The sequence below is a fragment of the Colossoma macropomum genome, unplaced genomic scaffold, assembly GCF_904425465.1.
Source record: "Colossoma macropomum unplaced genomic scaffold, Colossoma_macropomum, whole genome shotgun sequence".
Classification (NCBI taxonomy): domain Eukaryota; kingdom Metazoa; phylum Chordata; class Actinopteri; order Characiformes; family Serrasalmidae; genus Colossoma; species Colossoma macropomum.
The window spans coordinates 18,459,343-18,726,298 of NW_023494810.1; the positions used below are offsets into that span (position 1 = coordinate 18,459,343).

At 38.9% G+C, this 266,956-nt stretch overlaps 3 protein-coding genes and 6 long non-coding RNA genes across 10 annotated transcripts; 5 read left to right on the plus strand and 4 right to left on the minus strand.

Annotated features, from left to right (window-relative positions):
* The first annotated feature begins 6,719 nt into the window (after window positions 1-6,719).
* On the plus strand, window positions 6,720-7,460 carry LOC118799295. Its single transcript, XR_005006106.1, has 3 exons — window positions 6,720-6,791; window positions 7,218-7,262; window positions 7,421-7,460. It is a non-coding gene; the product is annotated as an uncharacterized LOC118799295 (long non-coding RNA).
* A 1,446-nt stretch (window positions 7,461-8,906) lies between these two features.
* LOC118799977 lies at window positions 8,907-11,506 on the plus strand. Its single transcript, XR_005006147.1, has 3 exons — window positions 8,907-10,850; window positions 11,019-11,257; window positions 11,425-11,506. It is a non-coding gene; the product is annotated as an uncharacterized LOC118799977 (long non-coding RNA).
* On the minus strand, window positions 9,410-13,067 carry LOC118799976. The gene is made up of 4 exons (XR_005006146.1): window positions 12,764-13,067; window positions 12,410-12,639; window positions 12,114-12,298; window positions 9,410-12,012 (listed from the first exon to the last, which is right to left on the minus strand). It is a non-coding gene; the product is annotated as an uncharacterized LOC118799976 (long non-coding RNA).
* Window positions 13,068-13,862: 795 nt separating this feature from the next.
* On the plus strand, window positions 13,863-17,107 carry LOC118800010. Its single transcript, XR_005006150.1, has 3 exons — window positions 13,863-14,108; window positions 14,220-14,404; window positions 14,506-17,107. It is a non-coding gene; the product is annotated as an uncharacterized LOC118800010 (long non-coding RNA).
* On the minus strand, window positions 15,260-17,610 carry LOC118800011. The gene is made up of 2 exons (XR_005006151.1): window positions 15,667-17,610; window positions 15,260-15,498 (listed from the first exon to the last, which is right to left on the minus strand). It is a non-coding gene; the product is annotated as an uncharacterized LOC118800011 (long non-coding RNA).
* A 20,880-nt stretch (window positions 17,611-38,490) lies between these two features.
* Window positions 38,491-42,457, minus strand: LOC118800057. The gene is made up of 3 exons (XR_005006157.1): window positions 42,416-42,457; window positions 41,259-41,335; window positions 38,491-38,596 (listed from the first exon to the last, which is right to left on the minus strand). It is a non-coding gene; the product is annotated as an uncharacterized LOC118800057 (long non-coding RNA).
* Window positions 42,458-64,598: 22,141 nt separating this feature from the next.
* On the plus strand, window positions 64,599-212,076 carry col2a1b (collagen, type II, alpha 1b). Of its 2 annotated transcripts, none has more exons than XM_036559043.1 (54): window positions 64,599-65,016; window positions 67,921-68,130; window positions 69,822-69,838; window positions 70,202-70,234; window positions 74,171-74,203; window positions 74,312-74,365; window positions 92,586-92,687; window positions 94,501-94,578; window positions 97,603-97,647; window positions 98,401-98,454; window positions 99,752-99,805; window positions 101,756-101,809; window positions 102,010-102,063; window positions 104,299-104,352; window positions 104,619-104,663; window positions 109,741-109,794; window positions 110,327-110,371; window positions 110,510-110,563; window positions 116,036-116,134; window positions 116,223-116,267; window positions 118,650-118,748; window positions 119,686-119,739; window positions 143,401-143,508; window positions 144,125-144,178; window positions 156,427-156,525; window positions 156,626-156,679; window positions 158,943-159,041; window positions 159,222-159,275; window positions 159,638-159,691; window positions 160,759-160,812; window positions 166,165-166,218; window positions 167,162-167,206; window positions 167,891-167,989; window positions 168,339-168,446; window positions 176,448-176,501; window positions 176,891-176,944; window positions 177,733-177,786; window positions 181,943-181,996; window positions 184,101-184,208; window positions 185,075-185,128; window positions 185,225-185,278; window positions 185,658-185,819; window positions 186,293-186,400; window positions 188,222-188,329; window positions 188,737-188,790; window positions 188,959-189,066; window positions 190,599-190,652; window positions 190,947-191,054; window positions 193,468-193,521; window positions 193,623-193,730; window positions 199,200-199,488; window positions 200,146-200,333; window positions 200,475-200,717; window positions 211,200-212,076. In XM_036559043.1, exons 1-54 carry the CDS (start codon window positions 64,923-64,925, stop codon window positions 211,344-211,346), a joined length of 4,476 nt encoding a protein of 1,491 aa, XP_036414936.1. In that variant the 5' UTR covers window positions 64,599-64,922; the 3' UTR covers window positions 211,347-212,076. The 2 variants fall into 2 exon arrangements, with proteins under 2 accessions (XP_036414936.1, XP_036414937.1); XM_036559044.1 differs by having other exon boundaries at window positions 67,921-68,127.
* A 5,786-nt stretch (window positions 212,077-217,862) lies between these two features.
* Window positions 217,863-219,252, minus strand: LOC118799707 (leucine-rich repeat-containing protein 3-like). Its single transcript, XM_036559697.1, has one exon. It carries the CDS (start codon window positions 219,195-219,197, stop codon window positions 218,343-218,345), a length of 855 nt encoding a protein of 284 aa, XP_036415590.1. The 5' UTR covers window positions 219,198-219,252; the 3' UTR covers window positions 217,863-218,342.
* Window positions 219,253-240,839: 21,587 nt separating this feature from the next.
* On the plus strand, window positions 240,840-244,720 carry LOC118800012. Its single transcript, XM_036560160.1, has 2 exons — window positions 240,840-240,853; window positions 242,814-244,720. The coding sequence occupies exons 1-2, from the start codon at window positions 240,840-240,842 to the stop codon at window positions 243,754-243,756; spliced, it is 957 nt and encodes a 318-aa protein (XP_036416053.1). The 3' UTR covers window positions 243,757-244,720.
* The last annotated feature ends 22,236 nt before the right edge of the window (window positions 244,721-266,956 follow it).

Genomic DNA, 266,956 nt, shown 5'->3' on the forward strand with positions numbered 1-266,956 from the left:
AGGGTTAATTACTATAAAAAGGTATTTAAAAGCACTGAATTAGATTTTTAATCTACAAAATAGTTGCATAAGAGGTTTCCCTTGTACTTCCACCATGTTGAAGGCATGGTATGAACTCACAAGTAAATTTTCACTGATTCCATAAGCTTTTCTAATGCAACAGAAACATTTAAAGGGGAATTCCACATTTTTTTAAACTTGGCATAATTCTGTCATTGCAATGTAACCAAATCATTTAGTGGTTTCATATAAAATGGCTCATTGTAGAGAAAGCTACAGACTGGGAACCATGTGCCTATTATTATTATTATTATTTATTTATTTATGTTACGTTTTAAAATTCCCTTAAAAATATAAAAAAAAATGAGGTAAAATTTAAAAATACATATTATGCATCCTACATCTTGGGATGTTATTATAGCCAAGACATCTTAAGATCTGTGTCTATAGACATGTCTTAAAGACATGTCTTAATTTCTTAAGACATGCCTCAAGATGTCCTAAGACGTCTTCATAATGTGTCTTTAGACATCTTAAGACATCCCAAGACATGGTAATGGCTGGGTATGTATTACAGTAACTTTACATTACATTAAGCACTTTTACATAGCACTTGATGATGGTGATTTTATTGTTGTTTTCAGGGTCCTATGTTCCCTGGACCCTATGTTCCCAGAGCCACATGTGCCTGGGGCTCTTTATATGATACACCATAATTAAGTTTAATACATTAAGAAAACCAGCAAAAGGGTTTTGTGGTTAAAGCTTTTACCAAAGTCAAACAAGGAGGGGATTTTTCAATAGGAGGGCACTTGCCCCCAGTTAGCTAGCTAAGCAAACTTTATAATGCACACATACACACACACATACACGCATGTTGCCAGTCTATCACAGGGCAGACTTTATAATGCAAAACTTATATAGCATATATAGCATACATAAACTTTGAGAGTAATTGCTTTGTCTGGTTTAAGCGTGGTTCACTGCCCTGTATTTGTTGAAGAGTAAAGTAACAAATTGTATGAGCAGTCATGTATAACAGATAAAGTAGCTCCCTACATAAAGTTTACACTTTATTTATACTTTTTAAACCTTTAAAACAACATTTTTACAGTGCAGTTTGAATGTACTAAATTGAAAAGTTTACTTCATCTTCAAATTTTTTATCTTGAAATATCATCTCATATATTCACAAATTCAGTGTTTCACAGAAATGCAACACAAGACTTCAAATAATTATTGGAAGCTGTTAGGAAGAGTCCTAAAAGAATGAATGCTACAGAAAAGAATACTCAAAAAAAAAAAAAGAAGAAGGAGGAGGAGAAGGAAAACAATAAGAAAATGCCGCTCATCCCTGCCACAAGTGTGGCTTTCCATCAGTGGGCCAGTGCAGTCCTCGTGCTATCTGGGTGTTTGTGGTGTGGGCTTTGTTTTGGCAAATTTGCTGCAGAAGACAGAACTTCTTTAAAAGTGCCATACTCAAGCCAGCATCTTCCAAAGCAAACTTTCTCTCCTTTACTTCAACAGAAGTCCTCTCTTATTTTACCAGCACCTTCCTTTGAACTGTCAGTATCATTACAAAATTAGCTACAGTCATATGCAAAGTTTGAGCATTCTCTGCCAAATTACATGTTTTGTTGATTTTCTAAATAAAAATAAGTTAACACATCCTCTACAGGAAACAAACATAAATTCTAATTTTAGTGCACAATTTCTATTTGTTGGCTGGGCTTAACATATTGGAAAGAAATAAGCCATAAAATAGAAAATGTGGCCAAACTTTTGCACAGGCCACATAAAATAAACAGTGAATAAACAGGAATTGTGCATTAAACTTTTCAGAAGTGTGTTTTTGGCAGAGGACAGAGTTAACCCAAATGTTTGCATACAACTGTATATAGCACATTTTAGTGTTAAAAACTGTTTCTTTGATTTTTCAGTTGTAGTGTTGTGTAGTGTTGACCCTGAAGTTGTTTTTACATCCAGCTTTAGCCCAGAAAACACAACAAACCAGCAATGGCTCCCACTCCTAGGTCCAGGAGTACCCCTGCCCTGCATATTTTAGTGCTGTCCATGCTCCAAACACACTTGATCCAACTTGTCAGCTAATTAACAAGCTCTTCCTGAGTTGAGGTGGGTGTGTTAGAGCAGAGAAAACATGGAAATGTGCAGATCAGGGGGTACTGTGCTATAATAGGATATAATGAAGGATATAAGAACAGCATAAATGACATTAGCCTCTTTGTAATGGATTGTGATAAAACAGTGCAAAATCCGGCTGAGCTGTTTTTATCCTGGACCTGTTTGTTTATGTTGATGTCAGTCTCAACAGTAACATAACAGTAAGACGCTTTACAATATGATGCTCTAGTAAATTACCAATTTTAGAGCTGATTCAGATGGACAGCTGAGAGTTGATTTATAACACTGATATTCAAGACCATATATTGTAAGCTCAGATGAGATAACAAATTATTACCTTAAATTCCTAGTCTTAGTACGTCCTGTCTTATAAATCAATAACTACCTGGAAATAGTGCAAACTGGATGAGTTATGCATTGTAGGAGCGAGGAACAAAAGTCTGGACCTGCCGTGGCTCTTGGACAGTAAGTGGTTAAAATGTATATATGCCTGGGTTAACTATGTAATGGTAATATCAATAAGAAGTATAAAAAGAAGCATAAGTATTTATCCATTTTACCCAATACACACTATTACATATATTACTATTACAATTACAAACATCACAGCAGCTAGATGTTTGGAGAAGTTAGGTTTTATTCTCTGTTTCTATGTTCATAATCAGAGCCAGCTGCTCTTATATCCTCCTGATGTCTTTGTGTTGTTTGTGAATAAATGAATCTGAATGAGGCTGAACGACACACACACACACACATACACACACTGTGCTCCATTGTTAGGGACCATCTGCTCTGTGTCCTTCAGCATACATAAAGAAAAAAAACATTCTTTTAAATAAATTTATATTTTTATTCAAAATGAATCTTAACCCTAGGACTTTAAATGGTGAACTTGCAGTAACAGCAAAATTCAGTCCAGAGCAGGAGGCAGAGCTGGGTGTGTTTACATTTGAAAGATGTCCGGTTGTGGTGAGATATTGTCCAGTTTATATCATGTCCATTATATTTTAACATTTATATAGATCTATAAAGACGTAATAGACGTAAACCCTCAGTAAATGTACACTAAAATGCACTCACATAACCTGTTCGATGGAGATTTATATTACCTTGCCAATCCAAAACAGTTGTGTCTACGGCAAAATTTCACTCAGTCGCTGCAGCTTCAGCTTCAGGTTCAAAACGAGGAAGCTCAGTCTAATGAACGGTTCTGCACATTATATGTGTTTCATTCTATATTCTTTCTCTGTACATGCTCGTAAACGCTCCATCCACAAACAGCTGCTCGCCAAACGATAGTCCAAAAAAAATCCTCACCCGTAATCCGACAAGCCCCGCCCTTCTGAGCTGGTATCGGTTAATAGTTCAAAGACAAAAGCACACCCCCAACCTTCAGTCGGACCGTTGAGAAGTCGTTCATATCACCATAGCAACCGTGGACGCAGTGACATTTGAGAAGAAGAAGAGATGTTACTTATTCCCACCTGCACTCCGACATAACCCAGAAGCTGCCGTTGAAATCCCCGCCCTCTTGCGCTACGATTGGCTAACTACGGCACTGCGTTAGCAAATTCATACGAAGCGAGACTTACCAGAATAAATGACGGCTGGGTTAACACCCACCGCTTCCAAGCTATTGTATCAATAGCAGCGAGGGAGGGGGACAGACAAGGCGTGAGCCTTCTAAAGCTGATCGAGGATCAGTTTTTTTATTAAACGTGGAGAGATTTTTCAGTGTTAGCAGCATCGCTAATCTCAGGCCCGCAGAAAGCGCGGAGCCGATTATTCACAACAAACAGAAAAAAAAACGTTACCAGCGTTACGAAAACTCTCACGCATTTGGAATGTTATGGTTTTGTTTTGTAATGATGATCCCTGCTAAAGGCACTTAGAAGGTGCATTTACAAATTCCAGTAGCCAGAATAAAAGATAGCCTACATGACGTACCCCGAGAGTCTATTATTGACGTCCTAAAGACATCTTCACAAAGTTAAAAATCAGTTTTAAGGTAGGATCATAGACGGTTTGATTTTGCCATCTGTAACATTATTTACAAAGCTTTCTGACAACCATGCTCCCATTAAGTGTTGTGTGCATGTCACAGTGGAGAAAGGAGCAGATTCTTTGCAAGTTTTGCAAGACGATAACATTTTAAATGTTTTTAAATGTAAACGTTTGAATGTATTGCAAGCTAAAGTGCAAGTTTTATTTTTCCTGATAACTTAAACGTAATATATATATGGTACTTGCCGTTGTCTCTTTAAGAAAAGCACAATGCAAATCTTCTCTGCCTTTACATCCACATGCAAATCAAGCTCATTAACATTAGAACATGTAATAATTCAATTTGTACTTGTGAAAATGCAATTCTTACTAGTTAAAATAAATGTTTGATATCAAAAAATATAATTTTTACTAGTGAAAATTCAATTATTACTAGTAAAAATCAATTCTTGATATCAAGAATTAAAATTTGACTAGTGGAAATTACATTTTCACATTTGTAAATTGAATTCCTGATATCAAGAAAAAAGGATTAAAAGCTAAAACGGCTTCCCATAATTTCTTGATATCAAAAATAAATTTTTTACTAGTTGAAATTATATTTTTGATATCAAGAATACATTTTTTACAAGTGGACATAAAATTTTCACTTGTAAAAAATTATTTTAACTAGTAAGAAAACATTTAAAATGTTATTGTCTTGCAAAACTTTCAAAGAATCTGCTCCTTTCTCCACTGTGACATGCACACAACACTTAATGGGAGCATGGTTGCCAGAAAGCTTTGTAAGTAATGTTACAGATGGGAAAATCAAAAGCTTTTCATAAACCAAGACTCAAAAATATAAGCTGCCGTAAATGTATAGAAATATGTTAGCATTTAAAAGCGCACATCAAAGTAAATAATTCTGTTTACTCTCATCCATTGTCATTTTATTTAAATTTCTAAGCAGGCTGCAGGCTTGGCAACCTTGGGTCAGTGGAGACACTCCCACTAGCAGTGACAATGGGCCACTATTGGATAGATTTAAACAGACACATTACTGGCTCATTTGAATAAATTTGAACTAATAAAAATGTAATTCTTGATATCAGGAATTGATTTTTTACTGTATACTATATATATATATATTATATATATATATATATATATATATATATATTTTACTATATCTAAGCGGAGGAATTTACTCCCATGTTTGTGTTGTGGTTACTTCAGACATGTTTAATACAGTAGATGTGTGTCATGTTCCTCAATATTGTTTTCTTACTACAACAGGTGAAAGACGTGGACGTGGGAGAAAGCCTGGGCTTAAATGGTAGATGAAGTTTTTCTTGTTACAAGATCCTAACCAACCCACCATACCCAATCTACTGGATTCAGAGCAGCTTGACAAATCAGGCTTAGGGATGATATTATGTTCTTTTTTTGTTTGATTGGTTTTAGTTTACAGCGATTTATTGGTATAGAGGTACTTTGAAATTCCATTATGATTTACTTCGTTCATTCAGTCTGCTTTCCATTACTGGCGGGTTTACTGCTTTGCATATTTTTTATATAGTTTTTACCTGCTAGAACACATCCAGTTCATGAATGGTGTAATAATTTGATGAAAAAGTTGAATGAAGTGTTAAAGCAGGAAAATGCAGAGTGTGTAATGCAGGGGATCCCAAAATAATTGAATGACTGGCACCTTAAGTCCAAGAAACTGAGAGCGCAGTACAGATTTGTGTTCTTTCTCTCTATCATGTTCTATTCATTTAATTACAAAATTAGAAACAGGATGAAAGTCTATGTAGAACATAATCCTAAAACCTGAGTGTTAATTCTGCATCCTGTTGATATAATTACTGAAAAGTAGAGGCTGTAATTACATGAATTCAGCCTATTGTCTTACTCATATTAGTGTTGTTTGTCCTTTCAAAACTGCTGTTTGCAGGAAGAGGAAACGATGACTTGGGTGATGAGATGAAGACAATTGATTTGTCATGGTCCCTGACTGAGCTGAACACATTCATTTGCCAAAGTTTTGTGAGCGTAAGCCTTAATGTGACTGGTTTTTGTCTTGCCAGAGCTACAAAGAGAAAGAAACTGCTGGTTGTCCAAGCAAACTCTGTCAAAGAAGCGTCAAATTGGCAGAAGCAGAATTTACATACTACAATTCACACTTATCTCTGTATAGACAGGTGGGTCATGATTGACTGCATTACTTTTTTTAATTAAAGTTAACTTTTCTTAAGGAAGTCTCACTATTATTCTGTAACTTTGTATTTACATCTGTGCCCATGTTCTATTTTGTTTTGCTTTGCTTCAGGCTTATTTACTTCCTTCTAAATATATCATAATAGCTTGTTATTGCTGAAGTTCAATGCTGGATAAAGTGTCATGAAAATCAGTATACATGAAACCTGCTAGTTGAAGTTGTTTGCATTATTTGTGGTCATTAACTTATCATTAACTAAATGTATAAGATCTGATCTCTGTGAATATTTAGGAAAAATAAACTGAACAGTAATTTGATTATAAGAATATTGAAAATGTTTATGCAGGCTACAGCATCCCTGAGTCAAAGGGGTGAAGGAAGATCCAGTGCTAGTTCAGCAGCTGAGACAAGAAACAGTCCAGTACTTCCACAGTTGTGCCAGGTAGAAGCTAATACAGGTTGTTGAGGTTCACAACATTTCACAGTTTGCTGATTTTCCTGCTCTAACACACGTTTCAGCTCATGTGCTCTTGGTAATTGGCAAATAAGATAAGGGTAGTTCTCAGTCAACTGAGAAAAGTAGTATTATGCTATCCAGTTGCTTAATTATGTTGAAATTTGATTTTCATAATTCTGTTTTGGGGTAAATAACTAAACATAAACAATGAACAGAGGACTGCAATAATTCTTACTGGTCTCTCCCAGTGTGCATTCTGAAATGGCCACAAGTGCATCAGCGTCAGTAGAAAGTAATGTTGTAGACCTGACAGGCCAGGTGGTATGCCATGATCTAACATCATTTTATGAACGTAATTTAGGAATTATTGAAATACTGTAATTGATAAATTTAGCAATGCTGTTTTTGTAGGATGAAAATAATGGCCACATATATGTAAATGCTGGCACTCCTGAGGTGAGAATTATATAATATTCATTTTGTAGATCTGGGAACATTGCTTGAAATGTTTCATTTTGGTAGATTACCTGTGTAAACTACATATTTTCTTTTTACCAACATCTTAAATAATTTATAACGATGTCTTAAAATTAACACGTAATCCTCTGGATCAGGTGTTCTACAGAACTGATCAGCCAATTCAAGATGTAACAACTAGCCAGAACAGGTATGTCTAATTTTAAGATTGCAATGTTATTTTTCTTTACTACAGACCTATTGTTAGTTACTGTTAGACATGTTGGTTGATATTAAGTACCATTAAGCCTACATAGGTTTTTTTTTTTTCATGTGTGTGTGCATGTGCATGTGTTTTGTTTGTTTGTTTGTGTTTTTGTTTGTTTTTTTGTTGTTGACCAGGCCTCTTTTTCTGAAAGTACACTGGAAGACACACTAGTGCATAGTCCCCTGGCAAGTTCTCCTGTGAGTACCAGACATGAGAGTATTGAGACATTTAGATGCACTTATATTTACACACAGGTATAATGACTTTGTTAGTAAAGCAGGTCTGCCTTGGGTTTATAATGCACACCCCTAAATTGTTATTTCAAATTTTTTTCAAGCAGATATGGGGGAGCTTGTCAGCAGCAGGAGGAGTGCCTCATAGCCAGTTCACAACAATCAGGTTCTCGAACATTTATTAATCTGCTACCATTTTATGTTTTTTCGTTTGAGCCAGAGAAGACCTATCATTGTTCTTCATGAACTATCACTAAAGTTAGTGGACTTTGTTTATATTACATTGAATTTCATGGTTTTGGTGGTTGTGTGAAACATTTCACCAGACACCAGTAACTTCATTTCACTTATCCTTCTTTAGAGAGCTCACCATTTTTAAAAAAAGTATAAACCATGATGGTCATTTACAGAGCAGTGTGAGAAGATTTATGTCTCAAGCTGATGCTGTGGCCTATGTCTGACTGAACCACAGTTGAAATGTTTCTGCAAAACTATAAATCGAGCATGATGTGTTTTTGGCATACCATATTTATTTATGGATGTAGATTTATGTATAGCAACATATTTTTTTATGCTTTGTTTCTTTTATGTACATATAGTGACATATTACCTGACAGTGAACCAGATGAGGACACCCAGATGTTGTCCTCTCCAAAACGCCACTATAGTCCCTGTGATGTGAGTCAAACATTTAGCTGTATACTCAATGTATGATTGTATGCTAGCATCAGAGCAGAAAAACTGAAAGTAACATTGTAATCAACCTATATGTTTACTATTGTTATGGCTATTTTTTATTTTTTATATTTTTTTCTTGTTTCAAGAAGGAAGCGAATTCTACACAGCGCCATCACAGCTCTAAACAAGGGCTATTTTGACTGGCACAAACGTCCACAGATTGAATTTGTGGGTGAGATGGCTCATGATTACGGAATTAATTTTATTTAGATTACAAGAGAATTCTTCAGGTTTGTGTTACATTTTCTATTTATGATAATACTGCCGTATGTTTTTTTTATTTTGTACTTTAGTCAAACTGGAATGTTATAATATTTAAACATATACAGTGCAATGCAAAAGTCAGCGACCGCCTATCATTTATTTCATTTGCAGTCAAAGTGGCATTATGTGCAAGCAGTTCATTTTTGTGGAGATATTTCTGAGGAGATTGGAGTTCAAAATTTAATTTAAAGGTGCAGAATAAATAGGCTTATCTGGGACTCACCTAACAATACCAAAACCATCCCCATCAATAAATAAGACTGAAGCTTCTTATTAGAGAGAGGAGAGTGGATAAAATTAAGCTCCACTCTTGCTTTAGATCTGAAAAAAATCCACAGGTTTTTCTGTCCTTTCTTCCACTGTGAGAAGTTAACTTAGTACTATGGGTCTGAAAGGATGTGTAGCTGTCAAGAAGCCTCACTGAGAAAAGGAGGCACATCAAACAAAGATGCTGCTGATGTTCTCAGAATATTGGCCCCCAGAGTCCAGACCAGATTTTGTTGACTGTGAAAAGCAGAAAATGCTAAACCAGCTTCTAAGACTGTACTTTGAAGGTGTGGAAAAATATAACTGCTTATTAATTTTGAAAAACTGAAAGTAAGGAAGCTGTATGAAGGCAAAGTGTGGACACACTAAATCCTGATTTTCATATTTAGTGGTTAGGACTTTTTTTCCTGAAGCTGAAAAATGAATAGATTTTATTTCATGGCCATTTTGACTGGAAAATGAATCAATTAAAGAGTGATCTGACTTTTGTATAGAAACTAGTCTTTCTTTGGAAATTGCTCATAAATGCATCACAAATCCCAGCTTTGTGGAGCATCATGAGCATAGGACTTTACTAAATACTGTGGGCAATGTATCAAAGACTCTCTGGACTAATAAAATAAACTTTTTTCTATGGCTCTTTACCTTTGTTATAAATCTCACCATTGTTGGGTGGATGCTGATATCCAGACAAAGTTGTAACTGTGTGTAATTCTTTCAGCTTTTGTAATTAATTCTACGGTTCTATGGGGTGAATAAAATCAGCTAATTGTTATGACCCAACCCTGATCGGTGCTTCATTGTCCAACATATATACACACATACATCATCTAAACCGCTCATCCTTCTGGGTCGCGGTGGGTGCTGGGTGGGTGCTGGGTGCTGGAGCCTATCCCAGCTGTCATTGGGCGGAAGGCAGGATACACTCTGGACAGGTCGCGAGTCCATCGCAGGGCTCATTGTCCAACAGTTTTATCTGAAAGCTTCTTGGTTTTGAAAGTGGTGTTTGTTCAGGTATGCTCTAATAAACTGTGGCGCCAACGTTAACGACGGTTAGATAGAGAGAATATGCCTTGCCATTTTTCTTACTGTTTGACACAAGATGACCCAGTTGCATGTTTCCTTTTGAGTTAATTTTATACAGTATTAACAGTTTTCCTCTCGTCTCTGTGGTAGGCTTTTAATGAAGGATGTGCAGTCCACTTTGGGCATTTTCGAGGGACAGCCAGGCAACCTTTTTTTTTCTTATGATCAGGCATTCCTAGATAAGGGAAAGTATTATACTGGAGGGAGGCTGATTGCCTGGTCTCTGTTGCATGGGGGACCAGGCATTAAGGCATTACATCCCAGCCTTTATCAGTTAATGTGTGGTCAGGCTCCAGATCTTGAAGGATTTGATATTTCCATCTTGCCAGACAAGTGTGTGCAGGACAAGCTTCAGCAGGTATTCTGACACTTTGCCAATTTTTGCTTTGTTGTTTTAAAGTTAGAGCTCATTTTAAATTTTACAGAAATGAACTTTGAGGGGAAAAAAGAACCGTGTGTTACTTTGTTTCTTGTCTTGTACTTTAATATTTTGTTGAACAACCTAAAACACTGTATATTTAATGTAGCCTTAATTTCTGTTTTGGTTTCTATGCCTTGTCTTCTGCTGTATTCTTAGATTAAAGAATGCAAAACTTAGGAGGCATGGAAAAGTCTTCAGGACAGTTTGGATGACTGGATTGCAGACTGTGGTGTGCCAGGGGTATATGAAGCCAAAGTCCATGACATTCCTCTGATACTTTCCCAAGTTGTGAAGCATTTCATCTTTCACAGGTATTATTCCCAGTGCTGTCAGGACTTATATAGCAATATTATTGCTTATTGCTAATAACAGCTTATTCTGATTGACTAGTTGGTGCGATCCTTCTAGCTAATTATCACTGTAGACTATTTCTTTTATTCATTTAGTGCAAATATTTAATTTGTTATTTTTTATTTCAGAACTGCAAACATGGTTGAGCAGTTTAAACAAGGAATCAACTCTTGTGGCAAACTTCGGGAAACTGTGGAGAGGTACTGGAACGCATTTCAGTGCCTGTTTACACACACAGAGGGACCACTGACAAGAGCTGCCTTTCGGTGTCTTTTCGATGTCATTTGGAGTGACGAAGGGACAAACAACAAGGAAGCTGAAGAGGACACTATGTTTGCATGGGAATGTCTTCTCAACAGTGTGCAAGGTAAAATCCATCCTGCTGTCATTGTGAAGTTGATAATGCCATTGTGTACTTTTTACTGTCTGGATCTTATTATGGAACAGTATTTAAATACAGAGCACAAAATGTTCACAATATCAAAGCTGTGCCACAGTAAATTCCTGGTTTTTGTGTGTGTCTGTTTTTAACAGAAAAAAGAAACTCCTTTCACCTTTGAGGACCTACTGGTGTTTGTTATGGGAGCAGATGCAGTACCACCTCTTGGATTTCCACAGCGACTTCAAATACAGTTTTATGATCAGGTGATAAGGAGCAATCGTTTTCCTCAACTTGCTCTGTGACACTCTTCCTTCCTCGTGGCATCCAGAATGAAAATGAGCTCTCTAATTTCTGGCAGGTACACTGTTTGGAGTGAGTATTTCTGGATTTCAGTGTCTGGTTCCAGAAGGCCTTCATCCTCGTAAGAGTAAAATAAGTTGTAATAGTAATGGATGACATGTGTGAACACATCCCTCTAGAGGCGTTCAATTCGTTGATTGTGGACTGATAGCCCAGTAATGTGGCTACCTCGTCCTTTCCCATTCAGCAGGTTCATTAACGCTGCTACCAGTTTATTTTCACCCCCTTGATCCGATCTGACCCTTGAGGGAATTCCATACCGACAGGTTGCCCCAACAAAGTGAGCCAGAACTGTCTGGGCAGTGTTGTCTGTACTGGCGGTCAGGTAGGTGATAACCCGTGAATATCCGTCTATACCGCCGTGCGTCACTATACCCCAGCTGTGAAAACAGACATGAGTGTTTTAAGAGTCGGGTTTATCATTACATCATCACAAAAATGGCAAATTCATTGCACAGAATTAAATTACACGTAATTTTACCGTAAGAGGCGCATGTGTCCGTCGATGTGCCATAGACTGTTCGGAAACGGTACATGATATGTGCTTCTTGCAATAACGTTGCTCCACCTTCGCGCAGCTGCTGTGGGATCGATTCTGTTCAGTGTGCCGCGCGCTCGACGTCGAGGAACACGTATACCCGCAGAAGAAAGATAGCCCCTCGTCATCTACCAGGACAGTTCTCAAAATTAGACATACATTAACTAGGCAACGTTTTTTCATAGAAGGTTAACAGATTTTCTAATGGATGGCCTAACTGCAATAATTCAGCCTCTTACCTCACAACCCGGATGTTGTTGATGTAGTGTTCTTACGTGCTGTTCGAGATCACGGTCACTGACGGGAGTAAATCTTTGTCTAATGGAAATGCCCAGAGATCATAGTCTTCTATAAATGAAGGATGACGAGCAACCAAGAAGCCGTGCCATCGCCTTCGCCTTAAATCCTTGGTTCAATAACAGTTCCAGTTGTTCTCTTGATACATCTATTCTGGGTCTTCCACGGGAGCCTGAAATATCCAATGCGAACAACACACTGAACACAGGCAATGTTCAAAGCGTAGTTACAGAACTAATCAAAGAAGTATTTTGAATTAATGCAGTAGGCCTGCATAGTAGTTGTTTAATGCAAACCTGTGCTACTACGCTGGGCAGAGTATGAAGTAGTTGGCACATCAGCAGTTATGGAAGACTGTAATGCAGTTAGACTCTCAAACAACTCTGTGAACGTTTCAAGGTTCAAATGGTGCTCGGTACGACGCAGATTAGCAATGAGAGAATCAATAATACCAACATCGCGCAGGCCTCCATTGCTGCCTTGCCTCATAATCTTCCCAAGAACCAAGTCCGCCATTGCCAGAGTTTAACAGTAGTCTACGCTGAAGCAGTATGGCCTCGTCATGTGTACACGTCACAGAGGAGACAGGAGCACTTTCATTTAAAGTGTTGTGAAACATTCACGGTTTTAAAGCTTTTTTAATGTATTTTTTTAAATATGCTGCAAGACCTGTTGAGTACAAGCTTTACTATTTTTTCCCGAAAACTAAATTTTACAATATACATGGAACTTGGTGTTGGTGTTGTCTCTTTAAGAAAAGCACAAACGAGATTATCTCCGCCTTCATATTTACATGCAAATCTATGGCAAGACGTTTTAGCTTTTAATCCTTTTTTTCTTGATATCAGGAATTCAGTTTGAACATGTGAAAACTGAATTTTTACTAGTAAAAATTGAATTCCTGATATCAAAAATTCAATTTTTACTAGTAGGAATTCAATTTTCACATGTTCAAATTGAATTCCTGATATTAAAAATTTAATTTTTACTAGTAAGAATTATATTTCTTGATATCAAAAATAAAATTTGTACTAGTTAAAATTATATTTTTGATATCAAAAATAAAACTTGTACAAGTGAAAATTTAATTTTAACATGTAGAAATTTTATTTTGACTAGTAAGAAATGTATTTTTACTAGTACAAATTGAATTATTACATGTTCTAATGTTAATTATCTTGATTTGCATGTGGATGTGAAGGCGGAGATAGTCTGGTTTGTGCTTTTCTTAAAGAGACAACACCAAGTTCCATGTTTATTGTAAAATTTAGTTTTCGGGAAAAAATAGTAAAGCTTGTACTCAACAGGTCTTGCAGCATATTTAAAAAAATATATTAAAAAAGTTTTAAAACCGTGAATGTTTCACAACACTTTAAATGAAAGTGCTCCTGTCTCCTCTGTGGCGTACGTGTACACATGACAAGACCCAGAATAGATGTATCAAGAGAACAACTGGAACTGTTATTGAACCAAGGATTTAAGGCGAAGGCGATGGCACGGCTTCTTGGTTGCTCGTCATCCTTCATTTATAGAAGACTATGATCTCTGGGCATTTCCATTAGACAAAGATTTACTCCCATCAGTGACCGTGATCTCGAACAGCACGTAAGAACACTACATCAACAACATCCGGGTTGTGAGGTAAGAGGCTGAATTATTGCAGTTAGGCCATCCATTAGAAAATCTGTTAACCTTCTATGAAAAAACGTTGCCTAGTTAATGTATGTCTAATTTTGAGAACTGTCCTGGTAGATGACGAGGGGCTATCTTTCTTCTGCGGGTATACGTGTTCCTCGACGTCGAGCGCGCGGCACACTGAACAGAATCGATCCCACAGCAGCTGCGCGAAGGTGGAGCAACGTTATTGCAAGAAGCACATATCATGTACCGTTTCCGAACAGTCTATGGCACATCGACGGACACATGCGCCTCTTACGGTAAAATTACGTGTAATTTAATTCTGTGCAATGAATTTGCCATTTTTGTGATGATGTAATGATAAACCCGACTCTTAAAACACTCATGTCTGTTTTCACAGCTGGGGTATAGTGACGCACGGCGGTATAGACGGATATTCACGGGTTATCACCTACCTGACCGCCAGTACAGACAACACTGCCCAGACAGTTCTGGCTCACTTTGTTGGGGCAACCTGTCGGTATGGAATTCCCTCAAGGGTCAGATCGGATCAAGGGGGTGAAAATAAACTGGTAGCAGCGTTAATGAACCTGCTGAATGGGAAAGGACGAGGTAGCCACATTACTGGGCTATCAGTCCACAATCAACGAATTGAACGCCTCTAGAGGGATGTGTTCACACATGTCATCCATTACTATTACAACTTATTTTACTCTTACGAGGATGAAGGCCTTCTGGAACCAGACACTGAAATCCAGAAATACTCACTCCAAACAGTGTACCTGCCAGAAATTAGAGAGCTCATTTTCATTCTGGATGCCACGAGGAAGGAAGAGTGTCACAGAGCAAGTTGAGGAAAACGATTGCTCCTTATCACCTGATCATAAAACTGTATTTGAAGTCGCTGTGGAAATCCAAGAGGTGGTACTGCATCTGCTCCCATAACAAACACCAGTAGGTCCTCAAAGGTGAAAGGAGTTTTTTTTTCTGTTAAAAACAGACACACACAAAAACCAGGAATTTACTGTGGCACAGCTTTGATATTGTGAACATTTTGTGCTCTGTATTTAAATACTGTTCCATAATAAGATCCAGACAGTAAAAAGTACACAATGGCATTATCAACTTCACAATGACAGCAGGATGGATTTTACCTTGCACACTGTTGAGAAGACATTCCCATGCAAACATAGTGTCCTCTTCAGCTTCCTTGTTGTTTGTCCCTTCGTCACTCCAAATGACATCGAAAAGACACCGAAAGGCAGCTCTTGTCAGTGGTCCCTCTGTGTGTGTAAACAGGCACTGAAATGCGTTCCAGTACCTCTCCACAGTTTCCCGAAGTTTGCCACAAGAGTTGATTCCTTGTTTAAACTGCTCAACCATGTTTGCAGTTCTGAAATAAAAAATAACAAATTAAATATTTGCACTAAATGAATAAAAGAAATAGTCTACAGTGATAATTAGCTAGAAGGATCGCACCAACTAGTCAATCAGAATAAGCTGTTATTAGCAATAAGCAATAATATTGCTATATAAGTCCTGACAGCACTGGGAATAATACCTGTGAAAGATGAAATGCTTCACAACTTGGGAAAGTATCAGAGGAATGTCATGGACTTTGGCTTCATATACCCCTGGCACACCACAGTCTGCAATCCAGTCATCCAAACTGTCCTGAAGACTTTTCCATGCCTCCTAAGTTTTGCATTCTTTAATCTAAGAATACAGCAGAAGACAAGGCATAGAAACCAAAACAGAAATTAAGGCTACATTAAATATACAGTGTTTTAGGTTGTTCAACAAAATATTAAAGTACAAGACAAGAAACAAAGTAACACACGGTTCTTTTTTCCCCTCAAAGTTCATTTCTGTAAAATTTAAAATGAGCTCTAACTTTAAAACAACAAAGCAAAAATTGGCAAAGTGTCAGAATACCTGCTGAAGCTTGTCCTGCACACACTTGTCTGGCAAGATGGAAATATCAAATCCTTCAAGATCTGGAGCCTGACCACACATTAACTGATAAAGGCTGGGATGTAATGCCTTAATGCCTGGTCCCCCATGCAACAGAGACCAGGCAATCAGCCTCCCTCCAGTATAATACTTTCCCTTATCTAGGAATGCCTGATCATAAGAAAAAAAAAGGTTGCCTGGCTGTCCCTCGAAAATGCCCAAAGTGGACTGCACATCCTTCATTAAAAGCCTACCACAGAGACGAGAGGAAAACTGTTAATACTGTATAAAATTAACTCAAAAGGAAACATGCAACTGGGTCATCTTGTGTCAAACAGTAAGAAAAATGGCAAGGCATATTCTCTCTATCTAACCGTCGTTAACGTTGGCGCCACAGTTTATTAGAGCATACCTGAACAAACACCACTTTCAAAACCAAGAAGCTTTCAGATAAAACTGTTGGACAATGAGCCCTGCGATGGACTCGCGACCTGTCCAGAGTGTATCCTGCCTTCCGCCCAATGACAGCTGGGATAGGCTCCAGCACCCAGCACCCACCCAGCACCCACCGCGACCCAGAAGGATGAGCGGTTTAGATGATGTATGTGTGTATATATGTTGGACAATGAAGCACCGATCAGGGTTGGGTCATAACAATTAGCTGATTTTATTCACCCCATAGAACCGTAGAATTAATTACAAAAGCTGAAAGAATTACACACAGTTACAACTTTGTCTGGATATCAGCATCCACCCAACAATGGTGAGATTTATAACAAAGGTAAAGAGCCATAGAAAAAAGTTTATTTTATTAGTCCAGAGAGTCTTTGATACATTGCCCACAGTATTTAGTAAAGTCCTATGCTCATGATGCTCCACAAAGCTGGGATTTGTGATGCATTTATGAGCAATTTCCAAAGAAAGACTAGTTTCTATACAAAAGTCAGATCACTCTTTAATTGATTCATTTTCCAGTCAAAATGGCCATGAAATAAAATCTATTCATTTTTCAGCTTCAGGAAAAAAAGTCCTAACCACTAAATATGAAAATCAGGATTTAGTGTGTCCACACTTTGCCTTCATACAGCTTCCTTACTTTCAGTTTTTCAAAATTAATAAGCAGTTATATTTTTCCACACCTTCAAAGTACAGTCTTAGAAGCTGGTTTAGCATTTTCTGCTTTTCACAGTCAACAAAATCTGGTCTGGACTCTGGGGGCCAATATTCTGAGAACATCAGCAGCATCTTTGTTTGATGTGCCTCCTTTTCTCAGTGAGGCTTCTTGACAGCTACACATCCTTTCAGACCCATAGTACTAAGTTAACTTCTCACAGTGGAAGAAAGGACAGAAAAACCTGTGGATTTTTTTCAGATCTAAAGCAAGAGTGGAGCTTAATTTTATCCACTCTCCTCTCTCTAATAAGAAGCTTCAGTCTTATTTATTGATGGGGATGGTTTTGGTATTGTTAGGTGAGTCCCAGATAAGCCTATTTATTCTGCACCTTTAAATTAAATTTTGAACTCCAATCTCCTCAGAAATATCTCCACAAAAATGAACTGCTTGCACATAATGCCACTTTGACTGCAAATGAAATAAATGATAGGCGGTCGCTGACTTTTGCATTGCACTGTATATGTTTAAATATTATAACATTCCAGTTTGACTAAAGTACAAAATAAAAAAAACATACGGCAGTATTATCATAAATAGAAAATGTAACACAAACCTGAAGAATTCTCTTGTAGGCCTGCCATAATCATCAGCCATCTCACCCACAAATTCAATCTGTGGACGTTTGTGCCAGTCAAAATAGCCCTTGTTTAGAGCTGTGATGGCACTGTGTAGAATTCACCTTCTTCTTGCCACAACCGTCAATGTAGAATGCTCACTGATGTTCTCCCTCTTAAAGTCTCTAATGATATCAGCAAGGTTTTCCATTTCCTTTAAACAAAAAAATATATATAAAAAATAAAAAATAGCCATAACAATAGTAAACATATAGGTTGATTACAATGTTACTTTCAGTTTTTCTGCTCTGATCCTAGCATACAATCATACATTGAGTATACATTTTTGACTCACATCACAGGGACTATAGTGGCATTTTGGAGAGGACAACATCTGGGTGTCCTCATCTGGTTCACTGTCAGGTAATATGTCACTGTATGTACATAAAAGAAACAAAGCATAAAAAATATGTTGCTATACATGAATCTACATCCATTAACAAACAAGGTGTGCCAAAAATACATCATGCTTCATTTACAGTTTTGCAGAAACATTTCAACTGTGGTTCAGTCAGACATAGGCCACAGCATCAGCTTGAGAGATAAATCTTCTCACACTGCTCTGTAAATAACCACCATGGTTTATACTTTCAAGAAACGGTGAGCTCTCTAAAGAGGTAAGTGAAATGAAGTTACTGGTGTCTGGTGAAATGTTTCACACAACCACCAAAACCATGAAATTCAATGTAATATAAACAAAGTCCACTAACTTTAGTGACAGTTCATCAGAAAGATGATAGGTTTTCTCTGGCTCATACGAAAATACGTAAAATGGTAGCAGATTAATAAATGTTTGAGAACCTGATTGTTGTGAACTGGCTATGAGACACTCCTCCTGCTGCTGCTGGCAAGCTCCCCCCAAAGTTTTTAATGACATCTTTTTTTGAGTCATAAGAAATTGGAACCCTGCAAATGTGTTCCCTCTCCTTCTATTTATATTGTAGCATTGGTGTAGAAGAAGAACAAAAGAATACTAACACTCTTACCTGGGGCTGGAAATGGGACGGAAAGCAAAGTTTTGTGTTCTTCATAAGACCTCAAAACTGATCACAATATGTGACAATTAAAATGTTGCTTTTCACTCTCCACCAAAGACCTGCTATTGAGAGTCGAGTCCTGTAAGCTTGCCCTGTGGATGTGGGGCCCTTTAAGTTGGTGCAGCGGACCGACTTATACTCCTCCGCTCCATGCGTATTAACCAGACACTTCTGAAAACCCCTGTGTCTGTGAAAACACTTTGTCGCTGCATTTACAAATGCAAGTTAAAACTCTAAAACACAAAGAAGAAACTGTACATAAACAGGATCCAGAAATGCTGTCACCTTCTCTGGGCCCAGGCTCATTTAACATGGACTGAGGAGAAGTGGAAAAGTGTCCTGTGGTCTGATGAACCAACATTTGAAATTCTTTTTGGAAATCCTGGACACTGTTTCTTCAGGACTAAAAAGGGGTGTATTAGTGCACGTGGTATTCGTGACATGCACATCTGTGAAGGTACCATTAATGCCAAATGACATACATATGTTTTCACAACATATGCTGCCCTCCAGAAGACATCTTTTTCAGGGAAAAAGCAAGACAGCGCCAAACCACATTCTGCATGTATTACAATAGCATGGCTCCATATTAAAAGAGTCTGTGTGCTAAACTGGCCTGCCTGCCGTCCAGACCTGTCACCACTGATAACATTTGCTGCACTATGAAATGAAAAATACGACAAAGGAGACCTCAAACGTTTGAGCAGCTGAAATCCTATATCAAACAAGAATGGGAAAACATTTCACTTTCAAAACTACAGCAATTGGTCTCCTCAGTTCCCAAATGCTTACAGAGTGTTGTTAAAAGAAGAGGTGATGCAGCACAGTGGTAACTTTTTTCAAACGTGTTGTTGGCATCAAATTCAAAATGGGCATATATTGTTCAAAAAACAATGACATTATTCAGTTTCAACATTTGATATGTTGTCTTTGTACTATTTTCAATTAAATATAGGGTTTAAATGATTGGCACATCATTGCTTTTGTTTTTATTTACATTTTGCACAGGATCCCAACTTTTTTGGAAATGAGGTTGTAACATAAAACCAGTAGTAATTAACACACAAGTCACGTTAATTTCCAGTTAATCTATACTATTAAAATAAATTGTAATGCCATAGAATTACATTCTGATATAGATACATATAATTGAGCATGTATTTAATAAAATAATACAGAAGCGCAAATTCAACTTATTTTCTGCTTGTTTTTCTTATGAATTTAGTGTTAACCAGCTGTTAAACAGATGCATTTAGCATTATTCATCCAACAGAAAAAGGAAAGAAAAACTCACAAGGCATCTGCCATTTTTTGACCATGGACTACATCCAACAAAAATAAGCACAAAAAGTGAGGTATGAAACATGGCTATTGGGGTACTCACCGGTGTATAAATCATTTACAGCTAAGCAGAAAAATATATTGGCATCAATAGATTCTCACAAAATGCATAGCAAAAAAACAAAAAAACAATACTACCACTGGAGGGAGCTAAACTCACCAAGCTTTATTGATCTATAGCTCTCTATCTATCTGCTTATCTACAGCTGTATCTACCTATCTACAGCTCTATTTAGCTACAGCTCTCTATCTGTAGTTCTATTTCTATCCATCTATCTATCTATCTATCTATCTATCTATCTATCTATCTATCTATCTATATCTCTGTCTATCTAAATCTGTTTATCTATTCCTCTACAACTCTATCTACAGCTCTCTATCTGTCTGGCTATCTATCTATGGCTCTATCTATCTGTCTACATATTTGCTTACCTATTTATTCCTCTACAACTCTATCTGCAGCTCTCTGTTCATCTGTCTATTCCACTACAACTCTACAGCTCTCTATCTACCCATCAATCTATCTACAGCTCTATATACCTATTTATAGCTTTCTATCTATCTATCTATCTTTCTATCTATCTATCTATCTATCTATCTATCTACAGCTCTCTATCTATCTATAGTGACTCAGTGACTTTAAACGTTGCACTTTCGTAGGATGCCACCTCTGCCACAAGTTAGTTTGTGAAATGCACAAGCCACACGGGGTAAATAGATATGCATTTCCTTAAGGAAATACCAATGCTTGCCAAGCAAAAAAAAAAAGTGAAATAAGAGAAAAAGTTCAAGATTAATAAGACATTTGCAATAGACAGACAGATAGACAGATAGATAATGAATTACCTATACTTATATAAACTGGTTGTAACACCAACATTAACTTTATTATCTAACAATCTGTTTAACTGTTTAAATTACTTTCTTACAATATTTTTCTTAATTGTCTGATGTTGTAGTGAGCTTTTCGCATAACTTTGGTAAGCATCGGTGGAGTAGCATCTAAATCTAAATATTGCACATCTGTCATCAATAAAACATTATTTACTGGTATCCAGCATTTAGCTTAGAAATGGACACACCACAGAATAATCATCAAAAAAAGCAATCACTAAATAATAGACATATGACTATAAATGTTACACAAATATCTAAATGCTGTACAATCAACTACAACATTTATTTGCTGATAACCAACGTTTAACTTCTGAACATTTTTTATTTCACAAAGACTGCTACTATAGGATAAAGCACAGAACAAATAAAATCTTAAATTACTCCACACAACTGAAGCCTCATGTAATACTTTCTTCCCTGCCATTTCTATTTCTTCTCAACATTCATTATGGTCTTTACAGATTTTCTGTAAAAAAACAGCATTTCACCCTTTGTTGGTTTCAGACATAAACAATGACATATGACTACATTGCCGCCAGGAATAAACACTTCCCTCTGATGGCAAACTTATGGCTGGTATGCACAGGAATTTGTGAGCAAGTTTGTTCAGCATCAGAAAGCTAACAAGTGTATCTTCTGTCAGGGCAGGGGATCTTTTTCTCCATTGGTGGTAGGAGTCATTATGTAGCATGAAAACTGTTTGTCGCTGCATCCTCAAATGCAAGCTAAAACTCAAAAACGCAAAGAAGAAACCGCCTATAAACAGGATCCAGAAACGACACCGCCTCTCTGGGCCTGAGGTCATTTAAAATGGACTGAGGGGAAGTGGAAAAGTGTCCTGTGGTCCGACAAATCAACATTTGATTCCTCCGGGCTAAAGACCACTCAGCTTGTTATCAGTGCACAGTTCAAAAGCCAGTATTCATGATGGTATAGGGATGCATCAGTGCACATGGCATGGGTGGCATGCACATCTGTGAAGGCACCATTAATGCTGAATGATATATACATGCTGCCCTCCAGATCTTTCTCAGAGAAGGCCCTGCTTATTTCAGCAAGACAATGCCAAACTACATTCTGCATTACAACAGCATTGCTCTGTATTAAAGCTGGCCTGCCTGCAGTTCAGACCTGTCACCCCTGCAAACATTTGGCGCATTATGAACTGAAAACCTATTTTAAATAAGAATGGAAAAACATTTCACTTTCAAAACTACACCAATTGGTCTCTTCAGTTCCCAAATGCTTACAGAAAGTTCTTAAAAGAAGAGGTGATGTAACATAGTGATAAACATGCCCCCATCCCAACTTTTTTGGAACATGTTGTTGGCATCAAATTCAAAATGGGCATGTATTTTTCAAAAAACAATAAAATTTCTTAGTTTCAATATTTGATACGTTGTCTTTGTAGTATTTGTAGTATCCTTTAAAAATATGGTTTACATGATTTGCATATCAACTGCACCATGACTTGACTTATTTTGTTTTGCAGATATTTAATGTTCATTTTCTGTTTTATCCTCTGTTTAAAGGTGCAGTCAGGAGAAACTCTACCAAAGCAACAGTTAAAGACATTAAGAAATTTTTAATAAGGTGGCTACAACTTGCATCTGACATACAAATGACTTCTGTATTTCATATATATATATATATATATATATATATATATATATATATATATATATATATATAAAACAAATAAATAATATGGCTATATATGAAGAGTTCATTTGCATAGCGCATTCTAAATCTTAAATATATTTTGTCACAAAAGACATTTTTATCCATTTTCAAAGCATGCACATTCACATTTTACAGCAGTGGTCAAATGCCAGTGCTGTTCTTGAGCAGAAATCGATAAATCCATTCAGCGAATAAGCACTCAGTATTTGGGTCAGGTGATATAACATTGTTGCAAACTGTTTTGCTCTGAAACTCTAAAACATGAAATAACCATTGGAGTTATCTGCGGTGGCCACAAATCAAAATTAAAAAAAAAAGAAAAATCAATAAGGTGTAATTTTGTAAGTTATTTTTACTTAATCAGAAAATCCCAACTGCTGTTTGATTGATATTGCCTGGAACGCACAATAAAAAAAAAGCATGATGTATGAGATGTATGAAAATTTATTAAAAAGAAGATTTTTGCAAATGAACTCTTCATATACATATGTAATCTATATGTGTAATAATATGTCCCATATGTGTTTTTATGAGTACTTATACACTACATTGCCAAAAGTATTTGCTCGTCTGCCTTCACACACATATGAACTTGAGTGACATCCCATTCTTAATCCACCCTTTGCAGCTATAACAGCTTCAACTCTTCTGGGAAGGCTTTCCACAAGGTTTAGGAGTGTGTTCATAGGAATTTTTTACCATTCTTCCAGAAGCGCATTTGTGAGGTCAGACACTGATGTTGGACAAGAAGGCCTGACTTGCAGTCTCCGCTCTAATTCATCCCAAAGGTATTCTGTCAGGTTGAGGTCAGGACTCTGTGCAGGCCAGTCAAGTTCTTCCACACCAAACTCGCTCATCCATGTCTTTATGGACCCTGCTTTGTGCACTGGTGCGCAGTCATGTTGGAACAGGAAAGGGCTATCCCCAAACTGTTCCCACAAAGTTGGGAGCATGAAATTGTCCAAAATCTCTTGGTACACTGAAGCATTAGAAGTTCCTTCCACTGGAACTAAGGGGCCGAGCCCTACTCCTGAAAAACAACCCCACACCATAATCCCCCCTCCACCAAACTTTACAATTGGCACAATGCAGTCAGACAAGTACTGTTCTCCTGGCAACCGCCAAACCCAGACTCGGCCATCAGATTGCCAGACGGACAAGCGTGATTTGTCACTTCAGAGAGCACATCTCCACTGCTCTAGAGTCCAGTGGCGGCGTGCTTTACACGACTGCATTCGATGCTTTGCATTGCGCTTGGTGATGTAAGGCTTGGATGCAGCTGCTCGGCCATAGAAACCCATTCCATGAAGCTCTCTATGCACCGTTCTTGAGCTAATCTGAAGGCCACATGAAGTTTGGAGGTCTGTAGCGATTGACTCTGCAAGAAAGTTGGCGACCTCTCAATATAGTGTATGTAATGATAATATGCTATGTGTATTATATATGTGTAAAAACATACGTAATAATAATAATCATCGTGTTGATTGCTTAAACGATTTGCCCTGGTTTTTTGTCTACAAATTTTCTATAGTCTATAAAGTCTATAAATTTTACTTTTGTAAATGTATGAAAGCAAGTACATGCCCACATTTCGAGTTGTTGATTTGTTAGATGCACCTACCTTGTATTTACACTCACTGACCATTTTATCTGAAACACCTATCATATAAACCGATCAGGCATAACATTATGACCTTGTTTCTATGCTCATTGTCCATTTTATCAGCTCCACTTACTATATAGGTGCACTTTGTAGTTCTACAATTACAGACTGTAGTCCATCTGTTTCTCTGCATACTTTGTTAGTCCCCTTTTACCCTGTTCTTCAGTGGTCAGGACCCCACTGACCCTCACAGAGCAGGTACTATTTGGGTGGTGGATCATTCTCAGCACTGCAGTAACACTGATGTGGTGGTGGTGTGTTAGTGTGTGTTGTGCTGGTATGAGTGGATCAGACACAGCAGTGCTGCTGTAGTTTTTAAACACTGTGTCCACTCTCTGTCCACTCAATTAGACACTCCTACCTTGTCAGTCCACCTTGTAAATGTAAGGTCAGAGACGATAGCTCATCTGCTGCTGCACAGTTTGTGTTGGTCATCCTCTAGTCCTTCATCAGTACCATAGGATGCTGCCCACAGGATGCTGTTGGCTATATATTTTGGGTTGGTGGACTATTCTTAGTCCAGCAGTGACACTGAGGTGATTAAAAACTCCAGCAGCACTGCTTTGTCTGATCCACTCAGACCAGCACAACACACACTAACACACCACCACCACGTCAGTGTTACTGCAGTGCTGACAATGATCCACCACCCAAATAGTACCTGCTCTGTGAGGGTCCATGGGGGTCCTGACCACTGAAGAACAGGGTAAAAGGGGGCTAACAAAGCATGCAGAGAAACATATGGACTACAGTCTGTAATTGTAGAACTACAAAATGCACCTATATAGTAAGTGGAGCTGATAAAATGGACAATGAGCGTAGAAACAAGGAGGTGGTCATAATGTTATGCCTGATCGGTGTATGTGCACTATATACATGTTGTCCGCCACTGGTAAAGAGATTAACCAGATGGGCTACAGTTAGTAATGGTAGCTAAAAAATGCACTTTTATAGTAGATTTACTTTAATAAAATAAGCCTCGAGTTTATGTACAAAGTAGGTGTTTAATGAACTGGCAACCCAACAGGTTTGCTTGTTTGTTTGTTTATTTATTTACTGAATACATGGATCACCACAAAATCACGTAAGGGAATGTTGCAAATGTTTATGAAAAGGTCACAAAAATGTGTCAGTTTTTTAATTCTATTTTTATTTTGTATTTGAATAAATATAGTTTCTAAACTATTAAGAAGGTAGACATAAAAGTAAGTAATAATTGAATAACTGAGTGAATTAGAGCCATAAATGGGCTAATTCTGATTGTTCTGAAAATGTCCTAGTTGCCGGATCCAGTCCAAAAGACTTGGGCCAGCTCTGGACCCTCACTTATTTTGAAACAGGCCTGATTCCAGCTGGGCCAGAGATTACTTATCCGGCTAGGCAGAACTGGGTCGGATGTGGGCCAGAAGAATTTGCTGGCTGGATTGATAGAAAGACAGAAAGTCAAAGAGGATTAGATAGAAACATACATAGGAGGGGTGGTTGCCATGCTTAACTAGATTGTTGCTAAGGTTTTGCTAGGTGGTTGCTAAGGTGTATGGGATTTTGGCTAAGGTGTTGCTAGGTGGTTGATGAGGTATTGCTAGGTGGTTACCAAGGTCTGCTGGGTGGTTGCTAAGGTGTTGCTAGGCAGTTGCTAAGTTGATGCTAGGCGGATGCAGTGGTGTACCAGTTGGTTGCTAATGTGCGACTAGGTGGTTGCTAAGGTGTACAGGGTGGTCACCAAAGTGTTGCTAGGTGGTTGCCAAGGTCTACCAGGTGGTTGCTAAGGCATTGCTAGGCGGTTGCTATGGTACAGGGGTTGGTTGCTAAAGTGTTGCTAGGAAGTTTCCTTGGTATACAGGGTGTTTCCTGAGTGGTTCCTATGGGGTTAGCAAGTGGCTGTTAGGTGTTGTTGGAGTAAGTTTAACAATAACTGAAGAACAATATTTTGACTGCTTACACAATCACACTAAATATAGTTTACAAATGATAGATAGATAGATAGATAGATAGATAGATAGATAGATAGATAGATAGATAGATGTGGGTTGTTATGGTGTTGCTAGGTGGTTGCTGTGGTGTTGCTAGGCAGTTGCTATGATTTCCCAGGTGGTCACTAAGGTGTTGCAAGTCTGTTGGGCAGTGTCCAAAAACATTTGGCTACAGAGTGTTTTATGGCTGTGGTGTGTGGCATATGGTCATGAAATAAGAGTGTTTACTGACTGTGGTGTATATCTTGATATAAGAGTAGTGTTCAAAAACATTTGGCTACAGTGTTTATAGACTGTGTTATTTGGTGTATGGTCATGATTTCAGAGCAGTTTCCAAAAACATTTGACTGCAGAGTGTGTACTGACTGTGGTGTATGATCATAATATGAGAGTAGTAGAGTAGTGTTTAAAAAATTGGCTACAGTGTTTACAGACTGTGGTGTATGGTCATGATACAAGAGCAGTATCCAAAAGCTTTTGGCTACAGAGTCTTTACTGATTGTGGTCAGTAACAATAGTTGGATTGCTTAGACAATCACTATATACGTATGTGTATATGCACATATATATATATATATATATATATATATATATATATATATATATATATATATGCATATACACACACACACGTTAGGTGTGGGAATCTCTAGGCACCTCACGATTCGATTACAATTCAGAGGGCTGCGATGCAATTATAAAACGATTGTCGATGCATCTTGATACATCTTTTTTTCTATACAGGATTTCTATTTTCTCACTGTGTCAGGACTTGGTACTTTTAAAGCAAAGTATTTGTAATGATCTATAATGAATTTACTTCCAATATCTTTTATTAATAAATCAAATGGAAGTGATGCGGTAAGTGAACTGGAAGGCTCTCATTAACTGCTCTTGTTTGGAGCACATGAGATGCTGCTGCCACTCATCTGCGATAAAATGCGCAGTTACGGTGACATAAGATCCAGTGGCAATAGATGTCCACGCAGCATGTTACAGCCGTCCTACCCGTTTAATTCAGTGATTTTATAACTTCGGTTTTGGTCTCGTTCGTTGTAGAGATGAGAAGTGGGGTCTGCTGAGTCAGTAAAATATCTTTGAGACAGGTCGTGTGCAGTATAGCGCGAAAGCCCTGTTTCGCAACGACTGAGAACTGGCAGACTGCAGGTCACCTAGTAACGATGCGTTATTCGCATTTATAAGTAGCACAGTTGATTCCTGGTAAGTTAAATCTGCAACGAGAGACTGTCAAACACAAAACTTGTGAAGATGATGTCAGCTTCTCTTTCGAATTGTCCCGTTCCACCTTAAATGGTGCCGCATTTACATTCTGCGCCTCAGGCAGAATTTAAGGTGGAACAGGAAAATTCGAACAAGAAGCTGGAGAATGAGAAGCGACTTCAGCCTCGGAAAACAGTCGAACGTAGAAAGACATTTTATGAGAAACTGATCTACTTCTGAAGAAAAGTTTTCTGGCGGAGATGGGAGGAAAGCGGCTATAGCTAAAGCTTAAAGCAGAACAGAGTAAGTCCGCGCCTTCATTTATATTTTTTAACCCAACTTATACTAGGACATTCACACATACTAAGACATACTGGACATTAAATGTTGTGGCTGCCAAGGTGGTCTGATTTTTGTTGAAAGGACAAAATGGCTCTTCTTAACATTTGGGTTGTGACTCCTGATCTAACCTGGCTTTTAATGCAGAGGGTGCTGGTCGGACTCATCCGTGTGTGTTTCTGTCATGCGCTGCCACAGACTTCCAAGTTCCGCCAACATTACGTTATAAATAAAATATTTAGAAAATCGATTTTTGACATTTGTGAATCGATTCAGAATCGTTCACGTCTGCATCGCGATGTATCTAAGATTTTTTCCCACACCCCTAATACATATATATATATATATATATATATATATATATATATATATATAGAGAGAGAGAGAGAGAGAGAGAGAGAGAGAGAGAGAGAGAGGGAGAGAGAGAGAGAGAGAGGGAGTAAAGATAGAGTAAAGACAGGTAGATAAACATATCTATCTACACTGGGTTATCACAACAACCCAATGGCTTCATTACTGAAATTGGGTCACATACATGGGTTATTTTGTAATTTGCTGGGTAGTTTCAGATAACCCAGCATCCATGGGTTGGCAGCACGGACCTGAAAGTGAACATGCACGTAACGTCTCGATGTCGGTTTCTGTTTGAACTTCCCTCGTTTGAAGGGCCTGCAGCAGATGAACGAGCTGAGGAAAGTAAGTGACTTTAACTATTTATCGGTTTTTGGCACTGTAGTATGTTATGTTTGGTGAAATATATTGATATGCGAGAAATATAAGTTCTTTTTAACTTATTTTGGCTCACGAATTAAGGTAGAAAAGCGTAAACTGTGCAAAATATAAAACCCAAATGGTGAATTAGTTAAATTAGTTTTAACTAATAAGAGCTAGTTAGCAAGCTGGCTGTAGTGTTAAACTGGTCAGCTAGCTAATATAACGCATTAGTTAGACGAAAATCAAATATATCCCACTTGCCCCAAATGTAGTTCAGCAGCGAAAAATTAGATTTTTCATTTTTTTTTTACTGATGTTATGAGACAATTTAGCAGTTTCCTAACAAGTATTAGAACACCCATTAGCATTGCGCTAACTGCATGCTATGGTCACTTATTCAAACGAGTCTTTGGCTAAGTCATATTACCGTCATATTAGTCTCATAGCTCTAGAGCAAAAATGAAAAAATAGCATTCACACACCACACATCATCGCCAATCTTTAGTATGTGAAGGTTCTCGTTTAAATGGTGAATAACAAAAATTGATGTGGAAATATGAAGTTATTTGCATATTTCCAACATACAAATGTTCAGATTTTCAGTGCCAGTGTGGTACAAGCATTAGGGCAGGAGATTCAAACAAGGTTCCTTCTTGGCCCATGTGAAGGTTAGTGTTTTACATTAGCTGATGAGTTGAATCAGGTGTCTTTGATGAGGAACGCTAACCGCAGGGCTGTGACCCAAAAGGAACTTGCATTAGAGTGAATGCTTTGTTAACACTGATCATACACAAATGCTGAGAACTTAAAATAAAAAATTAAAATGAAGAAATGTTTTATGAAAGAAGCTCCACCATTTTTTCTAAATTTTTCTAAAAAAATTAAAATAAATGGATTCAAATACATTTTAAGCCAAAACTTTATCACAAAACTATCATAAAATGATGTGTCAGACATCAGCATTTCGCACCAAACCACTCTGAATAACTTTTTTACATCTCAAGCGTTTAATTATGTAAAATTTATTTTGAAAAATCACTGCTCCTCTTTAAGTGAACAGGGTGTCTGTTGGTCCCTAAAAAGATTTCATTTACTTTTTACATTCAAAGGCCTTGACATCACTTTACACGTGCAGAAACACAAACAAGTGTGAGTTATTTTGAAGATTATTATATCTAATATTGTCACTGCAAATTTGGTCTTTAATTACATTTAAAGTGGTTAAAAAAGTGGATTAAAAAGGCCTTGTATGACAGTCAAACGATAACGTGATCATCCTGAGCAACACTACCCATGATTCAGTGTTCTAAAGGTGTTTAAAGGTCTGGAATACCATCAAAATGAAAATTACAGAAGGTTGTATTGGAGCATATGCCTATGTAGCGGGTTACTTTAAGTCAGAATTACTACGTTTAAGCAACACACTAGCACTATCTAGGTTCAGAAGAAAGGGGACAGTAAGCAGAGTAGGCAATATGCTTACAAATGCAAATGAATTGGATTTATTTCCTTGAACAAACTAAAGCATATATAGCTTTAGTTTGTTCAAGGAAAATGGCCAGTCAAAATGAAATAAAATAATGAGAGCTTTTGAATAAAATCAGTTCTGAAAACAAAAATGGGCCTGCAACTACCCAGGTAGTGAATGTATGTTCGTGCTTATTTGTATCCTGTTAGGATGAACTGTTCACGGTCAAAAGTTCCACAGTTCTTGCTGCTCAGCTCTAGTTTGCTGTATACATGGAGAAGTATTTCAGGATCCTGTGGGACTGACTCGCCATCAGAGTTGAACTGTACAGAAAAACCAATCTGCAGTACATACAACAGTAGTGCAGTGCATGAGTATTGCTATTCGATTATCTATGTGTTCTCCACGTTCTAAAATTACATTCAAATCACAGGAATGTATGATGTACTTACAACAGTAGTGCAGTGCATGAGTATTGCTATTCGATTATCTATGTGTTCTACACGTTCTAAAATTACATTCAAATCACAGGAAAATAGCTTTTCCCACAAATAACCATATATGTACAGATAACCAGGTACAGATTCACATACAGTCCACAAACAAAATTTGCATAGCCTAGCTTCTTGCTAACTTGCACACAAAATCCAAAATATAAAAGACAGACCACGTGTTGGACCATCAAAAACAACAGAAGGCAGCTTAATAAAGCTATATTTAAAGATATTGAATAATATTTCTTTGTTTTGCAGTGAATTATTTTCTTTTTTCACAGATTCTCTGGCAATGCGTTCAGCTCGTCTCAGTGCTGGAAAAAACGGGCAAAAACTCAGAGAGCGCCCTCTACAGGATACTGAGTGGAACAACAGTACATTGAAAAATAAAAGTCCTGCTGAAACAAAATAAATGCACTGTTGTTGTAAGCATTAAATGAAATAAAATTAACAATGATAAGTGTTTTTTATTTTTACACACACATCTATATATCTAATTAACAAATTGAATTTAAATTTTAAACTTCCTAGTAACCAAAAGTTTAAATGGGTTACACCCTCCCCCTTTAAATAAAGTCCCTTCATGTGTCTCAAGATTAACAATTATTAGATAGTTAGGACTGCATGACTTTCTAACTCATTAAATGAGGTCATTGCTTTGTTGAATCCTTCTAGCAATGTGTGAGCAAAGGAAATGAGGGGGTTCCCTAACTGAGGGTAGGTAAAAGCTAGTGCTCTGTGCACTCGCTCAGATTTCCTTGCAGGACCATCCTGAACAATCGGATGGGTCTTTTGTTTCAGCAGTTGGTCTCTCCACAGTTAATGTTTCTGAAGTTCTCAGGTTATCCCTTGGCTCTGCGTTTTTGCTTGACTCCTGAGAAACGGCTGGAAAGTGTTCACTTATTGAACGTTTACCTATAGTGTCAGAGCCATCAGTACACAGCTGATGTTCTTCTGCACTAACCTCTCCTTGTGTGTCTTGTTTTTCAGACTCAGGGCTCTCTACTGGCACTATACAAGCAGGGAAGCTCTCACCAATGTCTAGGTTTTGTTTTTCAGGTATGGTAGGACTTGGTAGGCTGGTACCTATGGTAGGCTTCAGGAACAGGTAAGGTATCATTTGGTGTAGGATTTTCTCTTTCAGGTGGGTAGGAAGGATTTGTTGCGAGGACAGGTAAGTCAGCATCTTTTGCAGGATTGCTTTCAGGCTGAGATGGTAGGTGGTTACGTGGATTGTCTTGTTTACCCACTTGATCCGGTGTAACACTGTTCATCCTCTGTGGAATATCATACATTTCTGTGAATCGTCGCTTGAGAAATGGATTTCTTTGACAGTAATGTAAGTCATAGTCAGATTCAGAAGTTTCCTCAGCTTCTGACTGAACCAGATTCTGTCTAGTCTTGGGTCGACTAACTGGCTTAGGTTTGATGGGCTCATCGTCTATTTCTTCAGTCAAAACCCCACAAGGAAGCAGAAGATCCCTGTGTAAAGTATCCCTGTGACCATTTTAGACTTTGGGTTGGACTACATAGACAGGAACATCATTCAACTGTCTCAGTTCTCTATACACAGGGGATTCCAATCGGTTCGCCAGTTTATGCTTATTGTGTACTCGCAGATTGCGAACCCAAACTCGATCTTCTTCCTCTAACGTGGATTCTCTGACAAGTTTATCAAATCGTCTCTTGTTTCTCTCTGCCACTTTCTGTGCATTCTTTATGGCCAGGATTGGGATAGCTACTGAAAAATTAGTAGTTAGCTACTTTGTAGCTACTTTCCCAAAATTTGTAGCTAGCTTCAATTTAGCTACTTTTTCAGAAAAAGTAGTGGCAACTTTTTAGCTACTTTTTTCGAAAAGTAGTGCACTACTTTTTAGCTACTTTCAAAGCGCGATTGTCAGAATAATTGGGTCATGCTACAGAAACGTCCACTTTTCTATCTCTCAGTAGGTGTCATTGGTGTTACCAATCCTCATTGGTGTTACACATAAGAAAGGTAACACCAGAGACAGTAACACCAGTGACATTTTAATGAAAAATGTATTTTACAAAATGGCTGCTACAGAGCATCAAACCACATGTCATCAATCATGGAATATCCACTAAAATATGTAATTTAATCCATTTGTGTTCTATTTTTTCTACCTAACTACCTAAAAATAAGGTAGATCATACCACTGACTTCAACTGAAAGCTTCATATGAAATCATGAGCTAAATGAGAAAATTTCTGATAACTGAAAAGACACAGTGGACTTACCATGTGCTTTTCTTCATAGATCCTCAGAAAATAGGTAAAAGAAGTCAAGTGATGTCATCAGTGTGATTTTTATTTCAAAATAAGAGATTTTTTGTTACGCAGTAACACCAGTGACATGACTCCTGGGGACAGCAGCTTTCATTATAAATTTTATAATATTTATTTGGTATTTGTTTTCTTTATGTCATTTAATTTATATATTCCATAGATATGTATAGATTATTGTAGTTAAAATTGCAGAAAAATGTTTTGTTTTCTTCAAAATATAGCGCTCAACCTTTACACACGATTGTGGGGACAAGCACTTCTGTGGTACTTGGAATTCTAGATGACTGATTTAAAAACCAAAATTACTAAATTGATGCTCAAAAAGGTGTAATTGATAAAATTAGTTACTGTTTTATTTTAAAATATAAATAAATTGTAACCCTAACATGTTTTTTAAATGTAATATATCTGTAAACACTAGGGACACAAAAATGGACGTTTCTGTAGAATGGCCCATTTGTGAATCTCCACCTGAAGCACCAAACAAGCCCAACACATTAGCCTCAAAATCCTCATCAGTGGCCCTGGTTCTGTTTGGGGTGAGAATCAGGCCTGAATAATCTCTCCACTGCTGCAGAGCTGTTGTGGCTCCACAGCAAACTAGATTTTTAGGTAAAATAACAATCCTCCTTTGCTGTAAAATCATTATAACACACAGTTCTAACACAGTTTTCACAATAGATGGTCTTAAATGCTGGAGTTAACGCATAACTGCTAATTCACCAACCTTTAACACTGAAGACTGACGCGCAGACTGCTGGTCACACAGCAATGCAGATAACTAAAAGGTAAAGAGAAAAATTTAAGATGAACATCGCTAATTTGGAGATGAATGGACTTATTTGCATTTATAAGCACTCAGCTGGTTTCCTGATACGTTTAATCTGCAACAACTGGCGAAGCTGTAGTCTCTTCTCATTCTCCTGCTTTGCGTTCCAATTGTCCTGTTCCACCTTAAATGGCACGGCAGTACAACCTGGCGCCTCAAGCACCATTTAAGGTGGAACGGGGCAATTCAAACAAGAAGCTGGAGAATGAGAGCCGACTTCAGCCTCGTAAAAAGTCGAACATTGAGAGACATTTTACAAGAAACTCCCGGAAAAGCTTCCTGAGATGCGACAAAAGCGGCTGTAGCTGAGCTAAAGGTTAAAGCAGAGCAAAGTAAGTCTGCGTTTTCATTTATTCAACTTTTAGCCTATACTCAGACATCAGCACACACTGAGAAGTACTTACAGCCAAGATGGTCAAACGGACATAAAATGTTGCGGCTCCCAAGGTGGTTTCATTTATTTGAAAGGACAAAATGTTAAAACCTTTTTAACATTTTGGTTGCCACACTCTGAGCTAAGCCTGCTAGTAAGGGGTGATCATGCCTGTTTGCTCGAGCTGTCCACAGCTTAGACAGGATTGCACAGTCACCACCAGTCCAGTTAACGACCGCATTCTATGGTTCATTTTGCATGGATTGCCTGAAGCCTGTAGCAAAATTGTAGCGAAAATTTTCGCTATAGCTACACAATTTGTAGGCACACAGCTATTAGCTACATTTCATAAAACTGTAGCAGCTACAGCAATTAGCTACAAAAATTTGTAGCTAACTACAAAAAGTAGCATGCTACTTAGCTACTCCCCCAAGACCCTGTTTATGGCAAGGTGGTAACTTTCTATCAAGTGAGATTTCAGATTTCTCACATACTGTGAATGAGACGAAGACTCAACTCTTTGAACTGGTAGACCTAATGCAATGTCAATAGGCAATCTGCCAAACATTAATTCATAAGGCGAGTAACAAGTCATTTCATTTTTAGTACAGTTGTAAGCATGAGTGAGTGGTTTAACAAAGTCACGCCACCAGCTCTTGTCCTTGTCTTTGAGTATGCCTAACATGCTTAGAAGTGTCCTGTTATATCTCTCAACAAGGTTTCCCCTTGGATGATAAGCGCTGGTCCTCACCTTACGAGTGCCTATGACTGCACAAAGTTCTTTGATTACATGCGATTCAAAATCTCTGCCTTGATCGCTGTGTAGCTTTTCTGGAAATCCATAACATACAAAAATTGTTCCCACAGACATTTTGCAACTGTACTGGCCTTCTGGTCTTTAGTAGGTATGGCCATGGCATACTTTGTAAAATAGTCTGTGATTACAAGAATGTCTTTGGTGTTATGGCTGTCAGGTTCCAAGGACAAAAGGTCCATACAGACCAGCTCCATAGGCCTGGTTGTTTTAATGTTGACAAGGGGCGCAGCCTTCTCTGGCTGACACTTACAGTTAGGCCCAGAAATATTTGGACAGTGACACAAGTTTTGGCATTTTAGCTGTTTACCAAAACATATTCAAGATACAGTTGTATAATCAACATGGGCTTATAGTGCAGAATCTCAGCTTTAATTTGAGGGTATTCACGCCCTAATTGGAGGAAGGATTTAGGAATTACAGCTCTTTAATATGTAGCTGCCTCTTTATCAAGGGACCAAAGGTAATTGGACAATTATCTCAAAAGCTATATCATGGGCTGCATGGGCTATTCCCTCGTTAATCCATCATCAACTAAGCAGGTAAAAGTTCTGGAGTTGATTCCAGGTGTGGTATTTGCATTTGAAAGCTGTTGCTGTGAACCCACAACATGCAGTCAAAGGAGCTCTCAATGGAAGTGAAACAGACCATCATTAGGCTGAAAAAAAGAAGAAATCCATCAGAGAGATAGCAGAAATGTTAGGAGTGGCCAAATTAACAGTTTGTACATTCTGGGAAAAAAAGAACGCACTGGTGAGCTCGGGAACTCAAAAAGGCCTGGACGTCCATGGAAGACAACAGTGGTGGATGATCGCAGAATCCTTTCCATGGTGAAGAAAAACCCCTTCACAACATCCACCCAGGTAAAGAACACTCTCCAGGAAGTAGGTGTATCAGTATCTAAGTCTACCATAAAGAGAAGACTTCATGAGAGCAAATACAGAGGGTTCACCACAAGGTGCAAACCATTAATCAGCCTCAAAAATAGAAAGGCCAGATTAGACTTAGCCAAACAATATCTAAAGAAGCCAGCCCAGTTCTGGAACAGCATTCTTTGGACAGATGAAACTAAGATCAACCTGTACCAGAATGATGGGAAGAATAAAGTATGGAGAAGGCTTGGAACGGCTCATGATCCAAAGCACACCACATCCTCTGTAAAACATGGTGGAGGCAGTGTGATGGCATGGGCATGCATAGCTTCCAATGGCACTGGGTCACTAGTGTTTATTGATGATGTGACAGAAGATAGAAGCACCCAGATGAATTCTGAAGTGTACAGGGATATACTTTCTGCTCAGATTCAACCAAATGCAGCAAGGTTGATTGGACGTCGCTTCACAGTGCAGATGGACAATGACCCAAAACATACTGTGAAAGCAACCCAGGAGTTTTTTAAGGCAAAGAAGTGGAATATTCTGCAATGGCCAAGTCAATCACCAGATCTCAACCCGATCGAGCATGCATTTCACTTGCTTAAGACAAAACTTAAGACAGAAAGACCTACAAACAAGCAACAACTGAAGACAGCTGCAGTAAAGGCCTGGCAAAGCATCACAAAGGAGGAAATCCAGCGTTTGGTGATGTCCATGGGTTCCAGACTTCAGGCAGTCATTGCCTGCAAAGGATTCTCAACAAAGTATTAAAAATGAATTTTTATCATTTTATTTATGGTAAAATTCATTTGTCCAATTACTTTTGAGCCCCTGAAATGAGGAGGCTTTGTAGAAAAATTGCAATTGCAAAAGTTGCACTTCCTAAACGTTTCATAGGATATTTTTGTTCACACTCTTGAATTAAACCTGAAAGTCTACACTTTTTGGCCAGTAAAACCTGGATCGGACCAAGTCAAGAGTGCGTTTAATTCCCAAATGCCCCATGTCATCATGAAGACTTTTGAGAAATGAAAGCTTTAGCGCAAGTTCTGCCAGGAAGACTCCAATGCTACGTCACTCATTACTCTGACCAATCACAAGCTTCCACCTGTCTTTAAAATGACTCGACTTACACACCTGCTTTGCTGCTTTCAGATGCTGACGTTTCGTCGTTCCTTTTCGAGTCAATTCCCTTTGGTGTTGCTACTCGCAAGTATACTGGCAAGAAGCGGCTTGTTTTTGATTTGTCTTCTTCTCATTCAGATCTGGTTGCTAATGTTAACGAATGCATTCCTCTCGAGCCGTTCTCCCTGTATTATGCCTCTGTTGATGATGCTATCCGGTTTATTAAGGTTGCGGGTCGTGGCGCTCTGCTGGCTAAAGCAGATATTACGGACGCCTTTAAAATATTGCCTATTCACCCATCGGATTGGCCTCTCTTTGACGTTAAGTGGGAGTCTAGGTTTCATTTTACCGTCCGGCTTACTTTCGGTGCAGGAGTAGCCTCGTATTTTTCATTGTCTTTCCGAGGCGTTGGGTCCTGTTGAACGTCTGTGACTAGCCTTTCGTCCTCCATCTCTTGGATGATTTTTTGCTTGTGGACTTTCCGTCTTCTCGTCGTTCTGTGCTAGATCCCAGCTAACAAAATTACGTTCTCAGAACGTTCCCCTAACGTTCCATTTTGGTTGTGGGAACGTTGCTTTGGAATGTTCCCTCAACGTTATTTTGTCCAGTTTTCTTAATGTTCTCAGAACGTTCTGTATAAGTTATGAAAACGTTCCTAGAACGTCACCTCAACCATATGTCACGTTCTGACAACGTTCAAAATTATGTTCGCTAAACGTTCCTCTAACATTCCATTTTGGTTGTATAAACATTTTATTGGAACGTTCCCTCAATGTTATTCAGTGCAGTTTTCTTAATGTTCTTAGAACGTTTTCTTAAGTTATGTGAATGTTCCCAGAACGTCACCTCAACCTCATTTGCAACAACAGTTTAACATTCTAGGAACGTTGTCTTGGAACGTTCTGACAACATTCAAAGTTATGTTAAAACATTCAGGTTACAAGAATGTTCCCTAAACATCAACCCAACCTCATTGGCATCAATTAAATGTTCTAGGATTGCGGTCTTGCAATGTTCTGAGAATGTTAAAACATTCCTATAACATTTAATTATGATGATATTTTTGCTAAATTAAAAAAAAAAAAGCCATTTTAGTGTTTCCATAACATGTTTCTTAAACCACTGCCCCAGATTATCACCTCAGCTTTATATACACTGACCACTGAACATTCCTGGAATGTTATCTTTAAACGTTCTTCAAAGGTTTATAGTTCCAGTTTTCTTAATTTTCTTAGGACATTCGGTGCAAGTTAGTAAAAACACATCCTAAAACATCTTCCCGATATTTTTGTGCAGGCAGCAGTACACAGCGTCAAAAGTTCAGATTTTTTTAATGTTACTTTAACATTCCATTAACATTTTCTCAGTCTGTAGTTAGTTAGTCCCTCCCATCCACATTCCCATTCTTGCTGATAGTCTAATCCAAACAATCCCAATTACTATGATAATACTGACATAAACTAAGGCAAAATCAATGCAAGCATAATCGATTTAATACATGTTTATTATTATTACTTATATTTTAAATCAATTTACGTGAATGAACAAAAAATGAAAACAGTCAAGAAGTCCATTAAGGTGTCTCTGTATTCTCCATCTGCAAAGTAAACAAACAAGTTTATTAGTTATTTTTTCACCTTTATCAGTTCATGTAAAGCATTGTTAAACTCTATCCAAGCCATTCTGGGCAGCTAAACACAAAGCTTCCTTTAGGTTACGTTGCAGTCTTTGATTTAGTCAAGTCAAGTCTAGAGGCTTTTATTGTCATTCCGTCTACGTACAAAAATTATGCTAGAAACAATACAATAAATACGATAAATTAAACAGACATTAGACACAGTAAACAGACAGGACAGTGCAGCACTGACACAGCACACATTCTGGACATGAGGTAGGAACTGTGAATTATGCAGTCAGATAACAAACATAACCACAGCAGTTTTTGAGGTAGTAAAACAGTGTAAACACAGTATAGCAGCAATGTTCCAGATAGTTCAAGTAGAGCATCAAAAGAGGTGTGTGTGTGTGAGTGAGTGTGTTAAGGGGTAAATCCTGTGGGGTTTAATCAAATGTGCAAGAGGTGCCTGTAGCTCTTATTTTTTTCATTGTTGAATTCCTTGCATGTGATAGGATGGTATTGCACAGATGTTTAAATAATGTTGAGAAGTACTGAGGGCTTCTTAGTTTCAAGGTGTTTAATTGGCATGTATAGTGGCCTTAAAGTTGAGTGTAAAATACAAGGATTGTGGAACAGTAAAAAATTCCAAGCCTGGTCATGCTCTCTACACTTGCATTTCATGAAGTATATGGCATTATTTAATATGCCATAAAAATTAAACAGCCAACTTAAACACAACTCCAACAAAGGAAGAAAATTACACTGTTATCAGAAACCTCATATATTACAAATGACATATATATATACATATATTACCATGTTAAAAATTGTATAAACGGAAGGAATCAAACTTTTAGCAAAAGACTACCCTGCATTGTTGAAGAACACCTCCAGAAAATGCAATTTATGTAATTTCACAGTCTGAATTTGGTATTGCAGTGAAGTTCCCTGTTAAAAGCTTGATTTGAATATTTTATGAAAACCTAAATATAATATGTAATAAAACTTTATTTATTCTTACATTTGGGAAAATGTAATTCGAAACTAAAACAGTAAAATTACACAAAAGTTATTCCATGTGTATCTGGGGAGGTGTTTTTCAAAACTGCAGTGGAGTTCCTTGATAACATCTTGATTTCAATGTTTTACAAAATTTTAAAAGCTTTATTTTTAATGAAACTGGATTTTTCTGAATCTTAAGCAAAGATTATTCAAAATTACCTAAATTCTTCGTAAAACCAAGGGGTTTAATGTAACTGCAGTCTGTAGTAGGGCTTCATCAATACCAATTACTTGTACTCTTATTCATACAAATTTACAGATACCAACGTCTGGTACCAGCTGATACCATGTGACATAGTCATAAAATATGCTGCCATACTAATGAACAAATGACTCAGGCTGGCAGTGCAGAGGGTCTGCTTACACAGTGAAGTGTTATAGGCTATGTTCACAAAGCAGATTAAAATGGCCCAAATCCGTTCTTTTCTGTCTTACATGACACAGATGTGCTATCTGTGTGGCAGTGTAAACGGGGAAAAAAAAAAACGTATTGAATCTGACATTGAAATCCGATATGTATCGCGGTAATGGGACTCTGTCTGAACAACCAGATCAGAATTCATGTGATGCAAACATCTATCCAATTCAACTCTGAATGAGTATTCTGTGACAGTCATAGTATGAGCTGTAAAAATGTGAGTATTGTTTATCTTTCAGAGTTATTTAAAAGTAGAAACCAGACAGAAAAATTCCACTTTCATTTTCTTGTCAAAATAGTAACCTCTCTGGCCGCAGACTTAAACCAGTTATAAAAAGAAAAAAAGCAGGCATGATGAACTGGAGAAAGTGGTTAAGCAAGTGGCTGTTCCCATTGACTCTGGATGAGTGTGTCACGTGAAGTGAGGCATTATTCTTTTGGGCATGCGCATCAGTTTAGGAGCGTGAATTGTTCAGAGGAATGTCAGCAATAGATCGCATTAAAAAGATAATGTGAACGACCTAAAAAAAATTGTTAAAAATCAAATTTGGTGAGAAAATCGGATTTGGGCCACTTTTACCTGCTGTGTGAAGATGGCCTTGAACACGTGTGTGTCACGCTAGCAAAAGTGGATCAGACACAGCAGAGCTGCTGGAGCTTTTAAACACCTCAGTGTCACTGCTGGACTGAGAATAGTCCACCAACCAAAAATATCCAGCAAACAGCGTCCTGTGGGCAGCGTCCTGTGACCACTGATGAAGGACTAGAGGATGACCAACACAAACTGTGCAGCAGCGGATGAGCTACAAGGTGGACTGACAAGGTAGGAGTGTCTAATAGAGTGGACAGTGTTTAAAATCTCCAGCAGCACTGCTGTGTCTGATCCACTCAGACCAGCACAACACAGTAACACGCCACCAAGACGTCAGTGTTACTGCAGTACTGAGAATGATCCACCAGGCAAATAATATCTGCTCTGTGGTGGTCCTGACCATTGATGAACAAGGTAAAGGTGGGATAAATTACACAAAGACACAGACAGACTACAGTCTGTAATTGTAGAACATACGTAGACCAGGACCAGAGTGTTTTAAAGATTTAGGCACACCCTAGAGTGTAACATCTTTCTAGAAAAAAGGAAACAGCAAAGGTGTGACTTACCCTTGATCCCCAGTGTGTAGCATATTTTAAGTTGTGCCCAGTACATTCTTCAAACACCTTGGACACCACCGGCAAGCCTAAAAAACAAACATCATATTATACAAAGATATGCTTTTTTATAGAACCTTCTTTTTATGCTTTTTTACTCCCAATATATTTGCTGACAATTCCTGTCATAATCCAGCCATCATTCATGTTACCATACTACAGTGAGGTGAACCATTATTCAGACACCTTTGTTTTTGTTACTTAATATACTTATAGTGCATATATTCACTTCGAATTGATACACAATGCCTTTTGACACTGTATTGACTGTATTGAAAAAAAATAGAACTCTGAGTGGTTTCAGGGGTAGACAGACCTCAGAAAGTTGACATGGATGAAGCTGGTTTCCTAGTCTCATTTTCCAATTCTACCTTAAATGGTGCAGCAGGTCATTCTGGTGCCTGAATGGAACTGCTGCACCATTTACATGGAACGTCAAAGTTTGAACAAGAACGGCTTCCTAAAGATGAATTCCAGAACATGGAGGCCTTTATTTACAACTGTCCATTTACTCGAGCTGAAGTACACGCAAAGTAACTAAAAGGCGAAGAGCCAGAAAAAACTGATGGGCATCTCTCTCTTTCTCTCTCTGTGTGTGTATCTCTCTTTCTCTCTCTCTCTCTCTGTATCTCTCTCTTTCTCCCACTCACAGAAGAAATGACAATTGGGGCGCGCGCCCGCACACATGACCGTGAACCCCTAAACCCCCTGTTTAACTGTAAATCAGCCCGCTCTAATTCTCGTTCGGTTCTTTTTACAAAACAGCGATTACAGCCTTTTTTCTGCTCTCATATAAGCTTACTGAAACAGAAAACGGCGTGAATCAGCGCGTACTTGTACAATATTATACAACAGTTAGCGTTAGTTCGCCTTCGGCTCGTGCCGGCGACCAAATCACAGCCGTGATGTTATTCCGCAATAACCCCTCCGCTCTCCTCTACTGCTTAAATAAAGCTTAGCTAAATGTGTTTGTGATGCTCGACCACAGTGACCCTCACATTATCCTGCTTGTTGAGAACTTATAAATGTTAATTGATATGTTCAAGATAAACACCTGTGTCTGCAAGATTTACATTTTTATTTGGTTTATTTGGCTGAAATTGGCTTACCGTTACTTTTCACCAGCTTCTTCTTCGAATTTTCCAGTTCCACCTTTAAATAAAAAACATGTCCATCTTTAATGGTGCAAGTTAGAACGCCTCAGGCGCAAAGAACTGCTGCACCATTTAAGGTGGACCGAGAAAATCATATGCTAGCATATCTTAACATGCATACTGCTACATTTATTTTTTTCCCCCTCATTTATAGACATTTATCTCCGCAATTAATGTACCTTGGCGATTTTATCATTTTATTAGCTATCTTACTAGTTATGAGTTATTTTTGTATTACTAAACATATTAAGCCCATCACTAATATGAAGTTAGCAAGATAGTAAGCGTTAACCTAGTTAGCTAACAAACCCTAGCTAACTTAATGTTGGCAGCTAAGTAGCTACATTAGCTAAATGGCTAGCGGTTAAATTGAGATAAATTAAAAGGTAGCTAACGTTAGCTAACATACTAAATCCGTGGGACACCTTTATAGAATGCATTACAAGCCTTTATATACACCTTAACACAAGCAACATTGACAAGAAAAGTATTTTACTCTCCACTTCTTACCTTGTAGATAAGTAGGCTGCAGGCGCCCCTCTGGAGTAAACCGGAGAAGACTGGCTGCAACTGGTGTAAACCGGTTCAGTCCGCTTCTTTAACCGCTGAATCTCCGTCACCATGGCAGCAGTAACGTTACTCGAAACAGGCTGAGGAAAACTCGCTGTTTCTGGTACCAGGAGTTTCAGCTTTTAATGTAGTTTTTATTAAATGCAGTCAGACAAAAAGGAAAAGTAATAGCTTATCTTAAATCCGTTATTGAATTAAATATTATGAATATTTAAAGAAAGTCCAGTAGAACACAATGGATTCAGTTTTCAACTGTGCACATTATCATCTCAAAAAATGGATGTAAAACAGTTGACTAATGTTTCCTAACATGTGTCTCAAGAACATTATACATACATTCCTTTAAACTATTTATTTAAAAAAAAAAACGTTAAAAGAACGTTCCTTTAACGTTACACTGAGAACGTTTCAAACTAACATTGTGAGAACTTTGATCAAGGACACATAACGTTTACAGAACGTTCTATTGACGTTATTGTGAGAACGTTTGCTCCTAACATTAGGAGAACCTTTACATAACGTTAGTCAAAGTTGTGGGAACGTTCCCTGTTAGCTGGGATGTCCTCAACGGCTTTTTTGTGAATTGGGCGTTCCTCTCTCTGCTGAAAAGACCGTTGGTCCTTCCACCAGTCTCGAATTTCTCGGCATCATTTTGGATTCATCGTTCATAATTATCAGACTCGCAATCTTAAAGCCGCTTCAATTTGCGAATGTTAGCAGGTATCCAATTCCATGCTAGATGTAATGACCCCGACTATCCTAGTTTATTCTCCAACCCAGCTATCCGCTTGCTTCTTAAAGGTTTAAATAAATCTGCACCGCAAGTTTCAGATAAATGTTTACCCAAAACTCCTGAAATACTGCAGATGCTTATCTCTGCTCTACGCGAAGGTCTTTTTTACACCTTTCATTAACACTTTACTTGAGGCTGTTTTTCTCATGGCTTTTTATGGTTTCATGCGTCCAGGGGAATTCACTTCTAACAGTCATTCGATCCCACATGAGGTCTCATATACTGATGTCTGATATACGCTCTGAAGCTGATGTTTCTATTAAAATCTGTAGACTAAACACCTCCTTCTGTCCCTATTCCTCTATGACCCGTTATCTGAAACTACGCCCACCTACTCTCAACTCACCTCTGTTTACATTACCAAACGGCCTTCCTATGACTGCACAACGGTTCAGGGAACACCTTGCCTTCGTCATTACAAAATGTGGACTGTCCTCTTCTCACTACACAGGCCATTCCTTTAGATAGGAGCAGCTACAACCTCAGCTAAACTTGGTCTACCCATCAATTCAATCAAGCTGCTTGGGAGATGGTCCTCATCTGCCTATGATACATAAGGCTAGATGCACAACTCAACATGGATGCTCAGTTGGCTTTCTCAAAATCTATCAAGGTATATTATATTTCTTGCAACTACTGGTGGCAGCTACTGACCATTGCAATTGAATGAACACTGCATGATTTAAGTAAAAAAAAAAATCATAACAAACACTTGCATATATGGACCAGTCACCTGAGCAAACGCCACCTGGGCTCATAACCTGAGCAAAATGCTATGCTTATTTTGGCTCATAACCTGTGCAAAACGCAGCAATTAATGTGAGGGCACGTCGCCCCAATGAAAGCTATGCATGTACGGGCCCATCGCCCAAGCAAAAACGCTATGCATGTGAGGGGCGTTGTCCTAACGAACGCTATGCATGTGAGGGCGCGTCGCCCTAAAGAACGCTATGCATGTGAGGGCGCGTCGCCCTAACGAACGCTATGCATGTGAGGGCGCGTCGCCCTAAATACTGCTATGCATGTGACAGCGTGTCGCCCTAAAGAACGCTATGCATGTGAGGGCGCGTCGCCCTAATGAACGCTATGCATGTGAGGGCGCGTCGCCCTAACGAACGCTATGCATGTGAGGGCGCGTCGCCCTAAAGAACGCAATGCATGTGAGGGCGCGTCGCCCTAAAGAACTCTATGCATGTGAGGGCGCGTCGCCCTAACGGATGCTATGCATTTGAGGGTGCGTCGCCTAGCGAACATAGTGCATGTGTGGGCCCATCGCCCAGCAAACATAGTGCATGTGTGGGCCCGTCGGCCAGCGAACATAGTGCATGTGTGGGCCCGTCGCCCAGCGAAGATAGTGCGTGTATAGCAGTCCTTGTATCTGATGTTTACATAGTAAATACCGCAGTACTCCTTACTTAATGTAAGCATGAAATTGTTGCTCTCTGCAAACGATTTACAGTGTCGAGGCCTCGGCCTCTAAAACTTGAGTTTTCTTTTAACCTGAGGAAACTTTAAGCTTAAAGCCGCTTAGGTACGCCAGGTGACCTATGCGTTAGAACAACTAAGTTCTGTCACTTATTACACCACCACAATGGTATTTAGAATGATGAGCCCATTCACTTATCACTCCATTTTAGCATATGCAATAATTAAAAGTACTTAGTACACTTAATCAGTAATTTAATTGCACTTGTTACTAATACCCACGATCTGTACTTTTATTGGAGATACACTGATGCATCTTGCTAATATCTCTTATGTTCCTTTTCAGATTAGTCAATCCAGGTAAAGCCTTTCCTGGTGGGTATCCATTATCTCTTACAAATCTTTTGGGGTATGCTCCACCCCCTGCCGTCCCTGTACGGCAGGATCTGCGAAGCTCTACACGTCAAAGTACCTGGGTCGATGACGGGGCCCGCGCCAAGGACTTTAACTTACAAAATTTTGTTATCTATGAAATTGTTAAATACTGTTAGATTAAACTATTTTCCTTCCTTCACGTTCGTCTCTGGAGTCTTTCTGGTAGAAATGAAAGCTTTAGCACAAGTTCTGCCAGGAAGACTCCAATGCTACGTCACTCATTACTCTGACCGATCACAAGCTTCCACCTGTCTTTAAAATGACTCGACTTACACACCTGCTTTGCTGCTTTCAGATGCTGACGTTTTGTCGTTCCCCTCCTTCCTCCCCGCCGCCACCAGTTGGTCCCCGCTCGGTTGCCCAGGGGGTATGCTCCGCCCCCTGCCGTCCCTGTACGGCAGGATCTGCGAAGCTCTACACGTCAAAGTAAGAACTGCTGGTCTTAATGTTTCAGTCAGTACAAGCTGACAAACAGGCTTAAAGTCACATTGGCGGTTTCTATACAGAACGACATTCTTTAATTTAAGGCGGTGCCATTCTTTTACCATCAACTTGAGCAAAGGACATTCAATGCTGGAATAATGTGAAGGTTTTTCTCCGGCCTCAAGCATGGGAATGATCCTTCCTACAACAGGATCGGACTTCTGATGCATTGTGATCTCATCCTGACTAAAGGTAGGTACAGTTACGCTTCCACTGGCACATTCAAGGTCATCAGGCACAGCTTGGGGATGAAGTGCAAGGTATTCAAATAATATGACAAGTGATGTATCATTGGTACTACTGAGGAGATGTTTGTTGCAGATAGCTGTAACTGCATTGGTAGGAAGTACTGTGTGTGCAACAAATGGTACTAAATGACGTGATGTAAACTGCTGCATTCTTTCACTTTCTTCCTGTGAAACAGTGTCATCAATCAGCGGAATATGGGGCCGTCTTGAAAGACCGTCTGTGTCCTGATTGTGTTTGCCAGCTCTATATTTAATGTCAGAGTCGAATGTAGATAAGGCGGCTATCTAACAATAGCTTGCAGCATCCAGCCTCACAGAAGCAAGTATGTAGGTAAGCAGATTATTATCTGTTATGACAGTGAAGTTGTTACCATATAGGTAATCGTAGAATTTCTCAACTATTGCCAATTTTAGAGCCAAGAATTCCAAATTATGAGCTGGATATCATGCCTCACTGCATGACAGTCTTCTACTAGCATATGCAATTACATGTGTGTGACCCTCTTGCTCTTGATATAAAGCTGCTCCCAGTCCTGTAGTACTAGCATCAGTATGAAGTACATAAGGCAGCTTAGGGTCTGCAAATGCTAGGATGGGTGCTGATGTCAGTTTTTTAATGATTGACTCAAAAGCATTCTGACAGGCTGGTGTCCAATGAGCCCCTAAGGGTTCCTTGGGGTTGAAATACACTTTGGTGCCAACTTTGTTGTTCTTTGTGCCTTTCCGCAGTGGTGGGTAACCGCCTGTAAGATCATTTAGTGGCTTAACAATCTTGGAGAAATCTTGAAGGAATCTGCGATAATAGCCAGAAAAGCCCAAGAAGGATTTTAGCTCCTTAAGATTTTTAGGCACTGGCCAGGTGGTTAAGGCACTAACCTTATCAAGGTCGGTGTGTACTCGATCTTTTCCCACCACATGCCCCAGGTAGCCTACTGAGGTCTGGAAAACCTGCACTTTTCAGGGGACAGTTTAAGACCATTTTCCCTAAGATGACTAAGTACACACATGAGTCGGACTTCGTGTTTCTCTAGAGTTCTAGAAAACACAATTAAATCATCAAGGAATACCAAAACTTCTTTGAGGTTAATGTCTCACATACACTTTTCCATTAACCTCTGAAAGGTGCTTGGAGCATTAGTAATCCCTTGAGGTATATGGTTGAACTCCCAAAATCCGACAGGGCATGTAAAGGCAGTCTTAGGTTTGTCTGATCCTTCCATCTGGTAGTAACCTGATTTTAGATCCATCACCGAGAACCACTGGGAACCACAGAGGGCAAAAAAGGCTTCTTCTAACTAAGGTAACGCATAAGCATTTTTGATGGTAAGATTGTTTAGTTTGCGATAGTCAACGCACAACCTAACATCACCATTTTTCTTCCTGACAACAACGATTGGGGATGAATAAGAAGACTCAGACTCACAGAATATTCAAGCTTCCAAGAGAGCTTTGAGATGCTTGCAAACAGCCTCATAGTCATTGGGATGAATGGGCCTCCCTCTTTGTCAAAAGAGTGTTTCATCTTTGAGTTTGATATGGTGCTTAATTTTAGTGGCATGCCCATAATCTAGATCATGGCAAGCAAAAACATCAGAAAACTGGCTAATCTTCTCAGTAATTCTGAGTTTCCATTCTTCTTGTGAATCTTCTGAGAATGGTGTCTGACATCTCTTCATGGATGCTCACCACCTAGAAGCTCAATCCTAGCAAGACTGAGCTGCTATTCATCCCTGCAACTACAGGTCCCCATCATGATCTTGCCATCTCATTTGAGAACTCTCTGATTGTCCCGTCTGTAGAGGCAAGAAGTCTTGGTGTGGTTCTGGATGGCCAGTTATCGTTCTCGACTCACGCTGCGAACCTAACTCTGTCATGCAGATTTCTCCTGTTCAACATCTGGAGGATCCGACCCTTTCTCTCTCGAGAGGCCACCCAGGTGCTAGTGCAGTCTCTTGCCATCTCAAGGCTTGACTACTGCAACTCGCTCTCGGCTGGTCTTCCAATGCAGGCCATCAGGCCTCTGCAACTCATCCAGAATGCAGCAGCACGACTCATCTTCAATCTCCCAAAGTTCAGCCACGTCACCCCACTGCTGCGCTGAATTAAGCACTGAATTAAGTATTGATTGTAATGTATTGTAAATCACTTATGTATTGCATTGTATTGCACTGCTCTGTGTTTAAATATGTTCCTTTTTCACTAGATGTCAATGACTGTCTGATTCTAGCAGTATCTGAGCTTAGGACTGGCTTTCTCTCTAACCTATTGGTAACTAGCGAAGATACTTTCTCTGGATAGACAAAGCACTTTTTGTAAGTCGCTCTGGATAAGAGCGTCTGCTAAATAATGTAAATGTAAATGTAAATGAATCCCCAAATTCAAGATGTAAATCTGGCTCTTTAGACTGGCTTTACTGCTGTGAGGATACATGGTAACATTCAACTTTAGCCACATGCTCTTGGCAAGAGGGAGGCCCAGAAAGGATGTCATGGACCACATTCAATTGGCCAATCACACAGTTCCTAGGAAGGATTATGTCACGATCAGTTTCATTCCTCAGCCACACTATTAGTTTGTATGGTGACTGACTTGGTAAGGTGATAAGACAGCTATCCACGAACACTCCACCAGGTAAAGACGATGTTGTTGGTTGCTCCAGCAGTGCCCACTTCTCACTATGGAGAGCATTTGCACATACACAGCCCTCAATAGGAACTTTTCACCAAGCTGGTATGACTTTTGGTTCTTTGCCTCTCATGGTCAGGATTCCAATGTGACCGCTATTTTGCTGCTTTTTACGAATTGCAAGTGTTTTCAGAAGTTGATTGTAGCCATGAGCATTTGAGGTTTTCAGCGACTTACTCTGCCCACAGTGCTGATCATACAACACATCAAGAGTGTTTGTGGCTACTAAAACTGGAAAACTGCTACTGGAGTGATTGTCAGGGACAATTAAAGCTAGTGTAATTACTTCAGGTTCTGATTTGACAAGGTCTTTCGGAAAGCTGATCTGAACTTCAACATATCCCAAGTAAGGAACAGACTGCCCATTAGCATCCTCAACTTCAAGCACATTATTCATGGAATGAAGAGGTAGATTGGAAAGATTGTCCTTGTAAAATGACCAGGCTATTGTGCTCACTTGAGAACCTGTATCAAGTAGGCAACTACAATCAACACCAGAAAGAGTGACTTTGGTAGTGCATTTGTGACCAATGAGACTTCTAGGTAGCCTATTTCTTTGTGTAGTTTTAACAGAGGCTAATGTAGCTTGAGTAAAAAAGTGGTCTGAGTGAGGATTGGGACTTTCACGTTGGTCAGTTTCTATTTGTCCCATAACAGAAACTACTGCCTGTTTAAATGAGCAGTAAAGGGAGAACCATGCTTTAAGTCCCAGTTTTTTTGCCTTTCTCTCAGCTCTTTCCTTTTCGTATCAACCAGCACTGGGTTAGGTTCTCTGCTGCAGGCTGATGAAATATGGCCATCCTCACCACAACTGAAACAGTAACTAGGCGTAGGTCTTTTGCTGTTGTTTTTTCCAGCTTTGGCATGTTCATGTTTGCTTTTATTTTCAGAACACAGCTTGCTTTTTTTGACTTTTGATTTCTTAACAGAAGAATTAGATGTTTCATCTTGGAAAGCCTTCAAAGATGCAAGCTGAGCTTTAGGCTGGGTAATTTCCTTTCTCATTTTCTTGGTATCCAATGGCTGTGAATCAGGAAAATCTACACTTGAATCGCAGACATGGTGAGAATTGGACTGAACTTTGTTTTTTGGGGACCCAAGGTGTTGCTTCATTCGATTAGATTTAGTAGCCTGTTTGTCTTCTTCAGTTCTCAACAAGAGCAATAGATCAGAAAAAGAAGGTGGGTCATCCTTCTAATGCTCCAATTGTAGGGCTGTGGCGAGAGAGTTGTTCCACAGGACTTACAGATGGGCTCTGGATAGCTCTGAGAAATTCATGCATGCACTCCAATCAGTTCCTGTATCTAACAAAATCACTAACTTTATTAACACCCATTTTGAAAATAATAAGAGCAATGTAAACCTTGCTGTGAATCAAATCAACAGCATTTTTCAAACAGCATCTTCTGTAGCTCAAATTCAAAGAAAAAAAGGAAAACAAGTAAAAAAAATTGGACAAAGAAAAATGGTTTGATTTCGAATGCCAATCAATTTCAAATCTAAAACACAGACAACCTGACAATCAAAATCTGAGACAAAAATACTGTGAAACTCTTAAACATTATCAACGTACAATCCAAATCAAAAAACAAAATCACACGAACAAAACTCTGAGAGAAATAGAAGATTATGTTAAACAAAATCAGTTCTGGGAGATGTGGAATAATTTGAGCACAACAAAACCACAAGACATACCTATACAAAACAGCGACATTTGGAAAAAACATTTTGAAAATCTTTACAAAGAAATCTCTCAAAAAGATGTAAGTTCCAATCGCAATCTGGTCATGCAAAAATTACAGTCGCTTGAATACACAATCAAAGACAACCAAAACCCACTCGATTATCCAAGAAGAATTGGCTCAAAAACTCAAATCATTAAAACCTAAAAAGGCCCTGACAGCATCAGAAATGAAAGTGTTTAATAGCATTTTAAATAACAGAATTCTGACTTTCCTTAACGAACACAATGTCCTGAACTACCGACCACATTTACATCCTACACACCCTAATTAATCAACACGTACACCAAACAAAAAATGGAAAAATTTTTGCCTGTTTTGTAGATTTTAAGAAGGCATTTGATTCTATTTGGCATGAAGGGCTTTATTATAAAATACTACAGAGCGGTATAGGGGGTAAAGCTTATGACATAATCAAATCGATGTATTCGGGAAACAAATGTGCAGTAAGAATTGGAGACAAACATACAGAATTCTTCACTCAGAAAAGAGGAGTGAGGCAGGGCTGCAGCCTGAATCAACACTGTTCAACACCTACATTAATGAGTTAGCGGTGCAGCTGGAACAGTCTGTAGCTCCTGAACTCGCTCTACAGGATGAGGAGGTGAAGTTCCTGCTCTACACAGATGACCTGGTGCTGCTGTCTCCGAGTGCAGTACTGCTCCAGCAGGTCCAGGTGCTGCTGTAGCCCCTCTGCACTTGGAGACAGCAGCACCAGGACCTGCTGGAGCAGTACTGCCAGAACTGGGCCCTGGCAGTAAACCTGACGAAGACAAAAGTCATTCTAGAAAAGGCCCAGGTGTCAGGAACATAGGTACCAGTTTACTCTGGGCAGCACCGCCCTGGAGCACACGATGCAGTACACTTACCTCGGCCTCATCATTACTGCATCTGGGAGTTTCAGTCCGGCAGTGAATGCACTAAAGGAAAAAGCTTGCAGAGCGCTGTATGCAATCAGGAGGAGATTCTACAAAACTGACATTCCCATCTCAATCTGGTATAAAGTGTTTGATAGTGTAATCAAGCCCATTGCGCTGTATGGGAGTGAGGTGTGGGGTCCACTCAGTGAGCACGGCTACACTAGATGGGACAAGCATCCAACAGAAGCCCTGCATGCAGAATTCTGCAGAACGATCCTGAAAGTCCAAAGAAAAACACCAACCAATGCATGCAGGGCAGAATTAGGCCGATTTCCTCTGTTAATAAACATTCAAAAAAGATCTCTAAATTTCTGGATGCACCTGAAGATGAGTCCCAGAGAAACGCTGCAGTTTAAGGCGCTACAGACCCAAGAACTGAACCCTGAGAAAAGTTCCTTCAGTCAGCTGGTTCTGAGGCTTATTAACCCACTAACAGCTCCTAACACACAGCAGCCTCGCTCCAGCACTGCTTTACAGCCCAAACTTCAATCACATCCTCAGAAACAGTAAGAATGACTATCTGGAACATTGGGGAAAAGAAATTAACACGCTATCAAATTAAAATGCTATCAGGCCCTAAAAACAGAATATGAATTGGAAGAGTATCTCCTGACTGTCAGAGATACAAAACAGAGACAGATCCTGACCAAGTACAGACTCAGTGACCACAGCCTGGCCATAGAACGGGGCAGGTATAAAAAGTCCTGGCTGCCCAGAGAGGAGAGGCGGTGTGGTCATTGTCTGACAGGTGAGGTCGAAACAGAGATGCACTTTCTTCTTCACTGTGAAAAATACAAACAAACAAGGGAAATTTACACAAACAAATTCAACGAATTAATCCCAAATTTTGAAAAATGTACAGAATTGGAGAAATTACGAATATTCCTTGTAGAGGGACCCACAGCCCCCCTGGCTGCTAAATACGTAACAACATGCCACCGCCTAAGAGACAGCAGGTAACAACCTCCCCATACCCCCACCCTCCTGACCCCCATCCCACATACCCCGATTCCACTTACCCCCACCCTCCATACCCCCACTCCACTGACCCCCAACATTGCAAATGTCATTAGTTTACTAATTTGTATGGTTATAATTATAAACAGTGACAATAATAATAATACTCTAATATTGTGATTATAATTAATAATTAATATGGTTATTATTTATGTTGGTTCTTTTATCTTATTCTGTTTTCATTACTGTTTTTGTTGTTCACTTCTACTGTTGTGATGCTTTAGCAATACTGTACTTCACAGTCATGCTAATAAAGCTATTCTGAACTGAACTGAACTGTTCCAACGACCCCTACAAACTTGTTTCAACAACTGCCGATCAAAGTCAGCGGCCTAAATGCATTTTTGCCTAACAACAAGATTGAGAGTGGCCTGCAGTCGGCTCAAGTAAGCTGAAGGCTTTTCACCTGCATTTTGGTGAGTGTTAAGGAACTTAGCAAACAACTCGTCCCCATCCTCAACTGTGTCATATGCAGAATCAAGCAAGTGAAGATAAGCCTTGACATCAGACTGAGGCCCTAAATGCATAACAATAGTTGCTGCTGGGGACACTAAGTTTTCCAGATCTTTTCGAACTACCTGCCTTTTAGGTACTGCAGGGTCAGAAAGCAAAAACTCAGAGTGGTTGCGCCAGGTTTCATAGTCCACTTCATGACTAGGAATGGGAACTCACCATACCAGAAAAGAAACAGCTTAGGGCTGCTGTAAGAAGCTGAAATGTCACCGCTCCTAACAATATGTTCTACGACTACCTTTTGCATCTCAGGTGTAGTGAGTTGGTCTAAAGGAAGCTGATAAGTAAGCCTTTTTTCTGCAGAGGGACCTCAGGTGGAGTTGGAAATTGGGCAGCATCCATAATTGTTGTTGATTGTTGAGAAGATGGGGTGAAAATGCATGCTCTTGGTTAGGTGGCACTGGTGATTCATCAGGAACCAAGGAAGGGCTCTGTCCTGTGACAAGACCTGAGCTGACTACTGGGTTAGCTGGACATGAAAGTGGAGATTCAGTATCAATGGAACGCTGAATTCAGGCAAGCTCTTCACTGAGCTTTTCCTGTAAATTTCGACTACTTAACTTAGAAACATCCCTCAGTGAGTACAAGTAAGATTGAGTGAGACTGAAACCTACATGCATGGAGTAAACATCTGAAAGGAGCCTTATGTAGTGTACTGTATCAGGATTATCTGGGGAAGGCCTATGGCATGGCAATTGGCTCTCAAGCTTTTGTATTGCAGAACCTGACTCAAACTCAACGATAACTGTGTTCTGAAATTCAGAGGAGATGCAACCATGTTTCTCTTGGAACCTTAATATTTTTAGCCAGCACTACATCCATGTTGAAAAGAAAGAATATATATAGATTTATATATATATATATATATATATATATATATATATATATATATATATATATATGTGTGTGTATATATATATATATATATATATATATACACTCAGAGTATAGAACAAAAAAGAACAATACAAGTAATATGCACACTGTATATGCTACATGTGTTTTAAGGGTATTGTCAACCTGTACCTGATAAATTAAAGAATGCAACACTTCCCCCTCCTGGCTGGCTTGCCAAGCAATTTCTGTAGCGGGTTACTTTAAGTCAGAATTACTACATTTCAGCAACACACTGGCACTATCTAGGTTCGCAAGAGAGGGGACAATATGCTTATGAATGAATTTATCACAGTGCACAAATAGATTTAGTTTGTTCAAAGAAAATGGCCATTTAAAATGAAATAAAATAAAATAAATAGAATAAAATCAGTTCTGAAAACAAAAATTACAAACTACCTGCAACTACCCAGGTAGTGAATGTTTGTTTGTGCTTATCTGTATCCTGTTAGGATGAACAGTTCACGGTCAAAAGTTCCAAAATTCTTGCTGCTCAGCTCTAGTTCGCTGTATACATGGAGAAGTATTCCAGGATCCAGTGGGACTGACTGGCCATCAAAGTTGAACCGTACAGAAAAACCAATCTCCAGTACATGCAACAGTAGTGCAGTGCATGAATATTGCTATCCGACTATCTATGTGTTCTCGACGTTCTAAAATTACATTCAAATCACAGGAACATAGCTTTACACACAAATAACCATATATTTACAGTTATACAACAGTTAGTTCCGGCCACGCAAGCTGATTGGTTGAGAAGCGTTCTAACCGTGCTGATATTTCGCCATAACATCACAGGTTTTTTTCACAAACACTGTATACTCATTCCGCTAAGACGCCGTTGCTAAGCAACGAGTTTGACAGCTGTAGGAGACAAGCCATTTGAATGTTTTTACTTCTTACTTTGCACACAAACAAAAAATGGATACTTTTAAGATCACATCTGACCTACAGCCGATTTGGTCAGACTCTGGAAATGAGACTACACTAAATTCCCAAGCTGTCATTACCACTGAGCAAGTTTTCAGTCGGCAGCTGTGACAGCAGAACACATAAACAACCTGGAATTAGCCAGAAATTAACCGAATACCATTCGCCAAACGTGTAGTCTCATCTTCAGAGTCTGACCAAATCGGTCTGAGCCATAAAACTGCCGCAATAAAAAACAAAATAGCTTGTTCAGCGGTAATGACAGTTTCGGAATTTAGTGTAAGGAGCTGTTGAATGAACTGCCGGCTGTGCAGCGAGTGAGCGGAGATCGTTACTGTGACGTAGCAACAAGCTGCTTGTTAAGGAACTATAATTTGGCAAAAGGAATTGCTAACATTAAAACATATTAAATGACACGTTCACGGCCCAATTTATTAATTTCTTACTTTATTTATTTAACTGTTGTATAAAAGCAATAGAACACTCGAGGTCGTGTGTTATCGCGTATAACATCACGGCTGTGATGATCTACGGCACGAGCCGTGCGACCAAATCACAGCTGTAATGTCGTCTCTCTCTCCCTCTCATGTTCTATTGCTTAAATAACCAGGTACAGCACATTGAAAAATAAAAGTCCTGCTGAAACAAAATAAATGCTCTGTTGTTGTAAGCATTAAATTAAATAATCAGAATCAGAATCAAGCTTTATTGGCCAGGCATGCTTACGCATACAAGGAATTTGGTGTTGTTTACAGGAGCACACAGTGCACAGTATCAGACAGACATTTACATGTAGTGAATAAAATAAAATAAAATAAACATAAAATAGAATAGAATAGAATATAATACAATAAAATAGAATAAAATACAAAACAAACAAAAAAAATAAACATGCATTCCCACCATCACTCACTCATACATAAACACACACAGTCATACCTGTAACCTTTACATTGTGCAAAGTATGGGTCTAAAGTTAAAGTGCTGAGTGCAGCAGCAGTTAAAGGGGTGTATAGTGGCAAAGAAAGGGACCAGTGAGGTAACAGTCAGATAAGTGGGGTAATATGGCAGGTAAGTAAGTTGCTAGAATAAACACTGGTCTGATGATGGTAGTTTCAGAGGATGGAGTTGAGTTTGATACTATATACCAGTATTTTAGAAGTGCAGATTAGAAGCTGGAATATTTTAATGTGTAATATTTTAACTGTTCAAGAGAGTGATGGCTTGTGGGAAGAAGCTCCTTTGTAGCCTGGATGTCCTGATCCTCATCTGGCTGAAGCGCCAGCCTGAGGGAAGGAGCTGGAACAGGTGGTGTCTGGGGTGGGATGAGTCAGTGGAGATTTTCTCTGCACGCTTCCTGGCTCTGGAGGCATGCAGTTCCAGCAACGTGGGCATCTTAACCCCAGTTGTCCTCTCTGCAGACCTGATAAAGCGTTGCAGTCTGTGGAGGGCATGCTTGGTGGCTGAGCTGCCCCACACTGTGATGGACGTGGTGATGACAGACTTTATGATGGCTGTGTAGACCCGCACCATCAGCTCCTGGGGCAGGTTGAACTTCCTCAGCTGGCGCAGGAAGTACATCCTCTGCTGGGCTCTCTTGGTGATGGAGCTGATGTTGCTGTCCCACTTCAGGTCCCTGGTAATTGTTGTGCCCAGAAACTTGCAGGACTCTACTGCCACAGTTCTGTCTAGGATGGTGAGTGCTGGCAGGGTTGGAGGGCTCCTCCTGAAGTCACTGTTTTCGCTGTATTCAGCACCAGGTTTTTGTAGCTGCTCCAAAGGACCACCTGATCAACCACCCATCTGTAAGCAAACTCATCACCATCTTGGATGAGACCAATGACTGTAGTGTCGTCTGCATACTTCAAGATTTTGACTGAGGGGTCCGTGAAGGTACAGTCGTTCGTGTACAGTGAGAAGAGCAATGGTGAGAGTACACAACACTGTGGAGCGCCCGTACTGATAATCTGGATGTTTGAGGTGAACTTTCCCAACCTCACCTACTGCTCTCTGCCAGTGAGAAAGTTGGTGATCCACTGGCAGGTGGCGGTTGCCACGCTGAGTTGGAGTAGTTTGTTGTGTAGCTGTCCTGGGATGATCGTATTAAAGGCTGAGCTGAAGTCCAAGAACAGAATTCTTGCATAAGTTCCTGGGTGTTCAAGCTGTTGGAGAATGAGATGGATTCCCATGTTCACTGCATCATCCACTGACCTGTTTGCCCAGTATGCAAACTGCAGGGGGTCTAGCAGAGGATCTGTGATGTTCTTCAGATGGGACAGCACCAGTCTCTCAAAGGATTTCATGACTACAGGGGTCAAAGCAACGGGTCTGTGGTCATTTAATCCTGTGATGGTTGCTTTCTTGGGAACTGGTATTATGGTGGAGTGTTTGAACCAGGAAGGTAAGACACACAGCTCTAGTGATTTATTAAAGAGCGCTGTAAAGACTGGCGCAAGCTGGTCAGCGCAGGCCCTCAGACAGGAGGGTGATACACCATCTGGTCCTGGTGCTTTCCTCACTTTTTGTCTCCTGAAGAGTCGATGCACGTCCTTCTAGCAGATCAAACCTGCAGTAAAAGGTGTTAAGCTCATCAGCCAGCTGACGATCACTCATTGTCTGGGAGGGGTGTTCTTTTGTAGCTGGTGATGTTCTGCAGGCATTTCCAGATGGTTGATGGCTCATTTGTGGACATCATACTGCTCAGCTTGTTTGAGTAGCTCTTTTTTGCAGCTCTGATTTCTTTGTTGAGTGTGTTCCTTGCCTGATTGTACAGACCCCGATCTCCGCTCCTATACGTTGCTTCTTTAGACCAGCGCAACTGTTTCAGTCTGGCCTTAAACCAGGGCTTGTCATTGTCATATTTAATGCTAGCCCTGGTAGGAACACAGGTGTCTTCACAAAAACTGATGTAGGATGTCACAGTATCCGTATATTCATCCAGGCTGCCTGTAGCGTCCTCAAACACACTCCAATCTGTTAATTCCATGCAGTCCTGAAGCCTTTCTTTAGCCTTGGTGGTTCACTTCTTCACAGAGCTGACTACAGGTTTGGCACACTTGAGCTTCTGCCTATAGGTTGGAAGGAGGTGGATTAGCGAGTGATCTGAGAAGCCCAGAGCAGCACGGGGAACAGAGCGATAGGCCCCCTTTAACACAGTGTAGCAGTGATCTAAAATATTACTCTCCCTGGTGGGGCAGGTAACATGCTGTCTGTATTTAGGCAGTTCGCTGGTGAGTTGCGCTCTGTTGAAGTCCCCTAAAATGATAAAAACAGAGTCTATGTGTTTGAGCTCCGCGTTGGTGATCTGGTCTGCGAGAGCGCGCAGCGCCTCATGCACGCACGCCTGGGGTGGAATATAGATTCCTACGAGTACGATAGATGAAAACTCCCTCGGACAATAAAACGGTTTGCAGTTCATAAAAAGTGTTTCCAAGTTAGGGCTGCATGTTTTCGTTAACACTGTGACATCTGTACACCAGCCTTGGTTGATGTAAAAGCAGATTCCGCCGCCTTCTTGCCCGAGAGCTCCGTGGAGGGGTCCGCTCTGTAGATGTTAAAGCCGTGGAGCTGGAGCGGGCTGTCTGGGTTCGACTCAGTGAAGCACAGCACAACACAGAGAGAAAAGTCCTTGTTTGTTCTGTTTAGTAGGGAAAGCTCGTCCAATTTATTCTCTAAGGAGCGAAGATTCGCCATGTGAATACTGGGGAGCGGTGTGCAAAGTCTGCGCTGTCAGAGTTTAACCAGCGCTCTAGCGCGCTTCCCGCGTCTGTGTGTCCGCCTGCGTCTGCGCCTGCTGTAGAGAGCAGCCGCTCCGCTCACCAAAACGTCCCAAAACAGTCAGAAAGTGAAAAGTCAGGAAAAATGCCTTGTGGCATGGACTGCCTGATGTTCAGCAGATATTCTGCGCTGTATGTGAGTGAGACTGGTTCACATACAACAGTACAAACAACCAAAAACAAACAAAACACGACGGAGCTCCCAACCAGTGTCGCCGTCTGCGGCGCTATCTTGGATCACAAAAGCCAAAAATGAACAATGATGAGTGTATTTTCTTTTTACACACACATCTATATATCTAATTATCAAATTGAATTCAAATTTTAAACGTCATAGTAACCAAAAATTTAAATGGGTTACACCTATATTAATTAATTATATTTAATAAACTAAAATATATAAACAATTATTTATAAATTACAAAACTTTGTGACTGATTGAGATATTAGAATTTTATAAGCAAGTTCACACTAGAATCCACAATGGAGGGACTGTGAAAATAATTCTCTACAGATGGATCAGCTATTAAAACCAATATCATGCTGATTATTACATTTTCTCATTTGTTGACAAATAGTATATCAGCCTCTAACAGGGTGAAAGGGAGCTAACAAAGTATGCAGAGAAGCAGACGGACTACAGTCTGTAAGTGTAGAACTACAAAGTGCTCCTATATGGTATGTGGAGCTGATAAAATGGGCAATGAGTGTAGATAAAGGGAGGTGTACTTAATGAAGTGGCTGGTCTGTATGTATGTGTGTGTGTGTGTGTGTGTTTCTCCCTGCTATGCACTGTAATGCTGGCTTTACCGCACAGATTCCCCTAACTATACTTCACATGAATGTTCATTCAGGATACTCAGGTATTTTCTTAGTTTTTTCTCTCAGTTTCTCACTCAGAACTTCTGGTCTCCCTGCTCATAAACTGTTACACTTTTTACACCAAGGATTGCTGTCTCTCCCAGGAGAAGGGTCTCTGGCTCCATTTTCAGAAATGCAGTTACAGACGTGACACAAAGGCTCATTGGTTCATCCTCAGAATTCAGTAAGAAGAAAGTCATATTTATGCAGCATTTTGAGGATCCTCTGTGTTCTTTTGAAATGAGATGGCCCTCATTACTTATGCAGCAGTGAAATAGGACCTTCAAAGGTCTCCTCATTCTGTTTGCACATTAGGCCATTCCTGAAGCATTTGGTTCTAGATTGTTGAGTTGATCAATATTGGTTAATCTTTTTCTTTCCATTAAATGTATTCATTAGTTCTCCTACAGCTCATGTTTGTTATTCATTCATGTATCATACATCATGAATATGTATAATACATATTCAAGTATCATAACACATTTTTTTTCTGCTGCTATGTTAGTTAATGTAAGTTGTTATATCAGTTAATCTTAGTTACTGTATTAGATAATTTTAATTATTATGTTAGTTCATTTGTCCATTCATTCTGTAAATGTACTTTATCTGAAGTTAACTACTGGAGAAACAATTGTTTCTTTCTCACGTTCAAAGCGCAACACATTATTTAATACAGATAATTACTATATTCATTCAAGATTTGTTCGCACATAGTTACTAAGGAGCCATATTGTAAAGTGTACTTTTTTTGTAATGAAAGGCTTGTTATTTGAAACTGTATCAACACAATTCTGCTGCAAGCAACAAGGAGAAAGCCATCACAGTAATTACAGCTGATGACTCAGGGGAGCTTTTCATGCTTCAGGGCCAGAGCGAGTTTAACTTTCCTGCTGCTTTTTTTCCTTTTTCCAAAGGGGTGATTTGGACTGGAATGTCAGTGAAGTATTTGCCATTTGTTGTAGATAGTTCACTTATTGTAGATAGTTTACTATTAAACAAGCAAACAAACAAAAACACAACCATGAGAGTGAAAGAGAAAGAAAAAAGAAAAGAAAAAAGAAAGCATTTTGACTACAGTTTCCAAAGTACTGACATGCACAATGCACTATAATACCCATAATGCAGTGCCCTTAAAACCCAACACTGTGCATGACTGTAGTAAAACTGAAAGGCAAAATCAAACATGTAAGGTTGGTAACAAAAGAATTTATTTGTTTACTGCATTGAGATCATGAGTCAGTTAAGCACAAGCCCAAGTCAAATCATGAGTCAGTTAAGCTTGCATCCAAGTCTTGTTGCGAGTCAGGTCAACATGCTGCTTAAATCCCCATCTCTGCCATCATTCATGTGCAATCTTTCCTTGTTTAATATACAACCCAGAAATGAGATTGGTTTTTATGCAATTCACTCTTTTAGCCTTCATGCATAAATTCTTCTCTAATAGTGGTTGAAGGACTTGCTTGACATGTTGCTTGTGTTCTTCTCAGCGCTGTATGTCAGTTTGTCATCAATGCACACAATTACACAGCATTTTAATATCTCAAGTACTTCATTTGTGAAGGTCTGGAACATGGAAGGTGAGTTGACCAGGTCATACAGGATAACCATGTACTCATGGAAGAAATGTTGTATATTGGACAAGCTTGCACTATTTTATTTGTGTGGTAGTGCAAATAGATATCTGTGTATGATGTTCACAAGTGCAAAGTGATTCATGCAGGTATGTGGGAAAAGAATTGTAACCCTTCCAACAGTAAAGGCAAATGTATTGAATACTGTGGCCACAAAATCAACAAAATTGACTTGCAAAAATGCAAGGAAAAAATTTTGCAGTTCTGAAAGCACCAAAGCAACAGAACCAGACACAATTACATTCCTTCTTGGGCCTAACTGTTCCTTTCGAATCTCTCATCTTGTCTGTTCCCTTTGAATCGTTTGCTGCAAAGAGGAAGCAAATAGCGCCGGTCCATAGAGTGTGAGCGTGCTTTCCATAGGCCAAACTGCTGTTGACATCTGATAATGTGCTCATGCACTTTGACCCCAACTTACCTCTTAATTTTGCCTGTGATGTGTCTCATTATGGAATTGGTATTATCCCACAAATATGTTCACAGGGAAAGCATACAACAGCATGGAAATGCAGATGGACTTCCTCTGAATTCTCCATCTCCAGAAGACTCAGCTGAGGCAGCTGACATGTTCCAAAGGGCTGAGGTGAGGCTATCTCCTGTTACAAGCGATGAGATCAGGCTGTAAACTTGCAGGGATGGCCAATCAATGGTGACACATCACTGTTAGCATTTTCCTCTCAATGTGATCAGCTTTCTGTGAGCCAAAGCTGTGTACTGTGGTAAACAAGAGTTGTAGTACCTCCAAAGTTACACTCTAAGGTGCTTTATGTACTGCATGAAGGGCACTTAGCAGTGGTGAAAACGAAGAGTCTCGCCCATACTTATGTGTGGATGCCTGGTATTGATGGGCGACTAGAATACTTTGCCAGATCATGCATGGGTTGCCAGCTGTCAGTAAAAGCTTTTGGCACCTGAAGAGTAATCCAGTCACTGGAATCGCCTCTTAGATAAAAAGAAACCAATGCGTCTCCCGACGCACAGCCAGAGTTCACCAGCTGTACTGTATTGTATGGGCATTGTGAGGCGTATTGTAAGATACTTATATTCACTAACTCTTTCAATATTACTCTTTTTACTCTAATTACTCTTTTAGATCCCTTCAGAGATGTAATATTAAAAGTGTTAAAATCAATGTTAGATACTCTGGAAAACAGCATCAATATATTTTTCTCTACATTTAAGACAAGTTTATGATTGTAAAAGACTCATTGTAAAGCATTAAAAGAATGCTGCTGTTTTTTCCACTCGAACACCAATACAGTTAGCCGAGCAGTACAGAATGGTGTCATCAGCATATAAATGTCCTTTTCACGTTCAATAATTGAGGCAGCGATGTCATTAATGTAGATATTATATAATACTGGTCCACGGATCAATCCTTGAGGGACCCCCTTTGTTACTGGTAGTATTTCTGATGTACTTTGTCCCAGGGCTACACATTGCTGTCTATCAGATAGATAATTTCTAATCAAGTTGGTAGCACTGTGGTCAAAATCAATATTTTGTCTTTGATTCTTCAGACAGCACTGCTTTAAAAACCAATATGTTTTTGTGAGGGACATTACCTTATGAGCTCAGCATACTTTGACAAACCATTGTCAGTAAACACTGTTTGTGACTGCATCCTCAAATGCAAGTTAAGGCTGTACTATGCACAGTGGAAACCATGTCTTTATTGTTCATGGAAATAATGAACACTGTGTTCTCTGGGCCAAAGAGGAAATGGACCATCCAGATTGCATAAAGTTCAAAAGCCAGCATCTGTAATAATATGAGGGGTGGGCATTAGTGGGTAACTTGCACATCTGTGAAAGCACCATTAACACCGAACACATTTTGTAGCAACCTATGCTGCCTTTTTCAAAGACACCCATGCTTATTTCAACATGATGACACCAAGTCACATTGCATATGCTACAACTGCAATTGCTGTGCAGTCAGAGAGTGTGGATGCTAATCTGGTCTTTCCAGAGTGCATACCTCTCTCCCATTGAAAACATTTTATTAAGCTTAAAATATGACAACAAACACCTTGTATGGTTGCACAGCTGTAGACTTGTAATAGACAAATAGCAAAAAAATCACTGTTCAAAACTGGATTAATTGGTGTCTTCAGTCTCCAATTAATAAGTGTTGTTAAAATTAAAGGTGATGTAACACAGTTGTAAACATGCTCCTATCCCAACTTTTTTGGATCGTGTTGCAGGACTCAAATTTGAAACTGAAGTTTTTGTACTGTTTTCAATCAATTCAGGTCAAACAGAACTTACTAATCAATTCTTTATGCTTTTATTAACATTATACATACACAATGTTTTTTTTAAAAACAGGTACTTGGGATACGGCATGGTGTGTTTTTAACGGTGTGAAAATTAAAACTCACTCAGGGATCAGATAATAAGTTACTCAGCCTATGGAAAAGATGGCCAGATCAGTATGGCACAGAAAGTGTCAGCCCAAACTAAGTCTAAATTTCATTTGCTGTTACCCCGTCATTCAGTCCGGTGGTTGGCATGTAACTAAAATAAAAAAAAAAAGACAGAGGGCACTGCAAGATGACCACCCCTGTAACTATTACCCTTTTAAACATCAACCATTTAACCATCACAATTATTAATGCATAAAAGGACCAAACACCAAAATAGAATAACAGAACTTCACCACTTACTCAAAAACACACACACATCCTCTAAACTGCTTATCCTTCTGGGTCGCAATGGGGTGCTGAAGCCTATCCCAGCTGTCATTGGGCGGAAGGCAGGATACACCCTGGACAGGTTGCCAGTCCATCGCAGGGCTACTCAAAAACAAAACAAACAAACAAACAAACAAACAAACAAAAAACTCGCAGTGCACATTTTAGTGTCATCTCCCCCTGTAACAATGTCAAGTTTCCCAAAATGTGAGGTGGGATTAGGTGTATAATTATTTGGTTTGTGACATGGTGGAAAATATTGTTGCATGGTTTACATTTCATATTTCACATTTAGTTAAGGAGTGCTGCTCCTTACTTACCCACCAAATATTTTGTTCTACTTCTGTAAGTTTGCTTCTGCCTATGATTTATGAAAAATGTAAACATACATGCAGAGGAAAAGGGTTATATGTAGATATACATGCAAATCAGTCATAAAAGGCAAGAACTAAATTCAACTAAATCCCCGGAAAAGTACTGGGGCAGTCAAACATCTCACGTCGCGCTTTGTAGGTGGAGTGCAGGAGAACGGTAGTTGAAGACAGGATGGGAGGGCGATAGGATTCATATTTCAGAGATACAGGGGGTAAGGGGTCGGCCTGTTACTTGAGAATATACGAAGATCCATAGAATGTTCAGTTGTGGGTTCATAAAATTACGGTGGCGGTGTCTGGCCTGTAGTGGTCCGTGCCGAGGTGCTGCAAAGGGCTAGGAAGCTACGGCTAGATTTCCTAACAGTTCTACAAGATCCCGCTGGAAAACTTACAAGAAACAGAGGACTGCGTCTGCTCCATTTGTGCTGCCTTCTGATCTCTTAAAAGCCCCCCATGTCGGATATTTAGACATGTTAGGCTTTCTGAGATCGAGGATCGTACTGTTATGTGTGGCAACATATATTGTGCACTTAGCGGTTGTCAGATGTCAAGAAGAGGATGACCGTAAGTTTGCTGCTTACTCTTGCTCTCTTTTATATTCGTTGTCACAGTATATTAGCTGAAAATACATGACTGAACCAAGTGTTTTAATTTCTGTATTGGTGCAAAGGCCCTTTTCTCTTGATTTTAACCGCTAATCCACGATTCTTTACAAAACCGTTTCTGTTTTATTTTTTAGGCCCAGGCCGTTCAAACGACAATTTACGTACCGGACGTTTAAAGTATACGTTAATAGTTGTATGCTAACTGAATTAAAGTTTCATTAAAGTTTTATATTTTAAGATCATTGGGTAAAAATAGTCAAAAACAACTTCTTGTACATTTGCGATTTGCTAGGAAGGAGACGCAGGGTGTTCTTTGCTTTTTTAAGTAGAAGCGTTCTGATCAGAGCAGAGCGTCTTTTTTGTTTAGGTACAGATGTATTCTTATCGACTGTAAGGCTTTGAGGTTGGTCTATAAGACAATTTTTACTTTGGAAGGCATAATTTAGTGGGGGTGGGGAAAGGGGGTGTTCAGGGGATAGAAATTCCATGCCACATAGGTGGCTCATGAATCTCATCTGCACTTTAGCTGGACACCTGTGGGTGCACTATAAATTCCAAGAATGTCTTCTTTCCTCCTCCTCCTACTCTTCTTTTTCTTCCTCTTCTTCTTCTGCTCTCTCTCTCTCTCTCTGTCTTTCTCTGCTTCTCTTTATGTGTATTTTTTAGTTTGTTTTATTTAGTGCTGATAGAAGTGCATATTATAGAGCTGAAGAAAAGAGAAAACGATTAGGCACAAAGACATTTGATGAAAAGCATTAACATTCTTGCAGTGAAAGACTACTGGGGCAAATCTAGGCTTGTTATAGCAGATGGAGGATGCCCACAGAAATTGTCACAATAAGAAAAAATATACTGAAGCCATAAATACACTTTATGGAAAGCTTGTGTTAGTTTCGAAATAAAAATTATGCCGATTTTTAATCTGATAATTTTAGGATAGAATATAAAGAATTCTCTTAAAAGTCCTTTACATTATTGTTCAAGTTTCAAAGAAAGTCCAAAGAGAAAGTCCAGAGAGAAAGTCACTAGAAAAAATGTTCTAAAAAGGGAAAATTATTATTTTGTTCAGAAAGACATTCTTTCTTGATGTTTGTATCTTGATTTCAGAATTAATCATTTTAGTGTGACTTTTGAAATGGAACCCCAAAATGTGTGTGTGTGTGTGTGTGTTGGCTGGGGTTCGGTGTGGGGGCTAAAGGGGGATGGGGAGAGGGAGCTCAGATTACCATTGCAGAAAGGCCAATGGATATAATGCAAGTCATTCTTTCCTAAGAGCTACTGGGGGAAATATTTCAGGCGTGCTAAGAAATCCCAAAAAGGCAGGAGTTAACCTGCCAAGTATCAGTTATGGCTAGCAGGCTCAAAAGGCAGTGTAACCATTTGCATCAAGAAATGGGTATCGTAAGCAGACAGGAATTGTACATTTTAATCATAATAACATTTTAGAAGAGACTGAGCAGAGAAAGATAGACTTCTCAGCTACCTGCCACAATGCAGAAAGAAACCTTGAAATCTCAAACACCTGTGTTCAGTTAGGAGTTTTTCAACTTCAGTTTCCTCCTCAACCAAAAAGCATTAAAAACCAGACTGTTGGGAATGTCTTGCCACTGGTCAGCACTTTCTTAAAACAAAGAATATATGAAAATATGAAGTGTTGTGGTGTATTTTCACATATTAGTGCAGTGACTTTAGCAGGTACATTGAATGATGTATACCTTATTAAATTTTCTGCTTTATTGGAAAGTCTAAAGCTAGGTGAATGAAAGCTATTCTCCCTTCATTACTATATATAAACTGGCATATTAAACACTAGTGGCTTCCAATGCCATATATTTAGACTTGGCAAAAACATGTGAATTACCCAGTCGTTAGCCTCCAGAAAGACTTCATTCATGGCAGCTGGGGTCCACAAGGTACCTAGAATTTACCAGACAAACTCTTGTATGTGATCAATTAATATGTACTGAAACTGAAGTCTCTCCTAAAAGCAAGTATAATCATGTTGGTTTTTCCCTAGTAAAACTGCCAGTTGACACTACCTAACTGAATTTTCACAATTTATTCCCCTGCTGCACTGTTCTACCAAATACCTAATTGAAAAGCATGGTTGCTAGCTAAATACTAAATTTGTAGCAATTACAAAGAGGGGCCAGGAAATAAGGGAGATTTTAGGGTTAGGGTGTAATCCACCAATTTGCATTTTCAGTTATATCACAGAAGAGATTACTATTCCAGAAAGAAAGTCTTACCACGTATAATGTGGACTTTTTGATTTAACACACAAAGAACATATAATGTAGAAGAGTTCCTTTGATTAATAGAATAAAACTACACATGTTGATCTTTGAACTAAGCTTATGAGTTTAAAAACTAATAATTTTTTTGATGGTAAAAAAAATTATACAACAAAATAAAGATAAGGAGTGAACAAAAGCATTACTGTTAATTAAAGTAAGTATGCAGGACTGTTGGATTACGCTTGCAGTATTGTTGTGATCGAGATTCTTCTCTATCAAATTAGATTTTAAATGGACCCGTTTGTAAATTTTTGGCTGCCATCTTGTGGTGTAAATTTGAAATGTATTTTTCTTCAGATTCAGTAAAATCTAACTAATGGGTTGTTATTTACTATTTTCTTCTATCTGGATATTTGGATTTCCATTCTGTTCCAAAAGTTAACAAAGAATATACTGCTGCAACACTTTTTAAATTTACCTTATTAAAAAAATTAATTCAAATAAATAAATAAAAAACACTTTTATCTATACCTGTAATAAAGCTTTGTTTTCACCTGTTTGTGACATATTTCTTTCTTTTTGCACTATTCTTTTCTTTTTCCATATGTCATGAATGCCACAAACAGAGGATCCAGGTAGCTGTACGCAAGATGGTCAGCGCTATAGTGATAAGGATGTGTGGAAACCTGAGCCATGTCGCATTTGTGTGTGTGACACTGGCACAGTCCTCTGCGATGAGATAATCTGCGAGGAGCTCAGAGACTGCCCCAAACCAGAGATTCCATTTGGAGAGTGTTGCCCCATCTGTGCTGCTGACCAACCTGCTCCTAGTGGTTGTAATTTATTTATTTCACACTTACATAAATAAATTACATTGTCATTCATGTTGTTGATATTGGGTTAGAAAGCTCCAGTAATATGAACATAATGCTTCCTCTTACTTTCTTTTTATGTAGAAATTTACTGGTGCTTTTTTCCTCACAGTTCAACAAATGAAAACAAGACAAAAAATAACAAAGGCACTTCTCCATTTTGTAAAATGCTGCCTTGATATTTTTTCCATAACACTGCTTCACTTTGGCTTCTTTTGTTTTGATACCATTCCAGTTCCTGTATCATGGCCACATGTGGAAACCATTATGGAAAAGCACACTTCAAAAGGCATAGCCTAGCATTTTACCCGCAGTCTCAGAGCACAGTTCTACAACTTCATCTAATGGACAGCCATGACATTCCACAGTTTTTTACAGCAGTTCTGGCATCATTAGGATATGGAATTCAACTTCTTACTTTCTTGCTTTATAAGAAGACCACATTACCATTAGATTTGATTTATGACATGAGAATATTTTTTGTTTCTTAAAAAGTTTGAGAGAAAATAAGTTCAGTGATGTTTGTATCACTATAATCAAGCACATGGCATTGTTCTCACTGCAATCAAATCAGATTCATATATCAGAATAATAAACTTGGCAATATTTAAGAGGAATTTTCAAAAACAGCCAACCAGTCTAGGGCTAGTTCAAAATTGAGCTACAATGATGATATCACACTATCATATGCCTCATGAGTTTTTTTTTGGAAAGAAAAGAAACAGCATAAATCACAGTACTGTTATCTCCTAGCTACTTCAGAAAACTGTGTGGTTTAAATAAAGCAGGGTCCACGCAGCCTTCTTGAGAGACAGGCAGTGGATTGATGGAAAGTGGAGGAAGCAGTGCTTGGAATGTCTGCCCCCAGCATAATACCCAAGGTTTCAGAGGTGCAAATCTCAGTACTGCACAAAGAGCTAGCTGCAAACATTGTTAATCATTTACAACCAACAGGACAGCTCCTGAAATGCTCCAGGGCTGCTTTGGAGTGATTGATCCATTTCTCTCCAATCTTCTTGGTTGTTGTCAGTGTGCATGGGTCCAAAGTGTCAGTGGTTCAAGCAAACCTTTACAGTTTACTCCGAACAAACTATCTAAATTTACGTTCATTTTTTACCCCTCTTCAGACTGAACTGGGTAGGTGTATTCTTCATGCCTAACATCAGTGAGAGGTGAAAATGTAAGCTAAAAAGATATTAAACAAAAAATAAAAGAAAATATCACAGTTAAGGTTATCTTAACTACATGGCATTCTTTCAAAATTGCTTGCTCTCACCTTAGTGTTTTTTGTAAATTAATGGTTTATGTTGTGCATGATTATGCTCTATGAAAAGGAAATAACAAGCCATTTTAGGTCATAATAATAGTTACAAAAGTAAGCATACTAGTCTAGATCTCTAGCTAGTCTTACATCAGTATAATTCAGTTGTTAAAAAACATGCAAGCCATTCAGTTTTACGCTTGATTATGAAATTATTACAAAATTAATATTTAAAGTGTAAAAAAAAATAATCCAACCTTTTTGGATTGATTGGGGTGTTTATTCAAATATTGAAATAGATGTCCTGATAGGAAAATGCTGCAACATAGATGTTTTGGGCTCTGTCTAACAATTTTTTTTTCATCTTCTTTTTTCTTCTGCATGAAAACCACAGGGGCACCAGGTGCTAAGGTGAGCCCATGCTGATTTATTGTGTCTGTGCTAAGGTTTAGAGCGTTGTGGTGCTGCAGGCTATGATTAACGCTTAAGCTCATTTTACCTTACGACCTTTCATCATGGTGGGAGAGCTGTATGATATGTTGTGTCTAAGATAATAGTCATGCAACTGTATGATGATAAACAATGATATTGTGATTTTACAACGGGTACATTTTGGTAGGTAAAGTGTTAATGGGCAAAACTAAGTTTAAAGCGTTTAGATAAATGGATGAAAAGAAGACTAGCTTGTAACCTATAGCACCAATAGAAATGTAATGCAAATTCTGTCTTCTTTTTTGAAATCATGACTTCTGGTCCCTGTGTCTTTTTCAACAGGGACAGAAGGGTGAGCCAGGAGACATCACAGATGTGAGTTTTGTAGAGTTCCTATTGTGGTTGATGTGCATTTCAAGCCTTGTTAATTGTAATTCATCTTCTGTTAACTGCAAAATTCTGAGAAAGTTCTGCCTCGCTTAGTTATTGTTGCTACATCCATCAAACTTCAGTGAAAGGTACTGATAGCATCCATAACATTTGTGCTAAGAGAATAAGAAGTTAAGTAACATAAAATATCATTTAGAACACAATTTAGAACACAGATGTGTGCATTTGAAACATTTTTCATTCAAAAATAAACTGGCTTAACAAGATGTTTAGTGCAGGCATACATATTTACATATAAACCAAACTAGAGAAATTGTTTAGTCACTCAACATTAAAGCAGTAGATTTTCATATCTAATATAATGGAGATTTTAAGCTACTCCATCAGATGAGCTGACGTCAAAGCTTAAACTGTAGCAGAGAATTTACCGTATATATGATCTTTGACTGGAGCTAGACAGAACAATGCTAGATGGTGAGGAAAAACACTTTGCCTTACATTTAAGGTCTTTTAGCACAGTTTAATACTGTACAAAGAATTATTAGACATCATATTAAATTGATTTCAAGCAAAAACAGTATAAAAACTATCTTACTTTAGTGCTAGCATTAGTCTGTCTGTTTATAGTTTTGACATTGACCTAAACTTTTTATAGCAACAGCAGCACTCTTGAGATGATTATGATAGCTTGTGTCAGGCATTTTTTTTCTCAGAAACAACTTTCAACCATTTATTAATCCAGTAATTCTGTATAATTGACTGCCACTATCATTCTCACTGCAGGTTGGTTCTAAAGAGTTCTGTTGATATTTTTCCTCTGCTTGATGGAGGAAGGAATGTTTAGAAATTATTTCCTGAGAAGCATGTCAGTCATAATTTTGCAAACAGTCAATTGTGTTGTATAATCTTAATAACAATGAGTAATCATTTTATGTTACACATTAGCATCATATAATTTACATAATTTCTTGATAAGACTGTTCGCTATGTACTGCACAATAGTATGTCTGTATGCATTTAAGAAATTTCGTGATGGAATAGTTAGCTAAAGTGTATTTAACTGGTCTCATGTTTTGTACCTCAAGAATCAAACTTAATAAATCTCAATAATGGACAAACAAACATATTTCTGAGCAAATATGCCAAATTTGTAAGCAACTCAACACCTAAACAGATAACACAACATTTCAAGAAAGAAATCTGTTAACATCATTGCCTTTATGGTGGCTGGGATGTTATAATACCAACCTGCGCAAAAGCTCCTGACATTCTCACACCTGCTGCACGATGCTTTTGGAAGGCCCTGATGTGTTCAGGATCCACAATGTGCTGGGCTGAGACCCAGCATCACTCTTCCGGACCATACCCCACCCAGTATACCTAGCACTGGGTACCACCCAGCACCATACAAGAGTCTGTAATGCTGCAACCAGGGGAACCCAAAGATCAGCTGCAACTTGGGGGCTTGGGTGAGCAGAAGTGAAATCTGCTCTATGTGTTGACTTAGTTGTAAGATGAGGGGTCAGGTCTGCTGGTTGACCGGCCCTGACCAAAGAGGGTGACCGTTGATGGCTGAAATGAGTATAGGGAACTCAAGATTCACTAGTGGCAGATTTTAGGTCTTGGCCAAGGTGGCATCGATAAAATTGCCTGCTGCCCAGGAGTCAATAAAGACCTGGAGCTGTTTCTCATGCTGTTACCCCCAGAAGAGGGTAGCAGTTAAAAAAAGCCTGGTCTGGGTCCATCATACGTCTGTCTTCCTGCAATGGGCCTTGGCTTTTCCCTTAAGTTCGGGGCCTTCAGGTTGGAAGTGGCTGGCTGACCAGCAAGAAACGGCACTTGCCTTCCCATATGTCACGTTCTTGCCAGGAACGACTGGTATGCCCCAATGACATGGGCTGCTTGGCTTGCTCAGAAGGAATGGGAAATGATAGAGGACCCACAGGAGTTGAGGATAGGACACTGTGTCTGAGATGCATGGTCTTGCATTCCATACAGTGCTCCTCTAGTCAGTTATCCAGCTTAAGGGCCTATTAACTGAGCATCTCAAGGTAAGAGGCAGCTTCTTGAGTGGCCAGCTCATCTTTAACTTCGTCACTCAGGCCTCGCCGAAAGAGCAGCCGTTGTTGCCCCCACATTTCATCTTTTTTCTGCATAGTCTGCCACTTAACACTTGCCCTGCCATATATGAAGGAGGCGAAGACCACCCACCCTTCCACAGACTGGATGATTGAATATACAGCCATAAACTGGAGGAGCATGTGGCAGGCTCGTTCTCCCAGACAGAGGTGGCCCAGGTCAGGGTTCAGCCTGTGAGTAGTGAGATATTGTGAGTTTTAATAATAAAACACAATTTTTCCAACTTGGCTTCTTTTCTTAATACTATGCTGAGAGCTTAGGGAGTCCAAAGACACTGAACTCGAGAGAGCAGTATAAGTTGTTACTGGCTAGGCCAAGAGACACATGCACATGGCAGCATTAATCCAAGACTGAGTGGAGAGCTGACTGTGAGCTGTCCTGAATTAGAGTGCATCACAGCTGAAAACAGTCAGCCCTAGTCAGTCAGTTGCAGCTCTCTTCCTCCCACTGGTGGCCAGGGATGACCTAGCAGGAGACTGGGACAATCAACCAAATCAATTAACCAAATTTAGTTTATTATTGGGATCAATTAAACTAGACGCAGCTAAGCTTGATTACTGCTGGTCTTGTTGAATCTGAATATTTACTTGAACATAAATAAACCCTTTCTTGCAATGTGACATACACTAGGAGGTCTAAACAAGCAGCACACTATGCCACAATTAAAAGAAATTGTGGAAAACCTGATGAATTACGTTATTGGAATATATTATTCTGGTAAGGAATACAAAGCCATTTAAAGGCTTGGTGAATCAACAGTGAGAAACAACAGCGAGAGCCATTGTCTCCAAATGGAAAAAACATGGAACAGTGGTGAATTTTCCCAGAAGTGTCCAGCCTACCCAAATTTCTCCAAGAGCACAGCAATGACAAAAGAACTGTGATGTACATTTAAGGAACTGCAGGCCTCAAATAAGGTCAGCATTCATGATTCATTAGTCAAACATGGTGGTGGTAATGTGATTGTGTGGGGTTGCTTTGCTGCTTGAGGGTCTGGACCAGTTATCTGGTCATCAGCCTGTGATCTGAAGCTCAAGCATAATTTGGTTCTGTAGCAAGGCAATGAACTGAAGCACAAGACCAAGTCTACCTCTAAATGGCTCAAAAGAAAGAAGATTAAGGTTTTGGAGGGACCTAGACAAAGTCCTGACTTGAACCCAACTGAGATGCTATGGCAGGACTGTAAACGGGCAGTTAATGCCAAATCCAGTGTGAGGCAATTAAAGCAATTCTACAAAGAGGAATGGGCCAAAATTCCTCCACAGCAATGTGAAAGACTGGTCTCCAGTTATAGGAATATAACTCCAGTTATTTATCTTTGGTTGCAGTTGTTGCTGCTAAAGTGGTTATTAAGTTAAGTTAACCAGTTATTAAGTTTATGGAGATGTTTACTTTTTCACATGAGTGATATGGTGTTGCAAAAAGTTTTTCCTTTTTGCAGCAAAGGAGCTAGGAGCACTCTTTGTAACAAAGATGCCCAACACATTTTACCTTAGCTTTCAGAATTCTACAGATCTCCACTGTCCTGTCCATTGTTTTGCATGAGTTGTTATTATTAACAATCTCTAATATTTCTACACTGCAAAATCCTGATTACTTATAAAGTCCAGAAATAATAACATTGTCCAACGGCATTTGTACTGTGATACCCTTGGACAGCCAGACTAAGTTCACCGTTTGTTTCTGTGTTAGTTAGCTTTCATTATCATTGCAGAGGTGGGATATTTGACCTTCAATGTCTGACAGTGATATCCCATGACTTCTGTCTATATTTCTTCATAGGTCATCGGACCTAGAGGATCACCTGGTCCAATGGTAGGTATTAACTGAGAGATTCTGTATTATTACTGCTGTTTACAATACCTGCAGAATTTTTACTTAACAATTACTGGTACCCATTATTGTTCTCCCTTCCTCAAACAGGGACCCCCTGGAGAACAAGGACCACGTGGACAGCGAGGAGAGAAAGGAGAGAAGGTGAGTCTTAGACTCAAGGAGCGTAGACGGAGTGATTGATTTTTGGCCTGGCAAAGATAAAAATAAAAGGGTGGTTAAAGACATTCTTTTGTGTACATATTAGGGATAAAAAATAGAATAATAAAAATAAACAATTTATTCAGTGCAATTATTGTCAGAAATAAATTTAAACACAAAACTGAGTTGATGTTTTTTATTCATGAGGAAATATGTAGGTTATATATTTAAATCAAGTAAATAAAATGCATAAACTTTTTTTCAGCACTGCATCACATGTAAGTTAATATTTTAATACATAAAAGTTAATAATTTAGACTGCTCTGGCTACAGTTTACTCATGAGTCTAATAATAATGTCATTATTTGATATAATGTTATGGCTTTATTACAAACGTTTCCACATTTGCCTCAGATAGAATCACAGAACACATACATGTACTTAGTAAAAGTAATTGGTTAACACGACAAATGGTAGTATCTGACTAATTTAGTTTGACTGTTAACACATCTTGTCTTAGCCTCACAGAGAAATACTACTGAAGGGACATGCAGTGGAAATAAGGGTACTGGGCAAATGATAAAGGTGGTCATAATTCTGTGTAGATAAACAACATAACATTCTTGACCAGTTAAGCACATTTTTATAGTTTTTGCCACTGAACAACTGAAAGTCATTTTGTTCTGTGAAGAACATTGTCAATTTTGTTTCTTATCAATTTTACTGATGAACAGCACCTATGATATGCATTCAAAGTTTCAGTCATGTGATCCGCATAGAGCGCAACATATCCTCACACACACAATCTAAGCTGCTTATCCTTCTGAATCTAGCACTCCCCTCTCCAGCAGTGGGGTGAGTGCTGGAGAGGAGGGTGCTGGAGCCTATCCCAGTGGTCTTTGGCAGAAGGAAGGAAACACCCTGGATACATCGACGGTCCATCGCAGGGCAGACATACAGACACATACAATCACACACATTTAGCATGTTCAATTAGCCTGACTGCATGTGAGGAAACAGCGCTACCCATTGTTCCTCTGTGCCACCCCAGCATAACATATATGTAACGAAATCAAAATACTATATTAATGTAGAAATGTATTTAGGTGCTTTTAACTATGTTGTCCTAGTGTAGAAAACTAATGTCTGCTTTCTCATTAAGCAAAATGTACAAGACAAATTTTAAGGTTTTGACTAGCATTCACTCATCTGTTTGCTCAGAAAAGTATCCTGTCCCAGCAAGATACACTAATTATTGAGTGCAGTACAATCAGGTGCTTACAACTGATTGCTAACTTCCCTCTTAGTAGATTTTTACTGTAACTGTTTACACAGTGTAGATAGAAGTTTTCTCTGTTAACTGCTTCATTGATGGTGGCTGACTGTCTCACTTTGTTTAACCAGAAGTCTTTGCCCCTGGCTATACCCTGGTCTCTACCTTCTCAAAAGAGAAGGATTAAAGCAGTTCACATCTTTCCAATGAGTTTACAGTGGGCACCATACAAATTAGCACATTAGTCTTAATTGCACCATAGTAACTTAAATGTTAAGCATTTCTACCACGGTAAACTCCTTTAAGTGAAAGTGGCGTTAAGAAAATAGGTAAGGGGCTATAAGAAAATAATATGTATTTGAATCAATTGTGCTTAACTTCTTCAACACATATGTTGGTCAGCTACAAAATTAAATGGAGAGGTATATAAGAGTCTGTTTACAGCTTGCATTAACATGTGTTCATCATACTTTGGCTGGATTCTATTTACACTTTTCACTAAAATGAGTCCCCATTGTGCCCAGATGAGATCCCATTTTACTTACCCTGCTTAAAAAGCACTTCAACACAAGTGCCGCTTCCATTTATCTTTTGTTTGCTTTTTTGCCCAATTCAAAATGAATCAACAAGCTTGGCTTGGACACTTCTAGTGGCTCATAGTACAAGAAGGCACTGGGTTGGGGTGCCTTAACTCCTGCCTTACGTATCCTCCATGTAGCACTTAATATGTAATAATTTCCCAATTTTGTAATAATCCCAGAAATGTAAAAAAATTCTACACTTAATTTAGTAAAAAATGTAATTAAACTCAATAATGTAATAAAATTCCTAATAAAGCAATACTACGTCTTAACCGTTATTTCTATATAATTTTTTACCAATAATGTAATATCTTATATTATTGGGAATTTGTTTCATTTTTAAGTTAATTGTTTGTAATACTATATTACATTATTGCAAATATGGGTGACACTTTGAGGGGTCCTTTTAGATGAAAGAAATGCTCAGCAGACTCTCAGTAGCATATCAACAATATATCAATGATGTAGCAGCAGTGCATACATCTAAATACATTCAATAGATTATCAAAGTGTTACCATAATATTTTTAATTTAGTCATTTGTAATACCTTATTACATTATTGGGAATGTATTATATTTGTAAGTTGACTTTTTGACTGATAATGTAACACCATGTTTGTTTTCAATCCACATTTTACAGTTTATGCATTAAACTTGAGAATATTGTCACTGCACCTTCAGCAAGTACCAAAGTTAGAGTATTCTGTATCTTCCTAAATATTCTGCACTTTAATACAGCTTAACCTTACTAACCCTGCATGCACACTGCCAGCAACAAAAAAACTGAGGCAGTCAGAAGTCACTGTATTTCAATGAGAGGCAGAAATGCTATTATTAATGCTTTGTAAGACAGATGTAGATCGGTCATGATCAAGTATTAACAAAGTGAGTTTATTTATTTAGCATGTTAAGCATTTCTGGTCAGCTGAAGTATTGAAATGAAAAGTTCAAATTCCAAACCCCATTGCTGGAAGAGTTGGGACATGTGGTAAAATGTCAGAAAAACAAGAATCTGTGATTTGTTAATTCTCTTGAACCTTTAACATTTCACAAAACTGACAAAAGTACAAATAAATGACTGTTAATGTTTTGGCCGACCAACTTTTTTACATTATTATGTAAATATATTTAAGTATAAATACATTTTGAACTTGATGCCTGCAACACACACAAAAAAGTTGGGAGATACTTTGAAAAATTTTAAAAATTTTAAAAATTTATAGAATATTCAAGTTACACAGTTTTGAAACATTCCACAATAAGCAGGTAAATTGGTAACACATGAGGGAATCATTTTTGGTTTTGAAAGGGTGATCCACCAAAGGCTCGGTCATTGCAAGCAAAGTTAGACCATGGCTCGCCACTTTTGATAAACTTTGTAAGAGAAGTGTTAAAAAGTTCAAAAAGAATATTTCTTAATGCAAAATTGCAAAGAGTCTTTCGTTAACTACTGAACATAATATTGTGAAAAGATTCAGGGAATCTGGAGTAGGGCAAGGCCAGAAACCACTGTTCAATGTGTGTGACATTTAAGCCCTCAGACGGCATCGCATGAGAAACCATCATGGTGCCGTGTTAAATATAGCCACATGGGCTAGGGAGTACTTCAGAAACTGTTATCACTTAACACAATGACACAGTGACAGTCTGCCACTGCATCAAGAAATGCAACTTGAAACACTATTTCACTAGGAGATATATATCAATTTCATGCTGAAACACCGCCGAGTTCTTTAGGCCAAAGCTCATCTCAGAGGGTTCAAAGACAGTGTCAAAAATTTGTCAAAGACAATGTTTGCTGAGGTCAGATGAGTACACTTTTCAACATGTTTTTAGGAGTTCTCAGTGCAAAAAACGAGAGGGACCGCCCAGACTTTTATCAATGAAAAGTGCAAAAGACCATGGTATGAGGGTGCATCAGTGCCCACGGCATGAGTGACCTGCATATGCGTGAAGGGACCATTGATGCGGAGGCATAGATTGGGATTTTAGAAAGTCATATGCTGCCTACAAGACACCTCCAGGCCTCATTCTGCACATGCTATGACAGCATGGCTTCGTAGACACAAAGTGCATTTGCTTGAATGGCCTGCCTGCAGTTCAGATCTGTCTCCTACTGAAAATGTATGGTGCATCATTAAGAAGAGAATCAGACAACAATGACCATGGACTATTGAGCAGCTGAAGTCTTGTATCAAGCAAGAATGGGCAAAAATTTCACTTGTGAAACTGCAACAACTAGCATCCACAGTTCCCAAATGATTAAAAAGCGTACTTGAAAAGTGATGTAACATGGTGTACCCTCTGTCCCAATTTTTTAAAGTTGATATTTACAAACTATAAGTTGGTCAGTGAATACGTGGAAATATTTTCTTTGGAGAATTAAAAAATTTTAGATTTTTGTTTTAATTGCATTTTACAAAAAACCCAACTTTTCCAGAAATGAGGTTTGTAAATAAAATCTGTTCCAAGAATGTTCACTCATTCTCATATGGCTATTTTTTCACCTACCAGTGCAGAATTTAAATGCATAGCCTTGCAAATGTTGTTTTAATAATTAATAGTGAAATCACTATCATTGGCCATGCTTGAAAATGTAAAGCATAGGCTCTTTTTAAAATTTAAGATATGAAGTGTATGCAACTGGTGTACTGTTATCAGAAAAAATGATTTAAACTTAGCTTAATAGAGTATTGCAATGTATCCGACCAAAACATTTCTCTCAGTAATCAGTGAGGGCACTGGTGATAGACTTCTAATACTGTTATGATACAGAACACTTCAATATTGATTGTGTGTACATCAAAATGATGGCACAGACAAGACATGGTACAGTTGACTAATACTTTAATAGCAGCATATGAACACTAATTTATTAGGCTTTCTTTCTCAGCTTCAGCTTTAGACTGGAAATAAATTTAGTGTTAGATCATCAGAAAGAAACACTACAGTATCCATTTGAATAAAAAAAACATGAATATAATAATAACTCAATAATGTGATATGGTGTCATAAGTGATCAACCTGAAAATGTAATAAATTCGCAATAATGTAATAAGGTATTTATTGGTAAAATAGTATTACATTAATGGTCAAGATCATGTATTGCATTATCAGGCAGGTTATTACATTATTAGGTTATCATACATTTTTTTACCAAGTGCACAATTTTCTTAAATTTCTTGGTGTGATTACGTTATTGCAATGTTAGTACAATATTAAGCGTTACACTCCATCTTTCCTTGTTATCCTTTTACCTGCTAGTCAACAATCAGCATTTTTATACTTGTGTGAAATGTTGTCAAGATCTGTCTTTGGCCACCTCCAAATGCGGTTTGAATGATACAATCATAATCCGATCACAGTGCATCCTGGGGATGTTTACACCTGGCTTTCCATGCGTTCAAGTGAAATCTGACCCTAATTTGATGCAAAGGATAAACTGGAATTACGGGTCACTTCCAGATCCTAAATAGAAATATTTTGACATGCAATATATATTTTTTTGATTGAGAATAGGGCAGTGATCACAACAGTCATTTTAAAAGCCTCCCTAGTATATTTTTAATGTCTATTTGTAATTATTATTATAAAGTAGTGCTGTCTGACCTGTCTGATGTCGTTCAACGGATGTCAGTCAGTATTGCATGAAGCCAGATTTCTGCAAGGGCAAATTTACATACAGTGCCCTTCACAAATATTCACACCCCTTAATATCAAAATATTAACAAAAATGTAAACTGTGTACAGTGATTGAAAAACCTAAATCTTATCAGGAAACAAATATTTTTTCTCAACTCTGTGTGTGCCACAATTGTGCAGCCTCCCTTTGCAAAGAAAACAGCTCTGAGTCTTCTCCTATAATGTTTAATGAGACTGGAAAACACATGGGAAAGCATTTGAGACAATTTCTTTATACCAAACCTCTCCAGATCCATCAGATTCTAAGGTCCACTCTGTGGACTCTTCTCTTCAGCTCATCCCACAGGTTTTCTATGGGGTTTAGGTCAGGGGACTGGGGTGGCCATGGCAAAACCTTAATGCTGTGGTCAGTGAATTATTTTTGTGTTGATTTTGAAGTGTGCTTTGGATCATTGTCCTGCTGGAAGATCCAAACTATGGCTCGGTTTAAGGTTCTTTTCTGAGGCAGTCGGGTTTTGTTTTTTTTTCTGCTTGTACTTTATGGTCTGTGATAGCGTCTACAAATAAATTGTCAAGGGCCTTTGGAAAAAACAGCCCAACATCATCACAGATCCATCACCACATTTCACAGTGGAAGTGCTTTTCTGCTTGTCTATCTGTGCGTCCATGCCAAAATCACCTCTGATGTTTGTTGCCAAAAACCTCTATTTTGGTCTCATCTGACCATAGAACACGGCCCCACTGAAGATTTTACTAACATCTGGCAAACTGTAGGTACTTTAGCTTGTTGGTTCTTGACAGCAGAGATCTCTTTCTCCCCAAACAACCTGTGGTTATACAGGTTGTGGTTGATTGTGATTTGGGAGACGTTCTGACCTCAGGACCTAACTACAATTCCCGATCTGTGATCCTTGAAGATTCTTTGGCCACTCAAATCATCCTCCTGTCATTGACCTGTGCGTGGGGTCAATATAGGCATATGTCCTCTTCCTGGAAGATTCTTAACATCTCCAGTTGGTTTAAACTTCTTAATTATTGATCTGGTAGTGGTAATGGGCATTTTTAACTGTTTAACTATTTTCTTTTAGCCATTTCCTGATTTGTGCAGCTCAATAACCTTTTGTCACACATTATTGCTGTATGGTCTGGTCTTTCTGATAATGATGGATGACTGAGGGTGGTCTCTGTTTCATCTCATATATATTCTGACTGACCATTTTAGTGTTATTAATCACTCAGGTGAACTTAAAAACATAAAATATGAAGGGTAATATACATCAGTTAGATTTCACTCTTAAGCACTTCTAGCGGTGCCAACAACTGTGGCACACATTAAAAAAATATTTATTTCATGAGCAGATTTAGTTGTTCTTTTAATCATTAACCTTAAATAAAGGTTAGATTTTCCCTAATATTTAGATTAAAAGATCAAAAGGGTAAGTAATTAAGAATATTTTACAGCTCATTGTGCTCATGATTACCAGGGGTGCCACTATTTGTGGAGGGCACTGTGATATAAAACTAAAAGTAAACAGAAAGATGAAACGGAGATGTGTTTTACTGATTCATGAGGAAATATGGATACACATTTAAATCAAATAAATTCATCGCATCGTCTTTTTTCAGTTCATTATCTTATCTTAATTTTAAGACATAGAAGTTATTCATTTAGGCTGGCCATGCTACAGTTTACTCAAGAGTCTAATGATAAAGATAGCCACACAGCAAAATCAGTGGCCTAACTTAGACCAAATATTTGGATTTTGCAAAAAAAAAGACCTACGTCACATAGTTAATAAACTAATAGCTGAATAAATGTATTACATAATTAATTTTCCTTTCATTTGTTCCTTTCCCATACCTCTATTCTTCCATATATATTCTTTATATTATTCCTCTATTCTCTATTGATCTGACTCCAGTTGCACTGTTTGATTTTATTTAATTCATCATTTAGGTATTTACTTGCCCTTTTATTTTCAGCTAAAACCTATATTTAATCAGGTGATCTCTCTCTCTCTCTCTCACTCTCTCTTTTCTTCTCAGTCCTCACTGATTACTGAGATAGCTTACATTAATTTTTAATGCTGATGATAGTATATTATGAGTGTGTAACAGAATACAACAGCTATGAACTACCATCAGTTTCTCATCTAATCGTTATTAAAAGCCAACTATGGAGCGTGTAGTCTAAACTGAGTAGCTACTGGAACTAGACCAAAGCATAACTAGCAACACTATGAGTTGTCCAAATAAAAATGCTTTTTTTGTTGTTTGCATTTGACAAGCATAAAATGTTAATTACCCTCTTAAACCCCAACATATGTTGTGCTTTAACCTGTAGTATGTATTTTGCATACCTATACGTCTCAAGAAGTCACTCTGGGTAGAATACAGTTAGTGTCTTGTACAGAGAGATCCATGGCCAAACCACAGCTGTTTTGAGGTCAGCTGAGAACCAGTCACTGCTTATTGGGTAGTTTCTTTGCTCTTTTCCACATTGAATCTCATAAAACCGTTCCTAAAGTGCTCAGGACTGGTGTTCTCATGCTGCTTATGGACAAGCCAGATGCTGGGAAAAAATATTAAGACTTGAAGCAATGGTGGATAACAATGGCTGCTAAGCTGTGGTTGGAGTGCTGAGAAAATAAGGCAGAGATTGGCAGAGAGTATAATGATTTTGATTGGCCATAATACAGTGACAGAATACAAATCAAGTTTCATTATATTAAAAAATGTGACTTAATAAATATACCCCATTTGATTGTTTGTGATCAATCTTTGTGCGTGGCTACACCCCTGAGCAGGCTAATGCATAATCAGAATGGCAATATTTCCAAAATTAAATCTCATAAATGGAGATATGTGTAAAAAAAAATACGCTTAAGAAACTACCAAAGATCAGACCATGGAGTCCTCATGGTTATGGCCATGAGCAAAGTATAAGGACATGCTATGAGTGAAAAATCTTTATCTGGGTAACGAGCCGATCTGCTTCACAGATATTTTTTTTTTTCTGGATTTGCTTTAGATGGAGTCTAGCATGCAACAAACACATGTACTCAGGTTTTAAAAGTAATTAGTTAACATGTCAAGTGGTTATAGTTGACTAATAACACATCATATAATACTGCTGACACAGTGGCACATACAGTGGAAATGAGTATACTGGATGAATAATGTGGTCACAAGTCATAATTCTATTTAGAATAATAGAACTTTATTATTGACTTGTTGCAACGGAGTCGCAAGTCGCGATATCTCAGAAACTACGGGAAGAGTTCTGGCAGAAAAAAAAGGAATGGTAAGAAGGAAAAAAGAAGAAGAAGAAGAAGAAGAAGAACTAGCAAAGTGCATTTTCTGTTGAGTGATTGCACAGCTTAAGCAGTTCCCAGCTGGTTGCTAGGATGTTGCCGAATAGTTAGTGGTTGTTAGGGTGCTGCTGAATGGTTACTCTGGTATTTTAGATGGTTGCAAAGGTGTTGATAAGTGGTTGCTCTGGTTTCCCAGGTGGTTGCTAGGGTGTTGCTAGGTGGTTGCTAGATGGTTGCTATGGTAACCCACATGAGTAATAGGGTGTTAATGGTATTAACATGACATAATTTGGGTGCACAAATTTATGCACTTCATTCATTGCTATGGGCAAAAATTCATCATTTAACAGTAATTGTACAAAAGACATATGTCTGATGTATACAAGATGTATACAAGCACATGATTCCCGAACAGACAAACATTCTAGAGTTGGAAAGGTGTCAGTATCTCAAAAGCTGCTGTTTGGTACTGCATAAGGGTTGGTTGCTTAGGTGTTGCTACAAGATTGTCATGCTGTATGGGGTGTTTACTGCGTGCTCGTTAGGGGATTGTTAAGTGGTTGCTAGATATTGTTGAAAATAATAGGAGACCATGGGAGGGACAAGGGATGAAAAAATCAACACAATGAGGCGTGCAGGTCAGTATTATTGTGGATTGAAACTTGGCAACTTGCCCTGAGCAATTTTGGTGGCTGTCAGGAAAAGGTACTAATAGTGCTTTGGTTTGGGCGAAAAGTAATGGAACTCTAAGGGAGGAACGAAGGATATAAAAATGTCACATAAAGAAGGTCAGTGTGGCTGAGGATTAGAGCTTGGGTGCCTGTCCTGAGTGAGTACACGTAATTTGGTGGATGTTGGTCAAAAGAAAGATTAAGACTTAGGTTGGGGCAGAAATAAATGGGCATTTCCTAAAGAAAATGCATGGGAGAAGCAAAGGATGAAAAAACGACACATAGGGGTGTGCGGGTCAGGATGGTTGTGCTTTAGAGCTTGGGGACCTGCTGTGAGTGAGTACATATAGTTTGATGGCTGTCTGGCAATGGAAATAATAGGGCTTGTATAGGGGCAAAAATAAATGGGAATCTAGGGAAGAATCAAGGGATGACAAAATGTCACATTGAGGATTATGGGTCAGTATGGCTGGGGAATAGAGCTTAGGGACCTTCCCTGAGTGAATACGTGCAGGTTGGTGGCTGTCAGGAGAGGAAATAATAGAGCTTGTGTAAGGGTGAAAATGAACAGGACAATATGGGTGAAAAGAGGGATTAAAAAAATGACAAACAGACATATGGGTCAGAATTTGTGCTCTGGAGCCTGCCGTGAGATAGTGTATGCAAAATGGTGTCTTTTGGTTGTGCAGAAGTACAGCAGACTATCGTGCAATTTTTCACTCAGTTCATTCCCATGCAAAAAATGTTTTATTTAATAAGGAGTAAATCAGATCAAAAACCTGTACACAAACACCATTCCCAATCAAACCGAGCATTTTGGAGTTGTAACAGTGTTGATATTGTCAAAACTGCAGGGTGATTTAGCAGACAAAAATCCAATAGAAAAAGAAGAAGAAGAAGAAGGATAAATTGGATAACAATAATCTTGCACAAACACTAACTAGAACAGTGCATTTTGCCAAAGAAAATGCAGAGTGCCAGTGCACATAGAGGAGTGCAGGTCAATGTGGTTGTGTATTAGAGATTGAGGACCTGCCCTAATTGAGTACACGCAATTTGGTGACTGTCAAGCAAAGGAAAAAATAGGGCTTGTGGAGGGACTGCAGTGAATGGGAGTCTATGGGAGGAATGAGGGTTGAAAAAACACATAGAGGAGTGCAGGCTATTATGGCTGTGGATTAGAGCTTGAGGACCTGCCCTGAGTGAGTCCTGGCAGTTTGGTGACTATTGTACAAAGAAATAATAGGGTGTAGATGGGGGCAGAAATGAATGTGGGTAATGGGAGGTAAAAGGGATGAAAAAATGGCACACAGAGGAGCGTGGGTCAGTAAGGCTGTGGCTGTGGAATGAGGGATGAAAAAGCAACACAAAGAGAAGAGCATGTCAGTATGACTGTGCGTTAGAGCTTGGGGACCTCCCATGAGTAAGTACATGTACTTTGGTGGCTGTTGGGAAAAGGAAAGATCAGTGCTTTGTAATGAGTGGAGAAACATAAGTGGAGATGTTTCCAGAGAGGTTTACTGCAGGCTACCAGTACACAATTAATATCCTGGGCAAAAGCACACATTCAGTGATTGTGATGCACATGCATTTGTGAGATACAGAAACATAGAAGTGCAACTGTTCCTCGAGTGACTGAGAATGTCCATGCAGAACGTGTTCAGACTGTAATCTTCAAAGATGCAGAAAAAGTGGTTAGATAAGTCATCCTTCAACTTATTCTCAAAAAGTTGGTAAGTGCATGTGTGGCATACACCAGCAGAATAGTACAGGCCTTAATGTTCTGTGGTTCTGTTCTGTTGTGGGGGCCACTTAGGGGGTTTTGTGTTGTTTGGGTCTTGTTCCCTTAAAATAGACCTGGTAATTGACTGTTGAGTTGAGTCAGGTGTGCTTGAGCAGGAAAATCACTGAATCTGGTCTTCCAAGACCCCACCTCTGCCTTAGAGAGAAGGATCACTGCAAAACAAAACAAAGTTTTTCTGACTGATTACTTTTAACCATTGATGAAACCTTTCCATCCTGATGGGAGTGGTCCACGATGACAATTCACAGGGCACAAGGGATCACTGCAATTAGACCACTGACTTTCATGTCATGCCAATGACATGTCTTTATAATTCTTTTCAAGGTGGGTTGTAACGAGTTACATTTACTTAAGTACATGTTGATGGATTTTTACTCTCCTGAATATTTTTCAATCATATTACCTCTACTAAGGTGAGTAAAGGAATAATTTTACTCTGTTACATTTTAGCCATTCATATTTTGTTACTAATTCATTTTTTGTGTTTAATTTCAAAATGTTTTGATGGTAGCAATATTTGTAGTGCTTTGTGATTAGTTACATCACTTGACTTTGGAGTTTTGTATTTTAGAAAATCCCAAAAAGAGAAGAACAGAACTGCACAGTCTTCAGTTCCTATGCTGATAAATGCTGGATGTACTAAGAAGTTCCGCTTCAGTACTCAGTACTTAAGTAGATTTTTGACCTGCTTCTTTCGTATTTCTGCTTAAGTTGTTTTGGAGAAGGTAACTTTACTTAATTATTTTATGCAAGTATCAATACTTTTATTTGATAAATATTGATTTAGGCTCCTCTACTCACCTCTGAACCTGATCATGAACAGTGTCAGTGTTTGTTTTGATGCTTCTTCAGTGGGTGCAGCCTCAGATGGCAGTATTTAATATTTCATTAACATCTCTGAAAGATATCAGGTTGTTTTCGTACATAGTTCATTTTCTGAAGACCCACCACAGTTTGATTTTGTGATGTTTTATCTTTTTCCTCTCGTTCGGATGATAGACTGTAAGAGCTAAAGAGGACTAAATTACACACGTGGGTGTTTGTTTATTGATCAGAACTTTGCAGGGATGGTAGCACTCTGTTACTCTCACATTTACCATCAGGAAAACAGAGAAACAGAAAATAGAGACTTATCATCTTTGTGAATACCAATTGCTTGTCTTTCGCTATTTACAGCAGCTCACAGTGCAGGAATGAGTGCTTTCATCCCTGCAAAACTTCTGATCAATAAACAAACACTCAAGTGTGTGAACGTTTGTAAAGAGTGATATGTTATAGTAGCAGGTTGTACAGAGAGAATGTGCAGTGGGAAAAAACACACTCTGGTGTTGATTTCCCTCGTGAATTAGTGCGGTTCAGTTGTTTTGTGGTGCCTGAACACGGGTGGAGTTTCACATGTCAAAACCGAACTAAAGAAAAAGTTCGACAGGTTTGCATAAACCAAGGCAGGTCTGAAGCAGCTCCGAGCTGAAATGGAGATTCTGATTGGCTCTGCTGCTCAGTTTTACTCTGACTGTTCGTGCTGGACTGCGCTTCATGCAGTTTAGAGAATACAGCTTATGAGTTGCTTCAATAACTTGTATAGCATATATAAGTACATGCCCATGTCTTCTTTACAATCTACCTCTATCTGAAACCAAATGTTATGTTAATGTTATGTTAATTGTTGGCAGTGTGTCTCACAATCACCCCAACTATAGGGTTAATATAAACAGATAAAAACATTATTAATCCAGAAAGAAACAGCAACAGAATAGTTAAAATCATATATATTAGGCAAAGCTATAGTGTTTACATAATGTACAAGATGCTTACAAGAGACATAAATAACACTAGGCTATGGGATGATGTGTGCTTGACTAATAGTAAATACAACTTTTATCACTCAAAAGTGGCCTTTTTAAACATATGCAAGTTAATATTAGGCACATGTAAGCTGTATATTGTTTCATAAATGTTATCTAATTTATAGCTATTATTTTGTAAATTAATTATTAAAAAATATTCAGCTCAACGATAAATATTAATCTATCACTAAGGTTTGCTAGACTTGAGAAATAGACTTTGATTACCCAGGTGAGTAGTTTACTTAAATTAAAGTTATGATATTGTGTCTCTATCGTTGCTGGTTATGGTGATCAAGGCAATGTCCCACTAAATTTGTACACTTCACATGTGAAATATATGTGGTTTTTTTGTAATAGTTGCTAATATTGCTAATGTTCACATGGGCTGATTAAAACAATTTAAACCTGGTGGAATTTTTCTCCTCTAAAAAGAAGTGTAAAAAGTGCTAGTTTCTTGAGTCTATCCATTTAGTTTAATGTGCTGTCGAACTTTCCACCCATAACTCCACTCATAAAGATCCACAACACTCCTTCTCTGCTTTGCAAAAATTGTCACAAGCAGATTTCTCACGGTTCAGACATGGACCTAACTCAGGCTTTGTCTTGTTGCTGTTTGGTACCAGTCTGGTACCTGTTTGAGGTTAAGTACCAGCTACTGCACATAGACAAAGAAAACATTTATTGGTACAGCTAATTAGACTTCAGTCACCATGTTGTTTAATCTACTGTGAAAATGGGCCTTTGTTAGCCCATTATCTGTGGTGTAGTGTGTAGGTAATACTGTTACTCTCCGTGCAATAGACAGGGGTTCAGTTCCCCGCTTGGGCAAGCATTAAGCCCTATATTTGCCTCCCTCTGTAACATGATTAAACTGTAAGTCTCTGTCAATAAGAGTGTCTGCCAAACACATACAGTGGTGTGAAAAAGTGTTTCTGATTTCTTATTCTTTTGCATGTATGTCACACTTAAATATTTCAGATCACCAAACAAATTTAAATATTAGACAAAGATAACACAAGTAAACACAAAATGCAGTTTATAAATGAAGGTCTTTATTATTAAGGGAAAAGGAAATCCAAACCTACAGGGCCCTGTGTGAAAAAGTGATTCCCACTCAGCCTTTGTCTTGTTGCTACTAGTCTAGAAAAGGTTATAAAGCCATTTCTAAAGCTTTGGGACTCCAGCAAACCACAGTGAGAGCCATTATCCACAAATGGCGAAAACATGGAACAGTGGTGAACCTTCCTAGGAGGGGCCGGCCGACCAAAACTACCCCAAGAGCACAGCGACGACTCATCCGAGAGGTCACAAAAGACCCCACAACAACATCCAAAGAACTGCAGGCCTCACTTGCCTCAGTTAAGGTCAGTGTTCATGACTCCACCATAAGAAAGAGACTGGGCAAAAATGGCCGGCATGGCAGAGTTCCAAGACGAAAACCACTGCTGAGCAAAAAGAACATAAAGGCTCGTCTCAGTTTTGCCAGAAAACATCTTGATGATCCCCAAGACTTTTGGGAGAATACTCTGTGGACTGACAAGACAAAAGTTTAACTTTTTGGAAGGTGTATGTCCCATTACATCTGGCGTAGAAGTAACACAGCATTTCAGAAAAGGAACATCATATGGTCTGGGGCTGTTTTTCTGCTTCAGGACCTTGAAGACTTGCTGTTGTAAATGGAACCATGAATTCTGCTGTCTACCAAAAAATCCTGAAGGAGAATGTCCGGCCATCTGTTTGTGACCTCAAGCTGAAGCTCACTTGGGTTCTGCAGCAGGACAATGATCCAAAACACACCAGCAAGTCCACCTATGAATGGCTTAAGAAAAACAAAATTAAGACTTGGCCTAGTCAAAGTCCTGACCTGAATTCGATTGAAATGCTGTGGCATGACCTTAAAAAGGCAGTTCATGCTCGGAAACCCTCCAATGTGGCTGAATTATAACAATTCTGCAAAGATGAGTGAGCCAAAATTCCTTCACAGCGCTGTAAAAGACTCATTGCCAGTTATCGCAAACGCTTGATTGCAGTTGTTGCTGCTAAGGGTGGCCCAACCAGTTGTTAGGTTTAAGGGTAATCACTTTTTCACACAGGGCCCTGTAGGTTTGGATTTCTTTTTCCCTTAATAATAAAGACCTTCATTTATAAACTGCATTTTGTGTTTGCTTGTGTTATCTTTGTCTAATATTTAAATTTGTTTGGTGATCGGCAACATTTAAGTTTGACAAACATGCAAGAATAAGAAATCAGGAAGGGGGCAAACACTTTTTCACACCACTGTACATGTAATGTGCAAACTATCTTGTATATTACTATAATAATACTGGCTATCTATTGAGCCACAAACTCCCTAGCAATCAGAAGCCCTTGGCAGAGCTGGAAAGTCCCCATTCAAGGCCGAAGTCAGTACAAGCAAGGCTTGAGTTACTGCAGGCAAGTGTTGAGCCCTGATTCCTAAAGAAATCAGAAAGCATTCTTCAGCAGATTTACTGCCATTTTAACAATGATCACCAAAAATTACGTAACCGTAATACAGCCTATTTAATGGTTACAAGTTAGGAGGACATGATAGTAAATTAAATTGACATAAATTATTATTTTTCTTTATTGATTACCCTTTGAAAATGACTAAATCCGTGGTAGATAACCATGACATGGTATACACAAACAGTAGTGCTACACGTAAAATAAATAGTAATCAATTTTCAAAGTACTATTAAACTTAACAGAAAAAAGTCTACCTAGAGATGATAATTTTGATGATTTTTTGGCAGCATTTTGCAAGTTTTCTGTTCCTGCACTCAAACTCTCATTCATTTCTCTGTTGCTTGGTTTATAATGATAAATGATGAAGGTTAGCTTGCTTGCTTTACCCAGTACTGTACATCCTGGTATGCAATACCATATAAACAATGGATCAGTGATTTTTCATGAACTAAAAACAGCCACTAGTACGAATTGAATTTATACAACAAAAAATAAAATCAAAATAACCTCACTGAATGAAGACTATAGAAAGAGGAGCAAAATGATGGTGAATCTGCAGAAGCTGTGCAAAGATTAAAAAAACTCTACGTGTTTAATTACAGTGAGAAAAATTGTCATTTAGTCTGTTAGGTTACTCCAGTAAGACTGGGAATTAAATGCTGAGTGAAGATGCTATTTGCATTCAAGTACAGTTTGTTTGTGCATCATCAAAAGAGATGAAACCTACACCAGCAGGATTTAGCATATTGTTACTGTCACATGTTTCAGAACAGGAAGTGAAATATTTTATTACCTAGGGGTAAGCTCACTGTTATTTAATATGTGATTTTTAATGTAATCTGTTCATTCCAACAAGGGATACAGGCCAAAGATAGCAAAGGCAGTAGGAACAATAGGGCGTCCCTCAGCCTCTAAATTCTGAGATGTCTTTTGGCTAAGTATTTTTTTTAAGCAGTCAAATACTAAAATCCCAAATTGTAGCTGGTTTTGTACACCGATCAGGCATAACATTATGACCTTGTTTCTATGCTCATTGTCCATTTTATCAGCTCCACTTACTATGTAGATGCACTTTGTAGTTCTACAATTACAGACTGTAGTCCATCTGTTTCTCTGTGTACTTTGTTAGCCCCCTTTTACCCTGTTCTTCAGTGGTCAGGACCCCCTCACAGAGCAGGTACTATTTGGGTGGTGGATCATTCTCAGCACTGCAGTAACACTGACGTGGTGGTGGTGTGTTAAGTTTGAGTTAAGTTGAGTTTTTAAACACCTCAGTGTCACTGCTGGACTGAGAATAGTCCACCAACCAAAAATATCTAGCCAACAGCGTCCTGTGAGCAGCGTCCTGTGACCACTGATGAGGGTGACCAACACAAACTGTGCAGCTGCAGATGAGCTATCGTCTCTGATTTTACATCTACAAGGTGGACTGACAAGGTAGGAGTGTTTAATAGAGTGGACAGTGAGTGGACACAGTGTTTAAAACCTCCAGCAGCACTGCTGTGTCTGATCCACTCAGACCAGTGCAACACACACTAACACACCACCACCACATCAGTGTTACTGCAGTGCTGAGAATGATCCACCACCCAAATAGCACCTGCTCTGTGAGGGTCCATGGGGGTCTTGACCACTGAAGAACAGGGTAAAAGTGCACCTATATAATAAGTGGAGCTGGTAAAATGGGCAATGAGCGTAGAAACAAGGAGGTGGTCATAATGTTATGCCTCGTTGGTGTATATTTTCACATTACAGCTCTCACATCTCCAGTGACAAGATGGTTTTATGGAATGGGGAAATGGTTGATAATGAACATCCCAAGTAGTGAGATTAGTTCAAAAATTACAACATTGACTACAATTACTATGATAAGAATTTCATTTTTTAACACTGCTGTGTTTTCATCACTGAACTTCACTTTTGTCTTGAGCTTACTGACAGTTCCCATTTCACTGCACTGTTTTGAACTCTGTGCCTGTCATGTGTGTTCAGCCTTAATAAATTGAACATTAATTTCTGACACACATGCGCACATATTGCAGTCGCATCAAGGCCTTTACACAAAAAGCTTAAAAATTTGACAAATTAAAGCAAATGCGATCTGAATTATGTGAGGTAGAACAGCTCTTATATAGGTAGGACTAAAACATGAAGCACAGCGTAAACTGGCAAGCAAATCAAACTACTTTATTATGAAATGTTAGGTAATAAGTTGTCATTTGTATACTTTCTTAAAGTTCATTTTACTTGACTGTAATAATGGTGATAAGTAGACAGTGCTGGTATATAAAATATACTACCTTCTTTAAAACATAGATGGGTGGATATAATTTGCCTCCTTTTGTAGAAAATAAACAGAAAACTGTTTCACTAATTTATTTTTTGAACTGAGTTTTAACTGCAACAGCATCATTCCTTGTGTTAAACATGTAACAGGTAGTGGTGAACAAAATAATAAATTGGTGTGGGTTTTGTGACCAAACTGACCAAAATGTGATTATTAAAAACACAGATATGTCTAATAGATACATGTTCAATTCTAGCATATTTATAATTTCCTTGAAAATAGTACTATTTGTCTAACAAACATGTCCTCTCTTCTAGGGAAGCCCTGGACCCCGTGGCAGAGATGGTGAGCCCGGTACACCTGGAAATCCAGGACCACCAGGACCCCCAGGACCTAATGGTCCACCTGGCCTTGGTGGGGTAAGTACATGGTTAGGGAATTTGTAGATACATAACATTATCTAGAGTCAGCTGACAAAGCTCAAATCAGGTTTATTTTCTTTATGTAAAAATAGTTGTGCACTTAAACAGGCTATTCTTATGACTATGAGTATGTGAACAGGGAAACATTTGGTTTTTTGGAGATTTTAAGGACAGATTAGTGTTAGTAGGGAAACCTGTTTAATACCTGCAATACATGCTAACTCTGAACATAACTATGGGAAAATACACTAATAAGCCCACATGCCATCTAAGCCCACTTACAAGTTTAATGTGAAATATGTGAAAAATCTAATCCAGCAAACACACATCTTCTGTGTCTGTTACTATGAGTTTCGAATGCCAATAAAACTTTTTTAGTCTGGGTGAATGTGGAGGGGCTGGCTTGAACCATAAAAACATTACCATGATAACTTTGCTTTATAAGATGGTCCTGGAAATGACTTCTTTGAAACAAACAATGTGTTTTTTTTCCTACAGCTTTGAAAAAAAAATAAAAACAAAAACACATAAATAACAAAATAAATGCTGTTAATAGACTGAATCTAAGTTGTTTATAAATTAAAGTCTGATATTTTATAGCATACTAAAAGATATATAGAGTTACAATTAAAGTTACTTTGAGTTCCTCTATAAAGTTTATAAAGTCTCTCTATAAAGATGCTACAATTACTCAATTTGACAACCAGGCAAGGGAACAGCCCTAGCTTACATGCACATAGTACTGAAATTTGTTATTAATAATAGTTTCTAAATATTTATTATCAATCCTTCTTAAAGAGTGTTTCTATTGTTTATAAGCTTATCAGATATTAAAATTAATCAATTTTCTTAAATAAAACAGTAAGGGCTGTAGGATTATTAGGTACATGAGGGCTTAAAAGGTACCAGAGGCCATTTAGGCCCACTCTAGACTTTTTATCTTTTCTGTGTATTATTTCATTATTTTTTAAAGTCAGACAAAATTTGTTTGATTATGCTAAAAGAGAGATTAATCTTTTACTTATATGTTACGTACATAACATCTGGTAATTTAAATGAAAATGCTTAGATTTAAGTAGGTTTATTGGGGCCTTAAGTTAAGATGTGAAAATATATGATATAAACAGATTTTGAGGTAATTCACAGAAACAGCAAAAAAAAAAATCTATTTGTGGGTTGTGGAGAATTCCATTGAAGTAATGTGGGGTAAAATAGGGTCAATAAGAGATTAAGACAGATTAAGTTCTCCACAGAGAGAAAGTAATGCATGAGGAGAGAATTTGGAGGAAGGAAATGAGCCAACATTAAGAGAGCACAAGGGATCCTTTGTGCATGTCAAACAAAGTTTCACATGTGCCTTTGCTTTCCCTTTGTCACCCAAACAGAATCTTTGGACCACAGAAGCAACAGGGTATTTTGCAGATTTGATATTTAGAAATGGAATCTGCAGTATGCATGTAATATTTCTAGTTTGTAAAATGTAAAAACAAAACATGATACCACTCGATATCTGTTTTGTTATTGTTTGGACAGCACAGCAAGGTTTGTAATGGGATAATAAGCCAAAAAAGCTAGAATTCATAGTGACTGAAAATAAAATATGACATTTATCGCATATTATAAGATACATAGAGTTACAATTTACAGTATGCTATGCTGTGAAAGTTACTTTCAGTGTCTCTATAAAGTGTATATTAAAAAAAAAGTATATTATAAATTTTCCAATTAAAAAGTGCTGCAACACTCATGTAAGTATAGTATTTAAGCATGAAATACCACAGATGTGAATAACTTGAACCTGTCATTTCAGAACTTTGCTGCACACATGGCTGGTGGATTTGATGATAAAGCAGGCGGTGCACAAATGGGTGTGATGCAAGGACCTATGGTGAGAACTGAAAAATTTTGTCTTTAAAGCTTTGTTGTTAGAAATTACTGTATGTTAGCATAATACTAGTTTCTGATAGCAGCTGTATGGGATTTTCTGTTAGTGCCAAGCTAATAGTGATGTACATGTGTTTTCCCATGTGTTTTCCTCTATAAAGATGCTACAATTACTCAATTTGACAACCAGGCAAGGAAACAGCCCTAGCTTACATGCACATAGTACTGAATTACTGGGATTAATACTAGTGGGTTTAATACTACTTCATGGCATTTGAAGTTTGTAAGACATAAATGTAGCATATTCTTTATTGTAGTTTTACAGTAAATACTTCACGCAAATCAAAATATTACTAGTTTAGAATGTTAGTTATCTGCTGCTGTTCTTAGAATTACATTATTTTGTAGTTTTGGACAGTTTACTGCATATCCACACAATTTTAACTACAAGAATATATGCAGTAGTGCATTCTCTGCTGTTCTACATTACAGGGAATGCTTGTTGTGAAAATATATGCTCTTTTGAATGCTTGATCTGAAGTGCAAGCACATTTGTGCATCTGATAGGTCTATATGCTTGTGAGAATGTGTACTATGTATCAGTGTTTCTCAACTCTCCTAACACACCTGATCCAAATAATCAGCTAATTAACTCCTTAAAAACCCAGGTTTATTACATACGAGGGCTTGTTATTCAGTAACTGCAGGGACATCAGGGCAAACAGGCCCATCAGTGGGCCCTGGCCATTTAAAGGATTACCAGCCCGTTACTGAGTTAAAGTGTTAAAGCCAGAAAACGTGTGAAATTTGCAAGCCAGTGGACCTCCAGGACCAGGGCTGAGAAATACTGATGTGTCATCCAATTGTGCCCCAAGCCATAGTGTGTATGGGGAGCTGTGGAAGAGAGAAAAAAGAACAGAGAATACTGACTACAAGACTGCTCCTAACACTAACCTATGGACTGAGAATCATCTTACACCATATTTGTGGCAGATAACAGCAGATAGTATGGTAACACCAGAGGAAAGCTACTAAAATAAACATGTTTCACTGCAGTAATATATGACTCTTCAGAGGCTATAAATCGTTTCTTGTTAAATTATGGCTAAAGCTTACTTTGTTACATATTTATTAAACTATTATTGTTATTAGCCTGTTAGACTGGGTTATATCAAATTATCAGATTGTCTATTTTGTATTTAAGAACTTCAATGTCAAAATCACTAAAACCTATTCATATTCTGTGCTTGGGAGGCTGCATTATGACCTATCTATTTAAGTCCATAAATAAATAAATAAACACAAAAGTGCTGCCTTATGCTCATATACAATGTTCTGAAGCTAGGCAACATATTAGGACTGACATAGGACTCAGACTTTATTAAAAGAAAACACTAATTATGAGAAAAATTTGATTTACTTCAGAGCATAGTAAAGCTGCGGATGCCACATTTTCTCACATTAAAATTGATCCTTAAAATAAAATCCTTAATGGCCATCATGATAGATGCAATCTATTGGCAATTCCTAATGCAATTGTCAGCTTAAGCATCATGTTTTCGTTTAGTAACTTGGAATCTCTAAGACAAATAAGACTTTGCTGCCTGTATCTAGGTACACATTCTAACAACAGACCCTAAAAAACAGTAACTTAATCATTATTTACTGATTAATAACAAAACTTACATATGAAAAATGTTATACATGTGTTAATAAATGGTAGCATTTGAATTATTAACCATATTTACTAAAATACAAATAATCAATAATTATTTTGAGCTATGGAGACCTAGTCATTAATTATATGCTGTTAATAATAATTTAGTTATCTGATACTCATAATGCATAAATGTTATAACTTGAAATATTAAGCATTTCCATTGTTGTATTGAACAATTCATAATAATTATGAATGATGAAATTATGAATGCACAAATAACAATTATTATTAACAAAGTATTAGGTAATGATTAAGTTGCTATTTATAGGGGCCTGTTATTATATTGCAAATTCAGTAAATGTTCAGTCATTCAGTCACATAAATCTACTTTACGGATTCAAAGCCTGGAATATTTTGAAGAAGTCTTCAACAAACTGCCCTCTGAGCCAATAAATGCACACATACAGTCTAGGTGGGCACAGAAGGTTTTCAGTCAAAGTGAACTTTGTTATTCCTTCTCAGCCCATTTAGAGGTTAGGTCCACAGTGTGTTTTCATTCAGTAACAGAAACACATATATATTTTCTTTTGCAAGTCAACCCCTTATAAATACAGAGGCCCTTTGAGAGTCTCTGACTCGTACCAGTGTAAGTAGATTTTCATTACTGTTTTGGGAGCCTAACCAGGTTGAGCTACTCATCACTAAGATGTTTTCTTTGGCTGTAGCTTATATTTTTTTTATAAAAACATGCGCACAAATCTCTTAATGTACTAGTCCAAATAGACATAGTGTATATAAAGGCCAAGAAATATTAATATGAACTCAACCATCATCATTCTACACAATTATAACAGCCAAAATCAAAGTTCTCTTGAATGCAGTAGAAAGGACTGTTACAGCTATGCTTCATGGTGGTACAGAAATGTTAGTGATTCTTTTCTAATGATTTGCAGTGGACATGCTGAGGTTTGCCTTATCACATCCACATAATACAAAACCTTGTTGAATACTTGCTTCACAAGGTTAGATTATGTAACTGTTAGGATAGGAAGACTATTCCTGCATCTTTTAAGAGAGGCAAAAATACAGAGTACAAGCACAAAGCAAAGTCTTTGCATGCTCTTCTTATGACAGAAAAGTAAGATGCTTTTTGTGCTTCCCTATTCTGTCTTCAGTAAATATACTGGTGATTTATATTTTTGAGGAAGATGTGAGAAATGTGAAATGTTCCCAAAATTTTGTAATGTTAGCAGTGTTTTAACTGTTTTTAACACATAGACTTTTATGTACTATTAAAATCAAGACAACATATTTGTTTACAGCTTTCACTGCTACTTGATAACCACTTTTGTTTCAAATTTTTCTTAGGGCCCTATGGGTCCAAGAGGACCACCTGGCCCCACAGGAGCACCTGTAAGTACATGTCAGGCTTACCTTTACAAGCAACTTAAACTGCAAAATCAATGTGTATTACAGTATTGGTCTCAGATTATTGTAGACGTGTTGCTGTTGGGTATTATTTCAAAAAGACATTTATACATTACTATTAACTGTAATGAATGTTTTTGTTGAGCATAAATGTATATATGCACATCGCACACACAGACACATACATGTATACATTTTCAGTTTACTATGGCCACAGACTCCAGGGGTTTTTCCACTGTGTTCATTCACCCTGACATACACACTCACACACCCTCCACCTTGTCCCCACCACCTCCAACACACACACACACTACCTCTCCTACACCCACAGAGCACCCATCTTACGCCTTGCTGGGCTATTACTATAAGTGGCAGGTATTAGCCATTTGACTTGTCTGAACATGATGCACAGACAGAATACTTTCAAGGAGCCTCTAAGACCAGTAAAAGTGTATTGTGCAGTTCTACACAGTTTGGCAATTCCTTTACAGTTACTAGTTATGGACTCTATGGTTTTGTGACTCACCATAAAAATGCTTCAAAAACATCTGGCCATATCGTCAAACCATGTTTAAGAAATTCAAGCCATTTTTGTCTCATTTTCACAACATTGAAAATCATACAGAATAGGATATATCCTGGATGGACACACACACACACACACACACACACACACACACACACACACACACAGATCTGATTTAATTTCCAATTTGATACCTGCCTCTTATTTTGTAGGGCCCACAAGGTTTCCAAGGCAATCCCGGAGAACCTGGCGAATCTGGTGCTACTGTAAGTATTGCAAAAATCCTTCAAGGGGTCACTTTACTCCGTTATTTGAGAAGTCAAATAGTGTTACAAATGTATTGGCCCCCAGGGTGCTTTAACATTCAGACAGCTGACAGATCCAGCAGGGATGTCATAGCTCCGTAATTGTACGTAATTGTACATACTACAATTAAAATTCCAGATTAATTTATTTCCTCATTTACTGCAATTAAATTCAAACTCACAGTATGCAGTGTCTCTAAGTAGTGCATTCCCTATGTCGGTCTTTGTATCTTGTATTGCCATTCTTCCCCTGCCACTTTTTGAAACACATGGCCAACATACTCACAGGGTATTAAAGGCATCCTCCTCCTACTTCAGAAAATGAAGAATGACTAAGCAACATCCAACCCACTCTACAAATACAGAATTTATATATATCTTATCATTGAACAGGGATTAAACAATGATTACTAAACAATGTGAAAAATGTATTTTTTTCTTCCAAGAGAGTAGACAATAAAAATGAAGAAAGTAGTATGCACTCATGAGAGAGACAGTTTATTTGTGGAATGTTATGTGTTTCTCACATTATTTTCATTTCAGGAAAAAATTTTTAACTGGATATAGAAAATCTACATCAAGTACTTTAATGTAAATCCCATGTGTCAAACACAAGGCCCGCGGGCCTGATCAGGCCTGTGACACAATCCTATATGGCCCACAAAAGTATTTTGTAAAGTAATTTTCTATTAATGTTAGCCCGTTTCACAATGTGCTGCACTACGGTCCCCAAAATGTGTTGCAATGTAACGTGCACTCCGACTCCAAAGAATGATCTATGGGACAGTGGTTACACCTCAATTCTAAACAATTCAAGCAAATAGGTAGGTTTAAAAGACTAAGCTCCTGGGGACATTTAAATTTTTAATTTTTCAAGTATTCATGTAATATTTCAAGGTCTATTATAAGTGCTTGTATTTTACTGCTGAAGTTTTTGCGTATTTTGAACAAACAATGGCCAGTTCGGGTTATAGCACAACATTAATTAAAAATGAAATAACAACAATTTTTTTCTGGCCCACAGATTTGTTGAGATTTTTTAATATGACCCCTTTAGTGGTTGAGATTGACAACCCTGGTGTAAATGTTTGTTTTCTTTCTTTTTTCTAAAATTATGCAATCATCTTTAGCTTAATTTCTCTGCATACAAACATAGCACACACATGATGAAGTAGAACAAATCACCTTCCTCACAATGGTCAAGATGTATACACATACAATGCCCTTTACAATTTCTCTGATATGGCTCCTTTAACAGGGACCCATGGGTCCTCGAGGTCCCCCTGGTTCACCTGGCAAACCTGGAGATGATGTAAGTACTACTCTAAGTAAATCATAACCACATACACAGCACACACAAGAATACCCTATGCAGTATCAATTCATTTTTAAACAAATTAATTTGATGTCAAAAGGTAGGCATCAAAAATATTTATGTGCCAAGATTGTTGCTTCCTCCCAAAATCTGCCTATAGTAGAATTTCCCACAACACATCATTACTCAACAAGTTCCTCTTTGATATCTCCAGGATTAAGCTCCATAAAGCATTACTAAAACATTTATTATTTAACTTCTACATTATCAAATGCACTTAGTCCAAGTTTTTTTCCCCATTCGCCACATTTCTTTTAATCATTTTACAGTCTTCCTCTTTCCACACAACTGTCCTTTTGCTCTATGAACTACTTGGGTAATCTTAAGTCTTTCATGGCTTTATGATGATTTAAATTTTCTGTTGTGTGCATCACACAGATCCCACTACAAGATATGTATCCACACAATGTTCATGTTTTTCCATATCAACTCATACTACTCTAAAAAGAGATAATTGTAAATCTTTTCAAAAGGAGTTCCTTAATTGAGTAAGTGATCACCAGGGGTGGGTTAACGCAAAGGCTACCCTAGACTTTAATGTTTTCTGATTGGCCAGAATAAGATATAATATATGTTTAACTAAAAACCTGAGCCCTCCTTGGACCATTATAATGATAAACACTTCGTGAGTTCAGAATTGGTTAGTCTGAAAAGGTTAGTAGGTCAGTTTTAATTTTTGGTGTGTCAGGAATGTATATTAAATGTGTATTGGCTGAAAGCTAAGAGGGTTAGCTGCAGCTAGCTCAAATATACACTTGACGCAAACTAGCCTGCACTATCTGCAATCCTGAAAAGCCAGGTCCCGCCACTGAAAAACCACAAACGGCTGCAGCGGAAGTAACGTGGCAGAAGAGGGGACACGAGACATTGACAGCAACAACAGCTCCCCCTTTTTACAGCTTGGACCCAGCATAGTGGACTAAAATCTTTAAACAGATGCGGGCACACTGGGCCCAGAATCATGTCAGAACATCAACATGAACATCAGATGTACTTCTCTAAAACGCTTATCTAAAGGAAACTGCCACACGGCAAGTACATATAACACAATGGCTATTGTTTTCATCGTATGGGTAGTGTTTTGTTTCGCTCTTAGTGTCAAAAATGGATCAGAGCAGGCTTTCACCAGGCTTACACCTTTGGTGTATCTGTCATAACTGGCTGCACTTTGACTATTTGCCTTGTTCTTGAGTAATGTTCTCACCCAAGGAAGTGGATCTCAACTGTGCCTCTATCTAGTGTATGGTTGGTCTCAAAGCTTTGTGTTTTATAAGCTCCCAGATATACTGGGTACCGATTTTTCATTACTGAACTTCCTCACTTTTCAAGCTTTAGGTGTGTGAGTGTGCGCATGTGTGCACATGTGACTCTCAACATTCTGTTTTTTCATTTCACCTGGCAGTAGCATAATTTTCTGTTTGCATTTCCTTTCATTTGTTTGTGGATAGACAGAATGTTTATGTACTGGGAAGGTTGTGTGTCCTACTCCTATTCACAGTGCAGCCTTGGCCCCTGATCACCTTAATCCACCCCTGATGATCACAATGCTGCTGTAATCAAGAATCATGTCTTCCTTGTTTTCTATTGACTTTAAACATCACTGGAGATTTCCTTTTAAAATGTACTGTAATTCTGCAGCCACTAGATAACATTTGACTTAAATAATACTGTTGTCACAGAATATCCACTAGGTGATATTCTGCTGCTTGAGTCTGTATGTATACATACAACAGTGCATGCATTGACTAAAATGAATCAAGTGTAACTAAATTCTGTCCATTTTTCAGGATACTCCCATAAAAAACCAAGCCCCTACACAGTGTTCAAATCTATGTCACGGAATTCTGAATGAAAAAAAGAGTAACTGTCTGTTATTATTGTTTGTAGGGAGAACCTGGCAAACCTGGCAAACCTGGTGAGCGTGGCCCTCCTGGTCCACAGGTACGTTTGTCACAACATTGCAGAATAACTACAATTGAATTAATGAATTTTTTAACAGGTATGGTGCACTTTGTCCATATCAACCAGTGGCTGATTGGTATGACTTCAAGTCAGTGCAGGAAAGAAGAGAAACAGACCTGAATGATTTTTAATTTTAAATTCAGATCTTTTTAATATTTATCCTCCTTGCGTTACCACAGGGAGCTCGTGGATTCCCTGGAACTCCTGGCCTGCCTGGAATAAAGGGACACAGAGTGAGTATTTGTCCAAACCTAAAATAACTTTACTAAACAGGTTAGAACAAAATAAATACAATGGTTAATTGTTTTAAAAAGGCTGTCCATAGAACTAACGTGAGGGTTATGGGATATCCCTTAATTTTTTACCAGAAATTGTTATGACAGTAAACAGGCCTGGTTATCTGTCTTGAAAACATTTGGGTGTTTAGAGATAATGTATAAGTAATAACAATGGGAATCCTGTATTCAATTTTGAAGTAAATAGAAAGTATTGTTTTTTTCAGTTTCAGCCAGCTGTCGTCTATGTTTCCTTAAGATTAAGTGACTCATTTAGGTGACATCAAATTTAGCTGCATGGATCTGCTAATTTAAACACGGAGGACTGACTGTAGACAATAAAAGAACTATGTTTGTAAGTTTATATGCTGGGTACAGACATTTGATATCTGTCAAGCTCCTTTGACTTCTTCGAGTCTCTCATTTTTCAAAATATCCATGTAAACCTAGGGGAGCCATAGAAACAGGAATTGTAATAATGCTGCTGTAAGGGGTGTGTTCCTGCATGGAAGAAATTATAGTGAAATAAACCTCTGATATCATGTTGTCATTCTGTAATTGCCATCATTCCCATAACAGGACCTCTAGGAGATTTCTCTGTGGGGAAAAATTAGTGCTGTTTTCAAGAAAATCACTGCTGTCACATCCTTGGATAAGCCCTGTGAAAATGCTAAACACGTTTTATCCTAATTCAGATTAAGTGACCCTTATTAGTCCCACAATGGGGAAATTTTACCTCTACATTTAACCCATCCATGCAGTGAAACATCACATACACATTAGTGAACACACACACTAGGGGGCAGTGAGCACACTTGCCCTGAGCTGTGGGCAGCCCTATCCACAGCACCCGGGGAGCAGTTGGGGGTTAGGTGCCTTGCTCAAGGGCAGACATGTACTGTCGGCTCAGGGGATCGAACCAGCGACCTTCCAGTCACAGGGCTGGGAACCAGCAACCTTCCGATCACAGAGCTGGTTCCCTAACCTCCAGCCCATGATTGCCCCTTTATGTCATTGGTTCATTTGAATTATGTGGTGATTATTGAGTAAAATACAATACCATTTCCAAAAAAGTTGAGATGTTGTGCAAAATGTAAATAAAAACTGAATGTAATGACTTACACTTACAGAGTGTTGTTAAAAGAAGAGATGATGCAATACAGTGGTAAATATGCCCCTGTCCCAGCTTTTTTGAAATGTGTTGCTGGCATCATATATAAGAAACAATAGAATTTCTCAGTTTCAACATGTGTGTTGTTTTTGTACTATTTTCAATTAAATATAGGGTTTAAGTAATACATGCATGTAATACACGTAATACATGCTACATGCAAGCTAACACAGCTGTGCGCTGAGCTGGCATAGTAAGAGTTGCAACCTCACTGAAGTTAACCCTTGCAAACTAGTAAGCTTCGTCAGATGTAGTAGTGAGGTTGCTTTGGCAGTAGTAGCGGACAATTTAACTAGCTGGTGTTTATATGCAATAGTGTTTTAGTTTATTATAGTAGCCTTAATTTCATGTCATGTCATTTCAAGGCGCAAGAGCGTTAGCTTGCTTGTAGCATTTATGTAGCAATATGCGTATTTGGACTGCTAAACACTTACTGTCCACTCACTGTCCACTTTATTAGACAGTCCTACCTTGTTGGTCCACCTTGTAGATGCAAAGTTTGAGACAGTAACTTAATTCTGGTTGCACAGTTTGTGTTTGTTATCCTCTAGTCCTTCATCAATGGATGCTGCCCACAAAATGCTTTTGGCAGGATGCTGTTGTTGGTAGACTATTCTCAGTCCAGCAGTGACGGTGAGCTGTTTAAATACTTCAACAACACCGCTGTGTCTGACTCTCTCTTACCAGTGCAACACACGTTAACATACCACAACCAAATCAGTGTCACTGCAGTACTGAGAATGAGCCACCACCCAAATAATTCCTGCTCTGTGGTGGTCCTGTGGGAGTTTTGATCAATGATTAATGGGGTAAAAGTAGGATAACAAATATACATAATTTTGTTACAGCTGCTTTTGTTAGTGTCATTTATCACTCATGTTTTTAACAGTTTTGAGAGTTGTTTTTTTTCCTACCCTAAAAGGGACACATATGAGATAAAAAAAACATTACCCTATGGCAGTTTATGCTACCGCTTCTGAGAATTTAATATGTATCTTTGCTTCTGCATTTTATCTCTACAGGGGTATCCGGGCCTTGATGGAGCAAAGGGTGAGAGTGGAGCTGCTGGTGCTAAGGTATGAACCTAAAGTAGATCTAATCAACCTGAAGCTTTATCTGCTCTAACTGAATAAAAAAACAATATCTTGCTATTATACAGTGCTAGTGTCATTGTAAAGAGATGCAGAAAGGTTACTGGTATATTAATGAGATGAAAGGGCCATCCAAATGTGCTTTATATAAGTAATATTAAACAGGACACAATAAAATATGTACATAAAATAGTTCTTGCTTTTTTGTTTCACTCTGCTCTTACTCTTTTTATATTCTTTTTCTTCTACAGGGCGAGGCAGGCGCGCCTGGTGAGAGTGGTGCTCCAGGTCCAATGGTAAGAGAGTGTAGTATGGAGAGCCTTTAAGTATACATTGATGTAATTTACAGCAAAATGTTTTTATTTTGAAAAAAAAAAAGAACAGTTCATCAAATGTAGGGGATACCTTCCACCCAGTAAGCCCAGTGATTGTCAAATATTTCATACTTCTAATGTGAAATATTTTATAACTTCGATTTAAAAACATACTGGCCATCTTATCCAGTAAACATCTTCTTTAGCCCTATTCGGATTGTTTATCAGAGGGTGTCTGTAATTTTTTTTTCTCCTCAGTGATTTAACTTTTGCTGGACGGCAATAAAATTACTCTAGGACAAGTACATTTCTAGGGGGTTTTATTGTATTTTATCAGAATTTAACATTAGATCTTTAAGGAACAGACAGTGAGGCAACTAGTAATTATTTCTTTTATACTTTATATTTATAATTGCCATTTAACCACCCCTGCAGGATATTGCTTTTCTCATTGCTTTTAGTTTCTTTCTCCTCCTAATAATGTTATCCCAGGTAATTTATGGAGTGTACGTTTTACCACTCAGAACAAATAAATGGTCGGGTGATTCTTCAGAAGCGTTCATTTTTCATTTTGCGTTTCGGAAAGTTTTTAATATTTGGGGCAGCGTCTCTGATATGTGTTAGGAGTTAATAAGTAGCAGTGGTCAAAAATCTTTTTTTTCCATTGTGAGGCGACATCTGCCTGGAAAAACACAGAAATGTGTATCTGGATGGAACTATACTTATCAGAGCACCACTGAGTTCGGTGAAAAACAGTAGATAAATTAGTTGGTTATTTTCTCATGAGAGGAGGGAGAAAAACACCAACATGGCTGATCCAGACCTGTAAAAGAAGAAAAAATAAATTGTAAATTTAATCCTGTCTCCTGGGTAGAGCAATTACCTAGATGGCAGTGTTGCTGAAGATTCAGATATGTTAATTCTGAACTGGTTAAAATTCTTTCTCAGTCATTCCTAAGTCATGACTATCACATCGACATGCCACAAATAAGCACAGAAAACGCAACATGCAAACATGCAAGCCACACACATGCTAGCTTGCTTAGCTGAAAGGCTGAATCATGGATGTTTCAGTCATGTTTCAAATAAAAATTAAAACCTAACAGACCCTCTGTCACCTTTTCTGTCTAGTCCATTGCATCTGAAATAGTCCACTTTATTTTTGAGGCATCAGACATAAAGAAGGAATGAAGTTAGCCAGGGCTGGACTGGGAACTATTACAGTGACCACCCCCCACCACAACCCCCAAAAACCATGACACCTCCCCACTCCTCACCTGATTTAATAGTTACAGTGAATGCACACATATTTTCGAACAACAATAAACATGGTTTATCTCTTTCAAGTGCATGAGTATGATCATGTCAAAGATGCTGTAACTTGGGTGAGAACTGGAGTGGCTGCTAGTTAATTAGCAAATAATGCAATTTTCTTCTGTGGAAAAAGTAGCTGCACCCCTACATATATCACTACTTCAAACAAATTGAAATCCGGTGCACCCAAACAGGTACCAGTGATTAAAACACTATTCTTGAATATCTTGGAGGGACTTGTCTTATTTAAACCTCTGGTCTGGTTTGCTTTTTGTTATGGGAGTCCAATAACAATTGTTATTGGATGCCTAGATCAAAAGAGCTCTCTGAGGCCTTCAGAAAGTAAGTCGTAGATGACTACGAGTCTGGGAAGGGGTTTAAAGCGATATCCAAAATATTGGAAATCAATCATTCCACTGCCAAAAGATCATCTACAAGTGGACAAGATTTAAAACCACCACCAACCCGTCAAGGCCAGGCTACACCAGCAAAATTGATTGAAGAGCAGACTGTAAGATGCAAAAGAATTTGCTTTCATCACAGGATTTGCAGATAGCATTTGCCACCATTAATGTAAAAGGTTATGCCTCTACCATTAGAAAAAGACTGCACATTTTTGACCTACATAGGAAGTTTGCTTCTATATCTAGACAAGGACCAGGACTTCTGGAACAATGTGCTATGAACAGACAAGTCAAAGATAGAGTTGTTTGGTCACAGTACCAGTAGCCATGTTTGTTGCAATCCAAAGACAGCATTTGACAGCATCAGAAGAACCTTATACCTCAACCTCAACTGTAAAGCATGGTGGTGGAAATGTTATGGTTTAGGGTGCTCTGCTGCCTCACAGCCTGGCCAGCTTGCAGTCACAGAATCAACTATCAGACTATTCTCTTTCATACCAGAGAGTGCTTGATGAAAATGTGAGACCATCTGTAAAAAGTTAAAGCTGAAGTGGATCTTCCAACAGGATAATGAACCCAAACATACAAATAAATCCAACAAGGAGTGGCTCAAAAGAAAAAAATGATGGGTTATGTAATGACCTAGTCAAAGCCCAGATCTGAATTCCACTGAAATGCTGCAGGTGGGTTTGACATGCAAGAAACATGCAAGAAACCTCTCAAACATTTCATAGCTGAAAGAAATCTTCATGGCAAAAAAATTCTCCAAGTAGATGTAAGAAACTTATGGAAGCCACCACTGGAAAAAAATCTATAGCCATTTAAAAAGTCATAATAATGAGATTCTATCTCATAATTATGACTTAGTGTCTCATGATAATGACTTACTATGTCATGGTTATGACTTACTATGTCATAGTTACGACTTACAATCTTGTAATTATAACTTAGAATCTCATAGTTATGACAGCATCTCATAATTATGACAGTATCTCATAACAATGAGATTCAATCTCATATTATGACTTTATATCTCATGCCTTACTAACTCATACTAAAGACTATGTCACAACTTATGAGATACTATGAGATATTATGAATTAGTGGCTCATTCTTCTCACATACTTCATACTTCTCAAGTTTCAAGATTATTTGTCATTTGCACAACATATCAGGACATTCATGCATTGAAACACACAGCAGGGCAGCATTATATACATACAAAAAACTGTGCAGACAAAACAAAGTAAAAAAATGCTAAAAGGAAATACTAAAACTGAAATATATTAAATATACACAAAATATACACAAAATATAGAGACAGGAGGGACATATGTAAGAAAAACTCTCTGCTATGTTCAAATATATTAAACAAGGGATTATCTAAGAAGATTGTATATCCATGTTAAAGTGGCTTAGTGTTATTGTCCATAACAGTGATATGATATAATAAATAATACTACCAAAATGACTGAGTGAAATGGTAATGGGAGAAGGACCCACAGCATCACAGCTTGTTCTGAAGCCTGACAGCCTTTAGGAAGAAACTGTTCATTAGTTGGGTTGTTCTAGCCTGGATGCTGCGGATTGCTTCTCATTAGTATGATTTAAAATCTTATAATTATGTCTTACTAAACAGCAATATACTTTTTTTCTCCAGTGGCAGATATGGGCTTCCATAGAAACTGGTAGACAGTTATAGGAAACGCCTACGTAAAGATATTTCTGCCAAAGGGGGCAAGACTAGTTACTGAAGCCTGTTAATAGTTTTTGTTCTATTACATAACGTGTATCTATACATACTTTTTAAGTGAAGATTAAATATTGTTATGTCCAAATATGTCAAAAAAGAGAAACATTTCATAGTTTCATACTTTCATACATTTGTGTGAAATTTCGTTTCATACGTCTGCACTTTGGCTTTGCAGTTCATCACTCCAATATCCAAACAAATAACTCATTTTCATTTATTAATTTCTTTGATTCTTGTTTAAGTTACTTACTGTTTTTTTTTATCACCCCCCGCCCCCCCTTTATGCTTTTTGTAGGCTTTCTCCATCTCTCTAGCTGGTTATGCTTTGTTCTGGGCCGTTAACATGTCTAGATATGCACACTCCAGTATTCGACCAGCACATGCCATTTGTGATTGTAATATTTTCAAAATTTCTGCAGAATTATAGGGGGATGCATGGATAAAATAAATGAGTTCACACCTAAGTTCTTTTGTTTATAAGAATTTTTAGGGATGCCAATAATTTGTGATACAAAGTTTTGTTAAGTAAATATTTTTGGCTAAAGGTTTTCTTGGACTAAATTTACCTCAAGGATACAAGAAAGATTATTTAGAAATTTTGTAGCAGAGGTGGGAACAAGTCACTATATTTCAAGTAACAAGTAAGACTCAAGTCTTGACACTCAAGTCCCAAGTCAAGATAGTTATGACAAGATTCAGGTCCTGAGTCAGTGAAGGCAAGTCTCAAGTCAAGTCCCAAGTCAATAGTCCTAATCTTCGAGTCCTAAACAAGTCAGTATGCATTCTTCAGCTAATTTAAGGCCATAATATTGAATAATGGTAATAGTACTATAGCTGTTTAATGACAGCATGTTACCAGTGTATGGCAGTATATTATTATTTTTTTTACCTTTCCAACTAAAATACTAAATTCATGGTACACAGATAACCATGATAGGCATATTATATACACAAAGAGTAGTGCAACTACACATGAAAAGTATTTTAAGGTACTATTGAACTTAAACAAAAAAAAACTTTATACTTTGGGGAACATTGGGCACACATGATTAAAATAAAAACTTGCTTAGCACTTAAACTAGTTAAGCAAACTAAAGCAACTGCTAGTCTGAATTAATTTTAAATGACAACAGAAACTAAAACGGCCAAGCTGAACAGTATATAGAAAAGACAGCAAAATGACGGTGAATGTATGAAGTTGAAGATGCCTTTTTTCACCAGAAGCCTCTTATTTTTCTACAGCTTCATGTTGGAATTTTCCGTTCCACCTTAAATGGTGCGGCAGAGAAGTTCCAGCACCTAACTGCTGCACCATTTAAGGTGGAACGACAAATTCCAATATGAAACTGAGTCAAATCCAGCCTCATGGTGAATGTTGCGCTTGTTTTACCTGCAGAAGCTGTTAAAATCAAGTCAAATAGAGAGAGCAGTTTCTTTTGTTTTGCTACCATGAGGAAAATGGTCAGTTCGCTTGGTAGGTTTCTCCAGTAAGAGTTTAAGTTATATGACTTGCGCCCACACCTCTGTTTTGTAGTATAGAACAGTTTGTTTTGTGACCTGTGTTGATTTGTGTCTTTCAATATCTTAGGGTCCACGTGGCCTGCCTGGTGAAAGAGGACGTCCAGGACCTTCTGGAGCTGCTGTAAGGACCTTTTAAGAAGCATGCTTTAGTAAAACTCTGTTAAAAATGCTAGGAGGAAATGTGAGTCACTTAGTTGTCCACTTATCGTATTATGATATTACTATGGATTTACATCAAAGAGAACTTTATATTTCTATGATTTTAAGCTGCTGCAAGATCCGCCCTGCAAACTGCAAGGTCTACATTGTTTATATGCAGATTAGTAATCATAAACTCATCATTTAAGCATGAGTCATATGTGTAAAAATGTAAAATTCAAAACTTCAAACGTATTTTTTCATCGCGTAATTCATGTGTATACACATACAGTAACCTCTGCCACATGCAACTAAACAGTGAGAAAATACATCATGTTTTTTTTATATCATTTCCTGTGATGAACAAAACAAAATAGAGTTCATTTCACAGTAACTTAGCTTTAAATTTAAATTAGTACTGCTTGTTTTGTAAACAGTTCTGGAGGACCTCAAAGTGGCTTAATGATCTTGGTTTTCTATTCCATTTGATATATTGTTCAATTCCACTTTTTCAGGGTGCTCGAGGAAATGATGGCTTACCTGGCCCTGCTGGTCCTCCTGTGAGTATTTGATTTGAAATATAAGTACTTAGAGAGTTAAATAAATTTCTATTTCACTTAAGGACAAACTTAAGTTTCAGTCCAAAGAAGCTTAAATTGTTACACGTGCATGTCATTTGTATCTCTTTTTTCATTTAGGGTCCTGTTGGACCTGCTGGAGCTCCAGGCTTCCCTGGTTCCCCAGGTGCTAAGGTATTTGCTGCCTTTTTCTCTCTTTCTCTCTCTTTCACTCTCATTCACACACACGCGCACACACACACACACACACACACACACACACACACACACACACACGCACACACACATACACATTTTCTATATATCTTTGTTGTTTTCTGCTTCAGCTTCTCACAAGCACTCCAGGAAATTCTTCTTTTAGCTGCAAGAATAACAAACTAGTTTCATCTTAAAACGGTTCTGGTAGATCCCAGTGAACTTTTGAAGTGTGTAAAAGAATGTCTGGGTGCAGGGTAACCTTCAGATGGAAAAAAGCTGCAGAGCCAGAGGGTGAAACTTGAGAACAGCATTCTGTAAAGTGCTTAGAGTTACCATGTGCTGGGACGCAGACAGAGGGAAGCTATAATGTATTTTTCCTTGACTTAAATAGAATAGTGAAAATTCAACATACTGCAGGAGGCTTTTCAAACCTAAATACAATGTAAACCCACTTCTTCATCCTAGATGAGTAAAGATATTTGAGGGTGGAGAGCCAACAGCCAATGATTTTCTCTGCACATTGCACCGTTTGTTGTAGCTTATGCTTGGTTTGTAAAGATGCAGAGCCGAACCAGATGGAGCTGGAAGATGTGATGATTGGTTCTGTTATGGTGTAAAATTTGACCTGCCGTGCTTGAGTCAAATTTCTTGAGCTGTCACAGGAAATACAGGGGCTGCTGGGCCTTATTCATGACTTCAGTGCTGTGTCTGTCCCATTTGAGGTTCCTGCTTAATGGTGATGCCTAGGAATTTGTAAGACTCATTGTCGGGACCAAGGGCTATCCCCTTCAACCCCAGGCCTCCAACATAATATTATGAATAAAAAAGAAATCTTTTAATACTGGCTAAACACTTTCACTAATAACTGTTCTAAGTCTAAGTTCTCAAAAGATGTCAATAAGGAAAGAGTCTTCAGATGCTGAGTTTGTGGAAGAGGGAAAAAGCCTTCTTCTTTATTTCAGCATCAAATGGCACAGGGTCTCGAGAGACCCAACTGCGCAAACAGTGTTCCAAACAACAGTTTATATAGCGTTCATCTGGAGTAATTTGAAAATGTTTATATTAGCTTATTCTCTAATAGGTGCATCTCTTTGCCCGTTAATTTTGCCATTGCACGTTGCACTCTCTCCTAAAAACTGGTTTCCACTGTTTTTTACCAGTCTGCTTTACCTTTCAACTTGTCCCTCTCTTCACTGGGCCAGAAAGTATATACAGGCCTCTCTGTGAACCCATTAATATTCTGTTAGCCAATACTACCTATTTGGTTATTGATTACAGTATACAATCTACTTGATTACTGATCAAGGGAATATTTATTCAAAATCTCCATCATCATCTCCACAGTATTTTGTGTGTTTAACTCCTAGTTGTTTGCTCCGCACCATGATATAGCCTTGTTACTTCCTCGTAGTACATGGACTCGTTCAAGATGGGACTGACCAGGGTAGTGTTGTCTGCAAATTTGATAAGTTTAACAGAATCACAGCTAGAAGTACAGTCATTGGTGTAGACAGTAGAGCAGGGGAGAGAGCACACAGCACTGTGGAGCACCAGTGCTGAGGCGGAGACCGTTTGAAATATGGTCAGCCACTCTGACATACTGTTTCCTGTTAGACAAGCAGTTGTGGATCCAGAAGCAGACAGATGGGGGACATTGAGCTGCTATAGTTTATCTATAGAAGGACAAGAATTATGACGTGAAAGCTAAAGTCTACAAACAGCACGTGGGAATCAGTGTTAGGGCCATCCAGGTGTTGCAAATTGTACAGATGTATGGCATCATCTACAGACCTATTAGGTCTATACACAAACTGCAGAGGGTCTTGGAGAGCATTGGTCATGACTTTGAGCTGCTAAAGTAAAAGGCTCTCAAAACACTTAATGGCTACAGAGGTTACAGCAACTGGTCTGTAGTCATTTAAGCAGGAGATATTACTTTTTAGGACTTGGTATGATGACAGAGGTCTTAAAGCAAGCAGGCACAACAGACTGAGTCAGGGACTGACTAAAAAGATCATTGAGGATGGGAGAAAGCTGTTCAGAACAGCACCTATTTGCAATTTTGCAAGTTCGGACCATGCCTTCAACATATGGTGATAGTATGAGGGAAGACTGATTAAGGGAAGGGTGAGAATTCTGAGAACCTGGGCTGGAGTTCTGGGCGGTTTCTATCTGGACCTAGAAGGTCGGACCCCCCCTTTTATAACTGTAGAAGGACTGATATAGACTGAGTAACAGGCAGGAGATAGGGTGGTGGTGGGGATTGTGAAACTTTGTCATGAGAAATGGAAGGTAGAAAATGAAATCTGTAGGGACTAGAAAAAGGAGGGGGTTTCAGGCATGTTCCTCCTCCCAAAATTCATTTTGTGTAAGAATTGAATACAATCCACCTTGAAATGTAATGAAGGCACAGCTATATTGCTTTCCACGCTGCAGTACTGTAAATGGATTTGCCTCATTAAAATGCAATCATAACAGTGAAAACATAATATAATACACAATATTACTTTCCTGTAGGTGACATGCGGAATAAGTGCCAACTTAAAGGCAAAACCTCTACTACAATGTTTTTACGTGTTTGACCACTTTTCTTTAGACTTCAAACATATATTCCTTGTTGAAATGCAACGGAAACAGTGCAGTGCACACACAAGACTGCATTTAAACACTAACATGCAGAAAATCTGCCAAAATGAATGTAAAAGATCCATCATATGGATTTAACAACTGCAAGGAAGAAAGCATTATCTATGATTTCAGGTTGGCAACAGCTGTGCCATTTAATTTTGGATTAGGATTGTATTCAATTTTGACATTAATTCAGCATTCAATTTTTTTAAATGCAAATCCTCATATATTGTTTTTCAGTTAAAAGGTCAAGTAAAGAGATAACAATGTAATAGAGGTTTTGTTTTTCATTTTGGCATGGATTCTGCATGTCACTGTGGAAAATTACTGTCATGTGTGCATTGTATTTCATGTTTTTTCACTGTAGCAGTTGCTTTTCAATTTGACACAAATTCCTCTCCATATTTTCAAGGAGAACCGCTGCTCCAGTTTTTCTCTGCATTTGTGTTTGGGAGTTTTGACTGCTTTGTTTAGTGCATACTTCGCCCTTTTGTATGCGTCACAGTCACCTTTCCTATAAGCCTCTTCCTTGACTGTGTGCAGTTTCCTGAGCTTACTGGAGAACCAGGGCACATATTCTTTGATTGGCTTCATCTTCGCAACTTTTTAGTGTTTGACAGTCTGTCATTGCAGGTTTAACATTCCAGGAAACCAACTGTGCTGCTTATAAATGCGAATAAGTCCATTTGTCTCTAAATGTTCATCTTAAATCTCTGTCTTTGCCCTTTCGTTAGCTACTAGCTAGGCGAGACTGCGTTGCTGTGTGACTGCAGTCTGCACGCCAGTTCTCAGTCGTTGAGAACCCAGGCTTTCACGCTATGTTGCACGCTTTGGAGCTGAGATGCAGCGTCCTGTCTCGGAGATATTTTACTGACACAACGATGCCCACTCTCTACAACAAGACCAAAACCGAAGTTACAAAAGCAAAAAATATAAAAGAAAATGGGTAGAACAGCTGTAACATGTGCGTGGACATCCATTGCCACTGGATCTTATGTCACCGTAACTGCGCATTTTATCACAGATGAGTGGCAGCCTGCGTCTCATGTGCTCTAAACAAGAGCAGTGATAGAGAGCCTTCTAGTTCACTTGCCACTTTACTTCCATTTGATTTATTAATAAAAGATATTGGAAGTAAATTCAACATTGATCATTACAAATACTTTGCTTTAAAAGTACCAAGTCCTCACACAGTGAGAAAAAAGAAATCCTGTATAGAAAAAAAAGATGCATCAAGATGCATCGATAATAGTTTTATAATCGCATCGCAGCCCTCTGAATGGTAATCGAATCAAATAGTGAGATGCCTAGAGATTCCCACCCCTATTAGCAGCTCAGAAATTGAGCCAAAGTCATAATGAACTTGCAGCAAAGAAAGGATGCCAGGTGTCTAGATCAAGCAAATAGGCAGGTTTAAAAGACCTAGCTCCTAGGGACATTAAAATTTTGAATATTCCAAATGTCCATGTAATTTTCCAAGGTCTGATACTGGTGTCTATATTTTACTATTGAAGTTTTTGCATATTTCGAATAAACAATGGCTAGTTTGGCTTATAGCACAACATTAATTAAAAATGAAATAATATGAAATTTCCTCTGGCCCATGGATTTGTTGCAATTTTTTAATATGGCCCTTTTACTGGTTGAGTTTGACACCCCTGTTCTATGGCATCAGGAGACCACATTCTCACTGATTTCACCTCAGGCTTTGTGGTTTTAAGCGTTTGTCTTTAGGGAGGGATGAGATGGATGAGGACATGATCAGTGTTTCCAAGTGGGGCATCTTTGACAGTGCTGTAGCAGTAGTCAATTGTTTTGTCTTCTCTGGTGGGGCAGCTGATCAGTTGTTTATATATTGGTAATCCAACACTCAGGTTGGTGCGGTTGAAGTCACCCATGAGAGTCTGAGTCTGAATGTTTCTGTTCAACCACAATAATCTTGTCAGCCAGCTGTTGTTGTGCTAAGATGGCTCATACACACAGAAAATTATTTTGTGGTGTTAAGCCCCTGATGTATAGGAGCTCATTCAGGTCAAAGGTATGTCAAACTGTGATGCCATGTGAAGTTTAACAAGTAAAACAAACAAATGTACAAGACACCAAAACACAGTGGCTGTCTCTCAGGGTGCCATCTTGCAAGTTTTTGTTTTATGTTTTGTTTTTTTTTCTAGTATGTAAGACTGTCTGTATTAAGCATGGCCATTATTAAGCATTTTTTTTTTGTAATTACTGAATGAAGTGTCTATTTTCAAAGTGGAATTCTAGTCATTCTCTCCTTCTGATTTTAGTTTTATCATGTTGCTTTTGTATTTGGTGTGTTTTTATATGGGAGTCTTATGAAAAAGAGAACATAGCACATTCAAGTCCACTGTATTAGTGTGCTGCTTGAAAACATATAACAGTCCTGTAAGAAAAACCGTAAAGATATTAAGAACATAGAGCATATTGTAGCGTGTTTAAAAGGTTCTGCTTGTTAATTTTAGAGTATTTGTTCTGCAGCAATTATTCGCTGATTTATTCTATAAGGACTTCTATTGTGAAGATGTGGCTTGCTCGCAGGCTATGTTCTGTTAGATTTGGAAGTACTAGTGAGGCTTTGCATACTGGGTAGCTGTGGCTAACTACAGCCCTTTAATAAAGCACAATGACTTTTGTGTCAGCTGTGCCTTCTTTAATAGCCTAAATGCTATAATATGTTACACAAATATTGAACGGTCAGATGATATTCAAATATGAAAGTTTAGACAGTGATTGTAAAAATAAATTAATGACAAAATGAGTTTTTTTACCCTACACATTCTTTCATGTGTTATCTTCAAGGGCGAAGCTGGCCCCACTGGTGCTCGAGGACCTGAGGGAGCTCAGGGACCCCGCGGAGAGTCAGGAACACCTGGATCACCCGGACCTGCTGGAGTTCCAGTGAGTGACCACAAAGCAAACATCAAAAATGTCCAGAACAGATGAACTGAAAGCACTGCCTTTGTCTAAAAATGACTCATTTGTTTAGGGTAACCCTGGCACTGATGGTATTCCTGGGGCCAAAGGATCAGCTGTGAGTAAATTATTTCTTCATGGGTCAAAACAAAATTATGACTAAATTAGTGTTTTTATGCTACACGTTCTTTCATGTGTTTTCTCCAAGGGCCACCAGATCTCAATCCAGTGTTCTTGGATATTTTCTCAATTAGGGATGCACCAACTAATCAACATTTGTTGATAATGCTGATATTAATATCATTGGTAAATCTTTGATTAGTTGGCCTGATGATGTTTGTACTCTCCATTTACATTACTTGATTGAAAGTGGGTAAATCAAGATAGCAGAGATTGAATAAACTTAGGAACACTTCAGTTTAATATCATCTAAAAGATGTTTCCTGTAAGATGTGTAAAACCAAACAAAAACCTGTCATGCATGAGGATCTAAAGAAAAGATATTTATGGCAGAAAATGGTAAAAGCTCAGCATGGTGAGTTACTGCTTAAACCATAGTAAAACTGTAGTCAAAAGTTTAAAATAACATGTCATTATGTGCTTTTCAGCAAGCTTTGTTTTGGTGTTGCAAAATGAGCACCAATGGCTGAAGGGATGAGGTGAATTTGTCTAAGCTGCACGGCTAAACTGTACTTATTTGTTGCTAGTCCGCCAATGCACACAGACTTGCACATCCTCATGGATACAGACATTTTTGTAAACATGCATTTTGGCCTCCCTTTCACACAAAAATGGTCTTTTAGGTCCCTGAACATGGACAATGAACTTGAAATGAAAATGCTCTCCAGAATAGAGATGTCTGTGTTTTTGGACGGATGTTTTTAAAAGCGCTGACATCATGTCCATGTTTGTTACTGTTTTACAAGTGATGAGCATGCTTTAGGAGACAGTTTGTCTCATATGGCTGATAACCTGGCTGCTTCTGTGTGCTTGGCGATTTGAAGTTTGATTATATAATGTCACTGATCACACAAAGTAATTATTTCATCTTTTCGTTATTATTAGAAGAGAAATCATTTGAAGAACAATGTAAAGTTCTTGTAGAATTAAACTAGCTTACAGTACTCAGTACTCAGCCTGCCATATAAGTTTTGTAGATTAGTCATACATTGTTCCTTTATTGTTTCTGTACCTTTCACATTGAAAAGGATTAAAAAAGTGTTTTTGAGGGACAGCGCATCTGTTGTTCCTGATAAAAGTCAAATGCAAATATGATTTCCTTGCATTTGTAATTTCTTGAAAGAAACATTTTGTTTGATGTGAAATATTTAGTTAATGACAAAACTACTAGCAGCACTTTTTCTCTTTCCCAATCATTCGATTCATCAAAGCTGTATGAACCAATTAATCGAAAGTGAAAATCATAGTTAGTTGCAGACCTGACCTCCATGCTGCAAAGTGTAATCTTGTGTAGTGAGGCTTTAGCCATCTTGTAGGCTTAATGCCCAAGCAACAGCATCTCAAAAACAGCCAGTACTATCTAAGTACTATCTAAGCTATCAGTTACCACATTTGAGAAAGGCAAGTATCATTATCTTCTATATTTCTTTTTGCGTGATGCCACGATGTGCTGATATATTCCACAGCTAAATTATTTAGAATCCAGGGGCCATCGGAGAACTAAGGGTGACTGGAACAACTTCTACTCTTTTCCTGGCTATGTCCTGAACTAATTTTTTTTACTAAGAGTGCATAGGTGCATTAGTGGTTCACTATTATTCTAGTCTAAAAATGCAAAGGTTTATTTGCGTATTTCCTGAGAGAGACACTGGAAGACAGGAAAAAATTATATTCTGACAAAAATTACTGTTACATTAAGTCCCGTAACATTAAAGAACCATTTAGTTATAGTTTCTGCTCTTTTTTGCTGATAGGCAGACCACAAGTCAACATGGCTGATGCTGATATAATTGTGTAGGGTGAATTCTCACAGTAAATTAGGCTCCTTAAAAAAGTGGGGCATATGAATGCCACGAAATATCAGAATGTAACATTCAGTCAAGAGAATCCTTGGTGGTGTCCCAGTATGGCCATCTGTAATTTTTTTTTTTTCAGCACGAAAGTTCAAGATGATCGAGTAAGCTTTCCATGATCATGACAACTGATTCAGTTCAATTCAGTGCCACCAGATCTCAACCCAGAATTGCAACATCAGTGGGATAAGATGGAATGCACTGGAGATCCAGTATTATTTAATTAACACAAGTGTGGGAAAAACTAAAGTCAGCATAGACAAGCATCTCTGCAGAGCACTTATAACACTTCGTTAAGTGAATGTCCTGAGTCAAGCTCCTAATTTATGACAGCAAAAGGGAATACAGCACAAAAATACTAATCTTTTGCACACGTTTCAATTTCAAAGCAATATTTCAAACACATGCTCACTATAGACACCACATTGTTCTTCGTTGCAGTATTCATTTTCCATATCCTCCCACAGGGAGCCCCTGGTATTGCTGGAGCCCCTGGTTTTCCAGGGCCCCGTGGGCCTCCTGGACCTCAAGGAGCAACTGGACCTCTTGGGCCAAAAGGGCAGTCTGTGAGTATCTTCTTTCCTCCATTTTTTTTTAGATTGATATAAGAATTAATGTAAATTAGTTTCATTTTTTGCAGTCTCATATCAAACATAGGTTTATGACTTGACTACTGTTCTGAATATGTCTCCACACAGGTTAGATTGGATTTTACATGCAGATACATTTTACTTTGTATAAGGTTGACATGCACATTCCTGGGGTATAATTTTTTCCATTGGAAACATTAGATCAATGGTCTCCGGTCCTGGTCTTGGAGAGCTAGCGTGCTGTTTAGTTCCAACCTGTATCCAGTAAGCTGCCCCATCCCTTACTTAACTCTAATTTATCTGATCCAGCCAATCAGGGACTTGGGAAGAGGTTGATTAGCTGGAGCAGGTGTGGTAAATTGTGGTTGGAACTACACTCCGCAGGAGGGTAGCATTCCAGGACCATGGTTGGAGACCACTGCGTTAGATGCTACTTGACCAGGCTGTAGATGCCCATATCACAATTACACAATACTAAATACTTGAAACCTGTTTAAAAAAAGCTGGGAGTTAAGTTGAAGAATCACAAATGAAGGGCCATTGCTATGTGTTCTCCCTGATGGAGATGGCTCAGTGTACACAGAAAAAAAATGGTAATGCTTTTTTTCTCAAATGAATAACAAGGTCATTCAAATTTCTAAAAGCAATGAGCCTGGAAGTAGTTCAAGGGCAACAGTGTCTACTTAACAAATGAAAGATTCTTTTTGATTTTGACCTTAAATGAAGACTAACAAAGGTACCATTAAGTACCAAAAGAAAATCCCAGTGCATTCTTTGTGACAATCCTGGCAATTGAAAATATTCTGTTCAAGCATTGGCTTGACCACAGAATCATCAAACCATAGATCATAATGTGCTTAGGAATAACCTATGTTTTGTTTCCTTCCTCTTTTCTTTTTTTTTTTACTTCTAGGGTGATCCTGGTATCCCAGGTTTCAAGGGTGAGGCTGGCCCAAAGGGAGAGATAGTAAGTTTTACCCACAACAGTTTACATTAAGCTAGATAATGAACATTTAACTGATAGTTATTGTAAAAGTATTGATTGTTTTTTCTTGAAACCTTTCAACATACATATTCAGAGTTGCAGTTTATAGGATAGTATTTCAGTCATGGAAAACACCTAGAAACTAAGAAAATTTAACATGTCCTGGAAATATTGGTGTGTTCCTAGAAAAGTGCAGTTCCAGCATCTGATATGCATTGTATATCTAAAGCTCGGCCTACACTACACTTCATTTTTAGACGGATTTTAACCCTGATTTGCCACTTCTGACAAATTTTTACAATCTGAAGCGATTTTCCAGGTTTGGAGCTCGATCAGAAGTGATTGAAATTGCAGATGGTCTGGTAGTGTGAGAGGAGAAATGAGTCACTCTTTACCCCTCCGATTGAGTTCTGAAGTAATCAAAGGCCCTCTGATATTTTCAACCATTCACGAGTCCTGTAATGTGAGATGGTCATTAATGTAATAAAATGAGTTATTCAAGCAACAGCCAATGAGAGAGTAAGGGGAGAGAGAAAAAGGGTAAAGAAATGTGCTTGCACTGCACCATGTGGGCAGCAGATGGTGGGGAGGAATTGCTTGTACAGTTTAAGCAAATAATCACTCTCTTTACAATATTAAGTCAGCAACCAGCTCGTAGTAAAACATTTTTCTAGCTCTGATTGTAATATCTGTGTTTCAACCGTATATTTTTTTTGTGTACACAAAAGCACAAAACACAACAAAAATTTTGTTAAAGGTGAACATTAAGTCTGTGATGCTGTCTGTTTTTGAAATTTGTTAGGATTTTAAAAGTCGCCTAGTGTACGCCCAATAAGGTGGTTACCGCTATCAGGATTTTGTCAGTTGTGTGAAGGCACTTCTGTGCAGTTTTTTATCTGTCCAGTGCGAATTTCTGTGAAGTTCATGACGCTACATATTTAAAAGTTGTTAAAGAGTTTTCTTTGTAGCATTTAATAGCTCATAAATGAGATCCTTGTGTGGTTACCGATGGGCGTACTATTTTGTTGTGTGCAGGTTTGTTTTTGCTGTTGTCACACTTTACGAATCGTCCTTCCCAACACAGGTATAATAGTCTGCGGTTGTTTATATTGCATGTCAGTCAAGTGGCCCTTTCTTGTCAAAATAGACAGTTCCTGGCCACCTTGGGCAATTAAAACATTAAAAGTAAAGTGTAAATCTGGGCTATTAAGCCATTAAGATGACCAATTTTAGCTGGTATTGCATATTTTAGCTGTTGATTCTCCATTTGAGCATCCACTCATACCTAATGTAGTTTAGAGTCAGGTGAACTTAACGCATCCAGCTGCAAAACATTTTTGAGGTAACTCAAAAAAGATGCATTTAATTGGCTTAAAAATTTAAGTTAAAGTGATGAAATTTTTTCCAACAGAGAGCAAGGTTACGTGAACATACTGCCACTACCTACAGAGTTGTTTCCCTCTTCATGATATTTTTTAACTCACTTCTGATACCATTTGTTGGTTTGGTTGTAAACCCACTTGTCCCCGCTGCATCCTCCCTACCACATCATTTTGGGTCTGATTGTCAAGCCACTTAATCATGAGCATTGTAACTAGTTCAACCCTCTCTGGTCTCCCCATAACACCTCACAAGATTGTTCTTTACTTAGCCTGTTTAAAGAAACTACTGCTAGATTTGCATTGTTGATGATAGGCACCTGTTTTTTGGTGTGTGAAATACCATGTGAGAACAGCTCTTCAGAGGATCTAACTGCTCACCAGGAGGTACATTCACACCAATTTTGTTGTCAGTCAGCTAAAAGTTTGAGCTTGGCTCACAGTATATTTTTTTCAACAAAGTGTGTTTTGCCAAACCACCACAGACCCTTTCACTATAAGTAAGAGTTTTCAATCATTCATCATTCTGTATTCAAATAAGCTATTAGTTTGATTTCAATCATTCTGTTCATTGATGTTTTCAAACATGACGTAGGCTAGTTAACTTTTTCTATAGTATTTGACTCATTCTTGTGAAAAGACAACTGTTTTTCATGCATTCTATGACCTATTAACGCAACCTTTTGTAATTTTGTTTCAGACTGTTTGTGCACAGTTCCTGACAACCATTTACATTTGGAGAGTCCAGTGTCTTCTTCAGGTGCAGTTTGTCTTTGCTGCTGTGGAATCCTCTAAAAAAGTCAAGCATGGGTAGCAGGGTAATGTCCACAAAAAAAAAAAAAATAGTTTATGAATTATACATTACTCTTTTAAAACAGCTAGTGTTGCTTTTTTCAGTGACAGTTTTCGCTAGTGTGTGGCAATGCAACTGTGACAATGGAAGTATGACATTTAAACATGGTTGATTTCTTTTCAAGATAGTCTAAATAGTACAACATTATATGTTGAATAAAAATGAATGAATTCTAATTTATCTATAAATGGCAAAATTGAATAGAGCACAAACATTAAAAGAGGTTCAAGCTGTATAAGAACACGCAAAAAGACAAGCCTTGCTTACTGTTTTGCTCAAGAATACTAGGTATGGAGCGGTTTGTTTCACTAGCCTTGTAGCTGTTTGTTTTAATCTAGATATAAAATCATAAAAACATCTGCATTCATATTCACTCTTTGATAATAAAGGTTGTGGACATCACACTGCCACACATGCTTGACTTTTTTCATAGGATCTCACAGCAGAAAAAATTAAGAAAACCTTCCATGAAGGAGATGCTGGACTGTCCAAATGTGAGTGGTTGTCAGAAACATCTTAAAAATAGAATGTAAAAATAAATGGGTTACTTTTTTTTTACAATTGCTAACATCGTTTTCACTAAGCATTTTTTTTCACAACTGCTTGCTATTCATTCATGACCACAATTTCCAATTTTTTGTGGACATTACACTTCCTAGTTTCTACAAAATCACATACTCCAGCTTTAAACTTAAACATACTGACCTGCGATCAAACTGATTTAATAAACCTACTGAGGAGCTGTTGTCACATGGAATGTCACAAATCAATAACACAAATGCCAATCTTCTAAAACATTCTCTGTATATCCTATATTTTTTCCCTTTGTTCATGATCCATTTTATGTTGAAATGCATGATTTTAAAGAACAATGCCCATTTTAAAAATTCATCTGTAGCTAAATGTAACAAGCTAAATAGTTACTAAATAGCTCTGTATAATATCCTAAGTGCTTGTTACAATTAAACCGCTCACAACATTGAAAATGTTATCCCAACCAAGATTTTACACAGATGGACAGAATGGAATACAGTAGTGGAGGAATGAAGAATAATCAAATTAGAAATATTTAATGTGGACTTTTCTTTGTAAAAGTATAATCAGTTAAAAATATTAAAACTTTACAGGAAGCATGCATCAATATGGGAATTGTAGACTGATGCAGATATCCGGTACTTTTTCACTTACACATCTGCTGATACTGATCCCAAAGTTGGCATATGTGTTGGCAATTGGGACTACATCTATCTAGATTAGCATTACAGAGAAATATAACATTTATTTCTGTAGGATTACAAATGCAAAAAAATGAATAAAATGTAGGTAATAAATGTCTTTATGTATGTAATCTAATATTTTTTGTTTTTTACTATTATTATTTGGTATTTAATATAAATATCAGTTTGAAATATCTGTAAAATGTAAACATCAGTGCTAATATTTTTTTAATAATTATCTTCTAAAAAATCATATGATGATGATATCATCAGGCATCCATTCTTTATAGTGACTTTTTCTTTAAATAGGTAGATGAAATTAAACTGAATAAATGGAACTTAGAAAACCTCGGCCATAGTCTTGTGTATAACAAAAATACTAACACAACCACTTGAGAGGGTAAAAAATAAAATGATTAAAAATAACAATTGGAATAACACACACACACACACACACACACACACACACACACACATTTTCTAAACTGCTTATCCTAAAATTTTCATTAGGAATTATCAGCTGATGACAATTCTAAAGTGTGATAAATTCTCTGACTCTGTAACACGCAGCAACCAATTCATCTAAAGAGCTTGCTGATGATCTGAAAATGTATGTCTATAAAGCAGAGGAAATCTATAAAAGATATCAAAGGGCTTCAAGCTTGCAATTACCACTGCCCAAAATTCGTTAAGAAATTAATGAATTAAGGGGATCTTTGGAGGGCCAAGAATCCTTTAGATAGAAGTACGTGTATGCTGGCCAGAAAGACAAAGCAAAACCCATATTTCACAGCAAAGAACCTGCAGGACGTTTTAGCTGACACAGGAGTGGTGGTACACTGTTCTACTGTCCAGTATTGCGCACAAACAACTTGCACAAGATCTGCATGAAAGAGTCATCAGAAGGAAAACTTACCTTCGATGTCACCACAATAACATGTAGATAAGCCAGAGGCATTTTGGAAATAGGTGCAGTGGACTGATGAAGTAAAAAAGAAACTCTTTTACCACAATCACCAAAGGTATGTTTTGAGAGAAAAAGGCGTAACATTTAATGAAAAGAACACCTGGCCAACTGTTAAGCAGTAACGGTGGATCTATTATGCTTTGGGGTTGTATGGCAGCCAGTGGCACAGGAAACATTGCACAGGTAGATGGAAGGATGGATTGTACTATATATTAGCAAATTCTGTAAGCAAATGTCAGTCAAGGAACTGAAGCTAAAAAGTATCTGGCTTCTACAATAGGACAGCGATCCACAACATGCTTCAAAATCCACCGCTGCTACTTAAACTACTTAAAGAAGCAAAAGCTGAAGCTTTTAGAATGACCTTCACAGCCTCTCGACTTGAACATCATTGTAAAAATCTGTGGGTAGACTTTAACCATTTTGTGAATGCAAGATGGCCCAAATATATTGCAGAACTAGAATGAGGTCTAAAACTAGATCAAGAGTGTGTGTGAGAGAGTGTGAGAGTGAGAGGAGTGAGAGAGAGGAAGAGTATGTTTGTGATTGTGTGCATGCATGATTACATAAGAAGAGGAGTCTTGCTGTCGTTTGTTTTCCTAGCAAGAACAGAAGATGGCACCATTTTTTAAAATTAGCGAGCTTCTTTGTTCTGATACAAAGGATGCTGGGACAAAGGACAGTAGCACTGGCTTTTAAAAGGCAAACGAGACTCACTCAGGCAAAAAGCTAGTGGTGTGTTTTAGCTTAAGAAATGTAACATAATGCTTAAATATTATGATTGCGTATTAGTGAAAGGAGATTGCATGGCCAAAGTTCAGTCTCATATGAGTCTGACATGATCAGTCTCACTCAAAGTTTATTAACCTCCACTGAATTCCTCTGTGGAATTTGGAGGGGAAATTCCATCACTGCTGTTTGGGTGAACAAGACTTGATGCGTCCTCCAAGTTTGCTGGGAATGTCGTCCTTTTGGCTTTGATCCAGGAAAATAAGAGTTCTGTTGGTAGCTCCAAATAAGGGACTTGATCACTTGACTGAGGGTGTGTTTCAAAGAGCTCCCTGGTTTAGTAGTAAAGGTACTGCCATTTTCTAGGGTACCTCATTGTCAAAGTTGTTCCACTGCAACTTCTGTTCCCTAAAGTTCATGCAGTGCACCATAAAAACCAGTGAGCAGTGACTGTTCACTATACTTCCTGACTGAAAATAGTGTCACGCCTGCAGCTTGACTTTCGGAAGCTTTTTAAACAGAGAATGAAAGCTGTATGTTATCTCACCTGCCTCTTGCCCTGGAAAAAAATATTAAATGTGTATTTTTCACATCTGTGAATAGAAAAAGCCTACCAACAATAAAGATTTTGGTCTAGCAAACCAATTTATCACAGTTTATATTTATAGCAACCTGTTAAATACTTATGCTAACAGCTGCATTTGTCCGTGATTTAACTTTATTTATACACTTTGATGTTAATGTTTGCCACCAGCTACCACACACATATATTTTTAGTGTAATGACACAATAGACCACGGTGTATTTTGCAAGTATTGCACTTTATTTGTTCATTTTATGATATTAAAGTAGCCTAAACTGCTAACAGGCTAACTAGTCCTCTGTAACTGCAATATTCAGTTATAGACTTTAAGTTTGAATATTTTCTGAAAGGATCAGATGTAGTGCTACTGAAATGTTGGGTAAATGTCTACTCTGTTGCCAGTTGACTGTTTTAATTAGGTGGCCCTTGGTTAGCTTAGTGCTAACAAAATTAGCATTTATGCTAGTGGTGTTAATCGCCTGAAGAATGGCCTAAGTGCATTACATTAATTGCAATTAAATTGCAGTCTCTGTGTGACTGACACATGACTGTATCTGGGTCTCAGTGTAAAGAATGAGTATTATTGTAATGATTGGACTATTCCATTCAAAAAATAACAGTATGTTTAATCACAGCACAGTGGATGAGCTTCCCAGTCAATGTTGTTGGTACCATGTTGTTACATATTGTTTTTGCACCCACTGCACATGTGATTGAGTCTTCAGTGTCCCAGTGTTCCCACCTCAAGGCACCTAGCCATTGCCCAAATTCGTATTTACTGTGTACTGATTTACTAGATGTGGAACTAATGAGCGAATCAAGACACAGCATGACAGTTTATTTGATAAATCTTGAACAAGTTTTCTTTTCACACTTCACAAGGTTTTTTTTGTTTGTCAAACATTCAAGCCATAAATTTTACTGTTACTTAGATTAATTAAAGGAGAAATACAGTTATTTGTCTCATCGCTCATGCAGTGTAAACAGAGGAAGGGGGAGGGAATCATCTTGATGATGTAGGTCACTAGATTTGGTCCTTTTCATCTTTGACAGTGAGCTTGCATTGTGCAGTTCTCGTGGTGCTGCAACCTGCTGGCCTACATGCTACCTCATTTGTTATGCCATTGCCATTGACAACAGTTGATTTACTTTTGGATGAACTTACCTACTGAATCAAGCCATCAGTTTGCTTCCTGTTCAGTTATAGCCTAACCTTCTATGTGCTGTCTCTTATGCACTAAATGAATGGCTACTATCAATACCTGCCTCCTTGCAGAGAAGTTTCCTGTTATAGCCCCGTTTCCAAATAAAGTTGTGATGCTGTGCAAAATGTAAATAAAAACAGAATGCTATGAACTGCAAATAATTGAAACACTATATTTAATTGAAAAAAGTATAAAGACAGCATATCAAATGTTGAAACTGAGAAATTGTATTGTTTTTTAAGAAAACATGTCCATTTTTAAATTGATGCCAGCAGTACATTTCAAAAAAGTTGGGACAGGGACAACAAAAGACTGGAGTTTGTGTAAGAAAAAAAAAAAACTAGTGGAACATTTCACAACTAATTAGGTTGATTGGCACCAGGTCAGTAACATGATTGGGTATAAAAAGAGCATACCAGAGAGGCTAAGTCTTTCAAAAGTAAAGATTTCACCACTCTGTGAAATACTGCTTGGGTAAATGGTGCAACGATTCAAGAATAACATTTTTGATGTAAAATAGCAAAGAACTTGGATATTTCATAATCTACATAATATCATAACAAGATTCAGAGAATCCAGAGAAATGCCTGTATGCAAGGGACAAGGCTGAAAACCCTTGGGCCCTCAGGCAGCAGTGCATTAAAAACAGACACAATTCTTTACTGGAACACTTCTGAAAACCACTGTCTGTGAACACAGTCTGTCAGTGCATTCACAAATGCAAGGTAAAAGCATATATATGTATAGGATCCAAAAACAGTGGGATCTTCTCTGGACCTGAGCTCATTTTAGATGGACTGAGGCAAAGTGGAAAAGTGTCCTGTGTTCTGACAAATCAAAATTTGATTTTTTTTTTTTGTTGAAATTATGGATGTGTCCTCTGGACTAAAGAGAAGAGGGAGCATCCGGCTTATCAGTGCACAGTTCAGAAGCCAGCATCCGTGATGGTATGGCATTAGTGCACACAGCATGGGTGACATTTGATATGTTGTCTTTATACTACTTCCAGTTAAATTTATAGTTTAAATGATTTGCACAGCATTGCATTCTGTTTTTATTTAAATTTTTTACATTGTCCCAACGTTGTTGGAACAGAGTTGTCGAAATTTTCAATTGCTGATTAAAGAGCCCAGTATAGTCAGTTTTTTTTTCCCTCAGAGAATCTTTTTTAGAAATGGATAAAAAGATCTGATTTAAAATTTTATTTTTGAAGTACATTTTCATAGCATATCATGTAATTAGGTAAATCCCATTCCAATCTGACTGAGTCAAGTGCAGGTTATTTAACTAAAATCATAGTCGTTAACAGGCATGGTCGAAACCAAACAGACTTGCAGATGATTTAAGCAAACAGTCCAAAAGCACAATCCAGTAATCAAACACAAGAAATGAAAGCAAAGGGTCATAACCAGGAAAGCAATACAGGAGTAACAATGCTCAGAAATGCAGGGCATGACTAATACAGGACACACACAGGCACAATAAACTAAACTTTACCATGGTCTTTTATACACAAACATGGCTGCTGATGAGGAACAGTTGAGAGTGACCTCTGTAGGTGAGGAGGGGAACTGGCAGCAGCAGATGTGGCACCAACATATATATTTTCAAAGACAATACAGCCACAATTTGGCTAAGGTGTACTAAGCTGTCAATTAATGCTACAGTAAAATATTTTTTTTCATTCGTAGTGTGTGCCTAATATGAGCTTATGGACAGATTTACACTGTATTTAAAATTCACTTATCCAAATTTGTTGACCAATCTGATGGATTAGTTACCAGTTAATTAATGAATAGTGATGTGTGTGTGTGTGTGTGTGTGTGTGTGTGTGTGTGTGTGTGTGTGTGTGTGTGTGTGTGTTTGATATTTGGACAAAATTGACAGTACTGTAACATCTCATTAAGAATCTAGAGTATGTTCATGAATACATTAAAATAAAAGCCTACAATACTACGCACACAATAAGCCTACTTCAGAGTTTCCAAATTAAAATAAATGTTTTGTTCGAAGTGTTTAAGGTCATAAAACATTTGATTTCTCTGTATGGTGTTTTAGCAAAAGGCTTATAATATTTTTTTATTTGACTAATAAGTTTCTTTTGGCTGAAAATGACATAAACAAGTCACAAAAGCAACAGCAAGTCATTGTGCTAGAGATGTTAATGATACATTTGAACTATTTCTACATTTTTTTTTTACATTTTTACTAAAAATGTCATGTCCTGTTGGAATGCATTGCAAGCTTCTATACCATTGCAAATGGAATTTCTTCCATGTTCTAGAGCATTCTAATCAACTTTAAATTGAGAACAGCGGATGCAGTAGTTCTATAATCAGTTACTAGTCAATTGCAAGTCATGGCCAAAACCAAAGACAGGACCTCTGGTTGCACATTGTGCCTGCTCACAAGGAAAGGCTTTAAAGCCATATCCAAGTGTTTTCAAGCACCAGTGACCACAGTGCAAAACATAATCAAAAAGTACAAGGAGTTCCACACTGAAAAGGAAGCAAAAAGTGACTCTTGTGCTGGCAAGAATGGTAGTGTGAGAAGCCAACGAGAATCCAAGGATCACCACCAAGGCCATCCTGATGAATCTGAGCAATTCTGGTACCAAAATCTCAAGGCAGATACTCCAGCGGAAACTGTACAACTGGTCTCCATGGATGCCGTCCACAGAGGACTCCCATTCTCCAAGACAGGCAGAGAATTCTCACTCTTTCTTTTTTGTCGATGTGAACTTTTGCAAAAGTTAGACAAGAATTTTGCAAAAGCTTGCATGGACAAAGAAGAAAGCTTTTGGTCGTTAATTCCATGATCAGGTGAGATGAAAATGGAGTTCTTTGGACACAGGGACATTTTGTTAGGTGAAAGAAAGGAGCAGGGTTTAACCCCAAGAACATTATCCCCAAGGTCAAACATGGTGGTAGAAATGTAATGATTTAAGGGGGTTTGTTAGCCAATGGTCCAGGCAAACTTGTCAAAGTAAATGGCTTCATGAGAATAGACTACATTAAGATTTTGGAGGAAAATGTCAGGTAGTCTGCAGACAAACTTGGCCTTGGGCAGCATTGTACCTTCCAACAAGACGGTGATTCAAAACATACAGCCAAAGTGTTCAAGAAATGGTCATCAGAGAACAATATCAGCATTTTGGAGTGGCCCAGACAGAATGTATGGATGGAACTAAAGACCAGAGCGATGACAAGGAAGCCTTCAAACCTCAAAGACCTGGAAACTGTCGCAAAAGTGGAATGGTCCAAAATCCCAGTGGATACATGCAAAAAGCTTGCTGGCAATTATAAGAAGCCTTTCATTGCTGTGATGGCAAATAAAGGCTTTGCCATTGATTACTGAGAAAAGGTAAGAATAATTTTGGACTTCGTGTTTTTCGCAGAAATGTAAAAACAAACATTTTTTAAAATGTATTTATTTATTTATCTCTAGCACAATATCTTACTGTCTTTTGTCACTTGTTCATGTAATTTCCATTCAAAAAACTATTGATCAAATAAAAATTTGTTATAACTCAACCCCAAAAAGAAAATGGATAATGCACACAATTCACTCATCTGACACATTCATCAAGTCAAAATGCAAATAAACCATGGTCCCAACAGAAAACAGCTGCTTTACTGATGGAGCTATATAGCTGTAGTTTTGGAACTTTGATTTAGTAGGGTGTATAACGGATTATATTTTTTCCCCACATTTAACATCAGTAGTCTAAATCATGGGTTCCCAATCCCAGTCCTGGTGGCCCTTTGCTTTGCAGGTTTTGTGATTTCTCTGTGCTGACACCTGACCAAGCCAACAAGGAGCTTGTTAATGTGTTAACAAGTTGAATCAGGGGTGCATGATGAGACAAAACACAACAATATGTGTCGTGTTGGGTTGCCAGGACTGGGATTGAGAACACTTGATCTAAAAACATGTTAGCATTATACTGCTGTAGTGCTCAGAAGCTTGGTTGTAACTGCAAACTTTTAGGAAAAAAGTTTATTTGGCTAACTAGCTAAGTAGCCATATCAGTCAGTCACACAAAATATACATAATTCACTTCTACCTTTCAGCACTCTGGCAATTTCTCTCCAAATTGTTTAGTAAAACGGTTGTAGAGATCCCTCCTTTTCTTCATTTCATGGATGAGTTTCTTCTATTCTGTTCTGAGGCGGAATAGGGATTAGGAATGTGATGTGATAATGCATTGCTTTATGGGTGATCTTCCATAGTGGTTAGTCTGTTTAGGCTGGTTAAGAATAGTTGAATCAATGCTCCTTTCCTACCTGTTTTATGGCTGATCTGAATCATTAAATGCGTTTGCACATCTGATTAGAATGTGGATTTACATGCCTAACAGATTAAAGATTAGAGCAAAATTGAGGAAAGCAGATAGAAAAGGAATGTTCATTAAGCTATTCAGACACAGCTCAAGTTGAACAGCACGTATGAAACATTGCAGTGAAAATTTTTAATCTAATCGTATAGATTAACTGGATTAAACCTTTCTAGATTATTTAGTGGGTTTGTCACGTTTGTAATCATTGTGCTCTTTAACATGCTTCATGGGTGCCAGAATGCAACTGCTGCACCACTTAAGGTGGAAGGTAAAATTGGAATAAGAAGCTGGTGATAAGAACCAAATCTCAGTATTGTGGTATATCTCAGCATTGTGGTATACCACTACTGATCAACAGACAATGTTTTAGCTCTCAAAACTGTTTTCCAGCTTAAAGATACATGGTGAAGTGAGTTAACCTGTAAATAGGCCACTAACGTTAGCTGAGCTGTCAGACGATTAGCGTTTACTTGTATGTTTCTTTAGATTGACTGCCTCTTTAATTAAGAATGTGTAATCTAATATAGATTTTGTGGGGGGTTAATATTTTACAGTACGGTACAAATATGGCCTCATTCACCAACTGTTTTTAAAAGGAAAACCAGGAACTCACGCTTACTAGGAAACCAAACATGAACCCAAAAACCCCCACATACTCAGCACGGGTGCACAAAAAAATTTTATTTCCATAAACCTGAACAAAAGCAAACCCAAACTGAAATAAAGTCTAGCTTGGCTAAACTCACTGAATTCGGCCCAATCACTCTCAAAATCCCCCCAACCTCAGTCTTCTCTTCCCTGGCATGACTTGAAGAGATTCTTTTAAACCCTATCTGTGATCCTCCCTTGATTTGTCCTAGCTGTCCATGAGCAAGGAAAGGATCGCACCTCACAAGCACACATCATATGTGTCCTAGTCCCCCACCACTTTAGAGGACACCCACCAGGGTTGAACAGTAATCAACATCCGATGGCCGCGCCCCAGCAAGAGAGGCAAGGCTTGCACGGCAGTGATCCCAGATGGCCCAGCAGAATCTGGTGATGATTTATGGTGCTCTGCAGAGCACAAGGCAGCGCCAGTGAAGCAAATGGCAGCTCATCAGTGCTCCCCAGAGCACGGATGGCACCAGGGACAGCAATGAGCAGCGGCAACCATGCTCATCTAGTGGTGCTCTCTTGAGCATTGCGTGGCACTGAAGGAACGTGCACCAAGCACGCTGGGACACGGGGCAATGCTGTGGATTAAGGTGCTGACTCAACAGTACTCTACTGAGCACTAGCTGGCACTGTGGAAATTTCGGGCCAGTGAAAGTCATCATCCTCCCCAGGCCCACTTTCCTTGCCCTCCAAACATGGCCAGCAGCCAGGATTGAAATAATCAGGCTTGGGGACAAATGTGGCAAGGTGGGGCTCTGGCAGGTCAGGCACAGCTGTGAGAGAGAGAGAGAGTGAGAGGTAAAACAGGTAGAGAGGGATGAGAGTGAACACTGTGCAGGAGACCTCCTCATCAATCGCAGGCAAGGCAGCATTCACCAGGTTCCAAAGGCAGATCGGCGTATGGGACCTGACGTCGTGGCCCCTAATGTTCGGTTACAGAGACAGCACTTGGGGCTGCAGCTGCAGCTTAGCCACTGCTGGAGGCTATTGCTTGCCCTCGTCCTCCGAGTTATCTGTGCCAGAGATTATGCAACAGTTAGCTCTATTGGCACACCCTGATTAGTAGAGAAGCAGTGAAAGTAGAGAAATCATTTTAGATATTGAAATTGAAATACTGAAACACAGTTATATCTTTGTTATGCAGACAGTTAACTGTACAACAGTACATGTGTAGTATGGGTTTGTTTTGCCATTGCAATGGGTCAGAGATCCAACTGCACACCTGAAACACTTCTTTAATCTTCCCTCTCTCATCTATCCATTTTTGGATGGATGCAGTATAAAAATGCTCAATAAATTTTTATACCTAAGAATTTAATTCCTTACAAAGCATTCTATAAAAGTCCTGGCATGATCAGGACAGCCCCTTTGTTTACAATGTTTTAGAAAAAAATTACAATGAAAAATAAATGAAAAGTTGAACATTCAGCAAGCATACATACATACATACATCATCTAAACCGCTTATCCTTCTGGGTCGCGGTGGGGTGCTGGAGCCTATCCCAGCTGTCATTGGGCGGAAGGCAGGATACACCCTGGACAGGTCGCCAGTCCATCGCTGGGCAGCATTCAGCAAGCATCCAAAGTAAAACCAACTTTACCACTCTAGGGTTGGGAGGGTTATTTTGATAATATATTCTGGTACAGATTACTGATTACACGCTAAAAAATGTAATATGTAGCATAATCCAAATAATTACTAAATTAAAGTAACACGATCTGATGTGATAACAGATACTTTTGTTACTTTTGGATTACTTGTCTTTTTAAAGTTATAAAGTTTATTGTAGCTTCCAAATGCAATTTTAAACACAACACACAACTGTCGACCTCGCATTTAGCTGCCTAGCACCTTACTATAAAAGCTGATAGCACACACCGGCGGGTAAAGACTGGTTAAGTAGAGTCCTATTTTGTACAGCACTAGGCATAGATGTCTATGGCAAATGTTACGTTTGCAGTACTGAACTGGTCAATTTTACTTAGTAATTAATTTGCTTATTAATTATTGTACCTACCTAGCTCACTGTTGTGTACATTGATGGCATACAGATATACTCACGGTTCTCCAACAACTGCTAGAGCATAATTTGTACATGTTGGTTGAAAAGAGTGAATTTCATAAAAAACAATCTCGTTTCTGGATTAAATACTGGACAAGGAGTGTGCATCGATGATTGAAGAGATGGGGATTCAAACAGCATGTTGACCTGACTCATGACTTAATTTAAGTGTGTGGTTTTTCCTTTTAGTTTTACTATGGTCATGCACAGTGTTGGGGTTTGAGGACACTGCATTATGGGTATTGTAGTGTATTTATGTCATTATCTTGGCAATACCTTGATTAATAAGTATACTATCTACCATAAATGGCAAATACTTCACTGAAATTCCATTGAAAAATGGGAAAAGAGTGGCAGGAAAGTTTATTACCTGTGAAGGTTAGGAAAGCTAAATTTGGCTGTTAAGCATGAGAAGCTCCCATCGTGACCATTGCCTGGAGGCAGAACTTAGGAAAGGTAAACAGCAGTAATTACTGTGATGCCATTCTCCTCACAGCTTTTCATTATGGAAAAACTGGTAACACTTTACACTATGGTTCCTTAATGACTGCTGCGTAAACAAATTATAAACAAATACTTTGATTATCTGTAATGCATAACAGACAGGTTAACTAATATAATAATGGTTTACAGCTGGGCTGCCAGTTAGGCCAAGCCTGGCCACCAGAGGGAGACAAAGGGCACCTCCCTTGTAATCAAGAGACAAATGGCATTAAATGTGATTCTCCTGTTTAAGGGGAGTGTTTTCACAGCTCAGTGCTCAGTCTTGAGTTCTCTTTTCAGAGTGCTATACAGGTCTGGGACAGTAAGTATACCCCCTCGAGTTTTCTCTTGGGTCTCTCTTCCCTCTTGCCTTTTCTTGACTGTGCCAGACCAAACCCCTTGAGCGTTCCTCTCAGGATTTTTCTGGCACCCCTTTCTGAGCATTTCTTGAGTCCCTGCATTGAGTTTAAAATAAAAACAAAAACAAAAAAACACATAAATAAACTAATATAATAACTAATTTATTAATATACTAATATTAACTAAAATAGTAGTAACCAGGAACAGAATTATGAACAAACTAATAAATCATTAAGAAAAGATAAATATTTGGAAACAAAATGTGTTATCATATTCATTCATGTAGTAACAAACATGAGCTGAAGTAGAACTAATGAATAAATTTAATGGAAAGAGAGAAAGAATTAGCAATGTAGTAACAATCTAGAGCCAAATGGTTCTGGAATGGCCTAATGCGCAAACAGAATGAACATGTTTTTTTACTGTTTGAGGAGAGACATTTACAGGGCTGCGACCTTCGAAGGTCTGATCAGCAGCATACACGTCCCATTTCAAAAGAATGTGGAGGATCCTTAAAATACAGCCAAGAAATGTGGCCTTCTTTTCTCCAAATTCTGAGGATGCACCAGTGTAGCCTTTTCAGCCTTGAGTTCCCATGAGCCATTGCTTTATGTGTGTAGATGCATCTATGAAAAGGAAGCCAAAGACCACCCCGCAGAGGGAGACGAGGGAGTCCTTTGTCTAAAAAGCCTAACAGTTTGCGGGCAGGGAGACCATAGGTTCTAAGATAAGATAAGATAAGATAAGATAATCCTTTATTAATCCCACAACGGGGAAATTTGCGGTGTTACAGCAGCACAGAAGACAGAGCAGCAGGAAATATACAAACAATATATAAAATAGAATAAACAATAAAAGTATAAAGATATATATGTATATGTACAAAGATTACAAGAAAAATATACAAAGTATTAAATTTAAATTTAGAAATGTAGAAATGTATGTATTGTAGTGAGTATTGCACAGTGAATAAAATAGCAAATAAATAAACAGTAAATAAATGGAGAAATATTGCACTTGACATAATTGCACATAATGGTGGTAAACATGTTGACAATGATCCGCAGTGAATATACTACGCATGGTGGATTGAGATATTGCACACAGTAAAGTGCTATGGCAGTGATGTTGAGAGTTCTTGCACATGGAAAGTAATTGTAAACTACTGTCTACTGAGTGCCATGACTGTTATAGAGTCTGACAGCGGCTGGGAGGAAGGACCTGCGGTATCTCTCCTTCACGCACCGCGGGTGCCGCAGCCAGGCACTGAAGGAGCTGCTCAGTGCTGTCAGAGAGCGGTGCATGGGGTGGGACAGGTTCTTCAGCATGTTTGTTAGCTTAGTCCTCATTCTCCTGTCCCCCACCACCTCCACTGGGTCAAGAGGACATCCCAGGACAGAGCTGGACTTCCTGATGATCTTATTCAGTCTCTTCCTGTCAGCAATGGAGATGCTGCTGCCCCAGCACACCACTCCATAAAAAATGGCTGATGCCACCACAGCGTCGAAGAAGGTCCTGAGAAGTGCCCCCTGCACGCCAAAGGACCTGAGTCTCCTCAGGAGATGTAGCCTGCTCTGGCCTTTCCTGTAGAGGGCAGCTGTGTTGTCAGTCCAGTCCAGCTTGTTGTTGAGGTGAACACCCAGGTACTTATAGGACTTCACAATCTCAATGTCCATTCCCTGGATGTTCACAGGCACCGGAGGAGAATGTTTGAACTTGCGAAAGTCCACCACCAGCTCCTTGGTTTTTCCTGCGTTGATCTGCAGGCAGTTCCTCTGGCACCATTCCACAAAGTCCTGCGTCAGTTCTCTGTACTCCCTGTCATCTCTGTCTGTGATGAAGCCGACGATAGCAGAGTCGTCAGAGAACTTACTCCCATTCACTTACTCAGAACTTCTGAGTAAGTGAATGGGAGTAAACTGTGGAAATACCTGAGTACCCTGAACAAACTGTTGTTTTATGGATACAGAGCGCAATACAACAGACTGACTGTGCTGTCAGTCAACTTCAACATATTTTCTCTCTTGCCCATTTTTAATGAGCCAAAGTGTGTCATACAAAAAAAAATAAGGTTTTGTGAAACGAGTAACAGCAGATGGGGTTGCACCAGTTAGGGTTCATTTACAGTACTGTGCCAACGTTTCGGAAAACTCATCACCAAACAGAGACGGTATGTCCAACAAAAGAATAAATACTGTGGAAAAGTATGTGATAATCGACTGGTACATGTCTGTATACCCTTATTAAAAGTAAAACAACAGAAAATGATATGCCGTGTATTGTTTCTCTGACATTAGCCCATCATAAATGACAATCTAAACAGATCATGAATCTCCAGAGTTTAGCTTAGCTAGTCAAAGTGGGCTTGTCAATGTGAAATCAGCTTTACCCATAACAATTTTCATTGTTTTATACCAGAAAAGTAAGCTGAAGAAGGATAAAGTAGCATAGACCCCACCTATCGGCTACCTCAAAACAAAACATGAAACTGTAAGTAAATGAAAGATATGTATAGATATGTGTGCACATTAATGTCCAAGACTCATTTGACTTTTAAAGATTTTTTTTTTAAATATGTTTTTGTTTGATGCTAATACTGCTTATTCTCTCCATACATAGAGGCTAATGATCTCACTGCAACTAAATCTTGAAAAACTTTCCAGCATTTTGTAATATTTTGGAACATATTACATGCATTTTTTTATCTTTCTATCTTGTCTTGCAGAATTCCCAGTCAGTGTAAACAGCTATAGACCAATCTCAAAACTGTCATGTTTAGCTAAAATTTTAGAATCTTTAGTGAATAGCTAACTCTTTTTGAAAACTCTGTTCTGCTTAACTTTCACTCTGGCTTTAGAGAAAGACAGCATCATTTCTGTGACCACACTGGTTTTAAATGATCTCTACACGTCCTTAGACAGGAAAAGGCACTGGCTGGCATTTTCACTGATTTAACAAAAGCTTTTGACACTGTCGATCACAGTCTTCTTTTCAGATACTTGCAAATTAGTGGCTTTAAATATAACGCAAGACAGTGGGCCCAAAATTACCTGTCTGACAGAAAACAGTGTGTGGCACTGGGAGCCATAAATCAGATTCCTGTAACCAACATCAACATTGATATGTATCGACGTTTTTGCCACCTCCGCCTCAGACTGCAAAATGAACTTGTACACAGATTCCAGTGCTCATTTAATGCCTTACAAACTGGTCTGTACAAGCTCAAATTCAGTAGTATAATGTGTTTACAGTGCAATTAAGTTTGTTTTCTGTGGGCTTAGGCCAGAAACATACTTCATGCAAGTACGCAAACGCAGGCACGTCAAGCCATGCAAACACAATTCTGGGCATCATTGCATTATAAAATGTGTCATGATGCAATTTATAATGCAACACAACACAAGCGCAAGCTACATTTTGAATATTACAGCAAGGGGTGCTATAGCAAAAGCCAAGCTGATTTGTACCGCCAGGATGCTTTCGCCTAGTAAACTGTCATAGCTGATGAGCAGTTGGACTCTCACAAAAATTGTTTGCTCGCATAAATGTATTTATATTACATTGTCACCTTTTCATTCTGATGGAACAGGTGAAGCACCTAACACTTTCCTACCGGTCTCATGTTTAGTAGCTGTGGATGTTGGAATGACAGTAGCTCCTGTTTTGATTTGTCCTCTATCTCCCCTTGTGCACTGAATGTTTTTCCCACCACAGTAATATAGTAAAGCATGGTGAGTTTGTACAGGAGGGCTGTGGATTTGCAATGTGTTGGCTCAACATTTGTACCTGTGTGCCTGCTTTGAGTATGTTTCAACACTAGTTGGCAGCAGACGTTTCACCTCAAACTAAAGAAAGCTAACCAGGAAATAGTATTGTGTGATCCTGCAGTTCCCTGTGATGGACTGGTGACCTGTCTTCCGCCCAATGACAGCTGGGATAGGCTCCGGAGCCTATCCCAGCTGTGTGTGTGATCCTGCAGTTTTGTACGTGCAAAATTACAACATTGTAAGCAATACTTAAATACTGTTTTTAGATGTGATTTTTTGCAAGAATAAAGTTTAAATGCCCTCATAAGGGGGAAGCTTACATTTTCCTCACAGCAGTTGCCAAAGAGAGACGGCAGAAATACACAATATGCAGAATTGGCTGAAATTAGGGGATGGACAATTTTGGGGGGAGTGACATTTAGAAGCCTACACTAGGAGCGAGGATGTTTGGACGTCTGCTTGCATCACCAAACACACTAACTGCAGTTCAGCCAATGTAATTACTTAACATTAGCTCCGCAGCTCAGCTCGGTTTACAGCTAAATTAAAAATGAAATAAAACATAGGCGTTCATTGGCCCACGGATTTGTTACAATTTTTTAATATGGCCCTTTTAGTGGTTGAGTTTGACACCCCTGCTTTAACTGGTTTACATGTTACATTCTCTTTATAACTGGATTCTGCCCGAATGAGTGGACGGAGCATTTAGCAGCAGAAAGCTAACCAGCTAACAGGCTAATTCTACAGTAATAAAATACAAACTTCATACTCAAGCTTTAAAATAAAAGGTTACTTCAGACTGAGACATACAATGTAAAGAATGTTACTTACATGCCTGTTACAAGCTAAAAAATGTGCATATTTAAACTAGAGTTGACATAAATCCCAAACAGCACAAAGCTAACCCCGCTAACTTGACGCTAACATGGCTAGCTACCATAATGAAATGGAACGTTATCTAATGGCTGATTTAAAAAAACTGATTTCTACATTACACATTGATATGTAATAACATATAACAAATCTATTAAGATACAAACATTGGCACACAAGTATTTGAGCATCCCAACCATAAAGATTATTAATATTTTTATTTATTCCCACATTTCTATCATATTAGGATGCTATTAGCTAAAATGCTTTGTGAGAAATTTTATCCATAAGTCACTGAAAGCATCATGGGGTGCAGGAATAAGGTGGATATGTATCTTCATCAGTACTTTCAGGTTAGTGACCTTTACATGCATCACGGTTTTAAAAAAGGAAATTTGAGAGTCCTTCAAATTTAAAAGAAAATTACTTTCGTTATTACGATTTTTGTCTTTTTTTGTTTCATACACTTGAGGACCCTTGTGTTACGCTTGTGACATGCAGTGTTGTGTAGTTATTGTAAATATATGTCATTACTGTAATTTAATGTAATCCTAGAAGTGTATACATCGACATCAATTAGTTCAAAGACTATTATTTTGAAACATTTACAGACATAGAGGAATGAAAGCTAGGTAGTGAGGTGCACAATTTAAGCCAAAAGTTTACTTGTGATGTCTCTGCACCATCTTGCCTTGTAGTCTTATGGAGCACGTTACGTCTAATCGGTAGCTGATTACAGTACATGCATTATGTGCTACTCAGCAGTGACACAGGTGCTAACACATCGAAGGCCTTTGGTATCAAAACACATTTGAACATGCACATTAACATGTTAATATAATTTTATGCATCAGTGCATAAAATTTGGTCATGATGATATGAGAAAAAAGTCATGTTAACGCATTTTTCTAGGTTTCCACCAATTAGATACCTTAAGTCTGAACATATATGCATGTTCAAAAAAAAAAGAATTACAACCAACAATGAAAGTCAAAGTCAGTGTGAAGCAGCATGCTCGTCCACATAGAATTATTCATGAATTATTCATTAAAACTTGTGTGGTGTTTAGGTCTGTGGGACTCATTTTCAATGTTTGCCAAAAGAAAAAATGATGCAATTTATCATTATTTTCACCCCAGATTCCTTGGCCTTTGCTCATTTTCTGTGAAGAACATATAAAATAACACATTTTCAGTGACTTCACACAGTATGCCCCCTACACATTTTTATTATACATGTGGTGTTCGGGTGAACCTGTGGGGAATAAAATGTTCTCCTACATGGCCTGCTGTTAGTGTGTGTGTGTGTGTGTGTGTGTGTCTATGTGTGTACGAGTTTGTATATGAGTACATGTGTGTGAGGGTGAACAACATGGACAAGCTGCTGACTGACTACAGCTGCAAAAGGAGGACCCTACGCTGTGATATTTTAAATATCTGATACTTTTACATAAATTGTTATGGCTGTTTTTGTTTCAAAAAAACAATAATGCGGTGGGTACACCAGACTCACTGAGTAGCAAAAACATGAACACCACACAAGGGTTAATTAGATATATATGAGGTGCTTGCCTACCTAACAACTATGGTCCGTGATCACGCATGAAGGGATTTCACAAGGCTTTTTAAAGTTATGGTAGCTTTTATAGTATAACGTCGCTGTCGAAACAAAACCTTGTATCTTAAAATCACCATATAAAAATCACCATATCTGCCATATTAGAAGTTCAATATGGTGGGAATACTTGCATTAACACAAAGACATGACATGTTAACACAGCAAAAATCAGCATATTAACACCATCTCTTACATCTAAACATGAAAGCTGTGTTACAAAAGCTACATTGCAGTCTAAATGGGCAGCCTTTCTAGACTGCTACATCATCAAGGCTGTACCAATCAGAGGGATCCTTCCACAAAGCAGACAATTTTCAAGAACCTGCCAAAGTATTCACAGTCAGCTATAATTGCTTGCGCAGGCGTCTGACCCAAAGAAAGTTCATGAGAAATGCTGGCAGATTAAATTCACTTCTACACATTGTTGAAAAAGGCCAGTAAAATGTATAGTAAATTATACTGTACAGTATTTCTTTAGTTTTGTATATGTTTAATATGGTGTAAGTTGAAAGGAAATTTTGCCTTGTACATTAAATACACATCATTGTTTTGCTTGTCAGCTTGCTATGCAAGTTAAACATACTTACCGGTGACATGACAAAGTAGCTTTAGTAGACCATTCTGTTTTGCGTTGTGTCATACAAACGAGGAGCCACTTCTCTTGGCTGTAGCCTGGGTTTTAGAAAGATTTACCCTTTCTTCTTTTGGATTAGGCAGAAGGGTTATATTTAAACTGCAATGGAGTGTTGTTGCCTTTCACCTTCTCACTGTTAAGAATGTACCCCTAAAGAGCCATTCCATTTTGCTGCTGGGGGTGGGGGAAAGGTGTTCTTTTTAGAGTGTAGGCTGCCACCTGCTGTAATGAGTGGTGTGGTGCTAAAAACAGCTAATAAGCAAATGTTCCACTTGTTTGAATAATTTTTGAATATGTTTTAAGTAAAATTCACATTCATATTTGTTGGTGAACTGTATTATACTGTTTCTGAGTGATGTTAAAGTGCTTGTTTAGAATGACCTTCTGAAAATCTTACAAACCTGTGCCACTTTAATAAATTTGTGATTCTGTTTATGTACATTTTTAGTACTCCCTGACAGAGACAGATATTCTGTAAAAATGTACATAGCTCTGCTGCAGCACATTCCAATGTGTTTAAGATTCTATGCCTTTCTCTTGTATTCTTACCACAGCAGAGACACTGACATGCTGGTATGTATGTATCAGGAAAAGCAGTTTTGCTGGCATTTTCCTAGCCACTTTATTAGACATACTTAACGTGGAGTATTGGATATCTATACCATAGGATAAAGGACTTGCTTTGGAGTGTGTGGTGGATTAGTAATGGTTGACTTCGTCGGCAAAGATTTTTTGAGAAGTTCGGACGTAATGTGCATAAAATTTGGGAATACTGTTTATAGGGCCAGCATGGTGGCGCTGTGGGTATCACTGTCGCCTCACAGCAAGAAGGGCCTGGGTTTGGTTCCCCAGCTGGGTGACCAGGGTCAGAGTTTGTACGTTCTCCCTGTGTCTGTGTGCGTTTTTTCCAGGTACTCTGGTTTTCTCCCGCAGTCTAAAGACTTGCAGTCAGGCCAATTGGACATGCTAAATTGCCCCTAGGTGTGTGTGTGTGTGAGTGTATATGTCTGTGTGTCTGCCCTGCGATGGACTGGTGACGTGTCCACAGTGTATCCTGCCTTCCACCCAAAGACCACTGGGATAGGCTCCAGCACCACCCGTGACCCAGAAGGATAGGTGGTTTATTGAAATGGGCAGAGATTGTTAAGCCTATTTCATTTAATTTGAGGCAGTATGCCTTATATAAAGACATAGTCAAGGTACTTTTTTAGGAATTACAATATTTGTTGACATTAAGAAAGCTAAAATTCTCCATGTGTACTGATCATAAACAAAAAAGGCCAGGCTAACAAGCTAGCAAGCTGTTCTTTGTCTTGTCTCAACCCTTGGCCCACCCCACTTGGCCCAACCCTTGGCCCACCCCACTTGGCCCAAAGTGTAACAACATTACACTTTGACTTTTCAGACACAATCTAGTACTAAAATGTTTTTCCAATCAAGACAAATAGGTTTAAACCTTAGAAATACAGAAATAACATGTTATATCTGGTCTGTGTTACACAAGCATGTTTGGCATAACGTTGTGGAAAATCAATAAACATTCACAAAACATACAATAAATTATCTATAGATTAAGTGAATTCAAATTTATTGTTAGCAGTAGCTATGCTATACGTTATGTATGAAGATGTTTGGGTCTTAAAACCTTTCTTGAAGCAGCATTGGAATTCCTGTCACAAAACACAAATTAATGAGTATTTTTTAATATCATAGCCACCAGGTCTGTTCAACAGCAATGACTAGAATAGTGTTTATTTCATTGTGTATGCATCAAGTGTGAAAACCAAACATGAAACATTCTCTACTAGGTTAGTTTTAGTTATGAATAACAGCAACAATATCTATAAAGATAAACCTTTACCTGGAGAATTATTTACTTTTCAATTTATAAGGCATGCACATGTTGTTTTTGTTTAGGGTCGTGCTGGCCCCCAAGGTCCTCCCGGCCCTGCTGGAGAGGAGGGTAAGAGAGGTCCTAGAGGAGAACTTGGTGCTGCTGGACCCCAAGGACCCCCTGGAGAGAGAGTAAGTAGATTGTTATTTTGTAATAACAAAATAGTTAGCACCATAACCTTACAAATATAGCATAGTAAGAACATCCAAACTTGTATTTCATTGCATCCCTGTACCTGAACTTTGTTGTCTTAATGGCATTTCTTAAATACAGTGACCTAAAGGTATAGTTGCAGAAGAAAAGCACCAATGCTAAGCGGAGGAATTTGAAAACAACAAAGATGGCTAAGAAGCCAACCACCTACAATGACCTTTTTTAGGTAGTATTCATTAGGCATTTGTCCAGAAAATTTAGTAAATATTAACTGTCAGACACAATCACGTAAAAGTGGAGTAAATCAAAATGTGATTGTAAGTAGCTTGTAACGTAATGGTAATGGTAAGTAAACAATATAACAAATTTACCAAGTAAACAATTTAACAAATTTACCAAGGTATACATGCTGACGTGATGATTCCAGAAATGAAAATGATCACCCTGCCTGAGAAATACTTTTGTTAAAGGCAGAAAAACTGTAAGCAGATTCTACACATGCTTGATGGCAAATATGATACAGAAAAGTCTTGAAAAAAGCTTTCTATGTCTTCAATAATGTTTCTCTTTATTTTTCATTTGTATTGTTTGCAGGGTGCTCCTGGTAACCGTGGCTTCCCAGGACAGGATGGTTTGGCTGGTCCCAAGGTAAGTCTTTATCATTGTAACCTTAAAAGCCTGAACTTATGGGTTTACTATATTCCAAAGTGAAACAAATTCTGCTATTAGATTAAAGGAGCCATACTGTAAAATTTTCCTTTTTTAATAAGTTTGATGTTCTATGTAAACTGAAAGTTTTCTTGGCAGTAGTCTTTTCAAAAGCATTATTGTGTTCAAAGATTGCAGAATGCCCTTGTAGCATGGCATGTGCTACCCCAGGCTCAAGGAGGACGCTGGAGGCAGGATTTAGGGTTGCAGCAGCCATATTTATTTAACCACACAAAACAAACAAACTCTAAAACTTAACCAAAGGTACGCTGGCCACTTTTCAGTGGCTTCAGTCAGTCTTTTTACTCAATCCTTCTTCTAAGCTTTTCAGCTCTTCCTCAGTCTTTTGCTGCTGCTCGTCCCTCTCTCTCGCTCCGTTCCCTCTCAGCTCTTTTAAAAGGCGCTCACGCTGCCAGCCAGATCAGCATCAGCTGGCTCTCACCTGAGCCGAGAGGGAACGAGAGCTCGCTGCTCCACCTCCTTGTCACCGACCCCAGCTGGCAGCTCAGCCGCCCAGGTCGAAAGTGAGGTGTAATGGAGCGGCCTCTCTGCGTAACAGGGGGCGGGGCCCAGGCGGCGGAGCTCGGGACTCGCTCCTTGCCCTGGTGCCTCTCGTTGCCGGCACCGTCGTCGTCTTCCTCCTCCTCCCGCCGTCACTCGCGTCACTCGGGTTATTCGGAGGAGCTCGGGCTTTGCGCTCCGCCCCCTCCCCACTCGCGGCTCTCCCTGCCGTCGCGGCCGAGGTTCGTCGTATGCAAACACCCATACCTGAAGACATTCATGCAAATATATTTGTGAATAAAACAGTATTTAAAGTGCAGAGTTCAGCAAATGGATAGGAGGTTGTTCTGGAGTAGGAGCCAGATAGGAGCTTGTTTGGGAATTGTGCAGATCAAGCAGGGTAAATAGATTAATACCCATAGTCTTTTCTGCAGTCCTGATGTTGTGTTTTAGTTTATAGATATTGTGCTTGGTGACTGTGATGGCAGTGGTGATGACAGAGTCCGTATTGGCTGTGTAGAGCTGAACCAGCAACTCTTGGTGTATGTGGAAATTTTCCAGCTGCTCCAGAAAGCACATCCTCTGCTGGGCTTTTTTTGTGATGGAGTGGATGTTCATGTCTTATTTCAAGATCTTGGCGATTGTAGTTCCCAGAAACTTGAAGGACTCCACAGACATTCTTTGTGATGGTGATGGTGGCTTCACTTAAAGTCCACAGTCATCTTTACTGTTTTGAGAGTGTTCAGCTCCCAGTTGTTGTGACAGCTACAGAGGACCACCATCTGTCGGTAATCTTAGGGTGTAATCACGCATCGGAAAATGCAGAGGGTTGTGGCACGTGCCATGCTCTATATGCGCTGGAAATGTCAACATTCTTTCAATGCTTTTGAAAAGAAGTTAGGTAGATTGGTGTGGGGGTACAAAAGTCAGAAGCCCCATTCTCATATGGCTACTGCTTGAATCTGCTCGAACGTCTGCACTGAGAATGAAGTTAGATATTTAAAGGCCTGAAAAATTACATTATTATACCTGTGAAAAGACATTGTAAAGAATTTTGAAATTGCATTACAGTTCTTAAGAAACATTAAATATTAAATAGTAAATACTGATGATTTATATTGTTGTATTAAGTAATTGACAAATGAATAAATAAATAAAAAAGAATAAACAAGTGAAAAAAATAAATAAATAAAACAATAAAGCCATAGGCACAATAAAGATGATTTAATTAAAGTTAATTATTTAATTGACACTAACAAATATTTTAATACAAGTATTAAATACTTTGTAAACATTATTTTTGTCTTACGAATGTTGAAGTTCATGGTTTATTAATGTTAACAAAGTAGTAATTAAATTCATCTAAAGCATTATCAAAAATTACAGCAAAAAGAAGCAAAGAAAGAAAGAAAGAAGAAAATACAAAAAGCTTGGACTTAACATATAAGACAGGAAAAGCAACATCTAGATGATGCAGTGTTCATAACACAATTAAACATGTTATCTTGTAATTTCCAAAATGAAATTGAACAGCTTGCCCTATTATTTCCATACATATTTTAAGGTTGCCCATGCCTTTTATTTAAATGCAAAATACCCCTTTGATTTGCAATAAGCCAACAAAAACATAATAATGATACAATGTTTCATTATCCTTGCCTCTCAAGTTTAACAAATTTGTGTGGTTTAGTCCAGCATTAGCTATACCTTAAATAGAATGCGAGTAGTGTTAAACAGTAGTGGGCAGAGTTGCAGATTCCAACTATTTGCAGTTGGTCAAAAGGGATTTCATATTATGATGAAAGATGTGGCAGTGGAGGTCTTGTGGAAAAAAGACAGAAACAATCATTGCTCTTGTATCTGTAAACAACCGCATTACGAACAGATTGAAATCTCTGAAGTCGCTAATAATACTGCCCTTGTTCGGACAAGTTATGCCACCCTGTCGAAATACCCTGAAGCTGAGTCTGTACTGAATTAACATTCAAAACACAATTAAATGTTAGATACATTACGTTACTACACTATACTAATGGTATGTTCATGCTTGATAGGTAGCACAAACTGTTAGAACACTGGTGAAGTGATGGTTGCTAATAAAAGTGGCGGTCTAGTGCAGTTAAGTGACAGTCGCTAATGAACGTGATGGTGAAGTGACTGTGAAGTGACAATGAAGTGCTGGTTGCTAGTAACACTGCCGGTGAAGTGGTGGTGAAGTGACAATGGCTAGTAAAAGGCTATTAGAGGCCGTTTAGGCCAAAATTCTAGCTTACCTCTCACACTCACTAACAAACCCTTTAACAGTCACTGTCAAACTCTCTCACACTCACTATCAAACCCTCTCACACTCACTATCAAACTCTCTCACACTCACTATCAAACCCTCTCACACACACTACCAAACTCTCTCACACTCACTGTCAAACCTATAAGACAAATAACACACACATACATCTTAGACTAACAGAACAACAACACTAACATCATTAAACCACAACATTGTCCCTTAAGGGGCGGAGCCACGGCGCAGCTCTGCATAACACGCTACTAAAGATGCTTCAAGATGTTTCCCAAAACCAGAGCCACCACAGTATTATTTGAACAATATGAACACAGGACAGCGAGGAGCTCACAGCTATAATTTTTAAGTCTGGAGCTGTAACACAGTCACTATAACGAAGTTCACATCTGACGACGTGACATTACAATTAATTTTTCTCATCATTATAGGACAGAGTGACTTTCATTTCCGTTTCATTTCGCTGTTAAATGGCGGGAGTCCTGTAGAGTGTCTTGCCCATATTGCTTCAGTTTTTTGCTGATAGAATGGCTGCATCAAATATACAAACACCTATAAAACGTAATGTTGCCTCCCGAAATGCCGGGCTAGGCCTATCCTCTCAACACTCATGCCCAATGAGTGTGAGAGAGTTTGATAGTGAGAGTGAGAGGTTTGATAGTGAGTGCGAGAGAGTTTGATAGTTAGAGTGAGAGGTTTGATAGTGAGTGTGAGAGGTTTGATAGTGAGTGTGAGAGAGTTTGATAGTGAGTGTGAAGGAGTTTGACAGTGTGTGTGAAAGATTTGATAGTGAGTGTGAGAGGTCTGATAGTGAGAGTGAGAGGTTTGATAGTGAGTGTGAAAGGTAAGTTAGAATTTTGGCCTAAACGGCCTCTCATAAGAGGCGGTGCAGTGACGGTGAAGTGGTGGTGCAGTTCTGACAAATTGTGCTAACTTACTGAAACGTCCTACCGTAGCACAAATTTATAGGCAACTGCTTACTTAAAACAGGGTAGTTACAACTACAGGTAGAATAGTTTGATAGCCAAAACTCTCTCATCAGAAAATGTTACCACCATAAAATAATAATTAGGATATTTTGATAGCCTAAATAAGCTGATCAGGAAGTTCATCTGTATGATGGATTTAAAGTAAGCTTGAATTAACATGAAAACACAAGTTACTATGCTGTAGTAATGAAATGCGCATGCTCAGACCACTTGATGGGTAGGACAAATTGTTAGAACATGTAGCTACTACTAAAGGTGATGGTTCAGTGGTGGTTGCCGATAAAAGTGACGGTGAAGTGACCTTGAAGTGGCAATGAAGTGACGGTGCAATGCCAATAGCTACTAAATGTGGCCATGAAGTGGCGGTTGCTGATAAAAGTGGCAGTGCAGTGCCAGTCTCTGATAAAAGTGGCGGTGCAGTGCCAGTCGATGATAAATGTGGCAGTCACAGATAAAAGTTACGGTGAAGTGGCGGTGCAGTGCCAGACGTTAATAAAACTGACAGTGAAGTGATGGTGAAGTGCAATGCCGGTCGCTGATGAAAGTGGCAGTTAAGTAGCAGTGCTGGGCACTAATAAAAGTGGCGATGACGTGACAGTCGCTGATAAAAGTGATGGTGAAGTGAAGTGGCGGTCGCTTAGAAAAGTGGCGATGCTGTGCCCGTCATTAATAAAAGTGGCAGTGAAGTCACTGTCGCTGATACAAGTGACGGTAAAGTGAAATGGCGGTCGCTGATGAAACAACCTCCTCCACCGTCGCCATGGAACACATGGGAGTATGTGGGCAGTGATGGTTACATGGTTTGTCAGCAACATGTTTTGTCATAGGTAAAGGGAGTATAAATGAGCCTTTAGATAGGAACCTAGGGGTGGGAATCTCTAGGCACCTCACAATTCGATTAAATTACAATTCAGAGGGCTATGATGCGATTATAAAACGATTATCGATTATTTTTTCTATACTATATTTTTTTCTCACTGTGTGAGGACTTGGTACTTTTAAAGCAAAGTATTTGTAATGATCTATAATGAATTTACTTCCAATATCTATTATTACTAAAACAAATGGAAGTGATATGGCAAGTGAACTAGAAGGCTCTCATTCACTGCTCTTGTTTGGAGCACATGAGACACTGGCTGCCACTCATCTGCGATAAAATGCGCAGTTATGGTGACATAAGATCCAGTGGCAATAGATGTCCACGCAGCACGTTACAGCTGTTCTACCCATTTTCTTTTATATTTTTTTGATTTTATAACTTCGGTTTTTGTCTTGTTGTAGAGAGTGGGGATCGCTATGTCAGTAAAATATCTTCGAGACGGGAGGCTGTATCTCGGCTCCAAAGTGTGCACCATAGCACGAAAGCCCTGGTTCTCAACGACTGAGAACTGGTGTCACATAGCAACGCAGTTTCTTTTAGCCTATGCTAGGACATTAGCATATACTGAGACATCCATCCATCCATCATCTAAACCGCTTATCCTTCTGGGTCGCGGTGGAGTGCTGGAGCCCATCCCAGCTGTCACTGGGCGGAAGGCAGGATACACCCTGGACAGGTCGCCAGTCCATCACAGGGCAGACAGACAGACATACACATTCACACACTCACTCACTTACACCTAGCATGTCCAGTTGGCCTAACTGCATGTTTTTGGACTGTGGGAGGAAACCGGAGTACCCGGAGGAAGCCCACGCAGACACGGGGAGAACAGGCAAACTCCACACAGAAATGACCATGGTCACCCGGCCGGGAATCGAACCCAGGCCATTCTTGCTGTGAGGCGACAGCGCCACCGTGCCGCCCTATACTGAGACATACTGGACATAAAATGTTGTGGATCCCAAGCTTGTTTGATTTTTGTTGAAAGGACAGAATGGCTCTTCTTAACATTTGGGTTGTCGACTCCTGACCTCACCTAGCTTTTAATGCAGAGGGTACCGATCGGATTTCTCGCTCATCCAGTTATGTTTTTGTTATGTGCACGTGTCCAGGCGCTGCACTTCTGCACTTCCAAGTTTCGCCTTTTGTGTCCTGTCAACATTACGTTATCAATTAAAGTTTAGAAAATCGATTTTTGACATTTGTGAATCGCTTCACAAGTCCACATCGCGATGCATCTAAGAATCGATATTTCACCCTACCCCTATAGGAAACTGATGAAATTTAACCACAGGACAGATTTCCATCAATCTACAAGCAACATGTTAAATATGTTACACAAATACGACAAGCAATCAAAACAGTAAAGACAGAAGTTGAGAAATAGCTTACATTTATAAACTCCTCAGTCAGCAAAAAGGGGTGCTCCATCTGCCATGTTTATCAAACTCTGAACTCTCTGCCGGTGAACAGTATAGAGGGATTGCCTTGTTGGAGAAGAATTCATGCAATGGTGCTTTCAAATTTGGTCAAATAAGGAAACTTAGATGACAGCTGACTCATGCTGCCTTCCGAATTTTTCACACATTTTTTAACCACGGTCAGTAACAAACTGGTAGAAATTGTTCTGTTGACCATTCTGTGTAAACGTATAATTAAATGTAAGTGATAGGAACATTTTGGTAAAGGTACTGATTTTTAGAAGCTAAAAATGCTAAGAGCTAACATAATTGGCTGATTATAAAAAAATTTCATGGTTAAACATTAAACAGATATCAATCTACAAGCAACATGTTAAATATGTTACACAAATACGACAAGCAATCAAAACAGTAAAGACAGAAGTTGAGAAATAGCTTACATTTATAAACTCCTCAGTCAGCAAAAAGGGGTGCTCCATCTGCCATGTTTATCAAACTCTGAACTCTCTGTCGGTGAACAGTATAGAGGGATTGCCTTGTTGGAGAAGGATTCATGCAATGGTGCTTTCAAATTTGGTCAAATAAGGAAACTTAGATGACAGCTGCCTTCCGAATTTTTCACACATTTTTTAACCACAGTCAGTAACAAACTGGTAGAAATTGTTCTGTTGACCATTCTGTGTAAATGTATAATTAAATGTAAGTGATAGGAACATTTTGGTAAAGGTACTGATTTTTAGAAGCTAAAAATGCTAAGAGCTAATATAATTGGCTGATTATAAAAAAATTTCATGGTTAAACATTTAACAGATATTTAAGTCAAATAAACAGCAGAGACACACAAAATTAAATAATATAAATATTATTTATTAGGATTATGGGAGTGGAATAAAACAAATAAATTTAAAATAGATCAAATAAATCAGCATTTACTTGAGTGCTGTGGAAATATGCTGTCTCAGTGATATGGCAGATTTGTAACTAAATAACTGTAATGAATTGTAAATAAATGCATAATAGAGAATTTGTGATGTGTGATTGAAGGCTAAACTAAAAATATTTCTATATTCAGTGTATTTGTGTATGTATACATATATGTGTTTTACGAAAACCATGGAATCTCATTAAATTGCAGTGTGTCCTAGCTGAAAGAGACCAACAGGGCTGTACACTTACTTTTACTATACAAATCCGGAAGTGTAACAGAATGTTTCGTAGCAAGCAGATAAATCTGCTGTAAACATGATTTTCTTTTTAAAAAAGAGAAAAAGGAAAAAAACTACTGCTTCAGTATTATTCTACAGCAAAGGGAAATCTTTTAGCCACTGTGGGTTTAATCAGTAGATTTGCAAATACTAATAATACTAGAGCTTACAGTTTAACATTAGATGTTTTCTACTAGAGGTAATGCTAAATTATTTTCTGCTCACTGGATAATGTGGAAACATGTTGGTTTCGCTAACCAAAAAAAAGTTAAGCTAGTGATTTCAGTTAATTTAATTACTGATAAACAATTAATATTTCAGTGATATATAGGAAATTGGGTTTGATGAAATTTTGAGCAGCATATGCGATGTGAATAGTGATGTAATGCAAAATAATTTGCCTTTTATTATTTGAAAATTTTGTTAATTTACAAACAGAATGTGTATTGACATTATAATGTGATGTAAGATGACAATATACACAGGTTTTGTATTATTTTTAGCAGTTGCAGTTGCATCTGAGGGTGCTACCGCACCATTAACACTACAACTTCCCGCATCCCTGTTCTCATGTGAAAAATAAATTTTAAAGTCATCTGTGATGACAAGTGAACACATGAATTTTAGACACTTCACCCGCGAAATATGTGTGACATTTCTGTAAGAGAAGGTTGTGTTCTTCTTTTCATTTGAAAAATAAAAAAATACATAGTTTGCCCAAGGGTGCCCAAACTTTTGCATACAACTGTGCCTGATCACACCATGGTCATTTCATGATAACCTTTGGTAGCCAGCAGTTGAGTAAGGTGAACGTTGTTGCTCGCCAACCGGTAGCCAGCAATAGTTCTGATGAAATAACCATGCTATTATACAGTTGTATAAATGTTATAAACTGGAAGAGCTTGTTATTATGCATCATGTGTTGGGAGATGGGAAAAATCTAAAATGTGCAGGGCAGTGGCACTTCAGGATCAAGACTGTTAACTACTGGTTTAACACACTGCAGAGGCAAAGAAGCGCCCAACACGAAATGCCTGACACTCATCATTGGATTTTGCTTGGATGCAACACTGCATACATGACTAGTTTGGTTCTGGCTGTGGTTAACTGAAACTGGTTCTGGAAAATAAAGCTAGTTCCAGGCCCAGCTTTAGGGTGTCATTTAGCCAGGGTGTTATTTCATATCCATATGCCCCACTAAACCAACTATTTTTATACATGCGCCTATAGCAGGCGGCAGGCAAAAAACAAATAAACTGAAGCTAAACTTTATACGCGCTGCCTCTGTTTGCCACACACTCCCAGTATAAAATGTTTCATTGAGAAAGGGTGCGTTCAGACGGCCGACTGTATTCTGCTCATGATGCCATTATATCCTTCAGCAGCTCTTCTTGCCATAGATTGTGGGTTTTTTTCACCACAAGGATAAATTGTCTGTCACTTTTGAGGGGACAACTCATAAAGAAAGGGGGTAGGTAAAGTTGAACTAGAGTGGGCACATAGAGATGTACAGAATAACAATTTTGTGCACAATAATATAATAATATTCAGCTCAAAGATAAATATTAAGTCACTGGTATATTTACATCTTGTACATTTTTATCATTAATGTTTGCTAAAACCTTGAGAAATAGATGATGAGTACCCCTTCACTACTGTAACTTGGTAGTTTACTATAACGTTGAAATACAATGTTGTCACTTACTGGTTATGGTGTTCAAGGCACTTGCTAACTTTGTTCATATGTTCATATGTGCTGAGTTGGTAGAAACTTGCTGAGCTTTTTCTCCATTTCTATGTTCTCCAAAAAAAACTATTTCTTTATTTTTAAATTTCTTTATTTCTGTACAGTTAGTGTGATGTGGTTGAGAACTTTTCACTCAAAAGGACCACTTTGCTTCTTGCTCTGCTTTGCAAAACTTGTCAGAGTTGGATTTCTCGTGGCTCAGATGCTGTGTGTTGGTTGCTGTATAGGAATACCTCTGTGTTGTTAGGAGAGGGGTCACACTAAGTGTGGCTCTAGTTTTTATACCGTTACAATGTTAGGGGAGGGGTCACGCTAAGTATGGCTCTAGTTTTATACCGTTATAATGTTAGGGGAGGGGTCATGCTAAGTATGGCTCTAGTTTTTATAGTGTTATAGTTTTAGGGGAGGGGTCACACTAAGTATGGCTCTAGTTTTATACCGTTATAGTATTAGGTGAGGGGTCATGCTAAGTATGGCTCTAGTTTTATACCATTATAGCATTAGGGGAGGTGTCATGCTAAGTATGGCTCTAGTTTTATACCGTTATAGCATTAGGGGAGGGGTCACGCTAAGTATCGCTCTAGTGCATGAGATTTCCTGTAAATGTGGCTCTCCTTTTGATTCTCTCTTGAATAAAGTGTGCGTGTGTGTGTGTGTGATGTATGAACTACCTCCAACCCTCTGTAATTTTGAGTTGCCCTATTCATGATTAGTTCAAATTAGTTTCAAGGATTTCAAACACGTGCAGTTTTTAGTATACACTCAATGGATGTGGACACCCCTCCTAATTATTGTGTTCAGGTGTTTCAAACATTGGCTATACAAATGTGTCATACTGAAGAGCTTTAAATGTGGCACTGTCATAGGATGCCAGTTTTGCCAGTTTGTGTTAATTTCTGCCCTGCTAAATATGCCCTGGTCAACTGTGTTATTATTGTGAAATGGAAGCATCGAGGGGCAACATTGTCTTAGCTATGAAGCATCAAATCATGCAGGACCATCAAGTGCTGAAGCACATAGCGCATAGAAATGACCTATCCTCTGTTGCCTCACTCACTACACATTTCCAAACTACCTCTTCTGTCAGTGGAGTGGTGGAACTACTACCTTCCTGCGAACATGAGGAGCACAGGCTCACTCTAACGTGCGGGAAAGGGTTGTGGTCCACAGAGTAATTTCCACTTGATCTGTGGAAAAGGACTGTTAGTTGGACTAAATGAATTTGAGGTGGGTTTTGTTTTAGGGTTTGGTGAAAATGATATGTAAACAAAACACTTTGGTTCACTTGTGCTGGTGCGTGTGTCCCTGAGCTCTCATTGGGTTTCCCAGTCAGTGTGCACTGGCCCCTCCTCAGGCTGGTGCCACGCTCTGGAAGCAACGACAGTACCTGAGCTTTGTGACAGCTGCACACAAGCCTATATGCTATGTTCCATGTCAAGCACCGGTTAGAGTGGTGTAGAGCTTGACGCCACTGAACTCAGGAACAGTGGAAACATATTCTCTGGGGTTTCACTATGTGGCAGACTGATGGAGGAATCTGGATTTGGAAATGCCAAGAGAACGCTACATGCACAGTGCCAGCAGTAAAGGCATAATGGCCTGGGCTGGTTTTCAGGAGTTGGAGACAACTCCATATTAATGCCTTTAGTTTTGGAATGGGATGTCCACACAAACAAGATCATGCAAGTGTCATTGTTGTGTTCATATACTTTTGGCCGCATAGTGTATTTCAATAATATATTAAAGCAGTAATGTATTTCAAAGCTGTGATTTCAATGTTGTTTACAGCTTAGTATTGAGAATTCTGAGAGTTTGAGAGTTTTAAAAATAGTTTTAAAAATATTTTCATCATTTTTTTTACTTTCTTAGAGATGAGAATGTTATTAACTTTGTATGAATGGAATATTCATGGAATGCATTGTGTTCAGTTGCGCATGCATACAGTTCAGTACCTGACCTCAGTAAAGCTCTTATGGCTGAATGCAATCAAAATTCTCACAGAGTCTTGGTAATGACTCAGATTGACGTAAGATGCCTATACTTGATATATGTAAAACTAACATATATTTTCTGATTTATTTTCAACTACAAAAAATATTATTAAGCTTAGGGATGTGTTAACCATGAAAGATGGTTGGGTGTTCCATTGAGGTTCCATTCGAGGAGATAGCTCCAACTTGTACTAAACATAACAACAAGAGTTCTTACTGAAAGTTTTATATATTTTTCCTGCACAAATAAAACAATGATTAACTATTTAAGTAAAATAATGACCTTTTATAATCCATTTATTAAGGTCACAAAATGCAGACACCAGATGAGCAAGAGAATCTACAGCAGAAGAAAATTGCAGATCCCAAGTATGGAGCAGTTTATAAGTTATTAATATAATTAAAGTAATATAATATTCAAAATATAGATACTGTGATGATTTTTAAATTTAGGCTGAACACTTACTACATACTTTTAATTAAGACACGATTTTGGTGTTGTTTTTTCCTGAAATTTGTAGAAATTTCCATATTTCCATATAAGTTTTTTACCTTTAGAGGACACATTAACTTTTTTTAATCAATGAAATAAATCAACGGAACATTTGACCAAGGGTGTTCATTTATTTTATTTATCTCATGTCTATTGATTTTACACTGTTTATTTGCTGTTTCAATTTTCTAAATGTGTCCTGTGATAATTTTAAAGTATAAAAGGGTTATATAAATAGTCGAGTTGAGTCAAGTTGATACATAATTTTGAATTCTGTCAGAACGCTGGGACTACTAGATACAATTCTGTGGTAAGAAATACTATATAAAATTATACATAACGCTTCAAGGAAATCTATCTTGATTTTCCCCTTTGTCTTTCATTATCTATTTATCAGCCAATAAATATTTCACTTGTGAGATGAACACATCACTAGTGTCAGATTTGCATGTGTGTGTATGCACTTTTGCATGTGTGTGTTTTATCTCAGCTATAAAAAATGGATGGTGTTGTCTGAATAAATGTCTGAATACATGTCCCTATTTAAACATTGTCTAAAAATGCAAAAGGTCAAAGTGTAAAAAATGAGCTGGTCGCACATGGGATTAGGGTAGGCTAGTGTTTTGGAAAATTGATTGAACTCTTCATTGTCATTCAATCAGGGTGCCCCTGGTGAGCGTGGCCCCCCTGGAATTTCTGGGCCTAAGGGTGCGAATGGTGATCCTGGCCGGCCTGGTGAGCCTGGTCTTCCTGGCGCGAGAGTAAATCACTTCTTTTCCTGCACTTATATAAGATCTGACTAACATTTATCTGACCAATTCTGGAAATTGCAAATTCATGAAAATTTATGTCTGTGTTTAGGGTCTAACTGGTCGTCCAGGTGATGCTGGCCCTCAGGGCAAGGTTGGGCCATCTGTAAGTATACCTTTATTATACTGTATGCTGTTAAAAGAAATTCTTGTATTTAATATTATTATTATTAGTAGTAGTAGTAGTAGTAGTAGTAGTAGTAATAGTAGTACAAACCCCATTTCTGGAAAAGTTGGGACATTCTGTAAAATTCAGTAAAAACAAGCATCTGTGATTTGTTAATTCTCTTTAGCCTTTATTTAACTGACAAAAGTACAAAGAAATATCTTGTTATGTTTTGGCTGACCAACAACATAGTATTTTGTAAATATTAACATATGCTGTGTGTGATGCCTGGAACACACTCCAAAAGTTGGGACAGGGTCAAAATAAGACTCAAACGTTTATAGAATGTTCACGTCACACCATTTTGAAACATTCCGCAATAAGCAGGTGAATTGGTAAAAGGTGAGGATATTGTGATGGGGTATAAAAGAAACATCCACTAAAGGCTCAGTCTTTACAAGCAAAGAAGGGTCATGGCTCACACTTTGTCTGGAACATCCAGACTTTTATCACCAAAATGTGCAAAAGCCAGCATCTGTCATGGTATTGGAGTGCTTCAGTGCACATGGCATGGGTGCCTTTCATATTGGTGAAAGTACCATTGATGCAGAGGCGTGTATTGGGATTTTAGAGAGACATATGCTGCCATCAAGACAACGTCTTTTCCTGCTCCAGTCCATAGTTATTTCAGTCAAACCTTATTATGCACATGCTATAACAGCTTGGCTTTGTAGACACAGTGCATGTGTTTTACTGGGCTGCTTGCAGTCTAGATCTGTCTCCTATTGAAAACATATGGATCAGACAATGATGGCCATGGGCATGAGCAACTAAAGTCTTGTATCAAGCAAGAATGGGCAAAAATTACATTTGCAAGACTACAACAATTAGTTTCCTCAGCTCCCCAAAAAAACAGTGGTAAACATGCATCTTTTGCAACTTTTGAGTGTGCTGCAGACATCAAATTCTAAATTTGCCAACTTTTACAGGCAATTAGTTTGTAGAATGCCATTGCTAACTTATACCGATTAATATACAAATTTCCTATTCTTAATCCTTATCATGCAACAGTGCATACCTAGGTTGCTGAAGGTTTATTTATAGGGCATCTTCTGGTTAGAATTACGTGAATTTAGTGCTTCTGGGGCCATAGGCAAAAAACAGGAATGGGGCCTCCTGCATGCATGTTTTTAAAATAGGTGAGGCTCCGGGCTCCTGAGTGGCACATCTATCTACAATGCAAAGATGTCTTGAAATAATGACATTATTTTAAATCTAGTTCATATATCTAGTCATTCTCATTTTGAGATGGTTGTTAGAATTCTAGATTATTTAACTACGTGTAGATGTTCTTTTACATGTTTTAAATAATTTCATTAATTCCAATATTGGCAGATGAGCAATTTACTTGTTTTTAAATGTGATATATCTGCTGATGTAGTGAGATAATTGGGTACAGAGTAACATAGAAATTAATTAATGAGTAGTGGGATGACTTTTAGTTATAAGTATTATGTAAGGGGATAACTTATATATAAGTTATCCCCTTACAGTTTAAAAGAAGTAATTAATAACTTCCAATGGACTACCTTTTTTAGTAAATCCCACAACACTGTAGCTATCTATACTAACATTAATCATTAATGCTAGCATAAGGTAAGGTCTATATACATATATATATATTTCTTTTTTTCAGAATAAGTTATTCAACAACAACATGTACAGTATCTAATTAGTATTTTGCTATGGGTCCTTGGCTTATGGGTGCCCTAGGCAGCTGCCTGCCTTTGCCTAGTGCAAAGACCACCCCTGGTGGCCTCTGACATCCAGTTCCTGCATTCTGGAATGTAGCCAGTTGCATCCTAGGCCTATTCTTTTAACCTCATTCTGCAGGCCCACTAGTTTCCATTCCGTTGCCCATGACTCTGGTATTTTTAAATAATATACATAACTCTGTATGACATATTTTAAAAAGTGTTGAACCATCTCTGTCCGTATGTTGAATTTGTTTTTGATGGCTCATTTTTTCTTGGAAAAAAAACTTATTTCCATTGCTCTTATTGTTGTGCATAAAAGTGTACAGTCACAAAAATATACAACCACACTCCCTAGAAACATATTTTTTCTACATTCAGTACTTTGAATGAAAGCAACTTTGAATCTGCTTGGTCAGATTCTCGGTCAGATTAAAGTCATTAACCGGTTATTACAAGATGAAATATTCACCCACCATGCATGACATCATGAAGTATTATCCTTGTAGGGAGCTCCTGGTGAAGATGGTCGTCCTGGACCCCCTGGTCCTCAAGGTGCCCGTGGTCAGCCTGGAATAATGGGATTCCCTGGACCCAAGGGTGCCAATGTAAGGGGTATCAGAAATATGTGTAACAATATGCCAGATGCTTTGATGCTTTTACCTAAAAATGCTAATAAGTTTTAGTGTTTCTTTAGTTCATTGAGCTAAGCACAGAGACACTTTGTCAAAAGGTGAAACATTATAAATGTAAATGCAATGTATGTTAGCTCTCTCTCTTTTCTTCAGGGTGAACCTGGTAAGCCTGGAGAGAAAGGACTTGTTGGTGCTCCTGGTCTACGGGTAAGTTATGCACAGTGTTTATTATCCTTTTAACACATCCTTATTTCATTAATGAAATAGTTAAATCTGCATTTAATGTCTGTATTCCTTCAGTACGCATTTATTGAAGGACTTTCAAGATCATGCTTTTGAAGTGCAAGAGCCTGAGGTCTTTGAAGGGCCTATGTTTTGCACTGTGATTATGCTGTGGTATAGTAATGTGAGATGTAAAAGAAAATAATTAGTGGACACTGCAATTGTATTTCTAACTGAAGCATTTATAGTCTAACAGTAACAGTATTGCTAAGTCTTTTCTCATAAATTTCTCTTTCTGTCTCTCTCTCTCACACATACACACACACACACACACACACACACACTAGGGTCTGCCTGGTAAAGATGGTGAAACTGGTGCTGCTGGACCTCCTGGACCTGCTGTAAGTTTGTGTTTTTGATTAAAAAGTATGATTATTTAATCTGCCCTCCCTCTTCAAAAACCTCCTCTTTAAATAGACTGCAGATTTAGTACATTATATTCCCTCATTTTCAAGAAAGTGCATTGTACAACTTCATTTCCTCAGATGATGATAATTGAGATACTGCATCAAGGATTTTTAAACAGTCAGAAGCTGTTTCCTAGTCTGTTCCAAAATTATGAATTACTTATTATTAATTAGAGAGCATTCTATTATTTATTTATTGCATATTACTGATATGTATTGCAAATATTATTTATATTAATGTTATTTACAATAATGGTCTTAAATAGTTGATCTTCATTAATTGTGGATTTTTGATTGAGTGCATAAATTACTATATTGATACTATATTGATTTATCATAAGCTTTGTTGACTATGCTTTGTTGTCTTACTGATCTTCAGCTCCACCTGCTTGCAATTCATTTGATATAAATTAGTTGAACTCTTGGTTTTGTTGAACAACAGAGTGGTGATTTGTTTTCTTTTGTTTTACTTAAGTATGTCTTGTCATGTACAATGAGTAGCCAGTTTTATTAGCTACACCGCCCCAACTTCTCACAAATAGGACATCTCAGCAAGTCATACTTCGGTACATTTGAGTTTCAGTACATTTGATCCGTGCAATGTGGAGCAATTGACAGCAATCCAGAGCAGTTGTAAAATAAAATCATTCCACATGTTACAGCATTGCTTCTTATATAAACTTTTTAAACTGGTGCAGATGAAGGATGATTAGGTGGCATTTATTTGTGAGGCCTGTGCCCAGATAGCTTCAGGAGGATAAAACAGCAGTTCAGAAACATGTTATCTAATGTTATCATGTTCTCTCATACCACATTGCCATACCTTTTTTACATTTAAACATATCCCAATGATTACATATTGAGGTGTACCATAATATTGATGTCACAATTGTCAATTGGTGTACAGTTGTCAAAAATAACATCCTAAGAGGAAATACTTGTTCTTTTTGTCTATTGATAAAATGTCTTGGCTCTTTGATTGTGTGTTAATTGCTATACAGGGACCTGCCGGAGAAAGGGGAGAGCAGGGACAGCCTGGCCCTCCAGGTTTCCAGGTAAATGCTTATGAGCATTGCTTTGTTACCGTTATAATGCTTTAATTGCTACATATTTAGGTATTGTGATTTTTTCCTTCTTTCGTGATGCCTCTTCATGTTTCATGTGTTATAAATGACATGCTTTTCTGTGCACATGCACAAGGTTTATTCATAGACTGAGTATCTAAACTTGTCTAAAGTTGTTAACCGCTGCTGTAAAACAAGTTGACCAAGTCTGTATTTGTTTTATGAAGTTAAAACTTAGTCAGAAAGCCTGTCTAAGATGAACCGGCCTTGATAGACCAACCACACTTGTTGTTGTCCAACTGCAAGCCAAAACAAATGTCATAATGTTAACACAAACAAGCTTTTTCTCCTTATCTTCTCTTTCAGTTTTTTTGGCTCCAGATGCATACATTCTTTTTTGAGAAATACTGCAATACTACTCAACTTTTCCTCTCCTTGAGCATTTTTTAGATAACACAATAGGACAGTAATAACCTAAACATTGTTAGGGGGGGCCCTGGCAGCTGTGGGGCCCTAAGCAGCTTATTAGGTTGAGCTTGCACTGCTATAGTGGTTTCAATAGTAAAAATGTAATGCAGTAAAGGGTTGTCCAATCAGTCAGTCAAATGTTTTTATTTCTTTTTTATGTGGATGAATGTCAGTTAAGTACAGTATTTCATCAGTTCACCGCTCTATGCAATATTTTCTGTGAACTGTGAATGTGGTTCTATGAACTACATTTCCATATAAAAAATCTAAGTTACCTAAAGCAATCTACTGATCTAAATACAGTGTTGTAAACAAGTACCAGACCCTTCCCAATTTCTTCTTTTTTGCATATTTGTCACACTTTAATGTTTTAGATTATCAAACTACTTTTAAAATCAGACAAAGATAGCCCAAGTAAACACAAAATGCAGGTTTTAAATGGCGATTCCATTTATTTAAGGAATAATGCTTTTCAGCCCTACCTGGCACTGTGTGAAAAAGTAATTTCCCCCTTATCTACTAAATCAACCAGTTAACCAAATTCATTTGACTAGTTCAGTTTCACTAGCCACACCAAGGCAAGATTAGTGCCAGACCTGTTGAATCTTCACACCACTGTCTGGCAATGTGAAGCTGGTTAGAAGGTCTCAAAAAGCAGCACATTATGCCACGTTCTAAGGAGATTTAAGTACAGATGCGAAACAAGTCATTGAAATCTACCAGTCTGGAAAGGGTTACAAAGCCATTGCTAAGGCTCTGGGACCTCAGAAAACCACAGTGACAGTCATTATCCTCAAATGAAGAAAACTTGGAACAATGGTGAACCTTCCCGTAGTGGCCAGCCTACCAAAATTTCACTGACTCATCCAGGAGGTCACAAAAGAATCCAGATGAATATCTGAAGAACTGCAGGCCTCACTCACCTTAGTTAAGGTCAATGTACACGATTCCACAATGAGAAAGACGCTGGGCAAAAATGGTATCCATGCTCCCATTGGTTCCATTGGTTGCAAGGTGCAAACAACTGCTGACCAAAAAGAGTGCAAAGAACAAATGGATGACCCCCCCCCCTGATTTTGTGATAATATTCTGTGGACTAATAAGTCAAAGGTGGAACTTTTAGGAAGACTTGGGTCCTGTTACCTCTGGCGTAAAGCTAACACTGCATACTACCAAAAAAAAAAAACAGTCAAACATGGTGGTGGTAGTGTGATGGTTTGTGGCTGCTTTGTTTCTTCAGGACCTGGATGACTTGTCATAATTGATAGAACCATGATTTCTGCTCTCTATCAGAAAATCCTGAAGGAGAATGTCTGTCTGTCTGTTTTTGACTGAAAGCTCACGCACAGTTGGGTTATGCAGCAGGACAATGATCCGAAGCACAAAAGCCCACCTCTGAATGGCTCAAAAGAAACAAAATTAAGGTTTTGGAGTGGCCAAGTCAAAGTCTAACTTGAATCCTATCAGGATGCTGTGCTGAGACCTTAAATGAGCAGTTCATGCTCGAAAATCTTCCAGTGTAGCCAAATTAAAACAATTCTGCAAAGAAGAGCTGGCCAGAATTCCTCCACAGCAATGTCAAAGCATCATCGCAAGTTATCACAAACATTTGATTGCAGATGTTACTGCCAAGGGTGGTACGACTAGTTATTAGGCTTAGGGGGCAATTACTTTTTCACATGGGTGATAAAGGTTTTGAATGCATTTTTATCTTAAAAGCTGCATTTTGTGTTGTCTTTATCTTATATTGAAATTAGTTGGATGATCTGAAACATTTAAATGTGACAAATTAGCAAGAATAAAAGAAATCATGTGAGAGGCAAATACTTTTTCACAGCACTGTAGCTACCTGTTCATGATAGATACTGAAGGACCGAGTTGTCAGATGTATACAAAAAAATATGGTTTGCAAGATCAAAATCAATAACCCAAAAAAGATATCTAAAAGATATAATGGTGCTACAATATTTGTGAACACTTTAGAATTCTCTGAAATCAGATCTTCATCGAAGTCATAGCAATTGACAAAGAGAAGCCAATAAAACAAATAACACAGTAAAATAGTTTCATCATTTTTCATTTATTTATTGAACAAAGTGATCCAACATTATATGTTTTTGGTTGCAAATAAATGTGAACCTCTGCTTTCTGTAACTGGTGTGACCCCCTTGATCAGTCCCGCACATTTCCTATAACAATTGATCAGCCACGCAAAGTAAATCCATAAATTAAAACTAGTATCTTTAAAAATAACAATTAAAAATTAAATGAATGTTCTTTTCTATTAGGATTGAAACATCGATAGTAAGTTGCCTCCAGAATGTTGAAAGTGCGGGACAATGCCAAAAACACAAAATTTCTTATGCTTCAACTAGGGGTGCAGGAAAAACTCGATTCTTAGATGCATCGCAATGTGGACGAGAACGATTCTGAATCGATTCATAAACATCAAAAATCGATTTTCTAAATATTTAATTTATATGTTGACGGAATGTAAAATGCAGAACTTGGAAGTGTGGCACCCGGACAGTCTGTGGCGGCACATAACAAAAACACAACTGGATGAGCGAAAAATCCGACCAGCATCCTCTGCACTAAAGCCAGGTTCGGTCAGGAGTCACAACCCAAATGTTAAGAAGAGCCATTTTGTCCTTTCAACAAAGTCAAACCACCTTGGCAGCCACAACATTTAATGTCCAGTATGTCACAGGGTGTGCTAATGTCCTATTATAGGCTAAAAAATATAAACGAAAATGTGGACTCACTTTGCTCTGCTTTAAGCTTTAGCCGCGTTTCTTCTATCTCTGCCAGAAAACTTTTCCTCAGAAGTAGAGCAGCTTATTGTAAAATGTCTCTCAGTATTCGGCTGTTTTACGAGGCTTCTTATTTTCCAGCTTCTTGTTCGAATTTTCCCGTTCCACCTTAAATTCTACCTGAGGCGCCGAATGTAGCTGCTGCGCCATTTAAGGTGGAACGGGGAAATTCGAAAGAGAAGCGACTTTTCTCTTCGCAACATTTTAGTGTTTGACAGTCTCTCGTCGCAGATTTAAGGAAACCAACTGCGCAGCTTATAAATGCGAAGAAGTCCACTCGCCTCCAAATGTTCATCTTAAATTTCTGCCTTTTCATAGCTACTAGTGAGGCGAGACTTTGCTGCTCTGTGACCTGCAGTCTTCTCAGTCGTTGAGAATCAGGGCTTTCACGCTATGTTGCACACTTTGGAGCCGAGATTCAGCGTCCAGTCTCGAAAAATATTTTACTGACACAGTGACCCCTGACTCTGTACAACGAGACCAAAACCGAAGTTATAGAGTCACTGAATTAAACGGGTAGGGTGGCTGTAACGTGCTGCATGGACATCCATTAACACTGAATCTTATTTCACCCCAACAGTGCGTTTTATCGCAGATGAGTGGCAGCAGCATCTCAAACAAGAGCAGAGAATGAGAGCCTTCTAGATCACATCCATTTGATTTATTAATAAAAGATATTGGAAGTAAATGCATTATGGATCATTACAAATACTGTGCTTTAAAACTACCAAGTCCTCACTCAGTGAGAAAAAAGAAATCCTGTTTAGAAAAAAAGATGCATCGAGATGCGTTGATAATCATGAGGTGCCTAAAGATTCCCACCCCTAGCTTCAACCATCCTTTGGTAAACTTACTGGTATGTTTAGGGTCATTGTCTTGCTGAACAACCCCTCTTCTGTTGAGCTTCAGCTCAGAGATGGAGGCCCTGACATTCTCTTCTAGAATTTTCTGATACATTCAGATTTAATAGTGAAATGCAGCAAAACAGTTCCAAATTGTCAGACTGCCACCACCATGTATCACAGTTGAGAATAGGTATTTATGCTGGGATGCAGTGTTTGTTTTTGTCATTTAAGCTATAAAGTTCTATTTTTGCCTTATCAGTCCCCATAACATTCTTTCAGTAGTCTTCATTCCGTTGTGTTCATTTCAGTGGCTCATCCAGGTGTTTTAGAAAAGTTTAATCAGGCAGCAATGTTTTGGAGAGTATCCTTGTTCAGTTTTTCCCTGATGGTGGTGTCATGAACATTGACATTAGCCAGTTTAAGAGAGGGCTTCAGATCCTTAGATGTTATGTTAGAGATTTTGTGATCTCCCAGAATATCACGTGCCTTGCTCTTGCAGTGATATTTGTTCGACTGCTATTCAGACTGTTCCAAACAGATTTGGACACCTTCTGTAATATGACATGTGTAATAACTTTTTGATATTAAATGTGTGTTACAGGCATTGAAGAATTTCTGTTTGAGAATTTTTATTTATGAGGCAAAACAGTAGAGCTCTCTACAATCAGGACATTTTAACCTGTAAAGCACTGAAATCAAACGGAATTTGATCTTGGAAAAAAATTTAAAAAATATGTACTTTGTTAATACTGCACCTCTCATTAATATAAATCATTTTGTTTTGTTTTTGTTTTTTTTTCTGAATTTGCCATACCTTGTTGTTTTTTACTTTTTCTTATTTAAAGTGCTTAGGAAAAAGTATAAAAAGTATTACCAAAACGTCAGCCTACTTATGTCCTAGAAAGATTTTTCAGGCCATATATTATGTCCTAGGAAAATCAGAAGTACACAGTGATGGAGAAAAATAGTCAGATGGTTTTATTTTCTTTTGTCTCAGCATCTTTATTCATTTCTCTGTGTTGGCTATAAATCGTAGTGTTGTTCAGCAGACAGTCACCTTATTTAGAATTTAGAAAACAAGAAGAAGTGTATATTTTCCTTGTGTGGGCAGCAACATTGATTGCATAAAAAGTAACCATGATAACATGTCTGACCTCTTGCACAAAACTGAGGCACTACATTGGAGTACCTCAAATTCTTTTGTCATGTGATTTCAGGGTTTGCCTGGTCCTCCGGGGCCTCCTGGTGAGGGGGGTAAGCCTGGAGATCAAGTAAGAGTTTCTGTCACAACTCATTATACAACCCTGTACTACTCTATTTGCATAGCTGACAAGCAGAAATTATTTTAATTATTTGGCATTTTAAAAAGTCATTAATTTTGCAAACCACTCACATTGGAAATGCAAAATATGTTAACAGTATAGGCGGAAGCCTTTAATAAGTCTACCTTAATCTGAATAAACACATTTTTCATATAGACTTTTCAGTTTTTATATTTGATAATGAGGTTAAACATTCTTCTATTATCATAAGTTGGAACACAAGTTTTATGTGATTTATTAAAAAAGTGCAATAGTGAACAGAACAGAACAAGGGTCCCTTGTACACTCTTAAACCAACTTGTGTTCCTAGTAAGCCCAGCCGTTGTTTTATTTTAGAAAAATAATTATGTTTAATTATTGTACGCTTATGAATACCGAACTTCTCTTTTGAAAAGTACCAGTAAAAACATTCACACTTAGAATCATTATAATTAAAAATTTTGCCTTTAAGCTAGAAAAACTGAAAGCGTCACCTCTAAATCAACTAGATGATTGATTATTGAATTTTTAGTTGACTGAGATTCTGTCTACAAAAGAATCAAATTTATTTAGCTGTTTATACATTCACTTTTATTTTTGTTATAAAAAGCTGTAAAGATTTCTGTAAATCATTGTTTTTGACACTAAGTGTAGACTGTGATTTTTTTCACTTTATCCATGCTGTGTCTCTTTACATAAAGAGAGGTAAAAAACTTTGTGTTTCTTAAAGACATTAGACTTTCGTTCAGAAACTCAAAGTATCTGACAAGATGTGTGCATGCTTGACTAAATGCCTAGTATTTTTACCTACTGCAATTGTCAAAATATTTCACATTAAAACTGCAAGTGGGCTTACAGTGTGCATGGGCATATTGGGACTTTTAATGTAACCATCCCATCTCTTTTTGTTCAGGGAGTTCCAGGAGAGGCTGGTGCTTCAGGCCCCACTGGACCCAGAGTGAGTTCATTTTTCATGTCTGATATAAAATCCATTAAACTAGTTACACTAGTGAGTAAATTGGATAGAACACTAGTTCTAGTACTAGGCAGTTTCCTCTAGTTAGATGTAGAATTGTTGATTGCAATATTATAAGGAAGTGAATATGGGCTTGATTGGGTAGACAATTTTTTTTTTGGTAAAACATATCCACAATGCAAGTTGGACTTTTCTCTGTTACTTTATTGTCTCTCACTATATACAAGGCCTAGAATTTTACCTTAGCTTACTTGGATTGTTGTTGGATTCATTGTTTAACAGAAATTGTACATTATGCGGTAATTTTCAAAATTCTAAATATGGATAAAGACTTTGATCAAAGTAACAATAAAGTATTATCAGTGAGCCCAGCATAAACATATTGGTTCTAGGACAGAGACTTGTGGGAGACTTTAGGGAAATCATGTACTTTAGGGAAAGCATCATTACATTTGCAAACGGGTCAAAGTGAATCCAAACCAAGAGCATGTTAAGTGCCACTTATATTTTCTAGCATACTTAAAAGAATACTGGCATTAAGTCTAGTGGTATGAGCAAAGAAATGCCCCTGTCAGAATACAGTAATAGATTTTACTATATTAGCCTATATGGAGAGTGCTAGCTTGAACATAGATATTAAATTTCTTATGTGAAATTTTTTAAAAGGGTGAGCGTGGTTTCCCAGGAGAAAGAGGAGGTCCAGGGCCCCAGGGTCTACAGGGACCACGTGGTCTTCCTGGAACTCCAGGAACTGATGGATCCAAGGTGAATAAGAATACCCTGTCATAAGCATCACACTTCAAGTACGATCTTTGTGTTTTAGCCTGTCTGAGCAAATGTGACACCCTAGAGACTGTTAAGAGAACTTTTGGTAGAATTATGAAGCTCATGGGCCATTTATTAGTGTTTCGATGACAGTGTCGTGCAAGATAAGGTTTGTAGGAAATTGGTGTAATTTTGAAATTGAATGGTAAAAATCCTTATCAGTATCTCTCATCTTCAATATAATTGTCTCTTATATCACATATAAACAAAGTTAAATCAATATGTGATGTTTTGATTTTTTTTTTTCCATTCCAAATTTATAGTTAATCCCCTCTTTGCTTATACGCAGGGAGCCATAGGCCCAGCTGGAGCCCCTGGGGCCCAGGGTCCCCCTGGTCTGCAAGGAATGCCTGGAGAGAGAGGACCTTCTGGTATACCTGGACCAAAGGGTGACAGAGTGAGTGAAAGCAAACTGAAATCTTAAAGTCAATTTAAAGTTAACTTCTCTGATAGAGAATAGCCAAACTTGTCAAAATTCTAATGTTCAATCTAGTAAAATGGAAGTTTTTCCACATTAAAAGATTATAGAAACCTCACTGCTATAAGATTTTAAGATTTTAAAACTTTTGAAAGGAGGGACATCAGCATTTGTGACAATCTATACAAACCTTTAGCCAACAGTAAAGGTACAGTAATTTTAAAAAAATTACTAAACAATATGTTGTCGATGCCAAAGTTAGTGAAACCATTTATATCTGTTCAAATAAAATAGCAGACATTTTTTCAGATTACATCTAAGAGGGACATAAAGTTGTCTTTATGTGTGATAGTAATGTTAAGGCCCAAATTCCTATCTTTTGTCACATTTTAAGGCCTGACAAGGAAAAGGTAAGATTTTTTACACAAATTGTACAGAAGCAGATCTATTTACTATTACCTTAAATTATTATCTTAATTTAGGAATTATATCTGATCTGATTGAGCAACATGGCGGCATGTACGGACGCTGCGACTCGACGCTCTCCTGTACAGTGCTTTTTATGTGCATTTTCGTTTTTATGTCTGTTAATAAATGTTAGATTTAGTTGCGCAAATCCCACTTACAGCTGCCAAGTTCTTCTAACCATAGAATTACAGCAAAACACAGCAAAAACAGGTTGGTACAAGGGAATTCCTGCACTCACACAACATCCCAAAGGAGATAGCCCGGACAACGGGCACTCCGTGGATTGTTTTAGGCTCTGGCAGGTGTGGAGACAGAGGAGACACAGGAAGCAAAAGTGTGGATGCTGGACCGGCACAGTTGCTAAACTAAAGAAACAACCACACAAACCAGCAATATTCAGCATTTTTCTCACCAACGCCAGATCTGTCAGCAACGAAATGGACAAACTGATCTACTGATTTTCACAAACAAACCTATAAGGGACTGCTGTATTCTGTTAATAACTGAAACATGGCTACACTCACTTTTACCAGATGTAGCCATAGAGCTAGCAGGCTGCACAGGCCAGTAAAAGCAAAGGAGGGGGGCTTTGCATTTATGTACATAACAGCTGGTGTATTAATACCACAATCATAGACAGACATGTTTCTCCAGATCTGGAGTATCTGACAGTCATCGCTGGAGATTTTAACCATGGAGATTTAAAGGCAGTTCTCCCAAAATTTCACAAACACATCAAATGTGTTACAAGGGGAAAAAACTCTGGACAAAGTCTATTCAAACATCAAGAACCGATTTATGACAACATTACTCCCTCAACTAGGCCAGTCTGATCACTACTTGTTATTCCTTACTCCAGCTTACACCCCCCTCAGGAGGAAAACTCAACCGACCACAAGTACTGTTCAGTCATGGGCGAATGGAGCTTCCTTGCACCTGCAAGACTGCTTTGATAGAAAAAATTGGGACATCTTGAAGATCAAGACCTGGAGGAGTACACATCAGCTGTACTCTGATACATACGGAACTGTGTGGACAGTGTCACAATCCAGAAATACATCCGGGTGTACCCAAATCAAAAGCCCTGGATGACAAAGGAGTTCAAAATACTCCTCAGGGAATCTTCAACCTATCCTTGTCTAAATCCATCATCCCACCTTGTCTGAAATCTGCCACAATTATTCCACTTCCAAAAAAGTCTGTCATCAGTGACCTCTGTAACTATTGTCCGATCGCACTCACGCCTGTCATAATGAAGTGCTTTGAGAGGCTGGTCCTGCAGCACATCGAGGCCAGCCTTCCACAAAGATTCGACCCACACCAGTTCGCCTACAGGGTAAACAGGTCCACGGAAAATGCCATCGCCACCGATCTTCGTACAGAACCGTCCGACCTTGAACACCATGGGACCTATGTGAGGATGATTTTCATAGACTTCAGCTCTGCCTTTAATACACTCATCAGACTGGTCACTAAGCTCACTGACATATCTCTCCCAACCTAACAGCAACTGGATCAAGGACTTTCTGTCCAAAAGCACCTGGACTCCTAGACTTGGCCACCACCTCTCCACCACCATCAGACTCAGCACTGGTGCAACACAGGGCTGCGTGTTGAGCTCCTTTGTCTATGGCCTCTACACCTATGACTGTATATAACATAATCAAATTCGCAGACGACAGCCTACAGAAATGAAGTCCAAGGATTGCCTTCTCACCCTGAACTCCTCAAAAACTAAAGCAATCATCATAGACTTCAGAAAGAACTTTACAAAACCAGACCCATTATACATTAACAGGGACTGTGTGGAAAGGGTACATGATTTCAGGTACCTGGGCACACACATTGCTGAAGATCTCTCCTGGACCACCAACTCTACGGCATTAGTTAAAAAGGCACAACAGCAACTCTACTTTCTGAGAATCCTCAGGAAAAAAAACCTGCAAGAGAAGCTTCTGGTGTCTTACTACCACTGCTCCATTGAAAGCGTGCTAACATACTGCATCTCCACATGGTACACCAGCAGCTCAGCAGTGGAACGAAGAGCCCTTCAGCACAGCCCAGAAGATCGTCAGCTGTTCACTGCACCCTTGAATAAGGTCTTCAGGTCCCGCTGCCTCAGCAGGGCAGCTAACATATTGAAAACCCATCTCATCCTGGTCATCATCTGTTTGACCTGTTACCCTTAGGCAGATGCTACAGGTCCATCACATCACAGACAAACAGACTTAAGAACAGCTTCTACCCCAGAGCAATAAGAGAACTGAACACTCCCCATCACTGACAATGTACACTGCCATCCAGGCACTAACAACACAGGAATTAAGTATCCACCCACACCTATCCAAACATATTCAAGGAATAATAAAAAATGTTAACATTCATTGGCATTTTTAAATGTATTTTTTAAACTGCACTATTTGTAAATATGAACACTACCATCCACATACGTGCAGTACCCCCATGTGCAATACCATAGCTGCTATTCTTTTATATACGCCCTTTTTTATATTACTTTTTTATAATTTTATTTTAAATTATATAGTCTTTCCTTTTAATATCATGCATTTTATATTACACCTAGTTTAAAGTTTTTTTATTGTAATTGCACCATTAGGATTGCTGCCCAATTTCGTTATCTTATCTTATCTTATCTTATCTTATTTTATCTTATCTTACTTTATCTTACCTAATCTTATTATCTCATGTCAGGAAATCCTAAACTTTTCAGTTGTATTATAATCTGTTATGTCTGTTACCAAGCAACCAATGGTACCAGTGTACAGCTGACACATAAATATGCAATGAAAATAATATTAAAAATGTAAGTTAGTTAGACATCTACCAATGTAAAAAATGTCAAAACTAAAGTGCAATGAACTAGAAGTTTGAAAAAGTTAAGAATATTGTGCTTTGCCCTGCTGTTTAACACGGCTTTGCTGCTCCCCAGTTTCGGTTTAAACCTACCAAAGTTTTAACCAGCATGCAAGCCCCGCTAACACTGATCCTCTTAATAAACAGCTGCACATTCAACTCTGTGTCTTTATTATGCACCACCATCCAGGGGCATCACTAAAGGTTTATGAATAGTGAGGCAGCTAAGCCTGTACTAGGAGCATCTGGGGACATGGTCCCCCAGGGGAGTTCTTTGTAATTTCCCAAAAATATCTGTTTGTCATGAACTTTTAGAGTAGGAACAGCCAGAAAATTTGTCAAAATGGCTGTTCACTCAAATTGTAGATGTGTCTACTATTTAACCAAAGTAGATCGGCCACTTTGTAGTATGTATGAAGCACAGAACTAATATGACTGTAGCGTGTTTAAGAAATGCTTTTACATGTTAGTTCATGTTAGGTTGGGTGGCTCTGCTGCATTTATTCACAGTGTTATTTTGCTAAGGACTCTTATTGTGAAGGACAATGCTAGGTCCACCCAGGGGTATTTGTGTGTGTGAGCGAAAGGGAACTGGGAGGAGAAATGAGCTGAGTAGTGAATGGACTATAAGTAAAGAGAGAATTCTGCTTGTTTGGCGTAGCAGTGGCCAACAACAGCTGGAGAATAAAGTACCACAGCTTGTGTGAAAGCTGTCTCTTTTAATAGTGTTGAATGTTACAATGCTGTATCCATCAACTTACAACAGGTACAGATCAAGAAAAGGTACTGAAGTCAAGCAATGCAATCTCCTCTCTTTGTTAAGCTGCAGGGTCCTAAATATATTGTTCAAATACAAAGATTGTAGATCAGTTCTGTCTCAGTTGGTACCATCAGAAAGTCTAATTTTGCTCTGTAGGAATGTGTAATAAGCTAAGTGACAGAATGTCATGACAAATTACATTTTCTCAGTTAAATTCAGAATTAATTTTAATTGAAAGCTTAAACAGTTCTCTCTTGCTTTATTCTTAGTCAATAACCTCTATAAGAGGTTAAGTTATTTTATTAAACTCAGATTTACAAGAACTCAGGTACAGAATGAGAAATCAATCAATTCAGTTTGTTTTGTTTGTTTAAAAAAAAAATATGACTGGCCTTTGACTAAGCTTTCATCTTTTAATTTCCATCTATATGTTGAGGTATTTAGGGACATAAAATTGCATAATGATCAGCTCTGTGACCTTTTCATTTACATGAATCTAGTATAAAGAACAGTAATACTTACTAAAAAACAATAGATACTGGTGTCATTGCCTCCAAATACTGAAGAGATATATAAAAGAAAGAATTAATAACATTATTTATGTCTCTCGCTCATTCAATTTTTTTTTTTCTGTGGATGGGTATACTCTTGTAACTACTTACTGTTACAGCACAGCAGAGACAGCGCTGCAATAGACAGCAGCAGCACCTCTCCCAGGTTGTGCTCTGCTATCACAGTATATTGTGAATGAGAATAACCTATAGATGATTTGAACCAGTAATGCACATTTATTTGGGAAGGAGAAGGAAGTGAAATAACATTTAAGGTGGAGCTTAAGCCCCCCTAAAACTGGCCTAGCAATGTCCATGTCACCATCACAGCACTATTTTATTTGCTGCATTTTCTTGAACATCAGAACACTGAAAGGGAACGGTGGAAGAACGTGTTTGCAGTGTCCAGGATTTTTGAACCCCAGATTTAGGGGCAAAAATGCCTTGACTCTCACAAGTAATACTGGCATTTTGCAATATGAATAAATGTACTGTCATTATGCTAGTTGTAGTGAATTGATGTTGTCTGTCACAATTGCCTAAAGTTGATAACATTCTCTTTTTTTTAACAGAATGGCTAATGGTAGAAATGGAAGATTAGCACAGAAGTAAGTTAGGATGCTATTTAGGACATTTTGGCAAGTTAGGATGCATCTGTAATACTTTTTTTACCTAGAGGATAATTTTATGAACTTAGGAACTGTTATTCTGTGATAGCTTTTGTCCTAAAATACAGCTCTAACTGATTTTGTCACTGTGACAAAAGAGATAAGGTGACAGGTTTCCATTACTGTTTCATCTTGCTTATGAAGATAGTCTGCCATGTACACATTTTGTTATTTTTTGTTTTCCTGACATAAATAATATAATTGACAAATGCACAGTGTAAATTAATGGCACATTAATCTTGTGTTGTTAGTTAAAGATATGGCTTTCAATTTAGCTAGCTAGTTTACAGACATGTTTGCTGAATAGCATTCTGACAGTAACACTTTAACACAAATGTTACATGTAAATGTATGCAAAAGTTTGGACACCCTTGCTCAAATTACACATTTTGTTTTATTTTCAAAGTGAAAAGAAATTAACACCACCTATGATGAATTTTAAAACATTGGAAAAAACAAAATATTTTGTATGGACAAGATTGGACACTCTTTAGGTCAGTATTTGTTGTAGCCAACTAACAGTCTTTTTAAAGATGATTTTTTTTCCCACTTTATCTTGCAGAATGTGTCTTAGTTCAGAAATATTCATTGTCTTGTTGTCATGCACATTGGGTCTGAGATCTATCTGTGGATTTTCAATTATAAGGTCTGAGGATAGTGAAGCCTATTCCAAAACCTTAATCTTTTGATTCTTTAAGTAGTTCAAGATTGATTCAGATGTTTGTTTTGGGTCATTGACTTGTATATTATCCATTCCCATTCTTAACAGTTGGTAAGGTGATTATGGCCATGCAGTTAAATTTTTGTTTTATCAAGCCACAATATGGCAGCATATACCAGACTTTTTTCAATTTCAAATCTAAATTTTGAAAAATGCTAATTAAATTGTGTATTTACAATTGCATTTCCCATATGAGTGTGCATTATTTAAGACATTATTCAAATTAAAATGCAAAATGTGTATTTGCATTTGCATTTCTGTGTATAATGGCTGGAAAATTTTAATATGGAAAAGCAAATGTGCAATGTGCTTTTGACATTTTATTTTCATTGTCTTAATGGTATGACTAGCATTAAAAACAGAATAACAGTCACTCATTTGCAGTTGCATTTCTTCGTGGTCATCATGTTGAGCTCTGCCAAAAGTAAAATGTATTTCCAACTCTGTTTGCCGTTGCATTTTCATGGTCAACAAGGCACTCCTATTAATTAAAAACAGTGTGGAACAACAGGGGGGGCTTTGGAGGTACTGCCGTATAGTTACATCCTTGTGTAGAATACAGAGGTAGCATTAGCAACCACTGTTAGTGACAATTTAACACTCATCAACCAAGTTTCAAGTTTGCCATTTGCACAGCATGTCAGGACATTCATGCTTTGAAATGCTTGTGGTGAGGCACAGGTATTCACTCTACAGAAAGTAAACAAAGAAAAAATAAAAATACAAAGAAAATACTGAAACTGAAATATATCAAATATACACAAAATATAGAGACAGGAGGGACCTATGTAAGGGGGGAAAAACTCTCTGCATGTGCAAATACATTTATATTAAACAAAGGACATTTATATTTAAAAGGACATTTATATTTAACCAGGCCAAGGATAAATCTGTCTAAAGTGATTTCCTGTTGTTTCGTGTGGAAGTAATTCTTGACTGACCAGAAGAGGCTGTGGCTGTCACAAGCACCAATGTTACTGCCATAGTGACTGACTTCAGGCTGGGGCTCGCAGGACTGTCAGAGGACCTGGGCAGCCAGTGATGGATATTCCTGTTAAGGAGATGCAGGGCCACTGTTGGTTGGCCCTGCGTTTCCCAACCCTGCAGGGCAATTCCTGACTTAAGTCTTTGTTAGGATGCAATGCAAAATTCTACTGCTGAGGCTGTTTGTGAAATTGTGTTGCATTCCAACTAGATGCTGGAATGCCGTTTGTGTTGGTTCTTAGCTGCTTGGCAGAAAACCTCTAGAGCCCATGTGTCAAACACAAGGCCCACAGGCCAAATCAGGCCCAGCACACAATCTTATCTGGCCCTCAAAAGTATTTTAATTTTCTATTAATATTAGCCTGTTTCACACATGTGCTGCACTACAGTCCCCAGCATGCACTCCAACATCATGTGCTCCAACTTGCCTGCCCCAGCAACAGTGTACGGGACAGCAGTTACACTTCAATTCTACACAACACTGGCAATTCCTCACCGTATCACTATTTCAGCTGCAGTTTAACCTATATAAACCCCTTACATTAGCTCAGAAGCTCAGATATTGAGCTAAAGTCAAAGGATGCCAGATGTCTAGTTCAAGCAAATAGGTAGGTTTAAAAGGTCAAGCACCTGGGGACATTTAAATTTTATTTCAAGTGTCCATGTAATATTTCAAGGTCTACTACAAGTGTCTGTATTTTACTGCTGAAGTTTTTGCATATTTCGAACAAACAATAGTCAGTTTGGGTTATAGCACAACATTAATTAAAAATGAAATAAAAACTTTTTTCTCTGGCCCACAGATTTGATGACATTTTTTTTTTCAGGAGTTTGACACTCCTGCTCCAGACCATCTTGATATCGTCTGATAAATCAGTATAATTATAATTTCTAATAGTGTATGTATCATTGGCTTGAGCTATGTTGATGGATCTTTCCTGCACTTTTCCACAGGGAGACAATGGTGAAAAGGGACCTGAGGGTGCTCCTGGCAAAGATGGTGCAAGGGTGAGTGCTAGCAACACTAAAATTAGAACTGCTCACTAAGCATTTTACATCAAAATCAATGTCTTCTCAAATATTCTAATATTAGTGCCCATTTTACCAATATGATGACAGAAAAACAAGGATTTAAATATGGCATATGATGAATTCACCATCAACAAAATCAGTACATTGTTACAAAATCAATAACAGTAACTATGTTAAATGCATGGAATGATGTGATTATGTTGAAGACAAATTACAGTTCATTTTTGCATTGACAATTTATATAAAAAAGACAATAGAAGATTTTTTACAACAATAATAATAAAATGGTCTTTATGCATATAAACATGATCACTGATAATATAAGCAAACTGGAGGATTCTCCTTTTAATATGTATATTTCTCAGGGTTTGACTGGCCCTATTGGTCCTCCTGGTCCTGCTGGTCCCAATGGAGAGAAGGTAACAGTCTCATCTTAATTCCATGTCCATGAAGTTATTTCACTACTTCTCACTGCTTATCGGTCTAGAATACACCGCCTTAAAAAATGTTTAGAAATACTTGTCATATTAATAGTTTTTGAAATTTTACATACAATTATAAATTGTACAATGCAGAGGGGCAGTCGTGGGCTGGAGGTTAGGGAACCAGCCTTGTGACCGGAACTTGTGACCTTGTGATCCCCTCAGCTGATAGTACGTGACTGAAGTGCCCTTGAGCAAGGCACCTAACCCCCAATTGCTCCCTGGGCGCTGTGGATAGGGCTGCCCACTGCTCTGGGCAAGTGTGCTCACTGCCCCCTAGTGTGTGTGTTCACTAGTGCATGTATGTGGGTGTTTCACTGCAAAGATGGGTTAAATGCAGAGGTCTAATTCCTCTGTGTGCAAACACAGTAGGCTAATGGTTCTGAATGTAAATATTAAAGTGGATATCAACATGTATTTAAGATGTTTTATTCAGTATTTTAAGTTGAGAACAGTAAGTTATTGAATGATGATTAATATACTGTAATTGTTCATTTACGGTAATTTTTGTCAAGTAATTGGTCTTGAAGTTAAATAACTTCTTTCATTATTGATGTTATACAGTTTTCTCACTCAGTTTTAGAATCTTACATGTACTGTGCAGCTCTGTTCATTGTTTTCTGTTCATTTTTCAGGACTGCAAACTTTTGATCATTGATTCTAAATTGTGGTATGTATACTATATCACTGCTGTCTACTCAATGCCTTGACATCTCCTCCTTTAGGGAGAATCTGGTCCGGCTGGACCTTCTGGACCTGTTGGTGCCCGTGGTGCCCCCGTAAGTAGTTTTCATCAGTTTTTATTGATAAATCCATTTCACAAGTTGTGTGTAAAAGCCCCTGGTGATTGACCATTTCATGAGTTTTCTATTGCATATAATTTGTGATACATGAGCAGAAGCGTGTTTGTTACGTGTTATACATAAATCAAGCAGAGGCTATAAAAATAAAAGAAAAACTATATGCTGTATCTCTTTAATCAGAGCAGTTATTATATGGACTTAAATGTCAAACTGTCAAAAATGTCAAAAGAATATTTTTTCTGAAGAGGATTGAAGAGAGGCAAAATGTATTCATTGATTTCTGTAGGAGGATTCTAGGTATTGGTTGCATTTTGGGGTTACCAAAGTAAGACCAAGAGGAAACCACAGTCATAAACCACAAATATAAATTCCTAAAGTTTGCTTTAATATCACTCAAACTGTCTTAGAATGGTAGGGTAAACTCCTAAACTCTACAAACTCCGCTCCCTGCTCCTCCCATGTGCACCCTTCTAGATGAAGAGGGTGCCTACACACTAGACAACACAAGGACTGAGTGGCAAACGCATACACATGCAAATCTTGTCCATCTAGAAGGGTGCACACGGGTGGAGCAGGGGGCGGAGTTTGTAGAGTTTGAAATGCAGCACGAAACAAAACATTAGGACCAGAAAAAAGAAATATAGACTGTCAAAATTTTGGCCATACACAGAGCCAAGCAGAGAACAGTCACGAAGGCCAAAAAGTCATGTAGAACATGAAAAGAATACGCAGTGTCACTACTGATTAGCCTCTTCTCCATCTTGGATTTTCATCCATCTTCTGTCTGTGCCCGCCCATCCACATTTCAATTGGTTAATTGGCCTCCACATTAGAATCCATTGCAGAGAAGGTTGAAATGGCTTGAACGTTTTTGACACCCAACAGAATGTCCTAGTCTGACAGAGTTAACCTCTAGTGTGTAGGCACTCGAAAGGCCTCAGCATACTTTTTGCGGAGTTGACATTTGCCTGGCTTTAGCAAACAATATGACATAATTGCGGGGAAAATGAACAATGACAGGGCACACACCCCCAACACCCAACTGGGGATGACCTATAAATAAATTCACTGTCACTATTATTATTATTATTTTTATTATTATTATTATACTTTTTTCTTTTTTTCTTTCTTTTGTTTGGGTTGTCTTGTTTTTCACTGTATCTGTTTGCCTTATGTACTGTCTGCCTGTTGTGATTTTTGTGTGTGTGTGGCTTGTCCTGTCTTTTAACTGATTTGTCTGTCTCGTGTACTATTTTTTCTGTTGTTAATAAAAAAAATAATAATTTACTGCCACTTTAAATTTACTGATACCTTAAATCCACTGGGACCAAAAATACACTGCTCCCTTAAATTCACTCGTGCCTTAAATACACTGTTACCTCATGGTGTGTAGAATGTGTGTGGTGTAGAGTGCTTGCAGTGTGGAGTGGTGTGTGTGTGTGAGTGTGTTCTGTGTGGTTTGTTGAGTGTGTGTGGTGTGGTGTGTGGAGTGTGTGTAGTGTGTAGAGTGCTTGCGGTGTGGAGTGGTGTGTGTTTGTGTGTGTGTGCATGTGCGTGTGCTGTGTGGTTTGTTGAGTGTGTGTGGTGTGTTGAGTATGTATTGTTGCTGTTGTTGCTGTTTTATTTCTGTTATTATTTTTTGTTACTGTTTTATATCTGTTATTACCATTTTAGTTTTGTTGTTTGTATGGCTGTGTGTGAGAGATGTTCATTGTGACATCACTTGTGGCTGTTAGATTGAAAGTTCTGACAATTCTGCCATTCATTTTCAAAGGGAAAAAATTTACCTTTGAACAGTCATTTTATGAAAACCATATTTGGGATTGGTCCAAAAAGCACAAGTGCATGAGATATATGAGAAATGTTTGTACAAAATTTTGTGGTTGTCAAATACTGTGGACTGTGAGAAGTTTACAAAATTTGATCGTAGAATAGTAATAATGAGAGAGGGAAAGTTTGTCAGCAAATTTTAAGCCAGCTAATTATGTTAAGACCTTAAAATGGTTCACTGTTGATGGTTGCTAAAGTGTTGCTTAGATGTTACTAGGCGGTTGCTAGGGTAACCAAGGTGGTTGGTAACTTGTTGTTATGTGGTTTCTATGGTGTTCCAGGTTGTTGTCTCTAGGTGGTTTCTATGCTGTTAAACCCACTGTTACCTTAAATCCACTGATACGTTAAATCTACTGCCAGCCTTAAATTCACTGCCACCTTAAATTTACTGATGCCTTAAATTCACTGCTATCTCAAATTTACTGATACCTTAAATGCACTGCCATCTTAAATTTACTGATACCTAAATCCACTGCCACCTAAAAAGTACTGATACTTTAAATCCCCTACCACCTTAAATTCACTGCCACTTAAAATTTGTTGATACCTTAAATTCGCTGCCACCTTAAATTTACTGATACCGTGAAATGTTTGTAAGAATCTGAGCATAGAACAATAATAATAGATAAGAAGAATACAAAGAACAGTAAGTTAGCTTTTCCAAGCCAACACAATAAGAAGATCATGAAGAACAGTAAGTTGGCTTTTTCAAGACATTTTGATAATAATAATAAGATTATGAAGAACAGTAAATTGACTTTTCCAAGCCAACTTAATGAGAAGATTATGAAGACTTAATAAACAAGGAATACTTCCTAAATGTAACGGGTCGTTAACCAGTCGTAAGCACCAAAACAAATAACAAATAAAAGGTTATTTTATTTACTTCCAAATTTTGTTTTATAAAACATTTCTTGACTGCTTAATGCTGCACCACATGTCCAATATGCTTTAACAGAAAATGGCACACGCTGCGACCTGCAGCCCCTTCGGTCCTAAGGAGCCACCTGCGGAACATCTTGAAGCAGTCAATGCTCCTCAGTGTCCCAGAACCCTCTCCAGTGTTTGTAGAAAAATTTACTGTTCGTTAAAGCTTCAAAAAATGCTCCTAAAACCTCCAAAAACTGTTCAGCTTGTTTTAAAATACGGAATACGTGAGAGCTGTTTATTACAGTTACTTGCTGCTTTTAAACTGGATATTTGAACTACAGTCTATTCTTCGAAAACAAACAGGAGAAAATGCAATTTTGGCAATAAGTCCACAAACAAAAACACTAGAAGATCAGCTTTTTAGTCGACTATTTAAGTTCTTGTTTAAGTATTTCAACTGAAAATGTAAGCTTAAAACACTCAAAGACAGAGCAGCATTCACGTTTTACAGTCTTCAGCATCTAGCACAATGCAGTCTCCTGATAAAGACCACTGATAAAGTAAATGGTCATGGACAGACCATAATATAAATTTGGATTATACCAATGGCAAGAATATTGGACATAAACACTGTGCTAGATTTAGTATTAAAAGAGGGATTGTCATTCTCAAAAGAACACAATATTGCTTTGAAGAACAGTGGAGAATATCTGATACTAAAGGGGGTACTTTACTTTCAGAGATCCAAGGAAATGTATTAGAATACATGGCATCATGTGAATTTCCATGGCATTTTAGAGCAATCTTGAGTAAACCAGCCTGTACATGCCAGAAAGCTGAAACTGGGTTATTGTTGGATCTTTTTTGACAATGACCTAAATAATTTCACCAGATTAACACAGCTTTGCAATGGCAATCACAGTCCTCTGACATAACCCACATTAAATCCATTAAATTCCCAGGGTGTTGATAAGGACAGTCCACAAGTAATGACTAAGGACTATATTCTGGATGATGTATTATCTGCATGTAGAAATTGTTTCAGATCCCTTGCTTTGTGTTCTCCCATAGCATCAGATGCTATGACCTTGTACAGCACATTACGTTTAGGGGTGCCAAGTACTAGTAAATCTTTCAACCAACCTGCACTCTGCAGTTTAATCACTATTCCTAAGGGCCACAATGAACTGTGCTGTTCGTTTCTCCAACATAACAATTTGATACTGATTTTAGGGAAAATATTTTACAGACTACAGATAGCTTTTTTCATACATAACCAGGAACTAGGACGTTTCTTTCTTTCATGGTACTGGATATTAAGTGAGTGCACATGGTTAATTAACTTTTAATGCTGTCAGTGTTCAAACACTGCCATTCTTTCTACCCTTTTGCCCTTGTTTCTATAAAATGCTTATTTGTCTTTTTTCCACAGGGTGATAGGGGTGAGACTGGTCCTCCTGGTCCTGCTGGTTTTGCTGGTCCTCCTGTGAGTACAGTTGCTCTAAGCCTGTTAACGTAATCTTAGCAAATAGGTGTAAATTCAGTGTGGTTGAAATGCCTTTTTCTCAGTTAAGTCAAAATTATTCTTCGATAAACAGGAATGCAGTGGTATGAAAAGATGTAGCCATGTTCAGTGAAAACAAGATGCATCAACAGTTAAGAAATGTTTTAAGAAATTCCAATCAGTAAGTGAGTAAACTCTAAAAAAAGGTGGGTCAGCATCTACATCAGCATCGCAAAAAAGATGGCAAATATCTACCGTGTCACCCCTTCGATATTTTCTCTATTAGGGCATATTTGTTACAGTTGTTTACTTGTCGATCTTTGAACAAAATATAATATCAGATAAGGGGACCAGTTCGTACACATGTTTAAAGTATTATATTTAACATCATTTTTTTATCAAACCTATTATATTTAATTTAAGTTTGTAATCTGAACATTACATTTAAAATACTAAGGTGCATAGAGATATCTAACAGGTTAATCGCTCTTGTAAAAAAGTAATTTCAATCAGGGAATCTGATTATATCAGGACTTTGACAAGAACTTGTACAAGGCCACTCCAAAACATTAATTTTGCTTCTTTTCAGACATTTTCAGTCATTTAGGATCATTGTCTTGCTGCATCACCCAATTATGTTTCACCTTCAGCTCATGGGCAGACGGACAGACACTCTCCTCTTCTCTGATAAAGAACAGAATTCATGATTCCATCAGTAATAGCAAGTTTTCGAAGTCCAAAGGCAGTGAAGCATCCCCACACCTTCCCACTACCTCCACTATGTTTGAATGTTAGCGTGATGTTACTACTGTGAAATGCAGAACTTGCTTTATGGCAGATATAAAGGGGCCTGTGGTGTCCAAAAAGTGGCCACAGAACATTTTTCAAAAAAGGCTTAGTGATTGTACAGGTGCTTTTTTTGCAAAAAAGACTGGCATTGATGTTTCTTTTGGTTAGCAGTGTTTTCCACCTTGCTGCTCTTCAGTGAATGACACTCCTGCCCAGTGTGACACGGCAACAGAATTCAGACGCTCGCGGATGAAAAAATGCAAACAATGTTTTATTATCAGGTGACACAAGCGGGGTTGAAAAACAAGCGTGTGTCTTGATCAAAAGGCAGCAGAAGATCACTGAAGTGATCATAACACAGGGCAGACAAAACCAAGGGGAAAGTCAAAATCGTTGTCAAAAAAAGGCAGGCAGAAAGGTCAAAAACACAAATCCAATACAGAATCAGCAAAGGTACAGAGGGAGTAGGCAAAAATCAAGGTCGATATAACAAACGTGGGTCGAAAACAATCACTCATAAACGCTCAGTAAGTTCCGGAGAATCAATACCTCGCAAAGTACCCTAACTAAAGCCCGGGCTGATATACTATTCTAAGAGAGTCATATGATTCAAAACACAGGTGTTCTTAGTCAATATTCAGGTGATTGGGAACGCTGACAGGTGTGTGAATTATTGTCATGGGTCATGTGATCACCCGAGGGATTATGGGCAATGGAGTTCGCTCTGGACCACACCAGTACCTTTCTGAGTGTGGAGTCATGAACACTGACTTCAGCTGAGAGACCTGCAGTTCCTTGGATGTTCCCCTGGAACCTTTGATGTCTTCCTGGATAATTTGCCTATTGGCCATGCACTCCTGAGAAGATTCACCGTAATTTCAATTTGTAGATAATGGTTCAAACTAGGGGTGGGCAGTATGGCAGAAATAGCACAGCACTTTCCTGATACAAGATATGTATCACAGTATTTCATTTTTCTGAGGTTTGATGATGTAGAAACCACGTTTGAGCAGCCTTTTGGTCTGTGAAAAAGTGGTTGAGTCTAGGGCCATATCAAATATGTGACAAATAAGCAATAATAGAGAAAATAATTTTTATGGCACTGTAAAATAACTGATTGGTCTGTGAGGCTGTGATCTTTTGCTAGCAATGAGCACAACTTGATCTACCATGATAAAATAGGCTTTGCCTATATAGGAAAATAATTCTGATTATGATGGCAGATGGCAGTGCATTTAAGAAAATGATCTAATTCTAATTAATTTACAAGTATTAACAATTTTATTTTTCTCTTCAGGGTGCAGATGGTCAGCCTGGTGCTAAAGGAGAGCAGGGTGAGGGTGGACAAAAAGGTGATGCTGGGGCCCCTGGACCACAGGGGCCCTCTGGAGCTCCAGGTCCTCAGGTAACATTCCCAATAATATACCTTACTGGTAAGACTTTATATGAAGGGTTTATAAATAACACACTGATAATATCCTACATAACCTGTATCTAAAGTGGTCATAAATGTATAGGTCAATGCTCATAAAGTATTCATATTTTACATGATGTTAATATGCACTAATAGGTTATTTCAGTCTGGAATTTGTTTCCCCACCTTAGCAAACACACCACACTTTACAAATAAGATTCCTTGGACAAGAATCCTAACACTACATTTCCCTGTCTCTGTAACATGACCAAGTTGTAGGTTGCTCTGTACAAGTGGAAAAAAAAAATTGAACAGAGAAAAAACAACCTGGCTTTGCCCCTTTACTTCAGCAATGTTATTAAAACTGTTTGTCTGGTATTTCAGCATGAATGAAGCCTTGTAAAATACCTTCGAAGGGCAGTGAGTTCAATGACAGTGCAAGTCAGGAGAGTGGTGGGGTTAATATGAGTGTGATTGGCAGTCGAAATAACCCTTAACTAGTTTTGGCTAGTTTGTACACTAGTCTGGGTCTTTGTGGAGTCTGTTGTCAGTGTAATCAAACAATCAAACAATCAGTCAATCAATCAATCAACCTTTATTTAACCTCGGAGAACACTGAGGGTGACCCTCATTTACAATGTTGGTAAGTTATCTTGAAATTAAATATGAAGATTTTACAGTAAACAGGTTTAGAGTGACCTGCTTGTCATTTGGATTTTTCAAGCCTGTTGTTAAGAATTCTGTTGCAGCTCTTTCTCTACACTCTACCCTTTGTCACTGTGTTAAGCTAGTGCATTGGGAAGTTCTAGTGCATGTGTTGGTTCTCAAAAAGTAATCTCTATATCAACACTTTCTAGGGACCAACTGGTGTTTCTGGACCTAAAGGTGCTCGTGGTGCTCAGGGACCTCCTGTGAGTAGACATCCTTGTTTAATATTCCAAGTGTTTTTCAGAAGTATTTACAAGTGAATGGCTCCTATTTATTTATTTATTTATTTATTTTGCTAGGGTGCTACTGGTTTCCCTGGAGCTGCTGGCAGAGTTGGGCCACCTGGCCCAAATGTAAGTTTAAAATCCCTTTTTAATGTAGTGTCAACAAAAATGAGTACTGACAGTTTCTATAGAGAAGCAAACTGAGACACATAGATTAGAAAGAGACAGTAAGAGTCATAAATTTTACTTGTTCTGCACAGTTTCTTTTTAAATTGTTATAAGCCATTTTAAGCCACATGAGCTTTTGGGTTTCTCTTCATGTCAACCTACAGTTTCCTTTATGTATAACAGTTAAGCTATTTTAGATAAAAGGCTGACCAATTAAAAAAGCATAAATTAACATTTTTTAATAAAAAATGTAAAACGTTGTCTCTTACTTTTCAGGTCATCGTTACGATCTCAACAACACCTTAGTTTTAAGTCAGCTCTCTCATTACTTATCTTTCAGGGTAACCCTGGTCCCGCAGGTCCTGCTGGTCCTCCTGGGAAAGATGGTCCCAAGGGTGTGCGTGGTGATGCTGGTCCCCCAGGGAGACAGGGTGATGCAGGTCTACGTGGTCCAGCTGGTCCTCCAGGGGAAAAGGGAGAGCCAGGGGAGGATGGTCCTCCTGTGAGTAATCTTAATGACATCTGTGGACAAGGATACAACACACAATATTTGAATCAGTTATTTACTCAGATTGTTAGGTATAAATGTTTTGCTAATATATTAAGCAAATTCTATAACCAATATTTATAAAGAAGGTGATTTCTGTTTTTTTGTGCAAATTACATCAATTATGATTTATATTAGTATTATTAGATGGTCTTTTAAGATATTATCTGCATATCTAAGTCTTTGTTCAGTATTTTCTCAAATTTGTTTAAACAGCCATAAAAGGATTAATTTTAGAAAAGAACTTATATCCATGTGCAAAACAGTCTAATAACAAACATGACGGGGCATGACTAACAGACATAACTGTTGACACATGTTGACAGTAATGATCACAGTGTGTAATTAACCAGTTATGCAAGTATATTTAATAAAACTTGTTATTAATAATAATAACAATTAATATGGCTTTAATATTTCTTTCGTAGGGTCCAGATGGACCAGCAGGTCCTCAGGGCCTTGCTGGACAGCGTGGTATTGTTGGTCTTCCTGGACAGCGTGGTGAAAGAGGCTTCCCTGGCCTGCCTGGACCTTCTGTATGTAGTAGCTACACATATTCCGAAATGCCTACATTTGCTCAAAAATACTCATTTGTGTATCAAAATAGCAATAATAGGTAATTCACTGAAAAAAGGTTATCAAAATGATATATACTATACTGTATTGAAGCGCATGCATATCTTCTGAAGAAACAGAAGAAATGCTTTAAATCAGTAGTTTTAAAACGTGCAGCTGGCTGAATAGATTTTTTTTTGAGAAAAACAGCATTACTATACACACATTAATGACAAATAAGGTTTTATAATTGTAAAAATTACAATTTAAATTATAATAGATATATAAAGTATATATATATATATATATATATATATATATATATATATATAATGCATTTATATCTATGTGCATTTTAGATCTTAAATATAGTTAGTGTTATCAAAGCACTGAATTACCTACTTCAGTTATTATTTTGAAATAATTCTTTTTATTATTGTTAACTGTACTGGGCTGGTTGCATCATTTGACCACTACTGGTTGTGTCACCTGACAGTTCAGACTATTTTCAAATTAAGCTGGAATATATTAAGACACTCATAGTGTCTTGAGTTCATACTCCCATTTTCTCAAATAAATATAACAATTGCACATTCTTTCCTGAGGTTATGCCATCTCTAATGGTAAATTATCATTTCTGACCATGACTCAAAAATGGCAAAAAAGGGGTATTGTTGAATAAAGTGATATCTATCATGTATCTATTAAATTATTTTTGGGGGAAATAATTGACTTGGACAAAAAAAATCGAGGTCATGTCAATGACCCACATACTAATCCATCCACTCATTATAGTGTTGTGCCAGAGTGATGGGCAGTAGTTCAGAAACCGGTATTGTGAAAAGATGTTGAAACCATTACATTAGGTACATTATAGATTTATAGATTGTGTATAACGTTAACACAATTGATTCTTGCAAACTCACTCCAGAAATTATTGCATGGAATAATACAACAGATTCCCTCGCCTGAAATCAGAGTCGACTCCATAATTTCAGGAATGAAACAGCCCTACTTCCTTAGATTTTCTGGGATGAGTTTGAATTAGGGCCAGAGTTAACATTGATCAATATTCTGCATTCAGCTGCTCTGTAAACATAGTTATAAGTAACATAAAACATCTACAAAAAGTGTTCTAAATAGAAAATGTTAGGAGATTCAGTGTGATTTTGACTTATAATGAGTTTTTAAGTCAGTTATCAAACAAAAAAAGAAATAAGAGCTGCATAAGTAGGGCATGGTGGGGTTGTGGTTAGTTCATTCACTTCTTATACTGTACTTCCCAACCACTAGAGCTCCAATTTCTCCTTTTAGCCCATAAACATTTAGCCCAGAATTTCTCATGATCGTCCTCTAGACATTTTTGTTATGTGTCTGACCCCACAAACTAATTAATCAATTTTGAAACAGAATATTCTAACAGTTGCAGATTAGGCTGTTGTAATATACAGGTTTTCTGGCATACTATTTTGTGTCCTGAGGAAAAAAGTGCTGTGTGTGGAGGATTTTGGAAAAAGTAGAAAGTTAAAAAGTGTGGTTAACTACTGTAGAAAAAACTTTAAATCTTTATAAATGTATCATTAGTTTTACAAAGATGCAGTACTTTAACAATTCTGAGAATGCTGTTAACTATTGGAGAATGGAGAACATAACATTTGCAGAAACGTAGCAGAAACGTAGCAACTCAATAGAGAAAAACTGAAGCCATGTCCATAGAATACTTATGAGACAGATCACAAATGTTGACAAAACCACAAACAAAGCACCTGTGGTATATCACATCAACTGTAACCTCTTTACAGGGTGAGCCTGGCAAGCAGGGCACTCCTGGTGGTCCTGGAGACCGTGGTCCTCCTGGCCCTGTGGGACCTCCTGGACTGACTGGACCTGCTGGAGAACCTGGTAGAGAGGTTAGTTAATAGATATTTAAATTACAAATATGTGTGTTTGCTCATGCAAATTGCCCTATAAACCTAACTTGTAGTAGTAAATAGGACAGGGAAAGTAGATATTTTAAAAGGGTGGCAAGGCCCAGATCCTAACTTAATTTGCACATGTTCCTTTCTCATACATCTCTTGGGTCAATGAGTCTGTCACCATTAATAAAACCTGACTCTGCTGACTTAAGTCATTTTTCAGACTTTCAAGTAAGATTAGGATGTATTCAGATGATCATAAAAGAGTCTATTATGTTCACTTACTTAACATTTGGGAATTTTTCTGTTATTGACCCTTAATTTTTTTTTTTTGGTGCCAAATTAATTTCACACGAGCAATCTATAGGAATAAAATACGAATGCCTCTTGTCGTAATACAGGGTAACCCTGGCTCTGATGGTCCTCCTGGCCGAGATGGTGCCCCAGGAATCAAGGTCTATACTGTTTATTGACCGCTTTTCTAACTTATCTTCATCAGTACTTATTCTTTCTCTGATGCGTTCCTTGCCTCCTTCCTTTTTATTTAAGCCTAGATTTATTCTAATGCTTATTTGTTTTAATAGCTGTATGCCTGTTAACTAACCCATATAATTATATTTTAGGGTGATCGTGGTGCCACTGGTCCAGCTGGTGCTCCTGGTGCCCCTGGTGCCCCTGGTGCCCCTGGCCCGGTTGGCCCCACTGGCAAACAGGGAGACAGAGGAGAGGCTGTAAGTATATGTTGGACTGTAATCAACATTAAAAAATCACGTTTGGTAAAGGCTTGTTTTTAAGCTATGCTGCCTAATGGTCATGTTGTGCAGACCATGCCTTCTATTTGTGGTTGTAGTATAAGGAGTAATTGTACGACTGGAGGAGGAGAGGAAACTGAGAATTTGTGCTGATTCTGGGTACACTTGCAAGACCAGATTCCCCAAAAGAACTCTAGTTTTGTTTTTTAGAGCTGACATAATTACTCCATTAAACTTGCTACTGTGTAAGATAAATCACTCATATGCACAAGCATACTTGGTCAAAAAAGCCTGATTCTGCTTTTGATTCTGATACCATAAGGCTTCCTAGTTAATTTTGTTTCAGTCTCTGCATAGTCATTATTCATTTTGATCCATTTTTATTGTTTGACCTAACAAATTACTCAATTAGTCATCAAAATGATGAGTAATATGAATGTTTTGGCAGCCCTAATGCCAGCGTTTTCTGAACTCTTGAATTGTGTCTGGATGTATGCTTGGAAGGCCAGGACCCAAGAAGAACAGTGATCAAAAAATCCTGGGATGCAGATGATCCTGAAAGAGTATCATCAGATGTGTAAGCAATTGGTACAAATGAAGATTAAACCAGTAATGATAAAAAATTGGAACTAGTTTCAGAAATAGCAAAGCAGATCAGAGTATATAGCAGCATCTGAGCTAGAGGTGGTATGCTAAGGATTCAAATGAGCTAAGGCAGAAGTTTAGCCAAGTCTTGGTGAAAATCACTGAGTCAGATGGTGAGATCACACAGGCATGGATGATGGATTTTGTCTCTTTTACTCATGTAACAGGTTGTGTAGTAGATATTTGCTGTATTTTCTGGGTGTTCCAGTTTTGTATCAGGTTGTGTTATTTGCCTGCCATATATATTATCTGTCTGTAGGTCTTAACACAGATAACGGCGCCTTAAAAAAAGTAAAAGGATGAAGAACTCTGAGCAAGTTTATGTATTTTGAAGAACTCTGCATATATTACTTAATACACAATCCAGTATGTAATGTGTACTCCTTATTTGGAGTTCACCTAACAGAGACTAACTGATTCAAATATATAATTAAAATGTGAGACCAATAGCCAATTAGTGTTTATTCAGTGAGACATCTTTTATTTAGTCTAATCTAGACCAAATTATCAGGTAATATTCATGCAAACATTTCAAAATAATTTTACAGCAACTGGCATCACTTAATATTAAACAATTATGAATATTTTTGCTAAATGCGTAGTTATCATGGGAAATTTCAGAACAGTCCTTTGCATGCCATTATATTTTAGGAGTCCTGAAATCGTCACTCAAGTCATTTTACCAATCATTAATTTCAGTTGGACACATTTTACTGATGTCATGCTGAATTTAGTGTTCAATAATTTTTGACATCCCTAGCTCAGTGTGACATGCGGGCTGCCAAATGATACAAAGAAAATAGGATACTTCATACATTCATTACTTTTAAACGTAATTCTTTGTATTTAATCTAATTCTATTTTAGGGGCCCCAGGGACCTTCGGGACCACCTGGACCCGCTGGAGCAAGGGGAATGGCTGTAAGTTTTTCTGCTCTTATTTGCTTGTGTCAGCATGAACTTTAATAATTTACTTCAGTAATAGTTGATCTTGTTGCATATTTTCCAACTCAGAGTATGCAATTAATAAGGACATTCTAAAGAACACTATAGGACAAGATATGCTGAATATAAGAAATGCCACATGGTGCCATAAAGATGCATCCTGATCAGCCCAGCACATACATTATATTGCTACTGACTTGGGTCAGTTGTGATGTAAACTGGAAGTTGGTGTGGTCCATTGATGACTAAGCTAATTTTTCTCATCAACAGGGACCCCAAGGACCCCGTGGAGATAAAGGAGAAGCTGGCGAGGCAGGAGAGAGAGGACAGAAGGGTCATAGAGGTTTCACAGGACTTCAGGGCCTCCCTGGGCCTCCTGTATGTCATTTTCTCTTTTTTAAGTACCATTTAATTGCTTAATTTTAAAACTGATGAGTTTGGAGCTTCTGGGTGGCACAGCTGGGTTGCCCAAACCCAAGCTCAAATCCCAGAAACTCCACAGCCATTCGACCTTGGTAGTCAAAGAGATCTCAACTTGTCCTGAGGAAGTCATTCTTCTGGGTCAGAAGAACAACTTCCCCTCTATTGCCCATTTAAGATGATGCTAGTTAATTATAGGTCTCTGTTAGGGCACATATGCAGTTAGTACTGCCCTATAAGTGTGTCCATCTGGCTTATAATGTTGTATGGATGGCAGCTCAAAAGATGCATTGATGAGCTTCAGGTGTCATAAAGGAAGCATGTGTTAGCCTTCACCCTCCCAGACTGGTCGGTAACATGTGATAAGTCTGACCGAGATAGTGGGTGGGAATTGTCATGGTCAATATGTTCATACTGTTTTTATTTTGTTTAACTTACTTAATTACTACTTGCAAGTAATTGTGCATAACATTACTTTAGACAGCCCCTAAAGTCAAGCTCAGGCCCCAATCTCAAATCACCAGCTGTTATCAGCTGATCTCAGTCAGCTAACACTTCAGCTGATCACCTGCCATGCTTGGCTAAATTCGCCAGGGTGCTTATTTAAGCTGCTTTATCCTGCCTATTCTCAACGCTCCTCTGCAAGGCACTTTGCAATCTCCTTTTGGCTGGTGATTAGCCTGGCGAGGTTGTTTTGGGGGTCTTTCTCCTGACTGACTGTGTAGGGAGGTCCCAGATCAGAGCCATACTGCCAAGTATAACTACTGCAGATGGGTATGACATAAGTAATAGGCCCTGTTTGTGGGGCATTATTGTAGGTATGCTACTTCAGTATGTACAGTAGCCTGCTGCCTCAAGGGAGTAGTAGTAATATGGCTGCGCATAGTAGTTTGTGTTGAGCACAGCATGTGCAGCCAGCTCAGCAGGTTAGCTATGCCTTAACGAAGCTAAAGAATGTAAGTAAGGCTTTTATTTAATTTATTTGTGAAATTGGTATGAATTGAAAAGTGCTTGTGTCTCTGAAAACATGTAAGGTGAAGTTGGCTGTCTGGAGTGGGTCTTCAACAGAGAATGTGTTTGTAGTTTGGCGGGACAGCTAATGTGCAAGTTGGCGTTTTACTATCCAGAGGGGTGCCATGGTAACATCTTGCTGGTGGTGATTTTTATCCAGTTGGAGTGTGGCGTATTTGGCATCTAGTGATATGGGCTTGCCTTCACTGTTTACAAGAAAGGGCTTATGTAACTCTTGATAGAGTGATTCGCATCAGTTTTGTTGCCCAATTAGTTTTGTGAGTTGCATAAATCAGGAAATGGCTACAAAAATAGCTAAACAGTTGAAAATGCTCATTTCCATGGTCAGGTCAGCAATTAGGAAGTTTAAACCAACTGGAGATTTTAAGAATCTGCTGGGATAAGGACGTATGTCTATTCTGACCACGCGCACAGCAAGGAGGATGGTTCGAATGGACAAAGAATGACCACAGATGGGGAATTGCAGATGCTAGTTATGTCTTAAAAACAGCTACCAAACTACAATCACACACCAACCACATTTGTTTTGGGTGGGGGGTTGCCAGAGGAGGCCTCTGCTGTCAAAGACCAACAAACTCAAGTTTCTATGGTCAGATGAGACCAAAATCTTTCGCAAATATTTTGCAACATGTTTTTGGCATGGACACAAAGATAAACATGCAGAAAAGTACCCCATCCCCATTATAAAATGTGGTGGTGGATCTGTGATACTGTAGGTCTGTTTTTCTTCCAAAGGCCCTGGATAGTTTATTTGGATTAATGGTATCACCGACTTTATCAAGTACCAGCAGAGCTGTTATCTGTGCACATGGAGGCAAAGTATTAGATTAAGGGGTGCCAACAATTGTGGCACACGCAGATTTGAGAAAAATATTTTTTATTGCCGCTCCACTCCAAAGTGGCTTTCAGAGGAGAGGAATGGGCAGGCTAAAGCATATTTTTATTATTCCTGCAGCTCCTCTGCATGCCACTTTGTAACCCGCCTCCACCCCTACTCCTCCTTCATGTTGTGTTTGACTTACTCAGTGTCATCTTGTCATTGTTGCCTACACTGTTCTGTTCCCTAGAGGGTTAATTCTGCTGCTCTATCTGCCTAAAGTTTTCCATGTGTGAACATGGAAGGGCAGGGACACCCCTGAACAGAGCCATACCACCAAATATAAGTTACTGCAAATGGAAACAAAATATTTTCTTTGACAAAGTTGTCCTGACTGAAATTTCATTTTCATTTTTAAACTGATTTAGTTTTCCATTAACTGGTTCACCTAAAGTTGTTAATTACATCTGTTGATTTAATTGTAATTTGTCCACTCAAAGAGCATTTGCTTTCCTTACACAGGGTCAGCCCGGTGACCAGGGTGCTGTTGGACCTGCTGGCCCCGGTGGAGCAAGAGTCAGTGTCTCTTATCTTCAAAAATTTCTCATTGTATACAACAGTAATGAAATGAAATTTTGTTTAACCTTACCCTCCCCTTAATTTTTCCTCCTCCTTAGGGGCCACCTGGCCCTGTCGGTCCAGCTGGAAAGGATGGAGCTAATGGCCTGCCTGGCCCAATTGGACCTCCTGGACCACGTGGCCGTTCTGGAGAGACTGGTCCAGCTGTGAGTAATGAAGCATCTTAGGCTTAATAAAGCATTAAGATTAGTCAACCAGCCATCTAATAGCTTCTCTACATGCTTACTCAGATTTGAAGTTGTGAAAAAAGATTTCAACATTTTTCAGGAGCCATATTTGCATATTATATATTATATTTGGCATTCAATAATACCTTTCTTTGAATGCATTTGAAACTTATGTTCCTCAAGTTATGTTGTTCACATGGTATGGTATCTTCTCCCTCTACCACCTCCTGATGTTTTTTTGGATACATCTAGTCCTTTTTTTTTCATCTAGTATTTTTTTTTTTGTCATTTCTTTAAACTCGTTTACAAACAGAAACACGTTTTTGCTATGTAACGGTTATTAAAAATTAAGAACATCATTACAGGGTAAATCAAGTACTGAACAAACATAATTGTAATTCAGTAAACTCCATCTCTGGCTTTTGCTTGCTAGGATGCTCAGACTCTAGAGTCTGTTTAAGCAGGCATGCATAATTTTTATAAAAATCTATGTGGGAAGGGACAAGTGACCTACACAAGCTTTACCCAAGATTAGAACTATTTATTAACCAATTTAGATTGAAAGGAGGCATTCAGCTGGGACTACTTCCAGCATCGGCCCATCCTGGAAAGGGCGCACCGGCTCGGCCGATCAGTTGCGGCGGGCCGCATAGACTCTAACAAGTCGAGGTCCTTCATTATGCTTTTTCACTCGTTTCAAGACAAGGAACGTGTCCTTAGGAGGAGCAGAGACGGTGTGAGTTTTGAAGGTCATAACATCAGATTTTTCCAGGACTACAGTGTGGACCTTTCTCGGCGACAGGCTGCCTTTTGCGTGGTTAAAGCCGCGCTGTACAAAGAAGGTGTCCGGTTCGGGAAGCTCTACCCTGCTCGACTACGTGTTGTTTCCAAAGACGGTTTAAATTTTAAACTCCGGAGGTGGCCCAGGCCTTTCTGAAAGATCGCTACAATCACCGAGCTACTCGTATGCCTTGTGAGGTGAAGTAGCTTTATGCTGCTTAATATTAGTGACTTAGTCTTGTTTCCATATTTCACATTCTGTTAACCAGTAAGAGTTCACTTACATTTAGCTACGATAAAAGTTCTCTTAGCGCACAAGCTGCAGTGTATATGTGAATAAGGTACATTTCTCTAATTTTGTCAATTATTTTTATATGGATTATGCACATATAGAACCTCTTATGTTATGTAAGAAGTTATTACTTTCACGATCTGTCTTTTTGCTTACATATTCTATGCATATAGTAACTAGGCTTGGCCTTTCTGATAACTTAGTACCTAAGGACAAATAGAAAATACACAAACACAAAGGTTAACACACATAAATAGTTAGTTTTTTGTGGTTAGTAAATATGTGTGGACGCTTGACAAAGACTGGATTTCAGGGATTACTTCTTTTTTCTGTTTTTTTTTCTCACTCTGTTGTCGCTGGGTACACTTTCCCATTGTATAGCAATATGTGTTGACGTCTGCGGGGTGGCGGTGTATTTAAAAAATACATGTGCTTGACGTGTTTTAGGTCAGTCTGTTTGAGGAGTGTTCACTGGAAGTACATTTAAAGTGGGTTTGACTGTTTTGAGGGCTGTTGTTCCCTTTGCCCCCCCCCCGCCCCACATATCTGACCAGTATGGTAGATACGTTATTGTAGTGGGCTCACTTTTCCAAACTCAGGTGGTATTAGTTAATATATATGCAGCAAATTGGGATGATGTTGATTTTATGGATAGGTTGCTGTCCATCATTCCTGATCTAAATTCACACAAATGAATTATCTGAGGTGACATTAATTGTGTTATGAATCCCACACTAGATCGCTCAAACCTGACATCAGCAGTAGCCTCAAAAATGGCATCATCGTTGTCTTTCTTTATTGATGAAAATGGCTGTGTCGACTCATTTCGTGAACTTCACCCTCATTCAACATCCTTCTCTTTTTATTCTCAAGTACATTCTTCCTTTTCTCGAATTGACTATTTCTTTATCAGCCGCGAGCTCATGCAGGTTGTCACCCAAGCTGAGTACATGGCGATAGTTATTTAAGACCATGCACCGCTGCAGATGGATCTCACCTTCAGTCATTATCAGAGAGATCGCTCTCAGTGGCGTTTTAATCCAGCACTACTTTCAGAGGAGAATTTCTGTACAAAGATCTCAGATTTCATTCGTTCTTTCTTACACACTAACAAAACTGATTCTGTTTCTAATTCAGTGTTATGGGAGTCACTCAAAGCCGTTATTCATGGTGAAATTATCTTCTACACCTACATATTACGAACACCAACAAGAAAAAGTTGGACCAGCTTTCTAGTTCCATACTATCTTTAGATGGTCAGATTTCTTCCTGTCCCACTCCAGAATTGATTAAAAAGCGGCTTGATCTACAAGCAGAATTCAGTTTGCTTTCCACAAAATATGCCGAAGCCTTTATTTTACGTTCACAAGGTTTTCTTTATGAGTATGGGGATAAAAGTGGGCAACTGTTAGCGCATCAGTTAAGGAGACAGGCCACGTCTAGGCTAATACACCAAATTAGGGACACTCATGGTAATTTATTGACTCATCCTAAAGACATTAACAAGGTTTTTAAAAATTACTACTCTTTATTATATACTTCGGATGGCCCAGTTAACACTACTGCTATGCACTTATTTATAGATAAACTAGCACTCCTGGTTTTAGACCCTATACTGGCTGAAGAGTTGGATCGTCCATTTACCCTAGGGGAAATTTCTGAAGCTATTAGATCCTTAAGTAGTGGTAAATCCCCAGGACCAGACGGGTTTGGAATAGAGTTCTTTAAGAAATTTGACAACCAACTGTCTCCTCTTTTGCTGGAGGTATTTAACAAGTCTCTGAGAAGGGGTTCTTTGCCCTCTTCCCTGACACAGGCTAATATCTCACTTATTGTTAAAAAGGATAAAGATCCCATGTTTTGCAGCTCATATCATCCCATCAGTTTGCTTTGTAATGAGCACAAAATTCTAGGTAAGCTTCTGGCCAAACGCATTGAGACTGTCCTCCCATCTATTATATCAGAGGACCAAACAGGATTTATCAAAGGGAGGCATTTATTCCCTAACATCCGTAGACTTTTAAATATATTATATACATCTGATAACTTGCAGATTCTAGAAGCTGTTGTTTCGCTAGATGCAGAGAAGGCCTTCTACCGTATAGAATGGGACTATTTATTTTTAGTTCTTAATAAATTTGGGTTTGGGAATACATTGATTTCCTGGATTATGTTGCACTACACTGCACCATTAGCTTGTGTCCATACAAACTCTGTATATTCTGATTATTTTTCTTTACATAGAGGTACACACCAGGGATGCCTCTTATCGCCTTTACTTTTCGCTATGGCCATAGAACCTCTTTCAATTGCTCTTAAAACTGCTCATGGTATACAAGGGGTCACTCGGTATGGACTTGAAAATAAGGTCTCCCTCTATGTGGACGACCTCTTGATGTATGTAACTCACCCTCTTTCTGCCATTCCAGTTATTAATTCCATTTTAGTAGAATTTGGCTCATATTCAGGTTACAAGCTAAACTTCTCCAAAACTGCATTTTACCCAATTAATGCTGCTGCTTCTATAATTACACAAACTGAAATCCCCTTTAAGCTTGTGCCTGATGGATTTACATATCTAGGCGTTAATATTACTTGTAAAATATCACTCATTCAGGAAGCTAATTTCTCCCCTCTACTTACTAAAATCTGCAGTGACCTCCGGAGGTGGAGTAGCCTTCCCCTCTCTCTAGCAGGTAGGGTGCAGTGCATCAAGATGAATGTCCTTCCTAAATTTTTATTTTTATTTCAATGTTCCAGTTTTTCTCCCCAAATCCTTCTTTGTTTCTATAGATAAGGCTATCACTGGGTTTATTTGGGGTGGTCTTGTTCCCCGTATCAGGAAAGGAATTCTTCGGTGTCCCCATTCTTTTGGTGGCTTGGCCCTCCCTAATTTTACGTATTACTATTTCGCAGCCAACATACAAAAAATTGCCTTTTGGTTTAAATACCCAGAGGCTGCATGGTGTATCATGGAATCCCTCACCTGTCACTCATCTTCTATTTATGCCTCGGTTTATTTCTCTCTTCCCATATTCCCTTCTCATTTCTCCTCCAATCCGTTAGTAGTGTCTACTCTAAAGATCTGGACCCTGTTTCGTAGAATGATTCATTTTACTGAGGTTTCTGTCATGAGTCCAATATGTAAAAATCATTTATTTAAGCCTGCACCCCTGGACTCTAGATTTATAAGTTGGGAGGGGAGAGGTATTACCACCTTTGGGGATTTCTTTGATGACACGTTTAGCAGTTTCTCCTCAAAAGTTTCCAAATTTAATCTTCCTAGAACAGACTATTCCGATTCTTCCAAGTTCGTCACTGTGCAGAAACCCTTTTTCCCATGTTTCCGGGAACATCCCCCAGCTCTTCCCTGGGAGGACTTTTTTACTGTGTAAACCGAGGCAAAGTTTATTTAAATTTTTTATTATAAGATTTTGTCTTTTAACAAGGCAAAGATTTCTGAGGCCAAGACTAGATGGGAGGCGGAGTTGGCTCTTAGGTTGGAGGAGAGATGGTGGACTGAAGCTTTAGCTAGAGTTAACTCTTCATCCTCTTGCGCAAGGCTAAACATAAGGCAACTGAAGGTTATCCATAGAGCTCATCTGTGCAATGCTTATTTAGCACAAATCTATCCCGAGGTTAAGCCAACCTGTCTTCGCTGCGACGAGGATCCGGCGACCCTTTTTCATATGTTTTGGTCTTGTCGCAAATTGGGGACATTCTGGGACTTTGTATACTGTACTCTTTCTACAGTCTTTAATAAACATCTGAGTCTCTGCCCTCTACAAGCTAATTTTAGTATTTACATCAGCACTACCCAGTTGAATTCCCGAGAATCGGACTCTATTGCTTTTGCTCTGTTATTAGCAAGGCGAAGTATTCTCATCAGCTGGAAGTTTCACTCTCCTCCCTCTCATTCCCTTTGGTTGAGAGATGTTGTTTTCTTTTTGCGCCTCAAGAAGATCAAGTTTAGTTTGAGGGGTTCCGTGGACAACTTTTATAGGTGCTGGTCACCTTTCATCACCTTTTTCAGGTCCCTCCTGCAGCTTCCTGCGGAGGACTTGGGTAATTCCCCCTCTTGAACTCCCTAACCTTTTTTTAACTATTAATTAATTATTTCATTTATTTATGTTAGTCATTCATTTATTCATGTTATTTTATTTGCGCATTGATTCATGATTATACGGCTTGACTTTGTAACTGTTGTTTTAGTACTTTTTCAGTTTGGAAATAGTCTGCAAATGTTTTACTTTGAATTTGTGTTGTAAGAACTTTAAAAAGCAATTAAAAAAAATAATAATAATGACAGCCTAATGTTGTGAGACAGTTTATTTACATGATTTTTATCCCTCTCTCCCACTCTCTCTCATTGTCAGGGTCCTCCTGGTAACCCTGGACCCCCTGGACCTCCTGGACCTCCTGGCCCTGGCATCGACATGTCTGCTTTTGCAGGTCTATCCCATCATGAGAAGGCCCCTGATCCCCTGAGGTTCATGAGAGCTGATCAGGCTGCAGGAGGTCTTCGACAGCATGATGCAGAGGTGGATGCCACCCTCAAGTCCCTGAATAACCAAATCGAAAACATTCGCAGCCCTGAGGGTTCAAAGAAGAACCCTGCTCGCACCTGCAGAGACCTGAAACTATGCCACCCAGACTGGAAAAGTGGTGAGTTTGGTAGAAGAGCTGAAAGGGAACGCTGTCAGAAGAAAATTCTCATATCACCAATCAGAATATTTTATTTAGTTTCAATTTAAAGTCATTTTAATACTTTTAATTTAAATTTATGTACATTTAAAATGTCTCAAAAAGTACAAATCTTAATGGAGCCATTTCAAGCACTGCAGTGTCCTTATGAGGGATCTAAAGTAGCCATAACAGGCTACTTTTTCATTTTTCATTGTTCTGCACCGGATGGAACAGACAGTTTGACACTTTTTACTCTGGTCACTTCTCCGCTGTACCAATCAAGTTAAAATGCTGAACTACAGAGGCAGTCAGTGACAATGTTTGAAATAGAGGGCATAAAAAGTCACCATTGCAATGGTTGAAGCTCTTGTAGTAGTAGATACTGTAATAAGTTATAGGAGAATTGGAAAGCATAACTGAATTATAAAACGACACTCTTGTGCTTTGAAGAAATGTTCACCATGGTTAAAACCATTCAACGTAGTTTTAGACTGCTAATAATTCAAAAGAGATGCCAGGAGAGTCAATGTCAGTAAAGCAAAGTTAATGGCCAAAGAACATTGAGCACTATTTCTAATATACTCTTACTGATGAGTTTACCAACTCCCAACTTCTCTGCCACCCAACCATTGCCAGGAGAGTATTGGATTGATCCTAACCAGGGCTGCACAATTGATGCCATCAAGGTCTTCTGCAACATGGAAACTGGTGAGACGTGTATCTATCCTAAACCTGACAAAATCCCACGCAAGAATTGGTGGAGTACCAAGAGCAGTGACGGCAAACATATCTGGTTCGGGGAGACAATGAATGGTGGATTCCATGTACGTAAAATTACATTTGATTTAAATTTGTTTGTCCAGTAGCACAATATTAAAACAAATACCAGGTAGCAGTGGTGTTAAGTTTGGTAAATTCTTGGCTGTTTATTTCCCACCCTGTAATATTTCCTTTTGCTTCAACAGTTCACTTATGGAGATGAAACCCTTTCACCTAATACAGCGAGCATCCAGATGACATTCTTAAGACTGCTGTCCACAGAGGCTTCACAGAACCTGACATACCACTGCAAGAATAGTGTGGCTTACATGGACCGGGCCACAGGCAACCTGAAGAAGGCTCTGATTCTGCAAGGCTCCAATGATGTAGAGATCAAAGCTGAGGGCAACAGCCGGTTCAGATACAATGTGCTAGAGGATGGCTGTACGGTGAGGAAGCACAAAACACGGTAACACTTTACATTAAGGGTCGCTAATTAATCATTAAATATATAATAATCAACTATTAATTTCCCATTATTTAGTTATTAGTTAACTCTTCATTAAGCATTAGCTATTACTTAGTAATTGATTAAGCACTTATCCATTAGTAATTAAGTACACTGTTAGGTCATAAGTTAGTTTGTCGTTAGTTTATGTCTTACTTACTCATTATCTGTGTACTAACTGCTGCTTATTACATTGTTAATTAACTAAAAATTATTTTTCTTCATATAAAGAAGTAACGTGATAACTTACTAGCACTTATGTGTTAATCCCGCCAATTTTCTGTTAATTAACTTTCCATCACCTCCGTATATTCAGTTGCTTCACTTTTCTCACATTGGTTCTTGTTCATTATAGATGCTTATGATCACATCTGACCGCAAGATGAGTGCACACAAATCCACTGACGGTTTTGTTGTTCATCACTTTCATCTTGGCATATCTGTACAAACTAACTCATATCTGGTAGGAGTGCATGTAAATTTGGGCATAAATGCTGGATATGTGGCTAATTAACCAAAACTATTATCAACATAATCTGTAATTGCAAAAATAAGAACAACAATGGAAAATATCAATAATACTAATTTGTGTGTGTGACAGTCCAGTACAAAAGTGGATGTACTTACTTTACATGCATATGCATATAAACAAGTGCTGCAACTATTTCATGTTCCATTTAAAGACACATTACGCTGTGCTTTTGTTTCATACTACTGACTCACAAACACAGCTTGTGTCATACACTGCAATAATACAGGGAATTAATTACACTAAACAATCACTCTACTATGTTAACAACACAGAGTATTTTGTTTTATTTCACATTTTATTTTTTTCCAGTTGTTGTCATTTTAATAGTATTAAGTTTGGTCAGCAGGGAAAGAGTGCACTCACTGCTGGACATCAAACTCCACCCACAAGCACGGCCATTAGCTTTCATGCCAAACACTGCCGTTTTATTGGCTGGCTACTGAAACATCTGCATGAATTAGGGTGTGCTTCATGTAAATGATATGTAAATGAGGTGCTGGTAGGCTGGTTTCATGCACTGAAGCTGATTTATCATTTATGCTCAAATCTCCACTTGTTTCCACATCGTACAAAATTGTTATGAATCAGATGCAGAGCAGTTCATACTTTATAAATGGCAAAAAACGTGTTCTTTTTTACGTGACTTTGATGATTAATGGCCATTAGATCTTTACATTTTGACCATTAATTACTTCTTAAATTCCTCTTGATCAACCACTCTTTGCTTCTTAAATTCCTCTTACTTAATCATTAATTACTTCTTAAATTCCTCTTACTTAACCATTAATTACTGCTTTTGTGTCCCTCCAAGTAAAGTGACAACAAGTAAAGGTTGTCACTTTACTTGGAGGGACACAAAAGCAGTAATTAATGGTTAAGTAAGAGGAATTTAATAGGTAATTAATGGTCAAAATGTAAAGATCTAATGGCCATGGGCCCTTTTCACAAAGAGTCGCGATTACATCCGGATTAAGCATTAGCCTCTGTAGTTGTACAACATGCCAGCGGTTTCTGTAATATTTTTGTTTTCAAAAGAAATAAAAGTTCTTCTATGTAGTATGAATTTGGTAGACGTTGTTTAGCTGTAGCTAGCTAGCAACGCAAGAAGCCATTTCTAACTGTAGCTGTATTTCCAAAATAAGGAAGCTAGCTTTCTTTAGCTGCTGGCACCAGCCGGCTAACGTGGAGCAGGTTCTGTGACACATTTAGCTACAGGATGCCAGAGACTTCTGACATAAACGCAAACAAAAACTTTTATATGTAAAGTCTATTTGATAGACATCGTTTAAACTCTATTAGCTTACGGTAGGCTAGCAGGCTACAGTCGCTAATTAGCTAGCCTACCATTAGCAGTTTAAGGAACACCAGCTTTGTATGAGTAGCAAACTTTAAAGTTAGCTAGCTAGCTATGTTAGCGATCTGTCAAACAGCATTATTCTTACAGTTTCATGGCAATTTTTGAAGCAGTACTTCAGATAACATCCACCTGCTCAACCAAAAACAAGACTCCTAGCTAACTTAACTTGTATGTTAGCATCGCGGTTCTGCTGTGACGTTTGAAAAAGCTGCTTTATGTTAGCCAGGCAATCTAGCTTGGTTAGCAATTGCGTCTAGCCAGCGTAGCTAGCTTAATATAAACAGAGTCTATAAAATTCATGCTACATATGAAAGTTCTTCTTTCTTTTGAAAACAGAAGATTACAGAAATCGCTGGCATGTTGTACAAAGACACAGAGACTGCTTGATGTGAAGCAGCTGCAGCAGACTGCAGTAAAAACAACATACAGCATTTTAGCTCTGTTTGAAGTTAAATCAGTGCTTCCGTCACAACCGTGCAGGAAAACTAAAATATAGCTGTTGTAGCTCAGTGTGTGAGCATTATAGTTCACTACTAAACATTTTGACATCGCTTCTGCAGTAGTTAGCTATATGGAGAGGAAGTGAGTTTTACCCTGCTAATGCTTAAATCGGAAGTAATCACGAATCTTGTGAAAAGGGCCCATTAATCATCAAAGTCGCGTAAAAAAGAACACGTTTTTTGCCTTTTATAAGGTACGAACTGCTCTGCATCTGATTCATAACAATTTTGTACGATGTGGAAACAAGTGGAGATTTGAGCATAAATGATAAATCAGCTTCAGTGCATGAAACCAGCCTACCAGCACCTCATTTACATATCATTTACATGAAGCCACCCTAATTCATGCAGATGTTTCAGTAGCCAGCCAATAAAACGGCAGTGTTTGGCATGAAAGCTAATGGCCGTGCTCGTGGGTGGAGTTTGATGTCCAGCAGTGAGTGCACTCTTTCCCTGCTGACCAAACTTAATACTATTAAAATGACAAAAATGTGAAATAAAACAAAATACTCTGTGTTGTTAACATAGTAGAGTGATTGTTTAGTGTAATTAATTCCCTAAAATAAACGTTGTATTATTGCAGTGCATAACACAAGCTGTGTTTGTGAGTCAGTAGTATGAAACAAAAGCACAGCGTAATGTGTCTTTGAATGGAACATGAAATAGTTGCAGCACTTGTTTATATCAATGTGCATGTAAAGTAAGTACATCCACTTTTGTACTGGACTGTCATGCACACAAATTAGTATTATTGGTATTTTCTATTGTTGTTCTTATTTTTGCAATTACAGATTATGTTGATAATAGTTTTGGTTAATTAGCCACATATCCAGCATTTATGCCCAAATTTACATGCACTCCTACCAGATATGAGTTAGTTTGTACAGATATGCCAAGATGAAAGTGATGAACAACAAAACCGTCAGTGGATTTGTGTGCACTCATCTTACGGTCAGATGTGACCATAGGCATTTATAATGAACAAGAACCAATGTGAGAAAAGTGAAGCAACTGAATATATGGAGGTGATGGAAAGTTAATTAACAGATAATTAGCGGGATTAACACATAAGTGCTAGTAAGTTATCATGTTATGTCTTTATATGAAGAAAAATGCTTATTAGTTAATTAACAATGTAATAAGCAGCAGTTAGTACACAGATAATGAGTAAGACATAAACTAACGACAAACTAACTTATGACCTAACAGAGTACTTAATTACTAATTGATAAGTGCTTAATTAATTACTAAGTAATAGCTAATGCTTAATGAAGAGTTAATTAATAACTAAATAATGGGAAATTAATAGTTGATTATTATATAATTAATGATTGATTAGCGACCCTTCATGTAAAGTGTTATCCAAAACACATTTATGCGTACATTTGATAACTAAAGGAATTCTCTGATTGCTACTCTGATAGATCAACCAAAGGAGATTTTAATTGAGATCCTAATACACAAAGGCAGTATTACAAGTCAAAATTACAGCATGTTTAAATGCAGGCAGTTTAATGTGATGAGAATCTCTTTTAGATTTGGTAAGAATCAGACATTGCATTTCTGTCTTTATATGTATATATACACACACTAATGTGTGCCTGTGTGTGTGTGTATGTATAATGTGTATACACACTATATGGACAAAAGTATTGGGACACCTACACATTACACCTACAGGAGCTTTTATGGCATCCCATTTTAAATCCATAGCCATTAATGATGATGATTTTGATGGTTTTATTGAAAAAAGCGCTCAGTACACCTGCTTCCAGCCTCGTCTCACCCCAGTCTGAACAGCAGTTTAGACACACAGCTCTTATACTCTAAATCTCTCCACCTCCCAGGACCTTTGGTACCTTTGTAAAAGACCCAAGTCAGTGTTCTCATACATTTGGATCTTGTCGTAAAAAGTAGAGTTGATGTCGTAAACTGAGTGTTCTGTTCCTGTCCTCAGGAAGTGTTCTAATAAACAATTTGCTGTAAATGTTCAAACCATGAGAACAGAGCATAACGGGCTGTCCCAAAACAACCCTTCAGCATTATGAATAACAACTAAAACAAAGGAAAAGGAATAGAAAACTAACAAATGAAACATTTCCAAACAATTCCCCCCCTTGAACACATCTGAAACGTTCACTTTAACAAATTTGACTGCTGAAGTTTGCTTAATGACATGACTGATCCATCAAGAAATGGATCTTTACACTTCAATTCAAATAATCAGAATTAAAAATTACTGCATCAATTAGAATTGCTTGCCATTGAATAGTCGTTAGTCTATAATATAATTTCTGCCTCCATACGTAGTACATGGATTTGCTTTTGGAGGCATGAATACACCAACAGCATATCATTCAGTAGTTTAACAAAGTGATGAAACAAATCATGACAGAACATCATAGGCACCCTTAGGACCCTAGCACTATTAGGTGTGTTTTGTTTCCCCGTTTTTGTCAGTTCCTCTTTCAGTTGTTGTAACTCTAGTAATTATACGAGACAGCCACATGCTATATGTTGTTTTTTTTCAGAAGACATGTGGCTTCTCAAATATGTAATCACCTGAGTTGTGAATGCCCACAGAAGTTTGACATTTTTATGAAACTGGACATGTTTTGATCAAAATTTTACCAAGTGCCTGTTTTTTTTTTCTCTTCGGCGGAGCGCAATGACGAGATGCTCAGCCAGCTCTGAAGCTGTGCGCACATCTCGTCAGTGCGCTCGACTGACGAGATGCGCGCGTACGTGTGAACTTGGCGGTGAGCAGAGCGCACAAACAGAGCGGCGGAGGCTCTGAAAAGGCGTATTCGGTGGATAATACTGACTAATCAAATATTTCATTTGAAACACCATGTAAATATTTTAGAAGCCCTAGAAGTAAAAAATAGTAGTGGAAATAAAGCGAAATGCAGAGTTTATGAGCACAGAAATTAAGTTTTACTTGAAGAATAAAACATAAACTTTGAAGGTGAGTCTATTTTTACTGTATTTCCACAATGGATTACTCACAGATGCTTTGTCGGACCACGATTAGACCACTATTTTTAGAAACAGTAGATTCCACAGTTTCTAAGGATATGTGTAGTAAAATGCTGCAGTAAAGCATTCCTGAGTTATAAAGCTGAGAAGACAAGGTGTGATTTGTGACGCAAAAACACGTCACGAGGGTGGATAGGGTTAACAAGGATTTGACCAGCTTAAGTCATCTAACTTTTGCCATTGTCTGTAATCCAAACCATCCTTGTTGTGCAGTATTATAATTCTGTGTGACTGTAAATTAGTGAATATGAGATTAAAGCTTGATCATTTACAAGCTAACATGTGCTACAGTATGCCAAGAACATACATGTCCACATAGATACAGTCTCTTATTGTTTCTATTATTACCCATAAAAGTTAGTTGTACTACTATAAACCCACACAATGCTCTAGGATGTATCCCCTAACCACAGTGTCTTGAGACAGGTGAACTTAAACTTCCCATTTTAGCATAACGCATAGAATAAGTGACTCCACTTTGTCATCTTAACTGCTTCTTATAATGTTTTAGTCCTTTATATCTTGGTGACAACAAGAATGAATGCTCCAACATAGGACACCAAATGCCATCATTCCAGGGTTGTTTCTTGATCAGGCCACATCTGGTCGAGTGGACCTTTAAAGAAACCAACAGCATTCCTTGTTCCATCCATTTTAACATCCTGAGTTCCTCGCACACTGCCTTGGTTTTCCTAGGAACGCACACAAACAACCAACAGCAGCAGCAGCATCTGACAGTGATCATACAGATTAATCAAATAATCATACTGAACTTTATCTTCATACACTGCAAAAGGCTCCATCTTTCCCTGCCTAATTAGGGTCCTGCAACTCTAAGAGGAGTGATGGACGTTAGTCGTACAAAATCTAAACTGAGCTAATGTTAAGCTTATCAATATCAATGCTATCCTGAACCTGTTTCACAAACAAAATCAAACATGTATAACAGACGTAAGTTATGTCTGAACATAATCTCATCAATGAAGGACATTTGCTCATAATGATTCTACCACAGACATTAACAGCTAGGGGAAACAGCTGACTTGCCTGAACAAATTTAACTAACAAACATTACTGAATAATCCTATCTTAAGAATCAGACATTAGTCATCATTAATGATAAGGATCATTCTGAATGCCATGTGCCACTCTTCTTTTTTGACTACTCCTGTAGCTGTTTCTATAACAGTCAGATCAAGATCAGCTTAAATTCCGATTACAGATTAAGACTGAGGTGTTTATATGCTCACTCTATTCAACAATCTGATGGAAAATTTCAGTTTACATGCACAAGTAATCCGATTCAAAATCATGTACATGCATAGAGTACCACTTAGTGTAAATGTTACCATGACAGTGAGCACCACTGTCAGAGTGAGACGCATTTTCAACACAAGCGACATTGTAGGACATTGATAGTGTTGAGTTTGTTCTATGTGCTGTTGGTGCTCTGTTCTTAGAAAACAGTGCCACTGTCTAAACCACCAAACACACCCCTCAAGGTCCCTTTTTTTCACACAGTTGCTCAGAACCAGAAAGCATTGTTCCTGACTCCATTCTGATTCTGCTGGAATCCCACACTTCTTACACAATTTCTCCTTTTTCTTTGAACACAATTTATCTAATTTATCTCGCACGTTTAACATTGCCCCATATAATTAAACCGTGAATTGTCGGAACCACAAACGGCGTCATCAAAGTCAGTGTTCATATACCTTTGGGCCTGTCGTAAAAAGTACAGAAGTTGGTTCCCTCCTTTGCCGCTACAACAGCTTCCACTCTACTGGGAAACTTTCTGCTCCAGAGTCCAGTGGCGTCATGCTTTATGCCACCCACCTGACACTTGCCATTGTGCATTTTGATCTTAGGCTTGTGTGTAGCTCCTCGGCCACAAAAACTTATTTAAAGAAGCTCCTAGCATGCAGGTCTTTTGGTGATGTTGCTTCCAGAGCCAAAATGGAACTCTTTAGTGAGTGATTCAACAGAAGATACTGTGTGCTTCAGCACTTGGCGGCCCCACTCTGTGAGTTTGCGTGGTCTACTGCTTCATGGTTAAGCTGTTTGCTCCTTGGTGCTTTCATTTCACAATAATAGCACTTACAGTTGACGGGGCAGATTGAGCAGGACAGCAATTCCACAAACTGACTTGTGGCAGAGGTGGCATCCTATGACAGTGACATGCTTAAAGTCACTGATTTCTTCAGTATGACCCATTCTATTGCTAGTGTTTGTCTATTGAGACTGCACGGCTATGTGCTTAATTTAATCCATCAGTAAGTAATTGGTGTGGCTGAAAAACCTGCAGTCAATAAGTCTAATGTCTAAGTCTAAGTTTTTAAAACAAAACCAGGGATATTACATTTTACCTAATTTGCACAAGATTTTAGCAGCCATCAGAAATTCAAGCCAAACTCCTTAGCATGTCATCTTAAGCAGAGAGTTCACTTGGTCACAATCAGACAGTGTGCAATTGAATTTTAGATAACTGAGCCAACGAAACCGCACCCACATTGTTTGATTGATGTTTTGCGTAATCCTGTGCTAAAAATATTTAATCAAGATTTTTAAAGATAATTTATCATTATACTCAAAAGATTCTTTAAAGACCAATTTAGATGTGATCAAATGAAAATCGTGGGACTAGATTGAAAGGTACTGTTTGCAAACAACAAAAAAAAAAGTGGCAACATATAACGCTTTTAATGAAACCCCTGGTAATTGCAAAATTGTCAGTGGGTTTCTTAGAATTATGAGCTTGTTAAGTAGTCAGAATACAAATATTGGTATATACATGTACATCCCACAAGCAGGTGAACACTCATGTGCATTGAACTGACATCACATGAAAGTAAGGTTATTACTTTAGCACTATTATATAACAACACGAGCTACTCTAATTATTACCTGTGTTTGGTCATTTACGACAGAATGATTGAAATAAAAATTTATAAATGTATGAAAAACACCCATGTATAATTTCTGTCATGCAAAATACCCCAAATTTAAAAAGAGAAATAGATTGTAGAGACTTTAGGTGATTATTTTTCATTGGTGAAAAATAATCACCGAAAAAGCACATTGGTGCATGGAATCCTATTGCTTTTTCTAGGATTTTTCTTCTTATTTTTTTCTTCCCTAAAACTGACTGGGGAATAGACATTGCAAACAACAAAATTGGAGGGTAGGTGTAGAATAGCCCTCACTACTTAGACAAGTGAAATGACTCCTAGTGGTCTGATGGTGGGGCTATAAAGCAGCATTTTACCTTTTGGCCCATATCTCCTGAACCATGAGAACTACAGTCAAAATTCTTGCTTCTAAATAATACTTGTTTTATTACACAAACTTCTCACTGGGTCTTTTAAGCTTCACCCCTGAATTTTTTTAGGTAATTGGCAAAATATGTGACACCTACATTTTTTTAATAGTCTGAGGTTTTTCAAGATATTTGCATTATATTGGTCTCAAAATGTTCATGGGTCTGGAGGTCAAGAATTATTTTAAAAATTTGGTTATTTGTAAACATTATGGCAGCTAGGTGCGAGTTTAGCCCTTCTGGGGTTATCTTAATTCACAAACATGGCTACGGATCAGGATTGCTTTGGCCAATTCTCATGAAGCTTAATAGTCTATTACTGTACATGACTTTGAGAAAGTCCACCAAGTTTGACACCAATTATTCAATAGGGTCCACTATAATGTCCAGTTTCTCAGCAGCTCCTTGCCTGATTGAACTGACTTTTGAATTGGACTTTTTCGTACTCCTCCCTAGATTTTTTATTATATCCTCTCAAACTTGGTTTTAAACCAACTGGTAATTTCTCAATGTTATTGATTACATTAAAAATCTGGCCTTTTAAACTCAGTATAGCTGCAAGATATGTATCAATCAGTTTGGCCAGGCTTATTCTGACACAAGCGGCTATAAATCCTTCAGTGATGCTCTGATTGTGACTAAATTTGAAACATACATACACAGTAATCATTTGAGGAAGATTTTAAAATTTGACTGGAATCAGCCTTAGTAGGCTCTTACAATGCTCAGTATACTGCCAACAATCTAAAATATCATTATTTCTTACTAAGATTAAAAGAAAAAAAAAGATAATGGCCTCAAATTGCACATCCTAATAAGATACTTTGCAAATATATGTTCCTTAATTACAAAGGAAAGTTGAATCTATGATCGGTATATTATAAAATATTGTAGTATTTTGTCCAGTCTCCAGAGAGAACAGTGTTTGTAAATGGTGTACTGCAAAACATATAAGTAATCATATGTCTTATTGCAGTTATCTTGTGGGAAAACAAATTGGTCCAAGTCATGCATTTCAGAGATGTGCAAATACAAGTCTTTCAAAATATTACAGTTGTTCCCCAATTGGTAAAAGTTGGAAAATGGACGTTTTCTTACTACTTCTTGTGTTTTTATCAAATTACCTCAAAATTGGTCTTAAAACTGTCTGTGGAGTCTAAAGATAAATAGTTATTAAAAAGGATTGTGACTTTTAAGCACAGTTTGACTGTGAGAATTGAAAAAATTAGTGTGACCTGGCTTATTTTGAATTCCTCAGTGCAATACAAAACATTTGTAAACTTTCTTTGCCACAAGATATAATAAAGCTTATAACTGTTTGTGCAAATACAGTAGAAATTGTTTAATTATAGCCAAATTTGCTATATAAATATAATTTCCATTATATTACTCAATAATCGCAATAATTGAAAGTTGGGAACTAATTCCAGAAACAGTGCTTGGTTCCTTATTACTCCCTACCAATAAATTGTCTCAAAAAATGCAGTGCTGCCATGGGCCACTAGTGGCTCAGCATGAAAACATCTCCCTTCTAAAAAGAATGTTAAGTTTGTATCCTGAGAGCTTTGTATAACACCAAAGTTCAAATTAATCAATTATGATGTTGATGATGCTTGGACCCCAAAGATTGCTGCTTGCATCTATATTTTATTGTGGGTTTTTTTTTCTTTTCTCTGCAGAGTCACACCGGGCAGTGGGGCAAGACAGTAATTGAGTACAAGTCACAGAAGACCTCTCGTCTGCCCATTGTGGACATTGCCCCTATAGACATTGGTGGAGCTGATCAAGAGTTTGGAGTTGATGTTGGTGCTGTCTGCTTTTTATAAAGAAGGATAAATGAGTGAAACAAGAAAAACGAGAAATAACACATACTTAGAAAGGAAGAAATAACACACTCAGAAAGAATGAAAGAGAGAAAAATGAAGATCAAGGTTCTTGTTGACAAGCAGGACGTCTAAGTGCTTTCCATGTCATAATCATAGGATGCCTGCACTGATTATCACCAGCAGTACTGATAACATACTAGAGTCAATCACCATCTGACTCCTTACTGACAACTTTCGCCCAAGCTCAATCCTTGTCTTCAATATCATCTCTGATTGCTTCCTTCCTGGATAAATTTACTTATCACCAAATCAAATCATGCTGATTATGAACAGGAAATGTTTAAAAAGTAACAGATGATAGTGAAGTGCATGCCTTGGTATTATTTATTTATTGATAAGGTGTCATTCCCTTTGTGTGTTATTTTTTGTGTGTCAAATCTTTGCCACTTTTTCTCAATGGTCCAATCATGCAGTTTAACAATCTTAAACCCCAGTAATTAAATGCAAATGTTTCTCTGTTTGCTGTTTTCATTTATACAAATGACTGTGTTTTAAATAAAATATGTATGGTGCTATTGTTAAACAGCATGTAATTTAAACCACCGTACATCTGTACAAATAGATAGATGAATGGATATCTAGGTTGTGTCTTATAAAACCTATTTGTAGGTTTTAACTTTAGGGTATGTTTCATCAAATTAAGATGCTTTATATAAATAGTTGCAGATCATGTTTTGCCTGGGTTCTTTTTTATTTTAAGCTACCTCGTGCTGAAAAAGTAAATGAATTAAGACAAATTAAAGTTGTTACATTCTACATTCAGTTTTCCTGAAGCTTGATAGGACGACCTATGCCAAATTCTGAGTTTAGATTTTTATTTTGTGCTTCATTCGAGTTCTCCTTTCTTGCTAAAAGTCCTGAAGGAAAAGGTTAAGCATTTGCATAGTCCTACATTATGCCCTGGCACAAAATAAGATAGGCCTCTAAAGGCATCGTTTTCTGCCCAAGACAGATTCCCTAATGAAAATTGCTGCAGTGGCAAAGTTAAGGGTTGTCTTTGTACACCAGGGAGTGTATTATTATTATTATTGTTATTATTATTATTATTATTATTATTATTAGTATTCTTGCTAATTTTATTTTTATTATTACTATTATTGTTATTGTAATTGTAGTAAGAAAAGAAAAACTAACATAGCTTTTCATTTTATTTATTTTGTTTTTATTTTGTTTTATCCCCTTTTGTACTGGGAAAAAATGTTTTCTTTCCTGGGGGTTGGTGGTGGGCTGGGGTCTTGTTTGTACCCAATCAAATTGTATTTTATCAAATTTGATCTATGCCGATATCAACAGAAGAAGAAATACAAACACAAGCTGCCTTGCTCCTGCATATTGTGTTTTTGGGTGAATGTGTGTACATGCACGTATGGCAGACAGGGGAAATGCGGTAATTAATGAGGTTTCATGCCAAATAGCTTTTGTTATTACTATATAAGTAGTAGATTTAAGCATGGTAGAGTCATAATAGAATAGTTTCAGGTAGTTGTATGTTGTGTGAAACAATTGTCATCTTTTACCTCTGGTTTTTTAATCTTTTCCCTGATCTTTCACATTAGCAATAAAAATAGAAACATTTCTATTGACAGTACTTTTTATGTTATTTTATTTTTGCTTTCATATAATTGCCTAATATTATAAGAATCATTTCCCCTAATATTTGCCACTAATGTCATGTAATATTTTATTTTACTTGCCACAAATCTGTGGAGTCACTCATGACACCTTATAATTAGCGAACAAAACTGCAAATAAATTTAGTTACATATTAAGTTAATCATGAGAATTGTGTCCAGTATAACAACTGTGTTTATTCATCTCACTCATTTTGAATGTTTTAACAGATCAAAATCTGTTAGTGAGATTAACTCACGTTTGTTTTCTTGTTAGTTTATATTATTTTACATATTTTTCTCTCTGCAAATACTTTTATGACAAAGTCACTTAGTTTAAGTAAGGTTTATTGTCATGTATTCAGAATACAGAGTAAAAATACCTAATACTTCAACACAACATACAATTTAAAGTGCATGAGGGGTGGCTGAGACAGTACACGGAATTCCCGTGCTTATAGTCAGCGTGGCTGAATTTCTATTGCTGATCCTCACTATCAAAGTCCAATACCCAGTTACAGAAGGAGCTGTACAGACTCAGTCTAATTAGCTTATAGACATGCAGTGGGGATCCCTCAGGGCCTCCTTGGCCTTTGTTATTTTAGTTAGTTTGTTATTTTCAGTTCATTTTTATTTACATAATCATTGTGCTTGTTGGATTTTAATTCTGCAAGTATTGTGTAAACTCTTATTTTATTGATAAGTTGGAAACAAAAAGCTTAAATTCCTATGTCTAATGCCTAATGGACAAGTATTCAGTCAGGTTTTATTTTTTCTGTGGTATCTAAATAGATACAATGTGGTAGCAAAGTACTTTAATTTAAATAAAACAGAGAAGTTTTCTTTACTGCTTTACCCAAATAATAAATGGATACTGAACGTTTATGGAGTTCATATAGGAAGGGGGTACATTTAACACTCAATCATTAGTGTTCAGGCCTAAGTAAGACTCAAAGGGGGGTTACATGGTGTATTTATCCACTGCGACTCATGACAGCATGTGTAGAGGAAGTCAGGTGCTCTGTTGAATGTAATCTGTGAATGTTTATTTTCTGGGCAGAGCACCAGTCTTCCTGAAGACCTCTGCATTAAGTGGGTTTCCGTACTCTGCAGGCTATGTTTCCCCATCTCTTTATGAAATATTTTCATAAAGTAGTAGTTCAATCTTTACACTATATATATATGTTTTAAAAATATTGCACATTGAGTTATATTGCAGACAGGAAATGGTGATGAATTCCACAGTTTATGTGCTGTAGGTATGTGAGGTCTAATGGGGGATGGGGGAGGGTTCTACTGGGAGCAGTGCTAGTTGTACAGTCTAACAGCAGCAGGAAGGAAGGGCCTGCGATAGCGCTGCTTCATACACTTGGGGTGAAGCAACCTGACACTGAAGGAACTGCCCAGTGCTGCCAGAGTCTCATGCATGGGGTGGGAGCTGTTCTCCAGCATGGATGCTAGTCTGGCTAACATCCTCCTGTCTCCCTCCACGTGCACTGGATCTAGGGGGCTTCCCAGGACAGAGCTGGCCCTCTTAATGAGTCTGTCAAGTCTCTTCCTGTCCACAGTTGAGATGCTGCTACCCCAGCAGACCACTACATAAAAGATGGCTGATGCCACAACGGTGTCGAAGAAGTTCTTCAGGAGCACCCCCTGCACTCCAAACAACCGCAGTCTCCTAAGCAGGTAGAGTCTGCTCTGGCCATTCCTATAAAGTGCACTAGTGTTATCTGACCAGTCCAGTCTATTGTTGTGGTGAAATCCCAGGTACTTATAAGAGTCCACTCTCTCAATGTCCCTTCCCTGGAAGTTCACTGGTGGAGGGAGGTGATTAAGAGAGTGAGAGTCCAGAAGAGGGGGGTTGCAGCAGGGGTAACTGTGCAGGGGGAGGTGAGTGATCAAATCTATTGAAAAACAGATTGAGATCGTTCACCCACTTTTGGTCTTCTACAGCCTGGGGGTCGAGTTTCTTGTGACCGGAGATTGTTTTAAGGCTTTTAGATGTTGTTATTCTGCAGCTGTTCCTCCATCCTCTGCACAGCTCTCAGTTCCTTCTTGTCACCTGATCTAAAGGCCCTCTTTTCCTCCTTCAGGAGAACCTTTATATCAGGGTTAATCCATGGTTTGTTGTTGGAGAAACACTAAACAGTCTTGGTAGGTGCACTGTTTTCCACACAAAAGTTTATTGCAGTGTGTGAGACAATGTCCTCCCCATAAGGATCACATAGTTCTTCCCGCACAGTTGTTCCAAAACAGTCTTTCAAAATCTCTTCAGTCTCCCCAGACCATTTCTTCACTGTGCGGGTGACAGCTGGCTCCCTACGTACAAGTGGTTTGTCCCTAGGCAGAAAATGAACCAGGTTATGATCTGATCTTCCAAGAGAAGGGGTGATGAGTTATATGCCTTCTTGGTGTTGGCATAAAACAGATCCAGTATTTTGTTGCCTCTGGTGTGACAGGTTACATACTCTGTGAAGTTCGTGGATGGAGAAACATGGTTTAAGTCTCCAGAGATCAGTATAAGTGCCTGTGGGTGCTGTGTCTGTAGCCACGACTTGAGGCAAATTTCACATCTATGTATTAATGAGTCTATATGATTTTGCAAATTTGGAGCCCAAAAATTCCATGTATGTGTTATGGTTCTTATTACCTCCCCCCTTGCCACATGGGCTTGCCCATGGGCATCTAAAACAAAGAAAGTAATGAAACAGGAGCCATCAGTAAACCCTCATAACTTCTCCATAGACCATAATTGTACTTGGAAGCCCTTCTCTTTTCCCAAAGATTTTGTTCTGCTTGACTAGCTTCATTTTGTATTACTTTTAAATCTTCATAGCTTATTTTATCTTCTATATCAATTTCATGCAGAACCATGATGCTCCATGTTGAGGCGTTTTGTGTGCGCTGCACGTTTAATGATAGCAATTTATTTAGGTTTCATCATTGCATTTAGAAGCTCAATAATTTGCATATGGTGATGTATAGGTGAACCATCATTTATTGAACGCTCTTTCTTTCTATGTGCCCCCAAAGAGGTGACCTAGTCCTAGAGTCCCAGGGCATATGCTGAATCACTATAAATTGTTACAGAAAGATTTTCTGCCTTCAAACAGGCTTCAGTTACTGCTTTCAATTCTTCTAACTAAGCTGAGCACAACTGTGAATATTGCTCTATCAGGATTTAATTGAACAACTTAGTATCCTGATTTTAGTGTTTTACCATCTTTGTAACAAGCTCCATCTACAAGGAGCATTCAGTATGCCTTAGGTAATGCGGTAGCTCGTAAGTCTGATCTGAGCTTGCTATATTTTTCTGATTGTATCACACAATCATGCTTTTTTCCCATCATCAGAAAGGGACAACAAATCAGCTGGATTTTTGGTTTTACACACAGAAAGGGTGACATTTGGGTATTCTAAAAGCCTCTGATAGTTAGTTAGTATCAAGTTTCCAGATCAGGGGTAAAAATTATACATATTACTTGCCATAATTTTTGTTTATTAGTCCAACCCCTTATTGTGCTTTTTTTTAACTTGACCTTAATATCACAACCACATCAAAACTGATTGTTCACCCTATACAACCCCCAAAATCCATATCAATGATTCCATAGCTTATTTTTCAATTATTACTCTGGTCAGCTTTAACGCATGTATCTCTGGTCTCAATCCCAGGCTTATCAGTGGTTCAATAATCAGCCAACACCCTATGGATGCTTACTAACTCTACGTCCCCGAAGTCCTTAAAGCTTTCAAAAAGGCAGCAGCCTCCTCTCCTCAAGTATACCTGTAGAGGGAGCCACACTTCACTTCGTTCTGCTGTTTAGACTTACAGGGCTCATGCACTTTTACAATCTCTTTATGCTCTTTTTATCTCTATTACATGTCAGACTATTGTGCAAAACAAAAGTATGAAGGATGCACACACCAGTAAGGCAAATATTACTGCATTTCACCTTGCTGAATTTTTTTTATGTACAGTTTAGTTAACACTTCATCTATCCATAATTCTGGACAAACATACATTTAACATACAATTCACAGCATCAACACAAACAGACTGCATGCTTATATACCAGGCCATTTCATCTCCTAGGTCCCATGTGTCAAACACAAGGCCCATGGGCACACAATCCTATCTGGCCTGCAACAATATTTTGTTAAGTAATTTTCTATTAATATTAGCCCATTTCACAACGCACTGCACTACAGTTCCCAGCATGCTTTGCAATGTAATGTGCACTCTGACTCTCCTATCCCAACAATGATGTATGTGACAGTGGTTACACCTCAATTCTACAGGTTTTTGCATATTTTGAATAAACTATGGCCAGTTCAGGTTATAGCACTATAGAACATTAATTAAAAATGAAATAAAAACATTTATTCTCTGGCCCACAGATTTGTTGAGATTTTTTAATATGGCCCCTTTAGTGGTTGAGACACCCCTGTCCTAGGTGCTTTTACTCAGTCACTATATTTTAGCTTTTGTCTGCTTTTAGGAAGGAACTATCTCTGTACTTACAGACGAGTACTAGTCTGTTAGAAGTTAAGATATAATAATAGCTTCACAAATAAATTCCCAGAACTTAAAATTGCCTGCAGCTCCACCCATCCACGCTTATTAGGCCATGAAAACCAGGCTACAACTCCTATAACTATAGCCCTTGTTGTCTCAAATACTGCAGTATCTGCATCTGTACCACAAGACACATCTGTGAGTTACCTGTTCAGACAGCTATCCATTATCCACCTAGCTAGGGCTTTTTCTCACACATTCATACCTTAAATACAGCAATTAGAACTTTCCCTGTTAATCCAAGTTTATATTCTGAGGCTGTGATTAATCTTTGTGCAGTATGCACATAAAAGCTTGATGTTTATGCAGAACAGGCAACTGTGCTGCCAAAGAGGAAAAGATTAATCACAGCCTGAGAATATAAACTTGGATTAACAGGGAAATCCTAAATATGTAGAAATTGAAGCATTTATAAAGGTAAAAAACAATTCTGTCACCACTGCCACCAGGTTCTCAGATTAAGGGGGCTCTGCCTAAAAGCTCTGCATTTGGGCCCAGGGGTGACTTGTGATGCCACTGGCTGGACTATTCATGTGTGTGTTGTGGAAGGATATATTTTTCATACAGACTGTCTGGACAGAATATCTCACTCCTCCTCCTTGTGCATGTGGTTGAATGTCACCTTGTGGAATCAAGGTCAAAGCTTTGGCATCAACTCTTGATTCCTGATTGTTTTTGCAGTTAAGTCCCAACAATACATACAGAACTGGGACTGTGCAAACCCTTCTGTATATCCAGGATATTAACTTAAATGCTATCAGATACACACAATGCATCCTTCGGACATGCTGATTTGTTACCATTCATAAAATGTTGGTTTCTGTGGTAGATTTGTGTGCTGGGGAAGGATGCGGGGTGTCTTGTGTCCTGTGCCTGATTCTGTCTTACATAGTACACCACGTACCCAATGACCATGAAGAACCACACAAACATGATGATCAGCATGGCCACATCAATAGTCCTGCGTTGCAGACTGCAGAAATTCACTCCAGAGTTAAGTAATTTGACTAGAGGTTGACCCACGTGATCAGTCACTGGTCCTGCCTCCTCCCAGCGGCTGCCCTCGTTGGTCCCCCGAGCTGAGCTTTTACACACAATCTCATGCACTGTCTCAGGCTCCAAATTGAGGCTCTCAATTAGTTGCTGCAGGCTGCAATCACAATGCCAAGGGTTGTGATAGAGTCGGGTCTTCGCTCGAGTGACACCAAGTTCTTCTCGCCTGGCATACCTCAACTGATTGTAGGAGAGGTCAAGGAGTCGGAGTTCAGTACTCAGGTGACGCAATGCCCCAGATGCAAGTGAGTCAATTTTATTGTGTGATAAGTGAAGGTCTTGCAGATGCAGCAGATCCTGGAAGGCATCCTCTGGAATGGTACGTATAAAATTATGCTCCAGGTGGAGTGAGACTGTCTCCAAAGGCAGATCCCGAGGGACTTCCAGCAGGCCTGCAGAAACACATAGCACTGTCTGGCTCTCCCAGGCACATTTACAACCCTCTGGGCACCCTGCACACACCTGCACCCACAGGCTTGCACTAAGCAGGAAACAAAGCCAGCAGATGGCACCAACACATTCATTGTCTGCCCTCAAGTCTGTGCTCATCACATCACCGTAGCCACTTAACACATGACCAGAGCAGAGGGCTGGGGTTGCCTATGTGGAAACAGAATCAATAAAGCAGGGGTAAAAAGACAAATTCACAGATCAGCATTTTACCATCCAAGAAAGAAAGCCAATATGTAATGTTGCCTAATATTATATAGCACTTGCAAGTTAGGAAGTAAAAGGAATAATTATTTTACTGTGAATCAATGCCAGAGTGGGTAATTGGGGGAACTAGGAGAATTCCCAAACCAGTTTTGGGCTGGTTATTAATATGTAAACTCATGTTCTTGGAATATGTTGGAATATATAGGGTGACAACTGCACTGCTATTGGGAATAGCCTAATGACATTGCTGGATATTGTCTCATTTTGAAATTGTATCAACAAAGTTTGCTATCCACTTTGCATGTGTGTGTGTATAGAGTTGGGCTGGTCTTCATCATTTAACTCCTGGTCTGAAAACAAGATGCTGTGACTCCAGAGAAAAAAAATCATTTGTCATCAGCATTTGGCATCATCATTTCACTCCTAAAATGACCGTAGTAGTGGAGAGACATAACTTCGGAAAGATGTAACAGTAATAGTATATTATGTTGTTGCTTTGAAATCCACACCAGATCAGGATCATCTCATGGGTTTTATTGGCATGTGCCTAGTGGCCCAAGCCACTAGGATGGGGGTCAGCAACATGCGGCTCTGGAGCTGCATGCGGCTCTTTTGTGGCTCCACAGCAGAATTAGATATTTTGGTAAAATGAATTCTCCTTTGCAGTAAAATAAAGCTCTGCTGATCGTTCTAACACAGTTTTAACATTAAATGGTCTTAAGCACTGGAGTTAATGCAGCCTATACTTGCTAATTCACCGACCTTTAACTCTGAAGGTTGGCGCACAGACCGCTAATCACCACAGCAATGCAGACAAGAATCTCGCCTAGCTAGTAGTTACCAAAAAGGCAAAGAGAAAGATTTAAGACAGACATCAGTAATTTGGAGCCAAATAGTGCAGCAGTTTAAGCTGGAACGGGAGAATTCAAACAAGAAGCTGGCAACTAAGTAGCTGACTTCAGCCTTTAGTAAAAAGTGAACGTTGAGAGAAATTTTACAAGAAACTATTCAACTTTTGCAGAAAAGTTTCCTGCTGGATATGCAAGAAAAGCGACTACAGCTGAGCTTATGCTTGAAGCAGAGCAAAGTAAGTCTGTGTTTTCGTTTATATTATATTTTTAGCCTATACCAGTACATTAGCACATATTTACAGCCAAGATGGACATAAAATGCTGTGGCACCCACGGTGGTTTGATTTTTATTGAAAAGACAAAAGGGCTCTTCTTAACATTTGGGTTGCCGACTCCTGCACTAGGAAGAGCAAATATGACAAAACCTAAACAGCTGTCTTCACTCACAGTGGGAACTTTACTAGCAGCACAGCAGCAAAATAAACCAATTTTGAACATTTTAGGTGTGTTACAGCTGATCATAATCCTGACACAAAAAATCCTGGCTTTTTGTGGTCTTATTCTGGGTTGAATTTAAAGCAGTGTTAGCAAAATCAGTGGTGCGCAGTGGCTGGTACAGTACTGCAGAGTGTGTAACTGCCTTAAGTGTAAAAATTATTTATACTGATACAGACGAAGTTTAAAGACTCCTGCCTAGTTATACTAAAAAAAAAAGGGGAGGTGGACCTCACAATAGTATATTGTGAAAATTAGGGATGCATCAATATAATTTTTTCAGACAGAGTATAAGTACTCACGTACATATTTTTAGTACTCGCTGATACCTAGTCTGGTACCATAATGATTTACCTACTACCTAGTAGTTGGTAGTGTAAATGAGTTCAATGTACCTTAACAGTAATTTGCTATGTTACATTAGTTATTTTGAATTAGTAGTGTTGCCGTAAAGAGCAGGTTTTGTTCCACATCAGAATAGCATTTCTGTACAGCTGTAAGTAAAGTACATTTCATAGTTTTGATGCTCCTTATTTGTCTGTTACAACATCAGTCTTAGCGGGAATCTCATCCAAGGCAAATGCATCCGATGCTAATCCGAGAAGCTCACTTATGGAGTTTTATGTCTGAAGTATTTTGTTTGGGTGGTTGAGCTCTAAAGCCAGGCATACACTTGCAATTTTTTTGAAATTTGTTTTTTGCTGAGTCACTGTAAGTTTAAACAGTCTGTTGTGTATGGACAAAGCCTACAATTTATATATTCACACTGTACGAAAACATTCTGTCCTTGCTATGTGAAACACAGCCTGTATAGACAACTCTGTCCATGAACAATTTCAAATAAAGCTTTTTTATTCAAAACAACAATCTGCACACCAAGTACTGAGCAAACAATCTGAGAAACTGGGCAACAGTAGCTCAGCTAACCACACTGTGCACATACACAGTAGGACAATGTGGTCCTTCTACAACCTATTTTGCAAGACAGATTTACAAATTAACATTTATACCTTGCAATTCTACTCGGTCAAACAGAATAAAGTTAGCATATATAAACTTCGGAAGGAATAATTTTTGTTTTCTATTTTGATAGCCTATGTGTGTTCACCTGTATTGGGGAAGTGGTTGTGATTGTGTTTGTTTGTGTGTGTTTAAAAACAGTCTAAAATTGCACAGTGTATTCCTGGGGGGACTATGCGAAGGCCAGAATGTTTGACGTGACCAGCAACTTTGTGTCTGACCTCCATGGGTCAGCAACACTTCTCTGTGTGAGCAGAGCCTCCTTCAATACCAGCAGTGGGGTTTGTTCATTAGCGTGGCCTTTACAGGGGATCCCCGGGGCTTAACATTCACATGGTAGGTAATGTATTGCTGTTATTTCTAACCTGCCTAGTTTACATTACCAGTATCAGTATCGATGCATCCCTAGTGAAAATAGTGTGCATCATTACATAGGTTACCTCATAGTTAGGGATCCCCAAGGCCTAACAATAACATGGTAGCTAATTTTTGCTGTCATTTCTAACCTGCCTAGTTTACATTATCATAGTGCAGCTCAGTAGTGTAGCATTTTTAACTGGAATCTCAGAACAAAGGACATTGAGGTATTTTCAATTTTAATTTTTATTCACAGATCAAGACTTTTCAGGCTAAAAGGTTAGAGAAACTACATTTTTAGAGTACTTGGCATAAAAATAATATGTAAAAATATTTAACGTTTTATTAATCAGCGTCAATTATCAGCGTCAGCTCTCTATCACAGTCCTAGTGACTCAACACTGCAAACATTTCTGTGTTTTGTCTCATCTAGCACACCTAATTCCACTCATTAAGTAATTAAGAAGCTCCTCATGGTCTGAGTCAGGTGGGTAGAGAAAACCCATTGTTTAAATTACATGTTTAAGGGTAGTTGCAAGTGGGGTATGATGACTCACTGGAACATGGGAAAAAATTCAAATAACTTTCAAAACAAAAAAATTCTTCACATTTATTTAATTTTTATTTTTCAAATTAAATGTGGAAAACTGTCACCACTCACAAGCATTAAAATAAACATTATTATTATTATTATTATTATATATTTATCTGATTGCTTTTGTATTATATAAACTGCATATGAGAAAATAAATAACTTTAGAGTAAGAGAATGGATTATAAAACTATATTTGGTATAGAATAAAATTTATTCTATTTTATTTATTTAATTAAAATTATTTCTATTTATGTTTTCTAATTTACTTCCCATAGAAAAGGTCAGTGGCTCAATTTACCCCTCAGCTAGGATAATTTTAGAAACAAGTTCCTGGAAACATTTGAAATCTGTACCCAGTTTCGTCTTGTTACCTATTAATGGTTTAAACTGTTTCTTGATCAGCGTAAAACAATCACAGTGGTAAATGAAATCTCACAGCAAGCAATATCAGCAGTTTTATTATCCATGTATTAAGCTAGGCTAAAAGCAGTGGAGAAAAAAACTAAAAGCTTTCATCTTCATTTGTAATTAACATTGTAATTTAAATTAACATTTATAAATCTATAACAAGTCTATAACAAAGCTTCCAATAGAATTATTTTATTATTATTATTTTCTACTGTTAAATTCTGGAATCTGATCTGAAACAGTAATCACATTGTTTATGGTAAAGGCTGGAACACTAAAAAGAGCAAAATTAGCATTTTATCAGACAGTCTGCTTTTACCTCTGCTGTAAACAACAGCTTAAAGAGCAAAATGTTTTTCGAAAAAAAAAAGACATCACAAGCAACAACATTCTGCTGCTCTCACGGCTGCTGCTCTTTCAGCTCCATTTCTGCACTGCAGATACGAAAGCAAAGATAACTTTAATGAGATGGACCCAGTTGTTACTGTAATAGCCAGTACTGGTATGGTACTGTGACTGCCACTTTGGTTTCCCAGGTAGGTCTGGGAATACTACTGACCACAATAAAATCCCTGACAATCTAGCAAGGCTCAACTCTATATAATTGGGATCTCAGTCAATAAAATAACACAAATGGAAACCCCTTTAAATTTATTTACGATAACAAACTAACACAAAAGGGTAGGAAAAAATAAAGGGGGCTTATAGTAACCTAGTGCATACAGTAAGCTCACTTGTGTTTCATAGATGATCTTTCACACACCTTAATCTCACAAACCAAAAAAATGCATAAAACATCACTGCACACTTTGTCAAACACACACATAATAACACTCCATACTTTAAGCCCCTCTTTATCCCTACCCACCACTATAATCTGCCTCACTTGTTTCCCCAGTAGCCCTATATTAAAAAAGGCAACGTCATAGCTACGGTTTAAAACAGAATTTGAATTACCTTCATAGGCATGGTTCAATAACTTTAGTAATCAAAATAAAAGAGGAAATACATCCCATTTAAGCAGAACAGATTAGCTAATGGTTAAAAGAAGAGACTCAAATAATAATCAAGGCAGTGTCCAAAGTTTCAAAAACAAGAAAGTGGTCCATGTAAGTCACACTGTGTTACAAGGCCAACCAGTTCACATATCTAATGAACATCGTACAATACACAGCGTATTGTTCATAGGAGATTTCATTCTACAAAACGGGTGCCATTTGAGTCCATAATGTTTGATGAGATGCATAAGACAGTGTTTCCAAAGTTTAAAACTATTATTTCAAGTGTTCTTGTTACCATGATATATGAGAAAATACTATTCTTAAAGAGTAACTGACCAATATCACATTTGCATCTAAAAGATCACCACATTAATGTTTACTTTAAATGACATCATTTGAGCCTTTGGAGCAACCAGGAACAAAAGCAGGCAAATTCTTTAACATCGTTTATTTGTTGCTTTTTCATGTGAGACGGGGTCCGTCAAGCTCAACCCAACCACTCCGTCACACAAAATAGATAGGAACGCTATTTTTTATTGAACTTATTATATTCCACTATTAAAATAAAGAAAATTATATTTCAAATTGAATGTTTGTATGTAGGGATCAGGAATTTGACCACGAGGAGAACTTTGGCAATTTTTTAGATAAAATTTATCACCCTGTCACATGTTTTATAGGTAACTCACTGTCACTCACTCAGACTTGCATCTCTTTTGCCCTTTTACTCTCTTTCACTCATTCACTCTTTCATTCACTCATTGTCTCTTTCATTATTTCTTTCACCCTCTCAGTATCACTCACTCACTCTCACTTTCACTCAGTCACTCTTTTACTCACTCTTTCAATCACTCACTCATTCACTCGCTCACATATCACTTTCACTCACTGACTTTCACTTACTCACTGTCTCACTATTTCAGTCACTGAGTCACTCACTATCTCTGTGATTCACTCACTCACTTATCACTTTCACTCACTCACTTTCACTCATTCACTCTCACTGAGTCATTCACTCATTCATTCACTCACTCTCTCTTTTAATCACTTTCTCTTTCACTCACTTTGCATCTTCTACTCAGATCTTTTATTCATTCATTCTCAATCAATCTCTAATTCCTTGGCTCTTTTACTCATTTTCTCTTTCACTCACTCACTCAACCCCTCACTATTTCACTCACTCAATCTTTTTCACTCACTCACTTTTTCACTCACTCATTATCTCTTTCACTCACTCACTCACCCACTCACTGCACCTTTCACTCACTCACCCACTCACTGCACCTTTCACTCACTCACCCACTCACTGCACCTTTCACTCACTCACTGCACCTTTCACTCACTCTTTCAAGTTCAAAGTTCAAGTTCAAATTTGCTTTATTGACATGACAAATGTACATTTGTATTGTCAAAGCACAACAAAAAATGATCTATATATTAAAAGTTAATAAAGAAAAATATATATTAAAAAATAATAATAAAACAAAATACAAACCAAGATTAATATATGATAATGTAATAATTAAGAACAGAAAGTGTTAATCATAAATTAATAATATAAAAGTATATGTAATAATAAAACAAAACCTATTGAATATGTGTGTAGTTTATAATAGAGAAGAGAAAAGAAAATGTTAATAATAAAATATAGGGAAAAGAAATATATATATATATAAAAAAGGACATCTATATTACATATGTACATATATAACTGTGAGTAAAGGCTGTGGTGTGGTGGTCACTCACTGTCCCGGAGTGTATGGCACTCGTATACATATCTGGCTGCAGTGGACGCTGCTGTGCCCTCTCCTAATATAATCGCTAATTTATCTGTATCTCCCAACGTCCTGAAGTTGTTTATCTGTTTTTCAAATTGGTTAAAATATTTATTTCTAATAGATTCACTCTTTCACTCATTCTCTCCTTTTCTCAAAATGTCTTTCACTCACTCAATAGCCACGTTTACATGCAGCCTGATAATCCGTTAATAATCCGACTAATAGCTCAATCGGAATAGAACACGTCCATGTAAACACCTCAATCGGAATAGTCTAGTCCAATTGAGGCCATTCGAAATACAACTTCTATCCGATTGAACGAGGTGGGTAAACCTCTAAATAATCCGTTAAATAGAAGAATAATAGCCATGTAAACGCCTGAATCCGATTACATTCCAATCGGAACGTGTAAGTATGTTCTGCGCATGTGCGTCGCGTCATGGCGAAAGTTTATACCGCTCAGCATGGCGGAGCAGAAACTGGTCTGCAGAGGAGACGAGGTTTATGCTCTGAGCTTTAAAAGACGGCGGTGGGACGGACTTCCAGCTTATGTGTCTCAGAACACGACGTCTTCCCCTCGCCGCTTCCTTTATAAGGACATGTGAAGCACGTTTTCCTGAGTCTGACCTCATTTTAAAGCAATTAAAACACAAGCGCGTCAACTGGAAACTCATCTCACGCGGACTGGACCTCACGTGATGTTCGCTGTCATAGTAACGTTTACTCTAAGCGCTACTCCACGCATGCGCGTCATTTTGCATCGGATTACTTGTAGTGAGCATATAAACGAAGATTTTCCATCAGATTGTTGAGTAGAGTGTGCATATAAACACCTCAGTCTGAATCTGTAATCGGATTGTATTCAATCGGATTGGCAAGAATCTTTGCATGTAAACATAGCCAATGTCTTTCTCTCGCTCACTGTCACTCACTATCTCTTTTACTCACTCACTCACTCACCTCAGTCACTCACTCACCTCAGTCACTCACTCACTCACCTACCTCAGTCACTCACCTCACTCACCTACCTCAGTCACTCACTCACCCACCTCAGTCACTCACTCACCCACCTCAGTCAATCACTCACCCACCTCACTCACCTACCTCAGTCACTCACTCACTCACCTCAGTCACTCACTCACTCACCTCCGTCACTCACTCACCTACCTCAGTCACTCACTCACCTCACTCACCTACCTCAGTCACTCACTCACTCACCTCAGTCACTCACTCACCTCACTCACCTACCTCAGTCACTCACTCACCTCACCTCAGTCAGTCACTCACTCACTCACCTCAGTCAGTCACTCACTCACTCCAGTCACTCACTCACTCACCTCAGTCACTCACTCACCTACCTCAGTCACTCACCTCACTCACCTACCTCAGTCACTCACTCACCCACCTCAGTCACTCACTCACCCACCTCAGTCACTCACTCACTCACTCACCTCACTCACCTACCTCAGTCACTCACTCACCTACCTCAGTCACTCACTCACCTACCTCAGTCACTCACTCACCTCACCTCAGTCACTCACTCACTCACCTACCTCAGTCACTCACTCACCTCAGTCACTCACTCACTCACCTCAGTCACTCACTCACCTACCTCAGTCACTCACTCACCTCACTCACCTACCTCAGTCACTCACTCACCTCAGTCACTCACCTCACTCACCTCACTCAGTCACTCACTCACCTCAGTCAGTCACTCACCTCAGTCAGTCACTCACCTCAGTCATTCACTCACCTCACTCACTCACCTCAATCACTCACTCACTCAGTCACTCACTCACCCACCTCAGTCACTCACTCACTCACTCACCTCAGTCAGTCACTCACTCACCTCAGTCACTCACTCACTCACCTCAGTCACTCACTCACTCACTCACCTCAGTCACCTCAGTCACTCACTCACCTCACTCACTCACCTCAGTCACTCACTCACCTCAGTCACTCCAGTCACTCACCTCAGTCACTCACTTACTCAGTCACTCACTCACCTCAGTCACTCACCTCACTCACCTCAGTCACTCACTCACTCACCTCAGTCACTCAGTCACTCACTTACTCAGTCACTCACTCACTCACTCCAGTCACTCACTCACTCACCTCAGTCACTCACTCACTTACTCAGTCACTCAGTCACTCACCTCAGTCACTCACTCACTCACTTACCTCACTCACTCACTCACTTACTCAGTCACTCACTCACTCACTTACTCAGTCACTCACTCACTCACTTACTCAGTCACTCACTCACTCACTTACTCAGTCACTCACTCACCTCAGTCACTCACTCACTCACTTACTCAGTCACTCACTCACCTCAGTCACTCACTCACTCACCTGTCACTCACTCACTCACCTGTCACTCACTCAGTCACTCACTCACTCACTCACTCCAGTCACTCACTCACCTCAGTCACTCACTCACCCACCTCAGTCACTCACTCACCTCACTCACTCACCTGATTCACTCACTCACCTCAGTCACTCACTCACTCACCTCAGTCACTCACTCGCCTCAGTCACGCACTCACTCACCTCAGTCACTCACTCACCTCAGTCACTCATTCACTCACTTACTCAGTCACTCACTCACCTCAGTCACTCACTCACCTCACTCACCTCAGTCACTCACCTGTCACTCATTCACCTCAGTCACTCACTCACCTCAGTTACTCACTCACCTCAGTCACTCACTCACTCCAGTCACTCACTCACTCACCTCAGTCACTCACTCACTCACCTCAGTCACTCAGTCACTCACTCACTCAGTCACTCACTCACTCAGTCACTCACTCACTCACCTCAGTCACTCACTCAGTCACTCACTCACCTACCTCAGTCACTCACTCACTCACTCCAGTCACTCACTCACTCAGTCACTCACCTACCTCAGTCACTCACTCACTCACCTCAGTCACTCACTCACTCACCTCACTCACTCAGTCACTCACTCACTCACCTCAGTCACTCACTCACCTCAGTCACCTACCTCAGTCACTCACTCACCTACCTCAGTCACTCACTCACTCACCTCAGTCACTCACTCACTCACTCAGTCACTCACTCACTCACCCCAGTCACTCACTCACCTCAGTCACTCACTCACCTCACTCACTCAGTCACCTCACTCACTCAGTCACCTCACTCACTCAGTCACCTCACTCACTCAGTCACTCACTTACTCAGTCACTCACTCACTCACCTCAGTCACTCACTCACCTCACTCACCTCAGTCACTCACCTACCTCAGTCACTCACTCACTCACCTACCTCAGTCACTCACTCACCTCAGTCACTCACTCACTCACCTCAGTCACTCACTCACTCACTCACTCAGTCAGTCACTCACTCACTCACTTAGTCACTCCAGTCACTCACTCACCTCAGTCACTCACTCACTCAGTCACTCACTCACTCAGTCTCTCACTCACCTCAGTCACTCACTCACCTCACTCACTCACCTCAGTCACTCACCTCAGTCACTCACTCACCTCAGTCACTCACCTCAGTCACCTCAGTCACTCACTCACCTACCTCAGTCACTCACTCACTCACCTCAGTCACTCACTCACTCACCTCACTCACTCACCTCAGTCACTCACTCACCTCAGTCACTCACTCACCTCACTCACTCACTCACCTCAGTCACTCACTCACCTCAGTCACTCACTCACTCAGTCACTCACTCACTCAGTCACTCACTCACCTCACTCACCTACCTCAGTCACTCACTCACTCACCTCACTCACTCACTCACCTCAGTCACTCACCTCAGTCACCTACCTCAGTCACTCACTCACCTCACTCACCTACCTCAGTCACTCACTCACTCACCTACCTCAGTCACTCACTCACCTCAGTCACTCACTCACCTCACTCACCTACCTCAGTCACTCACTCACTCACCTCAGTCAGTCACTCACTCCAGTCACTCACTCACTCACCTCAGTCACTCACTTACTCAGTCACTCACTCACTCAGTCACTCACTCAATCACCTCAGTCACTCACTCACCTCAGTCACCCACTCACTCTCCTCACTCACCTACCTCAGTCACTCACTCACCTCAGTCACTCACTCACCTCAGTCACTCACTCACTCTCCTCACTCACCTACCTCAGTCACTCACTCACTCACTTACTTACTCAGTCGGTCACTCACTCACTCCAGTCACTCACTCACCTCAGTCACTCACTCACTCAGTCACTCACTCACCTCAGTCACTCACTCACCTCAGTCACTCACCTCACTCACCTACCTCAGTCACTCACTCACTCACCTCAGTCACTCACTCACTCACTTACTCAGTCACTCACTCACTTACTCAGTCACTCACTCACTCAGTCAGTCACTCAGTCACTTACTCAGTCAGTCACTCAGTCACTTACTCAGTCACTCACTCAATCACCTCAGTCACTCACTCACCTCAGTCACTCACTCACTCACCTCAGTCACTCACTCACTCACCTCAGTCACTCACTCACCTCAGTCACTCACTCACTCTCCTCACTCACCTACCTCAGTCACTCACTCACTCACCTCAGTCACTCACCTCAGTCACTCACTCACTCAGTCACTCACTCACTCAGTCACTCAGTCAGTCACTCACTCACTTACTCAGTCACTCACTTACTCACTCCAGTCACTCACTCAGTCACTCACTCACCTCAGTCACTCACTCACCTCAGTCACTCACTCACCTCAGTCACTCACCTCACTCACCTACCTCAGTCACTCACTCACTCACCTCAGTCACTCACCTCAGTCCCTCAGTCACTCACCTCAGTCACTCACTCACTCACCTCAGTCAGTCACTCACTCACCTCAGTCAGTCACTCACTCACCTCAGTCACTCACTCACCCACCTCAGTCACTCACTCACCTCAGTCACTCACTCACCTCAGTCACTCACTCACTTACTCAGTCACCTCAGTCACTCACTCACCTCACTCACTCACCTCAGTCACTCACTCACCTCAGTCACTCCAGTCACTCACTCACCTCAGTCACTCACTTACTCAGTCACTCACTCACCTCAGTCACTCACTCACTCACCTCAGTCACTCACTTACTCAGTCACTCACTCACTCACCTCAGTCACTCACTCACTTACTCAGTCACTCACTCACTCACCTCAGTCACTCACTCACTCACTTACCTCAGTCACTCACTCACCTCAGTCACTCACTCACCTCAGTCACTCACTCACTTACTCAGTCACTCAGTCACTCACCTCAGTCACTCACTCACTTACCTCAGTCACTCACTCACCTCAGTCACTCACTCACTCACTCCAGTCACTCACTCACTCACCTCAGTCACTCACTCACCTACCTCAGTCACTCACTCACCTACCTCAGTCACTCACTCACCTCACTCACCTACCTCAGTCACTCACTCACCTCAGTCACTCACTCAGTCACTCACCTCACTCACTCACTCACCTCACTCACTCACCTCAGTCAGTCACTCACTCACCTCACTCACCTACCTCAGTCACTCACTCACCTCAATCACTCACTCACCTCAATCACTCACCTCAGTCACTCACCCACTTCAGTCAGTCACTCACTCACCTCAGTCAGTCACTCACTCACCTCACTCACCTCAGTCACCTCAGTCACTCACTCACCTCACTCACTCACCTCAGTCACTCACTCACCTCAGTCACTCACTTACTCAGTCACTCACTCACCTCACTCACTCACCTCAGTCACTCACTCACTCACCTCAGTCACTCACTCACTCACTCAGTCACTCACTCACTCACTTACTCAGTCACTCACTCACTCACCTCAGTCACTCACTCACTCACTTACTCAGTCACTCACTCACCTCAGTCACTCACGCACTCACTTACTCAGTCACTGACTCACCTCAGTCACTCCCTCACTCAGTCACTAACTCACCTCAGTCACTCACTCACCTACCTGTCACTCACTCACTCACCTGTCACTCACTCAGTCACTCAGTCACTCCAGTCACTCACTCACCTCAGTCACTCACTCGAGTCACTCACTCACCTCAGTCACTCACTCACTCACCTCAGTCACGCACTCACTCACCTCAGTCACTCACTCACCTCAGTCACTCACTCACCTCACTCACCTCAGTCACTCACTTGTCACTCATTCACCTCAGTCACTCACTCACCTCAGTCACTCACTCACTCCAGTCACTCACTCACTCACCTCAGTCACTCACTCACTCACCTCAGTCACTCACTCACTCACCTCAGTCACTCACTCAGTCACTCACTCACCTACCTCAGTCACTCACTCACTCACCTACCTCAGTCACTCACTCACTCACCTACCTCAGTCACTCACTCACCTCAGTCACTCACTCACTCACCTCAGTCACTCACTCACTCACGTCACTCACTCACCTCAGTCACTCACTCACTCAGTCACTCACTCACCTCAGTCACTCACTCACCTCACTCACTCAGTCACTCACTCACTCACCTCAGTCACTCACTCACCTCACTCACCTCAGTCACTCACTCACTCCAGTCACTCACTCACTCCAGTCACTCACTCACTCCAGTCACTCACTCACCTCAGTCACTCACTCACTCCAGTCACTCACTCACCTCAGTCACTCACCTACCTCAGTCACTCACTCACTCACCTCAGTCACTCACCTACCTCAGTCACTCACCTACCTCAGTCACTCACTCACTCACCTCAGTCACTCACTCACTCACTCAGTCAGTCACTCACTCACTCAGTCAGTCACTCACTCAGTCACTCACTTAGTCACTCCAGTCACTCACTTAGTCACTCCAGTCACTCACTCACCTCAGTCACTCACTCACTCAGTCACTCACTCACTCAGTCTCTCACTCACCTCACTCACTCACCTCAGTCACTCACTCACTCACCTCAGTCACTCACTCACTCACCTCAGTCACTCACTCACCTCACTCACTCACCTCAGTCACTCACTCACTCAGTCACTCACTCACCTCAGTCACTCACTCACCTCACTCACCTACCTCAGTCACTCACTCACCTCACTCACTCACTCACCTCACTCACTCACCTCAGTCACTCACTCACTCACCTCAGTCACTCACTCACTCACCTCAGTCACTCACTCACTCCAGTCACTCACTCACTCCAGTCACTCACTCACCTCAGTCACTCACTCACTCCAGTCACTCACTCACCTCAGTCACTCACCTACCTCAGTCACTCACTCACTCACCTCAGTCACTCACCTACCTCAGTCACTCACCTACCTCAGTCACTCACTCACTCACCTCAGTCACTCACTCACTCACTCAGTCAGTCACTCACTCACTCAGTCAGTCACTCACTCAGTCACTCACTTAGTCACTCCAGTCACTCAGTCACTCCAGTCACTCACTCACCTCAGTCACTCACTCACTCAGTCACTCACTCACTCAGTCTCTCACTCACCTCACTCACTCACCTCAGTCACTCACTCACTCACCTCAGTCACTCACTCACCTCACTCACTCACCTCAGTCACTCACTCACTCAGTCACTCACCTCAGTCACTCACTCACTCAGTCACTCACTCACCTCAGTCACTCACTCACCTACCTCAGTCACTCACTCACCTCACTCACTCACTCACCTCACTCACTCACCTCAGTCACTCACTCACTCACCTCAGTCACTCACTCACTCCAGTGACTCACTCACTCACCTCAGTCACTCACTCACTCCAGTGACTCACTCACCTCAGTCACTCACTCACCTACCTCAGTCACTCACTCACTCACCTCAGTCACTCACTCACCTCAGTCACTCACTCACCTCAGTCACTCCAGTCACTCACCTCAGTCACTCAGTCACTCACTCACCCACTCACCTTGCTCACTCACTCACTCACCTCAGTCACTCACCTCAGTCACTCACTCACCTCAGTCAGTCACTCACTCACCTCAGTCAGTCACTCACTCACCTCAGTCACTCACTTACTCAGTCACTCACTCACCTCAGTCACTCACTCACTCACCTCAGTCACTCACTTACTCAGTCACTCACCTCAGTCACCTACCTCAGTCACTCACTCACTCACCTACCTCAGTCACTCACCTCACTCACCTACCTCAGTCACTCACCTCACTCACCTACCTCAGTCACTCACTCACTCACCTCAGTCACTCACTCACCTCAGTCACTCACTCACTCACCTCAGTCACTCACTCACTCTCCTCACTCACCTACCTCAGTCACTCACTCACCTCAGTCACTCACTCACTCACTCAGTCACTCACTCACTCACTTACTCAGTCAGTCACTCACTCACTTACTCAGTCACTCACTTACTCACTCCAGTCACTCACTCACCTCAGTCACTCACTCACTCAGTCACTCACTCACCTCAGTCACTCACCCACTCACCTCAGTCACCCACTCACTCACCTCAGTCACTCACTCACTCACCTCAGTCACTCACTCACTCACCTCAGTCACTCACTCACCTCAGTCAGTCACTCACTCACCTCAGTCAGTCACTCACTCACCTCAGTCACTCACTCACCTCAGTCACCTCAGTCACTCACTCACCTCACTCACCTCAGTCACCTCACTCACCTCAGTCACCTCAGTCACTCACCTCAGTCACTCACTCACTCACCTCAGTCACTCACTCACTCACCTCAGTCACTCCAGTCACTCACTCACCTCAGTCACTCACTTACTCAGTCACTCACTTACTCAGTCACTCAGTCACTCCAGTCACTCACTCACCTCAGTCACTCACTTACTCAGTCACTCACTTACTCAGTCACTCACTTACTCAGTCACTCAGTCACTCACTCACCTCAGTCACTCAGTCACTCACTCACTCACCTCAGTCACTCACTCACTCACTTACTCAGTCACTCACCTCAGTCACTCACTCACTCACTTACCTCAGTCACTCACTCACCTCAGTCACTCAGTCACTCACTCAGTCACTCACTCACTCACTTACTCAGTCACTCACTCACTCACTTACTCACTCACTTACTCAGTCACTCACTCACTCACCTCAGTCACTCACTCACTCACTTACTCAGTCAGTCACTCAGTCACTTACTCAGTCAGTCACTCAGTCACTTACTCAATCACCTCAGTCACTCACTCACCTCAGTCACTCACTCACCTCAGTCACTCACTCACCTACCTCAGTCACTCAGTCACTCACCTCAGTCACTCACTCACTCACTCAGTCACTCACTCACTCACTCAGTCACTCACTCACTCACTTACTCAGTCAGTCACTCACTCACTTACTCACTCACTCACTTACTCAGTCAGTCACTCACTCACTTACTCAGTCACTCACTCACTCACCTCAGTCACTCACCTCAGTCACTCACTCACCTACCTCAGTCACTCACTCACTCACTCACCTCAGTCACTCACTCACCTCAGTCACTCACTCACTCACCTCAGTCACTCACTCACTCACTCCAGTCACTCACTCACTCACTCACCTGTCACTCACTCACTCACCTGTCACTCACTCACTCACCTGTCACTCACTCACTCACCTGTCACTCACTCAGTCACTCACTCACTCACCTCAGTCACTCACTCACTCACCTCAGTCACTCACTCACTCACTCCAGTCACTCACTCACTCACTCACCTGTCACTCACTCACTCACTCACTCACCTCAGTCACTCACTCACTCGTCACTCACTCAGTCACTCACTCACTCACCTCAGTCACTCACTCACAGTCACTCACTCAGTCACTCACTCAGTCACTCACTCACTCACTCACCTGTCACTCACCTCAGTCACTCACTCACTCACTCACCTGTCACTCACCTCAGTCACTCACTCACTCACTCACCTCAGTCACTCACTCACTCACTCACCTCAGTCACTCACTCACTCACTCACTCACTCACCTCAGTCACTCACTCACTCAGTCACTCACTCACCTCAATCATTCACTCACTCACTCACTCACTCACTCACCTCAATCACTCACCTCAATCACTCACCTCAATCACTCACCTCAATCACTATCATACTCACTCCCGCATTATTTCTTTCACTCTCTTGTGCAGTTACTCACTGCCTACCGCAGCAATGCCATCAGCCTACAGCAGCAATGATTATAAAAGTCAGGCAGAAAATTCAGAACACACAGTTAAACTCTACAAACCTGCTGCCTTACAATGTGTAACGGCTGATGAATGTTCAGACGAGCGCAGAGCAGGCTATAGTAAAACGTTTTTTATGTAGGGAGAATCCTTAATCGAAGTACAAGCAGTCGAGGGTCGGTACACACGAAATCAAAACAGAGTCCAAAAGGGTAAGGCAAAAGTCGTAAACACAAAAACAGGCAGAAACACAAAAACAAGGCTCGGTAATGCACGGGGATGTACCAATACTTCGCAAAGACAAAACGTGGTAGACAAACAGTTATAGTCCTTGAAACAGGTGTAAACAATCAATACTCAGGTGAGCGTGAACGTTGGTAGGCGGATGGCTGAGAGTTCCTGATCATGTGACCTCCCAGTGAATTCTGGGAGTTGGAGTGCTGGACGGAGTGAGGGCTGTCGGTCTCCGCTACAGAAGGCATGACACAATGCCAATCCAGATCTTGAGAATATTGTAACTACTACAGAGAGGCTGGAATCGTTTACCTTACTTCAACAAACTGAGATAATTAATTTTTTTTCCTCCATAAAATCTTCTAATTACGTATTAGATGTCAATAATAAACTCCTCTCTTAGTTTTGGCTCTATTCCAAAAACTCTTAAATTAGAAGTTATTAAACTTCTGATTAAGAAAGCTAGTCTTGATCTCTGCAAACTATCACATTATAGACCTATCTCAAATCTTCCCTTTATATCAAAGATCTTGGAAAAAATTGTCGCAAAACAGTTAAGTTCCTATATGCACAGGACATATACATGAAAAATTTCAGTATGGTTTTAGGCCACATCATAGTACAGAGATAGCACTAGTAAAAAGTTGTAAATGATCTCTTATTATTCTCTGAACAAGGAAATGTATCTTTGCTAGTCCTCCTTGATCTTAGTGCGGCATTTGATACGATAGACCACTCTATCATACTAGATAGACTAGAAAATCATGTAGGGGTAACAGGGATAGCTCTTTCCTGGTTAAGATCTTACCTGACTGGTTGCTATCAGTTAGTAAATGTAAACGGCGAATCATCTGTTCTTGCAAAAGTATGGTGTTCCACAAGGCTCTGTTTTAAGACCTATACTATTCCCTTTATATATACTACCACTGGGGTGCCATTATCAGTAAACACAACATCAATTTCCACTGCCTCACTGATGACACACAGTTATATATATCAACCAAATCAGATGATAAACTTCAACTTAACAAGACTAAGGACTGTATAAAAGACATAAAAGACTGGATGTCAAGTAACTTTCTCCTACTCAACTCTATCTAATTCAATACTTAAACTTAATAGTTTCTCAGTTGCATCAGGTACATCTGTAAAAAAAAATCTTGGTGTCACGATAGATCTCGATCTGTACTTCAATTCACATATAACCAATATTATTAGAATAGCTTTCCTGCATCTCTGCAATATTACCAAATTAAGAAATGAACTGTCTCTACATGATGCAGAAAAGCTAGTTCATGCATTTATTACCTAGATTACTGTAATGTCCTGCTGTCTGGATGTTCCAGCAAAAGCCTTAACAAGCTTCAGTTAGTCCAGAACGCTGTAGCCAGAGTCCTCACAAGAACCAGAAAGTTTGACTATATCAGCCCAGATTTATCAAACCTACACTGATTTCCAGTTGAACTGCACATTGATTACAAAATTCTTTTACTGACATATAAAGCTCTAAATGGACTCACCCCTCAGTACTTGAGTGAACTTCTCTCTTATGAACCATCACGCCTACTTAGATCACAAGGTGCTACTTACTTACTATTAGTACTTAGAATTAATAAAGTTACATCAGGGGTAGAGCGTTCTCATACAAAGCCCCCCAGCTTTGGAATAATCTTCCAGTCAGTGTTCAGGACTCAGAAACAGCCTCAGTCTTTAAGTCTAGGCTAAAAATCTACTTGTTTAGTCAAGCTTTTGGTAATTAGTTTTTCCTGTTAGACAAAAGGGGCAGATCTGGGGGTTCATGGACACAGAGTTTTATAGTAAACTGGGAGTGTTGTTGGTGTCGCCGCTGCTCTCACGCGTTCAGTCAAGTTTGCTGACGGTGGAGTGGAGGGGTGCTCTCAGGGTGCCCTCATGTCTCTGTTACCTTTCTTGCTCTCCCTCTTAGTTAGGCTGTAATAGAAAAACCTGCCAGAGTCTCTGATGCACTCTGTTAGCACTGTAAATTGGGCTCAGTCACTCTTTACAGAACTAACTCTCTGTGTGTTTTCTTTTTCTTTGCAGAGTTGAACAGCTGCCCATCCTGCGCAGTCTGATGCTGTTGCTTCTTCTGCCTTAATCGGGTGCCCACTACTCGCTGGATCGTTTTGACCACCATGGAACTTCTTACTGTACAACACTGTGCAAACCTCACCTGCATTAACTGACCTTTCTGAGGATGCTGCTGCTTCTGCACAGGCTCAGACTATTTAATTATAATCATTGCTTCACCTTTTTTTCCCCCATTTCTGCATTTGAATTTTTTTTTTACAAATGTTGTTTGCTATCTGGTGTTGACCAGAGGAGGATGGGTTCCCCTTTTGAGTCTTGGTTCCTCTCAAGGTTTCTTCCTCTTGCTCTTAGGGAGTTTTTCCTTGCCATTGTCTCACTCCTCACTCTTTCACTTTTTCACTCACTCGTTGTCTCACCCTTTCTCTCACTCACATTTATTCACTGTCTGTTATTTACTCTCACTTTCACTCACTCACTCTCTCACTTACTATCCCTTTTACTCAGTCACTATCTATATCACTCACTGTCACTCACTCACTCACTCACTTACTCTCTCACTCACCCATTATCTCTTTCACCGACTGTCACTCATTTGTTTTACTCACTCTTACACATTTTTACTCACTCGTTATCTCACTCTTTCACTCACTCACTCACTCACTATCTCTTTCACTCACTATCTCACTCACTATCTCACTCGCTATCTATACCACTCACTCACATACTCACTCATTCACTCACTAACTATCTATTTCACTCACTAACTCACTCACTCACTATCTCTTTCACATACTGTCACTCAAAATCTTTCACGCACTCTCACTTTTTCACTTACTCTTTATCTCACTCTTTCACTCACTATTTTCCTCACTCACTATCCTTTATTTACTCTTTTACTCACTATATCTTTCACTCAGTCACTCACTATCATAATCACTCACTCACTCACTCACTCACTCGCTCACTATCATACTTACTCCCTCACTATCTCTTTTACACATTCTCACTCATTTACCCACTCTTTCACTCACTCACTATCTTTTACTCTCTCACTCACCATCATACTCACTCACTCCCTCATTCTTTCACTATCTTTCACTATCTTACTCACTCACTCACTCTCTCATTCTCTCACTCATTCACTCACTATCATATTCACTCACTATCATACTTACTCACTCACTATCATGCTAACTCACTCACTATCTCACTGACTCACTTTTACTATCTCACTCATTTACTCACTCACACTCATTCTCTCACTATCTCACTTTCATTGTCTATCTCTTTCACTCACTATCACACTCACTCTCTCACTATCTCACTCACTTACTTTCCCTGTCTATCTCTTTCACTCACTATCTCACTTACTTTCACTCACTATCTGACTCATACACTTGCAATCTCACTCACTCTCATCACTTTCACTATCTTTCACTATCTTACTCACTTACTCACTCTCTCATTCTCTCACTCATTCACTCACTATCATATTCACTCACTATCATACTTACTCACTCACTATCTCACTGACTCACTTTTACTATCTCACTCATTTACTCACTCACACTCATTCTCTCACTATCTCACTTTCACTGTCTATCTCTTTCACTCACTATCACACTCACTCTCTCACTATCTCACTTTCCCTGTCTATCTCTTTCACTCACTATCTCACTTACTTTCACTCACTATCTGACTCATACACTTGCAATCTCACTCACTCACTCTCATCACTTTCACTCACTCACTCACTAACTCCCTTGCTCTCTCACTATCTCTTTCACCCACAGATTAATTCAAAACATTACCAGTGGTGTAACTTGAGGGCAGGGTGGGCAGTCACACTGGGGCCAGCGGCAACCAAGCCCGTGCACAGACCCTTCTCCTGTTGGGGAAAAATCTCTCCCTCACCCCTCTGCCCCCTGATCTCTCACGCTATTGGTCTTCTTAACTGGCCTTCTCTAGGTGTAACCAGTTAATACTCAGGAGACTGAGAGCGGTGATTGGAGCAAGATGGAGGACTGAGAACCATGTGATCCCCCTGGGGATTCTGGGAATTGGAGTCCCTAGAGGCCTCTGAGGCTGAGGGACGTGTGACAACAGACAGTTTGTGTAAAATCAGTTGTAAGAAAAATATGCTAGGAAGCAGAAACTGGACTATTATTTTAAGCAAACGCTGAACATGCCATCATTAATTAATATTATTAGAGACTTCACAGAGTATTATGGGGAACACAGACATTACATCATGCATACAAAAATACTGTTACATTTGAATTTAAAATGTCGTATGGAATGGAGCATTATTTACACTGGACTGTTTAGGTGATTGAGTTGATTATGGTACTGTCATGGATGGGTATCATACTAAGTAGGCTATCTGGTATCACAAGATCTACATTTTAAGTCTGGAATCACTTCTTATCCTAAACAAATAATAACAGACACCTTAGGAAATAAAAGATAAAGAATGAATACAAATGAACAAATACAATATCCATTGTGATTTGATGTGTGTTAGCAAAACTATTATCTAAATCTTTCCTGGATGAAGCGTAATATTATTAGTCACCATCCAATACCTAGTATATCTTTCCTTCATTAAATCAAATCAGGTGCTGCTGATGGAATTGAACATATCCATGCGATGGCTGGAGTGCTGTGAGAAGTCAAGTATTAACCTGTGTTCTTTTAACAGTATTCCTCTAACTTACACAATAAAATAACTTCACTATCAAAAAACACATTATTTTTAATGCATTTACAAAATACTATTTTTAATTTTATTATCGAATAAATTAGATGTATTATTAAATACACAGACTTTCTAAACCGCTTTCCTTTTGGGTCGCGGGGGTGGTGGTGCTGGAGCCTATCCCAGCACCACCAAGGCAGGATACACCCTGGACAGGTTGCCAGCCCATTGCTGGGGAGGCAAACAAACAGACATATACATCCACACTCACACCTAGGGCAATTTAGCATGTCTAATTTGCCTGACTGCATGCCTTTGGACTGTGGGAGGAACCTAGAAGACCCGGAGGAAACCCACGCAGACCATGCAAACTCCACACAGAAAGGACCCTGGTCTCCCAGCCAGGGAACCAAACCCAGGCCCTTCCTGCTGTTAGGCGACAGTGCTACCCACTGTGCCACCCTTATAAATTATATTAAATGTATAATAGATAATTTATATCTATTGTTAAATACATTAGATGGAGTGGCATACCGTGAGACCATCAACTTGTTTGAGATATAACAATATCAAATAAACTAAATTACATTGTCATTTTTTTTATTCAAAGTTTTTTTTTTTATGGTGGGGGGCCATATGATCCTAGTTATGCCACTGGCTCTGGATGTAGGTGATTTGTTTTGCCACCATCTGGAGTGTTGTACAGCTTCAGCTGTTAGAAAACATGCAAAACTAGCTTTTCCTCTATGTTGGTAACTAGAGGGAAAAGTTAATTTCACTAATCCCTGGAGAGGAACTACAGTCTTTCTTTGGTATTCACATCTAAAGATCTAAAAAAATATTTCTGTTAACACTGAAAAAAAGATGAAAAAAGTTACGTTTTTTATCTTTATGATTTCCAAAAATTGAAACAGATATGCTACAGAACGAACTACATTAAATATCAACGTCTAATATTATAAACCTATTATTTTCTCACGTTACTCATCTTGTCCATCTCAGTGACAGCCTATAGAATTTTTTAACAAACAGCTTAATTATATTCAAGTGTCTATGCATGTTCATTTGTACTCTTCGTATACACAAGGATATAGTAAGTTTTGTGCTTGCGTTTATGAGAAATTCCTGGAGGGGATAGAGATACCTTCCCCTCGAGTGAGGCGCTGTGAAAACCTGAATGAAAGTTTTCAGATTTATTGTTAGATACCAGGTATGCAGTTCATACTTAAACAGGAAAGTTTAAAATGGGTCAGTAATTACAGCAGAATTCATGTTTTCTTTTTTAAGGCAGTCTTGAACGCATTTGGGAAAATGCCAGTTGACAAATGTTAAAATGTCATTTTGCATACAATCAAAAGTCTTAAAATATGATTTAGGAACAGGATCAACACAACATATAATAGATCTTACTTTGTCTGCACCAATTTTAAGTTACTGATAGATACTAACAGAAGTCATAGCCGAAATAGGCGACAAGAAGTTATAGCAGAAATAGGCGACTGGTTGTGGCAGTTGTGGGAAGTCATCGTAGCTGTCTGAGTTATGTCTAATCAAAGCTATTTTAACTTGGAAGTAGAAGCAAAACATTTCAAATTTATGACAGTGAGTTGAGTTTTACTTATTACTGAATTATATTGACATATATGAGGATTGTGTCCACTTGCTTAAAAATGCTAGAGTAAAATCACTTAGTAGTTATAAGTAAATAGCATGGTAGAGTCGGGTTAACACAAACATCAAACAGGCATTCAGGGCAGCTCCCCACCCCCACTTTGGAAACTCGGACCATCTCTCTGTCATGCTAATTCCAGCACACAGGTCACTGTTAACCAGAAGCAGGCCATTTGTGAAGCAGATGAGGACCTGGCAGAGGGAGCAATTTCAGCACTTCAATACTGTTTTTTGGACTGACTGAAATGTGTTCAGAGAGGCTGTCACTGTCAATCTGGGGGAGTATGCTGAGTCTGTGACGGGATTCATATCCAAGTGTGTGGAAGATGTGACTGTCATCAAGAATATCACCACATGTGCCAACCAGAAACCCTGGCTCACCAGAGAGGTACATGCGCTTTTGAAAGCACGTAATGCTGCCTTCAAGTCTGGGAACAAAGATGCTCTTAGATCTGCTAGAGCCAACTTGAACAGGAGCGTGAGAGCAGCAAGAAGTCAGAAAATCCAGAGTCACTTCACTGACTCAAAATACCCCAGGTGCTTGTGGCAAGATATCCAGTCCACGCTGCTGTGTGGAGCCCGCAGTGACGTAGTGACGTACAGACGACGCACAGATGCACAGACCGCTGACCCGCCGCTCCAGCGCTATCTTTCTGCTAAGTTCCTAAATCAACCAAAAACGGTAAGTTCCTGCAATACCATGGCTACTGCTGGTTTCTTTGCCTGCTCAGAGTGTGGCATGTTTAGTTTAATCCCCTTTTCCACCTCTAGCGATAATGATAGTGGCTATGTTTGTGCTAAGTGCCAGCTAGTTAGCTCCCTGGTGGAAAAGGTGGACCAGCTAGAGGTGCACATCCGGGATTTATTAAGGGACAGACAGCGAGATTCACCGCTAGCAGCCCTGGGTGCCTTAGGGAGAGTCAGCACCCCCTCGACTCCGGCGTTAGAGCCCTCACAGCGGGGTGAATGGGTGACGTCTCGGCGACATAGCCGGAAAGCTAAGGCTAATGCTAACGCTGAGGCCAAAGCTAGCCCACCAGAACACCACGTTCCTCTGATTCACGTGTCAAACAGGTTTGCCCCGCTCAGCGAAACACCCGCTGAGGAGCCTGTTAAAAGTGCTCTGGTTATAGGAGACTCGATCGTTCGACACGTGAAATTAGCTACTCCTTTAGGGGCGCCAGCAGTTAACAGTTAGCTGTTTACCGGGAGCCAGAGCGGCAACCTTAGACTGTTAGCTAATAAGAGATATTCGAGGATAGTCATCCATGTAGGGGCCAATGATATTTGTCTGCGGCAGTCTGAGGTAACTAAGGGTAACATTAGAGAGGTGATTAAACTGGCCCAGACGATGTCCGATGCCGTAATCTGCTCTGGTCCCATCCCAATGCGGCGCGGCGCTGAAGCCTACAGCAGACTCTCAGCGTTAAACTGCTGGATGTCCAAGTGGTGTTCGGAAAATGAAGTGGGCTTTATAGATAATTGGTTACATTTCGAGGGCAAGCCTGGTCTTATAGGTAGGGATGGTGTCCACCCCACGCGGGAGGGTGCTGCCTTACTTTCTTGCAGCATAGCACATAGTCTTTTAGTTAGTCGGCAGAGTAGTGTAAACAGCTGCTGACAATCCAGAGCCGGGACCAGGCCACAGACAGACAGGCTAAACCAACCGTCTGCGAACCACCTTGAGGCGTCACCTAGGATCCACTATATTGAGACTGTCTCTTTGCCCCGAATTAAATCAAAATCTAAACGTAGAAAAACTCAATCAGCCCACTTCAATAACCTAATCAATATTAAATCATATTTAGATGATAGCAGCAACACCTCAGTTCTAAAATTTTGGGTTATTCAATATAAGATCACTAAACTCAAAAGCAGTCATCATAAATGAAATAATAAGTGATCATAAATTTGACGTTTTCTGTCTCACTGGAACATGGGTTAGACAGGATGAATATTCAGCACTAAATGAAGCCACCTCTATAGGCTATAATTATGTACACAGCCCAAGATTATCAGGCAAAGGAGGTGGATTATGTGTAATCTACCAGAATACCCTAGATATCAGTCAGAAACAATGTGACACTTTCACTTCTTTTGAGGTTCTTTCCATTAACATTACAAATCCGGCCAAATAAAAGAACGCATTTTCATTATTTAACATTTACAGACCACCAGGGCCCTACACAGAATTTTTTAAAGAATTTAGTGATTTCGCTGCAAACCTAGCTGTGTGCAATGATAAAGTAATAATTGTAGGAGATTTTAATATCCATTTTGAGAAGGCAGATGACCCACTAAAAAAGGCATTTACTTCAATCCTAGACTCTGTTGGTATTACCCAAAATGTAACAGGGCCTACGCGCTACTGTAGTCACACTTTAGATCTAGTTCTGACACTTGGACTTGACATAGACAGGCTTAGTATCCTACCGCAAACCTCAGTAATCTCTGACCATTACTTAATTTCTTATGAGCTACGTCTTAGCCATAGCATATGTACGTCCCCTCGCTATTCTACAAAGCGCTCAATAAAACCATTTACCGCCCTGCAATTCATAGAAAACCTCCCAGAACTAACAACCCTAGTCTCCACTCCATCAGACCCAATGGAGCTAGATGTACTAACCAACTATTTAGAAAATACCTTTCGATCTACTTTAGAAAATGTGGCGCCACTTAAAATCAAAAGGATAAGACAGAAAAAGCTCGCCCCATGGTACGATGATAAAACCCGTACCTTAAAACAAACAGTACGGAAACTAGAGCGGAAATGGCGATCAACCAAGCTAGAAGTGTTCCACTTTGCCTGGAAGAAAAGCCTTATAGAGTATAGAAATGCTCTCAATAAGGCTCGCTCAGCATATCTGGCCTCGCTATGGCCGAGAATAATAAATATAATCCTAGAGTACTGTTTAGTGTGATTTCCAGAATTACAAAAAATCAGGCAGGCACTGAACCACAAATTCCGGCGACTCTCACCAGTGATGTTTTTATGGACTTTTTTAATAATAAAATTGAAAATATTAGACAACAAATTCAACCACAGTATTAAATCCAACTTGGCTGTCATCTGATGTGGCTGATATAAAACATAACATAGTTGCAGAGGAAAGGCTGGAAACTTTCTATCCACTACCACAGTTAGAACTAGAGAAGATTATCTCCTCTGCAAATTGTACAACCTGCACACTTGATGCAATCCCCTCAAAATTACTCAAAGAAGTACTACCAATTATCATTAATCCTCTTTTAACTATAGTAAACTCATCCCTTAGCCTGGGCCATGTACCCAGAGCTTTTAAACTAGCAGTTATTAAGCCTCTGATCAAGAAACCAAACCTTGACGCTAGCGTATTGTCTAATTACAGGCCTATTTCTAACCTACCATTTATATCTAAGATCTTAGAAAAAGCTGTAGCCCAACAACTTAGTTCATATCTACATAAGAACCACATATATGAAAAATTCCAATCTGGATTCAGGCCACATCACAGCACTGAGACAGCTCTAGTTAAGATAACAAATGATCTTCTTCTTGCCTCTGATCAAGGCTACGTATCCCTGTTGGTACTACTTGACCTCAGCGCAGCTTTCGATATGATAGACCATAATATTCTCCTAGAAAGGTTAGAAAACATGGTTGGAATCACAGGGACAGCCCTATCGTGGTTCAAATCTTACTTATTTTAGGACCATTATTATTTACATTATACATGTTACCGTTAGGCACAGTTATAAGTAGCCATGGCATTAACTTTCACTGTTACGCAGACGATACGCAATTGTACATATCAGCCAAGCCTGACAAATAAAGTGACAAATACAGGTTAAAGAAAATAGAGGACTGTGTAAAAGATGTGAAAGGCTGGATGTTACATAACTTCCTCCTTCTAAACAGTAACAAAACAGAGGTTCTCCTTCTGGGTCCAAAAGTGGCAAGAAATAAATTACCAGATTTAATTTTAAATCTTGCTGACTTTCCAGTTATACCTGGTTCAGCAGCAAAAAATCTTGGCATCATAATTGATCCAGATTTATCATTTGATCAACACATAGGCAGTATCACTAGGACAGCTTTTTTACATCTTCGCAACATCGCCAAAATAAGAAATGCCTTATCACTGCATGATGCAGAAACATTAGTACATGCCTTTATTACTTCAAGGCTAGACTATTGTAATGCACTACTATCAGGATGCACCAGCAGGACTTCAACTACTTCAACTAGTTCAAAATGCTGCAGCCAGGGTTCTCACTAAAACTAAAAAATTTGATCTTATCAGTCCAGTTCTATCATCACTCCATTGGCTGCCTGTTAAATTCCGTATCGATTACAAAATTCTTTTATTGACGTATAAAGCCCTACATGGGCTCGCTCCTGAGTACCCGCAAGACCTTATTTCCCATTATGAGCCACCACGATTACTCAGATCACAAAGTGCTGGCTTTTTAATAGTTCCCAAAATTCAGAAGGTTTCAGCTGGGGGAAGAGCCTTTTCTTATAAAGCCCCCAAATGCAATCTTCAAATCTAGGCTGAAAACTCACTTGTTTAGTTTAGCTTTTGGTAGTTAATGTTCCCCCTTAGATAAAGGCAGCAGAGCCAGGGGTCCATGGACACAAGGAATTATAGTAAACTGAGACGCTGGTGCTGTTGTCATGCCGCTCGCACGCGATCACTCAGGTTTATGGACGGTGGAGCGGAGGGATGCCAGATTGTTTCAGGGTCCTCCCGTGTCTGTGTGTCCTTTTGGTTCTCTCCTTTTAGTTAAGCTGTTATAGTCAGATTTACCAGAGTCATTAGCCACACTCTGGAAATGTTCACATTCTCTGTTTTACATACACTCAAACAGAACAAAACTAATTCCATCTCCCTACCTTTTTCCGAGTAAACGACTGCCCACCTGCTGGACGGACACTGATGGATGATTGTCTGCGGAGCTCTCCTGCTATCCGCTTCAGACCAGTTGCCCACGCCCTAGTCGCCACCACTTGCCCAGCTACCGCCACTTGACTTGGACTAGCTGCCCACTCCCACTCTACACTGAAGTTTTCATGGACTCCTAACTACTACTACTATTACTACTACTACTACTACTACTACCACTACTATTAATATTAGTAGTATAATAATTTTGTAGGTAGTTTGACCAGAGGAGGATGGGTCCCCCCATGTGAGCCTTGGTTCCTCCCAAGGTTTCTTCCTCAGCTCTGAGGGAGTTTTTCCTTGCCACTGTCGCCCCTGGCTTGCTCACTTGGAGGATTTACATTTCATGTTAAAACTTTGTCTTTAATGGATTTCTGTGAAGCTGCTTTGTGACAACATCAGTTGTAAAAAGCGCTATACAAATAAATTTGACTTGACTTGACATCACAGACTACAGGTACCCCTTCCACCACCCTGCGATGACAACTCACTCCCATCATGATGAAGTGCTTTGAAAAGCTGGTCAGAAATCATATAACATCCAGACTCCCGACAACACTCGACCCACTGCAGTTTGCACTGCCCTGACCGCTCCACTGATGATGCCATATCAGCAGCACTTCACCTAAGTCTGGCCCATAGGGAGAATAAGAACAGCCATGTGGGGATGCTCCTCACTGACTTCATCTCCGCCTTCAATATAGCCATCCCCATGCACTTGGTAAGGAAACTCAGCCCATTAGGCATCAACACCCCACTGTGCAACTGGTCACTGGACTTCCTCACAGACAGACCCCCAGACAGCATGAGTTGGAAGAAACACCTCTAAAACCATCATCATGAACACGAGTTCCGCAGGGCTGTGTGCTGAGCCCTTTGTTGTTCACTCTGATGACTCATGACTGTTGTGGAGAATACAATTTGAACCACATTATTAAGTTCACAGATGATACAACGGTGGTGGGCCTCATCAGCAATGACAATGACTCAGCCTACAGAGAGGAAGTGAACCAACTTGTCATCTGGTGTGACAAGAACAACCTGTCACTTAATGTCAACAAGAGGAGCTTCAGGAGGAAGCACATGGTACATACTCCACTTACAATCCATGGTAACGCTGTGGAGAAGCACCAAGGTTTTGGGATTGCACATCATGGACGACCTGGCATGGACTACAAACACCACCTCCATTGTCAAGAGGGCACAGCAGCGCCTTCACTTCCTGTGACGGATGAGAAAAGCAAATCTCCCCCCTTCTATCCTCACAACTTTCTACAGAGGCACTATAGAGAACATCTTGACCAGCAGCCTCCCAGTGTGGTATGGCAGCTGCACCGCTGCAGACCAGAAGTCCCTTCAGAGAGTGGTGAGGACGGCAGAGAGAATCATCAGAACCCCACTTCCATCCATATAAGATCTACCCGTCACGCTTCCTCAGCAGATACTCAGAGACCCCTCCCACCCTGCCCATGGACTGTTCAGCCTTCTGCCCTCTGGCAAACACTACTGCAGCATGTGGTGCAAGACTACCAGACACAGCAGGAGCTGCTTCCCACAGGCCATCAGACTACTCAACTCCCTCTTACACAACATGCTATCAGGACTGTTGAACTCCTGAATATACACAAAGACTGTCTAACACTTCTATTAGAACTCTGTCTTCTATATAAAAATGCAGCTATTTTTTCTGTGCAATATTTATGTTCTCATTACTTGAGCATTACTTTTATCCTTATTCACCAGTGTCAAGTTTACATTTCCTATTACACTGTGCAATAATACTATCATTGAGAAGAATGTGCATTTTTTTTTTCTATAGAACGTGCAATATTGCTTATATATATATATATATATATATATATATTTATATATATATATATATGTATATATTTATACAACAGTTAGATCCGGCCACGCAAGCCGTTTGGTTGAGAATCGTTCTAACTGTGCTGTTATTTCGCCATAAGACACGAAGCAACGACTTTGACAGCTGTAGGAGACGCTCAAGCCATTAGAGCGTTTTTACTTACTTTGCGCACAAATAGAAAATGGATTTTTTTACGATTACATTTGACCTACAGCCGATTTGGTCAGACTTTAAAGATGAGACTACACTAAATTCCTGTCATTACCACTGAGCAAGCTTTTAGTCGGCAGCTGTGACAGAAGAACATCTAAACAACCTGGATTTAGCCAGAAATGAACTGAATACCAAATCACAGCCGTGATGTTATTTCACGATAACACACTCCCTCTCATGTTCTGTTGCTCTCTCTCTCTCTCTCTCTCTCTCTCTCTCTATATATATATATATATATATATATATATATATATATATATATATATATATACATATGTATGTATATGTAGATAGATAGATTGATAGATTTATATATATATATATATATATAAATAAATATATATATATATATATATATGAAGTGATTTTACATGTATGGGTAATGGGCAGCAAAACTCTGCAATATTGTCAGTGTGTTTTAATAATAAGTAGACATAAACATATTATACAATGGTAATTCCTAATATATAGTCCATAAAATCAATAGATATCAGTTTAGAGTTGATACTGCTATGTACATATGATGTGATTTTACTATAAATATGGGTATTTTGACTACAAATTACTTGACGATTATACAGCAGAATCACTTCATAATTCATAGGTTCATAGTATGATAAACACTGCAATCATGTCTGTTGGCTTATGTTTAGTTTTATTTACTATGTTTAGTTTTATTTATTTAAAAAATACACTGACAATTGCTTTAAAATGCTATAGTAAAATCACTTCATAATTCGTGTGTACATAGTATTATGAAATCTAAACTGATATATGTTGGTTTTATAGAATACTTACTATAAATGACCATTCATAATCTGTTAAGTTTTATGTAGTATACACCAATGGGAGATTTTAGCTGTAAATTACACAAAGATGTTACAGTAGAATCACTTCATGACTGACATACGTAATATAATGAACTCTAAAATTATTATTTTTTTTATGGAATACACATTAGAAATGATCATCTTAACGTGTGTTAAGTTTTACCTATTATTAAAATATACAGACAAATATGGGGATTTTGGTTGTCAATTACTTGATTTTATAGTATAATTCATATGTACATAGTACAATAAACTTTATACAAATATCTCTTGGTTTTATGGACTACATGTTAGAATTGACCATTTTATAATATCTTGAGTTTTACTTAAACACACACTTGACAAATGTGGGCTGCCAGTTACTTAAAAATGCTACAATAAAATAACTTCATAATTTGCATGTACATAGTATAATAAACTCTATATAAACTCAACTTATATCTCTGATAAAAAATAAAACCATTAGTAAACATTTCAAAGTTACTCTTATTTGTGTTGATTCGAAGTGTACGTTGACATTAATTAGTCATTCATTTATTAAATTAATAATATTTCAGATATTTTTACTACTCACCTTTTTAATATTCTGCCATCTTGGGTAAGGTAACAAAGACTAGGATAGCATGCAGACCAGCTGAGAGCACTTGAGCAGAGAAGCAAACTTTGTGCCAAAAAGATATGCTTGGGGTTGGTACCAAGCTGGCCAAAAAAGGAAAGAAGCAGAGAGTTAACTCAGAGAAACTTCCAAATAGCAGCGGCCCATGCAGCTTTTATTCTCTTTTTTTAGTTTTATAAAAGCAGATATTTACAATGAAACTAAATAATAAATGAGAAAAAAAACTGTACAGAACACAAAAGACAACGACTGCAGTCAGCCAGCAAGAAAACAGGCTATGCCACAAAGACTCTGACATTCAGGACATCTGACTTGCCTCTCCAGCTCCCAAACCCAGACTCTCCCTTTGGGCTCTATGTGCCCTTTTTAAAAGGCCAAAGCCCCGCCCCCTTAGAGCCCAACCAAATTATTGCTAATCAAAAGAAAGGCAAACACAAACCCAAAAGCCACTAAACCCACAACAAATAAAATCATTCAAATACTAACAAATGATTTCCAAAACTGTAGAGCATTGCAAACACCAGATGGAACCGTCATGCCCTTCTATGCCCTCAGAGAGGGCCTAAGATATTCTAAATATAATATTTTTAAAAGTCGTCAATTCTCTTCAATCTATTTATAATTTGACAATGAACATCTAAACAAATACAAGCAAATAAATACTTCAAACCTGCCTATTCAGTTTGTGTTGGAATGTGAAGGGTTAAATGAAAGAAGCACCTTTGTCTCACAATAGGAATTTCGCTGTCTCTGTAGTTGCTGGAAAGAATTTTGGTGATTGGTGGTCCAGCTGCAAATTTACAGAGGGCCCAGCAATAGTAAGTCAATAAGTGACTAATTTCAAATGACAGTAAAATTGACCAATTAAATATATTCCCTCTAAATTGGTGGGCTTTGTTATCTCTAACTTTATATCAAGCTCTGCCTGCTTTGGGGGACACTAATCACAAGCTAGCAAAGCCAAAAAGACCAAAATCTTTTTGGTTTATGATGGAAGCTGCAAGTAATGTTACCGCTAGCAGAAGACATGGTTGGAAGATTTTATTGGAAAATTCCAACCATATTGGAAGACATGGTTGCGATTTTAATATCCAAGCCGTTTCTAGATGAACTTTTAATGCAAAGTTGGACTTAATCATCAAAGACAACCTACACCAGAGTTTAATTTAGTGGAAAAACAAGGCCAATTTTCATTAAGAAGGAATTTCTAATGAATTTATAAGCAAAGAATCAGTTGCATGACCCCGCCCTCAACCACTTCCTCCAAAAGGACAGAAGGATTGACTTTTTATGTAATGTGATGATTAAACTGTAAGATATTCAAATTTATTTTAATAGGCCACCGTGCCAATTTTATTCTTGCTGCCGCAGTCACTGTTTTGTATATGTTAAGGATTATTTGGGGAAACGGCCATTATGCAGAATTACCAGTCAGTCTATAAATTTACCAATTCCGGGGTCATTATGCGTTACGGTAAATACGTTAACTGTGCATAGTCGCTGCATAGTTTTCCCAAATAAACGAAATTAGTATCTCTGCAGAATGGAGCCAGCTCCAAATGGGCGGTACATCTCCAAATGGGCAGAACAAATTCCACAGGGCTTGTCAGCATGTTTCATTAGCAGCTTATAACTGCCCTGCGAACATAGTTACGTTGTGAATTTTGCTGAGTTATCAACAGGTAGTCCTAACACCATACGGCAACATTACTGAATAATGAGGCTGTGACAACCTAGTTCAGACAACGTAAACAGCACCACCCTTTGACAATTTGGTGGCAACGTTGTAAGAAAGTATGCATGTTAATCATAGGCCAACAGCAATGTTCATCTGTAAACTATGTTGGATAATTTACCAGGCTAGGCAATAAATATAAAATAATGTTCTAACAAAAAATAATTGGCATGGGCACGTCACGGAAACCAGACCAGACCCCATTTAAGATGGATTTTAATGCCAGGCGTAAAAGACCATACCAATCATGAATACTGCATAACCACTAAATAAAAGCTTGCAATGTGTCAGGCCAGTGGCCACGTTAGTTAACATGTTGATGTACATTGCTGTCTTCACACCGGTGTCGTCTTTCAGGTTCATGCCTGAGATGGGGACTCCCTTTATATACGAAAAGGAACACGTCCCTTTCAAACGACGTAACCATCACTGCCCACTTACTTCCATGCGTCCTTTACATTTGCATGGATGTTAAGCAGTACATCCACTAGAGAGCAGTCCAGAGTAAAAAGTTTCTGACAACAACAAACATGGAAACTGTGGAGGAGGTCGTGATAATGTACCTGCTACAAAAGGGACGAAAGAGGCACCAATGTAGACTGTGGTGGTCTGTGAGTCCATTTAATACTTGTCACATGGATGTAGAAGTCTTTCTTACTTCAATTACCAATAAAAGAAACTGGCATGGTGTCTCTCACGTGAACCGTCGGCCCCACGGCTTCCGGCGGTACTGCTCCGTTTAGTCCTTATATGTAAGATTTTAGAAAATGTGCACAAACACGGACAAAATTAATGCAAAGTATGTATAGAAGGCTCCAGCCGTATCCATATTTAACATTGAGCATAACTGAGCCTTGATTCCTGAGAGGTGGACAGTCGGATGCAGTGCTCCTCACCCTAATTCCTGAGGAGTTGACAGTGGGATGCAGTGCACCTCACACTCATTCCTGAGGAGCATACAGTCGGATGCAGTGCTTCTCACCTTAATTCCTGATAAGTGGAAAGTGGGATGCAGTGCTCCTCATGCCAAATCCTGAGGAGCGGACAGTGAGATGCAGTGCTCCTCACTGTGATTCCTGAGATGTGGACCCTTTGCCACTCACATGGTTGTGTATAGTTTAGTCCACTGGTCAACAACCTTGCTCTTGGAGATCTCCCTTTCTGTAGACTTTAGCTTCAACCCTAATCCACCCACTTGACCTACCTAGTTAATAACCTAGTTATTGCCTTCAGAAATCCTTGATTAGCTGAATGAGGCATGTTGGTTTTCTGTTGGAGGTGAAATGTAGATCTCTAAAGAGGAGGGTTAGTGACCACTGGTTTAGTATATTTTTATTTTACATACTGTGGCTGTCTATGGTTTCCTTTGCAAATTTATGCAAAGTTATCAGGTGTAAATATTTACAGGATTTTGTACAGACCTACAAAGTACAAAGTAGTCATCCCTATTATTTGTTATCCCTTGCATTCTTCTTTTTCTATTTAATTTTTGCCTTCAATACATTTTGCACCACTTAACATACAAACTCTTTTCAAACTTTGTTTTGTAGATAATTTCAGCAAGAGGTACTGTGCACAGCTCTCCCTTTGTCCTTTTATGCTGCTAAACCTGTAAGGAAATAATATTAATCTGAAAGTTGAAAAATGTTTGCTTGCACATAGACATCTTTCTACCAAATAACATCATTGTAAAGTTAGTTGAGAAGAACCTATGGGACTACATTTTTTATAGTGAAAATTATAATGCATGTCCTTTGTCTCAATTAATCCACACTTCACTTGTGGAATGACTATACTACATGGGAAACTGAACTCAAGTTTGATAAGTGTTTAATATTGAATAATGATAGGATATTTCTATTAGTTGGGCAAAATGTTGACTTAATGTGAGCATTTAACACGGTGCAATTTTGATTATGAACAAAAATTGTATCATTTCGAGGTAAGCCATCCACAATTTGTGATGACATGCACAATGCAGATAAGAATGAGGGGAGCCTTTGTGACAGCCTAACCTGTGAACCTATCTGAGTCTGCCTGTATATTGGTATTTTTAGTTTTATAGTTTCTTTCTCAAAACACATTGCATCTGCGGATTTCAATCCTAGTGTTGGGGACCCACAAGGACAACTAAAAGAAACAATGTATTTGTATGTTGATTTTGTATGTTAATTCAAACATAATGGGATTTAATAAGGTCAAAATAGCATGTGACCGATAAATAATGGTAGTCAAATCAGGTGAAATGAAGTAGCTGGGAGTGGCAAGTAAGGAGTCAAGTGATGACTCCTCCTCGCCCCAGAACAGTATAAAAGAGGACTGAATTTTGTATGCTCTTCAGTTGATTTATGAGACAGTTTAGATTAATGCTTGTGTTCATGGAGCCTTAATCTTTAGTAAAACATTGTATTTTTCTGCCTCTCTTGGTGCTGTAATTACTTTTTGATTGGATGCAAGCAGTTTTCCATAACAAAAACATTGCGTTACACCTCTAATAGATTTATTAGATCCATCTACCTTATACCTACACCTGGCCATTTTATCAGGTAGACATACAATATCGGTATTATTTGCAGGTGTACATTCACAAACTGTAGCCAATCTGTCATCTTATGCTTAAAAAGTTCTTTGCATGGTGAAATGGTTCTTCATTTCTTCATCTTGAAATGGAGAATGTGTTGTATAGGTTCTGCATAAAACCTTTTTGACAATGGTTCTGTTTGGAACCAAAAATGGTTCTGCTATAATTAAATTGTCAAACTTGTAACAATAGAAGAACACTTTGGTGTTGTATAGAACCATTTAAAAAAAATGTTCCAAATAGAACTATATACAATACTGAAGAATCATTTCACCATGCAAAAAACCATTTAATCACAAAATGGTTCTGCATATAATTAATTGTTCTAAAGAGAACCATTGCCTTTACTAAAGAATCCTTAAAGAACCATATTTAAATGTGTATGGCTAAAACAGAATGCAAATGACAACAGCTATAATTGCTAACTGTAGCAACAAGATAGATGTATCTAATAAAGTGGCCAATGAGTGTACCTGATACTTTCGCACCAGCACAACACCAACTACCATGCCATTGCCATGACAGTGTCACTTCTGTGCTGAGAATGATCTGACACTCAAATAGTATCTGCACATTGGCCATCATGTGGTTGCCCCTTTTCATTAATCAACTGGGTCTGTGGGGGGCTGATAAATTGCAGCAACAGATGGAAAATAAACAAATCTATTAATTCATTATTAGATATATTCTGTGTTAAAGATGACCACCAGGAAGGACCTCAGTTTTGCTTTTTACCACAGTACAATAAAAGAGACAATGTAAAACTAAAATTTCTTAACAACTGTTCAGTAAAAAATATTGATGATGCTTGTTTTCACAAAAAAGAGAAACTCTTTGGTTTCTGCCATTTCCGTGTATGTATATATGTGTATATGTGAAGGCTTATTTAAAATTTTGTTGGTGTTGTGTGGTGGGACGGGGTGGCTGTCATGTGTTTTGCACCCTGGCTCGTTGTCTCCATATTCTGCTGAAGTGCACACACACCTAAAGAGGATTTGCATTTTGCTTAAGAAATTAGTTAATTTTTGTGTTGGTGATAACTCTCAGCTTCTTTGTGCTGTTTGCTCTGGCAAAGTCATCAGCAGTCTAAGAGTAAAACAAAACACTACCCTTGTATGGTTAGTGATTCACAACTCTGGGTTTCTCTAAGACTCCTCGACTTAAAACCAGCACAGCTCTAGAGCCTGTGATAAAGCCGGTGGTTAATCACAGCAGTGATAGGCTGAGATAAAATTTGTAGGCTGAGATAAAAATTGTTATAGAGTCCCCTTTTACCTTGTTAATCACAGCAGTGATTAAACCATCCTAAATGTAGTTTACCAACTTTAGAGTAGTAAGATTACAATGATATGATAATTTCAGTTTATTCCCCATATGAGAAGTGCACTGAAAAGATCATCAGTCAGAACTCTTTGAAAATGAACATCTTACAGGCAGCCCCACTGCTTTAACTCTCTCTCTGGCATCCCGGTAACATGCCCTTAAAGGAACAGCAACACCACATCTCCCCTTTCTAGAGACAAAGGGTGGACTACCTTTGTCTCAGCAGACCTTAGGGGATTATTCTGCCCCTGTCGCTGGAAGGTCTGTTCCTATCAAAACCTTAAAGAGAAACATAACTCCACAAACTCTATGTACTTAAACCTCTAAACATTTAGCTGTCTTACAGTAACTGATAAACATATTTGTCAACTGTTCTTAGCAAATACACTTAGCTATATACTGATGCATACAGAACAGCAACATACATACTGTTCCTTTTTTTTCATGACTTTTACAAGTCCAGTCTCGTAGGCTTCCGAATGACACTCTCGGACCTGGTTCTAGAAGTAGACGGCAATTTAGGGATATCATTCATTGGCATCTGTTGAGCCACAGGACTCTGCCCCTGAACAGGGATTGAAGACTGCACATGTGTAGGGCTATCACTGCCCTCCACTGCTATCTGCATGGGAATCAGATGGTAGAGGTTGCGACTCACAGTACCTTGAGGTGTATCCACGAGGTATGATCGTGGAGTGAAGTGACTGGCCACCACGGAGCCCAACGCTTTAGCGTCAGTCACCCACACTTCCTCTCCTGGTAACAGCTTGCTGAAGTCCCTTGCTCGATGGCGTATGTTGAAACGTTTCGCATCCAGGATCCTCCTCTCATTCTCCTTTCTAGCAATTGTCTTAGCAAGCAGAGCCAGATAAGGGTCTACAGCTTTCTTGAGAAGAGACTTCACAGTTTTGACAGTGCGCTCAACCTCACCATTACTTTGGGGAAACCTAGGGCTGCTGGTAACGTGGTGGAACCCATAGGACTCAGCGAAGGATGTAAAGGCTAGCCCAGAGAACTGAGGCCCATTGTCGGCCCAGGGTCTCTGGAACTCCAAATGCAACTGCAAATATAGATTTCAGATGCACAATCACGTTGTTGTACCTGAAAGGAGTTAAATGGGCAATCTCCACATATCTGGAGTAGTAGTCCACTACCAGCAGGCAGGTTTTGCTTCCCAGCATAGACATGTCTGTCCCTAACTTTTGCCACGGTCAGTCAGGTAACTGAGACAGCATGAGTGGCTCTTTCAGGTTCTGACGCTCCTTAAAGTATGTTCTGTAGTTGAGCAGCATTTCATTCAGCTGCTGGCTCAGGCCTGGCCACCATACTGATTGACGTGCCCACTCTGAATTTCACCAACCCTTGGTGACCTTCGTGCAGTTTGGCCAGGATCTCATTTCTCATTGAGGAAGGGATAACAGGCCTTGTTCCTTTCAGTAGAAAGCCATCTTGTACCATGAGAAATGCATGTTCTGGCCAGTATTGTTTCAAGGTCAGTAAGTGGTCCAGATAGGTAAAGCTTGCTGGAAGACGGTGCATGACAGAGTCTACATATATGTTAGTGTCTTCCAGGAACTCCTTTTCTTCTTGACTCGCACTTCCCCTCACTGGAGAACGTGACAGTGTATCAGCTGTCCACAGACTCTTCCCCGGCACATGTGTGAGTAAGAATATCACATCAGCCTCATTCTGAACCTCTGGATATGAGGAGGAAGGGCATCTAATGCTTGTACTCCCAGAAGGCTTAACAGAGGTTTATGGTCTGTTTCCAGTTGAAAGTGTTTGCCAATGAGATAATCCTGGAATCTTTCACATGCCCAGGTTAGACTCAAAGGCTCTTTTTCCACCTATGCATACCTTTGCTTTGTCTGGGTAAGCAATTGTGACACATAGGCCACTGGTTTCCACTCCTCTTTCCACCTCTGGAGAAGAACTGCTCCCAACCCATCCGCAGACACCTTGCAGTCCCTGTTGGGATCATACATGGCCAACACAGGCGGCGATGACAGAGCCTCTTTCAGGGTTTGGAAAGCTTTGGCCTGTTCAGTGCCCCAGACTCAGCTGTTCTTCCTGAATAGTAGATCACAAAGTGCCTTGTTTTTTTGGCCAACTGAGGAATGAATTTTCCCAAGAAGGCTCCTTAGTTCGCTAACACTGGAAGGTTCCTTCATCTTCCTAATGGCCTCTGTTTTCTTAGGGTCAGGACTGATACCACTGTCTGAAATTACATGGCCCAGAAAGCTCACCTCTTGTGTACACAGGCCACACTTATTGAGTGTGATCCCCACCTTCTGCATCCTCTGCAACACAACATGCAGATGGGTGTCATGCTCCTCCTGATTTCTGCCTCACACCAGAACATTGTCCATGTGACATACAACACCTTCAAGGCCATCTGTGACCTAAGTTGCCATCCTGTTCTGGAAGTGTTCTGGCGTGGAGGCAATACCAAAGGGCAACCTCCTGAAAAAGAAGCAGCCAAATGGAGTTATGAATGTTGTGTACTTTGCAGACTCTTCCGTCAGTGAAATTTGCCAGAATCCCATATTAGCATCCAATTTACTGAATAGTTATGCTCCTGCAAGCATTCCCAGTGTTTGTTCTACAGATGGGAGGATATACTTCTCATGACATACTGATTCATTAAGCTTGGTGAGATCCACGCATATCCTCACATCCTCTTTGACTTTGCCCATTGAAGGTAAAGGGATTCTTCTGGGAGTCTTAAGAGAAAAAGGAACTTGATAGCGTATGGCTGTCAAACCACACCAAGCTCACTGCACAGCTTTGGGTAGCATGTTTTTAATGTCTCTATGTCAATGCTGTCTAGACATGCAACCGACCCAAGCTTTGAGATAGCTGGTCTGCCTAGCAGTGTCTATGTCAACCGTCCATGGCTCACCATCGGCTGCAGTGCTCCCTAGGAACACGTCATTGCTCTCTTTGATTTCATGAACAATTTTGTTTGCATGGCATACACGCCTCAAGTGACCTTTTTCCCACGGGAATGACATTTTGCTGCATTAGCAGGACAATCATGCTTCGGGTGGGGTTGGGAGCTACCACATGTATGTCACTGGGCACTGTGCATTTTGCTGTGTTTGCCAGTTTGTGACTTAGCATTTTGGCTAATGTCTTTTTGGGGTTTAGCAACTCTCCGACTGCCCCTGCACACTCTATCTACAGAGCTGGCTTCAGCAGCCATGGCGCCTATGTCACAGCGCAAGAAAGGTCGTTGGCTTTTCACCTCCTCACTGTGCCTTGCCATTGTAATGGCTTTTTCCTAGTGTTAGATCTTGGTCTAACTGCATGCGTTCAGACAGTTGTGTGCCTGCTAGCCCCACGACAAGTCTATCGTGAATTAGCTCATCATGCAAAGCTCCATAAGTTCAATGTTCAGCCAAGGCATACGAAGCTGTGACAAAAGAATCAGCTGTTTCATTTTCCCCCTGTCTGCGCATGTTGAATCTCGCAGTTTCGTAAATCACATTTTTCTTGCAAATGGAATTAGCTTGGAAGCAATCGTGCACATCTCTGTGTGCTCCGTTGAGCTTCAGTTAGCGGCAAGGCACGCAGAATGTCATCAGCCTCATCACCCATACAGTAAATGAACGTATTCACCTGGTTTTCCTCAGAGCGTTTGTGCAGACAAATTGCTATCCTGAACTGCTCAAACCGTCTAATCCATTTCTCTCAATCCTGAGGCTTAGAAAAATCGAAGGAGTCGGGTGACTGGATGCTGAACGTAGCGTTGGGCCCCGCTATTCTCTGTACAACAACCGCATTTTGGCCGTCTGCGTTTTCGTTCCGCTCCACTGCCGCTCACCGTTGCTTTCTCTCCAGGGACAGTATTCAGTCTCCGCAACTAAGCTACAGAACTTCTGACACCATGTCGTGTTTCCTAATAATAAAACACTGTGAGTCCGAACTGTAGTTTCAACGTTTTACTGCAAGCTTCACTCAACATCTTACAGGCAGTCCCATTGCTTTAACTCTCTCTCTCTGGCATCCCCGTGACGTGCCCTTAAAGGTACAGCAACACCACACATTGAAAAAGGAAAAGTGTGATTTTATTATTCCTCTTTTTTTTTGACGTTGCCTTCGCATTCGACTTAATCCACCTTAAGTGATGCCGCAGTTACTTTAATGGAGTGCCGGTGCCAGAATGCAACTGCAGCATCATTTAAGGTGGAATGGAAATTTGAATAAGAAGCTGGCAAAAGAAGGAATAAATCTCAGCATCGTCCTCTTTTCCACAACAGTCTGTAAAAACGACGTGCCTCATTCACCAATATATTCCTAATTCCTATAAGTCCCAAGAAAAACTCTACATCCTTTATGACGTATTCTTAACCCTTGTGTGGTGTTCATGTTACTCACTGCATTATTATTATTATTATTTTAAATAAATACAGCCATAACAATTTATGTAAAAATACCAGATGTTTAAAATATCACAAGTGGCCAGTCAGCAGCCTGTCCATGTTGTCCACCCTCACACACACTAACAGCAGGCCATATAGGAGGAGAACAGAGTGAAGGGACACAGCACCTCCATACTTTTATTCCCCGCAGGGTCACCTCAACACAACACATGTAATATAGGGGTAGGGGGCGTACAGTATGAAGTCACTGAAAATGCATTATTTTATGAATTCTTCACAGAAAGAAAGCAAGGCCAAGGAATCTGAGGTTGAAATAATAATAAATCGCATCCTTTTTTTCTTTTGGCAAACACTGAAAATGGGTCCCACAAACCCGAACACCACACAAGGGTTAAACCGCAGAATTGTTCGCACCTTTGTGCTCTCGAGTGTGCGTAGATTCTGCACCTAAGAACAAATCCCAAATAAGAAAACATTGGTGAATGCCAGTGTCTTTGTGAACACTGCATAAGTGGGTTTTAAGAAGAAATGTCTTTTTGTTTGTGTCTGGTTTTCGTTATTGTTTTGTTTTGATCACCCTAATCAATCAAGAAAATACCCAGCTGTGGATCGAAACCAGTTCCGTGAGCAGAGTTTGTGCTCACAGCGGCTAGTGAGCAGTGATGACAATGTTTAAAGTTGCTAATTAAACAAACTCATACTTCTCAAACTCAGGCTCTTTACTATATTACAGAGAGCTCCGTCAAATTGTCCCCGAAGCCGATTACAATGAAAAAAGTCGACTCCAAGCATTTCAACTCTTAGAGTCATTGGCCAAGTGTCGACTCTGACTAACAGACGTGAGGGAGTCAAAGAGTCGATTCTCTTGGAATCGACTTCCCATCACTATGTACGGTGAAAACAGTAGCCTTTCTCTTCAGAGGTACTCACCAGTTGGCAGTTTCCTTTAGACGAGCGTTTTAGAGAAGCATGTGTTCTGGTGTTTATGTTGATGTTCTGACGCGATTCCGGGTCCACTATGCCTGCATCTGATCATCAATTTTAGTTCACTATGTTGGGTCGGAACTGTAGAAAGAGGGGACGCAAGTGCCACTGACAGCGACAGTTCTTCTGCATCATCTGTTAAATTTAGTTCAGCTGCAGCTGTTGGTGGTTTTTCAGGTGGCTCGCCCCTGTGTTCTTCTATTGATTCAGCAGCTGGACCTGGCTTTTAATGATCGCAAATAGCATATGCTATATTGCGTAAATTCAATATTTAATCCACCTGCAATTAACCATCTCAGTGCTTAGCCAATATATATTTAATATACCTTTCCAACACAAAGCTTGCAGGAGCAAAAGTGCCGCAGAACTCTTTCATGTCCATGCTTGTGGACAGTTAATGATAGTTCATTTTAAGGTATATGCCAAGTGCTATATGTGTTTTGGTATATCTGTTCAAACTTTCTAGTCAAAAAGGTCTAATCATACACACACACACACACACATTATCTATGCCGCTTATTTTCCGCGGGTCCCAGAGGGTGCTGGAGCCTATCACAGTGGTCATTGGGTGGAAGGTCTAATTAGGTAAAACCCTTCAGGGTTTTTTTTCTACCAAATCATTGCTCCTTTTTTACCCATCTATAACTGTTGTGCACCTTTTCCCTTCATTTGTTCCTTCCCCATTTCTCCATTCTTCAATAAACTGCTATTACTCTTCCAAAAACTGATTTGACTCCAGTTACCCTGTTTAAGTTTATTTAATTAATCATTGAAGTATTTATTTATACATTTATTTTCAGCTAAAAATGTGTGTCGAAACCTACACTAAATGAAGTGATAGTTTCAAACAGATTTTAGTTCATTTACCTCTGTTTCTCTCTGTCTCTCTGTTTCCCTCTCTCTCTCTCTCTCTCTCTCTCTCTCTCTCTCTCTCTCTATCTATCTATCTATCTTTGCTTGTTTCTTTGCATCTCTGTCCTCACTGATTACTGGAAAAGCACACATTAAACATGTTATAAAAGGCTGTCTGTACCAAACCCCAGCTGATGGAAAAGGCAGCTACTCATACAGTTAATGAGGCAAACTACAGCCTAATGAACCTGCTGATTTCTTAATAAAGTTGGCTACATGATACTATACCATCAATATGCTGGTCAACAGTGAACTTTCTCATGCTGGCTGTAGTATGTTATGAGTAAGTAACACAAAATAACCTTTAATTTCTCTAACTTCTAATCACCAATATAGCCAACAGTGGAGCCTGTAGCCTCAACTGAGCAGCTACTGGAGCTAGTCTAAAGCATGCCGATTTAGCCAGCAACTTTATGAGCAGTCCAAACAAATAATGAAACTTATGGTTTGCATTTTACAATCATAATGTGTTAATTGTGTTAACTCTTAGCTAGCTACATTTTAACCACAGAGATGTCATATGTTAGCGTATAGCAAGTCTGCTGCATATAACTGAACATCTCAAGAAGTCAAAGTTAATGTTACTCTGGTTCTCTGGGCAGCGTAACATTGTATACAGAGATAAACCGAGCCACAGCTGTTCTGAGGTCAGCTGAGAATCAGTCACAGCTCACTGGGTAGTTACGTCGCTTTTTTCCACACTTAATCTCATAAAACTCTTCAGAAACTTCTGAGGAGCTCGGAATCCCAACGCTAGTCACAAACATCATGGGCACTGATTACTGAAGCAACTGCGGACAGCAATGTTAAGCAGTTATTGGAGGATTGAAGAAAATAACACAGAGCTTGGCAGATAGAGTAAACAACTGTATTGTCATAACAGGGCTGTTTATACATTTAATCTCATGAATAGAGAAAAGTGAACAAAACATCCTTGAAACTACAGAGGTCTGGACTAGTGACAGCAGTGTTACTAGCTTTGTTTGTGAGAAGTGTAAGTTAGTTTTGTGCTTGACGGACAAGATTATGCAGTTAGAGGAGTGCATCCGGAAGTTAGAAAAGAGCAGGGCTAGTCAGCAGGGCTCAGATTTGCTGTTTGAAGCTCTGGGTGCCACAGGATGACTAGCATACCTTTGACTCAGGCAGCAGAGCCCTCATAGGGGGGCAAATGTGTGGTGTTTCGGTGGCATAGACGCAACACTAAAGCTAATGCTAAAGCTACCATACGCAAGCACCACTCATCTCCCATTCATGTGTCCAACAGGTTTGCCCCACTCAGTGAGATACCCTCTGAGACGCCTGTTGAAAGAGCTCTGGTTATAGGTGATTCTATTTTATGGCACATGAAAATGGCTTCTCCTTCAGGGCGCCAGTAGCAGTTAGATGTATACCGGGAGCCAGGGCACCGAATATTAGGGGGAAGCTGAAGCTGCTAGCTAGGCGTAGATATTCAAGAATAGTCATTCATGTAGGTACTAATGACATTTATCTGCTGCAGTCAGGTAACTAAACATAGCATTAAAGAGGCATGTAAATTAGCCCAAACTATGTCCAATGCTGTAATATGCTCTGGCACCATCCCAGTTTGACTTGGGGCCAAAATCTACAGCAGAGCACACAGTCTCAGATCATTACCTAATATCATATGAAATTCACTTTAGTTGTAGTGTACGTTCATCACCATGCTATCATGTTAAGCGGACTATAACTTCCACCACAGCTGGTAGCTTTATCAGAAACCTCCCACAATTATCAGCTTCTGTCAGCTGTCCATCTAAACCTACCGAATTAGATATTATGACCAAGTGCTTAGAGGATACATTTTGTTCTACTATAGATAACGTGGCTCTATTAAAAAGCAAAATAACCTATCTCTCCTCTCTCATTTAAAATAATAAGAATAACCCTGTTATTATTTAGCACAATTTCTAAATTGACTAAGAACAGTCACAGAACCCCAGATGCCATCAGCCTACAACTAAATTAATAAATGTCTCTCCAGGACGCAAAAAGCCAGTTCATGCATTTATTACCTCAAGGCTGGATTACTGCAATGCCCTGCTGTCTGGATGTTCCAGCAAAAGCCTTAACAAGCTTCAGTTAGTCCAGAACGCTGCAGCCAGAGTCCTCACAAGAACCAGAAAGTTTGACCATATCAGCCCAGTTCTATCAAACCTACACTGGTTGCCAGTTAAATTTTGCATTAATTACAAAAGTCTTTTACTGACATATAAAGCTCTAAATGGCCTCACCCCTCAGGTACTTGAGTGAACTTCTCTATTATTATGAACCATCATGCCTACTTAGATCACAAGATGCTGGCTTTCTATTAGTACCTAGAATTAATAAAGTTACATCAGGGTTAGAGCTTTCTGATACAAAGCCCCCCATCTTTGGAATAATCTTCCAGTCAGTGTTTGGGACTCAGACACAGCCTCAGTCTTTAAGTCCAGGCTAAAAACTTACTTGTTTAGTCAAGCCTTTGGGAATTAGTTTTTCCTGTTAGATAAAAGGTGCAGATCTGGGGGTTCATGGACATAGAGTATTATGGTAAACTGGGAATGTTGGTGCTGTAGTCCTCGTGCATGGCGTCAGGGAACCCTATTGTCTCTGTTACCTTTCTGGTTTCTCCCTTTTAATTAGGCTGTTATAGCTAGACCTGCTGGAGTCTGTGCTGCACTCTGTTAATACTGTAAGCTGTGATCAGTCACTCTTTACAGAACTAACTCTGTGTTTTCTTTTTCTTTGCTGAGTTGAACAACTCCCCATCCTGCGCGGTCTGATGCTGTTGCTTCTTCTGCCTTGGTTGGGTGCCCATTGCTTGCCAGCCTTCTGGACCGTTTCAGCCTTCTGGACTGTTCTGACCACCATAGAGCTTCATGCTGTACAAGCCTGCGCAAACCTCACCTGCATGAACTGACCCTCCTGTTGATGCTGCTGCTGCATGAACTCAAACTATTTAATTAACCATTGCTCCACCTCTTTTTCCCCGTTTTGTATTCTAATATTTTATACCAATGCTTTTTCCTATCCGGTGTCAACCAGAGGAGGATGGGCTCCCCTTTTGAGTCTTGGTTCCTCTCAAGGTTTCTTCCTCTTGCTCGTAGGGAGTTTTTCCCTGCCACTGTTGCCATTGGCTTGCTCATGGGGGCTTGGACCTGGATTTTTTCTATAAAGCTGCTTTGTGACAACACCTGTTGTAAAAAGCACTATATAAATAAACTTTGACTTGACTATTTATTTTTCTTTGTCATTACGTACAGCCATACTGATTTCTATAAACTGCACTGTAGCGATAACGTTTAACAGAGTTTGACACACAGTAAGTAACCTGTTGGCATTAAAAGTGGGTTTTGCTTCACCTAGAATAACACATTCTGTCCATCAGAATTCTCAGCAGGTGCTGCAACATGCTGTGATGTTTCCAGTATCCTGCTAGCAGCTTATGTCTTCTCTGACCTGAAACTGCAGTGTGTTGCAAGGAATTAATGATGCCCACTGCGATACATTTTGGATGGAGGTGTAAGTAGGTCACTTTGCCATCTGCAAGAGGAGCTAATTGAGTGCTGTGAAATGAAGAAATTACTGCTGTTAGAAATGTTTAGATATTAACCAAGTATACTAAAGATACAATATTGGAGCTGTAGTTGCAAGCTCACATTTTGTACATGAATGACGTTTTTTACACCTCACCTCCCATCCATGTCCATGTACACGAGCAGATAGTTTGTTAGCCAAACTCAGGGGATTTTGGTTGGAATGTGAAGAAAATTTAAGCTTCATTGTTAATCCATGCAGCTAATATTTGTACAGGATTAAATTCTCCCCATAACTGATCATTCATCAAAACACTGATATACATTTTATTTGAGGGGCCTTTTGCCACTTTTTTGTTTCTCTTGGGGTCATAAAGCAGTCATATTTTGGTAGATATTTTTCTTTTGATTTTCTATATGGTTATATGGTTTATTTTTTGCTAAACAAATAATGACACAGACATTTTGATTTATAAAAGAATGGAAAA

Coding starts and splice junctions, on each gene's coding strand:
- col2a1b (XM_036559043.1), top strand. CDS start 64,923: ATGTTAGGCTTTCTGAGATCGAGGATCGTACTGTTATGTGTGGCAACA. Junction 156,526..156,625: donor CTGGTCTTCCTGGCGCGAGA/GTAAATCACTTC, acceptor GTCTGTGTTTAG/GGTCTAACTGGTCGTCCAGG. Junction 185,820..186,292: donor CAGGGGAGGATGGTCCTCCT/GTGAGTAATCTT, acceptor TTTCTTTCGTAG/GGTCCAGATGGACCAGCAGG.
- LOC118799707 (XM_036559697.1), bottom strand. CDS start 219,197: ATGAGCACAGACTTGAGGGCAGACAATGAATGTGTTGGTGCCATCTGC.